The sequence below is a fragment of the Melanerpes formicivorus genome, unplaced genomic scaffold, assembly GCF_026170545.1.
Source record: "Melanerpes formicivorus ecotype bairdi unplaced genomic scaffold, bMelFor1.0.p_v2 SCAF_20, whole genome shotgun sequence".
NCBI lineage: Eukaryota > Metazoa > Chordata > Aves > Piciformes > Picidae > Melanerpes > Melanerpes formicivorus.
In genome coordinates, this window is record NW_027142372.1 from 549,926 (window position 1) to 817,238 (window position 267,313).

Consider the following 267,313-nt stretch of genomic DNA (forward strand, 5'->3'; position numbering starts at 1 on the left):
AGCTGGCAGGCTATGCTGATGTTTTTCATATAGGAACAGTTTTGGCTTTGTTCTTCAAACAGCTGCCTACTTGAGAATATCATCTGATGCCAGACCTGACCCTAGACTTAACTGTTAATTGCTGAGCTGGCGTCAAACCAGTAGGAGCACAAGTTTTCTGTTTTGACAGACACATTTTTGTTCTCCTCATGTTTATCCCTCCAATTTAAGTATTTGTAATAGGATGTGACTTTAGAGTTAGATCTATTACTGCTATGCTTACCCAAATGTTTTAAACAATAAGCCAAGAAGACAGTTTATATCCAATTACAAACCAAAGGCAAATGTCTTACTTTCCCTTTAAAAAAGAGGCTGAATAGAATTCTTTAAATATGTCATTTAATAATTAACTCTATCCACAATACTGTTTTTGCCACCTTGCTCAGCTGAAATCAATGCATGAGGTTGAGGTGATTTGTGTTGATACTTTGGCTAAACCTTGCTGTAAGCGTGCTTGAGTTGACGCAGCCAGAACAGAGACTTCCTCGTAACTCTCCCTTATGTAATACAGGCATTTAAATGGGGGGGTGTTGTTGACAGTTGCAGCTGTTGGGAGTCTTTAAGTGTGGTATTTTTGAAGGGGTGCTACAAATGTATTCAAATTAAACTGCTGTTGATGTGAAAAGTTTTGACACAAAGCTGGAATATAGCGGCCTGAGACTAGCATCATTTTGTCTCACCAAAAATACCTACTCTTATAAGGCCCATAAGGTGTTGGCTATGTCAAGAAAGGCATTCATGTAACTGGTCACTGATGTGAAATATCCAACTGCTTAACACTTATAGAATTCTGCTAGCACCCAAGATAGTTCCTTAGCTGAGATTTCTGTTATTCTTGCCCCTGTGTTCTGCAGTTCTCTGGACAGCACAAAACAGTATAGCATAAATGGCACTGAGCAAGAGTAAAGACAGAAAAATCAAATTGTTCTTTATTATCTATGGGAAGAAACAAGGATTGAACATGGAAAGTGTCTAGAGTCCCAGGAAGGAAATATAAAGCATGGCTAACTTAAGAAAACAGCAAAGGGAAAAGAAAGAAGTCGCATTGAGACTGACCATACAAAGTGATTAGTAAAACTCTCTCTTGCAGTTACTCAGGAAAGACAAACACTAGAATTAATAGATGTTAAAAATGGTAAGCCATGTTCAAATTCTATGAAGCTATCCAGATTTATTAAAAGAACAGTAAGTCCAGTCAGCAGATGCTTATTTTCCTGACTTTATTGTAATGGATCTTTTTTCATGATGCTGGCTGCAGCTATCTTTTGCTGACTTGTAAAAGAATTACTGTCCCTTGCCCTTTCTCCTATCTATACAACCCCTTTATCTTAGCTGGGATACTTCCTGCAATGCAAGAACATCTGCATTAGCATTTGTTTGAGGTTAATTTGTGGAAAATTAATCTGAGGTACAGGAATGAGGTGTCCAAGGGATAAGTCCTTCTAGGAGAGAGCAAAGCAAACAAAGCTATAAATACAACTCAAGAGGTTCACGTCCCTGGCTCTGCACACTCACGTGCACGAACAAGGCTGTGGACTTGCAGCAGGCAGGAAGCAATGCAGACTGTCAGCAAGAGCACACTAGGACTACCAGCTCCTCACTATAAGGCAGCTTTAGGTCAGGACGCTTTAGGTCAGGACTCTTTAGGTCAGGACTCTCTCCAGGTACCTGAGCTGTTGTTTAGAAAAGCAAGGCCCAGCTGGCACCGAGCCTGCAAGGTCCTCTAACAGTAATAAGGGCTGTGTGTGTTTGCCGAGGACTGCTGCTGGCAGACACATCCTCCAAAGGAGCTGGAAACAGAGACTCCTCCAGTGATGCACCCAAGGGGGCTGACCAGGGAGGAGTTGAGCTGTGCTCACCTCCCAGAGTAGAACCTGTGTGCTCTGCCTGATTTGCAAGACAAGAGCCCTGGCCCGAAGGTTAATAGCTGCCTTGCTTGTGTCCGAGTCTCCTACACTTAGCAACGAGGAGCAGCTGGACTCAAGAGCTTAAAAAAGGAAATTAAAAATCATTCAAATGCTTAACACTTCAAAGGGTTTCTCCAGGCTGAGTGTCCTTCAAGACTACTACACTCTTAGGTATGTCATGGCAGCTTAGTAGTCAGGGTGGCAAACTGCAGCAGAGCTCCTCAGCCTCCTCGGTTAACCAAATCGATCACAACTCCTTCTAGCAAAACTGCCGCAGACTTTGTCCTCAGCAAAGACCATTCAAGAATTCTGCTCAGCAACTGATTTGGAAGTAAACCAAACACTATCAGGAATGGTAACCAGACAGTCTGTGTCCTCAGTCCAGGCTGAGTGCTGTGGGAAGAGGTCGGGGTGGTCACTCAGTTCCTGGCTGCCACAGAGCCTTCCTCCCATCTCCCGTGCAGCTGCTGTTTAAAAGCCAGGTGCCTAAAGGACAGCAATGGAAGACAAGTCAGGATTTAGGGCTAGACTCCCAACAGGAGGGCAAACACACATTAAATTAACAGATTCAACAGTCTCAAGCTGCACCAGGGGAAGTTTAGGCTCGAGGTGAGGAAAAAGTTCTTCACCGAGAGAGTCGTTCGTCATTGGAATGGGCTGCCCAGGGAGGTGGTGGAGTCACCATCCCTGGAGGTGTTCAAGAGGGGAATGGACGTGGCACTCAGTGCCATGGTCTAGTCATGAGGTCTGTGGTGACAGGTTGGACATGATGATCTTTGAGGTCTCTTCCAACCTTAGTGATACTGTGATACTGTGAACTCAATAGTTGTCATCAGTGCCTGGTAAAAACAGTTCCATAGACCAGCAGAAGATGACAAGTGCATATTCATAAAACACCAATCTGCTAGTGTAATGTACACCGAAGAATTTGACACCAGGTATCTGGTCTAAAATGTGCAAAAACTAAAGCACTAAGCAACACACACTAAACCTCAAGGGTTCCAATTTTATTTCTTCAAGTCTGAATTCTGCAGAACCTTGTAAACCCTTTCATGCTTGCATAGGTTTAGTCGCTTGAGCTATTTATATGAAGAATTCTAAGGAAAGTTAAGTGCATATAGAAACACTTGTGGGACTGGTATATTAGAGAAGGACCCAAACATCACTGGGCATAGAGAATTTATGGTTCTTTATTGCTCTTTATTGATGATACAGCTATTAACTATGTTCTTCTCCAGTAATATGTCATTTCCAAGGCTACTGGAGTTTTTTATGCATGAAGAAATCTTGTCCTACTCTATATTCCCTTTCATTATTTTCCTGCCCCCTTTGCAAAATATGATACTGGAGCTCAAAAGGCCTTGGCACAGTTTTGATTTTGTTCTTTATCAAAGGAAATAATCCCTTGCTTGCTTTGCCTGGTACTAAATTTCCTTTACTGAGTGCATGGTTGACTTGACTTGACATACAAACTCTGTATGGCAGCGGAGTTAAACAAATCCCCCTCAATTTAGATGCTAAGTCCACCATAAATTAAACTACAATTAAACGACAAGGCCTGAAAATACCACATTTAATGAGTAATTTGTGTTGCATTGAAGTTAGTGTAGCTGCAAGAACGCATTAATTTGTACAGTCAAGTTCAGTGTGTGTTGCAGAAAGGATGCTAGTAGTGGCAGCATTTAGCTTAATCCCAACTTTACAGAAATGGCAGAACAGAAGCTCAGATGTACTATTTCCAGTTCTCATGCTGACATCATAGAAATTTGTCACCAGCATTTTGTTTTCTTCTGTGTTTACTTTTTTTGCCAAGAATACATCCCAAGTAAGAATTATAGAGATCTACAGCTTCAAACTGCCATCTTTGCTGAGTTTTAAGCTCTTCCACTAGAGTCAGAAATGCGTCAGTTCATGAAACAGTTGATTCCTTCGACCAGGCTGAATTAAATGGCAGTGATTCAGAACAGAAGCTTCTTCAGCCCTCCAAATGTGACAACATTCCAAAGTATTTCAACATCTGCTTCTAACTATTGGTCTTGAACTTTCCACATAGCAACAGTGCTATCTATACAAGCAGAAGGCACAGTGCCAAATTTCACCTTTACAGAACCTGGCTACTCTTCAGAAAGTTCTGTACAGTCAGTCCTTTCTTTAAATTGCAAGGAAAAATGCTACTAGAATGACTACTGACATTATATTTGTTTTCCTTTTGACGAAAAAGGGCTCAAAGCCTTCTTTTCATCTCATTAGGGCGCAGCATAGGGCAAAAGAAACCAAAACAAACTGAGAAGTGACTGACACACCTGGAAAAAAAAATATGCAAATGTTATGAGATTTCTGACCTTCAAATAGCTGCAAAATATGTGCCTAAAGAAACTGTCTTTATACCACTTACATGTGAGAGTCCTGTCACAAAAGAACAGGAAACTAGAAGGAAAACAGTGAAGTGAATGCCTGCCATGTTCACTTGTGTGTGCGCAAGGTGCTGAAATAACTATTGTTTTTCATTCCATACTGGCAATGTTTTAGCTGGAAAACAGTATTCCGTTCCAAGCAGGTACTGAGGAGAGCCCAGAAGGGAAAGGAAGGTTGTGAAGGAGTGAGGAAACCTGACATGCAAGGACAAGTTGATAAAACTGTTGTTTGTTTGGTCTAGCAAACAGAAGGTGAAGGCAAGATACAAGCGTCTGGAGCAGAGGCAGTGAACGTGCAGTGAACCTGATACTAAGCAGTTGTCTGTCCTTAGAGCTTTATGATTCTGAAGTGGCTTGCAATCACAGATGCTCAAAAAGATTTAAAGGACATTATGAAGAGAGTCTTCCCCTTTTCCACATCTAGAGCAATTAGCAATATTCACGGAACTTATTTCCTTTTACATGAACAAGAGCTCTTCAGTTGACAAACAACGTTTTGCTAAGCCTTTTTCCTCAGCCTGTTCAATATGTATACAAAACAAAAATGTCTGAAGTGATTTAAGGGAGAAATTAATGTTTTGGGTTAGCTTTTGATTGTTTGGGGTGTTGTTTTTTTTGCTGGGAGTTACGTAATATGAATATTTATAACTGTCCTTTAACTCAACGACTATTTATTTCACTAAAATCTGCCTGGGAAGTCATGTGCCCTGTTAGCAAGCCAGCTATCAGAAAGACAGAAATGAGAAAACCTGAATTAAAGAGCCTTGGAGGTCTTTTCGACCCTCTACAGTGCCTCTGTGAATTCTAAAAAGAAAGGAAGGTGCTCCTGTGTTTTTGCTTCTCTGCAGATCAAGATTGGTCATCTTCTCTTTTCCATCTTTATTACAGGGCAATCTCTATCAAGAAAGATTTCTGTCAATACCTTAACTATTTCCTGTGAAAGCCTCTAAACTGTGATCTTTTCAATATATTAAAATGATATATATAGTATAAGCTATTACTAACTAGTTAGTATTTTTTTATGACTTTGAACCTTCTCTTGTGCACTTGTTCTACTTTTATAATGGGATTTTCTTTGCATTAACGTATTTTTCCCCCTCTTTTGGCATGAAACCACAAGAACATAAAAAAACATAACATAGAATGCTAAAATGCAAACAAAACCATAGGGAAAAGAGTGCTACTTGTGCTGAACTGGCATGACCTTCCACAGAAACTGGATTGTTCTTCTGATAGACTGCACGTCTCAGACAAGTTTTACTAAACCCTGTATGACACAAAAAGATTTACAGCCAAAGAAATATTTCAACTCAGGGAAGCTTTCTGCAAAACAAGCCAATACTCCTGCCTCCTCCCTTTTGCTCTGACTCCTGCAGAGCTGGTTCAAGGGAGTCTGGTATCTCTGGCTAAAACCTGTTCTCTCCATTAAAATCAACTAAGTGCTGGTATTCAATGCTACAGTTTTATTTGGTTTACAGAAATCTCTCCTTTAGGTATAGAACACGCTGGAGGGAAGGGAGGCCATCCAAAGGGACCTTGACAGGCTGGAGAGGTGGGCACAAGCCAACCTCATGAAGTTCAATAAGCGCAAGTGCAGGGTCCTGCATCTGGGTCGAGGCAATCCCAGGCACAAATACAGGCTGGGCAGTGACTGGCTGGAGGACAGCCCTGAGGAGAGAGACTTGGGGATGCTGGTGGACAAAAAGCTCAACATGAGCTCTCAGTGTGCACTTGCAGCCCGCAAAGCCAATCAGATCCTGGGCTGCATCAGGAGAAGTGTGGCCAGCAGGTCGAGGGAGGTGATCCTCCCCCTCTACTCAGCCCTGGTGAGACCCCACCTGGAGTACTGTATCCAGTTCTGGAGCCCATATTACAAGAGGGATGTGGAGGTGCTGGAAGGTGTCCAGAGAAGGGCCAGGAGGATGATCAGAGGGCTGGAGCACCTCTCCTATGAGGACAGACTGAAGGAGTTGGGGCTGTTCAGTCTGCAGAAGAGAAGGCTCCGAGGTGACCTCATTGTGGCCTTCCAGTATCTGAAGGGGGCCTACAGGAAGGCTGGGGAAGGACTTCTCAGGATCTCAGGTAGTGATAGGACTAGGGGGAATGGAATGAAGCTGGAGGTGGGGAGATTCAGGCTAGATGTGAGGAGGAGGTTCTTCCCCATGAGAGTGGTGAAACCCTGGAATGTGTTGTCCAGGGAGGTGGTCGAGGCCCCGTCCCTGGGGGTGTTTAAGCCCAGGCTGGATGAGGCTGTGGCCAGCCTGATCTAGTGTGGGGTGTCCCTGCCCATGGCAGGGGGGTTGGAACTAGATGATCCTTGTGGTCCCTTCCAACCCTGAATGAATGAAACTGTGAAACTAGTGAAATATTCGAGACTTGGATGCTGGTTTATATGACCATGTCTTTCAAACCTAATATTTGCAGTCATTGATTTAATTGTCCACAAGATAAGTAAGAGGGTTTAGCTTCTCAGCTGTTGCATTTTATTTTAATGTGTTAGTAGGAATGTTTGTTGCTATTCTGTCACTAGTGTATCAATATAACAACTTAGCTCTCAGGAGCAGAAAATCATTTAGTATGAAAAGATCTGTAAGATAATTAAGCCCAACCATAACCTTTAACTGGTCTGAGACAAGTTGTTTTACAATCTGATGGCAAATCTCAGTTTCTTCACCCAAATTAGCCCCTAGCAGGGAAAGCTGTCATTCTGGTTCAGGGTTCCTTTTGTTCATCTTTCATAGCAACAGAAGGTGTACACGCTGTGGCCAGGCCTCTCCTGGTTATAATAGTGCCAATTAATTGCACTAATTATTGTGCATAGTGGCAACTACAGAGGTAAAGGTTCACTATGGATTTGTTATTTTAAGGCATGCTTGGGGATGTAAAGAGTATTTTTCTTGTCTGTTTTTACAGCTATTTAATCACAGATTTTTTTTTCTTGGTCAAAGGAAGACTTTTTAAAGAATAAAACAAAACACAATTATCAGGATATCACAGCTCTAATTTCACTGTATAGTATATACTGGATTTGCCTCCAAGAGCATGCAATGCAGCTGTCTTCTGCTTGCCTCATTACCACCTAATGTAAATCTGTTGTAATGACAAAACATTACAGCCAACTATAATATATGTTATTCTAGCCTAGAATAACCCAAATGAACAATTTCTCCTGTCATACAACATTTTAGCAGTAAAACTTATCCTTTGCAGTAAAAACAAATACAGAACTTGTTCCTGTAATGTGACACTGAGCAACCTCCATGATCAACCAATTTAAGCGTGCAGTGAGGACACTTATGGGACCCCAACAATCAAGCTTGTTGCATGAGATGACACTGAGGACCTGTCTCAACAGTTTATCTGGCCATCCCCTAGAGTTTCAAAACAGGCTGAGGTCTTCCATGTTTTCCTGGACTAGTGACACCAAGGTAAAAATATCCCCCTGACCTCCCTAAGCAGTAATATGAGACCCATAACCACGAGGTTAAGTTTCCTTTATCATGCCACCCGAGCTCTAACAAAGAAGCCCAAGTGCTTGCTCTCACTTTACTTACAGGTTCAAGGGAAAGGTAAAGACAATAGTGTCACCAATGCTGCATAAAGTGATCATGCCATGTTAAATCAACATTACTGGTAATCAAAATGCTCTTAGTTTGTGGGATTTAAATGAAGAAACATAGTAATGAAAAAGACAGCAGCAAATTTTAACAGAAGTAACAACTTTCCTCTGGAACTAAAATATACCTGCATGTATCTGCAGCTCAGCTTTGAGTGTTTCAGAGTTTGACTTATGGCACTTCACAGTATATGACTGGGAAGCTGAAAAGGCTTTTCACAGTTGTAAGGATCTTGCATAACTTGGGGAACTCTTTTAATTACTCCACTACAATTTGCTATGTAGGACATTGTATGCACCAAGTAATCAAGAGCCAAATACGGAACAAGGAGCAAAGTGCAAAACACACACAGATGGACTGCTGAGAAATCCGTTCTGAAAGGTTAGCAAAGCCAACCATCATTTTAATTTTAGGGCTGAATACCTGCTAATATTAGCAAAGAATGGATTAGAAATTGGAACAACAGTGCTGGCAGACAAAAGACTAAATTCACTAATAGGGCTATCCTATTTACTGCAAAGGCAAATGGGCTGTCAAAAAAATCCTCTTGTGTTTCAATAAAATGCAATTTCCCCAATCTTCAAAACTCTCTTAATGTTAAAACATTTCACATCTCAATTTGAAACAGTGAGACCTTCTGAAAAATCTTACTCTGCAAAAGCTCCAAGGGGGTGTCTGAGCTCCTATTTGTGAAACAACACAGTTTATTTTGTAAGGAATTTCTATGCTACATAAACCTAAGAATTCGAGTTTAATTGTCACTATTTCCACGTGTTTCAAGGACTACACATAAATCTGTTTACCTTATAGGCAAAATGTAGTAATTAAGGTCAGCATGCACAGGCAGATTTCATTTTCAAACATTGGGTGGGCTTCTATTCAGAAAGGTCTGTTGGGTTTAACTTCACTTTTAAAGACAGCCTAAATATGGAGCAAACACAACTACAGAATCCTGCAGAAGTCTGAATGTTTGGGGAATAAAGGTCGTCCTTATCTGTTCACCCACCTATCATCCCCACCACTGTAAAGCATTTCACTGTTGTAAGTTCTCTAAATTAAATGGAAGGAGTTATCTTATAAAAGGTGCAGATTGATTTGTATGGTACAAACATTTCAGAGTAATTCAGTAATTAGGAGAAAAGTTAACAAGAGTGCACTAAAAGCAAAGATACATCAGTGGGGCCGGCACTGATGGGTTGTGCTGTAGCATGTTGAATTCAAAGTAGCTCTGCTAAGGAACATCTGGTTGAATTTACATTGCAAAGTTTGGACTCAGCATGGTAACACAAACAACATGATGACAGCCTCTAGTAACTTCAGCCTCCAGTAACTAGCTGCTTGCAAATAGGGCATCAGTGTAACTATTGCTGAGTATCATCAGAATCTTGTAATCTGCCATACTTCTGCTTTTCATCAGGTACCACCATTGAAGAATGTGTATCCAAAAAAAACCCCAAACAAAACAAAACAAACACCCAGAGTAACACAGCAAAATCTGTAAGAGAAAGGAACTTTGCTGTTTTGAAGATAATATGAACAATCATATTAGAAGGCTGAGAGTTGCATAATATAAAAACCAAACCAAACAAAACCCAGAAACAAAACCAAAACCCCCCAACAAACGTCTTCAAACTGTCTAGTCCAAAAGAAATTAATCTAAATACTATTAAATGGGGATAAAAGCACTACCACTAAGGACTTAATAATCTGTGTATTCCCACTTAATAATGTGGGACCTGAAACAAGAAGAAAAGAAATATTTATTCCTAAGAAGCTATTTTTCACAGCTAGAAGTCCTCTTTAGCTTGTTTTTACGCATAATCACTTTTATTAGCCTTCACAACAGACACTGACAAGGAGCATTATCTTTAAAACCCCCTGCTGCTTTCTGAACCTTGGTGGAACAACTATTCGAACTCCTGTGTTGTTTTCCAAGAAAAGGAAGCCAGTGATTCATCCACTCATTAATAAATAGCCAGATGTGTATGAAGCTAATTCAACATGGATAAGAAAATTTGAATCATCAAAGAGTGGGGTGTCAGAGTTGAATGATTTAGTTCCTTAAAAATTAAGTCAAATAATCTTCACAATTAGATATAACTACAAAGGATTATTTTTCCCAAAGAAACCTCCACAACTGACTGGGAAAAGCACATCCCACTCAGAGAAGATTAAAGTAGCAAAACCAACCAACCAACCAACCAAACAAACAAAAACAAGAGTAAAATTAAAATAGAAAGTGTGGGGCATTAATCAAAATAATGCTAAAAAAACCCTACTGGAGTCCTTTGAAATTTATCTGAAGATCTGGAATTTTGGGCTGTTATTTTCTTTGCTCTCCTGGCAAAGTTCTATTGATAACATTTGAAAACTTGTCCACTCTGTAGAAGATCTCAATTCCCACTAATGCTTTGCAGCATGGACATTGCTGAACAAGAAGAGCTTGAAATCATACGAAGCAAAGATCTGCACAAGCAAATAATAAGTTTTGATGAGAGTAGATAAGACAGTGAAAAGTTACCTGAAAGGCAACAGAACCAGACAGGAAAAATAAACTTAAAAGATGGGATGTTAAAGTTTATTTTGCAATCTGTTTTTAAAAACTGCAATATAGAGAAGCCAAGGTTTCCACTAAAGAAGGCCTAGTGTTCTTTTTCTGGGTATTTAAATGAGTATAGTTGGAGCCATCCCACAGTTTCTGGTCTTTAAGGGGAGATTTTCCACTACCTCCTCTTCCTTCTCTCCTTGATCCTAGCTTACTCCACATTTGTACTTCTGTGATTATGATACTAAAAAACTAACATCCACAAAAGTATTGTTTCCTGCCAGTTCAGTGAGCAGAATTGCCTCACAGAGGGGATCAAGAAGTGTCAGAGCCAGCCAGATGCTGACAGCCAGTGGAGTAGAAGGTGACATACAGCTAGGAGTGGGAGAAGATAAATTTAGAAGCCTAAATTTAGACTCTTTTTTATTATTATTATTGTTATTGTCTAACATTTTGGTGTTTGCAGTCACTCCTGTGTGTGTGATGGGAAAAGGAAGATAAAAAGAAGGAGCAAAAAGATGAGTTGATTTATTTTTCTTAAAAGAAACTGAGGCATTTCCACTAATTTTTTTAACTGTTCCTGTTGCTCTCCTAAAGATTACATGGCTGTTGTTCATACATTGTGCTGTTCATAAAGGACAAAGGTATATATAAAAATTATCATTTGATGGGATCTGGCTAAAGCCACAGATTTACTGACCCACATTATTTTGTGATCCCTATTAATAGCTCCTGTGTCATACATTTCAAAAGAAGCATGAAAGCGGTGCCAAGACATTTCAAAAGGAACCAACATAAACCCTCCAACTCGTGGCAGGCAGCAACATCTCCACAACGGTTAAGTTCCACGTAGCAGCTGAGCACTACTTACACACACAACACACCTTCAATGCTGACCTTTAAGGAGCTCAGTACATATTCATTCTTCCATGAACTAAGTGCATGAGCAGCACATTCTTAGGGAACTTATCCAGTAAGCATATGCTTAAACTCAACCTGCACACAGAATTAATTTGCTAATAAGCACAAAGCTGATGACTGAGCTTCAGATTCACTTTGATTTAACAGTAGCTTTTTCTTTGGCTCTGTCATGTTCTGAAACCATTTAATGAATACCCTGTGGATTTGATTTCCTTTAGTCTGATGCAAGTTCAGTTTTGGTTTGTTTAGGAGCATTTAATCTGTTTTGTCTTCAATTTTTATTTTTTTTTAGCTTAATTACATTTTCTAAGATGTATTTAAGTGGAAACATTAGACAGACCAAAAGGAAAAAAAAGTAGATAAGGCAAAACTCACTCACCAAAACTCAGTTTGACTTTGTTCTCAGTAGCCAAAAGAAGTGTGATCTTAACCTGATGAAATCAGTAGCAGATAAAATCCTAGTGGAAACAAAGGGGGGTTTGGTTGGGCTTTTGCTTGTTTGTTCAGTTGTTGTTGTTGTCTTCTGGGGGGTTTTAGGTTTTCTCTCATAGTGCTTAGTGAATGCACACTTCTGTATAAACATAACTTAAATGTGGCCATGTATGGAGTATCAGGAATGAGGCATACAGTTTATAGATGTAATCCTTGGCAAGAAGAGAAAAAAGAGTCCAGATTTACATTTGGCTTCCACAGTTAAATTGAGTAAGTAGCTCATAAAGTTATGAACTTTGCCAAAATGGACAAAAGCATTTCTTTGGGTGATTATTCTGAAGTTTGCTTCTGGTCACTTGTAAACAATTTAGAAGCACTGTATAGCCTTATGATGAGGTCCTACTTTAATAGATCTCTTGTACCAGCCTCCACAGTATTACAAGTTTGTAGAACTCAGAGGATGAACTTCTATTTTGAAATCCCCAAACGGACATCTTTTCTGATAAAACTTGTTGAAGGTTCTAAATTAAAATGTCATCCTCTATACTTCCAGCATACGCCTAGTACTTTGTTTCCTGTGTCTTTTTAGCTCTCCCCTCTTTCTTGTTCCCAAAGGCGATTTTATAATTAGCTCACATTTTATGAGTCCTCTTATTTTTTTTTTTTCAGGAATGAATGTAATCTGGTAGATTCAATTTCTGAGAGAATTTGAAAGGCAGTCTAGCACCAACTGACATCAGCTGCATCTTCTGCATTCACACTCAATCAATGTTTTGATTAACATGCTAGATCACTGCTGCAAGTATCCATCTACCTGAGAGATTAAGTACAGAAAACAGGGCACTATAAATAGTTGAAACAATGACTTACCATCTAATAACTGTTTTCTGATTCATGTTATCTTTATAATGGCAATCGATTAGCTTCGTATCATAGAAATGTGAGTTATATCGAGATTGCCTTCCACTTTTTTTTTTTATCTTCTATCAGCACCGTGTAAGTGGCTTAAAAACAAAGTCCCGTATCAGGCTGTTAAGATCGAGAAGGCAGACTGGTTGTGTTTGCTTTGACAGTGCTGCAACATTGTCAGTCCTTTCAGGAGGTAAAAGATTTAGTGTCCTTACATGTACTTGCACAAGACCCGAACCCGACAAAAGCCAAACAAAGAGTTGAAGCAGAGTTAATTAAAGAGTTGAGATGATCAGACTCCTTCAGAGTATGACCTGCAAATGACAGTTTGTTTTGCTGTGGTGCCCTATAGTTTGGAAATTAGGTCCAATGTAGTCACCTCCCATATGCCCACATAAAAAAGCCAACTTCTAACAAAAAAGTACTTTCTTGATTCACTGCAATTCAAACACAATGTAAGGAATATCTGGAGATATGGAGAAAGGCAGCAGCTGCTTTGTATGCTGATTGTTTCTGTGACAATGAAGGAAAAAAAAAAACACCTCCTTGGTAAAAAAAAAAAAAAAGTGAACTCTGAGAGGAAGTAGTATGGAAATTAAGACATGTAAGCCTCGTTAGAACTGGACTCCACCATTGCAATTATTGGCACGTTTACGGGTATTAATACTGCATAGTTTGCCTTTCCCTCTTCTTTTACAGCTTTAGTACTTTTATATGTCCTAAGGTTTTTACCCCTGTATATCCACCTCTGACTCATCCTTTAGAGACTGTAGAGCTGGAGGAGGAGTAATTAGATTGTTTCAAGCAAAACAAAGATTATCATGTCTCTTGAACCTTGCTGTCTTTCCAGACATTGACCTTCTCATTGCCTAGTAGGGAACAGCAAAAAAGGCAGTTCAAGAACGTTGAGATGAGGCTGTATCCTGGAGTTCATTGGCTTAGACATGCTAAAAATATTAATCTGGTAGAGGAAGGCAAACAAGAAAGCCTTCCTTGCACTACCTCGGATAAGTGCTGGATGGCAAATCACTTAGTCACGTCCATTTTCAGATACTGTAGGGCAGTCTTTATCACAAATTTGAGAGACCCACTAGATACATTGGGAGTGACATTTGTGGTATGGTTGTGCCCCTTTCAAAGGCAGACACACGCTTGGGCGAATTGTTTTAGGGATTCCCTTTTAATTTCCATATCCATTATGGATGGCACTTGCCACCTAGTATTCATACCCCAAAATAATATCGGATATAAGCGCTTCGATTCTCTTAGGACCCTCATTTATGTGTAGACCCACTTGCGTGTGACTTTTTGCTATGCTGCTCCCCAGGGTTTCAGAGGAGCTCCGTGTCCTCGAGGCACCCACGTCGCTGAGGGATCTCTTGGTGAGGGCAGGGCCTACCTCCACCTGCGGCAGCCCCGGGGCAGACGCGGGCCCCCGGGCTGGGTAAAGGCGCCGTTTTCCAAACGGTCAGCGCTAAGCCTCTTCTCCATCTTGTGCAGTAGGAAAACTACAAGGAGGGTTCCCGGCAAAGCAAGAGGCGTGGGAGGCGTGATCGCCCATTCAGCGGCGGGGGCGAGAACTCGCCGCCCTCCTCACGCCCAGGGCGCGGCGAGTCTGAAGTAAACCCGTCGCTTGTCGGGCTGGAGGTTGGGCCCTACGGCGTTTCCCTCAGGCAGCGGCTGTTTCCTGCCAGGGAGGGGAGGCGACGGCGGCTGCTGTGGGCCTGGGGCTGCGGGGCGGAGCGGCCGCCATCACGTGTCGTGTAGCAAGGAGCGAGCATCCCCGGGACACGCAACGGCATTGCCAGCGAGAGCGGAGGTAACGTGGGCGGCCGTGCCGCTACGGCCGGCGGGCAGCTTCCTCTGGGGCCGGCACCGCGGCGAACGGCGGGATCTCCTCCCACCTTGGTGAGGGGACGGGATTAAGAGGGGGGAAGGATGCCGGGGAGGGAAACAGCTCTTCTCGGTTCAGGCGAAGGTTTCCGGCTCCTCTCCGCGCCGTTGCCTTGCTTGCAGCATCCGGTAGCTGCTGGCCTTGGCGAACCGGGCCGGCCGCAGGTGTGCGGGGTGGCAGTGCGACAAATAATCGTGTGCTTATGTGTTTTGAAATGGGTGCTTCAGCGGCAGCACCTGCAGATGCCTCAACCCCGACAGCCCCGGGAGGGCAGCGGCTGCCCCACTCATCGGCGCTGAGGCGTCCGCCTCCCACGGCAGCCTTTGCCTTCCCCGGGCTGTGGGAAGAGGCGTGAAATATGTTCACATCTAGACTTGAGGGCGGGTTTTTTGTTTTGATTTTTGGGTTGTTGTTTTTTTTTTTAGCCGTGTGTTTTATTTAGTTTGGCAGCAGGCAGGTAGGAGGGTTGGTGCTCAGGTTGCTTTATAACAGGATGTTTTTTTGGTGGCGGGTGCATGGAACTCTGGCTATGGGAGGGAACTGAAGTGGGGTTAGTGATACCCTCAGGCGAGCATGGTTTTGCTTACTGGCATTTGTTACTGATTTTGATTGTTCATGTGTTTTTGAAGTGAAATGCTATCTGTTTAGGCGTGACGGTGAGTTATGGCTGAAGAGTACACATGGGTATAGATTTATAGGTAAGCATGTGCCTTCTGGCATTACTTTTCCCTTCTTTAAGAGGTTTACACTTTTGTGCCTCAGCATTAAAAGTAAGATAAATTTGTTGAACAGTTATTGACCATTCTGTGTTTACATGGGAGTTACTGTACTAATCTCACCAGATGTTGCTCTCATTGCAGCTTCCTCATGTACTCCTAACCTTTCTTCTGCCTAAATCAAGACTGTCTGCCGCAAAGTCCCTGGTTGTGATCTTGCTTCTATTTTCTCCCTTGGAAATATAAAAATAAATGAGCAGTGTGAAGGATATAGTGGCATGTTGTTTTCCACTTGTAGCTAGCGCAGTTCCCTACCTTTAAAGTGACTTTGTTTCAAATCTGGGGTAATTTTCCTGAGGTGGATCTGTCTAGGGGTGGTACTTCAGGAGATTTTGAGAAGTTTCTGAGACCCCGTAACTGAGTATCTGTAAGCTGATGATAGGTGTTTCCCTCATTTCATATTTATAGTCTCTTTCAGGATTTGTCCAAACCTGTGGACAGTGTGTATTTGGTGAATATCTCTCGTGCATCAGTGTCACTGGTATTTATAGTCAGAACTTAACTGCTATCACCCATCCTCTTATCAAGTGAAACACTGGCACAGTAACTGCTCTTTCATACCTTTTTAGATTATAAACACACATTGTCCTTTTTTAAATTGGATGTAGCAATTCATTCTGTTTCATCAAAGGTTTATGCTGGGTTTTTATAGTTCTAAAGATCGTATGTTTGCATATATGAGCACAAAAGTCTTGGTTGAACGGATTAGATCTTTACATTGGGAATTGCTTTTGTTGTAAGGGTTTCCTGTCTCCTAACTGTATGTATGTCAGGGAAGTGATTCTTCTCTCCCCAGAAACAAGAAAAACACATACTAGACACACTCTAACCTTTTCCCACTGAAATATTCATACTGATGTGCCTAAATATATACATTGTAAGCCCCCAAAATACATAGGCTTTACAACCTTTGTTCTGCTGGGGCATAACTCCTTGAAGACTTTCATGCTGTTTACTTCTGTGGGGGAGTCTTGACTCTTACTGAACGGCCTATCATTGTGTTCAAAACCAGGAGTTTTACAGCTGGGATATGTGAATAGTCAAAATATGTATACAAAGCTGTGTTACAAGAGCTATTTTATGCAGTCAAGACATATGTGGAAGGTAGAGGCAAGAACACTAGGAATTTTTGCTAGTGAGCAGGTATTGTAAGATTTTTAGCAGTTTGGTATTTCTTCTAGGTCATTAAACCTGCTTGCAGTTCATCCTAGGTTGAACAAATGAGAGGTCAGCTGCTGTCCTGCTCAGTAGGAGAGAGGGGAAGTCTTGGCAGGTGGGTGTTAGTGCTTTAACTGCACAATAACCTTGGTTGGCTTCTTTGGTACATGGCCAAACTGTGAGAGGCCTTATCAGGCCTTAGTTTTTTGTGAGACAATGAAGTGATCCTAGTTACAGGTCATTCTGTCCTGATTTCATATCACGGCAGTGTCATGTCAGTTAAAGAAAAAAAATAAAAAAAACTTGGGCATATCAGCAGAAAGATTCCCCACAGCTGCAGTGATCAGCAAAAAAAAAGTTTAAGACTTGTATTGCACAAGGGTGAGGGATGAGGAAATCCTTATTAGCTTATGTGAAGGCGTAAGCCTGCCCTAGCCATAGCAGTCCTGTGGCAAGGCTTTGGCATAATTAGAGATTGCTGTAACAGTGTTTTTAGCTGCACTATTGCAGGATTGGTTTGTGTTAGAAAACAAACATTATTCATCTCTGGTTCTTCTCTTCCAAGCCTGTCTTCTGTTTCTGCATAAGCAATGGCCTTGTGACAGAACCATAGATTTTAATATATGTAGTGTTTTCACTGCATTTTCTCTATTATCTGCTCTACCTCTTCCTTTGCAGCTTTTTTCAGCTGGTCAAAGCTGCTGAATTTAGTTCCAGTTAAGATTAAGTGAAGTGCTTGTAGGAAAAAAACTTGTTTGTTATAGAGGCGGTGTGGTAAGACACCCTACTCGGGCAAGTAAGCAGTTCACACCCTGAAGGCTTCAGGGAGATAAACCAAAGAAGGTTAGAGAGAAGAATGAAATGCCAGATCTTGAGTGAGCCATTTGCTGCGCACACCTTCATGCAAATGTAGTTGTTAGCAGATACCTGAAGTTGGGAATAACAAAGGCAGACTCGGAGAGGAGGAAAGAATGTTGGGGGACGGAACAAGCCAGGCTGAGAGAGTTTGGTTGTTCTTTCCTAGGCAGAGTACGGCAGGAACAGTCAAGGTCATCCGTAACAAAGTTGCATAGAACTGCAGTTAGGTGCTGCTTGTGGAAGTGGAGGCGCTTAAATAGTGGCAGGGTCTGTAGTTCCTGGTCATTAAATGTACCTGTGAGCTTCAGATCGTGAGGTAAATTGAGGTGACTCTTAGGGGAAAACTGCAGATCTGACTTAATTTGAATGGCTGAGTTGTTTTGAATCAAATCTTCATAATGTCTATATATTCAAAGTCATTCTTCTGAGCAAGTTGTATATTCAAAGGTATCACAGGAAGAAATGAGAATGATTATGATATGTGGAGTAATAAATAATAAGCAAAACTTCATATTTTTATACGTTACTAGGTGCACAAATGCATACTGACCCTTCAAAATCCCCATATTGAGAGCTTTGCGTAGAATTGTAGAATGTTTTAGGTTGGCAGGGACCCTCGAAGACCCTCACAGCAGAGGGCTTGCAGCCTTCTCATCATTACTGTGCCTCCTTCTCCAATAGGTTTATGACTCTCCTATGCTGAGAACTCTGGAGCTGGCCCGAGCACTGTGGGTGGGGGTTCAGCAGAGATGAGTAAAGGGGCAGAATTCCCTCCCTCCACCTGCTGCTCATTCTGCTGGGGATGCAGCCAGGGACACGATATGGTCTGGGCTGTGAGTGCATGTTGCCTGCTGATGTCCAGCTTTTCATCCAGCTGCACCCCCCAGTCTTAGTTTACAAGTTTGTTGTTGGAATAATACAAAAGGAAAAAAACCTTTTGTAAAATTAGTGTTACCACAAAAAAGTGCAAAAACTTCCCTCCCCCCCAACTAGATCACCTGCTCTGTTCTAATTGACCCAGAGTTTTTAATTGTTCTGTTCTGTAGGAAGTGGTTGAAGTACACACCAAGGGTTTTATGAGGAGCAGGGCAAGTGAATGGCAGTGCATTCTAGTAATTATGTGGGGCCTGTTCTTTATACAGCTGATAACCTTCTAATCAAAGGTACACTTGCCATTTAAGGTGGCTTCAATACTAGACAGTTTATTGAATAGATTGTTTCTTACTTGAACTTCTATAAAATGAGCTTTACTCAGACATGCTGCTATTTATCAATGTATCCTTGTGCTAATAAACCTTATGAGCAGTAACTTGCTGTTGGAAATCGTAGGTGAATATCCTGGAGACTTGGGAAGAAGATGGCTCTTTTCTAAATGTCAGTTCTGAAGGAGAGGAAAAAAGTTTATTTCGTGTCTCTGGGTCTTTTCATGTACAGTGTGTACTCTTAGATAACTCCAAGAAATGGGGCAATTAAACTGGGAATAGTTTGACTGTTAAGTCAAACAGTTGAATTGAGGAGTAAATATCTCTTCATATTGCCCTTAGCAAGAGCCCACACTGCATTAATAATGCATGCAACCCTTTTACTAGATCACTCATAACTTACATGAGCAAGCAGAATAATTTAATAAGTCTTTTTAGTACTGCAATAAATCTATGTTCATGCTTCGAACTTCCAGCTTGGCCTTAGGGTGTTCACTTTTTGTTTATCACCTCACTTTGCTTCTATCAGTTCTTTCTTCCTTCTCAGCACTGGAATCCTTTAGTTATGTGTTTCCTTCAGTTTTGGTGGCTTGTTTTCTTAAAGGTAGAAGTTCCTTTCCCAGCTTGTTATATTGGAATTTGTCATGTGCTCTGTTTTTTCTGTTCTTTTTACTGTGCATGGGTTTACCTCTGTGCAAGAAAACACAGGAAGCAACCAGAGGGAATTTCTCAATTTGTAAATCATTGGGTTGAAAGGTGAAAAGAATATTTGGCAAGAAAGTCCTGGGATAAAAAAAAAAATAATGATTTCAGCTTTCTTTATTTTGTTTTAGATTGTGTTTTGGAGTCGTGGAGCATTCACAGTCTTTCTACAATGGAAGAAAGGACAAATTGTGTGAAGTCACATAGTTCACTGGCTGAATACAGCCCCGTCAATAAGCCAGACAGGACAGATCCAAGCTGTGAAACACAGGAAAACCACAATGCAATGCAACTGAAGAAAGAAATATCTTTGATAAATGGGATAAGCCTTATAGTAGGCAACATGATTGGTTCAGGTATCTTTGTCTCTCCCAAAGGAGTCCTCATCTATAGCAAATCTTATGGATTGTCTTTAGTAGTTTGGGCAATTGGAGGGATTTTTTCAGTCTTTGGAGCCCTCTGCTATGCTGAACTTGGAACCACTATTACAAAGTCAGGAGCCAGCTATGCATATATCTTGGAGTCTTTTGGGAGCTTCATTGCTTTTATTCGTTTGTGGACATCACTCCTAATTGTTGAGCCAACTAGTCAGGCCATCATTGCCATCACCTTTGCTAACTACATAGTTCAGCCTTTCTTCCCTTCTTGTGATCCTCCATACTTGGCTTGCCGTCTGATAGCAGCTGCTTGTGAATGTAAGTATTTCTTGAAATTCACTATGGTAATTTTACATCCAGGGTTAAGTTTTATTAAAACAAATCCTATAAACTCCCGGAGTTGTTGCATACTGAATCTGCAATGGTCTGAGTTAGAATGGGGAAAAGAATTTCCAGCACATGAATAACTTGCAGTGAATTACCTTTATTCCTTCAGAAGCAGGCTAAAATGTGGGAAAAAGGTTTTATTTTCCCCCTCAGAGAGGTATATTAAATCCAACTTAAAGATAGTTTTTGTGTGGTTTTAAGAGTTATTGGCAAAACAGCTCTTATGCCACAAATCTAATGTAACTTATTTTATGATAACTTCTCAGTGCAAGCATACTTAAGTAATTACTCTGGGAGGATTTCAAGAGACTGCTCAAGATTATTCTCATGATGAACTGTAACAGCAGTAGAAAAGTACCTGTCATAAAGCTCTGTATCAAGAGAATGAAACAGTGTGATTGTACTCTGTCTTGCTTCATTTTAGGCATTTCCTTATTAAAAATAGTTATATAAATATATTGCATTTCCAGTAAAGAGTAAAAAATACACTTCAAGAAATCTGTATGGCAACCCTTTGTCCTGCAGCGATCAGGAGATCAAGAGCTATGGAGCTGACATCCCTATTACTGTAAAACTTGACATACAGAGAACTTGTGGTTTTTTACTGCCAGGGCTGTGCCACGGGGAGATGTTCTGCTCCTTGCTGCTTCCTTTTAGAGGCAACAGGGAGTCTGCTGAAATAGCTCAACTGTTCCTTCTTACAGCTGTCTGTGTAGGACTAGAATATGGGAAACACAAAGACGGGCAAGTAGCTTGTACAACAGAAATTTGACCTCTAACTGCTTGTGAACGCTTCAGCTTCATGTTCTGCTTTGGTAAATTGATTTGGTGCTGTTGGGAAAGCTCCAATGTGCTGGTCCAGGTAGCAGGAAGAATAATCACAAACTTCTTCCAAAAGATCTGTAAGTGTACTTGGTTCTATTCCTGCAATCTTCCTCCTTCTCTTCCAAATGTGTGTCCACATTTTGTTGTGACAACTTGAGGAAAGAAACAAAGGATCTGTAGTGTCATGTCCACATTCCTCGAACAGCAACCATCCCAAGGTATCCTGGCAGAGATTCAGGGAGAATCGCTCTTCCATTTAAGGTATCTCACATCTGAGGGCAGTTAGCCCTTCTGAAAGGCAGTTTAGCAAAAAGCAAGAAATTGAGACAAAATTTTTCAATTTAAATGATTCTGTAGCAGATGTAGAAAGACAAGATGACAATCCTCTACACTTGCTGCTAAGAGGGGATTTAGCACCTTTTTCTTTAGTGGAGACATGTGACAGCAAACTCACTGATGGTACAATTTCGACAGCTCTTTTTATGATTTAAGTGCTTCTGCTCTGCTCTGGATGTTGGTGACTTTGCTACAGCTTTGTTTAGCTATTTCTGCTACAGCCTGCACTCCTCCCTGGCCTGGCAGGTCTGATACTGTGTCAAACCCTTAGCTCTGGGTATAGTTAGTGCTATATTTATGAAATGGCTGGTAGCTGGTTAGGTACAGGTTGTACATGAGAATAGCTGGGATTGTTGTGGGGTATGTTTTTGTTCTTGTTAAAATTGTAGTAGTAACAATTCAAATTGTAGCAGTAACAATACTAGATCTAATGTGAGATCAATCTTAGTCTTACACAGCATCACTTTATCAATCATTTTGGCAGTGGGTAGCAGCTGGTGCCACTGATCTAAACTTGACTGTACTCAGGAACTTTAAGTAGCTACATGATAATTAAAGTTCAAAGGAAACAGAACATGAGAGAGTAATTTTAGTAAAACAAAGACTCTCGATGATCTTTCTTTTTGTTTTTCTTTTGAAATGTAGGAGACAGAGTTTGAAGCAGAGACCAGGCCCTAACTCACTAAAAGAAGTTAGTTATAATTACTGCCAGTGAAGGTTGTTATTTAAAAAAAAGGCTGAAATAAACCCTGTGAGCAAATACACCTTGTAGATAATGCTGATCATTAATACTGAAGAGCAGAGAGGAGCAGTGTTGTTTTTTCCTGACGGCTCCCTGGGAGCTGCAGCAGTCCTGACTTTTGAAATTTGATACAACTGTTTTTTCCCATCCTCTTGCCAAGCTCAGTGGAATCCCGTTCAGCTATTCCACTTGCCCAAGCTGTGTAGTATGCCAGTGCCCTACTGTTGGGAGTATTACCTTTCTTTTATTGCCTTTTAAAAATTACTATTTTTCAGTTTGGTGCTAAGTTCATTTTTATCTTAATAATATCTTCTTATTATTGGAAAGGGAAAATGTTTATCACATATTTTAATTTTGTTCTGCTGCTACTTTACTCCTTAAGCAATCAAGTTTGGTTTTTACTTATGTGCATATTTAAACTGCATAGTGCAATAAAGTTGTTTGGAGGTAAAAAGTAGAATAGAATATAACCACTTCTTTATTAGCTACAGAAAAAAGATGTGTGTGTGGGGGAAATATTAAAACTTTGGGTTGGAATCAATAATGTAATGATAATCTGGATAAGAAAAATAGGCACTGAATTAGTATTTTATTCAATAAAGAATACTGGAGATTGTGAATCCTCTTCAATGTTCAGCATTTGAGTCCAGGCAGAGGTTTTCTGGCTCTCCACTTGAGGAAAAAGTAATAAATGCAGAAGCAAAATGTTGACAGCCACGAGAACAGTGTGGGGAAACTGATCATATGAGGAAGTTTAGTTTGCCACTGTTACCAAATATTTGAGAAATCTGAAAGTCTCATTTCTAGTTCCATCAGCATCTTGTGAAATAGGTCTGAAGCTAGTTTATTTTTAGGTAAAGCGAGAAATACACTCAGAATACTCATTACTGCCAGTTCTTAAAAATCCCAATTAACATTGCATTAGCTCCAAAGTGTATGCTATTTGACCAGATTCATTCTAACCTCACTTAGTAGTAGAGTTCAGTACAACTGGGAGAGGGTCTTGAGTCACTTCTGATCACAGTATAACTAAGGTTGGAAATGACCTTGAGGATCATCAAGTCCAGCCTATCAACACAGACCCCATGACTAGAGCATAGCACCAAGTGCCACATCCAATCCCCTCTTGAACGCCTCCAGGGATGGTGACTCCACCACCTCCCTGGGCAGCCCGTTCCAATGACTGACTCTCTCGGTGAAGAACTTTCTCCTCACCTCCAGCCTAAACTTCCCCTGGCGCAGCTTGAGACTGTGTCCCCTTGTTCTGGTGCTGGTTGCCTGGGAGAAGAGACCTTCCCAGCTACAACCACCTTTCAGGTAGTTGTAGAGGGCAATGAGGTCACCCCTGAGCCTCCTCTTCTCCAGGCTAAACAATCCCAGCTCCCTCAGCCTCTCCTCACAGGGCTTGTGTTCAAGGCAATAGCATATTCAGTATTGCACATACTCCATGGATGTTGAACTCGGCTGAGCAAGGAATGCTATGAAAACTTTTCAAATCCTCTTTTTATATCTTTGCTAAAGGAATTTCTGGGTAATCTTTTGTGGATCAGAATGCTGATACATTGAAATAAATTATTTCATGTGGTAGTTTCTTCATCTTCAGGAGTAGTAACAGAATTCAGCTGATGAGGGATAACAGGAAAATGGGTGTGTAATCAGAGAAGGGGAAGGTTTTTTCCTTCCATCTCTTTAAACAGTGTGTTTAGAGCATCTGTTTCCTACTGTTTTGTTTAAACCAGTGTGTTTTCACTACCAATGTAGTTTGCTTAGTTAAACCTAAGTATTAGTATATCAGGTAAGTGCATATTTAGGTTATAGTTGAAAATATTTGAAAAAGGAATTAAAGTAAATATTGTCCAAATACTCTTTGCATTTTCCTTTTATCCTTAGGTCTTCTAACATTTATAAACTGTGCCTATGTTAAATGGGGAACCCGAGTGCAGGATATATTCACGTATGCTAAAGTCATTGCTCTTATTGTCATCATCACAACTGGAATTGTTAAATTATTCCAGGGTAAGTTATAAACTTAAAGCAAAGGTTTGTATTTATCAGTTCAACCAAGTTACTGGCGCAAGACTATAAAATATGTTGTATGTGCTAGCAAATAATGTAGCAACTTTGAAGACACTAATAATGCCAGTGCTGGGCATTATCATAGTACTGTATCATGTGAATCTGTCCTATCTCAGTTGACTTTGAACTGGGTAAAAGAAAGTAAGTGACTGTTCAGCAATATTCCGGAATTTACAGCCTGCAATATGGAATCATAAAGGAAATGAAACCAGCAAAATACAGAGCTAGCAAAACAGAGTGGGAACAGAGAAAGCTGTAAGTTTCTGTGGGGAACATATTACTTCAGAGTGAGATCATCTGAGTACTTTTATTTTTTCATTTTTACAAAATGAATTTTGTGTAACTTAAAAATAAATGAGTGTGTGTGTGTGTGCCTTCCAGTTAAGAGGAATTCTGAACTTAGTTTCCTCCTTAGCCCTTCCTTTGGAGAGAATGTGTTGGTTTAAAAACTTCCCCCTGCATTTGAAGCTGCCCTAAAGGTCTTTCCTTGGTGTCCTTTGCTCTAGCCGGTTATTGTTGAAAGTCCATGAGCAAGGTAATTACTGCTAATGGAACATCCTTAGCACGTCTGACCATCCCTTGTTTTGTAGATACTGAGCTGCTTCACTACTAACTTACTTGTCATTATTTCCTTTGTTCCTAACTCAGCAGTTACTCTGCCGTGTCTGTGCCAAGGGAATAGGAGTGCCTGATCAGGATAAAAAGGAAGAAAGAGAAATAAGATATTTTGGAGGCCTCTAATATTTGCCTGGCCAGTTTTGATGAAGCCTGAACACTTCAGAATATATAGTACAGGGCACTATATATCAGAGTTACAGAGTAACTTGCCTTTCTGTACTTGTTTTCATCTGTCTGCATATGTAAAATAATCTGAATATACAAAACTGCCATTGATGAGCTTTGTCTTGACTTGCTTAAAGTCGAAAGAGGGCACAAGTTCTCACAAATACTGATGGAAAAACCCACATGCTTTTTGTCTTAGCTTGGGAAAAGTCTGTCTCAGAATAAAAATATCTTCTCATGATCATTCTCAGTTTTCTATTTTTAATAGCTAAAATTTAGGTTGTTGGGGGGTTTGGTCATAGTTACCTAAAATCAGCTGCAAAGTTTGTTTTCCACGTGGATTATATGATTGACAATGTAAAAGGATGGAGTAGATTATAACATATTTATAAAATAAAAACTACCCTTAGCCAGAGTACTGTCATTGCCAGTTGTTTGTAGCTATGTTTGAACTTAATGCCCCTGTACTGTTGTGCTTTTGTGGACAAAGGTGTTTATCATCCATAGGACATATTTTTTAGCAGTTTCAATGCCATGCTTGTTCTCAGGGCTGAAGCAGAGAACAGCACTGGAAAAAGAGGTTAATGTGCACCATTGAAGGAGTTAGGGTTTCTGAAGGGTTTGTATTTTCATTGCATCTCTTCCACACACAGGTTATTCATCACACTTCGAGAACTCTTTTGAGGGATCTTCTTTTGATATAGGAGACATTTCCCTCGCACTGTATTCTGCCTTGTTCTCTTACTCTGGTTGGGATACCCTCAACTACGTAACGGAAGAGATCAAAAACCCAGAAAGGTAAATGATGAGAAATTCCAGACTTCTATAAAATTACTCCAAGAATTACCTATTTTTCATATCCATTTGATTCATAATGCCCTCATGCTTGTCCAGTCAAAAGTTGCAATCCACAAATCCACATTTGAAATAGTGTCTTGGCTTTAATCTTGTATGATTGAGGTCTCTGCCAACCTTGGTGATACTGTGATGATGCAAAGTCCTTAAAGTGCCATCTCAGCTTCTTGTTGTGTTATAGACCCCTTCTAAATTAATTTCTATGTGGTTTTCTAATTCTGTTTCTCCTCAGCACTGAGATTCTCAGGTCTTTCACTCTGAGTGTGCAACCCGGAAGCAGAACCGGAACTCACAGTTACTAATTTAATGATTTATATTGATGGTAGTGGTGTGTTCGGTTTTTTGCTTTCCCAGCAGACCCAGCTGGAGTTCTGGGCCCCAAGCAATTTTTGAGGAAGCTTCCAAAGTACCTTTCACTTTTCTGCTTTGTTGGATTTTTGTTGGTTTATTTCTTACTGAAAACTATGTTCGTGGCAAATGCTCGTCCACATCAGCATGCTGTGTTTGGTTTCAAAGTGGGCAAATGCAAGTGTAACAGTTCTGCTTTCCCTTTTGAGATATTGGAATATCCATGCAAGCTTTGGGGGGGAAGAATGAGGCTGAGAAAAGCCAAAACCTAAAAATAAGTGTGCTTCTGCCTCTGCTTTGCAGACTTCCTTCTTAAGGTGCTGCAGACTGAGGGCTGTGAATTTCTCAGATTTAAATCTTACCTGTTTATATAGAGAGGTTTGAGATGTTTTCATGTTACTCTAGACTTTAATACTACTTTCTAGATATGTTTGCTAGTAAATGTACCACATCCTGGGATTCTCAGCACTGCAGCAATTTTGGATCTGCCTTCTGTACCTCCTTCTGCAGTTACACAGAACAGTTAGGGTTTTTTTTTCACTGCAGTAATGAGTGGAGGTGAGATCAGAGGTTTGGCTTAGTGGGTGTACCTGCATCAGCTCCAGAAGTAGATGTTAGAAGAAAAAAGCATTTACCAGGGAAGAGTGTAGTGACCTTCAGCCCCTTCAGGTTCTGGTTGTTCTAATTAACATGGCTAGTAGGAAATAATTTAAAGCATGTAAATCAGAAGGCTGTTGTTACAGATCTGAAACCCTGAAGTTAGGCTGCTTGAATAGTAGTCTCACAGAATCTCTTTTTTACACATCATTCAAGGTTTAAGTTATTGCAAAAAAAGGTCTGTGGGGTGGGTTGGTTGGTTGATTTGGTTGGTTTTTTTGTTAGAATTTTTTTGTTTTAAAAGAATCCAAGCTCTTCCAGAGATACCTATTCTGAAACCTTTATTCTGTCTTCATACCTTTTATCTCTAAGGTAAAGGATACAAATAAATAAATGTATTATGTTATTAATGGATTTTTTTTTCCCTGTGTTGTGGGTTTGCTTTGTTTTTTTCTGTTACAGGAACTTGCCACTGGCTATTGCAGTGTCTATGCCAATTGTGACTGTTATCTATATTCTGACCAATGTAGCTTACTATACAGTGCTGGATGTCGAGGCCATTCTTTCTAGTGATGCTGTGGCAGTGGTAAGTTGACTGTATGGTATTTTGCTATACCATTCACATCTCATTTTGAGGCACAAAACTGGAAAAACTCCTGCTTTCTTCCAGTACTTCACTCAGTATGAGAGGATGGAATAATTCATCACAAATAATTTAATCCTAAATAGAAGAATAATTAGTGTTATTATACATGTAATTTCATTATTACCAGATTTATTAAAACAAGCACAGATGCATCTTGTTGATGTCTTTTGCAAAGAGACTAATTAGACCTGTGCACTTTGAACAGAGTGTAAATTAAACTCATTAGTACGCAATTGTCTTCCCCGTTCCTTCATCCTGCAGCATTTAGAGAGCTGGAGCAGGACACAGACCAGTGTTCCACTGAGCCACATTCTCTTGAGCCAATAACTAGTGCCATGCATCTCTGTAAATGGATGTGTTGCAGCTCAGCTCTGAAAAAGTTTATCTTTGTATCTACTTTTTAATAACTTAAATCACTGTCTTCCCAGCCTCTTATTCATTTCAACAACTTCCAATATTTTGAAATGCATTATTTTCGTGCATGGTTAGAAGTTTGAATCCAATTAAAATATATAAGCTTCTTAAAGAAAAAAGCTGGTCAAAACATGTCTTATACTTAAAGCCAATCATTGTGCAAAAGTGAAGGGTTGGTTTGCTGGGTTGTTTTTTTTTTCCCCTGTAGCTAGTGAATTAATTGGATAGTTCTGGTTACTATATCCTTTAGATTTGGGACTTGGAAAATTTAATCCTCTTTCTGGTTATTTAAATTGGAGGAAAAGAAATAGCTTTCCTCCTTTTTTAGATTCCCAGTTGGCTTCTAAAATGTAAGTACTTAGACAATGGACAGAGAGTTTTAAATATATCCAAGTGAAGGGAGTATTCACTCTGTTCCCACAGAGGATTACTATGATTAAAAACTGGCTTAGCCTATCAGCAAATTCTCACGTCAGGTATTTAGGCAGATGGTTCCACAAAAGCATTTATTTGACTTCCTTTCAAATTTGAGAAATACTTACATTCAATTTAAACTTTTAAAATAATTTATGGTAAATGTGGGCTGTAACTTGCTATTTCAAATGTAATTATGCAGATGTTTATGTCAAAAGGTACTGAAAGTAAATAAACCTCTGTTCTTTGCCTTTTTAGCTGAAATATGGAAATACAAAATATATTGGGAAAAACTTGGTAAAATATTTCAGAACAAGGACATCAAATGTTTGATTTTCAGTATGCACATGCTAAGGAGTAATAAAATCTCCAGTAATGTATATTTTTGTTGTAGGATCAAGTGTCTCATATAAAGTACCTTCCTTCAGTGACTGTTTCCAGTTAATGAATCCAGACAAAACTAAGATTCAATACACAATCCACTGTGCATCCTGACTTACGTAAAGCAGCACACTACTGTGTTTGGTTTTTTTTTTCCTAGCTATTTCATTGGTGTTATTCCTTGACAGCAATGAAATTCTCCAATCTAGCCTATCCCCTAACAATATTCTGTGCCTGCTGTACATCAGCACAGAGATTTGTACAGCTGTTTAGTGAATGAGATCCGTGTTCCTGATCCACTCTGGGAGACTGGGGAGTGATTCAGTGTGGGCCTGTCTCATCTGTGGTGCTGTACACAGCAAGTGGTAGCACTGCAGCAGCAATAAATAGTGAGATAAAACTGCACTGACAGATGCCCAATGCCTGAACCTTACTATACATGTGAAACCCAAGCCTGAGTGTTTATGATTTCAAATACACTTAACTGTTCTTTGACATTGTTCTTGAATGAAAGTGAGTATGTATGTATTTCTCTCTGTGTGTATATATTTATACATATACCCATTCTGTGTAATTTTACATGAAATTGTAGTCCTCAGAGCTGGACAGGTCTTTCTCTCTAGCATAGAGTAGATGCACACATGGAGGAGACAAAAAGAAAACTCAATCTAATTGCATGCAGAGATACTGCATAACCAGGATAAGAACGAAAAGATCTTTATGATTTCCAAAGTTATTAGAGGCTTTACTTGTGCTAGTTTTAGTGGAACTTGACTTCCAAAGTCGTCATTAGAGTTGAGAGCTCTGCTTTTTCACCATGTCTCAGGATTGCCAGACACTTGCACTTAAAATCTTAAGTAATTATCTCAGTGAAAATGTCTTTCAGTAGAAGTCTCAGCAGCTGGCAAACAGTGGTCTTCTGATTGCCCCTCCTTGTGTCTCTCTTAGAATGGTAAGGTGAAAGTGCAGCTGAAGTTTAATGTTTAACACATGAGCCATTAAAGATTCCTTTTTATTGCTGATATGAATTTATCAAGTGTGGGCCTCTGGAAAGCTGGCAGTCAAGTGGAATAGTTCGCACTGAAGACCTGACATCACACTGCATGCTTCAGGGGTATTTTACTTCACTTCTGATGAGGTCCCATGCACTGAATGCTTCTGTGTGGTGGGGCTGTAGTAAGGGAGTGCAGTAGTTGCACTCGTGAAGATCATCTTCCAATTTAGTTTGTTCTAAAAGGGAAGTGCCCTTTGTCCCCAGTGCTAAGCAATGTGAACCAAAACCTAATGGCAATAATTTGGAAGAGTTGCTTCAAAAGTGCATTTGCAGTCCTAACTAGAACACTTAGGATGCACCCATAGTTCTCTAGTGAATAGAGGGGAGAAAATAAAAGAGCTGATTACTTTAATGATCTGTATTTGAAAGGCATCCTGTAATACAGAAATGTAAATGTTTCATGAGGACATTTCTCTGGGTGGTGTAAGAAAATTTTATCCTCAGCGGAATCTCTATGAGACTTAGGCCATTGTGGTCAGTGGATGAATGGAGAAAGGAAGTGACAATTAAGCCATTCAAAAAAAAGATGAAAATGAGCCACTTTGATCTGCCTACATACTCTGCATGTGATACATGATACAGATTGCTGCAGTTTTTTGCTGCCCTCGGTGTAGTCATAGGCTGAAAACTTACAATGATTATTTTTATACAGAAACATGGTATGAAAGCTGTTGCGTTTGGGCTTTTGTGTAGTAAAGCAGCAGTTAACTTTATAATCTTTCCTTGTTACTATTTTGGGAAGAAATAGATTAGCCTTCTCCTATTCACTTCAGTTAAGAGGCTTTCAGCTGGGAAGGGCAAGCTATTTCCAGTTTCCAAGTGATGAAAGTTTTACTTGAAAGAAATACAGTTGCACATCACACTGCATGGTGTTCATCTTGTTGGCTAGAAGATGAAAAAAGTCTTATCAAGGCATGATATGGGACAAAAGGATAAATGATGCTTTAGGATTAGCTTCATTGTGGTATACTTCTAGTGTCAGGCCTAAGAAAGTAATTTTTTTTTAAAGCTTTTTGTTGTTGTTGAATTAAGTAGCTTAGAAGTTCAACAAATGTTCTTCAGGCAGTTGTTGATCCTGTGGAAACTTCTTCCTTTCTCAAAATTTTGTGTCAGAGTTTCACAGCTGACTTTTGTCAGAAATAGTACCTCATTTTCCCCTGTCACTGAACAAGTGGAGGGTTTTGCCTCTGTGAGGTGTTGTAATTTTTGTTCGTGAAGAGGGCAGCTGGCTCTACAAGCACTGTTTGGCCTGCTTCATCTTCTGACAGGAAAGAACATGCAGATTGCCCGTGCATAGCTTGTTACTTGCTTCCTGTGTTTGGGCATTTCTTTTTTGACTGAGTTAGTATGATAGGTGATACTTGGCAGCTTACTTCTTTTGCTTGGAAAAGGTAACATTGATTCCTTATTGAAGCAAACAGTTGGTTGTCCTGCATAGCTGTCATCTTTCTTAGAGCTCTACAGCTTTGTTGGTAGACTCAGAATAAAGGTGACTACTTCAGTGGCCTCTTCGAATACCATCTTGCCCGTCCAGTGGTGATCAATCCAATTTACCTTGATGTAGTCCTATTCTAGAGCAAACTTGCTTTGCTTTGGCATGCCTCTCCCCCTGTGAACCAGGAATGAGGGAGGCTGTGTTTTAGCTCCTTTTTTCTTTTGTTGTGTAGTTTAGCAAATGTCGAGTCTCTTTCTTTTAACTGAATTCAGCCAGAAATTCTTAAGGTGCTCCTAGACCTTTTGAGTATCACTGCTCTTCTTTCATTTGGTCAGTCACCTGCTTCATTTCTGAAGAGGAAGATCTGCTTGTCTTTGGCTGCCAGTGTCGTGCCATAAAATCATGGCATGGAATGGTGAGGATTGAAAGGCATCTCCAGAGGTCATTGAGTCCACCCTCCATGCCAAAGCAGGATCACCTTCTTTGCTTGAACTAGCACTTCCTAGTAAAGTTCCTTTGGATGAAATGCACATTCTGTACCGTGCAATGGAAGAACCCTTCATTAAGGACGGGCAATTGCTTTCAGAAGAAAGCTGTTCAGTAAGTCATTTGCCTTCTTTCTTGGAGCTAGCCCTGAGGCCAATCTGAAAAGCTGAGCCAGAACTTTAAGAAATGCTACATAATATTTTCAATGTGGGAAAGGTTAGAGACATTGGAATAATACTGAAACTTTACAGATAGCTCTTAAAAATGCTACAAGCAGGATAAACACCCAAGACGACTCTAATCAAGTATCTTCAGCACCTCCATGAAGATACTAGACAAAACTATTTTCCTGTTAGAGCTGACGTCTGTAATCTTGATGTGGGCCATGCAGAAGAGACGTGTTACGTGCAGTGCAGATGCAATATATTAATGCAGTAGAGTAGTGCTGGTTTATCTTAACATAAGTTTGTACTGACTGGCTTAAAAAGGAAAAGAGAATTTCATGCTGGACCTTGCAGAGTGCTGCCACCTTCTTCTCCAAGAAAAGGCATTGCCAATAATACAAAGAGAGAATTATGTCTGAGCAGAATCAATCAACAGAATGGTGGTTGAAGCAAAAATTAGAGAAAACCTGAATATTTACACAGCTTGCTTTAGCACTGTTACAAATTTCTGGCTGCTTCCAGTTGATGTCCAGTCTCCTTCCTTCCTTCCTTTAATGTAAGTGATGTTAAATCTGATTTGGTCCAATTGCATTCAGTATCTTGACAAATATGATTTATGGCAATGGAAGAAGACTTCAGCTGCTTGTTGGATTTTTTTTTTTTGTATGCGTGGCTTCCTGATTGCCATAAATCAGAGTTTCTTTGTTTCCTTTAGGAAGTAGCTCTTTAAAGACCTGAGAAGCTAAAAATTAAGAAAACAGACTGCTAGATCTTCCTGCAATGTGGGAATGCATTTATTCTCTGCCTCAAGAGAAAAGTCAAAGCAGAACTAATTGCACTTCCAAGATACTAGTCAGTCATATATGTTAATCTCAGTACTGTTGTATATGACTCTTGGGCTACGTGTTGCAGAACTGAGCCTGGAAAAGTGCACATGTGCAATAGAATCTTGAAATGAGCTACTTTAAGAGGCTCTGGAGATGTCTTTTAAGTCTTCCTAGCAGAAATGCCTCATAATCTTTGAATACAGTTTGGTCTACGTTTCTTTTTCACCTTAGATAATGTTCTCTTTGCATATATCCATCTGATCACTACTGTTTGGTGCTTTGCCAGCCTAGCATGTGCTCACAACTCCTTACAGTCTCAGTGCAGTCTGACTTTTTGTGAGTGTCTGTAAGTGCACTTTTAATGTGCAGCCAAGTGTGATGGAACAGTTCTCACCTTGCAATTAATAACATAAATTTTGCTCTTTCTAATCATCTGTGTTCCTGAATTACTCGGTGTGAGGCAGTATCCTGTGTATTTTGTTGTGGCAGCTCTTTATGAGGGGCAGTTCCTGCTGCTTTTAGTTCAGCCTGTTTGTATAGAATTGCTGTTTTGGCCTTTAAAAGGACCAAAGAAAGTATTCTTGCAAACCATTCACAAGTTATCAGCTGATGATCATGGGATCAGACTAACCCAAGATAAAAATAAAGTGTAGTTTAATCAGGCATTCACATCTTGAAACAAAGCTGTAATTCAGTTTTTGGCCATTCTTCTGGGAGTAACAAAATAAGGGCAGTTCAGCATGGCTAGAAGCTTCTTCCTTCCTTATTATTCCCTGTTGGTGGTTTGGGTGGAAAAAAAAAATCACAACAAAAGGGAACAATTCCAGGTGCATGTCTTTCTTTAGTGTGCGTGTATGTATGTACATTTTAGATGTCCAATGGATGGGAGGGCATAAAAGGACTTAATCTGTAACTACAAGTGCTGTATCAGCCACTGAATTCTCTTACTATTTCCTAGCTGTTAGAAGCAGTTATAGTTCAAGTCTGGACTACAGGACTTGTCAGACTGTAGCAGAGATGACAATTTAATCTCTTAATCCTTCTTGCTCTTTAGACTTTCTCAGAAGAAACCTGAGAAGAAATCCATCCCCATAGTGGTGGCTTTCTCCTGTTATGGTGGACTAAATGCTTCTGCTATAGCTGCCTCCAGGTAGGCTCCTCTGTCATCCTCCGCATACCCTTGCGAATGCTCCATTCTTCCCCTGTTGCCAGCTCATTTGTTTTCATAAATGCACTTCACTGCTCCCAGAAGTGGTGGTAGTTAAAGCGGAGTTGCTCAGGTCTAGCTCAATGGAGGATCCATGGTTGTAAAATGGCAGTTTTAGCAGAAAGCAGCCACTAACTCTTCCCTCCTTTTTTGTGTTTGTTTGTTTTTTTTCTCTCTTGATGCACGTAGTTTGTGCTTGATAACTTGACTGCTTTTTGTACTTTTCTCTGCCCTTCTGTCTTCTGTGAAATAACCCTCTGCCATGCACATCGTTGAATGCTATTTGTGGCCACTTTTACTGACACTTCATTAGTGCTTTCTGCAGGAAGCACTCTAGAGATCTTTGGGCTTGTTATTGTTTAGAAGAGAGTAGAGCTCAGCTTTGGCAAAGACTTTTTTTGGCAGCTGTTAAAATGAGTGTTGAAGGATTAGTAAGTATGCTCTGAGACACAAGAGTATTTTTATTGTCTGGGTAGCAATACATGAACTTGGCTGATTTTTGTTAGAAATGAGGGTGAAATCTTGTCACAAAACACTTGTGTAAAGGTGGACGGGTCTTTGCTTGTCATGGTAAGCTAGTTAACGTCACTAGAAAGTTTAGCCAAACTTCAGATACCTTTCAACTTTGTTTTGCTGAAAGGTGATTCTGCAGGCAGAACTATTTGGCAAACCAAGCTGAACTTCTTAGGTCATTCTGAACTAAAATACTCCTTTGCATTACCTCACTTAGGGAAAAGTTAAGCTCTTGAAGCTAATGCTCCACCCTTTGCTCTCACAGGAATCCCAGCTACAATATTAGAACAGTGTTTGGTAAAGGTTGTTGCTAGATTATTCACTCTTTTGAAGACTCTGACTCTTACAGGTCAATTATTTAGGCATGGAGCTGGATCAGCAGTTGTTACGCATTATATAGCTTGTATCCAGAAAGCACTGGAGTCTATAAGGTCTTGATCTGTGTATAATTTGTGGCAGTGATACCATATCTTTGCCTTAACCCTGTGGTTTCTACTGCTCATATCAGTGCTGTTTTGCAGGATGTATGAAACAACATTAGCATACCTTAGAAAGATTGGATGTACATTATAGGATAGAAATGGCCTCTGAGGCTAGTCCCACATCTGACAGTCCACACTGGCCCATTACTAAATGTTCCAAAGGGAAATGGAAAATGCTTGCAAAGAGCAACTGCCAGCTTGCCCTTTGAGGGGAAAAAGTTTCTTCAAATGACCTATTAGCTAATTTGCATCTAGCAGCATAAGAGCACATTCATACATTTTCTTCTTCTTCTCTAACTTTAGCTGTTAATGTTATTTATCTGAATGCTTGTCTATTAGGCAACCATACTAAACATCTTAATTCTCTAACATCTTTTTTGAGTTCTGTATCTTAGCTTTGTATTATAAATAAATAAATCCTTTACCAGTTTAAAGTGATTTCATTTGCTGTTTGGTTTTGGAAATCAGCAACCCAGGTCTAAATCATCCTTTAAAATATTAAAACATTTGCCTATTACAATTTTCATCTTGTCCTCATTCTTCTTGTGAAGAAGTCTTAATTCATTCACTGCATCATTATGGGTTATGCTCTGCTTTAGGAGACCAGGTTTCACAGCTGCATCTAGATCCAAAAAGGATCTGAGAAGCACAGTGCTTTCTAGCAATTATTTGTTCTTGACCAACAGAAATCTTTTTATATGATAAATGTAAATCACTAGTTGCTTGTTCAGTTTCAATTGACTGAAAATGGGTAATGCATGGCATACAGAGCACATTTCTTATGGCATGGTCTTTTGCTAAATTGATGTTCTGATTTCAGCATGAAACAGGATTCATAGATGAATTAGTTCCTCTATACTTTTCTTGTGCTGGCTTGTATAATTTCTGTGGGAATCTATAGATGTGCCTTTTTCCATCCCTGCCTTGAAGCTGCATTTTGAGGGAAGCTGCATTTTGAGGTCAGGAAGAGAGGTGCTTTATTAAGACTCAGGGTAGTTAACACACTTACCTATTGGCAAGACTCCCAGTGAAGTGATTATATGCTTTTGCTTTGTCCCTTAGCAGCAGGAAATCCTACTGCCAAGGCTCAACTAGATTACACAAAAGGATGGAACAGATTTTACTTTTTAGTGTAGATGATGGTATACAGCTAAGTAGAGTTGGATGCTGAACTTAAAAGTGCTTTGTTCAGCATGTTTGTAACGCAAGTTAGTCAATGCAGACAAAGAACAGGCAGCTTCAGCTGGCCAGGTTTTGTTTTATGTCAGTAGATTTTTCTCTAATTTGTGGTTTGAGGATCGACATTGTATGCAGGAGTTTGCCTCCTGAAAATCAATCACTCATTTCACACACACACAAAAAATCCATATTTTTACTTTCTGTATGCCTTTTTGACCTACAAAAATCCTTCAGAAAATAGATCCCAATGCACTGCTCCTGGTGATCTTGTTCTTGGCATAATTCAGTCAAAATTTGGCCATTGTTAATTTTAGATGACTTCATATGCTACAAACAAAGGCTAGTTCTCAACATTAATCCACTCTGACTGTACTCCATAGCTCATAAATATTATGACAAGGACCAGTCAAAGGGGAGGTCAAGGCTGTGGTGTTTCATAATACACAAACATGAAAAACTGAAGGAAGAGTTTTGTAATTGAGAAGACAGACCTGCAGAAACCTGAACTAGTATATATGCTTATTATGCCTAAGTAGCTTAAAATTGGTAAAGCAGCAGAACCAAGAAAGTGATTTAACACGAGGTTCATAAAAATACTCATATTACTGCTACCTGCTGAGGTGTTTCTAATGTTCTAACACAAAATCTTTGGGGTTTGTTTGAATACCACTTATACATAACGATGTAGCTTTCTGTTTCTATAAATAGTGGTTTCATGCTGTCTGATCTAGACATGGTCCTTTTGTTACAATGCCTTCTATAGAAGAAATCATAGAAGTGATCGAACAGTTGGCAGAATTGGGATATGAAGGCCCAGAAAATCCATGGATGAATTTCTGCCTAACTCCAAATATGCTGATGTTCAGGCATGTAGAGTGCTCAAACTGAGATGAGATTTAGAGTAGCTGTCAGCCTTCATGTTTTAAATTTCAATTTCCTCATTTTTCAGACATTTTGTTTGATATTCTAAGTCTCTCTCCCTTTTGTTCTCTATCCAGGAGGCTGAACAGAATTGACCAGGACAGTATCTTACAAATTTTCATGATAGGTCCCAGATCACTGACTATTGATGTTTCTGAGCTGCTGGCTGTGACGCTTTGATGCTTCTGGTTTTTTGGAGCTCAATCAATTTCTAGAGCTCAGTCATGGAAAGTCACCACAATTAGCCTGCAGTATTGTCTTGCAAAATTAACTAATGACTGCTAACAAGATACTTGCTCTGTCCTTTGCCGCCTTGTGAGGGTAGAGCCCTCCTGGTGGAGCTAAAGCAAAAGATCATGTTGCTTAGGATACTGAAGAAGGGAAATAGACACTGTTCTAGGAGCCTTTTATATGTAGGTGTGATGGTGGTTATGTTTACCATTTGCCATGTGACACTTCCCTTCTGGGATCTGCAATGGTATTTTTGTGCTTGATTCTCTGTGGTTACTGTGTTACACTTGAGTTCTGTAGTTCAGTTAAATAATAAAATGTATGAAGATGGGTGAGAAGATTCTGAAAACATTTTGTTTTCCTTTGTGAGCAGAAAATACGAATTCAGGTGCTTGACTAAAGAAGTTTGTGCTTGTTTAGACTCCATAAGTAAACTTAAAAAGCTGTGTGCTTCTTTGAGCTGCATTATGGATTGCCCTTATTCTGTTGATATTTTTCTATACAGACTTGTGATGAAAGCTTTGATGTCACTGTTTCACATATACTTTACTGCAGATATTTTCATGTTTCCTTTTTCTTTTCCCTTTCATCAGACCTTTGCTGACCAGGTGTTTGGTATCTTCAGCTGGACAATTCCCATTGCTGTAGCCTTTTCTTGTTTTGGTGGACTTAATGCTTCCATTCTAGCATCATCAAGGTAGTGCTTATCTATTTGATGGATGTTCAGAAGTATTTTGTGCATTACTGCTATGCTTGTCTATTGTGAGGGTGGCAAAAATATTTTTGTAATGGAACTTATAATGAATAAGCACAGTAAAATAAAGCTCTCTGTGTGTGCATACAACCCAAACACTGCCTTACTTCCCCAAAGCTTTCCTAGCTGTGTGCTGGGCGCAGTTCAAGATCAAATGTGTGTTGTCTGTGAGTCCTGAGGCCTTTTGCTTATTTGAGTTATCTTCCATTTTACTTAATACACCAGCAACTTTTTGTTTTCAAATGTATTTACTTAAAACTTAGTGACTTGTCAAAGTCACTGTATTTTAAGTTTTTTTCCAAGTGAAAAGGTTTACAGGTTGCTACCACTATTAGTAAAAGCAGCACAAAGCTTAGGCTACAGATAGATGCTTCCCTCTGAGCACTGATTAGCAAGGCAACTAGTGAAAGTTTTCAATAGATTTATTCAGGTGTTTTGAGACCCTTGTTGTCCATTGAATGTATGTACAGTGCCTCTGCACTGAGAAAAGTCTGAATGTGATCTGGTGAAGTAGTCTCTATAGAACTATTTAAAGATAGTAACAGAATTCTGTATGTCTTTTGAGCATGTGGCTGAGTGCCTTTTTAGAGACCTGACAATCTCTTCTGGTTGGGACCAAATACTTCTGCTATAAGCTAGAATGTTTTCAGTGGTATAATTACTTGCTTTTAGTAGTATTTTCTTTGCTTTTTCTATGATACATTCTTTCTCACCTGTGGCCTTTTTGTTTTTTTACCCCAGGCTGTTTTTTGTAGGATCTCGGGAAGGTCACCTTCCTGATCTACTTTCTATGATCCACATAGGGAGGTTCACACCTGTGCCAGCACTGCTCTTCAATGTAAGTTAGTGCTTTTCAGTTCTTCAGATGTAACTGTGAGTTATAAAGGAAAACTTTGACAAATCACAAGAGAGAACTTCAGATTCACTGTCATGAAAGTGATTTCTGGGAGTGATTGATTTTGGTTGGTTGGTTTTTGTTTAGATTTTGGGGTGGTTTTTTTAGGCATAAAATCATGCCATACACCAAGAAGTATCAGATGGTACTCTAAGGCAAAAAGCAGCATAAACAATAAGCTTCAAACGTCTCTTGTTCTTTTCTGACAGTGTTTTATGACCCTTATTTACCTGGCTGTTGAAGACGTCTTCAAGCTTATTAATTACTTCAGTTTCAGTTACTGGTTTTTTGTTGGTCTGTCTATTGCTGGGCAATTATATCTGCGGTGGAAGGAACCAGACCGACCCAGGCCTCTTAAGGTGATGTATACTTGGTACAGAGTTGTTTTAAATCCTTTTCTTCCATGTAATGTGAAAGTACTGTCTAAAATCTGGACCATATATGTCCAGCTACAAACTAGAGAAGGGCAGATTTAGATTGGTTATCAGGAAGAAGCTCTTTACTATGAGGGTTGTGGAATACTGGAACAGGTTGCCCAGGGAGGTGGATGAGGCCCCATCCTTGAAGGTATTCAAGGTAAGGCTTGATGAGGCCCTGGGCAGCCTGGTCTAGTTGAGGATGTCAGACTAGATGACCTTTGGAGGTCCCTTCCAGCCTGGACCATTCTATGTCTAAAGGTCAAACATTGATGAGGACTTAAAAGCTGCTTCCATTTTACATTTTATCATGAAAGCCAGGTTGTCTGCCAGATAAAAAATAAGCGATAGTTGTAGTATACCTTAGTTCAATGCATATCCCTTCTCTCAACTGGAGAATGTCCCAGTTGGCTAACAGAGTAGTTAGCCTTTTTCCTTGGTTTAGGAATCTCTAATTAGGAATGCTTAAGTTAATTAATTCTGTCAATGTGGAGCACATTTACCTCTGATGGTGTTTCCATTCAATAACTGAACCTCTTTTCACCTCTCAGACTAAGTTGATACTCTACAGGAATAAGTCATGCTTGCTTCCTGAGGCTTTTTTTGGATTTGTCTTAAAAAGACTTCATGCTGCCATACACTTCCTTTCAACACAGCAGTTGCCATACTTGATTACTTTTTCTGTTTGTAGTAGCAGTTCTGTCAAAAATGAATTCTGTAACTTGCTTATGGTTCCAAGTAGGCAGATGGGCAAGAGGAAAAGCAGATAATTTCATAAAGTGGGATTGAGAGGGAAGTCTGTAACTCTTCACTAAAATGTTTGTAACTGTAGAAAACAGATATTTCACTAACAGTCTTTTCTGTTTTTCTATCTCCAGCTGAGTGTGGCTTTCCCAATAATATTCTGTCTATGTACAGTATTTCTGGTGGTAGTGCCACTCTATAGTGACACTATAAATTCATTGATTGGAATTGCCATTGCTTTATCTGGAATTCCAGTCTTTTTCTTGGGAGTATATTTACCTGCATCAAGGAGACCTCAGTTTATCAACAAGCTTGTAGGTAAGTTTCTCTGTAGGTGGAGATGTGGTTAGGAAAGAGGGAAATTAAAAAGTGCATCTGGCTTTGTTGATGAAAAGGGGTTTTGTGGTCAGCTGACACCAGCCAGCACCTAAGTAGCCACATAGCTTTTTGCTCACCAGCACCCCTTCAGCAGGATGAGAGAGAAAATAGGAAGAACAAAGGTGAGAAGATAAAGGTCAACATAAAAGACAGTGGAGTAATTGAAGACAAGGAGGGGGGAAATCCAAAGGGATTGCACAAGGGGAAAACCAGAAAGCTTTGATACTGTGCCAACACTGTTCAGCAATAGCCAGAGCATCAGTGTGTTACCAGCTGTGTTTGAGCCACAGATCCAAAACACAGCACCATGTGGGCTGCTACAAGGAACACTAACTGTACTCCAGCCAGACCCAGTGCACTGATTTTGTACGTGTTTTTGCACCCAGGTTATATTTGCTGCATGTTTAAAAGACCATCCACTTTCTACATTGCTCTTTATACATTGCTCTTTAATCAAGCACATGAAAAGTCTTTTTCTTAAGCAAGGTTGAGAGATGACTGTAAAAGGGGCTGGACATTCTTGGTAATGCAAGCTAACTGCCTTGCTTTACAGAAGTGGGTGTTTGAAGATAGATTTCTTTTCAGTCACAGGCTGGTATTTTGCCAATTGCTGCAGTTAGAGCAGACATTTTCCTTCAGCAGTGCACTGCTGTTATTGTTACTATGTGACAAGGTCATGATGGAGGATGTGGGGAGGTTTATAACATAATCTTAGAATACAACAGGATGTGGTGCTGAAGCAGCTAGTGAAGCTGTAAATGTGTGGTAATCTTGTCCCTTTCCTGGGTGCTGTTTGTTTTGGTACTTTATTGTCCCAGTTTTATGCTCTTGATTTTTAGAGAGAAAAGATTTTTCACTTCAGGTGCACAGCAGGGTGCCTAAGAACAGCAGCCTAGCACAGCAGCAGAAGAGTTTTAAACATTTTCTGTTTTAAAAAATTGAGTGGAAGACACTTCTCCTATTAACTTCTATTGTTTGTTTCCCTTAAAAGAAGTGAGGCAGCATTCTTGACAACAAACTTTCATTAGTCTGATGCATGTTGTGGTGGCTGTTCTTCTGACTTCTCTCCAATTTCCTGTGCAGGTGTAGTCACACGGAACATGCAGCTGCTCTGTTACTGTGTTTTAACAGAGATGGACCCAGCTGAAGAAAAGAAGTTAGAAATCAAATCCAACTAAAATTTTTAAGGCATTACAAGAAACAGGAGGGAAGATAAAACAATTCTGACAACAAAAGGGAAGAGATGGAACTGGTAAAAAGAGGGGAAATCTTTTCCAGTGGTCTTGAAGAAACACTGAAGATGTACTTACTTGCAGCTGAACTCCAACCTAGATTGTAACAGGTCACCCTCCTCAACTATGGCAAATTTTCAGGGCGTTTTCATTGGGTGATGATTACCTACTCATTTCAGGCACACAAGCTACACATCAGTACTGTTCCTTCATCAGAATTGGTATGAAAATGGTAAGAGCTAATGGATCAAATTAGGTTTCTGCAGAGCCAGGTGGTGAGGTAATGCATTTTTAAGTCAGACTGAACCCCACTCCAGCTTGAGAGACCAGAAGACATTTCCATCTTAAAATCTGATGGATGTTTGCATGAAATGATTTGCTGTGCTATCTCAGTTCTTATCTCAGAAGACCCCTGGTCACAACAAACTGCCTAAATTTGTCATTGTTAGCAGAAAAATGAATAAAGTTGTGCTACATTATTTAAAGACTGAACCAACCTTTCTTCCTTAAAGATGAGCACTTTATTCTGTATGCTCTGCTGTTTTTTTCTCACAGTGATACAAGAAGAGGGAATGGCCTCAAGCTGAAGCAGGGTAGATTTAGACTGGACCTAAGGAAAAAAAATTTCACAGAAAGAGTGGTCAGACATTGGAATGGACTGCCCAGGGAGGTGGTTCAGTCACCAAGCCTGAATGGATTTAAAGATCATTTGGATGTGGTGCTTGGGGATATGATTTAGGGGTGAACTTTGTAGAGCTGATGATCTTGAGGGTCTTTTCCAACCTGAAGGTTTCTGTGATTCTGTGAAATGTATCTGCCTGGGGCAAGGATTTAACAGCATCTTGGCACTGAAGATTTGATTAACATTTGATGATTCATTCCCATTAGAAGCTAGCCAAATACTAACAAGCTGATAGGCTTCATGAAACTTCCAAAATCAAAATGTTCACTTTGAAGCCTTTAAGCATTTGATTTTGGGGGTGTTTCAGTAAAGCACGCATTAGCAGCTTTATCTCAGCAATCAGAAAGTTTTTGTTCTAAAGTTCAGTGCTCTTCACTAGAAAATGGCTGAAAACTCACAGAACAAACACCACCACCCCCCTTTTTTTTTTAATAGAAGTTCTGTGGCAGCCAGCCACTCTTGTCTTGAAGGCTGAGTAGCAAGGAGAGAAAATAGGAATAAAACAGAAATTAAAAGTGAGGAGTAGTAGTATTTGTCACTCCAAAGCCATAAGCCTAACATCAGGATACTGATACTGTATGTTGTTGCAGCAGAAGGTAACGTGAAACCAGTCTCCGTGGCTTGCAGAGTGGTATCTACTTCAAAAACATACCTGAACTTTTTATCTTGGTGCAGACTGTTTACCTTAGTTCACCTGAGTTTGTCCACGTGGGCAGCGTTTTCATGCATTGTAATGGAACTAAATCTTGTATTCACCAGGTTCTGGCTGAAGCAATGGGCACTTCAAATGCTGCAGATTTTCCTCAGCCAATGTAACACAGCACTTGAATATTAGTGACAATATTTGGATACTTTCACTGACTCCCTGCCCAAGCTTATCTTAAAAAGCTACAGATTGTGGCAAGTAGTAGCAGATGGCAAAGACTAACATAAGACGGACTTTTGGGCTATCTTGAATGAAATAGCAGGGGGATTTATAGTTGAAGTTGAGCTGAGGAACTTTGTGCACAGTTGGCATATAAACATGTATTTAATGAAAATTAGCATTTAGCTATTATAATGCAGCTATTTAATCTTGCATGATTAGAATTAATTCAGTATGCAAGTTGAGAAGCTTCCAGTGGCAACGCATTGCTTTAACATCATAGGGTTGTGAAATAGGTTAACAGCCATATAAACCTTTCTGTGAAAGCAAGAGGGGGGAAAAAAACCCTGCGTGTTTTGCCTCCCCTACTTTGACCTAACAGCCAGAACTAAGTGAGCTAAAGTCAATCCTGCAACCTACAGCTCATGAGTTGACATTGAGATGACATGGCATTAGCTTTTTTTGTTTTCAAATAGACTCAAGTAGGAGAGTGCTGGAATACTGTCCAAAGAGGAAAGAGTAAATTGTTTTAAAGGTGTATGAATGACATTCAGATTGCTGATACGGCCTCAGCTGTACCAACTCTTTAAGTGAGTGAAGAAAACGTAGTCAAAAAGTTATTTATTTACAGTTTAAATGCACACATACTGTTCTACTCCCAATGGGAAAATTCCTGGATGGAGATCCAGCAATAAAATGCACAGGTCAAGGCATTTCATACAATCAAAACACTTGGAAAGAGAGTAACCTCAATGTCAGAAACAAATACAGTACCAAGCATTAGGCCTTTTTCCACTTGCCTTCATAGCAAATGTTGTGAAACCTGACACACTTAGTCATGATCAGAAGGGATGCTGCCAAAACCATCACTGTGTAATGTAGAGGTGCCATCAATACAGGGACAAATGCTTGGGTGTGCAGCTTTAAAAAACCCAAGTTTCCTTTACAATAATCTCTGCATCACCGAATAGGCAAAGAAACCTCTTTTAAAGGATAGAGTAGCTTTTGTTTGGAACAAAAATTTGTGTTAAGTGGCTGTGTTATTGCTTATCTGTTTAATATCTCCTGGACAAAGTTGGTGGTTTGGGTAGTGAAAGGTTTGACATTTGTAGTAAAAGGTTTCAACATTTACTGGAATCCAAATCTAGTATCTAATACTCAAACCTAGTCTGTAAGCATTAGGGTGAACCATGCTAGCCACCAACAGTTTCACAGTGCCAGACGGGCAACAGTTTAACTCAAAGCTCATCCACGTAAAGGTTGGTCCCAATGAACACAACCTTTACTGCAAAGTGGTTTTCCAGGGATTTTTTTGTGGACTTGTCTATTTTGTGGTTTGGTTGTTTGGGGATTTTTTCAATTCAATATTCTTGTAAATAGCCACCAGCAGCTGTCTGGATTGTCAGTTCTACTGCAGCAGCAGGATTTCATCTTCAGTATGAATTTCATCTTCAAAAGTAGGCTGTTAGTCAGAATCCAAATCTTGGATCTCATCATAACCAAATTCCCGCAGAACCTCCTCCCGGTATTTGTTCCATGTTCTTCTCTTGTAATACTGGTCCTCATCACTGAGGCTCTCTTCAGAGTCTAAAAGAAAGAGCATCAACATTGTTAGATTATCCCTTCTTTTTAAAGAATTATGTTAATCAGATTTTAAGCTTCTTGAGTAGCTAAGAGACAAAGTCTGAACAATTATACGACGTAAAGTCTGAATTGCGCTTGGAGTGCACTGGGATAGGAAGTTACAAGCAGAGACAATGCAACACAAGCTTGTGGAACCAAATTATCTCTCTCTCAAAACAAGTCATTTGGAGTTGCAGTGGGTTGAAATGGGGCTCTTAATTCTAACTTTATAAACAACACTAACAAACGCTTGTAGTCCAAAGAAAGATGATCCTTCTTTAAGCAGATTTAACCCATTCTAAGAGCAGAACACTTCCCTGGAGGTGCTATTAGTTGCTTTTTCAGAGATGGCATGTAAAATTATTAGATTTACACAGGCACAGCATGAAAGCAAACAGCATTTATGACAGGCACACCTTTTTCTCCATCCCAGTCTTCCTCGGGTAAGAATTCGTCTTCATCAGGGTAATCATTGCGCCAGTTGTTTTCATCATTTTCATCATCTTCATCCTCATATATTTCCCCTGGAACTTGGTCATCATGTACCTGCAGGTCAACACAAAAAGACAGCATTTGTTATGAACACCGTCAACACTGAGGGGTCTTCATCCACCTATACAGTAACATGGGATCATAAAAAGCCCAGAGATACTTACCTGAAGAAAAGTCTGTGTTGCAAATTTATTCACTGTAATTTAGTAATCTGCTTTAGGTGGAAAAAATGAGCTAAGCCACATAGCTACATTTTCCACTTCAGCATATACATGCTAAGATCAGTGTTTAAATTCATCCTACTCACTTCAGCAGCAGATCAAAGAAAAGTAGTTCTAAGTTCCCAACATGCAAGTCTATTGATCACAGTATCTACACAATGTAAGACTGAAGCTTACATTTAGCTTTTTAACTCTACAGTCACTGAAGAACAGTTCTATTAGAAGAAAATACCTCAAAGTCAAGTCCTCAAACACCAAAAAAGTTGTGTCCCCTGGCTTTTTTCACTACTGCCTTCTAATCATAAATGAATTGTGAATTACGCTGGTTTACATTTGTGCACCAAAATTTCTTTGGCAATTTGAAACCCAAATTCTTCTGAGTACTTGAGTGCTATCCCTCCAGTTTTTGTCATTGTGTCCTATTTTGCTTCAATCAACAGCAACCTGCAGGAACACAGGATGGCAGTTACAGGAAGCCTAACACAAGTCACTGAGCATACATGCAGTATCTCAAAGGATCTTTCTGGCATGGCAACTTTTAAGCCTGTTTATTTATGGCCTTTATATTTAAGAAGGATCTGTTTTCCCCACACCCTTACCAGTTCATATTCTTCTCTATATGGCTGTACAGAAAGGATGTTTTGGATCCAGCCAGGGGCTGCTGTTTCCATATAGTAGATGTCATAAACATATTCATCCTCTTTCTTATGGTCTCCTTTTCTACTGTCTTCAGAAACATGTAAACGCTCACGGATCATCTCTACTGCATTGCAGAGAATCACATCTGGATCAGTCTTCTGCTGAGAAAAAAAAGCAGCAGCATAACTCCACTGAAGCCATGCACACAGACTTATAGCCAACAGTTTACTTGCTAGACAGCAGCCAACAGGTAGTCAGGGTCACCATTCTGAAATCTTAGATAAAAGCACTTCCCCACTGGAATGCTGATATTTGGAATATTAGCAACCTAGGACAGTAAGGCAACCAAGAATTTTCCTGTTACTGCAGTACCGTGCAGCCATGCCTTCTTTCAGATAACAGGAAAAAACTCCTGGGATCAGCCCATTAGAAACTACTGAAAGGGATACGATTAATCCCACTGAACTGTTATCTCATGACACACTGGTTGAAAAGACAAGTTCTGAGACAGGCTGTGCTTTGTAGAACATTGCACTTGCAGTGCTGCAGGAAAGCAGCACTTACAGCACAGTGGATAACCTGCAAGTAGACTGCAGTGTACAAAATGTATAGCAGAAACAATGAACATGTGACAGATTAATAGGAAGAGGCTGACAGGTCCTAGAGATAACACCTTTTAAGTGTCTTGATTTCTTCTCTTCACACAAGAAATTTCAAGCTTTCTCCTTCCTAAGAAATTATTTGCAATGTATTTGTTTTAGTGGCCTGTGCTTCAAGATCTACACAGGCAGATTTTGGCTGCCAATTTTTCTCTGCTAGAGCTTGTCAGAATATCCTGTCTGTTCCACAGTGGTGCCTCCTGAACTACTTCAGTGATTCCAAGGAACAGCTACAGACCAGCCTTTCATTCACTTCAACACACTTCCAGAATAAAAAAGAAAACTTACTTCTTGCTTTCAGCACTTAGTGCTAGCTCTAAAGAGTAAGAGTAAAAATTCTGCTGCTACCTACCTTTGATTCATTTCTGGTTTTCTAAATCAGCAGAGTGACAGGTAACAGTGAAGTAACATCTCAAATTGTCTCTTTGTACTATTTAATACAAAGTGAGGGTTCACACTAAAGTTTGATAACCTATAATAAATGCTGAAGGTGACAGCTGGTTGAGCCCTTCCTCACCTGGGTATTTTCTGTAACATTAAGCATTTAAGTTTTCCTCAGAGCTGTGATGGGCTGCATTAGTAAAGCATTCACATGTACTTACATACAGTGAAGGAAGTACTAAAGAAAGCCTGCATAGCCCTCTCACCTTCCTTTCCCTATGGTTATGAGTCTAATAGAAAGCATTCTTAATGCTCTGTAGCTCTACACAGAAAGCAGAGCTTCTCCATACTTAGAACCATGCTAGATATTGAGCAGATGCTCCCCCAACTGAAAAGATACTTAACTCACAATACCAAGGAAAACAGAACGTAGACGCTCAAGCCGTCTGTCAAACATCTAGAGTTCTGCCATAAACAAAACCTACAATAAACCTTAAATTGGACTTGTGAGAAAGGGAGGATCAAAACTATCCTTTTCTTTAATGCATCTTGCTTACAAGTGACATTTCTAAGTATCTGGGTAAAAGAGAAGACTGAATTAGATTTATTTTTTTTTTAGGTAGGGAAATTAGTGAAAAATCTCAGGAGATCCACCTAATAGATGAACACAAGAATTTATACATCACAACAGGGTACAGAAAACCAGGGAGGTACAAGCCTTTCCTGTAGCAGCCATTTCCACATGGCTGTCTGTCTCAACAGCATTAGTGCACTTAAGGATCCTCGTGAAAGTGACTCCCTGTACATTCCAACCTGCAAGTACCGAGTTAAAGCTCCTGTTAAATAGTGGAATACTTACAATGGAAAAAACTCCACAGCAGTCAGTCTGCCCACACGTACCAGTCAACAGTGATATCAAAGTACTTCAAGTACACTGCTTTGCTGACCTGTGGGTTTGCAGCAGCTACACTGGAGTCTCCCTCCACCTCCTCTTCTTGCTCAATATCAAACAACTGGAATTTCCCACAGCAGTCCGAACTCTTATCAGCAGTACCGCTCTCCTTTTGTGAGGCATCCTCCTTTGCTTCCGAGTCTGATCTGTCACCACCACTCGATGCCTGGCCAGCTGGGACAGCTGCAACTGTTTCAGCACAGTTAGGTCGATGGCTGGCTACCACGCGGTAACGGCTTTCCTTCCTTTTCTGTTCCGTGGAAGAGCGGAGCTCCTGAAGGATTCGCTGAGTGCTTCCTAAAGAGGGCTGCAGACTTTGCACAGCTTTGTCTCGAGTGATGGCTTTTTGCACGTATTTCTGAACTGGTTCATTCTGAGGAGAGGAACAAAACAAGGACTATAATGACACTGTCAACATGAAGTCGTTCTCTTTCCCAGAAGTGATTAATAATGACTATTACTCATGCTTCCTATTTGAGGACTGCAGTACATCTGTTCCTAACAGCATTCAAGTAACTTCTACTACTTCTTTTAAGCCACACAACTGTCATACTATTTTCCTAATCAAGAAGGAAAAATGTAAAATATATTTTTTAATTGTAAGATTATTTCAGACTTTTTTGTTTGGAGTTGATGATCTTAAGAAATCTTTTCTAACCTCAATGACTGTATGACTTTTAAACAATACACACTGTGGTACAGAATAACCCTCTAAACAAAACCACATGCCTTTGGAATCATGGAATTGTTTTGGTTAGAAAAGACCTTTAAGATCATCCAGTCCAACCATTAACTCAGCACTGCCAAGTCACCTCAGCACCACATCTACATGGCTTTGAAAGCCTGCCAGGGATGGAGACTTTGCCACTTCCCTGGACAGCATGGTCCAGGGCTTGCCAACCCCAATGTCCCACCTAGACCTCCTCTGGCACAACTTGAGGCTACTTCTTGTTCTATCAGATGACTGCAATAGTCCTAATTATAAAGCTCAATACCCTTTACAACCTCCTACAAAGACTAGTCCTAAGACCAGCTCCTCCTTCTGGGCTCCTCAGTTTAAGAAGGACATTGAAACACTTGAGTGTGTCCAGAGAAGGGCAACAAGGCTGGTGAGAGGCCTTGAACACAAGCCCTATGAGGAGAGGCTGAGGGAGCTGGGATTGTTTAGCCTGGAGAAGAGGAGGCTCAGGGGTGACCTCATTGCCCTCTACAACTACCTGAAGGGTGGTTGTAGCCAGGAGGGGGTTGGCCTCTTCTCCCAGGCAACCAGCACCAGAACAAGGGGACACAGTCTCAAGCTGCGCCAGGGGAGGTTCAGACTCGAGGTGAGGAGGAAGTTCTTCACCGAGCGAGTCATTCGGCATTGGAACCGGTTGCCCAGGGAGGTGGTTGAGTCATCGACCCTGGAGGCGTTCAAGGGGAGATTGGACGTGGCACTTGGTGCCATGGTCTAGTCATGGGGTCTGTGTTGATAGGTTGGACTCGATGATCCTCGAGGTCCTTTCCAACCTAAGTGATACTGTGATACTGTGATACTGTGATACCAGCTTTATCCAATATAAAAGGCTGTACACTCCACATCTTTCCTAAACTGAGAGGCCCAGAACAGGACACAGCACTTGTTAGGTCACAGCTTGAGTACTGTGTCATGTTCTGGGCCCATCAGTTTAGGAAAGACGTTGACTTGCTGGAAGGTGTCCAGAGAAGGGCAACAAAGCTGGGGAGGGGTTTGGAGCACAGCCCTGTGAGGAGGCTGAGGGAGCTGGGGTTGTTTAGCCTGGAGAAGAGGAGGCTCAGGGGAGACCTTATTGCTGTCTCCAACTCCCTGAAGGGAGGTTGTAGCCGGGGGGGGCTGGTCTCTTCTCCCAGGCACCCAGCACCAGAACAAGAGTCTCAGGCTGTGCCAGGGCAGGTTTAAGCTGGATGTCAGAAAGTTGTTCTTCATAGAAAGAGTTATTGGCCAGTGGAATGTGCTGCCCAGGAGGTGGTAGAGTCCCCATCCCTGGAGATGTTTAGGAAGAGACTGGATGGGGTGCTTGGTGCCATGGTTTAGTTGACGGGTTAGTGTTGGATGACAGGTTGGACTCAATGACCTCAAAGGTCTCTTCCAACCTGGTTAATTCTATTCTATTCTAAGTTATTAGCCTTGTAGGATTACACTTCAGTACTCAAAACAGCTGAAATTCAGGTTTCACTCACTGACTATTCTGTAATCTATACTTGAGGAACAATCTGTAAGCATAGAAAAGTTAGTGTTGAACAAAGCATTTCATGGTGTCACTGCGCTAAGTCCCGAACGCCCAGCCTGTGTCGCACACAGGTTTGCTCTGCGCGGCCGGCCGGCCAGACGCGGGAAGCCAAAGCCATGGGACGAAGGTCTATTAGGCCAGGACGGCACGGCCCGGCAGTGATAGGAGTGGCAGGGCCGCGGTACCTTTGAGGAGACGGTCGCCACCAGCTTGAAGATGTTCCTCTCCACGGGCTGGGCGTCGTCGCCCTCCTCGGTGCGCAGCCGCTTGCAGGCGAGCAGCAGCGCCTCGGCCGGCTCGGTCCCGCCGCGCTTCCGTTTGATGCGCAGCACTGCGGCCCGCTCCATGGCCTCCGGCCCACACGGCGGAAGGGGCGGCCGCGGCCGGCGGCTCGTCCCCCGGAACCCCGCCCAGCCGGAGCCCGGTCCTCTGGAACCCCGTTCCGCCGGAACCCGTTTCCCCGGAACCCGCTCTCCCGTATCCCGCTCTGTCGCCGCGCCGCGCGGCGGGCAGGGGCGGCTGGCGTTCGGTGTGGCGGTCTGAGGGGTAGGTGGCTGCCACGTACGGGGGTGAGGAGGTGCCTCCGCGTAGCCCTGAGGGGGAAATGAGGCCGCGGCTTCGCGATTTTGAACAGGGGAGGGCGAGGAGCGTTCTCGTCTCCCGGCACAGCTCCTTGCTGAGGTCCCGGCCGAGGCTGCTGTGCTGTTGGCTGGGCCTGTCCTGAGGAGCTGCTGCCAGACACGAGGAGCTTGGAGCAGCGGCTGCTTTGCTCTGGCCTAGGCCTCTCATCGGCCCTGGGTCCTGCCTGTCCCTTCGGCGCTGCCGCTACCCAGAGTTTGCAGGTTCCGCCTCAGAGTGTAGAGACTCTCTAGAGAAGGTGGTTGGCCTCCCCCGCCCCATGTGCATCACCTTGGGGACGGGAGGTTTTCCTTGAGGATGTACTGGTGTTTTGTGTATATATATATATATATATGTAAAATTTATTTTTCTTTTCCTGGGCAGAGTTCCTGATAGAGCTGGGTGATAGGTTTGAGCTTAAAACCTACATACAGAAAAAGTGCAAGGCTTCTGGCCGAGGCAGGTGTAATAGGATCATAGAAGACCCGGTCAGAAAGGACCTCAAGGATCATCTGATCCAACCTTTCCTGGCAAAAGCACAGCCAGTCTTAAAAGTGTCCAGTGTCTGGAAAATGCATCCCTTACCCTGGGGAGATAATTCCAGTTCTCATTGTGAAAGTTTTCCATGTGTTCAGTTGGAGTCTCCCCAGAATTAACTTGCACTCATCATCCTCATCTTTTCCATGTGACCCCTTGTAAAAAGGGAGTCTTCATAGCTGAAGTGATGGCTTGTTTTCACTGGAAATGTTGCTATTTTTTCCCTGCAGCCAGTATTCTGAGTACTACACTGATGCCAAAGCAGCAAAGCTACACACAACACGTGAACAACACAACTTCAGATTGATCATGAAGACTTTTTGTGGAAGAGCTAATCCAACCACTGGTGCAATTGAGTGGTTGGAAGAGGATGAGAACTATGACTACCATCAGGAAATCGCAAGGTACGCTGATAGAAATATCTTGGGGGGTTTCTCTTTGAAGTTTCCAGGACACAAGATGAACAGACCGTAGGACAGGGTAGATGTTACAGTGTAGAACTGTAAATGCAGGATTTTGTGCAGTACTGTTCTCCAGTAGTTCCCTTCTAAGTTTTTAAGATGTTTTCTGAGGCGCTGATCTTAATGCTGACAGTCACCGAGTTGTGGCAAAATGCACTGTCTAAACTTCTTGTGAATCCCTAAGGAAATAAATAATTGCCAGTTGTGTGATCCCTTAGTAACTTTTTAAGAGCTTAATGTAACAGCCAGAGACGTTGGAAAGATTAGATTTTGAGTTATTTTAAGCAGTGTGACCCATAAAGAAATATGGACCAAAGAAGTTTAGGCAACGAAGTTGGTGAGGGGTTTAGAACACAAGCCCTATGAGGAAAGACTGAGGGAGCTGGGATTGCTCAGCCTGGAGAAGAGGAGACTCAGGGGTGACCTTATCACTCTCTACAACTACCTGAAGGGAGGTTGTAGACAGGCGGATGATGGTCTCTTCTCCCAGGCACCCAGTACCAGAACAAGAGGACACAGTCTCAGGCTGCGCCAGGGGAGGTTCAGGTTGGATGTTAGGAAGAAGTTCTATACAGAAAGAGTGATTGTCCATTGGAATGGGCTGCCCAAGGAGGTGGTGGAGTTGCCATCATTGGAGGTGTTCAGGAGGAGACTTGATGGGGTACTTGGTGCCATGGGTTAGCTGTTTGGGTGGGTTGGATTGGTTGATGGGTTGGACGCAATGATCTTGAAGGTCTCTTCCAACCTGGTTTGGTTTATTCTAAAGTTTAAGTCTTGGTAAGAAATGATAGACCATTATTAGTTCTCTCCTTCATTGCTGTGCATTGCTGTGTATGAATCTCTGTTTGTCCCAGATATTTCAGAGCTGTTAGTCCATAGGGTCAGCATTGGGTCCATTGCTGAAGAGAAGGATATGTGCCCACAGTTAATTAGTTCATAAATATGCTGATGACCAGATCCCTGAAATCACGTTATGTGAGAAACAGATCCTCAAGGAGCATGCAGTAATCTGTGCACTTTTGGACCATGGGGACCAGCTGCCTTAGTAAGAGGGAACAAAGGAGGCTACATAAAATCTAGCATTGTTGTGCTTTGCAGTAGGTAGTATTTTAACTGGATCTTTTTTTATCGTAGGTCACGCTATGCAGATATGCTTCATGATAAGGACAGAGTAAGTATAGAAACAAACAAACTTCAACAGTGAGAAAAAAAACATTTTCTTTCTCTTGAATAGCTGTCACTGCATGATTATACAGGTTTCCCTGAAAGGTGATTGAATTTGTGCTCTTTATAACAGACCTGCTCTTAGATCAAGAGATGACTTCCTATTCTATGGTTTCCTGCAGAACATGATATTTACATTCAGTAGCTGATTTTGTGTTCTGTGTCTGACATGTTTAATAGAGGTAGCTAATTAAATCAGATTTCAGAGGCTGTAAATGTGAATCTGGGCTTCTTAGTTTTTATAGAAATGCAAGTAAAGTCTAGGCTTGTGGTGTCTAGTCTAGTAAAATCTAGTCTTTTAGCTCTTATTGAGAAGAAAATTGAGATACTATAACTATAGGCATGATAAAGTCTGGAGTGAATGATTTAAGTATTTTTTTCTGCTCTAGTTGACCATTTAATCAATAACCTTTTAAAAGACTGTTATGGTGCTTACTCTGTGAGTTTTAAATTCATATTGAGTTGAAACATGGCAGTAGAATCAAGTATTTAATAAGCCATGCAGAGACAGCAGATTGTGTCCAAGTAATTAAAACAGCTCTACTGCTGTTACATATCCGAAGTGTTAACTAGAATTGCTGGGAAAGGGATCCACCACACCTTCCAAGTTTTTGCAGTCCAAAGATAGTGTATTCTTTGGAAAGGCTTGGTAAATCATTTGGAATGCCTTACAACAGACTGTTATGGAGTAAATATAAGCATGTATTTATACCATGGTTGTCAGCATTTGTTTTTTCCACTGTTGAGTATAAATGTTTTCCATGTTTGTGCTATCATAGGCACTCTATGACTGTTTGAGTGGTGCTGCATGGGAAGAGTAATAAGAAAAACACTTGCTTCTGCTGCAGCATGGATTTAGGAAGGGCAGGTCCTGCCTCACCAACCTGATCTCCTATGATCAGATGACCTGCCTGGTGGATGCGGGGAAGGCTGTGGATTTAGTCTACCTGGACTTCAACAAGGCCTTTGACACTGTCCCCCACAGGAAACTCCTGGCCAAGCTGTCAGCCCCTGGTTTGGACAGCAACACTTTGTGCTGGATTAAGAACTGGGTGGATGGCTGAGCCCAGAGAGTGGTGGTGAATGGTGCCACATCCAGCTGGCAGCCAGGCACTAGTGGTGTCCCCCAGGGATCAGTGCTGGGCCCCAGCCTGTTCAGTATTTTATTGATGACCTGGATGAGGGGATTGGAGATGACACCACGCTGGGGGCAGGAGTTGATTGGTTAGCGGGTAGAAGGCCTCTCCAGAGGCCTTGACAAGCTGGACAGATGGGCAGAGTCCAACAGCATGAGATTGAACACATCCAAGTGCCAGGTTCTACACATTGGCCACAGCAACCCCATGCAGTGCTACAGGCTGGGGTCAGAGTGGCTGGAGAGTGGCCAGGCAGAAAGGGGCCTGGGGGTACTGGTTGATAGTAGGCTGAACATGAGCCTGCAGTGTGCCCAGGTGGCCAAGAAGGCCAATGGCATCCTGGCCTGCATCAGGAACAGTGTGGCCAGCAGGAGCAGGGAGGTCATTCTGCCCCTGTACTCAGCACTGGTTAGGTCACAGCTTGAGTCCTATGTCCAGTTCTGGGCCCCTCAGTTTAGGAAAGATGTTGACTTGCTGGAATGTGTCCAGAGAAGGGCAACAAAGCTGGGGAGGGGTTTGGAGCACAGCCCTATGAGGAGAAACTGAGGGAGCTGGGGTTGCTTAGCCTGGAGAAGAAGAGGCTCAGAGGAGACCTTCTTGCTGTATACAACTACCTGAAGGGAGGTTGTAGCCAGGTGGGGTTGGTCTCTTCTCCCAGGCAACCAGCACCATAACAAGAGGACACAGTCTCAAGCTGTGGCAGGGGAGGTTTAGGCTGGATGTTAGGAAGAAGTTCTTCCCAGAAAGAGAGATTAGCCATTGGGATGTGCTGCCCAGGAGGTGGTGGAGTCACCATCACTGGAGGTGTTTAGGAAGAGACTGGATGGGGTGCTTGGTGCCATGGTTTAGTTGATTAGATGGTGTTGGGTGATAGGTTGGACTTGATGATCTCAAAGGATCTTTTCCAAGCTGGTTAATTCTATTCTATTCTACTCAAATGGCTTTGATATGTCTAGAGCATAAAGAATGTCCGGAGGCTTTTGCCTAATTATTTACCTACTTTACCTACTCATATTCTGAGAATGCAAGGTTTCTCCACAAATGTTACAAGTATAATTAGATAATGTGTTGCTGATCTCTTCTTTTCTTGTTTGGTTTTTTTTCCCCCCTCTCCACAGAACACAAAATATTACCAAGGTATTCGTGCTGCGGTGAGCAGAGTGAAAGAAAGAGGTGAGAAAGCCATTGTTCTAGACATAGGGACTGGCACAGGGCTCCTCTCCATGATGGCAGCTTCAGCAGGTGCAGATTTCTGCTATGCTATTGAGGTGAGCATTTGTCACAGCTTGCATATAATTCTGCTTTCATATTCCTAACTTCTCTTCTGAGCTTTAGGGCAGTTGTTCTGCCTAAATGTTCAGTGCTGGTTTGTGTTGTGCTTTCTGAAGAGCAAATTGGATGGTTTTATGTGAGTCAAAAAGATTTAGATCTAACAAGAATATGGTTGAAAAGACATAATATATTTTTTAATTCTTGGGATGCCTTCAGTAAATGTACAGATTAGCAGCACTGAGTCAAGTTTTACAGTGTTCTCTGTTCTCTCCTTATCATACCTCAAGTGTAATACGGAAGACCTATTTTTGAGAAGTGTGAGTCTTCTCAGGCTATATTTCTGATCTTCATAAATTTCAGCTCTTGGAGATGGGTTCTCAGACCCATTTAATCATAACAAGGACCTCATCTTGAGACTGTTTTACAGAACCAGGGCATGAAGGATGCTGGCAGCAGAATTCCCAGGCACTGTCATGGAGCTAGGATTTCATTGTGTACTGCAGCCAGCATAAGGAGCAGGGGCTTGAAGCATGTCAGGCTGGGGATCCAGTAGAAGTGGCCATCAGAGGAGGAGTTGGAATAAAATCACAGAGAGAATCACAGAATGATTTGGCTTAGGAGGGACCTTTCAGGGTCCTCTAGTCCAAGCTTCCTCCTGCAGGCCCCAGGGACATCTTCAGCTAGAGCAGGTTGCTCAACAGCACCAATTCCATGAATGCCAAATGAATCTCATCTTTGCTAGCCAGGATGTCCCATTGCTGACATCCAGGGGGCTGTTGAGGTTGGCAGAGGTTTTGCCTTCAGGCACTGGGTTTCTAAGTCTCTCTAGTTGTGATCTGGGCACTTTCTTCCTTTTTATGTGGTCTCAGACCAAACTCTTACTTTGGATGAAGCAGGACTGTAACTACTGACAGATTACTGGGCAGCTAATGACCACCCTTCTCCTCACCCCTGCCTTAACTGCCACCCTTAGGTCTGTTCAAAATGCTGTCTTCAAGTGAGTTAAGTGAGTTGATGAGATGGTTTGGGGTGATAGGTTGGACTTGATGATCTCAAAGGTCTCTTCCAACCTGCTTAATTCTATTCTATTCTATTTTAAATGTATGTTCCCATCTCTTTGTGACTAGTTGGAGCATTTTCAGTTTTACTAGCAGTTAAGAAACACCCTCATGGTCATAAGCAGTCATAACTTGTATTAAGGATAACAGGTACATTTTGGCCAGGTAACTATTTTATTGGCACATTTGAAGAAACAAAAAGAAGATTCACTTGTCTGTGAGTCATAGTTGAAAGCATGTGCTGTGATTTTTGTCCAAGTGAAAAATCTACCTTTTGTAGTCTAAGATTTTACCCTGAGATAATTTTTCAGGGACCGTCATCTTTCATAGAGGCTGTGAAGCAACAAGCTCCAGAATGAATTTGTTCACAGCCAGTGGTAGGGAAGACAAAGTATCAGAACTGGTGTAGTAGGAGGGGTCTTTTGTCTTCTGCTTAGTAGTTTACTGGCCACTGCCAGAGGAGGATCGGTGGCTTGTGAGATGAAAAATAAAAGCTTAACAGGAAAATTCTGAGAGTTACTGACACAGATGTTTTAACAGCAATACATTACTTCAATTCTGCAACTTGGGTTTAGGATTCCAGAAATGTCTTAAGTAGTTAGGTTTTGTGGCTGAGTAAAGTATTGAAAACTTTTGAGTTTAAAAACTGGTTATGGTCTTCATTCTGCTCTTCTCAGGCTATGTACTTTCCTCTATTCTTTGTTCTGAAGGGAATAAAAATTCTCTTCACAGATGTGCTGTATTTTTAGGATTCTTAAGTGAGCATTTCAGTGCTGGCTGATTTGGGTTCCTTTATTTTATGTATTTATTTATTTTATAGCTTGAGCACTTCTAAGGCTCTTGGCCCCTCTCTTGATGCATCTTTATTTTTAAAAATCAGAAATTTGTATTCTTGTCTTTCAAAAGTGAACTTAAGAGTAGCTTTTGGAGAGTACTGATGGTTTGTAACAGTGACATTGGAGCTCTGTGGACTTTGGAAGCGAGGCTTGCTGTCTTGGTTTTGGGTAATGAACTTCAAACAGAGAAGACAGAAAAGATGTTCAAATTGTTGCAGTACTAAAATACTCTGCATTTTGTGTTGGTGCCCTTTCATTTGTGAAAGCTGATGTTAGCTTGCCAGTTTGTTAACACTCCTGCTGTTTACAGGTTTTCAAGCCCATGGCTAATGCTGCTGTGAAGATAGTGGAGAAAAATGGTTTTGGTGACAGGATCAAGGTAATCAACAAACATTCCACTGAAGTCACAGTTGGCCCAGGTGAGAAAAATAGGTTAGGGTTAGGAAGTTTGGCAAGTATCTCAAAACTATGAAGGAATATTCCTTTTTTTCTTACTCTCCAGATATTTTTAATTAAAACAAGTAAATCTTTTACACTCTAGAAAGTAACTCGGGAAGTTTACTTCAAAAGAAAATGCTGCAATAATATTTCAACAGTTGTTTGTGTTTCATAGTTAACATCTAAGGGAAAATGATCTGTACTCTTGAACAGGTTCTCTAGCAGGAGTGAATGTTTGAATGACTTGTGTTTTCAGTGTAGTATCTTCATGAAAGATGACATGAAGTCTTAATTTTACATATTGAATTGTGTCTTTTAGATGGAGATATGCAGTGTCGAGCAAACATCCTGGTAACAGAATTGTTTGATACAGAGCTGATAGGAGAAGGAGCTTTACCATCCTATGAGCATGCACACAAATACCTTGTGCAGGTGAGAGCAGAGAAATTGATAGTGTGTCAGATTTATTCCTGAAGAAACTCTTTTGTCTTTCTGGAGCAGGATAGAGATGATACTTGATTTAGGCTTCTCTCACCTTTGTAAACACACCTTCATCAGTGCTAACATCTTACTCAGTGAAAAAATAATTTACTAAATTCTTTCCTGGAATAAAGCTGTTGGAGTGCATACTGTACATCACAGGCTCTGAAAGTACACTTGGTTGCTTTATCTTTTAACAACTAACTTGCTGGTTAACAAATGTCTTTCAGGAAGGCATCCAGGTGTGGTTTTAGCTTTGCTTGGTAGTTTATTTTGATGGCAAATAGGTATCAAGATGTTTCAAGGAGTTAATTTAGTTTTTTCTCCCAAATTTTAAGGTGCTTCACCTCCCAAGGATATTTTCCCCAAGGATCTCTTGCTACTCCACATATTTTTCTGCCTATGGAAATACTTTGAACACTGCAATGTAATTAATATCCAGTGGATTTTTGACATGTAATCTATGATTAGGGCTTTCTCCTTTACCCTTTCAGTTTTTGTTTCTCAGTTAAACTGTGGAACTGTGGGTGGCAAACCTTTCCTTAGGTTTCTATGTTTCATTTTACCAGTTTTATATGCAAAGACAATAGCTCTCCAGAAGTTTTTACTGCTTTTCATATGTAACTAAACTGTAAGTAGTCTTTCTTGTAAAAGCATCGTTCTTGGACTTCACAGTTAGCTTTTCGTTCACAGTGCCTGTTTAGAGCAGCTTGTGTGTTTTCTGCTCTTTAAACATGGATACAGACTTGTTATTGCATAAGCATTTGAGCCATTATTTTTGTTGTTTACTCACTGTAATCACAAACTTTGGTTTAGTGTTGATAGCTTAGTAGTAATCTGCCTTGAGATGGTCAAGACAGATTTCATGTCAGAATGAGAATGGAAGTGCATGTTTAACTGAGGCTAGTAAAATGATACTGTGCAGGGTTAATAAAGTAATCTGGCCATGCTAAAGCACACAGAGCAGGACAGATACTTGTATCATAATTCACAGATAAGAGAGAAAGTGGAAATACTCTGATAATATACAACTCTCAGAAGTTGTTTGTGTTTAAGATTTCAAAGCTCCCAGTCCAACTTTTCTTTAAATTGGTTCACATTTCATTTGATTTAACTCTTATACATGTTAATAAGTCGTATTTGTTGAATGTTTAACCTTTGTCTTGACAGGAAGGATGTGAGGCAGTGCCTCACAGGGCAACAGTGTATGTCCAGTTAGTAGAATCCAAAAGGATGTGGTCCTGGAACAAGCTGTTTCCTGTTCATGTTGACGCAGAGGATGGTGAAAAAATTATTGTTTCCCCTCCAGAAATGGAGAACTGTCCAGGGGTTCCTTCTGTTTGTGATATCCAGCTGAACCAGATGCCCTCAAGTGACTTCACTATCCTTAGTGATGTGGTGACAATGTTCAGGTAAGGTAGGCATTGTGTTGTTCAAAACAATATTTTCCTGTTCTGCCTCTCATATAAGTTGTGTATTCAGTTTTGGAAGCTAGTGAGACGTTCTGAAGAATGCTGAGCTATGTCTTTTTAAATCTTTAATGCTTCTCTGCAGCGTGGATTTCAGTAAGCCAGTCAGGAGTGCTTCTACCTGCTACAGAGTGCATCTGGAGCCTGTAAAATCTGGCAAGGCACAAATTGTCCTTTCCTGGTGGGATATTGACATGGACCGCGCCGGGAAGATAAATTGCACAATGGCTCCATACTGGGTAAAATCCACTTCTGCTTTACAGGTAAAATACTGAGCCTTCAGGTACTGTCATCAGAAGACTACCAATAATTACTTTGAGTAAAAGCCATACTGGGTGTTTTAAGCAACTGTGCCTTCAACTCTGCAGGAGTTTTACTAATGTTTTATGTAATGGAAGACGCTAATAGGCATCTTCCAATAAAAACAATCAAATGTATAAACATACAAATGCCAATTTTAGTACACACCCATTTTAGATTTTGTTTCATCTCAAATTTAAATGTAAGCTGTACTGTAAAGCTTAAAAGTTGAAACTGTCTTGCAGTTCTGTATTTCATTATTTTATTTTATTTTAAACATTTCCACATATTTTTCTTTAACTAGTCCCTCCCCCTGCTCAAAATAGTCTGTGGTCTGCTTCCATGTAGTTCTTCTAATAAACTCCCAAAGAGTTAAAGCTTATGGTAATATATTAATTCATAGTCCCATGATGAAGGCTGGGATGGGAAAATGCTGGGTTGGTGTTGGGTATTTCTAGGAACAGGAGACCACTATTTAACCAGATTCATGTGGTTTTATATGACTGTATTTACTAGTAAGATCAGCTTAGTTGAAAGTAAGCTGCAAAATGATTGCACTTGATGGTGTTTGAGAATAAAATTTGAAACCATCACACTTGAGGGTGTTCAGTCAGCTTAGAATGACCCATCAGCAGTGCAGAAAATGGCTTTTTTGAAGCACAAAATAGTTGTGCTGTCATATCAGAGTGACACTAAGAGACTCTGTTTTTATGCATGAGGCTCCAACCACTGGTCATTGTCAGCAGTTCGGTGTAAGTGAGCTATGGAAATAAAACTGCATTAAGAAAGTGTATTTTGGATTTGCTTTCTATTAAATTAAAGTACAGGCTTAGCTAGTCAGCAGGCCAGTGGTCTCAGACTTACTCTGTAGTAAGGAATCTCTAGAAAGTATGTTTATTCAGTATCTGGTATTAGTCCTTAATTGGCCCTGCTAATGTCAACAAGATTCTTTCAACTAGGTGTACATCAGTGTTTCAGGGTTGTGCCCATTCTGACTAATTGGTTTCCTGCGGCTCATTTCCTTTCCATTTACTGTTAGTGAGTTAATTCCTGAAGTTCTGTTTATCAACCTCTTTTCAGTGGAGAGATCACTGGATGCAGTGTGTGTATTTTCTTCCCAACGAGGAGCCCATTCTCCAGGGTGAGAAGGTGTGCCTGACTGCCTGTCGTGATGAGTACTCTCTGTGGTACAAGCTGCAGAAAGCCAGGTAACAATACCTCTGCAGGAAAAAGGTGGCATTTTATTCCAATCTCAAGTGTTTGCTGCTCTTAGAGCAAGATAAGAACCTAAAGACTGAAAAATTACTGAAAAACTTTCCATGGGCAGCGCACAGGGGCAAAAAACCATGTGATGCATAAAAGTGCAGTTGAGTTTTGGACTTCAGGCTCCTGCCTTATACCTGGTGACATTCTATGACAGAGAAACAAACACTTGTGGTAGGCTTCTGGAAATCCTAAAATACAGCTCACCTGAGCTGACACATAGGTAAAGGGGTGACATATTTGCCATTCTCTCTCTTTCCAGCATTTGTTTTGTTAGTCAGCACTGTCTTTTTGAGATTGGTGTCTTTGGCTCAAATTAAAGATGAGCTTAATCATGTTGGTTGTGATGACAATATCAGCCAAATCTTTTAAAAATCAATACCAGCTGTAGGAGTTCTTGCTGATTTTTCTGTGCCTTATTGACTTAGGAATCTGAATAAGTAATGTCTTTCCTGAATGACCAAAGCCAAAACTACCTCACTATCAGAGTGGGAAAGTTGGAGGGATTGTTGTTTGTTTATTTCTTGGGTTTGGAAACAAAAAAAGGTGAAAATTTGCCCTTTTCATGTGGAAATTTAAAGTTGGAACAAGGTCCCTGCAGAACTAGTAAATTTGAATGGCTAGCAGTGGAATCCACGTGCATTAATGTGTGTACCAGCTGAAACGTGTAAATGTACCTGTCTGCAAAACCAGTGCTACTAGTGCTGTAGTTAACTGACTTTTTTTGCAGAGAAGAAGAGGAGAACAGAGCTGATGTTCGTGTTGACAGTCCTGTTTGTAGGTGTCAGGCTCACCTCCTGTGGAACAGACCACGCTTTGGGGAGCTAAACGATCAGAAGCGAACGCACCAGTACATCAAGGCTTTGACGAAAGTGAGTGTGGGCTGCCTGTAGGTTTTGTGGATTCTGTGGTAGATGGGTGTATTGGTTGATTTGCAGTAATTATATATGGAATTTGTTTCTCCTCTGCTAAAGGACTTTGCTCACAAAGTGTATTTTATGTCCATCAGCAGATGGAGGTTAGATTTTGTCATAGAATCATAGAATGGTCCGGGTTGGAAGGGACCTCTGAAGGTCATCTAGGTCAATTCCCTCTGCAGTAAGCAGGGGTATCCTCAACTAGATGAGGTTGCCCAGAGCCTTGTCAAGCCTAGCTTTGAATATCTCCAGGGATGGAGCCCAAACCACCTCCCTTTGCAACCTGTTCCAGTGCTCAGTAAAGAACCTGTTCCTCCCCTCCAGTCTAAATCTGCTCTTCTCTAGTTTGAAGCCATCGTCCCCCATCCTGTCACTACAGTCCATTGCAAACAGTGTCTCTCCATCCCTCTTCTGGGCCCCCTTCAGCTCCAGGAAGGCTGCTATGAGATCTCCCCAGAGCCTCCTTTTCTCCAGGCTGATGAACCCCAGCTCCCTCAGCCTGTCATGAAAACTTCAGTATTACTCACTTTAAATTGTAAGCAGCCATTTCTGCATATAGTGACATGTATCAGCTCTGTGTCTTTACTGAATAAAGACACCCAATACATTTTTTACTACAAACTTTTCCTGACCTAAAACAAGGGCACTACATAAAAAACTCTTACACTGTCCTGTTCTGCCTGAAGTAGTTACATTAATCACTCTGTCTTCCAGTCATTTGATATGGAAGTGTATGAAAGGGGGGAGGGTAGGGGTGGGGAAATGCCACCAAAACTGTTTAGAATTTGAAAACCTTTTCATCTGGAAAAGAAGTAACAATGAAAATTTGATTTCTGTAGGTTCTGAAAAAGGATAGTGTTTGCCTCTGTATCAGTGATGGCAGTCTGCTGCCCATGCTGGCTCACCATCTTGGAGCAAAGCAGGTACGGTACTACTTGGTCTTGTGATCCTTGCTTTTTAGCTTAGTATTTTTAGTTTTCTCATATAGTTCAGCATTTCCAGCCCACTATTTAATCATTTCCAGTGCCTTTTCAGTGACAGATGTGGAAATAGAGATTAAATTCATTGGATGAAGTGGTGTTCCTCATTCCCCACTGATCCCCATTCACAGTCACATATATTAGTGCTTTTAGAAATACATAATTAGATTTATTACCAAGTCTCAAATGAGAAGTCTGTATAACAGCAAGGTAGGAGGCAGTAAGAGTACTGAGTCTGTGTGTAAATGCGAGCTGAGAGCTGCCAGGCTGTCTCGTGTGTATACCATACTTGATGCATTCTCTCCTGGGGCTCTTCAAACTAAAATCCATTACAGTTGGACTGAGTATCTGTGAATATGTAATGCAGTATCATCCTGAGGAAGGTGCTGGAGCCCTTTATTTTGCTTTTAGTAGTGGCCAGTCACAGACATCCAGGAGAGAGGAAATGAGCAGGGCAAACACAGATTTCCCTAATATTTTCCTAGCTCTGTAGCACCATACTGCCCAATTATTCACCAGTTTTGACTCAAACCTAAAGTTTTTCTTAATTCAGAAGGTGTGCAGCACTGCACATCTGAGCTCTTTCCAGCTGATCCAGTCAGGTCATGTTAAACAACACTTACAGAGGAAAGCACTTATGGAGGTTGCATTTGTTCAGGAGTAAATGGTAATATGCTATGTGCATCTTCAAATGCAAAATAAGTATTTGCATTCTGTTGATTATTTTTGTCCCTTGTATGGCTGTGAAAACAGCATTATTTAGCCTGTAGTCATAGGGGGTGTTTTTACAAAAGGGACATGACAGTGGGCTATGGAATAGATGTGTGGTTCTTAGGAACTCTGTTCACTGGGACATGAAAATAGTTCCTTCATGGTTCATTTACACATTCTTATAATTGCAAATTATAAAGCTAGTTTACTTACTGTTGTGTATTTCCTTTAGGTGTTTACAGTAGAAAACTCTGCAGTGTCCTGTTCTGTCATGCAAAAAGTGAGTATTCATTTTTCTGTAAAAGCAGTAAAGGAGTTCATGGCATTTCTAAGGCCAGAGCTGGGGTCTTGAGTTGCCTTTGCATCAGTTGCGTGGAGGTTAGATCGGTTTAACTAATGTATGTGATCACACAGTGTGACAAGACTGTAGGAGGTGGGATATGTTGGGGAGTATTTGTACAGAGCTCTATGCAGATACCTGGAGGAATACTGTTGGATATATGTCTAGCTTCAGCAGCAAGCTGATTAGGCCACTGGGGAAGTTGAGCTGACAAGAAGAAATTGCCAGTGCTTGATCTCTGCTTGCAAATGTCTGTTGGCTTGTCTGCTTGAGCTGCCACTCTGCTGCCCTCATTGCATTGGTGATAAAAGCCAAACAGCTTGTTTCTGAAGATTAGTGCAATGAAAGGTGGTTGTAGCCAGGAAGGGGTTGGTCTCTTCTCTCTAGCAACCAGCACCAGAACAAGGGGACACAGTCGCAAGCTGTGCCAGGGGAAGTTTAGGCTCAAGGTGAGGAGAAAGTTCTTCCCAGAGAGAGTCATGCATCATTGGAATGTGCTGTCCAGGGAGGTGGTGGAGTCACCATCCCTGGAGGTGTTCAAGAGGGGATTGGATGTGGCACTTGGTGCCATGGTCTAGTCATGAGGTCTGTGGTGACAGGTTGGACTCGATGATCTTTGAGGTCTCTTCCAACCTTAGTGATACTGTGATACTGTGAGAACATCCTGTAGCTTGCACCAGTCTTACCTGGAAAGTGGCATCTAGCAGCACTGTCTTCAGCTGAGACAAGCTGCAGATGCTTCTTTAGGGTAGAGCCCAGAAAGCTTTGCCAGCAGAGACTGTTCAGGTGAGGCAACTGATGTCCCTAAGTGGTGACTAGAAGCAGCTTCCTGAAGTCATTGTTGAGTTACATCTCTTTTAGTTGGCATTCTGTTCAGAAGAGGTCTGTCCCAGCCTGTGGCTTAGGAGTGAAAACATGAATGGCAGGCAAATTAGGATGGAAAGCTGGTCTCAAACAGAAGCAGAATATGCAGTGTATTTATAGCTGAAGTGATCTTTATCTTTCTTGACTGTCCTGTACAAATGAATAAGGGTGAGGTGAGTTTTGTGTTATCTGCCTTTCTCTAAACTTAAGGCATATGTAGAGCATGTGCTTTAGTTCACTCTGTGTGACAGGTTAGCTCTAAGTGTGTGCACCCTTCAAGAACAGACTTGTGCCATCCTGATGAGTTACTGTAGGCAGTTTTGGAAAGAGTTCTTTTGGCTATTGCTTTGGGGGTTTTTTGTTCTGTGTTTTAGGATGGGTTTGAGTCTCAACTGTAGCTTTGAATAAAGACACTGTGTTATTTGGGGTTTTGTTTTTTAGTTTTTTAAAGCAAATAATCTTGAAGATAAAATTAAAATAATAGAAGCACGCCCTGAGTCACTGACATCTTCTCATTTGGAAGGTCAAAAGGTATGTTGTGGCTGTCTAATACTGATCTTCAGTGAGGTGATGGGGAGCAGAAAGTGAAAATGAATCTTGCTATCTCCCTGTGCTTCCATGCCCAAAGTGAATCCCATTATATCCCGTTCGTGGAAAGCGTAATGAGTAGATAGTTCAGAGCTTGTCTTAGCAAAACTAAACAAGGCTTAGACTAAAGACTGTGGGAGGCTTTTCACCTTGCTTTTAAAGGGATATGACTTAGCCTTCCTGCATAATCTACACCAGTTGTAAGGGCAGTTAAACTGGTTTAACTGTGTACATTGCATTAGGCTGCAGCTCTTCTTTCTCCAGCCACTCAGAAGATTGCATTTGGAAGTATTAACATCTTAAAATTAAAAATGTCAAAATTCTATGACTCTTTCTACAAAGCCTTTCAACTTAAAACTGCAGTAGTTTCCCTCAAATGTTGTTGCAGGACAATTCAAGTTAAAATTTGCTGACTAAAATCACAAAAAGCTATTGTGCAGTGTATGGAGTAATTCAATCCTTCCAGAGCAGGACAAGCTTCTATCTAGCTGATCACTTGCTCTATTGTATTGTCAGCTACTGAAGGTATAAACAGCCTGTGCTTGAGTTGTTGTTCTTTATTATAATGCCTTTTTTATCTCCTCCTTTCTTTGCCAAGATTTCTGTCCTTGTGGGAGAGCCATTTTTTACCACAAGTTTGTTGCCGTGGCATAACCTGTATTTCTGGTACGCTAGGACAGCTGTGACCAGCCACCTCACCAGTGATGCCACTGTCCTGCCTCAGGCTGCATCTTTGCACATGATGATTGTGGAGTTTCAGGTGAGATTGCTTAAAACTATCCACTGGATGTTTAAACAGATCCACTTAAAAGAGAGCACTCTTCCAGGTTCTTCTAAATGATGACTTAAGATTGTTCAGCAAGGTAGTAGCAGAAAGTAGAGTAACGTTCGTGTCACCTGAAACCCAGTTTTTAAGACTTTTATTTACAGTTACTCAGATAATTCTGTGTGGTTATTTTGGTAGAACATTTAACTTGGTTTTGTTTCATTGAGTTGTTCCAAAAGCTGTTACTTCAACTGTACATTTACCTCTTTCTTCAGTGGAGAATTTAGACTCAAAGACTGGAATCTGTGGGGTTTTGAATAACTCCTGCACTTACCGGTTACATAGAAGGAGCAGTTGTAAAGCATTCTGCAGAACTGGTTCTGTGGACTGTTCTGCCTTGTCATAATAGGAATATGCCTTTACAGTTCAGCAATTGGCAAAAGCTGGATCCAGGAGGAAGAATTTGATGAAATTACTTCTGTTATAAACTTGTTTAGTCCATAATTGTATTTAGAGAGCAGGATGCAACCTATCTGGTTTGATAATTCTGTCAGGTATACCATTCATAGTATCATTCAGGGTTGGAAGGGACCACAAGGATCATCTAGTTCCAACCCCCCTGCCATGGGCAGGGACACCCCACACTAGATCAGCCTGGCCACAGCCTCATCCAGCCTGGGCTTAAACACCTCTAGGGACGGGGCCTCGACCACCTCCCTGGACAACCCATTCCAGGGTTTCACCACTCTCATGGGGAAGAACCTCCTCCTCACGTCTAGCCTGAATCTCCCTACCTCCAGCTTCATTCCATTCCCCCTTGTCCTATCACTACCTGAGATCCTGAGAAGTCCCTCCCCAGCCTTCCTGTAGGCCCCCTTCAGATACTGGAAGGCCACAATTAGGTCACCTGGGAGCCTTCTCTTCTGCAGACTGAACAGCCCCAACTCCTTCAGTCTGTCCTCACAGGAGAGGTGCTCCAGCCCTCTGATCATCCTCCTGGCCCTTCTCTGGACACCTTCCAGCACCTCCAGATCCCTCTTGTAATAGGGGCTCCAGAACTGGACACAGTACTCCAGGTGGGGTCTCCCCAGGGCTGAGTAGAGGGGGAGGATCACCTCCCTCGACCTGCTAGCCACACTTCTCCTGATGCAGCCCAGGATCTGATTGGCTTTGCAGGCTGCAAGTGCACAGTGAGAGCTCATGTTGAGCTTCTTGTCCACCAGCACCCCCAAGTCTCTCTCCTCAGGGCTGCTTTCCAGCCAGTCACTGCCCAGCCTGTATTTGTGCCTGGGATTGCCTCGACCCAGATGCAGAGTCTTGATAGTCACTCTGGTCCATGCTGTATTCAGGCATGAATTACAACAGCATTTTAAAAAATTTCTAGCAGTCCTACTGCCATTTTCTAAACCAGGAACATTTGAAGTTGCTAAGTGCAACAATGAACAGGTAATAAAACATATATATCCACAGCTAGTGAATGTTCTTAGTCTAGTGAGAGACCAGGAATGCAGTCCAAGAAAGGTGAAAAGCTGAACTGAGTAACTGTCCACAGGATTGCTAAAGTCAGTGAGAGAGCAGTGATTGTACTGATCTTTGGCATGCTAAAGGGAGGTATGGTCCAGTAGGTCAAGATATTTGATGCAACTGGGATCACTTAACTTGTGCTGGGTAATGAAAATTGTTGGGGTTTCAGGGATTTAGTCTTAGCAAATCTGTACCTACTTTAAAGTAGAGATGGAGGAGTTGGCTGAAGGGTTAACTTGCAAAATACTTTCCCAGAATGACAGTGTCTTCTGATCCTTGCAGTAGTTCTGATGGTTTAGAAAAGTATAGCTGCCCAAGAGTCTTTATTTGGCTTATTAGCAAATGTCTGATCTACAGCTAAAATTACGTGAGGCTCAGAGGAGACCTTATTGCTGTCCACAACTACCTGAAGGGAGGTTGTAGCCAGGTGGGGTTGGTCTCTTCCCCCAGGCAACCAGCACCAGAACAAGAGGGCACAGTCTCAAGCTGTGCCAGGAGACTGGATGTTAGGAAGAAGTTCTTCACAGAAAGAGTGATTTACCATTGGAATGGGCTGCCCAGGGAGGTGGTGGAGTCACCATCACTGGAAGTGTTTAGGAGGAGACTGGATGGGGTGCTTGGTGCCATGGTTTAATTCATTAGATAGTGTCAGATAATAGGTTGGACTCGGTGATCTCAAAGATCTTTTCCAACCTGGTTCGGTTCGGTTCGGTTCGGTTCGGTTCTGTTCTATTCTATTCTATTCTATTCTATTCTATTCTATTCTATTCTATTCTATTCTATTCTATTCTATTCTATTCTATTCTATTCTATTCTATTCTATTCTATTCTATTCTATTCTATTCTATTCTATTCTATTTTCCTTGAATTAAGCCAAACAAAATCCTGTTTTCTTTTGTAGGACTTATGGAGAATCCGGAGTCCATGTGGCACCTGTGAAGGTTTTGATGTCCGGACTATGGATGACATGATTAGTGTAAGGAGACTGAAAATAGTCTCAATACAAGTCTCAGCAAAATGGAACAAAACAAAACTCACTTTGGCTTAAAAAAATTTTTTGGTGACATTTGAAAAACTTACATGTTAGGCAGAACCCTATTGTTTCAGTTTTTCCTGTGTATGCTGGCTATTTAGTGGTTGCAGAACGCTAACTTCTGTGACATGAGTTTTGGGGTTGTGTGTTTCTTCTCACTTCTCAGTCTCTGCAGTACTTTGCACTTCTGCCAAACGATTTCTGTTCATTCAAAAAGACAAATAGTGTCCTCGTTTTTATGAGAATTTTATTGCGAGCTTGAAATCAAATCACCTGCAGGTTCTTCAGAGATGAATCCTACTGCCCCTGCAAGAGAAAAAGGCTTTCTAACTTCTGAGAAACAGATTATGAAGGGGGAGATTTATTTGCACCCATTTCCAGAGCTGTATTGTCGATACCCATATTTGAGTTAGCCGTTTAGATTGCTTCTAGAGTTCTTGTGGAGCAGTCCAGGCAGTTCTAGAGTAGAATTCATCTCAAGGGAGGAAAGAATTTAAATGTATTGTGTTTTGAAAGTGCCTGTTTCTGTTTCACTACTGAGAACCATGGTCATAGCCATTAGATCATGTTATACAGTATCACAGTATAACTTAGGTTGGAAAGGACCTCGAGGATCATCGAGTCCAACCTATCAACACAGACCCCATGACTAGACCATGGCACCAAGTGCCACATCCAATCCCCTCTTGAACGCCTCCAGGGACGATGACTCAACCACCTCCCTGGGCAACCCGTTGCAATGACGAATGACTCGCTCGGTGAAGAATTTCCTCCTCACCTCGAGTCTAAACCTCCCCTGGCGCAGCTTGAGACTGTGTCCCCTTGTTCTGGTGCTGGTTGCCTGGGAGAAGAGGCCAACCCCTTCCTGGCTACAACCACCTTTCAGGTAGTTGTAGAGGGCAATGAGGTCTCCCCTGAGCCTCCTCTTCTCCAGGCTAAACAATCCCAGCTCCCTCAGCCTCTCCTCACAGAGCTGTGCTCCAGCCCCCTCCCCAGCCTTGTTGCCCTCCTCTGGACACGTTCAAGTGTTTCGATGTCCTTCTTAAACTGAGGGGCCCAGAACTGGACACAGTACTCAAGGTGCGGCCTAACCAAAGCAGAGTACAGGGGCACAATGACTTCCCTGCTCCTGCTGGCCACACTATTCCTAATGCAGGCCAAGATGCCATTGGCCCTCTTGACCACCTGGGCACACTGCTGGCTCATAATTCAGGTGGCTGTCGATCAGCACCCCCAGGTCCCTGTCTGTTTGGGAGCTCTCCAGCCACTCCGACCCCAGCCTGTAGCTCTGCATGGGATTGCCGTAGCTGAAGTGCAGCACTCGGCACTTGGACTTGTTGAATGCCTTGTGCCCAAAAAGTGCAGTCCTGTCCTCTGATAGCTTTGTTTCTTAATTCTGAGTTTGGGACACATAATGGGCTTGAAAACAAGGACTGTTTGCCTTCAGATTGTTTTCACAGAGTTTTATTACTTTTTTTCTTCAGAATTCTTTGAATTTTAGGGAATCCAAGGAAGCAGAACCTCACCCTCTGTGGGAATATCCTTGCAAATCGCTCTCTGACCCCCAGGAAGTTCTGACATTTGACTTCAGCAAGACCGTACCACAGGACTGCCTGAGCGCAGAGGGTTCTGTAAACCTTCTACGGTGAGTTTTCTCGTTGCAATAAATACTCTTTGTCATCATCCATTTTTTTTAACCTCATATTCAAGCTCTTTGTGTGTTACAATTAAGTTGTCAATTTCTAATACTGTCACCCAAAGTTGAGGAAGCTACTCTGATATGAATTTTCTGTGGCTATTCACAACAGGCTAAAACAGTGAGGGTAAGGATCAGATAATATGCCTGTGTTTCAAAAACAACATTTTCCCAGATGTTACCATGATTTAAACCTTAAATAATTTATAGTTTAAGGAAATAAGCCATCATCTGGATGATTCTCTTTGTTCTCTGTTGCTGAGTCCTTCCAGAAAAAACTTCTTACTGTCTTTAATAGCTTTAAAGTGTACACTGTTCTCCTTTTTAGCTGTAGTTCTGACAGTGTTGATATGCCACAGGTCTTCTGAGATACTTTTTGCTATAACTGCAGATTGTACTTAATTATACTTGAAATGCTGTTAATTAAAAAACAAGGGGAAGTTATTTTTAACTATCTGGAGCTTCTGTGACTCAAGCACCTCTGCAGGTTAGTTGTATGTTTCTCTTGTGAAACATAATCCAAGCTTTCATGAAATGCAGAATCATCTCTGTCGGGTCTCCCTGCCTTTGCACCAGTTGGTCTATTCACAGACAACAAAGTAGCATGACCTCTGATCCTTGTGGAGGATCAGCATGAGCCTGCCTTTGCACCAGGGGAAAGTGATACGGTATGTGGGGTAAATATTCCCTGAAAATTCATCAACAAGAGAAGCTGGAGTCTTTGAAGGAAGTATTCTCCAAATCTGCCCTACAATGTGCCAGTTAAATGACTGGTTCTGAGCACATTTAGTTACGACATATTCTTCTCTCCTGTCTTTTTTAGAAGTTATACATGCAAATACTTCAAAAGTTGCTACCCATTTACCAAATCATTCATCTGTTCAACTTTTGTTTTATTAATGGAAACAAGTTATTCATGCTTTTATAGCTCTCACCTAAACTACTTAAGGAATGGGTGCAGTGTATAAACTGTCAGTATTGTATAAAGTGACAAGTTTGAATCCTCCACCTCTCTCTCCCCAGGAAAGGCACAAGCCATGGAGCAGTTCTGTGGATGGAGTATCACCTTACTGCTGGCATCTCTGTTAATACAGGACTGATGCAGATTTCAAATGAAAAGGTATTTCTTCAAGCTCATTTATTATGTCAAAGTCTGTAAGATTACAGTGCTGAAAAATGGGTTTCTGTTGGCCTTCCTTGGTTTAGGTAGTGCTCCTTGTGACACTGTTGGAATACTACATAGACAGAACTAGTAGAACTATCTCTTCATAGTTTTGGGGGGGAAACAGGGAGAGTGAATTGGATCTAAATGCTCCCATAGTTTGGATCAACATTCAGACTTAAATATGATACCAGCTCAAAGTAGAATTTATTCATCCAAATCCCTTTTCTCAGTTTAACAAAAGCAAAAAAAAATTGGGGGGAAGTAGTAAATGTTTTTGATATTCTGTCTAAATGTTCTTTCACCAAACCCATTTTTTCCTCTGTGGCTTCTCTGTGCAGTGTAGTATTTAAAGTTCTGTATTCCTGTAGTGAAATGGATGGCAGTGGAAGTGGTAACTGCCTGATCATTGTGCACTGAACTGAGAACTTACTGCTTTTAACTGCCTAGTGGTGATACTGTGGAGTTTTGACTGCTTTTACTTTTAACTCTCTCCTGTAGGGAAACTGTGAATGGAATCCCCACTGCAAGCAAGCTGTCTATTTCTTCAGTTCTGTTATTGAATCAGAAACTCTGACAGACCTTCCTAGTGTTGTCTCTTATGCTATCAGTTTTGACACAAAGACAGGAGAGATTGCCATGGATTTTAAGCTATTGTAACATACTTTCCTTTTGCTCATGTTCCTAAATTATAATAAACTTACATAGTCGTTGGGGGCTTTTTTGTATGGCAGATGGGGCTTTTTATTTTGCTCAGAGAGCAAACTGATTGTTCTAAAATAGACTTCAAACTCTTCTGGTTTTGTTTTCAAAATACATAGCTGTGGAAGTAGAGAGGAACCTTTTCTTAAGGACAGGTATTCCTGACAGGGTTTATATACATAGATACACATACTTGTTACCATCTGTTTCAGTTAGAAACTCTGGTGTTTTGAATAATGCTGTAGAGCTACAAAACAGTTGATGTTCTGCTGGAGTCTGAGGTACTGCTTTTCTGACCAAAGTCTGGTCATTAGAAGATGTACATATTCAAGTTAATTGGAAGTGACAGACTGGTGGTGGTCTGACCAAAAACAAAAGAAAAAGAGCCATAGTCTAAAACATTTGCAGATCTTTAGGAGGTACACAATATGCATTAAATGGTCAAAGATGTGGCCATCAGAGGTCTAAATATCTGCCAGTTTAGCTAAGCTGTGTGTTGTTCTGCAATAGCACATGCCCACAGCCAAGGCTTTCTTAGTTGCATTCCAGATTGCGTTGGTAGAAATTGCTGTCTGTGTGCATGTGTGCAATTAATTCTGCTTTAGAGGAACAATCAATTGGTGTATCCATTTTGTATGTGTGACCTATTAAGGGAAATAGAAAATCAATGTGCTGCCTGTCCTAAATGATGTCAGTCAGCTGCAGGGATAACTGCTTACCAAAGCTACTCCTGTTTCCTCTGAGCAGCAACTTCAGCAAAGTGAAGGAAACACCATAAAGAAGCCATGAGGCTGCAGGAGCCTACGCTGCTTTGCTTTCCTGGTCACCATGACACATAATTCTGGTGAGTAGGAAGTTTCCTTCCTATTTATAGACCTGGGAACCACCTGAAATACTCCTAAAATTTTCAGAACTATTCTCCTGACAAAGGTCTTTACAGTTAACAGATGTGAGGAAGCAATGAAACACATGACTCATTAGAAGAGAAAACCTGCAGCTCCTATGGAGATCTGTGGATTTCACTTTTCAGAACTGTACTTTTAAGATCCTGAGCTTCAGACTCTTATTTTTTGACAAACTTGGAGTATATAGGAATATATCAGTTACTGTTCATTAAAACAATTATTGCTGATTTTGATACACTGTGCCTAGCTCACAGAAAGTATGGAGGTACAAATCTGTTTGTTTGCAACACGAGCTGTACAGTTGTGGAGGGAACAGTAATATGGCCAAGCCTTTTAAATGATAAAGAGAGACAGCTGTGCAAGTCTGAACAGGTAAGACTTATATTGTATGGCTTCTTCTCTCCTGGAGGAGATAACCTGAGGTACTGCCTCCTGACACAAGCTGCTGTTCTTGTTCTGCAGTAGGAAGAGCTTCTGAAGGTGCTCTGCATTTAACTGTACAAACTATTCTGGGTCTAACAGAAACATACAGAATTTCAAGAGGAACACAGAACTAAACCAATATATTAGAATTTATATGTTTGAAAAATAAAAGATAGAACAATATCACAACTAAAACTATAGTATTTTAATATCTAGTGTTAAGTTTCTCAAAGATAACTTTGTAGGTACCTGAATCACAGGACCACAGGATGTCAGGGGTTGGAAGGGACCCAAAGAGGTCATCAAGTCCAACCCCCCTGCCAGAGCAGCACCATACAATCTAGCTCAGGTCACAGAGGAACACATCCACATGGGCCTTGAAAGTGTGCAGAGAAGGAAACCCCACAACCTCTCTGGGAAGCCTGTTCCAGTGGTCTGTGACCCTTACAGTAAAGAAGTTCCCGATTGTGTTGAGGTGGAACCTCCTGTGCTGCAGCTTACATCCATTGCTCCTTGTCCTAGGAGTGTGTCTTGTGAGAATGAAAAACCAGATATATTTGCTAAAATGCCAAGGGGAAGAATCCACATCGATGAGAATTTGTATTGTGCTCCCAGTGTTAGATGCAGTGAAGATATGTGGGCACTGCACTACATACTAGGCACCGTGACTGAGAGGTGGTGTCCTTTTTAAACCCTTTTGGTATTGTGAGACTTGGGACTACTGAGGTGCTCAGAGGTGGGTGTAGTGAAAGTGAAGGGCATGGGCTAGATGGAGTAGCTCACATACCTGCAGAACTGGGCTTCCAGAGCTGAACTGTGGCCATTAAAATGAATTATATCTCTGCATGTGAGGAGAAGTACATTCCATTTCAATACACCTGCAGCAGTAATTGTATCACTGCTGTCCAAAAAACCTTAAAAGGCTGGAAAGCTGGAATGCAGAGCATGATATAGCATTTGTGAGTTACTTATCTGATAGATATGCTCAAGAAACCTCGTGCATATGAGTGTGATCAGCATTAGTAATGCTTGCTGGTTATGTTTATGCATTTAGACAGGCACTGAAACTGTTTTGAGGATTTGGTTAGAACATGCTGGAAGCTGTTATGCTGAAGCAAATTCTGACCACATAAATCACACCACTCATTAAATTTTGGTACATAAAAAACATAGCTGTGTTGATACAAATCTGGGTGACTTGGGGAGAGATTTTTCTCAATGTGTCATTAAGAGTATTTAGTGTATGTATCAGCCTTGGCTTCTGTGAATTCTTGAGGTTGAACTTAAAAATCTAGTGTGACCAGAGAAGGGCAACGAGGCTGGGGAGAGGCCTCGAGCACAGCCCTGTGAGGAGAGGCTGAGGGAGCTGGGATTGTTTAACCTGGAGAAGAGGAGGCTCAGGGGAGACCTTATCACTGTCTACAAGTACCTGAAGGGAGGTTGTAGCCAGGTGGGGGTTGGTCTCTTCTTCTAGGCACCCAGCACCAGAACAAGAGGACACAGTCTCAACCTGTGCCAGGGGAAGTTTAGGCTGGAGCTAAGGAGAAAGTTCTTCACTGAGAGAGTTGTTTGCCATTGGAATGGGCTGCCCAGGGAGGTGGAGTCCCCATCCCTGGAGGTGTTCAAGAGGGGATTGGATGTGACACTTGGTGCCATAGTTTAGTCATGAGGTCTGTGGTGACAGGTTGGACTTGATGATCTTTGAGGTCGCTTCCAACCTTGGTGATTCTGTGATCATAGAATCATAGAATTGTCAGGGCTGGAAGGTACCTCAAGGATCATCTAGTTCCAGCCTCCCTGCTATGGTCAGGGACACCTCACGCTAGATCAGATTGCTCAGAGCCACATGCAGCTTGGCCTTAAAACCTTCCAGGGTTCTATGATCTGTAAATTGTGTGGAAAACAGCTGCTTACAGGGGGGTACTGGGATTCCTTACAGATGTATGCAAAAACAAACCAAAAAAAGTGCTTCTGTCGCTGTCCTTTTCCACAGGCCATTTTACTGCAAACACACACAGGGGGGAGGAAAGCCACTTGATCAGAAAAACACATCTACCCAGTAGCACCATTCAGACTCCCATTTGTTTCCCAGACCTGACAGAAGCATTGCAAGGAAGAGCTTCTGGCTACTGGCATCTTAATAAGCAGAGCAAGAATCCTATTTTCTCATGGAGGAAACTTACTCTGTCTGGCCACCACGGGCAATTTTTTTCCTAAATGACAACAGCTTTGATCCTGACTAGGCCTGCAGGCATAGATGGATGTTTTAATAGAAACAGGATCCCCTGCCACCACTGAACTAATAGTATTACAGTTCATCTGCTGCCTGAGAGCCAGGGCAAAACTGGCACATTTCTTAAAGTGGCACACGAGATGCTTGCACTAAAGGCACAGGTTTTATTCAGGAATTTGAAGCACACACTTTTGCCATTCACATCTAACTCCCGTTCAAAAATAGTAACTCCTGTCGCTGTGAATTGTAATGAAGTTTGACTCGGTGGTTACCACAGATCCACAAGAGGGTGCTGAGGAGCCGCTGTGTCGTTTCTAGCGCATTTCTACGCTTGGCAATGCAGCTGTCTCCTCGTGTGTGCAAATGAAATGCTTGTGATGTTATGAGATGCACTGGACATACAGAAATGGGAAACTAGCACAAAAAGTGACAACTGCTGGTGAGACTAATAGGACTTATACCTACCATAAACAGCAGGCCAGCAGCAGTGTGTTGAGTACACAGAATGAATGCTTTTAAGACAGTGAGATTGTCATGCATCTGTAAGGGTGTTTTCTATGTCATGGGCAGCTGCAAGATTTGTTCCTTTATTTGGTACCTTTTGTCTGAAGGCAGGGCAATTCAAAGACGGAGATCCTCGAGCTTGCTTTTCTCCTTCATTAGTCCCTTTGAAACTGCTCTGTGTAGGCTTCCTGCATTTAACAAGATAGAGGATGCAGTTCAGAAGTAATTCATTTAGTCACTTATTTTTTTGTATTCTATTTGTAGTTACAGCTGGTTGTTAGGAGGGGAAGAGACTATCACAGCTTCCTAGTGCTAGATTTTTCCAGTGACTATTGTGAGATGAATACAATGGGTGCTTCTGTTGTCATTCCACCTTATTGACTCCAGTGGCACTGTGAGATGTTAATTTGGTTTGGTACTTAATCATTTTAAAACTTCCCATTTCCAAGCAATTTAATGCAGATTAACGATTAGGATGCTTCTCAGAGAGAGGTATCTGGTGTTATCCTCAGTTTTCAGATGAGAACAAACTGAGTGTGTGGCTGTTCAAGTGTTTTGTCTGCCCCAGGCTCACTATAAGATTAGGGCCTCAGAGCTAAAAATGACTTGCTCAAGGCCACACAGAATAAACTAATCCCCTGACTCCCTTGCTCTGCTTTAATCATTCATTTCCTTAGCACAGTGTGATTTGAGATGCAGCCTTATGAGGTTTGACTGAGATACTGCAGATAAAGGCTGAGGGGCAGTAAATCATTGGGTACCTCAGTAATTAAACCCACAGGGTTTTAAACATATATAAAAATGTATATATTTAGATAAAAATTATATTTTTAGTATATAGACTCTATATTTACAAGGCTGTAGGGCTTTGTTTCTGTTTTGAAAGACTGTCACAAAGATGACCCACTTCTGCTTTTTTTTTTCCACCAGCAGGATTCTGTCTGGGATTTGAGTCTTAAAGATGCCTCTTTTGTGGACAGGGGCAGTAATGAAAGAATGAGAGCTGATTATCTTCCTGCGTGCAAAGGGAAAGCCCCACAATTGCAGGTCTGGTGGCGCTTTTTGCAGTGATGCAGGCACAGCCCCAGGGTTTCTTAGCCTTCCAGTTACACACAAGACAGACAACCCATTCTACCTCGGGGCTTTGCTGGAGCATACCTGTGTAACATGCTGCAGCAGCAGCCTGTCTGCTGTGGGGTCCTCTCTTGCTCCCGAAATTTCCCTCAGCCTCTGCTCTTTCTTGCCTTGCACAACACTCTCCAGGTGAAGTGTTGCACTCCTGCTTTCAAAGAAAGAGTGGGTGCTGCAGTGGACTGAGTGGACTCCTGTGTCTCAAGGCTGATGAATCCTGCTGTGGCAGTGCTCCATAAAGTGATTGCTTGGAGTATCTAAGAAGCTAATTACAACCCTGAGAATGAGCAAATAAATCAAGCTGTGGCAGTGAATGGGGTGGGAGGGAGAGAGCCTGCACGGCAGCACTTGAAACTGTCCTCTTTCATCTCAACTGCAGCATTTCTAGGAATGGTTGAAGTGACTGTACTGCAGGTCTGCATGCAGAATCTGATGCGTGCTCCATGGGTAACCACATGCCGTTTATAATGAGGGGCTGATGACTGCACCCCTGCTCTGGCCGGAAAGGGCTGTTAGTGCGTCCAGAATTCCTCAGTACTACACCGACTGCCCTGAGCTTGCCAGTGCAGGCCGTGAGGGCGAGGCAGGCAGATGGCGGCGAGGCCAGGCTGCCCTGCCTCCAGGACTGTCCTATCCTGGCGTTACCGGCGCGCTTCTCTCGGGAGCAGCGCCGGCCCTGATTGGCCAGGCGCCCTCCTCAGCCCGGCTGGGCGCCACTTTTGCCTCTGGCCGCCGCAGGGCAGGGTGCAGGCATCGTCCCACCTACCCCATTCCCTGTGCGGCGGAGGAGGCGGTGGCCAAGAGCAGTGCATCGAGTCTGCGCCGAGGGAAGGCCGCTGTAAGCCGGGCCGGGGAAGGCGGTGCAGGGCTGGGCTGGCTGGGGCCCTGCGGCGCAATCTGTCGAGCGGTTTCCGCTCAGGGTTGCCGTCGTGGGCGCGCCGGGCGGGCCCTGGGCTGTCTCGCCGCGGTGACCCTTCCTGTTGGGCTGTGACCGGCCTCGCTGCCTTGGCGGCTCGGCACCTTACAGCGAGCCGCCTTGTTGGCCACGTAAAATAAGTTGTGTTGGCACCTGCTTGCCGTCCAGTGGTTTGCAGGAGGCAGCAGACTTGCCTGGCGTAGAGGCTGCCTTGTTTCAGGAGTAACAGTGTCTCTGTGACTTTCAGGCCGAGGAAGCCAAGCACACACGTTGTAATGGACTGGTCTGGAAGCACTAGTCATACCGTATAATTGTGCTTACTATTTTGCCATGTATGTATTCTGGCACTGGAATCAACATTCCAAGCAGTAAGCAAGCTGAGGACCAAGACAGTGGCTTTAGGATTTAACGTTCATGCTGCTGGTGTGTTGAAACAGCAGGAGTGTTTAGGGTCTCTTGCCTCCAGCTGATACTGTTTGGGTGTTCTCCATAACACATCTGTGTGAGCAGAGCCACTGCCCTGTGGCCTTGTAACAGATACCTTGTTGAGGAAGAAAATGCTTTGAACACATGTGGCCTCTTTCTTTAGAAGTATAAAAATAAAGACAGTGGTTGGTTGATTGGTTTGGGGTTTTATTAGTTTAGTGTAACTAAAGTTTGTTTCCTTTTAGGTCTAATGTAGCTGTAAGCTTCATTTGTCCTTCTAGCTAGGCCTTTACAAATAATAGGATAAACCAGACATTTCCTGAGCCATGCTGACTGACAGAAAGGCAGGCAGTATGTAAAGGGGTTTGTGGGTTCTGCCCCATTCAAAGATAGTTTTCCATGTTACCTCATAACTTTTGTTTCCTTAGGGAGGGGGCAGTGAGGGGTAAAAGGAAACTACAGAGCCCAGTTTTGGGTTAGTTAGTGTTAATTTTGTTGTAGTGTGTACATGCAAGGGTGAAGACTCTGAGGGAAATGTTTGTATGTCAAAGTCTGATCATGCCTTCTTCATTTTTAAAAGAATTTTTTTCACTCCTTTTAAAAACAACTGATTTCTTACCTCTTGTGTTAAGTGGCTCAGGCTAGCTTCAGCTACCTGCAACCCCAGCTCTCTCTGTTACTGTCTCTGGTAAAGTGTTCTCACCTGATTGATTAAAATGGTCTTTGGACTCCAAATCTAGTAGTGATGGTTCCTTAAACCACCCTTGCTGGTATTGTTCCTCATGAACCCTTGGCCTTGTTGAAGACCCATGGCTATTTCTTTCATTTCTACTTTCATTTCTACTCAGCCCTGGTGAGACCCCACCTGGAGTACTGTGTCCAGTTCTGGAGCCCCTATTACAAGAGGGGATGTGGAGGCGCTGGAACGTGTCCAGAGAAGGGCCAGGAGGATGATCAGAGGGCTGGAGCACCTCTCCTGTGAGGACAGACTGAAGGAGTTGGGGCTGTTCAGTCTGGAGCAGAGAAGGCTCCGAGGTGACCTAATTGTGGCCTTCCAGTATCTGAAGGGGGCCTACAGGAAGGCTGGGGAAGGACTTCTCAGGATCTCAGGTAGTGATAGGACTAGGGGGAATGGAATGAAGCTGGAGGTGGGGAGATTCAGGCTAGATGTAAGGAGGAGGTTCTTCCCCATGAGAGTGGTGAAACCCTGGAATGGGTTGTCCAGGGAGGTGGTTGAGGCCCCATCCCTGGAGGTGTTTAAACCCAGGCTGGATGAGGCTCTGGCCAGCCTGATGTAGTGTGGGGTGTCCCTGCCCATGGCAGGGGGGTTGGAACTAGATGATCCTTGTGGTCCCTTCCAACCCTGAATGATACTATGATGCTATGATTTCTCCAATCTCCCTTGTGCCCTGTGGGCCAAGCATTCTGTCATGAGTGCAAAGGGGAGGTTTCAGAAGCTAACAGAAAAGGAAGCCAAGGAGTCTCCTAGAATTAGGCAGAGACTCACACTTCTGTTCAGTAAAAGGTATTTCTACCTACAGAAGTGGTGACATGATCTTGGTGAACACAGCATGGTAACACCTTGTGGTCTTGTGTTGGTAAATTGCAGTATGATGGCCTAGTATGTGTGTGTTTTACTTGAAACTTAGGGAAGTTGCATCTCCTTCATGATCTAAATAATTATTTCTTAGATTGCAGTGGTTTAGGTTTCCACATACTGCCCTGATTAGTGCTCAACAGAAACCAGCAGTTCTCTCTGTGTTGCATAGCAGAATAAATGAACCATAAGGCCAAGACACATACCCTGAAAAATACATGGAAAAAAAAGCCTCCAAAAAGGTAAGCAGGCAAAGAAGAATCTACTAAACACCATGTTTTCATTTGTCAGTACATAGCAGGCTTTATGTCTGTTGTAACAAACTGCTGCGCTCCACAGGTTTCAGGGGTGTATGCTGACAAAACATTTTATTTCAGTGGGTTTTGTGCCTGTCAGGGACAAGAAGCTCTTCCAAGGCCAGGCTCTTGCTGTCAATGTAACGTGTGCAATGCCTGCACTGCCAGGCTGGGGATTTTGTTTATAGAGGATGTGAATGAAGGGCAGGGTAGAGGTACAAGTAGTGTTTCCCTTCCAAAAGAGGGACCAGTACCGCAGATCATTTAAGCAGCTCTTGTGAACTGGATAGTGTCAGGGTTGCATATGGAGAGTTGAACTCCTCTAATCACCCATTGTAGACGTGCTGATGAACAGATGCAGTTGGCAGCATGTTCCTTGTTGCACAGTGGCAGTCACCATGCACCACCAGTTTTGCACTAGGGCTGTGTCATGGCCCTTTTAGGTGCCTTTCAGGCCATTCTCCTTTGAAGCCTGCCTTGACATCAGCATGTGTTCCCACTTAGGATGCTGCCATTTTTGTAGTTGTCACACCAGTTGTGTCCATGTTTAAAATGTGGAGACAAATATGAATTAGTTTTTAAAAAGACAAAACTGAAGGTCACTGTCCAGAAGCAGGAGAAATGCTGTATTTTTCTGTCCCCAAACCAAAAGCAGGACCTTCTGGGTTGCTGTGTATAGTTCTGCCCTGTAGTAGGGCCCATGTGTATAACCCCTCTTTAAAAATACATCAAACTGTGTTTGAGGAGCACTGGGGTTTGAGAGAGGAATGTTTCTTTGTTTATTTTGCATTCCAATGTGGTAATTTGAAAGCTGGTTTTGAAACTCTCTACTCTTGTGGTCAGAAACCTCCTTCTAATTGTCAGCCCCTGGGAACCTCGGTCTGGACAAGGACCTCTTGTATCGGGTAGGGAGCTGCTGCCTAGCATTTAACCAGACTCAGCCTTTCTTTCCATCAGTGTATAATAAACGCTGCCTTTATGGCTTCTAATTTGCTCTGACTTCGGAACCCACAGCTGCAGAATGGTAGGGCTGAGGTTTTTGCAGTGAGGTGTAAGGACACTCAAGGTCACCTGTGGGCAAGAAGCACCTCACCAGGTTGAGCACCATTATGTCAGAAACACCACAGAGTTCCAAGAACACCAGTCTAATAATTAATGAAGTAGCTACTGTATGAAGTCCTTATGTGTTTATTGTGGGATACAAGACATGTTTTGTTAAATGTCTGAATTTGCTGTGGCTCTAAATAGCTTTCTTGGCCAGTGTGGAAAAGAAATTATATGTAACCAGGGAGTAACAAAATAGAGGGTTTCAATACCAGTTTCATAACAGTCTTATTTTGGGGCTGAGATAAGGGAGCAGGCTGTGCACTGAGAATTAGTTTGTCTTGTGTGATACACCTTTCATTAACAATATATTTAGCAGAGTGCTTGGCACCATGCTAGGCCTAGGATGGTTTGGTGTTTTTTTCCAGTTGATGTCGATCAGACCTTGCAGCTGCCTTTTGCTCTTTGATATCCTGAAGGTCCCTACTGAGCAGGGAGAAACACTCAACAATGGCTTTGCTGAAGCTGGTGACAGTGTGGCAGTTGACTTCAGGAGATTTAATGGTGGGGAAAGATCCAGCTGGAGTTTGCTGGGTATTCAAAATTCTGGATTTGCATTTGAAAAGTATGTGAGAATCTGTTGCAGCCAAACACAAAGAAGGTAACAATTGTACCTGATTCTGAAAAGCTAGTGAGGTTGTTACCCAAACTGTTAGCAGGGTCAGAGTCTTCAAGCTGATAGCATTCTGATTTAATTCACAAACCTCTTTAATGAGAACAAAGGTGCCTAACTACATTTCATGTAGAAATGCTTTATCATCTCCTCATCATGTTAACCCCATTTACAGCAGATCCATTCAGAATATACTGCCACTGGATAATTTCAGCTTCTGAGCTCTTGCATTGCTGCTTCAAATACCAAAATGTTTGGAGGCTGCCCATGCAGGTTCTGGAGCAGGTGATGCTGTGGCAGCACTGGAAACCCCATTGCTTTGTTTTACTGCATCATCCAGAATCTTAACATCAGAAAAATTGTTGTGGAATAGAGCAGTTCTGACCATACCTGCATCTTAACTTCTGTGGGTCATTTTACTCCAGCATTTGTGAAAACATACTTCCCAGGTTAAATGTGTAGATGTGTCCTCCAGCTTTACAAATGTGCTGCTGTCCTCTCCACAAGCAGCTCTATTTCTCTGCTCTAACACTGCAGTGTCTTAGCCATCATCCTTTGTGTCCTTAAGGCAGAAGGATTTATGTCAGTTTCTAGCTAATACAGTGTTTACCGTGTGTGTCTGTGAGGCAAATTCCATTTCAGCAGGGTGGGATGTGGTCAGAAGTCTCAATATTCAGTATATTGATGACAGCACTGCAGTCAGGATCACATTATTAAGGTCTCTACTGATCTCATCAGACACATCTGACACATCTTGTTGCGGGGTTTGGGAAGAGTCAAACGGTCGCAAATAGGAATGGGACTTCTAAAGCTTCTTGTTGCTTTGAATGTGTGATGCCATGACTTGAGGAGCTTTAGCAGAGCTTTGCAAAAGGCCTGTAGTAGCAGATATAGTATAACAATGAAAACTGCTGGAGCTATAGCAATATGTAGTGTTGATACAGATAAAGGATATTCTGACATCCTGGCTTACCATCTGTACCCTGGTACTTGAAGTGGTTTGGAGTTGTTCTGCTGGGTTTGGCTTTGGAGACATCAAAGGTTTGCTCAAAGAAGGGAGAGGGCTTGGCCATAGTGGGAACTGTGCATTGGCTTAGGGATGTTTCCAGAGGACCAGAGTCAGCAGGTGCTGTTTTCCAGGAAGCGGGCAATTTACAGACAGGAAAGCCAGCTGAAAGCCAGTATGTTAACAGGAACATGGGGAAAAGGTCCCTTTATTTTCTGTGATTATATTCAGTTAGTATTTAAAGTATACAGGAAGGCTGCTACACTTTTCTACTACAGGTAATCTCTTTTGATTTGCTGACTGTTTAGATGGTTCTTGGTGCTTAGGAAGCGTTTTCCTTGGCAATGTGGTGCTGCATGCCGTATAAAAGATGGGGCAGTGATGTGGTCTTATGCCCTGAAGAGCCTGTGAGTCAGGCAGGAGGAGGGTGAGGGGATGTGACAAATGGCGAAGGCAGAGCTGGGGAATCCTCTGTTGTAAGTGGCAGTGGTATCAGCATGTGCAGGGCTGAGCACCAGTTGCGCAGCTCAGATGATCTGCAGTAGAGCAAAACACTTGTCAGGCTTATGAAGGGGTTTTGAGGGGGTCAGGGAAGAGGGAAAGTGAATGAATATGCAGCCCAGATAAAACATTGGTGGGAATTCCATGATCTCTCTGGGTACACAGACCCAATAGGTAGCTATCCTTAGTTTTATTGAATTTTTAGTTATGTAAAAGATGAGAAAGAGGATTGTCGTTTTCTTGACAGTCTTTCTAGCCAGCCCTGCTCACTGATTTCACAGATGCCTGCTTGAAGCCTTCCCTGAATGATAGGGACAATATGGAGGAAAATGTGCTTACAGAGCCGGGAATGGTGGATGGGAAATTTGGAGCAGCCACAAACAGCAGTAGAAGGTAAGAGCATATCTTTTGAAAGGCCATGGAAATGGAGATGAGCAATTTGCTGCAACCAGGAGAATGGAACATCAAAGTATTAAATAGTCAAGAGGGCTAGAAGAATAAGAGTTTGAACAGCATTCTGAGAAGGAATTTAAGTGGGATGTGGAGATTGTGTTTTCTTAGGTTCTTTGCCAAGAGGATCTGTACAGTAGCCAAAGAAGCAGATGGTGTTGCAGTTACAGTGCTGACCGACAGGCAGCTGTGGTCATGGGTTCGTAACAAAGTGCACTACTACTGCTGAAGCAGAGGGAGCAGGAGGGAGTTACAGTTTTCTGTACTTGTTCTTAGTTCAACATCTGGAAGATGCAAACTATCCGAGAAATGGTTGTGTTATACCTCATGGTTCTACAGCACCTCATAGACAGGAACTCGTGAAATGCTTGGGTAATAATGTAAGCTGCAACAATGGAAACAGGCCAGGTATAGGAGGGGAGGCATGTTCTGGAAATCCACCACTGGAGAATAAAGTCTGTTACAGTGCAGTGCTGTGGCAGCATTGGAATGCAGACACAAAAACCACCTGTGTGGCAATGGAGAGAGCTGCAGAGATCCATCTCTGACATCCTGGCTCACAAGATGGAGTAGTTCCTGAGCTAATCACAAGAAACTCTCATTCCTTCCTTCATGACTTCCACTGGTCTCCTTCTTTCTATGGAGATAGTGAACTCTTTTGAGGTGGAATTCCCTAACAGTTTTTGTAAAGGTCTTTGAGGACTGCTCAGAAAACTAAAAATTGCCAAGTGGTTCAGTCTAACTCCCTGGATTTCCTAGGGACCTATGTCCCTAGGGTTGTTTTGTTTAATTACCTCTGGGCAGTATAAAGACACAGAGCTGCTCTCCAGTAGTTCAGGGATTAGATAACTGTTGAGATGTGAAGATGTGCAGCTGCACAGTAAAAGGTGGTTCTTGTAGTCTTAAACACTAGCAGAGTGCAGTATGGATAGCCTTGTAGTTGAAGCATGGCCTTAGTGCAAGGTGTTGGGGTTGGGTTTGCAGCCCCCACTGTGAATGCTTGTCTGAAGGTGCAGAGCTTCTGAATGGAGCTGGCTGTATCTGTGCAGGGGCTGTTTGAGCCATAGAGGTCAAGGAGGAGGACAAATTAAAAGTACTTGCTTCTGCAGCTTCAGTAGAACAGGTTTAGCATGCAATGAGACCATACCTGACCTAACCACCAGACTGCATCTTAGAGTCACATTTTGCTGAGGGTGTCAGACTCTACATCACAAAACCCAAAAAAAGTGCACTGCACAGAATCATTTGAGCCTTGAAATTTTATTACCTTGTTTGCATCAACCAGTTATTCCTTTCAGGACCAATAAGAGACAAAAAACCCTCCCTGTTGTTCAAAATGCCTTGTTTTTATCAGGTCTGAGATTGTGGTGGTGTTGCAGGCAAAGAAACCAAGGAAAATATTTATTTTTTTAATTTTTTAATACATTTATAACAAAATGTTGGAAGGTGTGTGCTTACCATATAAAAACATTAGGTTTCAGAAGGATACAATACCGAAAAATCATTGAAATAAAAAAGGTTATTCTTATTATAGGATTTCTAAACCTCAGCAATAATACAAGTCTGTAAAAGCATCAAGATTCTATTTAAAACAAGATGGCATGGAAAGGTGAGACCCTCAGTAACAATGTGACCCTTATTGTAATGGTTGATAAAACTGGGAGTGTTTCAAAGTGCTTGAATTGTATTTCTGTTCTCATCCTGTAGAGCAGGAGGAGGTAAAAATGCTTCCTTTCTGAGCTGCTGATATGTGCTGACACTGATGTGCTGCTGTGTGATCCTGGGGTAACACAGGGACCAAATGGGACAGTCATATCAGTTTTATCTGGACCACCAAACAAAGGCCATTTTTAAATGCTATTCTTTATTGGATTTGTAAGTTCCTTAAGTCTTACTGCCTTACCCAACAAGCAGGAGTGAGGGTCTAGCCAGACTAGCTGAGACAAAACCTGGTCATAAAACCAGCACAAGGCAAGTAAAGTGGTGACACCAAGCAGCTTTCTCAGGGTTTCTCTACAGCAGGCTTCTGTTGTGGTGCAGTTTGGTTGCTTTAGACAGCTTCTGTTAAGCATCCAGTTTGTAATGGAATACAACTGTCTGGCCACCACTTGAATTGGTTAAATGATTGTTACACTAGGCACTGCTACTCCTCTGGCTGAGCTGTGGTGCAAAGCAGGTGGATTACATGTCCCTCAGACCCTCAAATGGCATGCTGATTAACTGGATCTGAATGTGCTAAATAGGCTGCATTCTGTAGGTTGTCTTTTGAAGTTACCTAGAGATACGAACTTTATAAGAACTTCTGGAAGTTCCTAGTTTTTGGCTCTCCTCGTTTGTGTCTTTTGTTCATGTGTTCTAGGAGTGTTGTAAAATGCAGATTGATGAGAAACAGATGATGTCGCCTAGCTTTTATAAAAACAGATGGCATTTCATCTGCAGTATCCCTGTGGGGTGGCAGTCACTAAAGCAAGAACAGCAATTCAGCAATTACCACCCACTTCCTGAGGATACCTGGAATCCCTGTACCAGGTGGGATAAGCACAGTGGTGTAGGCTTAACTCCAATTTCTTATAAATAATACCTTACTGATAAATTGGGTCATGCTGCCCTTAAGCACAGTGGGTCTGACATCTGAAAGAACTATCCAGGGCTGGATTTTCTGGGCATGTTCTCCCCACTCTACTCTGTCATGCAAATGCCATCTTCAGAATCCCTGTATAAGGTACATGCTGACTACTGCAAGCATCCCGTGGCAGCAGAAGGCACAGGATCAATGCAAAAAACCAAGGAGCATCTGTGCAGTGGTGCCACAGTGCTGCACCTCCCGGCATGACTCTTGCAGTTATACCTCTAAGACAGTAAATTACTTAAGAGCTACCTAGACTTATTAAATATGTGTAGTGTTTAGAGAGACGATTTGACAACTCTAGCACTGAGAAACTAAGAACACCAAACTCTAAAACAGTTTACTTCCAATTTGAAAGCATATTTTTCAGCATCTCTCAGAAAGTTGACAGAAGTGCCTGGTTTTTGAGCCAGTACAAAGCCACAGAACTCTCATAAAGTAATTGAGACCATGTTAGTTTTACTGTAGATAATGCAGCGTTGTTTGGCAGTAGTTTTATTATTCTGTCCCACACAGTGTCAGATTCAGCTCCTGCAACTGATACTTGGTGAGGTCAATACTAAATTGTAATTTACACTGTTAGGAAAGCTATTAAAAAATACTGTACCTTGTGTTTTATCTTGTTGCTGAGAAACAGCTGCTGGACAGCACACAAATTGCTACTGATACTGTCTGTTTGTTTAAAAAGGTTAATAAAATACAAGCAAGGTAGAAAAGAGGATTAAAAGCATTGTTTCACATACAAGTTTTTCTGAATTGGGCAGAGAGATAAGAAACCAGAAAAGCACATTGCACATAAGTATAAAGAGAAACATACAAAGTGGGAAAAGGGTGATGCACTGGGATAATACAGTGAAGTCTCTGATGCTGTAAACTTGAATTCCTAATTTTATCAAAAAGGGGAATGAAGTCTGGTTCTGTTTTTGAGTCCCCATGGGTGACACCTGCAGACTACCCCATGGTTTGGCACAGTACACTTGTAGGCAGTCTCTGCTGAAGGGACACCAAGGACTGGAAAACGAGGAGTAAATCATGTCAGAGCTGGGTGCAGTGGGAGAGTGAGAGCAGTGGCCTGTGACCTGCTTGGAATTAGCCAGTACAGTCCAGTACTCTTGTCACTGGTAAGTCTCTCTGCTTGGAAATTAGGCTGATCTAAGTAAAGTTCCCTTCTTTGCTCTAGCTAACAAAGCCAGTACCAGAGGCTGTACAGACTGGGATTTTTACTTTAAATCTATTCTGATTTAGCTCAAGCTGATTCCCAGCAGGTGTAAACTAAAACAATACAAGAGCATCTTCAGGAGTTTGAGGCCAGCTTAACTAAAACAGTTTACTTAATGGAATAAGTACAAGTATTACATTAACTCTTCTAACACAGGGAATTGGTCATGTAAGAGGAAATAACACTAAAATTGAGGAAGCAGGCAGAAGAAACTAAGTCCCAGTTAAAATGCAAGGGATCTCACTGTTCTCCCAGCAACACAGACCCTTCTGAATCTAAATCCCTAAATCTGGCAAGTCTTGTCATGGACCCAATTCTCAGCTTTCATTGTTTTTAAGGTTACAGAGGCTGGGCAGGTCAGGTCACAGGGCTAAGGTGGCAGAGAGGAGCCCGCGTTTCAAGAGCTGCAGTGGAAAGAACACATGAATTAGATGGCAAGACCCCTATTAAAGCCTGTGAGTGTGTAACAAACAGAATCATGTCTGGCAGACACAAACCCCCTGCTCCTAGGAAGTAGATTCCTAAGGCTGAGAGTCTCAGTTCCACTCTCTACTCTCTAGCTAGCCGTGCTACATTTTCCCTTCAGTGTACAGATTCCTTTAGAAAGCTGAGGTTATCCTGCCTTATCAATCACATACTTCTACATTTTCCCCCCTAAATGTCACTTACAGTTATTTTAACTCTATATCTAGCATGCATTTTACAAGCTATTTCCCAGTTACTCTTTCTAGCTAAGGCAGAATGTTGGCTTGGGTGTTACCAATGGTACTACAGGAACCTATTCACTACTGTAACATACCTACTGTCCTGTACCATAGTTCAGGACTGCCCCACCTATGGGAACAAAAGAAAAGGCATTAGACGGGAACCTTACTTCTTGAGGGAGTAAGTTGATCTTAGAAAGCTAAAGGCCCAATTCTGGAGTCATCATTTAGACAAAACACTTCATAATTTCAGTGGGAACACAGCTGGTGTGGAACTGTGTTGTTAAAGTCTTAAATTCAAATCTTTTAAGTGTCCATAAATGGGACAGGAAAGATGATACTGGTCTGTAAATCAGTGAGTTTTTGTTTGTTTAGAGGCTTATCTGTAATGACAGAAGGGTTTGCCAGTCCCAGAAGGCCTTGCTTTGGCTGGTATCTAGGTTTTGAACTCGATTCCATTCTGATACTCCTCATGGTATCTTACTGACTAGTTTATCTCAGAGTGGCATGCAGTGCGGGCGCATGCTACTGATGCAAGCACGCTACTACAACTTTTAACAGGCTAAAAAAAGGAAAAAGCTTTAGCTTCTTAGTTATACAAAGAAATTATGCAAAAAACCATTGAGCATCACTAACTCACAGACTAATTACAAACTAAATTGTGCTATATATTAGTATAAAAACATGTTTTAGTAAGAATGGCACTGGTTCAGAAGGAATTAGGACTTCCATCTTGGTTCCGTTCAGTCCACAGTGAAAGCATTGTCGTACAGGCCTGCCCTGTTGCCTGAGCAACTTCTGACCATGGCTTCTGGGCACAACATTTTCTCTTTCTTCCCTTTTTATAGCTACCATGGTTGGTACATTCTGGGAGTAGCCCAGGTCAGGTCTGGTCATCTTTCCTAACATGGCACTAGAACAGTTTGTTCTTATCCTCTGACATTTTCTTAATATTGTTGACGTTTCCCTCTTCTGATCTCTCAAAGCTGGTCAGTTTTAAGGGTCGTCTTCTCCTGTAGACACCATGAGGCGCATTGCTACTGGTAGGTGGTCTGTCAAGCCTGCTAACTGGGTAATAAAGCTGAACTCCTCCACTTCCTGCAGAAGGAAAACAAAAGTAACAAACGAGTTGGAAAACTACTCTGTTATGTCATGTAAGTTTCTGGTTTCTTTCAAAATCCTTTGCTGTGTTAACATGGAACCAGTCTAGCATGATGGAGCTAATGGTAGCCTCGTGGTATGGTGTGTTTGGTGAGGTGAACCATCTGCATCATACTAGTTGAACTAGTCTGAGTGAAATCTCTTGCACCTTTTCTTTCCACTTACAGGAACATCTATGTTGTTCCCCATAGCCTTATCAGTAATGCAGCTGTAGGTAACCCATGGGTGTAAGAAGACCCTCACCTGGCAGGAGGGCCTTGCTGTACCATATGAGGTATGGTATGCATCTGAGAAGGAATCCTGGCTTCATTGGAGGAGCATTGTGGGAACTTAAAGTGATGGGGATCCCTGCACCTGAATGCAGCCATTGTTCTGGCAGTTTTGTAGGACCAAGTGAACCATTCTGTAGAAAACACTGCCTGCTTCCTGCCTTCTGAGAGAGGGGTGGTGCAGCCCTAATGCTCATTTGATACAGTGGAGTCACCCCCTCCTACAGGCCAGGGAGTTGCTTTGCCCAGTACTCTGGCAACTGCTTGCAGGAAGTGCAGGTGTTTTAGGTCTCTTTATGCTGCCAGCATAAGCCTCAAAGATCTCACCTGGATTAAAAACTATTCAAAGACTGGCTTTGTTGCTGTTTGTGCAAAATGTGAGATGGGTTTACTGTACAGTCATGCCATGGGCATTTATATATCTGAAACAGGAAGCTTTAACAGAACCTAGCTGCTGGGTCCACAGAGTGCAGACAAGTTGGTATCATGCTGCATGCTTCTGCAGCTGTGCTCTGGGGTTTGAGCAGTAAGTGTGCAATCTAGTTTCTGCTTTTCATCACAGCTCTCTGTAAGGCACAGTCCTACAGCAGGAAGCAGAGTGTAACACTGTAAATTCTTATTTGGAGTAGTCCTGTCAAATTCTCCCTGCATGTCACACACTTGTAACTTAGGTATGTTTTAACAGGCATAATAAAAGAACATCCAGACACTTGGAAAGATTATGAAGTATTTGGGCTGCTGGCATGTGAGCCCAGGTGAGGGCTGCCTACAGGTACACTATAGCTCTCTGTCAGGAGCAGTGCAGATGTTACTGTACATGGGAAGAAAAGGCACAATAGATTTAATTCAGAGTCTTTCAACTGGATAGTATAGAGGGCGTGTCAGCCAAAACACAGCCTGGCTGAAGCATTAAGGAATGGAAATGAGGTGTGTTGTTTGTTTTTGAAGAGCAGCATATTTACCAGAGGTGCTACCAGAACCCCTAACTTCATCTTAAGTCTATCTAGTAAGGTTACAAATTGGTACTTGCATCCTGAGTAGAAAATGGCAGAGCAGCAAGTTCTCCTTGGAGTATGAATTTGAACCTATGTGGAACAGGGTGCAGTGCCATCCAGCCAAGTTTTTTGTGTGAGTTATGTCTCTGTCGATTCTCAAACTCACCACTTTCCATTCCAGGTAGAGACCTTCTTCTGTGTAGAGCATATAGTCAATTCTCCTCCCATTTCCTTTCAGCGATGCCTTCCTCCCCTTCTGACTGGAACTGTGGTTCTTGCTGGTGGGATAGACTAAATATGCTTTCCTTCCTTCTTCACTTTCCAGCACCCTGTTTCATTAAAACACAAGACAAATGCTTTGAATGTTTGGGTGTTCTGTCTGTGCATTATGGAGGACTCTGTTCACAGCCCCAGTAAAGCAGATCTTTTTCCAAATGTGGTTTCCAGTATGAAGCTGTACTAACTGCTCACAGGGCTCTTAAAGCCTCACAATGAGTTTGGCATTCTGGGTGCTTGGGTTGGTGGACCTACCCTTGTAGCCAGGAGAACAAACCTGAGAGGAGGACCATGCCTGCCTGCTGAGGCCAGGCACAGAAGCAGTCAAACCAAAGAATCAGTTTTCTAGAGACTAGTTCTATGTTCAGGTAAATGAGCTGCAACTCTCCCATTAGCACTTTTAGTTTGGGTGCTTAAACCATAACAGGTTTTATACAGAAGAGTGTTGGGGCCCTGAGCAACTTGATCTAACTTTGGAGTTAGCCCTGCTTTGAATGTGCCTTTGGGCCATGGAACCCACAAAGGTCCCTGCCGATTGTTTTTACAGTTATTCTGTGTTGCAGTGCTGTTGGGTTGGGTTTGAAAGGAAATCTCTTGTACCTTCATGTGTTTTATCTAGAAGCTCCACAAAAGGAGAGCTAAATGCCACAGACCCAACTGTGCATGCACAGGCTGGAGCTGCAGATGTGTGGGGCATGACACAAAGTATGGCGTATGGTTGCAGCTGCTTGTATGATAACTGTGAATGCAGAGAGGCAAAGATTAGGCTCTGGGTTTGCTCTCTGGCTCCAAACATAAAAAACCTGCTTTCAAAGACACCTCCTTGACAATAATTTTCCTTTACTTACCTGCCAGAACCTGAGCTCAAGGTTCTGTGGTTTCCCTTGTAAGAGTCGATTACACCATTAAGCTACATTATCAGCTGTAACAAGAGAAACACTGAGCCATGAACATGGTTCCTAGCAGGTACAAAGCCTTTAATTTTACCTTGGAAGAAAATGAGATTACTTTTGATCACCCAGTTTTAAGACTTGACTTTGGATGGGCTTTACGGGGGAGAGTTTAGGAATGTTTTAGTGTGTGTGGGTACAGAATGAAGGAAAAACAAACACCAGAGTCTTGTGATGTGTTTAATGTGTGAGATTCAGATGGTTTCTTTGCTAAATTTTGTCTCTTTGAGGGCACTGAGTGGTGGCAGAAGGAATATAGCACTTGCTACAGCTGATGAGGTCGTGGTAGGGTTATGATCCATAAACTTGTGAAAATTGGTATACGCAAGAAGTACTTTGTGTGCCTTCAAAAGGTAACAACGAAAAAAATCTTGTCATGTAGTTACTTAAACTTTTCTTAAACCCCTTTGGACGTGGAAAGGTATTGAAGGTTCTTAAATGTTATTGTAACCAGTTTATGAACTATGTGTTGTTCAGTTTTAGACTGTCATCTCCTGTTAAATGAGATCACTGTTGACAGCCCATTTGCAATCTGATTCTGCAGAGAGCTACTGTAAATGATTCACTTCCTGAAATGCTTTTGCTGGATTCAAGCAAGCAAGCTCTTTGATGGGACTGACCTCTTTCAAAAACTGTAGTTATATTTGGCAAAGCCAATTAAGTAACAAAAGTAGAAGAAACTGCTGATTAGTGCTGCAGTACTACTGGAAAAAAAAATCTTATTTACATTAATTCATAAGATGAATTTGCTTTAGCTTCCATTGTGTCCTTTTAAAAGTCGGTGAATGCTGTGTATTTACTTAAGATCCACAACTGCTCAGGGAAGAGAAATGTTATTTTCTGATACATACTTGTGGACACATCTGCTTCTGCCTAGAAGTCAGCCTACTGCACAGGCAATGGCTTGCAGCAAGGCTCTGCAGCAAGGAGGCACAAGTACTGCATATGGGGCCATGCTGCACTACCAGCTAATGCTAACAGTGTAAGTCAAAATAACCAGCTATGGCTCAGTGGAAAAATTCAGGTGGAGTTGTACAAGAATAATTGTCTCACTTGATAGGAAAGAAAGAGGATAAAAAGCAATTGGAACTTGACTGAAATATTTTCAGTCCTGAGTAAATCCCAAATTAAGTGAGAACACTGTGGCTGCTGGTTGGTTTGTAGTGCTGACTGCGGCTGCAGTGGCCAGAATAGCATAGCTAAGGGAGCCATTATGCAAAACTTACTCACTCATCACAAAGCCCAAGGGACCATCTCTCATTCAGGTGCGAGGTACTAGAGTTAAGGAAGTTTTTGTACTGGTGTTGCAGCCTGTTGCTGAATACTGTCCACCAGTGTAGACTGGAAGTATTTACACAGATCTTGTTTTAGCAGTGCTGTAATGTGTTGTCCTGTGCCAGACTGTTCAGGGTTTAGAGATGGAACTGGGATTGTTCCAGTGCTTTGCTAGAAGGTGACAATCATCTTTGTGAGATTATTTGTGTGGATTTCAGGAACAGAAGCTTGTGTGGCTTCCAGCACTGTGGCAGGGCCCAGATTGTTACATCTAGCTTATTAGTTGTTCTATAATTATAAATGACTGGCTCATTATTTGCACCAAGCGTGTTCCTCTATTCTGTTTTACGTATGCTGTACTTAAATATCTCTTTCATATTAAGAACGAGTTGTTCTGCTGCTTTTATGGCCTAATTAGTTCAGTAATGCGAACTGCTTAGTTATATTTATAAACTACAGAAGAGTGCTGATGAAGAAATAATTCTCTGAATAGCTTACGCTGCCAATTTAAATGTCTGCAGGGCTTGAGCAAGGTTTCATTATTGGAAATGTAGAGAATGGATCAGTTTGAGGCTGTACCCTGTTCTGCTGCATATATGGGTGAATCGTGTTAGCTACTAGCAGTGCTCAGCAGCTGCCTAACATTTAAATGTCTTGAAAGCCCAGATGCCCTTAATGCCTGTAGCTATGACTGAACTTAGCAGTTTTTACACTTATCAGTCCCTTGCAGAGAGGGTAGTGGTATTTTCTCTACTATAGAAGCACGTGTGTAATACACATGTATGGATTCCTGCTTCCCTCCAGACTTGCATCAAAAGCTAGTGGAAATTCTGGTCTAATAGAGGGGGGTTTGCCAGTTGAGGAGAACTAGAAAGTACTACAGAAAACTGAAAGCCACATTTAGTAAGAAGAAGGACATTGAGACTCTAAGAAGGACATTAAGACTCTTGAACGTGTCCAGAGATGGCTCTGGCCAGCCTGATCTAGTGTGGGGTGTCCCTGCCCATGGCAGGGGGGTTGGAACTGGATGATCCTTGTGGTCCCTTCCAACCCTGAATGATACTATGATACTATGATTAGTAGGCAAAACGTCTTACCTATATTGTTACCAGTCAGGAATGTTTTCCAGTTATACTTCTGTGCTGGACAGAGGTAGCAGAAGTAATACTCTTAAATTTCTATTAAACATTTGATGGCTTTTTAGCTATCAGTCATTGTCAGTGGGACATAATTGCTACATACAAGTAACTCTTTGGGGAATAAAATCAAATACCCCAAAAGTAATTTGGTGACAGGATATCTCAAACAACCACTTGAAAACACAGAACATTTTGGTTTTGTTTTTTTTTTAGAGCTCCTAGTCTGCTCTTAGAACCATAACATAGACTATTACACCCCCATACAGATTTGCATTTGCAAACTTGATTGTAGGGCCAAATTACCTTATTTTGCTTTCCAGGAGTCCCTTCCACATGTACCAAATTCAATGTTTTCAACATGTGAATGGAAACGCCTGGGAATTTTGCAGGCTTTGTAATGTGTAAAGTGTGACTTGGTATATTCAAAATAAGGATTTTGTTCAGAACTGATGCAAAGAATGCTTGAAGGGGTAGCCTCACCTAAAGCATTCCATGAAGAATGTCCATCTATATCATGCAGTGTACTGTATTTAGTAAAATTGCAAACATAAACTGTCCATATATAAGGCACTACTTCCATTGTGTGTGTTACGTGAAGCACCTGCACAACCTCATTCATTGATGTAACTTTACCTCTGCAGTATGAACAGCTAGAACATCTTTTCTGGTCAGTCATGACAAGAACCTATTTAATGCATTAAACTAGCCTGCAAGGTAGAGAAGGTACAGAACTATCAGAATTATTACGTGCTGCTCTAAACCGTACAAAACTTAATTTCTCTCCAATGGCCCATCATTTAACAAGCAGTACAGGTATTCAAGAAATTTATCCTAAGACTTCTGCAAATTAAGATTTTTGTATTTCTGTTGCAGTTTGAGCTGGGTGCCCCCCTGCAATGTTTACTTCCTGTGTCCAGAAGTCCAGCCCAGAGGGGTGGACACAGGAAATTATGTAGTATTTCATACCACAATCCTTTGCACCACTATAAGATGCAGTGCGGAGTCTAGCACTATCTCTTTTCTTCCTCCTCCGTCAGCTGGTAACTGGGGAGATGTCTCCTGGCTTTGGGCCTGGCTAGGCCCAAGGCCACGGGGGGATGGGCAGTCTCAGATCTGGCCAGCTGAGACTAGCCTAGCAGTGGGAGGGGGAAGAAGGAGCCCTGGGGGTCTCGGGTGTACCCTCAGGTAGGGATGGGATCTCTCTGGGTCTGTTTGGGGATTTTTCTTTGTCACTCTGCTTTTGCTTTTCTGTAAAAGTTCACTGCTTTCTATTTAAACTTTCCATCACTTTTGCAATCCGTTTGTCTGAGTGTTTATTGTTGCCAGGGGTGGGGAAGGGGGCTGCCTCAACCCAGCACAATTTCTCATAAGCCCCCTAGCTGAAACCAAAGACACCTGTTTCTCAACACCAAACTCTTCTTAAAAGTAATGCTGCACTAATAGATAACTAAGCTGTATTCCTAGTCATGTCTAATGTACCATTTAATTCCTCTCTCTTTGTGAGCTTGCTTTATGAGGTGTATCAAATGCTGCAAGTTTTCTAGAACAGTCAAGGAGTTGTTGGGTTGGGGGTGATGTTTTAAACTTCATGGATTTATTTGAGGAAAAGTATCACAGTATAACTAAGGTTGGAAGAGACCTCGAGGATCATCGAGCCCAACCTATAAGTAGGTGTCCTGTTGTTTCCCGCTGGCCTTTGCAGCACTGTGACCACAGAACTGGCTGCCTGCAGGAAGAGTTTCAGTCTAGCTGTCAGTGTACCCTTTCCATAGTGCTTGGAATTTCTTGTACTGGGGGCCTGTCCAGGTAGGACCAACTTCAGAGACATAAAAACACTGACTGCAGTTGCTCTCATCTTTACACCCACTGAAGCCAGTTCTATTAGAGAAGCAGCTGGTTTTCCTACTCTCCAAGTACCCCTGAGTAAAAAATTATGTTTACAGTCCATAATCAGCTTTAAATTTTTGAGATGTTAAATAGCAAGCAGTGAATTGGCTTTTTAAGGAATTGTCTAAACCACGTGGGAAGATCATCAGGAATCAGGAACTGCATACTTCTGTAGGTTATCCGGAGAGCACACCTCTTCATCATATAATCCTTCAGGATCCAACAGGGTACCTGTGAACAGAAAGGGAAATATGACTGTCCCAGCATACCTGTGACCTGTCTGGGGAAGAGGAGACCATTCTGACCAAAAGTGCCTTGTGTTCACTTCTCTCCTCTCCAGTCCTCCCTACTGGTGACACCCTTTGAAGCACTGCCTTCTCCCTTCCAACTTTTCAGCCCATGTGAATCTTATTTTTATACTTTTTTGCTACAAGAGTGAAATGCCACATTCTTAGACAGTCACACTTTCATACCTTTAGGATTTGTCTCAGTTACAATTGCGTCCCTAAAGAAAGTCTTAATTCGTGATCTAAAACTTTACTGAGTTCACCTCAGTTTCACCAGGTGTGAATTTGTCAGAGTTCCAGGAAATCTTTTATGAAATGAATCCTACATGCTGACAGTTTTTAATTGCTTTGTTACATTACTTATAGAACACCAAATTCTGATCAAACACTGCAGGCTTTCACTGTGTGCAAAAAGTACAGAAACAGGAATCTGGCTTACCCTCTGCCTCGCAAAGTAATCTGGAGATTACTTTCCACCCAGGTGTGGGAAGGCATTCACCTAGCTTGATGTGGAAGTTTAGAATCTGGACTGAAGTTTGGTATCTCTGGTTCTTAATTATAATTCACCAAGACACTGTTCTGTTTATAAAATACATGCTACAGAAATAACCCTTGTAAATATTTGGTCTCCACCAAATTCTTCCTGCCAGGTAACTGCACCACATGCTGTGAGCAACAGACAGCTAAATGCTGTACAGAGACGGCTAGAGAAGGTCTTACCGATTGCCCATGGTTTATCCTCCCCAGGACCAATTCGACATGGGTCTTTGTAGTGTGTAAACAGAGAGTGCTGTTGCTCCAGCTTGTCCTCTGCAGGGAAAGAACAAGTGCAAGAAAAGGCACGTCAGCTGCATGTTGTGAACAGCTGTGTGTTCTGCCACAATGGAAAAGGCAAGTCCTCCTTCCCACTTGTTTACTTCTATAGGGCTGATCTGACCCAGATCAGGAGTAGATGATCTCATTATGTAGCACAGCAATACCTTGTTTTGATCAGAAACCCCAGCAAACTCCTGCTAATAACAGTGCTTCCCTGGAAAGTCTTCTTGTGAAAGACATTTTTGTAGTTTCTAGCTGTAAAGTGAGGTGAAACTTGTCCAACTTTTGACATTGCATCGCTTACCAGGTATACAAAACTATTGTTGTATCACCCCATGGAGAGTTGGACTGACTTCAATGATGGTATAAATGGCTGTTTGTGGGTGTAGAAACACTTCTCCCTAACCTGAAGACAAAAGCTTGTGCTTTACTTGATACTGACTGCATTTTTTAGAAGCTGTAAGAGAAAGCACAGGCAGTTGATAACTTGCTTGGGATATTATCTGCAGCATTAAAGCCATTCTAAACATAATCAGCATGACCTGTCAACTTTAATTATTTTCTTCCTAATTGTTACTACGCTCCTTGCATTTAAAGCATACGCTGCATCAAAATTCTAGCATGATGTAGTAAGATAATCTACAAAAATATATACATCAGAATGTCAGACACTGAACAAACAAGCAAATTCTAGCTCTGTGCCTGCTGTGTAACAGAGCTGTTAACATGCTGCTTTCCCCTATCTGGAAACCAGCACAACCAGAACTTGAAACTACCAGCTGCTACAATTCCGGCTTTGTTAAATGGCAAAAAAATTGGCACCAGCTCCCAAGAACTTTCTTTTTTGCAGCACTTACACCTTCTGCAAGGTTAAAACTTCTCAGCAACGCTTGAAGGTTCTCTCTGGGGACCAAGAGAGTATTTGCCTGTGCTTGGAGCTGCTGCTGTAACATGTCTGTCACTGTGTCACCAAGACAACAGAATGTGAGTACACAAGAAAAGGAGCTCCTTTGAAATCAGAAACACAGCTTTGACCCCTGAGCTGTGTATCTCAGAATGCAGCTCACGTGTTGCCAGAGTCACATGAGATCTCCTTGTGTAAAGCACTGACCCTGTTCAGAAGGGCGCAGAGCACAGCCGTGGTGTGCAGCAGCACTGTGTTCATTGCCGCCGGCACTTGCACCGTGTTGGTATTAACAGTTATTAACACAGCTGACTGTCCTTCAGCCTCTGCCTCCACAGCAGCTGATCCATCTCATTACGCCTTTCTAGTTTCCCTCTACATCCCTTCTACAGCTAGCTCTTGAGAACACCCTTGTGTTTCAGGGAGGTGGATAAAGTAACTTGCCAGGGCCCCCCAGAGCTGTGGCAGAGGGTCAGAGGACTGACCCTCCCTAAGATTTGCTAGGTGTGCACTGCAGAGGGTTGCTTTCTGTCTGAACAGCCAAATGATTTGTTCAATCTTTATGGAAAAGTAGATGGTGAGATTTGTGCACTTGCTCATTTCTCTAGGTCTTCCCTTGTTATATGAGATGTCTACAACATTTTCCTCAAAACCAAGATAGATTAAAATTTTGACATGATTAATTTGCTATTATGGCACTGACAGCAACAAGGCACAGGTGATGAGACAGACATAATCCATCTGAAATGAAGGGTTTTTATCATATGCTAAAAGGTTTTAAAACTAATGGCCTTTTACACAAGTCAGTCCAAAGCAACCTAACTCACTTCTAGTAATGTTCCCACTAAGTTTAAGTTTGCCATATGAGTGTTGTCATCTTCTGTCTATAAAGCTGGAGGGGAAAACTGAGTTGCAGAAAACTTGTCACAAGCATAAGGTCGCTCCTAGACTGGGAGATCTTTGAAAACAGTACTGTCAATACATCTAAGAATAGAAGCTTGATATTCACTGAGTCATTAATTACTTGCCCTATCAGTCTGTGGAGTAGGAAAGAATACAGAAAATCATACACAGAATTAGAGGAAGCTGATTATTGCTGAAAAAAAAAATCTCAAGATGTTCAGTTCCCTGAAATGCTAACAAATGTCCCTAAAACAATGAGTAATGTAAAAATGAAGGGAGAAAACTTTAAAGCATTGCTTAGTGCGTAAGGAAAAAAACAGTCTAAAAATAAATGACATAGCCAGCTTCATTCAGTGTCCAAGCTGAGTAAATTTGCAAGGGGAAGGGGATGTAAATAAGTGGCAGAGTTAGCAAAAATTAAAATGCATTTTTATAACCTACTTTTCAGTCTTTAGTAGCAGTTACAGTGTTTACCACTAATATTTGCAGAAGCAAATGGTTATTTTCACTTCTGCTTTAAGAAGACAGGTCACAACAGCATTCATTATACTCTGCTGCTTGTGCAGGATCTTGGTTAGGGAGCCACAACATGTTGGGTAGAGAATACTGACCATACACTCAGCCTCAGAGCTTTACTCCTGTCTCTCTCCTCCTGCTGCACAGCACCACTTACTTTTGATTTGGATCTGACTGGGCAGCCTCCCCTTTGGTATGCAGCAGGCTGTTTATTGCCCTTTGCCTCCAGGCCGCTCCATCCAAGAGCACTGCAAGTGAAATAGTCATATCGCAGCAGATGTGTCCATTTGCATCCCCAGCCTCTGTCTCCTTTCTTTGGGACTGCTGCAGTTGCCACCTCAGCCTGCCTGTGTAGCAGCTTAGCCAGCAGAAGGCATGTTACTGACCAGAGTTCTTCCCTAAAAAAAACTCCCTATGCCTGCTACTGTTACATTTGATCCTAATGCATGTTTAACTACACTATTCCCTAGCCATTACCACTTGCTGTCTCACTTCCACAGTGCATAATGGATTTCTCTACCAGTCAGAACACTTGCCATCAACTTCTCCAACTGTTCTGAAGTTATTTGAATTATATAGTCATGACTGGTTGAGTTCTAATTACATTTTTTTATGCATATGAGCTAGAACTGAACAGAAGGGCTGTTTTGGGTTGACAGTCTTTTCTACCCCATTAATGTTCACAAATTCACCTGTAACTCCCCAAACTCTGGTTGGAATTGATGAATCCCACTTGGAATGCTGTAGCTTGAGCTCACCTGTTCCCTGTCATGTCCCTGATATCACAAATGAACTCTCTCAGATGAAGCCCTCCCACTGTTACCTGCCCTGTCTCTACCTCTCTACTTCAGGGCTTCATTCTGGCCCAATCACACAAAAGGCTCTTCAGTCATTCCCCAGCTCCAAACCAGCAGTCAACTGTCATCATATAAGGGCAGAAGGGAGCGCTGCTGGATGCCTGAGCCGGGGCCAGGCAGGGAGACAGAATCTTCACAGTGTTCTGTACCCAGACAGTATGGGTTTGGAAAAGGTTACTATCTCTGGGAACCCACTGGTTTTGTGGAGTTCTTTTTGTAGTGCCTTCCACATCCAAATATAGAGATGAAAAACCCATAAAATGTATTAAACTCAACACTCAAAGTACACAGGTCAGTTAATTTCTTTCAGGACTGACTCAGCAACGTTTAGTTTTCTCTGCAGCATTAATCTTCTCTGTCTGTGTATAAGCACTACCAAATGATTTTTAGCTGCACAGGTTTACTACTTCTTCACCTACAAAAATCTCATAACATACATATCTTTAGTTACTAAAGTTCAAGGATAGTTAAATGCAACCTAATTCAAGTAAAGATACACCACTGGATCTGTCCTCATTATTGCTACCCTAAGTCACAAATTATTGCTCTTGGTGCCTTAAAAAAATACCATGCTTAGTAATTCAGCAGAGCTTCTAAATGTGAGCTTCTCTCCTTGGCTCATTTCAGCTAGTACCTATTTTAGAAGCATCTGTAGCAATGAAGTCTTTCCTTCCAAAAGCCAGTCACCAGAGTACGCTGCTGCTACCTGCAGGAATCAAGAACTTTCCCATTCCTTTTTGGAAGAGGTAGGCATGAAGAAAAGAAAACACTCGTCTTACCAGAGGAGCAGTTATCGAAGTTGAGATCTCCACAGATTACATCAAAAGCCACCAGCTCCTCTGGATTGGCTGTACTGGAGGAGGAGGTAGATTTTCTGAATTCAGACAGCCAATCTTGAAGCATATCCAGTTGCTCACATCGAACAGTAGTATCTCCTGTAGCAGATAAACCAACCAACGGATAAGTAAACCAAGAAATAAGACCTCTTCTTAGCATGTTACTCAGCCACATATTACTTGCCAAGCTATTGTTAGACATGTTGAGGAAAAAGGGGACAGGATAAAACAGGGTGTAGCCAAAAGCATCCTCAATACACAGTGCTTAGCCTGTTGTGACAGTCATTAGGAACCATACTTTATGATGATCTAAGTATCCCCTTTTGGAATCAGCCGTAAGACAAGGAATCTGTGGTGCCAGCCAGCCACAATGATGATAGCTCTAGGCACAGAAGGAGAATGATCTGATGCACTATGTTTATAATCTGTAGTGCAGAATTAAAATCTGTACTTCAGACAAAACTGGGCAGCATGTTCTAGGGTAAGCCACCTGATCTTGCTTTGCTTTCTAATGTCAAAAAATGAAAACAATTAATTTTCAAGTGTTATTAGTAAATACACATCAGTGATAAATTAAACTTATACTGTAGTAGTCCACTGAGCAAGGGTTCTGTTTGCATTCAAATAAGAATGCCTGAAGGGGAAGCATGTTATCCCCCTGCTTTTGCAGGTTTAGGGGGCAGTATTTCAGAGGTAAAGAGCCAGAGCCTTTTGACCAGCTGCAAAGAACTTCTAGTGGGCTACATGTGCTGCACTTTGGCCACAACAATCCCATGCAGAGCTACAGGCTGGGGTTGGAGTGGCTGGAGAGCTCCCAAACAGAAAGGGACCTGGGGGTACTGATTGACCGCCACCTAAACATGAGCCAGCAGTGTGCCCAGGTGGGCATCCTGGCCTGCATTAAAAATGGTGTGGCCAGCAGGAGCAGGGAAGTCATTGTGCCCCTGTACTCTGCACTGGTTAGGCCACACCTTGAGTCCTGTGTCCAGTTCTGGGCCCCACAGTTTAAGAAGGACATCGAGACACTTGAACATGTCCAGAGAAGGGCAACAAGGCTGGGGGGAGGCCTTGAGCACAAGCCCTATGAGGAGAGGCTGAGGGAGCTGGGGTTGTTTAGCCTGGAGAGGAAGAGGCTCAGGGGAGACCTCATTGCTCTCTACAACTACCTGAAGGGAGGTTGTAGCCAGGAAGGGGCTAGCAACCAGCACCAGAACAAGAGGACACAGTCTCAAGCTGCACCAGGGGAAGTTTAGGCTGGAGATGAGGAGAAAGTTCTTCCCAGAGAGAGTTGTTCGCCATTGGAATGTGCTGCCCAGAGAGGTGGTGGAGTCACCATCCCTGGAGGTGTTCAAGAGAGGATTGGACGTGGCACTTGGTGCCATGGTCTAGTCATGAGGTCTGTGGTGACAGGTTGGACTTGATGATCTTTGAGGTCTCTTCCAATCTTGGTGATACTGTGATATTGTGATGTGCTGAGCAGGTGCCCTCATTTTACAGGAGTAACAGGAAAGAGTTGACAGTGATCGATAGCCAAACATTTTTTGTTTGTGAAACCATTTGACACACAAACCAGCTCTGTAATTATAGCAGCTAACCACACTTCATTTCAGGCACATTAGGCAAGATGACGTCTAGGAAAAAATTCATTACTGTCTCTCTTAAAGTGAGTACAGCACACACTTGATGTGGGGAAGGAGCAGAAAGATATTCTAGAAACAATTGTTTACCATATTGTCTTCCCTTTGCTTTTGTTTTTGCTGTACCTATAGTTAACAGTTACAGTTGATTCAGACTTGGTATGTCAAGTCAGAACAGTGTGACTTGTCTTCAGAATAAAAGATTTGTTTTCAAATGTCACACCTGGAAGGAAGAGTAGCAAAGCCAAAATTACTTACTGTGACTACAGTTTTGTTTTAGCCTCATCTACTACTTCATGCTAGCTATTAAAAGATGTACAACATGATTAGAAACATCATCTAGGTATGTACATAAGCTGCTCTCAGTGGCCACCGTGGAGATGGCCAATATTTAAGTCACAGCTTGCTAATCACTCAATTGCAGCTGTCCCCAGTGTGTTTCATAAACTTGTGAAACGTGACCTGGGCAGCACACTGTAACTGTCAGCACACAGACAAACCTCCAGACTTCACTTTCCTACCACCATTGACTTGTGAAGGGCTGGACTTTCAAGAGCACCTTGAGAAGCGGGGGAGGTAAACCAATAATTGAATAGAAACTGAATCAGAAGTGTTCAACCATGCATTATTTCATATAATACTACATAATTCAAATAATTATTGACAAGAACATGGCCAGGGAAATAGAACTTTGTATGGGTTCTGCTACTGGCTCATCTTTACAGATTGGTAATTCCAACAGTAAATAATCTGATTATTTGTTTTTTTCTTCCACTCATGTGCTACTGCCAACAAATCTTTACCAGTTGGGCTGTAACATATGAACAGATTCAAGTGTTTCCTGGATCTGCTCCCTACCCTATAGTTTTAGTTACTTGTTGCTGAAGTTCAGAGAGTACCCTAAGCACAGTGTGACAGAAAGGCAGACCAACCTCTCCTTGGAAACCCCCTTGCTACAACAGCAGAGGAAAGCCCTTACAGTGAAGACAGAGCTAGACAAAAGCACAAGAAGTAGGTCACATGGAATAAATTCAGCCTGGAGCAGGTGACACCAACCACAAAAGGTATGCGTGACTAACAGACACTGCTTAACTAAGGATATGGATGGAATTAGAGTCACAGGAAGCAGGAGCTTGAAAGAGACTTCTGGGGATCATCTAGCCCAACCTCTCTGCTCAAGCAGGGCCACATACAGCTGGTTGCTCAGGCCCATGTCCAGTCAGGCTTTGCGTATCTTCATGGCTAGAAACACCATAACCTCTGGGTAACCTGTCCAATGTTTAGTCACCTTGCAATAAGAACCAGTTTCCTTTGTATAAATGGCACCTGGCTAAGATCCTTCCTGAGTTGTCTTCTCCTCGAGCTGAACAATCCCAGCTTTCTCATTCCTATGAAGCTTATTCAAATTCAGCTTAGGCCACTATTTTCTTCTGGCCTGCCTTTGTTTCCTTGTAACAAAACTGAACTGTCAAAGTCTTGCATTTTCTGTGATTTATTCTTCTAGCATGGCTTCACTAGGATGAGTGATAAAACAGTGTAGCCATTACCACTCAGGCAGTAACCTGTCACAGTGTGCACCAAGACCATAGCAAACCCACTTCACTGAAAGACACAAAGGTACAAGTCTTCAAACCAGAAAACTTTCAGGAAAAACAAAAGACAGGCAGAAACATTTCAGGATGGTATTGTGAAAGGTGTCTGGTAACATGGTAGTTACTACTAAAAGAGCATTAACTACGTAGTGACACAAGACAACCTCAGTGAGATGGCCAAGCCTTTGCAGCTGCACTGTACACCACGTAGCATCAGGATGTTTCCCTTTCCCAGAGAAACAGCAGCCTTGGAACTTCAGAAGCAGATTACTTTGATTTCTTTTAAGGCAAAGTGTAGCTTGTGATAGTCTGGCATCTCTGATTATCCCCACTAGAGGTCATAGAAGTAATTGCACTCAGTACACAAGTGGAACTTGAGCAATGAAGTGAGCTACATTTCCATGACAAAGAATCCTCTGACGCCACTTGAACGTAACTGTGTTCTGAGATTAATAAACTAATGGTATCCAGCTTGCTGCAGCTACACAGCAGGTACTGCTTGCATCTATATGAAAAAGTTACTCAGTCTTGCCAGCTCCCAGTAATCAATAGCTTTGGAGATGAAGATAACTGAACTAATCAGACATCTAAGTAGAAGAGAAGCCAAAGCTGAACCTAGAACAATCAGTGGAGCAGACATCTCAGAAACTGCTGCTGGAATGAAATAGCATCAGTAAATACTAACAGAAGAGAGCTGGGTAGTAACTCCACACACTAACATTCAAATTCTCCTTCTTCCAGCCTTCAGCTTTAATTAAACAGAGAGAATCACTGATCTGATTGACTGCTGCCAGTGATTAACCAGAGAACACAGGTTTGTACTAATTGCTCTACACTCTTTTCCTCAGTAACTGGCCTGGAAGAAATGCAAATAATGGTGTTGTGACTGGTTCCTGCAGCCAGCATTTCGGAATTCTTTAGGAGTTCTTCAGCTTCAGATTTTGTGGAAGGATGAAAGGGTAGTGTGGGAAACCCCAGCCAGCATAAACACTTCACCTTTGTTGATTATAGGATAATCATACTTACTTTCCAGTCACATTGGAAATGCCCAAGCAAAACCCTGGCTTTGGTTAGGTACTAAACACAGAGAAAGATGTTTGGAAGTCTGGAAGACTTTAGAAGGAGCACTGTAGTGGTTGAAAAAAAGCAGCTAACAGGTATAATCGGATAAGATTAAAAGATCCAGTGGAGGTTTTTAAAACTAAAAGTTCTCAGCAGTTATAAGCACTGTGGGATATATTGGTAGGGAACCTGGGGAAGATGTGGGGGAAAAAAAAAGGTTTAAGTGTAGGTTTAAGTGTAGGCTGTGAAGCCTGGTCAAAAGGACACATTGTTTCCAAGTCACAACCAAAGGCTTCATCTTAGTCCTGGGTAGGCTATGTCACACCTGACTATGCCACAGATTGGATGAGCCCCTGCACTCGCAACAGTCCAGGATAGGCTGGGGAAACAAAACAGCAAAAAAACCCACCACCTTTTCTTCAGCTGGGTTAGGTCCCCAGTTAAGTGCAACACTGCCTGGCACAGCTGTGTGAGCACAGCTGAGAGGAGAGGGCAAGGGCAGGCCACCCTGGTGTGGATACACCAGCTTTGTCTGTAGAAAGGTGGAATCACTTCCTAAGGATGCTTAGTGATGAAGCCACCCCCAGTTGCGTGGTCAGAATTACAGACACTGAGGAATCTCTCAGTCCTGAGCTGAGTTCTGCTTAAGCTGTGTGTAAGCTTGTGGGACCTGAGGCTGGTGCTAGAGAAGTACAAGTAGCTGGTACCTGCTCTACTAATGACTAGATTCACACTAAACACAAAGCAGGGATGTGAGTGAAGTTATGAGACAGCATCCAGCAGGCTACATCGTTTGGACCTGGCCTGGAATAGCTTGAGGCTTTATTTTGATGGCTTGGTGGTGTCAGAAAGGTATGACTCAAAGGAACTTGGAAGGTGGGTGGATTCTAGGTAGCAAAACCTGTGCAGAACATGAATCACTGATTAATTGAAAGACATAAAAGAACCATGTAAACTTAACAGCCCCTTGGAAAATAATTACATTCAAGTCTCATTAAAGGATCCCTTCATTTGTCACTGAAATGAAGCTATTTCCACAGTGGAAATGAGGAGGTGCTTCACAGTACCGCTCAGTAATAGGAAAGGAACTGAGAGGATAAGCTGCATCTAATTGTAAAGTTTTATTGAAAAAGGTGAACGTCAGGTCTGAAAAACAACAACCAAAACCACCCCAGTAATTGCTCAGAACAGAGTTGAGCCTGCACATCTCTTGAAACAAGCATTAGCAGTTCAGTCCTGACCAGAAGCAGCTGGATCCCTTCATGTTATACTCATCTAAGTATCAGAACTGTCAAGTGTAAGTTTATGTATCCTAGAGGAGAAGCCAAATTGCACTCAGCCGTGTACAGCCGGATGATTTAAATGGCCAAGCTTTTAAACAGGGCTTGTTTTTATGGATACCACAGCTTCACATCCCTGAACTGGGTTTGAGATAATTTTGTTAATGTGTGAAACGTTATGAATCAGATGATACAGATCAGAAAGCACAGATCTGCCAAACTTGGGAACTTCAGTTTTCCATTTCATTACATAAACTAATGTGATATATCAAAGGACAGTTAGACTCTTAAATAATTGCTCTATTTTAATGTAGTTTGAATGAGATAAACCTAGAAGTATGAAGCAGGAATATAAGTAGGAAAATGAAAGGTAGCTTTTTACCCTTGAAGAAGCTTTAGTCTGACTTTGAAAATAGAACATTACTTCCCCATTCTTCCTCCCTGCCCTCTAGTTCTCTTTAATATTTTAGGGATTTCATAATGTGGTTACCAAAGACTAACTGAGAATACATGTCTAGGTAATAAAAAGGAACAGGACTAAAAATGGATGTTTATAACCTAAACTAGAACAGCATCAAATCTCAGCTCCACAACAGAAATCTCACAGTACATTACCATAATTCCAGAGTTAAAAATAGAAAGCCAAAGAAGGATGTTACATTGTTAAAATGTAGCTGAAAAATTCATGAATCTTCTTTAGAACTATCAAGTCTCTCTAATGTACTTCAGGGACTGGCAGTTTTGTTCCCAAGTCTGTCTCTCTGCAGCTGAAGCACTGACAAAGTGGAATGAATGCGAGCTGCCTGACTGGGTTAACCCAGACATACTGTGGCGCATCGGTCCAAAGTTCTACCATCTATAATACATCACTGTCTTCCTCACAGTGCAGCACACAGCCTGTCTTCCAGGGCTGTCTTGGTTCTCCCACTCTCAGGAGACAAGAATCACAGCTACACCGAGTAAAACTAAGGATTATCCACCTCCCCTCTGGCTAAATTAAATTCTAATCTTACACTAAGTAAAGCTTGGTAGATTTGTCTTGTGTTTTACTGCTACACCTACTTTAAGTGTAGAGCTGGTAGTTTTGATGCAGAAGATGGGACAGATACATGGAGAATTTTCCATAAACATCTCCAAGAATTTCAGGATTTTGTCAGTTTTCAGGCAAAGAGCCGAAACAGAAGTGTCCCAGTTTTGAAACTTTGCTTCAGGACACTAACGATGGAGTAAAAGTAGCTCAAGTTACTAAATTTTCTTCCCCTTGCTTTCTGGACTTGGGTTGTAAAATGGAGGTAAGGCCACCCATCTACCTCGGCCTTGTTCTGATACTAAAAGGAGAGCTTGGTGTTGGGATTGAGGTACTATCATTAAAAAAGGGCATTAAAGCTCCCGAGATGGTTGAGGAGGAACAGGCTCCACCGCAACCTGACAGAGCTTCATGAAATTCCAGTCTGGTTATAAGAAGCATGGGAGTCCACATGTCTCACAGACACAAATCTGCTATTAAAAAACTTCTTACTCTTTTTTGAGAGAATTCAGTGATAATTCCCCAAAAGCCTTCCACATCCTGCTGAGAGTTTCTGCATTTTGTTTAATGACCTTAGAAAATACTGTTTCATGAAATGAAGGGCACATAGCAGGCTGTGTCCTGATGTAGTAAATGTGATAACAGAGCAGCTTTTGAAGATGACCAAGAAAGTTTTTCAGTGAGTGAATTAACTTCTTAGCTAGTGATGGATTAAATTTGCAGGTCAAAACCAAGAGAATTTGGGCTTATTCCAGCTGCTGGTTTGTATCTTCTGATCCTCTAGTTATGTACAAAGATTTTAGCTTACATGCTCACAGTGTAGGTTGATAAAGGCTAGGTAATGATGATAGTAAAAATTTGCTTAAATAGCAGTACTTGGTTAAGAGGGAGCAAAGAAAAAAGTCTTAAGGGATATTTTTGTGTGTGCTGTAATACTCTTGAGATTGAAAACATGAAGGTTTGGGGACAGACATGTCTACCTTTCTTCCTTTGCTTCCTTCTCAGGAGTCCTGGAGGAGCAGTGTGTGCTGCTGTTGCACAAAGAGTACCACAGGCCTAGGAACAATGAAAAAATGAGACACAGAAACAAGGACAGTACCTGCAATAGCTTGCAAGTGAGTGCAGGAAATGTATCCCACAATTCTTTGGTCCTGAGGTGTACTTCCCACTTGCACCTGGAAGGAAGGAGGAAACAAAAAGGCAATTAATGGCAGAGTTCACACAACTCCATTTCTAACCCTGCTGTGCAGCCTTTGTACATAGCACTGGCCTTTTTCACACATGCACACCAGCTTACTGGGATCACACTTGCTGCTAGCACACTGACTCCTTCCTCATCGTCAGTACTTGCACAGCACATATCCCCCACTGGTTCTGTTTCTGTCACAGTTGTGTTGCCTGTTCACATGCAAGAGCCAAGCCTATTACTGAAGTGCCATGTAATGCTAATGTTATCAGCAGTCTTATTTTGCTATCTGCATACTACTACAATGCTGAAGGAGCAATGCCAAGGGAGTCTGGGGAGCATGATGAAACATGAAATAAATAGTGGCTTTGACCATGTTTTCTCCAGTCATAGCAAATTTTGGATTTTGTTGGATTTGTTTGCATTCTCCTTCAGAGGTGTTGGGAACTTTTGTTATGTCTCAGCAAAGCGCGTAGATTCTCTAGCTTGCCTCAGCACCACCCATGTCTGTCAACCATCTGAAAACACAGTGTACACCTCTGCTCTTACCCAGAGGGGACAGGCTCCCAGGGAAGCTGGCACGTAGTATCATTCCTTGTCTGTATCATATGTTACAGGGCTTTCAAAAATACATTTGCTGGTGGACACAAGCAAATTACTATCAAGTCCTGTATTAGGCTTTCAGCTCTGTTGAAGGTTTTGGCAGTTTGGGACTAAGACAGCTGCAAGTCAAAATTCCCAGTGATTTGAAAATCAAGATCTAGATTGAGGCAGCAAACTAATCTGAGCATATGGTTTTCCTGTTGACAGTTAATGTGCCAATACTTCATGGACCACTAAGAAAATGCCCATAGAGGAAAGCCAGAAAACAAAACCACAGGTGAGCATCACAAGATTTCATCTGACACCTTAAAATAACAAACAGAGCTCTATTTCATACAGATGCAATTTCATCAGCTTGGGTGGTTTTCTTGTTTCTCACCTAGCCAAGAAGTGTCTGATGCATTTTATACCTGGCAAGTCAGTTTTGCAGCAAGTGAATTTAGAAGTCATTTGTACTCAACAATGCCTTGTTAACTTTCATTTTCTGTTCCAGCTAGATGAGTATGTAATAAACAACATGTATTACTCTGTTCTCAGTCTGCCCAGTCCCCTTTTAAACAGTTTCCAAATGGATATTGATGGTGTCCTTATTACTGTTCCCATCAGTTAACGTGCTTCAGGGAGGGTGAAGACAGTGGCAGACGAGGAAGATGCACAGTCACTGGTGGATCAGCCCCCAAGCCAGCAGATTCTCCTCAGCTCACTAGACTGTAGCAGAGCCTCAGAGGAGATCATCTGCCAGATGGATGTTAGGAGCTTCGCTACACAGGTCTCTTTCTTCCTTCCCAGGCTGCCATGGCCCGACTGTATCATATCACAGGCGAATTAAAAGGAGTGGTCTCTCCAATATTTTGTGCAATATGTGCTATTCCAATAGAAAGATGGGAAACCATTAGGTTGTATCCTTTACCACCTGGGCAGGCAGGTGTATGAATTGTATTTTCCAAACTCAGTAACCAAAACTTGGATTTTCTGTCTTCTGTAAACCACATATTGTAGTCTCTACTAGTTTACAAATTTGCAGTGTCTCCTGCTACAGAGAAAGTGTTTCACGCATCATTCAATGCCATCTACTGCATCCACATGGAACAGAGAAGACCGCACAGAAAGTTTTCTGCCTTACAGCAAAGCTATGCTGCTTATAATCTTCTTATTGACTAAAGCAGATGGAATAATTTTCAGTGTCTCTATCCAAAATGTATAAAAGATTTAAGTCTAAAAACTGAACATCTACACATAAATTATAGTCACTTGAGAAAAAGAAGTCGGCTCAAATTTGCTTTAAAATTTCCTGTGCAAGCTTAATGGAGTGCCTGACAAGGCCTTGTACTGAGCAACCAATGTATGCATGGGATCACACTCATCTCCATTAATCATAAATAAATATGTACCCTGCGCTGTCCCTGTGTACACAGATCTGTACTGAAACCACCTTACGAGCTTTCATTCTCAAAGAACGACCAAGAAGTGGCCTAGAAGAAAGACTGGCTGCTGCTATGCACAGGTGGGTGAGCACAACAAATGTCCTCGTGGTTGCCATCACAGGGGGACAGCACCCCAGGGCTCTGCACAGCAGCTGCTTTACACACAGCCAGAGAGGAAAAGGGGCTTTCATTAACAGTCTGCTAATTAAAAACAACAAACAAAACAAACCCAACCACCAACCCAAACAACAACATACCACAACAGAAAGGCTCTATAGCAAGAGCTGAAGGCATTAATATAATGAGAATTTTCTTGGGAAGTGCCAGCATGGAAGTACATCCAAAGCAACCTGGCTCCCAGATGTCACATTTTCTCCGACAGTTCCGACTTCTGGGGAGTTGGGTTTTGACAAGCGGCGGTACTGAATACAAACTTGCCAAGCAGAGTCATTCTGAGTATAATCAATACAGACAAGTGTTTGTGACAACCACCAAAACATTTCCTTGCACCCTCCTAATCAATTCCCAGTTACAGCAGAAGCACTAGTATATTAAATACAGTCTGAATTGACAGAGTAAGGGAAATCTGATTATTCAGCCTAATTTTGCTATTTCACAGGTGGAGAAGAACTATGGGATATGGAGACAGAAAAACTACTTGACCTTGACTTTACAAGCTCTATAATTCTGCACAAAACCTTGCCTTTGTGTGGCCAAGTACTGCAACAACTTTTAGACTGCTCTGTTTGCTTCTCAGGCCGAGTCACCACACTCTGCCTGGCAGTTCTGCAGGAAAACAAGGAGTAGCGATCCTTTCACACCCTGCAACATGGCTCTTGAGAGAAAGGTTCCACTTCCACCAAACCAAGTCAGCACTTCAAAAATAAAACTTCTATTTTTCTGCTTAATACAGAATTAGCTTCTAAATTCACATTTACAAAGAAAATATAGGTAAGCAAATAAGCCAGAGTGGCTTCTTCACCAGAAACCTGAGTGCAGCTCGCTGCATCAGTAGTACATTCATTAAATTACCCTTCTATATGGAACTACTTTCTTTCTTTCTTCTTTCTTTCTTCTTTCTACTTTCTTTCTTCTATATGGAACTACTTTCTTCTATATGGAACTACTTTCTTTCTTTTTTCTGCTTTTTGAAAAAAATCACTGCATAGTCTTAGTTGTGCCATGGACCAATCTCCTGTGTCTAGGGAAATTTATAGGAGCCTAATCCCTACATATATTTGTAGTTCCCAGTGTTTTAAAATAAAATCTTAGAGGAGAAAGTTGCCTATGACACCCTGTTAAACTCTGAAGTTACCTAGGGAACATACTTGTGGTTTAATAAAGTCTCCTAGTTATGTAATTTTGACAGAAACAAAGTATTTTTCACTATTATGCTGTAATGTACAAAATATAATGCAATTATTATACATTTGCAAAGTTGAAGTAATCAAACTTGTCAAACATTTGGAAATTAGGACTGGATTCTGATCCTGACCATTGAGCATTACATTTTGTTAGGTATTGGGGTTTGTAAAAACCTCATTTCAGATGAGGAAAAGGCTTTTTTCCATAAAGGGGAAAGCCTGCTACAGTTGTGTTTGGAACTCAGAATGCCAGTTTCTATTGCTACATATTTATACTTGTCTCTTGCCTGTAAATTAAATAAGTGCCAATCTGACAGCTCTGAATTTTTATTTTCAGCATGCTGGCTGTGTCAGTACATAACAGCACTTGACATCAAGTACTTTTTATTAAAAGATTTCATTTCTGTGCCACAGCACATTAGTACAATCTGCTGGAGATGCCATGCTGATTCTGTGCTGTGCGATGCAGACCTCTGGATTCCTGTAACTGTGTATCGAAAGCTTGTCCTATGTGGCCTAAGGAGTAGTGTGTGCTCCAGTTAGACTGGTATCAGGTAATAAACAGCACTCATCATTTATTGGAAAATGAAATCAAGGCAACAAGTCTACCTCAAAAAGAGTCTTGTTGGCAGGAATAGAAATGTAATGAGTAGCAATAGATGAAATATTTGAGCTAGAGTGAAGGAAATCACTTTAATTCAGTCAATTACTTGCTGTCGTGGCAGTTTTCAGAGCTAACTGGAAAACTGCACATCTCATATTTACCATACTCCAGTAAAATAAGTATACAAAGCTGCAAACATGACAGGTACCTTGGTTTTTAACAGTTTATATTTACACACATCTGTCTCAGAAGTGCAAAATGCTTCTCATACAGTTGGATGTCAAGAAAAGCTTCAACAGATACTGAAACAAAAAGGAAATGCTACCTAAATACCAGCTTATAAAAACAGCCTCAAGCTTGTCATTGCTGTGTTAATAAACTGTCAAGTTCTTGGAAGGAAATGGTCCTTAATGCTTCAAAATTTGCCATACATGAGAAACCACACACAAAGAATCAAACTAGGCTCTCAAACACCAATAATGCATAGACAAAACAAGAAGGTTTGTCATGAGGGGAATTTAACCTTCAGTCACATTTTCTAGAAGCCTCACACTGCCAGGAAGCAGCCATTGCAAAAGAATCCTATGTAGAGCAGACAGTTTCTAAAATGTGTACCCTGCAATAGGAAGGCTTTATACATTCAAGTTCAAGCATATGCCATTGCCTCTTCCTTCATGGGAAGCAAATCCAGATGTGCAACTCAGAAGTGAGATAAAAGTTTGGCATACTCCTGGAACAAGCTCCACAGAGTTTTATCAGCCTACAGTCTACACAGGGCAAATCATCTCAAAGCTGGGAAAGGTCAATCATAAGGATCCTTCAGGAAGCCAGGATGCTACATAGAATACCTCTAGCTTCAGCCATTATAGTTTTATCACATCTTAGACTGTAAATGAGCAAAGCTGCTCATTTGATCAGTTTAGCTGAAAATGAAGGTGCCAATTATTGGAATAAATGTGAACCGTAGCACTGAGTTCTGCACTAGCCTTTGGAAGTCTCCAAAGTCTGTAGCTCTGCAGCACACATCTACATTCATGACAAGAACCAAGCTAATGATGTTCATGTTAGGGGGGGGAAAAAGCTAACAAGGGAGAAAAGCACACCTGCATGCTCTGTGGAAAAAAACACTTCTCCTTAAAAACAAAAGCATGAATAATGCATTCATAAAGAACATCATCTAAGCAGGAGCCTTGAGTTACTATTTGCCTTAGAAATAAACCACCCATAGAGAGAATAAGAGCAGGGCACTGAAACAGACTTGACAGTAGATTACTCCCACAGAAATTCCTGAATTCCTGCAGGTAAAGCAACTGTATAGGCACGAGTAGTGATACCTCCCCAGGCACTGGTGGTTCAGACCTCCTGGGTTTGATGCTCTGAGGCATGCTGGTAACAGCAGCATCTTTTCAGCTACACTCCTGATTTCAGTAACTGTTGGAATACCACTAGAGACATCCTATATAATGGTAATGAGGAAACAATAGAGGGAGGAAGAGAAAAGAGAGAAAATGTGAAGATTTCTGTTTTCTTTTCAGTGCAACTTTTCTGTGACCTCCCAAATTGTATCGAACATTAGTGGACCTTTTTCGTTTTGGTTGGTTGGTTGGTTTTCAATTCAGCAGTTTTCTGAGAGAAATGAAAGAGTTAGCCCCAAGAAACTGATGGGCAGAGCCAGTCAAACTGCATGCCCAAGTCCTCATTCATCTTACTGTCCAGAGAAGATGCCACATTCACAAATGAAACATTCCTGCCCCACAGATATGACTTGGATTAGTGGTAACCTCAAAGAATGATGTATTTTATTCCTGTGCTTTGTGTTCCCTGTAGTAGGGTTTTGGTTAACTTGGACATAATGTAAAAAGATCTATCTTATTTTTAGTACTTTGACAGCTCTGCCTTCAGGGATGTGTAGCAGCTTCTAAAGAAGACACATTAGTTAAATTACTAATTTATTATTATAAATATGTTATTTAACCATATTAGATAAAGAAGTTTAAAATGTTTTTGAGGTCAACTCAAAGTTCTGTTAGGTGCTTGGCAGTTCTTTCCAGCCACATTTTTTCAGAATCCTACTTTTCCTCACCTGCCACATAACAACAATCATGCTTCCATGAACTCACAGAATTAGTTATTTGGCAAACCTTCCTTAAGCTTAAATGTGAGGGGAAGTGGCTGTAAGTCCATCCACGAGTGAAGAGGAATAAAGCCCACAACTCACATTCTCTCAACCCAGTATTTCATTCTGCACAACAGATTTAATTTGTCCCCATTAGTGAAAGAGAAAAAGACTGTGATTAGTAACATTAATTACATGAAAGGGAAAGAACATGGTACAGTGCCATGGTCAGGTCTTTTTTATTTCTTTCGCAAAAAAAGGTCTCAGGCAGTTTTTTTGGCCTTGACCCAATTCCTGCATTAACATTTTAGAGCAGAAACTGAACATATGGAAAATGTTTAGGTTACCCTCCTGAGTTAAATGGCACAGCTCTGGAGTTATCTAAACAAGTCCATGTACAGTAATAGACATTTCTTTTATACATCTGTAGATAACTGTATGTATGGGAAACTGTAGATATGGGAAAACTGATCAAAGACAAGAAATAAACCCAACCACTGAAATCTGTAGGTGATCTTTTACTGGGGTCATGAAACATCTATTCCCCTGTACTGTGCCATCCATAGGTGAAAACGTCTCCCCTCACTATGTTGTGTAACTGCATAGCAGAAGCTGCCCCTCACCCTCAGTCACAACACACACAAGTTGACCTGGGACAATAAAAACAGCTTAAATTACCCAAGCAAAATATATCTGCATCAGGAATATCACAAAGGAGAATGACAGAGGTTAATTCAGGGAACTCTCATTTTACCATGCAAAGCAGGCATCACCAGAGTGCCAAATAGTAAAAATTGTGCTTCAAAGCAGTTCTGCAACCAGAGCTACTTCTCCTTCTGCCATCTGTTACCACCATATCAGCTCTTTTGAAAACACGTTTAGCTCTGCACATAAAGCTAAGGTTGCTAGGTTTCCTTTAAGCGATGAATAATAACATGTTCTCTGCACAATTACTGTACTTCCTGAGAACAGCATTAATTTTCAGAGAATTTGAAAAGTAAATCTGTTAATAATCTTAGGAATTACTAAACACAAGTTCTTTCAGAAATTTAGCAAAAAAAAACCACAAGACATGTTTTTTTCCTTTTGATTCCCTTTAATTTTGTTAGAATACTATTAGCTGTTCAAACTACCCCATTGGACTGCAGTTTTCCTGTTGCTCTATGTTCACATACTGTGTTTTAAGCAAGAATTATTATTTTTTGCTGAAGTTCTCTCTCTTGGCAGATGCCAAAACCCAGAATAATGTCTTGCTAATAATGGTAGGAAGAACAGCTTTATATGCACCGTGATTCCATATCTCTCAATCTCAACCACACCAAAACCTCTCCTCACTTAATAGCCATTTTGAGAATGGCTCATTCACTTCCTTCATTCACCTCTCTACCTTAGGTAAGCATTCACCTGTCCTGTGTGGTTTAGATTGATGTTACAGTTATAGCTATCACAATTTCAGAGTAAGAGAGAGACATTTGTCAGCAGAAGTGAGAGTTTTATTCGATTGATACATCTGGAAAAACATGGACAAACTCTCCAAATCAGTAATTCATCAGGTCAAATTAAGGATGTTGTTTGGTTTATTACATTGCTGTCCACAACTTAGCATCCCTGAATGGCAGTGCAACTAAGGCTACACACTAATCCCTCCATCAAAAGATGAATGTTGACATTTTGAAAGTTCTAGGAAATTACAACCAGGTGAAGCATTGCACAGTTTCTTCTCAGCACTCACCGATACCTTTTCAACATGATTTGACTGCAAAATCATCATCCAGTTTCTGAAATGGTCACATTTTCAAACTCCCTTAAAATTCCTTAAACCCACTGTGATTTAAAATCCACACAAGAGCTACAGAGTAACCAAGAGCACTGCAATCTGCATCATGTTATATACTGTAGTCTGCATCATGCTATATACAGATATATGATCCTCCAGCTTTTTTGTTAGAATCACTGACACATGGTAGCATGGGTGCCAGTCCCACTTCCCTCCTCTCTCTGTAGCAGAGCAGCTTTAAGAGACAACTGGAGTTATAAAACCTACAAAGCAGACTCAAGGGCTCTTTTCTTCGGCATTTTAAATTAATGTGAAATGCAGCACTAGAACAGAGAGTCACGGCAGAGTCTCCCAAGGGCCCAGACTGTCAAAGTATGAAAATGGATTGGCTGATTTATGTATTTGCTAACTTCTCCTCGGAGTCTTTAGCAGTGACTAGGAACAGTGGTTTAACACTTCAGACACGAAACTGTCACTTAGATGCAAATGACATTGTCCCCCTTCTTATATGCTATGTTTTCTGTGACTTACTCCCTTTTAGGTCCCAGTGAGACCCTCGGATTGGAGTCTGAAACACTGATAGGGTTTGAAGAGATCAAAGTGCTGAATGTCTATTAGCCCTCCAGTTATGCAGAAAATGGGCTTTATACAATAGCTAGTCACAACTATGTCATCGTCATGACTTCATGGAGGCTGACCTGGAAAGCATTAGCCTATACAGATGGAAAAACCAGTCTGTGATCTCAGTCAGGAAAAAGCCAGCAGCAGCAACGTTTGTGGCAGACATCCTTAGAAAGGGATCAGACCAAGGCTAGCAAAATTCCTGTGCCCAAGTCTACAGACAGCTGTTAGGTAGCATGCCATCAGTAGTATTAAACAATGTTAAAAGCATCTGTAATTTACCTCCAACCTTTCTCCTTGGTTATGACACCCAAGGTGTTAAGCCACAATCAAACCACTTCACTTTCCTGTGCTTTAGTTTCTCCTTCTATTAAGCAATACTCATCTTTCTTTATTATGCATCCTGAGATAGATGAATGAAAAGCAGTACATAGAGCTGATTGTTATTATAGCCACTAATAATAACCTTTGAGCTGTCTCTCAGGTAAAATAAATCTGTATGACTAAGCAAATCTTTTAAATCCTTCCAAATCTCCATCTGAACTTTACAATCTAGATAGTGAAAGGAGGACAAGGAAGAGGGGTGCAATGGAAAATCAGTTCCTCTTCACTGGAAACAGAATGTACTTGAAAAGGAAAAACCTTGTCAAATGCTTGGTACAATAGGAATCTGTTCTGTAATGCAACTCCTTCAAAACAGTTTTGAACAACTTTGAACAAAAAGGCAACTTTCATTGATTACTTAGTACTGAGCCCTATAATTTATCTCCTTAACAGTTATATTTGTACTAGAGAGACAAATGTTACTCAGTAAATGAGAGACAGTTTCTTTCTCTGAACATTCTTCTCAATTTGGATGTTGAGTATTTTCTGAGACCCAAAAAGATTTGAATTCAAGTTTCATCCTCCCAGTAAGTGGAAACATGAAGTGATTTTATCCATATTTTCAAACTGTGCAAGTCTTCTCCCCTGACTCACTTTTAACAGTTGGGTTTTTTTTCTAGACAACAGAGACCATTTTTCCCTTCACTGATAGATAGGAGCTATGCAAAAGAACAGTCTTTGTAAGTATACTTCAAACAAAACCCAGTCTAAGTCTTTTCCACTTCAGGAATGGGAACACCAAGTGTTCCACAGGAGTCAGGAACTCAGCAGTTTGCACAGGATAGAGACTTAGCTCCATGCCAGTACTAATGGAAATCAATTAGAACACTCTTGCTCTACAAGGCTCTCTACCTACCTCTCTTTGAAACCACACTAAGATAACTACTGCAGGACTGGACTGCATTGTATACATACCAAATACTGAAAGAGCAGGCAAAAGAAGTGATGTAAGCTGTCTGCTTTGGATGGTAGAGCACTGGCTAGAATGACACCTTCCAGCCACAGTTATGATGCACTTTCCTGGTTTGCAACTACCTCAGTCTAAGACCTCAGGACTGCTGAAGGCAATGGATTGATTCTCAGAGACTTCAAAACCAAATCAGGCTTCTACTCCCTGCAGCTTTTGCCTGCAGACTCCATGTACACTCAGCTGCTGACCAAGAACATCAAAACCAACAACCTTCTAACCTACTTGGTTTCAAAGGTAAAATTAACTGGATCATTATTTTTTTAATCAATAGGGGTTTTTGTCAAAGAAAGAAATTACCAATGATCACTTAATGTAGAATTAAGACAGAAAGTAATTTCATATAGGACAGCCTTAACTCAGAATGAAAAATATTTTAAGTATAAAGTGCAGTGTATCAGAAAGACACAGACATGAGGAAAAATGGTCATTTAGCCGGGCCAGAATGCTGTCATATTTAAAAGAATGTAGTCATCTCTGGATCTTCGTAATAACTGGTCTCTATTCCCTGCTCAACTGTAACATAATTATGGATTCACATTGTTAAATAAAGTTCATCATCCCAGCGGAATTTTGAAAAGAGGATTAATTTTCTGCAAAAGAAATGGAGACACTGCAGCCTGCCCAGCAGGTAGCAAATCAGTGAGTCAGCACAGGACAGTCAAAAGCAGATTGGTTTTAATCTCTTCATCCCTAATAAATGCATACGTTGAAGGGCTGTCTTCCTGACCCTTGTAGTATTTGTAGTGCACAAGGTGTCTGTTCAGTTTTTGCACACAGCACTTCATGGTTAAAAAAATAAACTTTAGCTACATGCAGTACTCATATGTGCTTATAAAAAGAGATTAGACACAGTTTTGGAAACCTGTATTCAGATGTATATGAAATACTGAACCATTATCAGACATTTCATTAGGGCCTTTTTTCATTCAAGCCACAATACCAAAGGTTTTTGCTTTGTTTACAAATTACAAACAGGGGGTAAAGAAACCACAAACCCCCGATTCTTATTAACAATCCATAGTCTTAATGGCTATGAGTGGCTCATGAGAACTCATGAACACTAGAAAGTACATCTAATATATACTCAAATTATTTGCTAGCATTAGGAAAAATGTTAGTTAGTGAAATTCATTCCAAACTGTAATAAACCCCCTGAATCTGAAATCCTATATTCTAGAAGATTTTCAGATTGTCTGCATTTGGGTCTAGAGATTTGGCTTCTTGATCAATTGGAAATTAGAAGACTCCAATATGCAGTTTTTGAGGAGCAGGGACAGATTCTCACAAGTTATGCAGGAACAGCCACTAGTCTTGGAGAAGCAACTCACTACATGCAGTCTTCTATTCCTACTTTCCATGATATGCAGATGCCTGCATCAAGAACAGTGTGGCCTGCAGGAGCAGGGAGGTCATTCTGCCCCTCTACACTGCACTGGTTAGGCCACACCTCAAGTACTGTGTCCAGTTCTGGGCCCCTCAGTTTAGGAAGAATGTTGACTTGCTAGAATGAGTCTAGAGAAGGGCAACAAAGGTGGTGAGGGGTTTGGAACACAGCCCTGTGAGGAGAGGCTGAGGGAGCTGGGGTTGCTTAGCCTGGAGAAGAGGAGACTCAGGGGTGATCTTATTACTCTCTACAACTACCTGAAGGGAAGTTGCAGACAGATGGATGTTGGTCTCTTCTCCCAGGCAGCCAGTACCAGAACAAGAGGACACAGTCTCAGGCTGCACTAGGGGAGGTTTAGGTTGGATGTTAGTTCTATACAGAGTTCTATACAGAGAGAGTGATTGCCCATTGGAATGGGCTGCCCAAGGAGGTGGTGGAGTTGCTGTCATTGGAGGTTTTCAGGAGGAGACTTGATGGGGTGCTTGGTGCCATGGGTTAGTTGTTTAGGTGGGTTGGATTGGTTGATGGGTTGGACGCAATGATCTTGAAGGTCTCTTCCAACCTAGTTTATTCTATGTAATTCTATGTATAACTTGAGGCCTCCGTTCTCACTACCATTAACGTAAGTAAACTTTGTAAATAAAGCAAAAAAACTCTGTGTTCCCCAGCGTCCCCAGCGTTCCCCACCACACAGGCATTTTTTATTTTTTGTGTTTGTGTACTCATCTTTTATCTCTCTCTAACAAATCTTCTGCAACCAAGAGAGAGGGACAGCCATGCATTTCATTGCAATTCCTTCTGGATTATTCTAGCGGCAATCGGATGTTTGATTGTCTTTTGATTCCCACAAACACTCAGCGTGAACAAGCTGGTTTCCAACAGTAATGCCCATTGTACTGTACTCATGTTATGAAATTTGGAATTTGTGTATTTTATTGAAGAGGCTACGTAAAAAAGAAACAAAAATTACATGAAAACTAGTTCAAATTTTGACACTTAAAATTGCACTCACGTTCCACCTCCAAACGCCCACTGTCTCATCTACATCCATCACTTTTAACACAGTATCTAGGCCACAGATCCTATATATAGGTTATATCAGATAACCTAGATCTGAATATTGTCTCTTTGAACTCTAGAGAAACGACAGAGAAAATGACATCACTTTATAACTTGTCACATATGGAGTAAACATTTACAGCTTCAGAAAGGCTCTTACCTTGAGAAACAAGGCTCCCTTGGAAGCCAAGGAGTCCGTTCCTCTTCCATTGGGGTAACAGTGATAGGCGGCATCCATAACCGGATAGCGGCTGGCAAAAAGTAGACCACTGTTCACAAACTTGAAGCTACAGCAGCCATGGCAACTGTAGACCCCAACATCATAGACAATGTATTCAAAATAGTGATGAAGCTGCTCTTTCAATTTCTCTGCAGCTCTTTTGTCAAACACTTCCTGCAAACACAGGAAGTCCAAGTTGGCAGGGAAAAAAGCAGAGATCTCATGATCAAAGGTCTCATCTGTGTGTTTCTTTTTCCGCACTGAAGTCTTCTTCATGATTGAAGCTTTGTAGAGGAGCTTGTTGTTGACAGTGCTTTGGTCCACCGTACCGTCTCCAACACGAACCTTAACTAAGGACTCTCGTGAGGCAGAGTAGCTGTCTAAACTCCCAGAGTCTCCTTCCTTCTGTTTGTGGTTTGGTGTTTTGGAAAGCTCTGCATCACCTTCCAGTGAGGGCTCTGCTGGGCCACTGGCATGAGCCTGGCCATTGACGGTATCTGTTTCTGTGTCTGACACATGGCCATTATCCTCTCCATTTATGCGGACAATGCAAGAGTTTTCTTCTCCCTCATTTGGCTCTCCAGCTCCACTTTTCTCTTCTCTACAATCCTCACTGTTGTTTGAGCCAGCATTGTCTCCTTTATACTCCATTGATGTTGTCCTTTTGATGCCGGCATTAACAGTCCGATTAGTGTTATCTCCACCCTGGGGGGAGACCAAGCTGCTAAAACTCGCTGCACTGATGGATGTGTTGGTAGGAGAATCTATATATATTTTGATCTGTGGTCTGCTTGCCCCATTTCGGATCCTCCGGCCAATCTCTTTAGCTCTAGCCTGTGTATTGAAAACATTATTAAATCTTGCCAGAGAATCTGGCAGCAGGCAAACGTTGGCACTGCCAAAGCAGAAGCTCTTCCCGTTCCCTGCAGCCTTCCATTCAGTGAGCAGTGTGGCTCCATTGGCATGGTGCTTGTCTTCTAGTCTGGAGTAGATGTATGGCCTTCTGGTTGACTGCAGTGGGGACCATAACACAAAGCCAATGAGAGCAAAAGGAAGAGAGGCTACCAATAGTGCCAAATAGATGGGAGTGGTGATAATGATGCAGAGTGCATGGAAATAGCATGGATCATCTGCTCTTTGACGTTTTTCATAGGTGGTTGGAACAAAAGAGGCCACAAGCTTATCTGCTAACCAGTAACATGGGAAAATCAGGCCCCAGGAAAAAGAATGCAGAACTGACAGAAAGCTGTTGGGAAATGGGGAAGTGTATAAAACCATTGCAACTTAATTATGACAACACTTCAGGGCCTACTACATGATGTCACTGTGTCAAACATCCATAAGAACACTGGGAGAGGGCTGCGGAAAAAGGTCCAGTCAGAAGTTTGTTTTGTTTGTTTTTCCAGTGAGATTTAATAACAAAACTTTAAGAGCACCATTTCACTGTGTTGGAGTAAAAATGAAACAAGGCCACTGTTTTCGTCTGGCTTTTTGGCATCTATATCTTTCAAAGGATGTCATTGTTCACTGGAGGCTGCCATAACAGAACACTTTGGAGGCAGAAAGGAAACCTGTAAAACAAAAGACACAAAAGATGTAACAGTTTATAAAGGTTGAAAGTGGATTTCCTCATACCAGTTTTGTCTTACACTCTAAATTATTTTCATTTTTTTTGTTTAATTTAGCATTGTTGATAGTCTGCTAAAGACTATGGATCAAGGACAACTCCAACAACAAGGGACTGCTATTTCTGCAAATTAAACCAGCACACTGACCATTTAATGCACATATCACAAAACATTTCTACTACAAATTTTAGGCCTTAAACTGAGAAATATAGTTTGGAATTTATTTTATAATCCACTCACACTAATATTTCTACTGCTTTATATTAGCTGTTTCAGAACCTTGCAAATGGTGGTTAATTTCTAGGCTGCTCTAAAAGACATCTAGTGTTTTATCACTGAAGTTGAACATGCTTAAAGTGCCAAAGCCCTTAAAAAAACACCCTAAACCAGTGATGTGATGGCAGTATAATGGCAAAGGCACCTTGTATTTAAAAAGCATGAAACATTTCTTTGCTATAAAATATTCTTTGCCTTGCTTCAAAACAAAAAGAGCTGATTTAATGAATTAAAATACTCTTCATGTGGCCAGCAAGTCAATATACTTTGCTTTAAGTATCTAATAGTAACTTTTTTATTTCAAGATGTAGTTCAATTTCATTCAGCTACAGCCCAAAAAACCTCATGTTTACATACAGATAATTTATGTTTTGCTCAAATCTTCATCATCATGAACATTATTTGGTTTACATTTCCAATTTAAAGGAAAAAATTGAATAAAGCAAATAAGGAAAAAGCAGGTTTGTGGCTTTCCTCTGAGGTTATTTAGGTTGTTAACCTCTGATGTTACCCAATGAGAGAAGCAAGCTAAATGACTGATGAAGACAGATTGCCATTTAGAATGCTTCAAATTTCAAACCCAGAATATAAACAGTATTAAGCAACACTAGATAAAAACCATTTACTAAGTAAGCAAAAGAGAGGATGTACATTGGACTGTGCTACCAAACCCATCTTTAATTTTTGACGTCTTTCTGAGATGAAAATTACATAAGAATACTTATTGGCACAAGTTCAATTAAAATGTAGGGCTCCCAGGGAGCCAGAATTAAGGAAACAGTTGTTTGATGTGTATTTTAAGCATGCTGCAGGGGACACAGGGGACCCAGACACAGAAGACTTTAGTATTTCTACTTCATAGCAAATAAAACAATGATATGGGACACAGGAGAGAGAAAAATAGTTCTACAAAGAAATGTCCCTTAGAATCAGAATAAAAAAGCATTTCTTAAATTTTCTTTCAGTTTTCAGATTTCTGCTTCTTCCAACCAAGTCTTTGCAACTTCTTTATGTTCCTACTGTCAGCATTTTTTCAGTTGTGGTACACATGCAGTAGCAGACTGCTGACAGAGTATACCGTGCAGGTCAGAAGTTGCAAGTAAGGCATTCAAATACATGGCTTTACTAGCTCTGTTTTACTACACAGATTTTGTTTATTGATTCTTCCCTCAGACTAGATTCCCAATCTGCAGGTCTAAGAGTAGTCACAGCACATCAGATTTGCAGCCGTATATTTTTAGCAGGCATCACAGCAAAGAAGAATTTTACTGAAGGAACAGAGGAAGATTTTTTAGCTACTTCTTCCCTGAAAGTGAAAGGCAATCCTGGGGCAGGAAAGCAAGCATTAGTCTGAAAAAATCTAGTAAGATATTAACAGGGGCTCCTAACAAAAACTAACAATTTAGGAATCAAATCTTAAAACAGAGAAAAATGAGGTTAGGTGGGGATACATTTATAAAGACTTTCAAAAGCAAAACCAAGTGGTTAGTACCCAAATACTCCAGAGAAGGAAAAATCAGTAAGCACATATATTAAAAAATGATGGCAGTACCACAACAGGAAACTGCTTTTAACCACCGTGTCCTGGGCATGCAGGGGAAACGGGATCTTAGAGATCTTACAAAGAATCTTCAAGACAAAAAATGATGCTTAATGAACATGCAAGTACTGCTATTAGGATAAGAAAACCAAAATCTGACTTCAAAAAAAGGAGTGGGATAGAAGAAGGAGGAGCTGGTTTACTGCAGCAACACACACCTAGCCTGCAAAGTACAAGAATAACAGCCTGCAAATGCTCACAGCCAGCTGCACGTTCTGCCAAAACCAGGCAGTCAGCTGTGCTTAATGGGCTACAGGGTCCTGTGTGTTTTTTGCCCTGGTGGTACTATTCAGATGGCAATTGGAAAGGTTGGATCATGAGAGGTTATTTTTTGTGCATTTAATTATTAGCTTAGCATAACTTTCACAAACTTATGCAACGTGTTGGAGTTTAAATAAATGAGTGACTAGTCAAGTGCCAAGTAACAAATGCTTGGCATTTACTCATTGCCAAAGGCATTTTGGGATGTTGATAATAGGGGAAAGCCTAGCAGATTTGTTTTCCTGAATGATTTTTCGGACCCTTTAGCAAGAATGCTCAAAAGAGACTCTGGCATCTACATATCAGCTAGAAAAACAAAACAAAACAAAAAACCCCACAACTTGTACAATTATATAATTACCTTTAGACAAGAAAAAACTGTAAAGAAGTTCTTCTTTTCTATTTGATGCTTTAAATGCTTTATAAAAGCCCTGTCTATTTGCATAATCACTCAGCAGACCAGAAAGGTTCTTGTTTACAACAGTGCCAAGGGTGAAGAGAACGCTGTTGTTCAGGGCATGCAAAGAGAGGATGAACTGCAAACCTTACATTCCAACATCCAGGCTTTCTGGTGAAGGCTGCAGTTCTCTTGCAGACAGTAAGGTCACTTTGACTTTTGCTATTTTAAAACAACACATGAGAAAATTGTAGAACCACAATGGAGCAATAATAGTAATTTGTCTAATTAGGTCTTCTACAGACAAGCACTTTCTTAAGTATTTGATGACAGGGACTTAAAACTACTAGGAGAATGTGACAGCAAGTGACAATTTTGTTAAATAGAGGAGTCTAGGCCTGCTCAATGGTGTGATGAAGTAATAAAATCAATCCAACATAATTCGTGGTGGTTCTGTTATGGACTGCAGCATCAATAATCTACAAGATAAACAGCTGTCCAGCAAACCATAAAATGCTCAACTAAAATGGCTTCTCTAAAGCAATTATCCAGATTGTGAGGGCATACTAAATCAACAGAATTCATGTTTACTGTAGATCCAACATACTATCAAATGTATTAGTAAAAAAAGGGAAGAAAAATTAATGCAATCAGAAATCCTTTCACAAAGTAAGATTACACTGCAAGTGTCACAAAGCAAATTGGTTCAAACTGAGGTCTGTTTCAACAAGATTTAGTAAGAGTGTAATTCCTGGTAAACACTAATGACTGATACAGGAAACAAAAACTCTGGTACCACTGCAAGTTTTAAAAGATGATCACTGGAGAAAAGGGGAGGAGGTAATCATGAGCTAGATGCCCTTCAGATTTTTGCATACTGCAGACACTGGCATATCAAGGCCCTAATGAAAAATAGTCTTCTTGTAAGTAAAAGATTATTCTAATGTATTACTCTTATAGCCAAAGCTCTTACAGACTCACTGGCACACGCACAAACAGGAACCAAGTTTCCTACTCTTGTCTCTTAGCTACAAAACCATATGCGTTCCAGTGCCCTAAAGCCACCCGAAAGGAGAGAATTAGGAGAGTCATGACAGACACATTTTATCTCTGCAAGATCTTAAAGGGTGAGAGAAGGCACCATGTGAGTCAACTGCAACTTGGAAAATATGACGTCAGTAACATCTCTCCTAATGCAGTGGTTTAGATGGAGCCTAAAGCTAAAGTGCCTAATTCCTCGTGATGAAGGGTATTACTTGGTAATCCAATGCTTTATTCATAGGGGTTTGAGAGATTAAGGGAGAATTGAAGATATTGCAATGAAACAGATATTTTTATATGCTACAAGGATGTAAATCACACTATTGTTTAGTAGTTTGTATTATTTTCTAAGTGTTTGATGGCTAAAAAAGGAAATACTTTTTTTTTTAATGGTGCCAGTATAGAACATCTCAGCTTTAGTGATAACAAGAGAGGTGGAAAGGTTTCAGAGATTTTTATGATTATAATTATGCCCAGAAGTACGCTTGAGAAATCATAGATCAAAAGAGATGTTCCTAGCTCTAATGCAGCTTGCAAACTAAATAAAGGACAATACAAGTCAAAAAATGATAGAAGAAAAACAACTACAGCTGCAATAATAAGGTTATGTGGGCAGTCTAGAGATGGGCTGGAAAGTTTTAACTCCATTTTTCTTAGAAAGCTAAAAGACACTTTCAAATTCAGGCAAGAAGAATTCAATTTGCTATTAACATCTCAGCCATATTTTTAAATCCATGTAAATCACTGCAAGAACAGTTACTTGAAAACAGAAAAAAACCTGCTCAAGTGACTAACTGATTTGAAAGGTTCTTCTGTGGGTAACTTCACACAATCATATGATTGTTCTTGAATTCTGACAATTTCTTGGTCTTCAGGGAATGTTGTAGTATTCCATATCTAAAATTGGATTCCAGAAAAGCAGCTTATTTAGACAGTCTTTCTCTCAGCTTCATTTTGTTAGTGTCATTGTAATCTGAAGCTCAGAAATACAGCTTACAACAATGCTACTACTACACTAAGCAAAACAGCAAAAATTACTGTTTGAAACTGAGAACAAGCAAAATTAAGACCTGAGAGATATGAGAGAATCCCACTAAGACTCTGATCCTTGACTATTAGATAAACCACAAATTAATCTCTGGTTCCCCCATGGTTTTACCTGGTTGTGCTCCCACAAACACTTCATAAATTCTCCCTTGCTTTACTGAGTCTCTTTCCCCTGATAATTATTATACATGCTTTTGATTACAGTCTAGTTCAACAACTAACTACCCTTCTGGAAAAAGAACCTTCTCCAAAAGGCAAAGTACCAGGAAGTGTTCTCCATACTTGATTACATGACTGTAATTACAGAGAAGCAGCTAGCTCAAAGTGTTAGTGGCTCTAAGGGAGATGCTTTCTTGTGTTCCCTTGTGATCACTTCACAGTCTGATGCTTAAACTGAAATCCTGTCATCTTTTATAGGTCTCATTCCACACAGCAGTTAAAGATGTAAGGTAAGCAAATTTAAGCAGCACTTACTGGCTCAACTCTCAAATCAGTGACAATTTACAGCTTATCAGAATCCCAGTAAAAACAGTAAAACTGTGGCTCCACTATGATGTAAGAGTTGAATTAAGTATGCTAGTGATACTGATGAATAAAGCAGTACCCATACAAACTAAGTATGTCTCAGAAGGAGAAAGTGGTTTTGCAGACTTGCCATTATAATGTTCATTTACCAGTTTCTCCCTAAACTTTCTTTCTCTTTCGTCTCTTGTCCATAGGCTGCCATCAGGCAAGAAGCCATTCTAAACACAACATGCAGCTGAACTGAACTAACCTGTAAAAAATAAAATCTTAAGAAGTGTGAATTGACAAATCTCATAGAATCCCAGTGATTTCTGCAGTTAAGTACGTGCCTGCAGAAGAAGAAAAAAACACCTAAACACCACCACAAAGTTCACAGAGCCACTCAAGCATCTTATGTTTAGTAAGAAGCAGAGTTATGATGAAGCAAACTCTATTCAAAATGAAGAAGCATCAAACACTCAGGATAAATTCTCAAAAGGAGTCTTTGGAACTTCAGTGATGCCTCTCACTGAATTTCTGTGAAAACTGTACATTTAAGCTAATAACAGCACTGTTATGAACCACAGCCTTGGCAGTTTAAGGGATCTGAAACAGGGTTATGAAGTGCATCGACCCCTCAGAGCACATCACCTTTTCTGTAATGGAGCCCACTGTACTGGAATGGGATCAGTAGATGACAAAGGTAGTTCTTGTCACTTACATGACAGTCTGCCCACAAGGGTGGGAGGTAGCGATGCTGCTCATTTGACAAAAGATTGGCTGTAGCTGGTCTCCTGTTTAGTAACCCTTAGCAGGAAAAACAAGCTTTATGCTGTCATAGTGTCTTGTATTACCTCCACCCCACAAATGAGAGTTTCTCCATGACAGAACTGAAAAATCTGCTTATGATCAGACAGCAAAACTTGCTCTGTGCTTTACATTTAAGTGTGGCATGGCAACAGCTTTTCATTTCTAAAAGCAAATTATCTCAATTTGGTAGTCCCAGATCACATTCCTAGGCCAATCCATACCCACACACCTTCTGCTACCTAAATGATATTGAATTTTTTTTAAGCTTAATATTAAAATATAAATTGAGTTATGTTAATATATGGAAACATACACTAAAAAAATACCTGAACACTTATAACCAACTGAAAAACATGACAGTTTTCTTCCAAAGTGGATGGAAAACTGAAACTGAATCCATTACTACAGAAAACAACCATGTTTTACAGTTTTGCAAGCAACCTTGATTACAAGTGACACAAGAGATGCTACTTACTTAAAATTTACTTTTGGAGGCATAAATGAAGGAGAGATACATTTTATGTCTCTCAATCCTAGATAAGTTTTCTTTTCTTTACACATACAAACTCCAAACCCAACAATGACCAGACAGTTGGTGTGAACAGACCGAGCTACACACTAGTTGTATCAATAGCTTCTAGCACGTCAGACCTAAACCCAGAAAAACGTCCCCAGTCCAACTCCCAATTTTAAAACAAACCTTCAGAACTCTGCATATTCTATTATTTGAACATGACTGCACCAATACCGGCCTGTAAACATAAGCTGACCAGTCACATGCATCCTATGTGGGAACTTTTTGCTAGGGCATTGAGTCTTAGTTCACTGCAGGGTGAAAAGACTCACCTGAAAATCTGAACCACAGAAACTTTTACCAATCATTATTATTTCAGTGGAAATAGAAGCAGGTCTTGTTGTATTTTAGAGGGGCAAATACTACTAATGTCTCTCAAACTATTGTGGTTATGCAAACAGAGTAACACAACAAGTAATACCAGCCATAATCAGAAAGAACATGAGATTAAAACATATATTTAAGTGCATCATTTGAGTAACTTCTGCAGGAATTCATTAAAAAAAATAAATAATTAAAATCCTAATTAGCAAACCTGCTTCTCCTGATACAGGAGACAATCCAAACTATCAATTCATATTTATGGCCTTGTAAGAAATAGAATCAACAGCATGCCCTCTAATGTCTGGAAATAACAGCAAATACTTCACACAGCTTTAGGTGTTCAGAAAAGCTTTCCATGAAGGAAGATTTAGACACACAAAAAAAAAAGAAGTCATCTAAGCACTTGGTGATCTCACTCAGTACCTGGAAAGCTAAACATTCTCTATTTTGAGACCTTATTTGGTGTACTTGAGTCGTGAGACAACTGCAGCATACAAATACATGGATCTGTGACACTAAGCTCTGTTTATACAATAGAAATGGAATGGCCTCTATTTACAAAATCACCTTCTAGTGTGCTTTAGCCTTGTATTTTACAGGAGCCAGTGTAATTCAGTAATAACTAAATAAATCTGATTTTTGTAGATGATTTGTTTAACAAATCATAGTGAAATGGAACAATATTAGTTTTGGATGTCCAAGGCAGAATTGGAAATAAAATTTTTCCTACTCATCTTTTACCAGTTAAAACATTCTGCAGCCTGAACACAGCCAGGTCTAGTCCATAAATTGTCAGGGGCAGAGGCTCCCTGTAAAATGAAAAGCTGTACTTTCTCAAGCACCACTTTAAGCCTTCGGGCTTCTGGTTAGTCCAACATGGCTCATCGGACAGAATTATAAAGTAATCAATTTTCCCCACAGTGAGTATTTTTATACTGCTGAAGTTGTTCTTAACAGATGGCAAAGGAAAGTTATCCTAGCCTACAGTAAATCTGACACAAATCCTGCCAATAAGTATCTGTTCTTCTACAACAGAAGCACACCTACAATTCTCAGAATACTTTGTAAAGGAAATCGAAACGTGGCACAATGTAGTGAAAACACAGCTACCCTTATAAAAGAAATTAAGGCACATTTATTCAAGTTCTACATATGGAAAACTGGAAAAGCAGAGCAGTTGTAACTTTTCATGGAAACCCTGGACACCTTGCTGCTACAGCATAGGAAGCAACGCGTAGTCACAAAGACCAAGGGCCTCCCATATTTTCTGCTGGCAGAACAGATCTTGCCTCATCTCTGAATGCTTCCAACCTTTCAGGTTTCATGTTTCAGAGACTACTACTCCACAATACATCATTGAAGTTTTATGCATGAGCTGGGGGTAGGATTTGGTAGAACAAAGTGAATGCAAAATTAGAGGGGAGGCTATGGAGAGGGGATATGTGGTTGGAAAGCTGTGACTCAGAGAGGGACCTAGGGTTATTAGTTGACAGTCAACCAAATATGAGTCAGCGGTGTGCTCAGGTGGCCAAGAAAGCCAGTGGCATCCTGGCTTGTATTTAGACACTGGCCAGCAAGAACAGGGAGGTGATCATCCCCCTGTACTCCACACTTGTGAGGCCACACCACAAGTACTGTGTTCAGTTCTGGGCCCCTCACTACAATAGGGACATAAAGATGCTGGAGGGTGTCCAACAAAGCTCATGAAAGACCTGGGGCACACAACCTACAAGAAGCATCTGTGGGAGCCAGGGTTATTCAGTCTGGAGAAGATGAGGCTGAGGGGAGATCTCATTGCCTTCTACAACTACCTGAAAGGATGTTGGAGCAAGGAGAGGGCCAAGCCTCTTCTCCTTGGTGTCAAGCAATAGGACTAGACAAAATGGTTTCAAGCTGTGCCAAAGGAGGTTCAGGCTGGATGATAGGAAAAACTTTTCCAGAGAGAGTACTCAAATATTTGAATGCTCTGCCTAGGGCAGTCCTCAAGTCACTGTCCCTGGAGATGTTTAAGCAGCACTTAGAGACATGGTTTAGTGTTGACCCTTCAGTACTGGGTTGAGAGTTGGACTGGATGACCTTCCAACTGGATGTTTTCTGTGAATCTCATTTCTGAGCTAAAAATATTTTATATCTTTGTGAAAAGACAAGAATAAAGGAAAATCTCACTTCTGTAGCATAAACAAAATGATGCTCAATCCATAACATCCTGAAATATAAAAAAGTTGTGGTTGTTACTTAAAGTGGTCCAAGTTCAGAAAAGAAATAAGAGAAGCTATGCAGTATGTGATGCCTACCCACAAGAAGGGCCGGATGGATGAACATGCAAACTACAGGCCTGTCAGCCTGACCTCAGTGCCAGGCAAGATTATGGAGCAGATCATCATGGGGGCAATCACAGTGCACCTGCACGATGGCCAAGGGATCGGGCCTAGCCAGCATGGATTCAGGAAAGGCAGGTCCTGCCTGACCAACCTGATCGCCTTCTATGATCAGGTGACCCACCTGGTGGATGTGGGGAAGGCTGTGGATGTGGTCTACCTGGACTTCATCAAGGCCTTTGACACCATCCCCCACAGCAAACTCCTGGCCAAGCTGTCAGCCCCTGGCTTGGACAGCAGCACTCTGCACTGGGTTAGGAACTGGCTGGATGGCCAAACCCAGAGAGTGGTGGTGAATGATGCCACATCCAGCTGAAGGCCAGTCACTAGTGGTGTCCCCCAGGGATCAGTGCTGGGCCAAACCCTATTCAATATCTTTACTGATGATCTGGATAAGGGGATTGAGTCTACCATTAGTAAGTTTGCAGACAACACCATCTTGGGAGCAGGTATTGATCTGTTAGAGGGTAGAAGGGCTCTCGGAGGGACCTTGACAAGCTGGACAGATAGTCAGAGTCCAACAGGATGGCATTTAACAATTCCAAGTGCAGGGTGCTGCACTTCGGTCACAACAACCCCATGCAGTACTACAGGCTGGGGACAAAGTGGCTGGAGAGCAGCCAGGCAGAAAGGGACCTGGAGATACTGGTTGACAGCCGACTCAATGGGAGCCAGCAGTGTGCCCAGGAGGCCAAGAAGGCAAATGCCATCCTGGCCTACACCAGAAACAGGGTGGCCAGCAAGAACAGGGAGGTCATTCTGCCCCTGTACTTAGCACTAGTTAGGCCACCTCTTGAGTCCTGCATCTAGTTCTGGGCCCCTCAATTTAAGAAGGACATTGAGACTCTTGAACATGTCCAGAGAAGGGCAATGAGGCTGGTGAGAGGTCTTGAGCACAAGCCCTGTGAGGAGAGGCTGAGGGAGCTGCGGTTGTTTAGCCTGGAGAAGAGGAAGCTCAGGGGAGACCTCCTTGCTGTGTACAACTCCCTGAAGGGAGGTTGTAGCCAGGTGGGGGTTGGTCTCTTTTCCCAGGCAACCAGCACCAGAACAAGAGGACACAGTCCCAAGCTGCACCAGGGGAGGTTTAAGCTCGAGGTCAGGAGAAAGTTCTTCATAGAAAGAGTGATTGGCCACTGGAATGTGCTGCCCAGGGAGGTGGTGGAGTCACCATCCCTGGATGTGTTCAAGAGGGGATTAGACGTGGCACTTGAAGCCATGGCTTAGTTAGTCATGAGTTGTTGGGTGGTAAATTGGACTTGATGATCTCTGTGGTCTTTTCCAACCTTATTGATTCTACAATTCTATGATTCTATAAATGCTGAACATTCTAACACTTCTACCACTACATCAGAGAAAGCCAATTAAAGAACCTAACATGAATTAAAAGTAAAAATGAACAAGTGAAAATGAGCAATTACTTTCTTTGGCTATGCATATCTGTATGCAAAGTTTACATTACTATTCTGTTGATTTTCTTTATAAATACAGGAGTTTTAAATGTCTGTGTTTGTTATGAAATGCACTTATAAAGATCAGGACGATGTACAGACACTTCATTTCACACTCCTGACCCCTTGTTTTGAATTACTCTTGCAACTACAATGAAATCAGCAGGTTTTCTACACCCAGAATGAGCAGAAGGAGCAGATTAGTTTATTTCCATATTTAAAAGGAATCCCTGCAGTGTTCTTGTGTGATCACCAACAGATGATGCACACTAGATGCCTTTCTCTAAGCCATCAGCTAAAAAAAAAAATCTTTAAATATTTAATATGCTTTTAAAATTTTCTACTGAGTCAAACTATTACCAGTTTTTAAATTGTGACTGAAAGTAAAACATTTAATTGAAGCAGATGTGACTTAATAAATAACCAGAAGCTGTGTGCATGAGTGCATGGCATTTCCAGATTACATTTTTCATGCATGGTATTTTTCTATATACATGATATTTTACTATATACTAGAATAATATCAATCCAAATGACGAAACTGTAGAGAACCAGAGGCACTGACTCCAAAATAGAACTGGGCCTATCTCCAGCATAAACAACCTCACATCTAGGGATGCAAAAGTGTCTTCACTGATGCTTTTACTCAGTCAGGTAAGCTATACTGTTGCAACTGCTCAGCAAGAATACAAGACACTACCAAAAAAATGCTGCTATTTCCAGGGGGATGGGGAAGGAACCCCAAACCTGAAAAGTACTTTTTTGTTTTGGTGCCTTTGTTTAACCAGACCTCTGATGCAATGCCTAAAGCTAGAGAGACTTTTGCTGCATCTTCCAAACCAACATAGTCTTGTCCTGCTATTAAATAAACTCACTTTGCACTGTGATTCACTTCAGAATTCCACTTCAAATTTAAGAGTAATTTTGAAGAAGTATATTCCTAAAAGATCCAGTTGGTTTTACTAGAAAAACATGCCCTTATATGTTGAATTCTATCATCTTAGAAGTGAATATCTTCAGCAGCAAAACAAAATTAATATTCCAGTGTAAATATGAATGATCTCCCACATGCAACGGGACAGTTGTCAAAGAAAAAGGCATAAGTCATGGAATGCTATGATTCTGGAATTTCAGTCTCCTTGATTTTGGGTTATCTGATCCCTAATGCATACACAAAGTTGTCACATGTTAATAACTGAGAGCCTGTGTTCTGAATCCTACAGCTTCAGTAATGGAGCAGCAACTAATTTTTATTTTAAAAAGTGAGCTTTACTAGCTGTTAGTTGCATTTCTGCCTCTGCTCACTGCCCTCTGCCCATGCAACACTTGGCAGAATACACATTTACTTGAGTATTGCAGGCAGAGATGTTATTTGTTTGTTTGCCATAGCTTGTACTTCTCTATTGCCTTTAACAGGACTAACTCCCAGAGGTAAATCTGCATCAGGGGAACAAATGCATATGTAGAAAGTATCAGAGAACTGATAGACAGAATAACATTAGTCAAACAATTCTGATTATTATGCACCCCCAAATTTTGTAAGATTTGAAAGGATGCAGAAGGAACATACTGTTAACATCTTACATAATTCATCCTGATTACTTAAATAGTTTCTTAAAACAGCATCCCCTGGATGCCTGCTTCTCAAGTGTTTAATGAGGTATATGTAAAGAGATTAATAATTATAATGGTGGTGTAATGAACTTCACTATCAACAGGAGTCAAAGTAAGGTAGGTTTTTATCCCAGATAATTATTGCTGTGTGCAGTAAATGCACCAGCAAAACTGAAGAAATAAAACCTTTGGATTATCTCCAGTGAGGGGAATTCACAAAAGAGAACATTATTTTTTATTCTTACTTTGTTACCTGACTCTGACAGGTGTCTGATCGAGAGATCAGATATTGACACAGAGCTATATAGTACAGCACACAAATTAGAACTTCAAATTCCATTGTATCTTGGCTACAGGGAACAAGAAACTATTTGTGTCTATGCAATTAAATATCAAACTTTCCACGCCAATAGGACAATACACTGTAAGATGATCAAGAGAAATTACTGCCCTAGCTATGAGTAGCAGACTGCCATCAGGGAGATTCCTGGGGAGAAGCATAATCAACAAACTACACAGCTCCTCTAAAATGAGTGACCTTTTCTTAGAGAAAAGACGACGTTTATTTTCAAACCACTCACTTACTCTTGAGCTGTACAGCAAAAATAACCACAAAGTTCCTAAGCACTGCTGATGCCATTTTGTAGTAAGTGTTGTCAGGCTGGTTCAGGCATGGGCTCAGATCACTGAACTCATACAGGCCCCTGAAAGCAGGTCCCACCAGCTGGTTACCCTAGTCATTCTGGTTAATGGGATTATTGATCTGTTTTGATGGGAAATACTCCTGGGCAGAAGCCATACAGCCAGTATGTGCAAGATCAAACCATTTCATCCTTCCAAAGACAAAAAAAACCCCAACCCTCTTGTACTAAAACAAAAAAGTTCATGTTCTGGTTTTAGGTTCCATTTTTCCTCATGAATATTCTTCTCTGTTGTATCCCAGACTGTCTTGTGCATTTAAAGAAGTGATTTTGTTGATGAGACCAAAATTTCCTTCTGAAGTTATTATCCTGAAACTAATTGAGAATTATGATTGACTCTGCTAAGGCAAAGAAGTCCAACTGGTAAGCAGTGAAGACAGTAAGACTCTGTTGTTCACAGAGCTGGTACCACAACTTGATTTCCAGCATTATGAGAAATTTAGTGAAGAAGTCACATTCAGATCAGTTGGAGAACTCCAGTTTAATCCCTTAAAGGTATTGCTGGTAAATAACAAACCTGTCAAGGTTCCTTCCCATGCTGTTTGGCATATTATGTCACCATTATACTAGGTTTCAAAATACTTAGTTAACAATTACATCAGTGAAATTACAAGGAACTGGCAGAAGAAAGGAAGGTATGAATACCAGCAAAGTGAATTCATTTAAGTACCAAAACCACTCCCGCAGTATGAAAGCTGTTCTTTGAAGCCACCTGCTATTTAAATTCCGTTTTACTCATTATTCTTGCTCTATGTACCAGGATTTTCTGAGCTGCAACATTATCTGAAAACAAACAAAACAGAACAACAACAAATAAAAGCCCTAATTCTGTTTGTGAATATTTCTGGAAAGCCAAATAGCTGCCTTATTTTACTACATTCATCTCTCTATTCAGTTGTAAGATCATGAACAAACATGTTTAGAGGAAACAACTGCTTTTGTAATAATCAACATTGATGTCTACAGGCAAATGTGGATTGGCTGTTCCCGCTCTTAGGCTTCTTGTAAGCTATTTACATTCACCGGATACATTACAGCTACTTGCTATAGTTATATAAGAGGTATTTATGTTACATTTATATAACAGGTATGTACTGCAAACTGACATATTTGTGTTAGTTAGGACCCACGTTTCAAAGTGCTTTGGGGAGTTCACCTGCAAGGGCTTATACCCACAAATCTACACAACTAATCTGCAACAAGTAATTCAGCCAGGTCTAAACCTTTTTCAGAGTGTGGGTGTGGCTTCTCAGGCAGGCCATTATAAACCTTAATGCTCCAGCCAGCTACAATCACAATACTCACATCAACTACTTGAGGCCACAGCCACATGAAAGTAGTACTTCGAATCACACACTAAGCACAGACACTTCTGTAATGTCAAAGGACTTTATTACTACTGAGAGGAAAATCCTCACTTTTCATTTTATTACCACACACAAAAGATGATGTCACCTGCAAATTAAGTCAATAGGACAACAGCTGAATGCCAGCTTCTGTCACCAAGACGCAAGGGACTTGGATATAGTTGTCAGATGCTACAAACTCCTCCAAGGGAGATTTCCTATTATTGACCTTTTCTTCCTTAATTTGACTGCATTTCAAAAGACGGCATGTTAAAACAGTATTGGAAACGCTAAGAGTATCATGCAGAGAAGCCAGACAATTGACTTTAGAGAGCTTTCACGTATCACCTGCAAGTGCATGCCAAGTTGCAATGTAACAAGAAGAGAGCTTTGGTTAGTTCACCTCTAATTGCATCTTTGTACGCTTTTACAAATAACACAATGCTTCATGTTAAAATGTCATCAGCAGAAGAATCAAAATAAAATGTTATTGCCATTAAGTATATTTTTATGATATGTAAAAATCATATTCCCATATAAGCTAATTGCAGCATGTTTCCTAGGCAAAATATCACTGTCATCAGCAGACACACCAATTCTCTAAACCAAAACACATTTGTATTCTGGATACCCTCAGCTTGAACTCTCCAGTTACGTACAAAAGAGCTGGTCTCTGTCTGAAGCAACACACTTGAGACTTCCCAGGAAGCACAACATACAGTAGCAGTCATCAGCTGTAACTCTAGCAACCACAGTGAGGGTAAGGACATTTGAGGAGGATTATTTGATATTGTGCCTCATATAAGGATGCTGAAAGCTGATGAGCTTTAACTACTGCAATTTCAGTTTCACATGGTGAGGCTAGGATGGATTTCAAGTTTTAATTCAATTAAAATAAAACAAAAACCACCAACTTACATATAAGTGGATAATCTAGGCAATGTTACCATCAAATGCTCAAAACAATCACAATGCAAGATGTGTGACTTGACTTTCTGGTTTGCTTTATGATACAAACCTGTCAGGCCTAGTTTTTAGTATATACCAGCTATTGGACATATTTGCCCCCATTTCTTTTTCCTATAGCTGTGACCACGTCTTTATTTCCCTTAGAAAAATCTTCTGCATCCCTTCTATTTCTTCTTGTCTGAGGGAGTATAACTGTATTACTACTACTATTACCTTATGGAAATTCCCCAAACAGGAACAAGTAAAGTATACTTATACTAAAAAGATCATCACCAACAAAGGACTTTGCCATTCACACAGCGAGAAAACCAAATGGTACAACATCAATTGTTTCCTCTGCCTAACAGTTTTTATTTCACAGTTTTCTTTTAAATGCACACAGATATATAAGTGCTGCTAATAACTCTTGTTCCTACTCATTCACAGTTACACAACATACAAGGTATCACTTTACTTTTAGATTGAAAACCCTGCCTTCAAAACAGGCTGAATTAAAGAGAAATATTACAGGAATGAGCCAGAGATGCATTTCCTGTGACTAGTTTTCCTCTTCAAGAGACAGTAGCAATGATGGAATTAAAATCTAGTTAAAGTGTCAGGCAGAGTTAAAGGGTAACCTCCACAACAGCCTAACACTGCAATTCTAAATAACTTTTATTACTTTTATTGCATCAGGAGAATCAATTTGATGATCAGAGTAATGACCAGGTTATGACAGCCAGTATACAGGACAAAACACTGATTCACAAATTTCTGGACATGCTTCAGTGTTTACGACATCTTAACATCATCCACAGTCCCAGTTCAAATGCTGCCCTGCCTTTGTCTCATTGCCACTGCACAATTTAAGCTCAATTCCCCAGACCAAGCTGACTTTCTTGGCTTGAGTTCTGTGCTGTGTACCTCACTGATCTTGAGCCCAGTGAGCTACTGAACCTGCAGCTGGTCAGTGTATTAGAAGACAAGCTGCCATCTGAAAACAGAGAATTCTATTCTTTGTCAACAATCAGCTGTGTAATGCTAGTCCAGCAAATTTCCCTACTGAGATCAATTAATTTCTCACCCTGTGTCTCACCCCTTCACACCATAAGCTTTTATCAGTGCAATAACTGTCAGTCTTGGTGCCTATGATGGACAAATTATTATTCAAAATTTCCCATCCAATATAAAAGCATTGTATTTCATAGTAACCACATTAAAAACTGATGCATTTTCATCCCCCATAATTAACATGTGTTGTATTATCACTTAAGCACATACAGTTGTGGTTTCAGAACAACACTTGTCACTTTTCAGCTGCAGATCAATGCAAACGCAGATGGCAATTCAGCATTTGGGACCAGACCATCATCATGACCAGCATAACATCTCAGCCAAGGAGCAACGCTTAGAGGCACTCATCTAAAGGTTAATGAAATGGCTCAATGTGCACTTCAGCAGTGATTATTTCCAAAAAACTGGTTAAAGGCAAATGGGCCTTACTTGAATTTTAATTCCAATTATAATTTTAATCTGAACAGTTAATACAGGTGTTACCTGACCATTATCAATATAGACCTGCTTCTGATGCTGGTGTAACCTGCTTAGATTTGTTCAAATTAATTGTGTGTGGTGCTACTGATAGATTCCCTGGGAGAGGACAAAGTGTTCATATATGATGATTAATTATCTTGTCTTATTGATTCTAACTTCATAATTCAGTACAAATTCAGAATCTGTGAAAGAGATGCTCTGTTTGGTTCACAGAGAAAGATCATAGCAGCTGTAACTAATATTAAAGTTTTACATCTCAAACACCCATTTGGAAGCATTCATCATAACAATATATTGTTCACTGTAAATACCCAGACTGGAGTCCTCCAAAAAGTTGCCATTACCAATGGATCCACGAGTGTCAGTTCCAAAGATCTAAGGAGCAACAGAAGGAACAGGTTGATTCAGGCAGCCTACCTGCTGCTACACAAAATCTGAAATTTCTTCAGCTAAGCTTCACCTTTGCAGTCCAAAATCTTCGAGACCTTCTTTGAAATGCATCCCCAGAAAGATCAGACCCTTCAGGTAGAACTGCATCACTTCTTGAGTCATATTGCCCCAGGTAACAGAGCCCTCATTCAGCAGTTCCTCAGCAGCGGCACCACCCAGCATCTCAGCTACAAGCAGAACTGAAACCATGCTGTAAATGCAGAGACTCAAAATAAATACTAACTGCACAGGGCAATAAAGCAAACAGAAGAATTATACCCCCCAAAAAAAGTCTTCAAAATTTTTCCTGTATCCCACAGAGAGGAATCATACAATCACAGAACGGTAGAGATTGGAAGAGACCTCTGGAAATCATTTAGTCCACATAAATGTTAGGGCCTAACTTAAACTAGCCTCATCTTCTAAGGAAAAGGGTTCTGTCTGCTGGAGGGCACCTCTCAGTAATTTCTGGGCATATTCTTTTTAACCAAAGAAGGTTTGTTCAATTTAAGTCTGCTGAAACTCCTCACATGTTATCTGGTATCACACCCTGAGACACTGGAGATAAAATTCAAAGCACTGTTAGCACCCAGCACGGTCTACTAAATGCTGTCAAAGGGATTATTTAAAGCTATTCCTTGTCTCCTGCAGACATTAGATGTGAGTGTAGCAAGAGATAACCCTTTGAATGCAAATAGCAAAGCAACGTGAAACAAGAAACAATAAAGAGGTGAGAAATATTATATTCACTAAAAATATGCAAGAAGCTCCCAAGGAAGAAACATCACTGCTTGCTTAACCAGCACAGCTGCTGCCTATCTTTCACAAGAACAATGTTGCTACAGTATCACTTGGAATTCTGTATTAAATGCTATTTAGCAATTTTAAAGTGTTTGCTGGTGTGTCTAATTTGTCAAATTTGTTGTTTTCTATGCTTGCACTGAAAATGCAAAGTAGATTCTTTGCTCCAACAGTACAGTTTTTTTAAAACAGATGTAGAAAGTAACAGGCAAAAAACCCAATGAGAATTGAGCTCACAGAGTGTATCAGATACAAAACACTATCTGCTCCTGTTTCTGTGGTGGTATCTTTGCTAGGGTTAAGAAAGAATTTGCCTGAAGGGAAATGTTCTGCATGAAGAAGGAAAAGAGAGCTCTACAATCACTGGAGAAATAGGCAGGGATTGGGGAGGGGGAAAATTTCTTTATTTATTCTGCTTTCTATTTTAATTGCCACCTATTTTAACGCTCTAGAACTTATTATCTAGTGTTCTGTACTTCCTGTATTGTGTGCTGACTTTATGGGAATATGAAGTATTCTCAATTATTGTAATTAAAATTTCTGTGTGTATCTACAAATTTATTTAATAACTTTCTATCTTACTGCTTTAACTGTGTGTTACTATAATTTTAAAGGCTTTTTAGAAGTCTTAAGATATTTAATTCACAATAATTACAGAAATTAAGTATGGGCACTATATAAATTAAACATGACACTTGGAAACAAATCTCTCACTCTCTGCTAGGCAAAATTCCCAATCAAATTAACGAACTAGAGCTGGAAGAGATTGATGTATTTACCAACTCTTAATAATAAATAATACATATATTTTAATCATTCTAATGCATATACTTTTTTTTTTTTTTCCTCAAGATCAATGAACCACTTCTGTAGGCATCACTGAAAATCATCCGAGAGTAACATTTAAAAGCCTTTCAAGATACAAAGTGAGCCAGCCAGAAATGTAATTACTTAAAATCCATAGGCATGTGCAGTTTAAGGATATAGTTTATTAACAACCTACCCTGACTTTTAGATTTTGTATTACTCCAGCACAATCTACTCCTAACACCTCAGCAGATCAGGCACTCCCAATGGGAACAGACAGTTGCAGTCAAGAGCAGAGCATATTTTTAGTCTTTCCTGGTGTATTTTACTCTTGTAGGCCAGCTTTTATCCTTGCAGCTCAAACCTGAGCAAGTGGGAGCTATACAGAGCCAAGGACTGAATCTGTCTGCCATCCTGTGCTATGTGCTCCACTGAAACAGATCACAACACTTATGCAACATTCACAGTACTGAAGCCAAAAGACAGGAAGACATGTCAAAAAAAAAATAAATTAGGAGCATAGGAAAAGTTGTCTTCACAAGGAAACTGACTCTGTACCATGCTCACCATGCTCATGACTTTCCTAGCTAAGACTTCATCTATAGGAACTGACGAGTGTAGGTGTGCATGAACTTTCATGTATGCATTTGCATATATTACCACTGACTAGTAGAACTGATAAGCTGGTTTATAATAACTCATGTAAGAACTGGCAGAAAGAACTGGTGGATTTACTCTGGTGTATATGTGCATATTTAATATTGCCAGTCCATCTTTTGCCATAGTATTAAATTACATCTTTCAGTCAGACAAGAGGGAAGTATTTTTACTTTATGATACAAAACTCTTCCTAAAAAAAAAAACCAATAGAATTATCTGAGATAAAATGAAAAGAGTAGGAATCTCTCTCTACTGTGTACAGAGATCCCAAAGGAGAAAGTGCTGGGGAAGAAGAAATTCCCTCAGTTGTAAATCTCATCTGGAGATTAATTCAATACAGTATGTGCCTCCCAAATACAGAAAAAGATTTGTCTCTAAAGAGACAGTAAGAAACAAGAATCTCACTCTTTTTAGTTCCTTAATGAGCTCAAAAAGTGACTGGCCCCTTTTATGGCTCCAGAAACCTCCTTCTTTTAAAATCATCTTAAATACTACTGTAATGGGTGCTAATCTGCATAAAGTTATAGGAATACATGCACTTTCCTTCTCTGAACAAATGATGGTTTTCCAAATGAACTTGAAATCAACCCACTAAAAATTGCTTACAATGAACAGCTGGATTACTAGACTATCATTTCATAATTGTTACCTCATATTCACCTTGACAGTAATGTGTACTACAAAATTAAATGTTCCTTGCAGCTGAGAATGATTGAGTTGTGCCTTAGCTAGCTAGTCTTCAATAGTCTTGATGTCCCTTCCAAACTGCTAAGAGGTTTATGCACAGTCTGCATGCCAAATAGTGGATCATTTTTGCTTTCAAAAATTCATTTGGCAATAAGTATATGCAAAATTATCATGTCTTCTGAATCCTGTTCCGAGTTAATTGTAAGTACTTTCCATTTTTTTCCTCGCAATTTGTATGCCATTCATATGTTTTGCTTCCTGGCCATGATAAAACCTGAAACAGTAGTTCACTACTTAATTAAAAATATATTTTACTTTGTCTTAAGGTTTTGGGAAGTACTTTATCTTCATTATCTTTGGCGAGGGAAGATACATGAAAAAATATACTTTGTAATCCTTTCTGTAGCAGCCCTGTTTCTCATTCTGTTGCCTATTATCATGAGGGTTTTGTATTTGATAACCCAGATGGTCCCTTCTAGTCTTACATTCCTTAAAAAGGACACCAAGTACTCTAAACTGATGCCACATGGTGTACAAAAAAAAACCCATAAAATTCTTTAAAATGTCGTGCAGTTATCGAACAACTTTTTAGCCCCATTAAAGCAATTTCACTAACCAAAAAATAACATTTTCTACTGCAGTTTGTGTTAGTAAATTCCAAAATCAGAAAATTAAGCTAGCTCTACTATTAAACAAAGACATAAATGCAGCAGAACTGTCCCCTATATGTGCAGCAAAAGTAATATGATTATATACACAAATCTGACAATAAAAAAGTAGTATTTCTTTGACACTATGATGTTCAAAACAGTCACCAAGATGTATTTCTGTGTGGAGACAAGTACTTGCTAAACACAGAGCAACCCTCCATCACTACTGTTATGATCTACATCTCGTCCTCAAAGGTTTTACAGCTTTTTATAACAACAGCTGTCTTTTAATAACAGCATAGTGAGGTCCTGACTTCACAGAACCCTTACATGGCATGCAATAAAAGTGAACAACATAACTGATTGTATCAAGAAACCAAGTTAGAAGCCCAAGAATGACCTTTCTTCCTGTGCACACTCTATTTGTTCATGGATGTTATGCTGGTAATGGGTAGCTCAGGGCTGATAAGAACTTTCAGATAAAAAACTCTGACTACACAAAAACACCACCAACAAATGATGCCAACAAAACATAACTTCAGAAAGCAGCCAGGCCACCCTGGTTCAGAAGGGTGCAAGCAAGTAAGGAAATATACGATGAAAAACACCAATTCCAGTTTGCATGGAGATGAACATTGGAAAATTTAATACACACTTATGGAACAGTCAACAACTAAAGCGCTGCTCTGTGCTAGGCATCTCTTTCCGGGTACACTGTTCATAATTCATCCTTTTCAGGGATTCAGATCAGGTATCCAAACATTCATACTTGATCCATTACTAAGGATGCACTTGAGAAAGCATGATAATTTTTGTAAGCAAGCAGCTACGAGATTACAAATATTTGTACTGAAATTGTGAAACCAATACAAAGTCCTGTTAAAGGCTCTCCAATCAAAGCCTTTCTAAATCACCTTTGTTGTCACACAAGGGATCTTTAAAATGCAGAAAGTGCAGTTTGGTGCTCAAATGCCATCAAAATGGCTTTGATAGAAAGTCAACAGGGAAGTCATTCAATGCTACAGCTCCAACATTTTCCAACACTACAAAAGAGTGTTTTGTTTCTACTCTACAAGAAAGCAACATAGACTTATAGGGTTTTCTTGGAATGAAGAATGAAATGTACCCCTTCTTACACACAAAGCATCGCGGGTGGGATTTTCTTGCTTCCTTAGAAGTCAGTAAATCAAATACGACTCCAACTTTACCTCATAGTATCATAGTAGTATCAATCAGGGTTGGAAGGGACCACAAGAATCATCTAGTTCCAACCCCCTGCCATGGGCAGGGACACCCCACACTACATCAGGCTGGCCAGAGCCTCATCCAGCCTGGTCTTAAACACCTCCAGGGATGGGGCCTCAACCACCTCCCTGGACAACCCATTCCAGGGCTTCACCACTCCCATGGTGAAGAACAACTTCCTCACGTCCAGCCTGAATCTCCCCACCTCCAGCTTCATTCCATTCCCCCTAGTCCTATCACTACCTGATATCCTGAGAAGTCCCTCCCCAGGGAGATTAAAAGCCAAATAATCCAAGATGTGACAAAAAAAATGTGTGCCTAAAACACGTGTTTAGGAACATACATCCAATCTGATGGTCTTGAATTCACTGGCTATGCCCAAAGCAGTAAAGAGCATGACCGTGAAGAATCAACCCAGCAGTTCTGTAGGATCACATTGGTTTGATTTTTTCAAATTAGTATTATCTAGTTACCTCACATTTTTTAAGGGAAAGCTGTCACAAGAACACTATGAAAAATACATCTAAGATGTTCCTACCTCCTCTTAAGACATTTCACTACCTTCAAGAGACTTTCAGTAACTACTTTGCAAGCATACATTTTAAGGTAAATGCTTCTAACTAGAGGGACACAATGATACACAAGCTTTAAGGATCTTAACTCAACTATGGATCTTTGTACTAAAGAAATGTATACATGTAGACATCAAAGTTCATGCTGCCTGGAGATTCTATTGTTGGGGAAACTCATTTTTGTATAAAAGGGAAATTAAAATTTTGTACAAACTGGGCTGGTAGAGAGGAATTTATCTTCAAGGTTTAACATCACTCTGGATTAAGAAAAAAGTTCACTTGCAATAGATATGGACTTTATCCCAAGATCCTTTTCTAATGTCAGTCTGACAATCGATCCACATCGGTATTACAGCTGCCTTCAATAGCAGCTTTCAGTTAAATAAAAGTGCAACAAAGTGCAGCAAGATGAAGTTTGCAAAGAACAATGATAAAAAACAAACACAAGCTTGGGTAAAATTGTTATTTTTAAAGTGTGTGAAAAGCAAGAGGTAATGTGCTTGACACTACTTTTTTGTGACATAACTCTGCTTTACAATGGCAGTTCTTGCAGCATATCTGACTTATGAAGAATATGAATACAAGATCATTATCACACTGCTACCACATCTTTCCTTAAAAAAAAAAAAAAAAAGAGAGAGAGAGAAAATGAAAAAAGATCATGTTTCACCCTGCATTATTCTGGGTTCTGAGACAAACTGTGATATCTTCCACCCAATTACAGGAATACAATGTATTGCAATTTATTTAATATCTTAATTTCTTCCATGTGTTCTCAGAAGACTATCTAATCTCAGGTGCGTTAAGGCTGTATTATTCTATCCCCTAAAGCATTGCATAGGGAGTAAGGGGAAGAAAGAAAATAATTTTTCATGTATATAAGGATGTCCTGAACAGGTAAAGAAATTGATAAATCTTCTTATAAATACCTGAAAGATATTTCACTCCTTAGCTTTTAGATACCAGGACTGCGGAGGAACCTTCTGAACTAGAGACCTAGGTTTGCTAAGCAGTTCATACTGAAAACTGCCTTTAGACTTCAGAATTCAAAATAATAATGTGAGCAAAAAACTAGCTGGGATTAACTGTTTAAAGATAACCATCTCAGAAGGTTGCAGAAAACTGTGAAACCCTGTTGGTCTCCACTGGCATATTAATCCATTGCAGACAAGCACTGGTACTCTTTCAAACGAACTGGGTGGAGCTCAGTTAAAGACTTATCAAGAGCACTCACCTAATGCAAGTATTCTCAACTAAACAGTTTGTGGATGAGGTAACTACATGAAACAGTTCTGGAAGTAGGTGGTAGGACACAGAATGAAGTCCTACTCTTTGTCCTTAAGACAGTGTGCTGTTCATTCCTTAAGCCTTGAACACTCTCTGAAGAATCACAAGGAGAAAATTACAAAAGCCAAAACACCATGAAGAAGTTCTCAATGATGGTCAGGGCTTTAGTACCAGTAAGCTGTTGATGTACAATAGCTGCTTTTTTCAAGCAACCTTAGTTTCCACCATTACCTTTTCAACAATCTCTTCTCAGCCTCTCTTGTCCAATTCTCTAGCATCAGCCCATCACAGTCAATTAACTAACAATTTGTTCTCTTCCTCCACTTTCCCTACCAACACCAACATGGTCCATTAGCTTTTTGTCCTTGACAGGCTCAAACCTCTCCAGTATAAAGCACCGAGTGTTGGAAACATTCGACTAAACACCTCCCAAACACAGCATGAGACAATAAAACTACTCAAATAAATATACATTGAGAATGCAAAATCCTCATTTTTGAAAAGTGTAAAGACTTCAAGAAAGCAGCCGCCCTCAAACACACAGGGAGATGAAAGGGCCCTGTCTCCTTGTCACTAAACAACAGGATAACAGGAACAAAGGTACAAAACCAGGCTTCTACAAAATACACCCAAACAACAACTTCGATCTGTTCGCATTTAGAGGGATTCTTATTAAAGGCTGCTACCAAGTTTTTGCTGTCCTTCGCCCAACCACGCTTAGCCTAATGAGCTAGGATAAAGGTCACAGGAGCAGCAAGTAGACAGTTTACCTTAAAAGAACTTCAAAATAATGACTTCAACTGCAAAGGGTCTTTCCTAATGCATTTATGAACTAAATAGCAGTTGAATTATTAGGGTATGTATTACTGAAGCCAAAGTTTTGCTCCATCAGACAAACAGATAAGCACCAGGTGCAACTCTAGACTTGAACTTGGATCTAACTCTCTTTATTCCAAACCATTCAGGTTCTTAGTTACAACAAAATTCAGTCTTCACTATCACATTCCTCCTTCTTTTTAGTATTTTATGCTAAGTCAGTCCTATAAACAGAATTAGGTAAGTGGTTATACTGAAAGAAAACCAGGCTTTTACAAGCACCTTTAAAAATACAAATGCTAAAATGGTCTAAACCACAAAGATACAACATTTAATAAATGGTATTTAAGTAGTGTTTTTTGTTGGCTGAAAGACATTTCTTAACCCATGTCATGTTGTTGTTAAAAATGCACGTACACGTTATTTCATTTCCATTGTTACAATCACTTAAGCACTCAGATTAGCAGTCTGTGAAGGTCTAAATACAATTAGTTCTTGTGCTTTATACAATTTATTCAGTTACATCTAAACAGAGTAGGAAACTGGGAAATTCTGAGAAAACAACTAGTGTTCCAGTGAAATGTGGAAAACACATAAGAAATTAAACAATAATATTGGGAGATTTGCTCAGTATCATGGCTGAGATTTTCAAGAAACAAAGGAGAGCTATGGAAACAAACCAACCAATGACAAAATCTAAAAGATACCTAGGGGAGATTCTACATCTGCAGAAACTAAAATCTCAATTTGAATTCTTGAATGTAAAGGTTGACAACAAGTGCCTTTGTATGACACGTTGCTTACATACGTCGTTCAAGAATAGCCAGAGACTGTCTAGAAACCTCTAATAATAATGCCCATCAGAATCAATTGATGTGACAACAGTCATCACAGAATGGGGAAGCAATGCTGGTAAAACATATCACATAAAATGGAGATGAAAAATTTGCTAGGTGCAGGAGATATGTTGCAGGGAGACTGAAAGGAAAAGCACTCAGTGTCCTATTGAAGCCCTTGTACTATTCACCTAGCTTTACAAACAAATATTGCAGAAAGGAAATTTCCGTTCACGTATAGATTACCAATTCTCTGGTTCAGTAGAAAACAATCAATTCTTCCATCTCTATTTTAGTGAATTACAGATATCATCAAACTGCTACAGTTTTCACCTACTGATAGTGAGTATGAAAGGCTTTGGGTAAAAACTCAGCATGTTTCCAAGATCAATTGATCAAGTGCTTTCAGAATCCAGCAGCAAAAAGCAGGAATCTTGACAAAAGCACTTCAATCAGAGTGCTAATAGAAGACACCTTGCCATCACAGAACAGACAAAAGAGGTGAAATGCTGTTATTATCTGTTAATACTCATCCCTGAATACCTATATGCCCATTTCTGCATGCTAACACTTGCACAGCATAGGCTTCAAGGAAAATAAAACTACAAGAGTAAAAGCATAAGTAAAACCCCATAACATAAATACATAAATAAATTTGGTGACTTCAAAAATAATAGGCAATGAAACAAAACCCTGGGATAGAGTTTAACTCAAGTGTGTTTTCTTTCAAATGTCACCAGCATAGACTTCCACTTTTTACACACTCATGTTGAAGTGTTTTAGAGTAGAGAACCTGTAAACAAACCAGAGCACGTCTAACAACATTTCTTACATATCTGTTAAGTCTTCTTACAAGGATACTATGTGGTTGCACTTGAACTGTTCATCTCTTTGCACTGACAACCCTGTACTCTGCATCCTATTATCTCATCAGTTCTCCCATCCAATTTTAGAATTGCTTTTACTGCCACCATTTTTTTCATTATGTATCTATTTCATTCCCTTTCTGCATTGCAAGCACTCATATGTAATTTAGCTATTGCTCTGTATTTTGATGGGCTGTTATATAATGTTCCAGTTTATTAAGTTTATTACATAAGCATACTGTGAACAACAAACTCCTTGAAATGACTTGTATGTTGGGAGCAACTCTACACACTGTTGTACATAATTTTTTTTCCAAGATAAGCAACATCAATATTATTTTAGTTCTTGAACACTGAGACTACATTCTTCATGACTAAACCTGTTCAACAGCATTAATACATGACAATTACATAGAATTTCTCAGTATTCTGACAGCTAACATAACCAAAATGAAATTTTAAGTACTGGCATTGAAACAACACCTCTCAAACAGACAGAAGAAATAACTAGTTTGAAGAATTTGGTGCTTCATTAAGTACAGCTATCTCATTAGTAGCACCAACATTAGATGTTCAGACAGTTTGGAGCTTTTTTGTTAGTTTGTTTGCCAGTAGCTAGCCAAATCTGCTGGCAGGACTTAACCAAAGAGCTTTCCAAATAGCCAAAGCAAGGGATCAAGCACCACTAAGACCTTCCAGGCAGTGTCACAGGCACACTCAGAAATACTTTCCCCCGGTATCAGAAACTACAAGCATATTATAGAAAGCTTAATTATTTTCTCAGCCATGTAATTCAACTCCAACTTTTTTGCTTGGGCAGTAATTAAGTGAGGTGAATTTTATTCTTGGATTTTAGAATTGCACTGGGGATACTCAACAGACTTTACTACCATCTTGGGAAGTCCTAATCACACAACTCTGCTACCCTGGCTCTAAATATGAGAGCAACCCATTGTCAGTTTAACATGACTGGGAGCATTTTTACTATAATCCCTACTGCCAGCACTATATTAGGATCTACTGTTTCCAGCTCCTTTTTAGCCCATTCTTTGACTGTGATTTTCTTCCTCAATCTTCCGCTACAAATCAAGGCTTATTTAGTAACATCCAATCTCCATTTTAAGTACATCTTTCAGGATTTAAGCCTGAAAGCAGCTCAGCACATAAAGATTAGCACATGAGCACATGCTAGGATCAAGCTGCAAACTCCAAGGTTCCAGCCTTTATTTGACAAATGAGTCCACTACAGGAAAAATCAAGTGACAATCTTCTGAAAACATTCCTGAACAAAATGGGAGTGGATAAAGGGTAACACATGCTAAAGAAAAGGCATCTGTTTATTAACTAGATGTTGTCATATGCTTTCTATTTTTACAATGCAGTTAAAGTTAATATTTATGAGGCACACTTTCAATCAGGTGGTTAATTTCCGCCTTCAGACAATCTGATGCACTGTAATTCAGAGGCATGTCTTCACTCACACAGCAGAACACCAAGCTCATTTCCTGTGTTGTGAGAAGAAGGTAGATGTAGTGCCCAGAGTTACCACTTCAATCATGATTCCAGGTGTTCTGCCTGACAATGCATGATGTAAAGATTCAAGTACCCTCTGTGAGCTGATTTCCTGTGATTCACAATTAAAAGCTTTTCATTAACCACTAGTTAGTGCTAAAAATTTCAGATTAACTCCAGGTACACACAACTCATCTTGCTATCATGTCCTGCTGTTGCCCTGGCTTCCTCCCCAAAATGCAAAAGCTGCATTATTCTTTACAGTGTGTACATTTATACATATTGGCTTACAAAGTTACTACATTTGAGACCTGATGAGTTCATTAGCTAATATCATGAAATGAGGGTTTTTTGAAAACCAGTTTTCCTCCAAGGTGGGTCACAAACATACAAGCAAAATTCATTTTAATACAGTAGTAGCAGGCATGCAAGAAGAATGTCATGTGGTCAGTTCACAGGGAAAAAGAAGTCCATTTGGCCTTATGCAAGTCAGTTGTTAAAACCAACAGAAATCCAAAGCTGAGGATACAAGATTAGAGCCAAAGGCTTCATTGTTTCTCAGAAAAATTCTGCAAGGTTGATGTGCTAATGGAAGTTTCATCAAGTGAAAAGTTCGTTACATTTATACAGTTGATCAATACACAATCCCTACAGGCTACACCTAAATAATCTAATCAGTTCAGTAGAATTCTATAAAAGATATGAAAAAGGTAAGTTTTAGTAACTTATACTCCAAATCTTTGCCATCTGATTTATTCATATGTTTTACAGAAAAGGGTTTGAGCTATGAATTACAACGTCTATGCTTTAACAGTCAAATTCTGGGCACACATAAGCAGTCAGCCCCAACTGCTCAGACAATTCATATATCATATAGAGTCATAGGAAAACAGCTGCCTATGTAAATGTCCAAGACAGACTGTATCTATCAGACATATATCCAAGACAGGCAGTTATATGCATCATGTAAAACATATTGTACAAAATTAGAGTCCATCATCCATGTATTGTTCCCCTTACCAGGTGTCTATATAACAACTGTTATGCAACAGCTCCTTAATTTGATTTTCTGCACTCAGTCCCCTTTCTCAGTTTACTCACATTTACATGATGTTTGCAGATGTCAAGAACAACTTCAATGATTCTGTTGCAATATAAAGACTTAAACAGATGAAGCTCTGGCTGCCATTTCAGAAAACCACTCCCACAAGAAACCACTGACTGACAGGAAAGACTCATGTGTTAGCATCTTAGTTATCTTTAAGCTCCAGTTCTTAAGTCTCCAGCACACATAGCAGCACTCAACAGTTCTAGACAACAATCCACGTGTTTTAGCTTGATAAGCTTCTATCCACTAGAGAAGCAGCTTTTAAATTTTCATTGCAATATATATTAATCCCTTTTGTAATTTCACATCACTAACAGTAATAGACTTAGTTACCTTCTTGGCTGAAATCTCATGTTTTAGCTGCATTTTCAATATTTAATACTAAATACTGTCAAAGTGCACTTCTTGCTGTACTGAACATTCAGTGTAACTGTGGTCTGGAAGCAAGAAAACCTCATTGGGACATTATATAAGCATAGCCACCATTAATTTCACTCTGTTGCTTTATGCTTTTAGCAAAAAGTCAGTGTGCAAAAGCATTGTAATTTAGATCATTTTAATTAGCTGTAATTGATTTTAGGACTGTTTTCTTTAATATGACCTAAGGGGGGGAAATCTAAATTTTGGAGCTGCATGAGCATGATAATGCTTTCAGTCTAAATCTTCGAGACTGGAATTTCTAGTGCACAAAGTAATCTCTCAGGAACTTGGAAAAGTGTTGGTAAAATATCCCACAGAATTCCCACTTACACAACCAATCCATGCTCCACCCAACAAGTGCACCATGGTATAAACATCTGTCTGTACTTTGCATGTGATTGTGAGGGGAAGATTAAGAAACAAATAAAACTACTGAAATGTGTAACTCACAACAAGTATTTGCACTCAGACAGGATAACACCATAAAATTGTAGAACCCCATTCTAATCAAGGTCAGATTTATGACCTGCTTAAAAACTTACTGAGAGTTACATTCCCTATCTCTTGTCATCTCCCCCAATTCAGAAAGCAGGAACAACAGGGATGAAGAGAGGACAACAGAGAACAGTGCGCTCTTGAATTCAAGCAAGGAGTACTTGAGTAGTGAGGAGTAAGCTACATCTCCAAAGGAGGATGCAGCATTAGGCAAACACATAGAGAATACTAAGAAAAAGCATGTTTGTCTTCAATATTTGACAAATATCTAAATATCAGCTGTAAACAAATGTGGGGGAAAAATCATACAAAAGCCCAGAAACACACTTAAAGTTTAAGTTTTGCCCTGTGACAGTGTCTCATGTTAATTTTGCTAGTGAAACATCTTTTGAAACATTTTGCTTATCCTTCGTATTGCCACTTCAAATAATCTGTGAATGTCCACAGTAAATGAGGGCAGGATACAACACCAACAACTTCACAGAGTCTAGATGCCAGGCAGAAGTCAAGTGAGAAGCCACTTTTTCTTTATCATAGCACATCTATTTTATAATCCATTTTTCACACATCTTACTACATTGTTCTGCAATGCCAAGTTCTCTCACACTCCACCAAACTGTAGCATGTACACAGAGGGAGAAGAGAACAACAGAAAGACCAGATCAATGCATAAGATTAAACGTACAAATGGTAAAATATAATGTACTGGAAAGCTTCAAATGGTGCACAGCTAATTGGAAAGGTACCTCCCTACCTATCATGCAGAGCTTAATTTCACAGCATCCATCTCAGTGTGGCTACGCCCCAGGGAACAGTGTTGGCATGGTAACTGCAGGCTCTATGACTTTTTTTTTTCCCTGTTAGCAGTCATATGAATTTTTTGTTCACTTCAGGATCAAGTAAATTTAGACTGATAGCACTGCTTATTTGGGGCAAAAAGGAGAAGAGGGCATATTTCTGAAAACACAACCAATCCTGCATGAGAGAGAAGCAGCAGCACAGCTTGGATTTCAAAACAAAGCAACTACAACAATCCAAAAACTCCCACAACAACAAAAACAACCCTACAACACAAACACCACAACCAACCAATAAGAAAACAAAACAAAACCAACCAAAAAAAGTGCCCAAACAAATAACAACAACAAAAAAAAAAAAAAGCATGAGGAAAAGCTCTACATGGCTGTACTCCTAAAAACAGTGTCAAGAAAGTGAATGAAAAACCTTGTCAATCTGACCAGAGTCACATTAAGGACAGAAAGGGCTACATTTCGTTTTCACTCTGGTGCCTTCATTATCACAGAATCACAGATGTTAGTAAAAAAAAAAAAAAAAAAAAAAAAAGCAGAAGAGTGGTCAGAATTAGAAAAAGTATTTAAAAGATAGTTCAGTTAATATTAAAAATATATTTTGCAAATGAGGATGTTTTTCAAATAGGTTTGACCCTGAGATACCTTAGTAGCCAGTATATCTGGAGGTGAAATTTTATGTACAGGAACAATGTCAAGTTTAACATTTTTAAAGCAAAGAGTGTCTGATATCATGCTTCCATTATTGTTGCCATAGAAGAATAACTTGCAGACTACTAAAACACTACAGATTAGAAGCCTGTCAGAAAAAAGGTCTGGAAATCACAATGCATATAGTTAAATCTTATCTGTAACAGCATCTTAAGGATCTCCTCAGTGACTGAGTGAATTATTTCCTGTTGGTATGGAGATGGTGAGTGGCTAGAATACATCCTCATGACAAGTACTGAGCAAATTAAGTCATTTATCAATCTAAAGGTCTATGTGACTCTCTTTGTTATACAGGGAAGGGTTTATTCTGTAGTTAGAGAAAGTGCTGATTAAAATTACTTGAGGCATTATAAGTACTTACATGTGATGCCCTTTTGCACCAACATGTAGTGATATCTCCATCATTTCTTGCAGGAACAAATAGGGAACATAATTCTGGTACCTTCTGGAAACTTCTGTGACTGTGAATTAGACATGCTGTCCACTGTTATCTCAGCTATGTTTTATTCTTCCAAAGTGTATCTCATTTACCAGAAGACTATGTAAGAAAGAGAGCAGTAACAGATTTTCTTTCTTTTTTAAAAGTCAAATCTATTTCAAAAGCATGTCATTCATTTCTTTCATATTGCAGTCTAGGCAACCATTAGTCAAATTGCACCATCATTCTTTCCCACTTCCTCATTGCTTTTACAAAATAAGAAATATAATTAACAGAACTGTCTTGGTGGCCACATATAAAATTTCTCCTGTGTCTCAGTTCTTCCACTTCATCTCCCCTGTTCTCTAAAACATTAGATCTCTAAACCCACTGTCCTTCTTTAGCTACCTACCAATAAAATTGACCTTTCTCAAGAGCATTCAAAGTGCTTTGGCCACCATCAATTGGGACAACTGAATGCAAAAATAATTCCATGTCCACATTCCCACAACCTAACAATTGCTATCTGACAAAGTGAAGCCATAGTGCCTGGTCATTCACAGCACTGTTTACAGAAATAGCATTTATAATGACTGCAGTGCGCAGAGCAGAGATGGTCCCTGGGTTTTATGCTACACTGTTACTCTTGGCTTAGGGGTCAGTTTCATGTAACTCAAAGAACGTGCAACAATTGCAAACCAGTGCTAGAACAATCTCCTGCCTGTTCGGAATACTTGAAAACAAACAAAAAATTTGCCCCTCCCAAAGAAAATCCTTCCATCACAAACAAGAAGCTCAAGAAGAAAGGCGTATTGCCTGCGTTTCATACAAATGTTTATGAGATGAAGAACTGAAGTGGCCTGATGCATTTATTACCAGGGTGAAAATGTGTTCTGATTAATACCTACAATCCCCACCATTCTAGAGAGCCCATTTCTTGCTAGCAAAGGTTATTGGCAGCACACTGATTAAGGAGGAATGACCAGAAGCCAATCAGATGACCAAATAAGTATTTAAGAGCTTTTCTTCTTGATTGAACAATAGGGATCTTCACCTCCACTTCAGCTCAGTTCAGTTCCATATGCCTTACTCTACAAAGCTCTGTCATTTCTTTAGTGCGAAAGACCAGGCTTGTTCAGTGCAGGCCATTCAGCATTTCTGACCTGCTGACACCGAGTTCTGCACAGCAGCTTTCAAACAGATTTGCTTTCTAAACTTTATTTGGACATTAGAGTGATAAAAAAACCAACAACCTACCCACCAAAACCAAAACCAACCAAAACCACCCAAGCCCAAAGAAATAAAAAACAACATACACAACACCTCCACAAATAAAATCACACACCAAAAAAAAAGCAAACAAAAAAACCCATCAAACACAAAAAAACCCCATCAAAGCAGAATTATTTTCCCATAAAGTTTAAGCACTACCACTCAATTCCATACTGTTCCCAGTGACCTGAAAAGCCCTTCTTCAAATATCGTTACAGAAATTAATATGATCATCTACTTATTTTTGTAATTTAGATTTTTAAATGAGTCTTTACCAGATGTGACCACTTCAGTCTTTGTGACAGAGAGGACACCTTCGGTGCACAAAATAGGACTGCTTAAAAAAAAAAACCAAGTGGTGGAATAGTTGTTCATTTCCAAGTAGGAAATTTAGAACTTGAAGCAATACTCCCTTCTTCCTATTATGAATCTCTTTAATAAAGGTTAGAATGGTGTTCACTCACTTCCAAAGCTACTGTAGTTCCACATGTAGAATACTGCAATAAAATTAAAGAAAACAAAACACAAAAAAAATCAGTGTATTTCTCAGTTAATAAAAAGGATAGTGGCAAATGAACATGAATCATAAAGAAGACAATTTCTTCAAATTCATTTTGGAACCATCTGTGAAGCATTTGAATTCTCAAAGGCCAAGTGAGTAAAGTATCCATATTTCAGTACAAGATTATCTATAAACCTCTAGAAGCTATTAACCAGATAGCTGAAACACTGCTCAGATAAAATCATCAGTTTATTTTCCATGTTACAACTCTGACTAAAGGCTAAGACTATGTCTTGTTATCTAGGCAGGCTGGGATAACTCAGGTAATGAAGCTTGCATTACATAACCACATCTCTTTAAAATTTAGAACAATGATTCTTTTTCTGCATAGCAGCAGGATCTGTTACCTGCTCAGCTTTTTGTTTTGTGGTGGATTGGGTGTTTTTCCTAAATCACTAGGAAATCTAGACTTACTTGTCACATGGGAGTTACACATCTTTATCTTATTAGTGAACTGAGCAGTGTGTTTTCGTCTTTGTCACACAAAACCATGTCTGTATACAACTAAGGGGAAAAAAAAAAAACACAACCAACCTGCACTTACTTAATTGTTAAGACAATACACCAGGTATGGTTTTAGAACTGAATGTTAGAACAGGTAACATTTAAGAAGAGCTCAAATTAGGTAAAACTGAAAGGAAAACACTGAATAAATGGCCTAGCTAACTCTAGAAGTTTCTTATCTGAATTACTGTTAGACCAGATTGATCGTCACACTGATATCTGACTGGCTGTAATGATACAATACCACAAGGTATTTGTAAATATTTCTGGGGTTTATAGATACATGCTTGGCTTCTCTGTCTAAACTACTGTGAGCAAAGTCATAGAACCCCTTAAAACATGTTATTTCATAGCATGGCCTACTCATATGCTATATCAAAATAAGATTTGGCAAAGGCAGTACAGGAAATAAGGGAAATAAGATTAAACTAATTCAAACACTGAATAAAGAATGGAATGACTGTCTTAATTCAGGCAATTTGAATTATTAATGAACTGTTTGCATCTGTAGAGATTTACTCTATTAGAAAGATTTCCTCTACCATCTGGATCAGGAAATTGTAATCTCAACTTCTGAAAGGTCAGATACAACAAGCTGGAAAGAGCTGCTCTTTTCCAGAACTTATATCTTTGACTCAGACAAAATTACCAGGAAGTCCACCCTCATAAGTGGATAACAATGTGCCACACTAAAAATTGGGATACTGAGACAGCAAACTAAATACACAGGTCCTGAATTATTTTCAAATACTGTAAGGAGATGGCATTTCTACCACTGAAATACCAGACCATCACAACAACAGGTTTCTGACGTCAGTTTTGTATCCAAATTTTCTATGTCTGTCACCATTCATTGCTAAACAGTCAGAGCAAGAAAAGAAGTTCCATTTTCTCCTGCACCTGGTGCCCTCACCTTTCTTCCACAAAGGATATTTGTTGTGAAAGCCAATAGGCCATATCAGTTTTAGCCTTCTCATTAACCACCTGGAATATATAGAGAATGCTTTTCACTCATGAATAGATGTTGACTTTATTTGTTCATTCTTCACACTGGAAAACTCAAAGCATCTTAGATGTAAAATCACTCAGAATATGTCAATCCCCCACATGTACATGTTAGGGGACCTCTAGGCTTACAATAATAAACTATTTTTTTTTCCTCTATACCTAGCAAATTTTACTTGGAAGAACACCACTATTTGTCAATGTCTAAATTAGACTGAGACTTCCCCAAGAGAAATTTGTAATTATTGCCAACATGGCTAGAAGAAACCACCAGTCCTTCATAACAGACATTTTATCCCCATTAATCTTGCTTAATTATATAACTTATTAAGGCTTTTATGTATATATTTGACCTTTCTGCATGTCATTCTTTTGGTAATCTGTGAGTCTTCTTTACAGACAATTACTTCGACTTCAAATACTGCCCACCTTCCTTCGACTGGTGCCCTTCTCTTAAACTGAAACCAACATTCAAATCTTACTTCTTTTGGGAATTGCAATGAGACAAGCAATTCCCTTCTACAAAGCCAAAAAACACTATTGAGACACAACCTTGATGCTGAGATTTGCACTCATGACCAGAGAAGCTGTCTCTCGACCATAGTGTATCAGATGCTATTAGGAAAAAACAAAACAAAAAAAAAGCTAACTGTCATACAGAGTGTTCTGTACATAAGGATAACCAGTGAGATTCAGAATCTGACATATGAAAGTTAATAAATATCCCCAGAATACATCTCACTCATTGTTCAAACATTCTCTGTCTTGTAATGATACAGCCCTCAGAAGTAAAGCATATAATCAGAAAATGCTATCACTGGCAGCATATGATTCAGGCATACAGGTTTGCAAATATATATCAGATATAGAATGAGAGAGTTCTACTACAATTAATAGTGGGGGTGGGGGAGGAGGGTGGAACAAAAACAACAAAAAAAAACCCCAAACTTTTAACAATGCTTTAAAATCAGATGACTAATGGTACACAGATAATTTCCCCACCCGTACTGTAAAAAACTATTATAGCTATAGGATCCTGCACACTCAAGCACTGCAGCTTCCAAAACTATGTAAAGTGAAATTTTGCAAGTAAGACAATCCAAAGATAAAGGAACAGATGGCATTAGCAGTCTAGCATCAGTGGGTCTTACAGTAACCACTTCCCTAATGGAGTTCCCCAACACCTCGTCCAATCCCACTGCATCTTCTAAGCTTCTATTAAATGGCATGGCAATTTTCATTATGCTCTTGGCAAAACTTCTCCATCAAATCAACTACAGTATTCCCAACAGTAATCAAAACTTATGTTTCCAAGCCTGGATTTACTAGCATATGTGTCATACATAATAGATGCCTTAAATTTTCCTGATGAGTATAAGTCACAAACGCCAAATTAATTACATTATATTTATTTTATACTTCCAGCTGCATCACTTGCTCAACCCTGTCATTTGTTTCTGTCACAGCTGAGACACTTCACATTTCAGCATCTTTCAGTTATAATATTCTTAAAACAAACCAACCCACAAAACAATAATTAAAAAAAAAAGCAAACACACAAACCAAACCCAAACAGAAACCCAACCAAAAATGTTTTTTACCACCAATATGCTTGCCTTACTACCATTCATATGAGACATGTTTACTATTCTTTTACAAGTTTCAGCAACGTCTGTTGGAGGGGAAAGCTGTAAAAGAAATAGCAGATTTCTGCTGTGAATGGTCATTTTCAGAGTTGCAGGTATTTTCCTTTGCTAAGCCAAGCACGAGAAAGGTACATGGCAAAGCAGTCTATCAAAGCAGTTTTCAGTAATCAGGTAATCAAAGGTTTTACTTTATACTAATGCATCATTCTTGACATTTAAGCTGTATGGTTTTGTTCTGCCACTGAGTACCTAGATGGAATTAATGAGTAGGTCATGCACAGTCCATAATGATCAAGGTTTTACAATTAATATTTCTGAAGCAAAATGAGCTCTAATTACTTTAGAAACTTCTTGTGAAAGAAGTGTCACAAGCAAAATGGAACGTTCAACTGCATTCCAAGTTCAACAGCTATCACAAACACTTGTCAAAAACCCTTTACATAGTTCCACACCATCCTCTACAGAAGCCTTGATAGGCTTACACAGTCACCATTTGAATTGTGTAAATGAACATATGGCACAAAAGTGATAAGACAACACAATAACTGCTTTTCATTGTGCCTCTGACCTACTTTGCTCTGAAGCAGCCAGCCAGAAAGACAGACATACTCTTCTCCTTATTAGTTTTCGAAGGCACTGATTCAACATTTTGAGTAAGCAGAAAAGTTAACTGTGTAGATGCATCTTAATTCTGCAAGTATAAGTAAAATAAAAGCCCTCCCAGTGCCTACCTTTAGGAAGGATCCACAGCTACTTGTATGTGCAAACATTCCAGAACACATTCCATTATAAAATTCTTGAGAAGATTTGAAAGGCAAAACAAAACCAAATGACATTCCAATCCTAAAAGTTCAGTGAGTCCTCAGAAAACTATACTATTGGTCCCCCAAAACAATAATTTCTGACTCTAAGGAGTACTACAGCATAGAAAATCTAATGCTCTACCAAACTACTTGTAACACAAAACATTAACATCTAATATCAGACACCAAGAACTTTGTGGTTTTCCCCAATAAACAAATTGCTTTCTCATTTTAAAGACCTATTTGGAAACCATCATACAGCAACCTTTTTTCCTCCGTGGGATTCAGCAACAGATTAGCAGCATTTAAACACCTGAGATTTGTACCCTGTGGTTCAGCAAAGGAAAAAGCCATGCTAGTTGCTAATATTTCATTCAAATCTGACTTTAAAGTAAATAAGACGCTTGGGACTACTGACTGTGATTTAAGTACTGTTCTATATGGGACAAGTTCAACCTTTGCAATAATAGGACAAATTTTTGATGATAGGTTCCAGAACCATTCTAAGGCTTTTTGCAGGGGAACAGTTGGACGTACAAAAGTCATGCTGCTAATCACTGCAGCCATTTGTGAACTTGGTTCACATACAAGTGAATCCATTTTCCTGCTGACTTCTTTAGCAATTACATTTGGCTCTATACAGGCAAGACCTGCAAGTACAATTTTACAGTCTGCCTGCGAGTATGGCTGAGATGATTGGTTTAACTTGAGCCCACAATGTCTGTGAATTCTTGTGAGACTGAAAAAAACAAACCTATATACACAAATGTTCTGGTTTCCCAAAACAAAAAAAGAAAATCCTTAAAAGTTGTGAGCTTGTTATGAAGATTTCTAGAAAATTCCAATAGAAAAAGAAAACAACTTAGTAGTAATGTCCCCAAGTAATATAAAATAAATAAGCAAGCCAAGTTTATCTATAAAAATATCTAGAAATGGTTTTCATCTTTCTCTGTATGTTCAGGAAAAGGGCTTTCAGTTTCTCTTGTCACTAAAGCAAGCAGTAGGAGCTCTAAAAGCTTTATGTAAGTCCTTGAGTTTCCAAGTTTTATTTCAGAAGGGATCAGACATGTCCAGAGACTGATCTGCATTATGCAACCTTTTCTCTCTGGGCAAACAACCTCCAGGCAATATCTAAGCACCCTACTCAGTACACTGTGTGCCTCTAGTCCAGTCTTTTCTTTTCCTACAGTTGCTGGGCCTCTGCACCAAGGTTAAGATGAGGTTTTGGCTTCAAATTTTGCTATTTGGATGGTTCTGATGGTTCCTAGACAAACTGGGAAGTTTTTAGAACACACTCTATCTTTTGTACATCCTTTATAAAAATCAAAAGGAATTATTTTAGCCCAATGGCAGCTGCAAATTATGGTGGAGGGCTCAGAGAGGGGGAGTGGGGAAAAAAGAGAAAAGACAAAATATTTTTAAGTAGTATCTAATGAAGAATGAAGCAAAACCTAAGAGAAATTAAATGCAAAAGTAATTAGAAGTTTGTAAGAAGGCATCATCATTTCCTAAAGAATGAAAACACACATCCTTCCTCCAACACTCCCAATGCCCCCTGACCACCCTAGGATTTAAAAGACCGTCTGCACTAAAACAAATTAAAAAATAAATAAATAAAAGGGCACAAAAAAAGTGATGGAATAAAGTTGAGAGAATTTTCCATGTAAGTGACAGAAGAGCTAAACCATGCAGTGGGAAAGAGCAGATCTATCTCCCCACCACCACTTCAAGTCAGGCAATTACTTAGATGAAACGGCTTGGTTATGTCCCTTGACTAATGTTTAGATTCTGCTTCTGTCTGTGGCTCTTGCTCACAGCCCTCTCTGGGATTTTGACATATCATTTCCCCCTCTCTATCCCCTTACTTTGCCACATGTTCTTGCCAACCTAATCTGACAAGATGACTTTTTTCCAGCAGATGCTGCCTTCCTGCATTTTTGTGCAGCACACCAGTCAAAATTACTAGTGTCCAAAAGATCTAACTGCTAGTAAAGTGTTCAGAAGCAAGATTTTGGCATGGTCCAGTACTGCAGTAGACACTGATCTCACCTATACTGTCATCAGAAAATATATGTGGGTTTAGATTTTAAAAGAAGTCTAAACCAGGCAAGATTAATGTCGTCTTTGAAGTCACGTGAAAAGCTGAATATAAAATTATTTTCTCAGGTCAGTAAACAGTCTAAAATATTGAAAGACTTCCCCAAAAGTAGAAGATTTTCAACTGAGTGTCTATCCCATCCATCTTAATTTTTGTTCAAAGTCATTACCTTAATTTGAAATAATTTGTTTTGATTTTAGGACTTTTCTTCTCTAGGAAGAAAACTGAGGAAAAAGTGGATTTTAAATGACAACCTTAAATATTTCATTTTGAAAGTATAAAAATGTAAACTTACATTAATTTTGGTTTAAAACTGTTTTTCCTTGAGGTGGGAGATTAATAGAAAATGATCTGAATTGGCAAATGACTTTGCTGTCAATCCATAGTTTGACATACGTAGGCTATGTAGAGAAGTCATTAGGAAGGTCTGTTTCCATTGTCTAAAATATTCTTCAGGAGAAACTGATGATGCTTCAGAAGCTGCATAATCAGCTTTTTAATTTACACAGAGGTTTCAGTCTTTTGGAGGGGGAGAAAACACCAAGCCACACCAACATTATTTACCTGGAATACAGAAGGGATATAAAAACCGTAACACTGTTTAACCTGTGGCACATAGCTCAACTTGGTAAAAGGGGAAGGTGACTGGAAAAAATATTCCAGGTGGATTTTTAAATGCACAACTAATTTGGTGTGGAAGAATCACACATGGCAAATAACCCAGAGTTCAATCACCTTTTAGCCCATTCTCAGGATCCTCAGGCCTAATGCCTGGCTTCTGGGTAGAATTAGGACACCAGCCAAAGTCCCACCCCTCCTCAAGCTATGAGAATTAGATGATAATTTGCATCATTGCCAAATACAAAAGTACAGTGTGGCAGATTGCAGACATTTTGGGGTTTGTGAGGTATTGAAGGAAGAATATCATGTCCTCTTTCAAATCAGAGTCCTGAGTAGGAAGAGTATCAGCAGAAACTACAGACTTCACATTACCATGTTAGCTTAACCTAACTTCTGTTAGGGTACAGCTCAGTGCTGGACCTGAAAAGGCAGTCTCCTCTCCTTCCTCCTGCATTCCTGCTAGTTACTTTGTGCTGTTGTTAATGGCAAGTTGGATCACTTCAAAGCGAAGGCAAGACTGCATAGACAGCAGCAGTATGCCATTAGATTAGCTAAAGTGTATCACAAAACCACCCTCAGGGACAACCAACCAGTGTTCCAGGCAAGCACGGTCTACTGGTAGCTGGCTCACCCTTAAAGTCATTCAGTCTGCACTTTCCCACCCCCTCTCTATTAATTTGACTTCAACACCTGGGGCCAAGATGAGGACCTGGATTTAGAGAGAAATGGTTACTGCTAACTGACATGACCAAGCAATAATAAATTTAATTTATTCAATTATGTAAGCACCACAGTCTTCTGACTATTTGGTGATACTACAGCTGCCAACCACTTGGACTAGCAGTAAACAGTTATCACATCATCATTTTAATGGATGTGTCAAACTACTACCATAAAACAACAACTGTGACATACTAATGAGCCACATTATTGCTGGCTGTTCTTGGAATTTGATTATTCACAATCACCTTCATTTAGGTTGAGCATCACTATTGTTCAGCACCAACTCTATTCAGAAGACACAGTACCTGCTTGAATTAAGTAACCTTCTTACTTTACATAGGTCACCTAAGAATTATTTGGTTAAAAAAAAGCTTAGCTCATTTTCAGATTAATGAAGGAATTGTCCCCCAAACAGACTTCATTACAGATTAGAATGTCAAAGTCCCCTCCATATTCATAAAATCATGGGAAATTCAGATTGGATGGGACTTCAGGAGGTCTGTGGTCCAACATTATTTAGCCTGGAGAAGAGGAGGCTCAGGGGAGACTTTATTGCTGTCCACAACTACCTGAAAGGAAGTTGTAGCCAGGTGGGGGTTGGTCTCTTCTCCTAGGCACCCAGCAACAGAACAAGAGGACACAGTCTCAAGCTGAGTCAGGGGAAGTTTAAGTTCAAGGTGAGGAGAAAGTTCTTCACAGAAAGAGTAATTGGCCAGTGGAATGTGCTGCCCAGGGAGGTGGTGGAGTCACCATCCCTGGAGGTGTTCAAAAAAAGGATTGGACATGGCACTTGGAGTCATGGTTTAGTTTTTATGAGGTGTTAGGTAATAGGTGATATGTTGGACTTTATGATCTCTGAGGTCTTTTCCAACCTGATTGATTCTATGATCTGGGTGGGTCAGCTATAAGGTCAGACCAGGTTATTCAGGGTTTCATCAAAACCAGATCCACAGAGGATTAATGGCCAGAGAATCACAGTACCTTGGAGGCAGTACTATTCAATATATTCATCAACAATCTGGATGAGGGAACAGAGTGCATTGTCTGCAAGTTTGCTGATGACCCAAAACTGGAAAGAGTGGCTGAAACACCTGAAGGCTGTGATGCCATTCAGAGAGAGCTGGACAGGCTGCAGAGAAATTTAACAGGAAGAAATTTAGTGATATAGAAGGACACATGTTGTATCCAGGAAAGAACAACCCATGCACCAGTATAGGTTGGGGGCTGACCTGTTGGAAAGCAGCTCTGAGGAAAGGGACCTGGGAGTTCTGGTGGACAACAGGACGACCATGAGTCACCAATGTGCCCTTGCGGCCAAGAAGGCCAATGGCACCCTGGGGTGTATTAGGTGGTGTGTTTCTAGTGTGTTGACAGAGGTTCTCCTCCTGCTCTACTCTTCCCTGGTGAGGCCACATCTGGAACACTGCGTCGAGTTCTAGGCCCCTCAGTTCAAGAAGGGCCTCAGGGACCTGCTTGAAAGAGTACAGTACAGTATCACAAAGATGATTAAGGGAGTGGAACCTCTCCCTCATAAGGAAAGGCTGAGGGAGTTTGATCTCTTTTGCTTGGAGGAGACTGAGGGGTGACTTCATTCATGTTTATAAATACATGAAGGACAAGTGTCAGGAGGACAGAGCCAGGCACTTCTCAGTGATGTGCAATAATAGGACAAGGGGCAATGGGTGCAAGCTGGAGCAGAGTAGGTTCCACATGAACATAAGGAAAAACCTTTTCACTGTGAAGGTCTCAGAGCACTGAAACAGGTTGTCGAGAAAGGTTGTGGTGCCTCCTTCACTGGAGACAATCAAAACCCACCTGGACATGTTCCTGTGTGACCTGCCCTAGGTGATTCTGCTATGGCAGGGGAGTTGGAATAGATTATCTTTCAAGGTCCCTTCCAACCTCTAACATCCTGCAAATCTCAAGTTCTTTCATTAATGACAACAAGAATAAATATAAGTGTATTTAGCCCACATATATAAACACTCCTTGAACTAGCACAGTAGAACCAAACTTCAGTAACAGGATCATAAGTGGAGAGGAAGCTGAGCTGGATCTACCTGACACAGGTTTACTCTGTAAACACTCTGTAAGCTGATAAGTTTCAGCAGAGTTTACAATGAAATTACTACAATATTCCTGGTTGCCAAACTAGGAAACGAGCACTGAGCTTGGGTGTTCTCTTCTCTTCCCTTAAACTGTTAGCTAGGGCCATCAAGAAAAGGGCTTACCCATTTTTTTCAAATTTATGAATAAAACAAAAGTGCAGTTACTTCAGGAAAATATAACAGTTAACTCTGCCTGTTTCCCAAGCCTGGTTCTTGGTGCACTGTTACATGAAAAGATCATGAAATAGAGCAAAAAAACCCCATTCCTAAACAAGATATAAGGTTAGTGCTTCATGTTTCAGGCTTCCATTCAGTCCTCTTTTATCTGCATAAGTAGGAATATTGTTTCTTAACCCAAAACTAGATTAATATAACTCAAAATTACTATGGAATTAATATATTAATTACTAAGGAATAAGCAAACATTATTTTCAAAGCTAATACAAGAATCATAACAGTCTAATATTTGAAACACTTTTAGAACAGTCTATTTATGAAACATACAAATATTGGGTTTTTTCCTCCCTACAGGTCAAAAGACATTAGATTTCCTAAAATAGATGCAGAAGTAAGTTTTGATATGTATAGTACACTAATAATAATTATGCTGATAGAGAATCAGTAGCACTTAGGGGATTTTGCTAGTAGGGAATAAATTCAAGGGCTAAAGTTGCAGAAGAGGGAGAGGGGATAGATCTTTAAATTTCTTGCTGCAGTTCATAAGATTACAATTTAAGCAATTCAGAGCAAGAATGAGCAAACTTTAAACTCAAATATTTCTATCTGTTCAAGTTTAGCCTCTTGTTAAAGCTCTATTAAGAGCCTTTCAAAGGCAAACAATGGGCTTTTCAGACTTACGACAGCAAATCTCTGATAAAAAGAGCCAATTCAAAGTTGAACAAATAAAGATTATCAAGCTTTTTTTATATATAAATGAAAGCACAAAATATTTTTTCTCCTTAAAAATGTAGACATTCATACATAGCTACCAGTCAATAAATATCAATAGTTTTAAGGGGAAACATTTATTAGTTTTCTATTTTAAACTGGTTTGTATGTGTCTGAAAGAATCCAACTGTACATTACATTGTTATTTTAACTAAGTGCCTTTGTGTGGAATTTTTTTTCAGACAACTGGCAATTTTGCAAAGTGATTACATTACACACAGAAAAGAGTTATAAAAGCAGGTACATAATGAAAGCACCTTCACTACACAGGCAAAGTCCTTCCTGTTTGTACTAAATCTGAACAAAAACTTTAACACAGCAAAGTAAGATAAGCCCCCAACCCTGAATCATGGGCTCAGAAACCACAGCTAAGGAATTGCTTCAGTGCAGCTGCTACTTCAGACTCCTGGCTGGAAAACTACCAAGATTCTGAACCTTCCCTGCAGCATTTTAAAATCAGGGGCAAAAAAGCAGCAAAGAACTAGAACATCAGCTGCCTGATAGAGACTGAGCACACTCCTCTCCAATTTCAATTGCTGTTTAATTTTTAGACTAAATATCTACACACATCCTTTCACTATAAGCTAAAGAGTTACTACGAGAAGTTATTAGCTATGACTATTTTCCTGTCGAAGGGGATGGAAGACAAATTCCATCAGTTTTAATGGACACAAGAATAATAACTGCTGCTATTGTTGGTACATCTCTTCAGTGCTCAATTTTTGCCTGCTCCATAGGAGAAACCATGGAAGAAAATTATACCATTTCTGCTCAAGTTTACCACTGTCCTGGCTTCTAACCAATTACCAGGCAAATAAAAGTTAAATATTTGAGGCCTATAAGCAACTTTCCCCCATTGTTATATATTTGCTAGCTGTATCTACAACTTGCATTTAGCTGTATCTACAAGAACAGAATGTGGTCCAGGAAGGGTTCAGAGAACTTGATTTAAAACCAACCAATGACTACTCCCTAGAACATATACTTTCATAAACATGCTAAAATGGGAGGGTGGAATAAAATACAACAAATATTTGAGTATTAGTTCTATTTGTTAGTGAAGAAAAGCCTTTGTGATTAGATTGCAAAACAGCACATATGGGTTTTTCTCTCAAAGTAGTAAGACTCATGGCTCGTTTAGTTTTTTTATATTATTTTATTTTTACTTTTCTGTAAACACTAAGATCACTTTAGATTAAAGGTGCGAAACACTAGAATCAAGAATGTCGCAGGTATATAGCACACACAAAAATGCTGGTATAGCATGTGTTGTATGATCCCTTATACAAACAAAGCAAGAAAGGGAAGACATTTCAGTCTGAGAAACCCAATCTCTGACGCTTCCCAGGTCCTTCAGCAGGATATATGCCAGACAATATTAAGCTTTGTATACTTTAAAAGAAATTGTTCCACCCCAGCAGAGACCTTCTAGACTGTGTATTATACACACGAGGTTAAGTAGCAGAAGATGTACTACATTTTCCATTGACAAAACCTTAAGCACCTTCTTTACCTGCAGCTTCAAATGTATTTTTCTAGATCAAATTAATTTTGGATTGTAGATCCTTTTTTCCTCCTCTTACACACAATAATACTAAAGTCTCTTCCCTTCACATTCAAAAAATGTCCTAAATTTCCACACTTTCTCTCTTTGAATTTTAATACATATAAAAAAATCATGCATGGAAATGAATCTGCATGTCTATAATACAAATCATTAAATTAGATAGTTGTGAAAAATATATATTTAATTGCATTCTCCCAGGTCTAAGTCCACCAGCTGAAACTGGCATGTAACTAGAAAGGAAGAAACTGAAGGCAGGCTGGAATTACAGACTCCATCCTCTCCCATAAGCATTTAGTGCTGCAGCTCACAGAAGGGTTGACACTGACTTGCAAACACCATATCTCTATAAGGGAGGTTCTCCTATTCTTAACATTACAGTTTGTTATTATAATTTTGTGGATCTTTTTGGAGGCCATGCCCCTCACACAGTAAAGGAATGAAAGCATATTGGTTAAGAAATTGACCAAATATACAATTTAGTAGGATGGGAAAATGGGCACCCTATATCACAGAATGGTAGGGGTTACAAGGTCATTTAGTCCAAACCCCTTTCTAGAGTAGGATCACCTAGTGTCAATCACACAGGAACATGCCCAAGTGGGCTTTGAATGCCTCCAGAAATAGAGGTACCACTGTCTGAGCAGGGTAGTCCAGACAAGTTATACACGAGGCTACATACTATTATTAGTACTATGCATTATTCCATAACATTATATGTATATGCACTCCTTACATTGCTCAGACTCCAATTATATAAGTTAATTCAGAGACTGTACAGAAATCAAGCCTACAACTTCAGTTATTACTATGCTAAACATAAAGGATTTTAAATGCTTTAGAACTTGTATTAAACAGTCAAATCCACTCAACTCACTCCAGAAACAGAGGAGCATAGATCTTCTAGAAGGTAGCAGTAATCATGCAAAATGTTTGTATTTTATTTGTAGAAATGGGAGGTAAAAAAGGAACTCTCTAGGTAACTAACACTTCACAGTTTCTATGGCTGCAATTAGTATCTCAAGGGAACTACAAAATTTGCTCAATCCAAAACAAGCCTATAAAGTCTTAAAACCTCACACATTTTTTTTTCTTCCCCCCCTGTCACTACTTCATCCTCCTGAAAGGTCAACATGAAGCAAACCAGAGTCTAAATTAACAGACATGATAAACTTAAAGATAGCAGCCCAGACAATGAAAGAGGCATTTTTTTGCTAAGTGACTCACTGAACTATAGTTTAAAAAGGGGACTTTTGATTTCACAATAGGCTTTGGAAGAGAAGGAGTTATCTTCTGCCATGTAGCTTACTAGTGTTGATGAAAGCTGACAAGACAGGATAAATTTTTTTCAAGCTCATGCACTTCAAACTCATTAAATGCAATCTCATTAAACTCAATTATTTGTTTACTACCACCTTATTTCTAAACAATTCAAATTTTCTATCTGAAAGCTTTAACTTGGGCCTTTAAAAGTATTTAAAGAAAAATGCTTGCACTTCTGAGTGACTTGCTGATGCTGAGAGAGTTTTTAAACTCCAAACTTGATTAGTCATATTGTAATAGCTGAACTACAGCAGACTGAAAAGTGGACACTACCAGACCCACACAAGACATAACTAGATTTCAGTAAAATCAGAAATACCATCTAAATCAAACTGAAGGCTTTAGAAGTCTCATGTACCACAGGCCAGTAACAGGAATTAAATGGTGTTACAGACTTTTAAACCATACAGAACAAAGGAAAACCCTTCTCTACAGATTGTTTGTCTACTAGTAGCTCTTAACATGCCAGTCAAATACAGACAGTCCCACAAAGACACAAAAAGCATCATAAAACCAAATACAAACTTAAGGAACCAATGCAGTAAAGCACTACTTTACATAGAATCATGCCAGAAATCAAACGGAGCCTGAGTTACTAATCTGAGCATAGAAACCTTCTTTTAGTGATGTAAGGGACTGAACACGTTTTTTTCCTGTTTTCTACTCCCCAGTTAATTCTACTAGAAACATAAATGACAACATGAGGTTACTTCCAAAACATTATTTGTGCATCATATTAGTTGACACTGCTCCAGATCAAATACCCTCAAGGTACCTTGAGGATGAAAAGAGACAACACAACACATTATGGGCAGTGTGAGCAATCTCTGTACTAACAAAAATGGCTCAAACCTCAAAAAGTATGGAAGTACCTTAGAAAAAAATAACTTATTAGAGACCAAAAGTCTTTCCCACAGAAGAGAGCTTCACAAGGAAGAAAAATACAGAAGATGTCTGTATGTGTCCAGCAGTGCCTGAAAAAAACCTATTCTATTAAAGAAAATTTATTTTCCATTATGCTGCCTGGCATTGTGCCTAATTACCGTGGAAAAAAGAAAAATGGATGAAAAGTGATCGTGCACAGCTTTAACTCTACAAGCTCTTTCTAACTTGAAAATTGTATTTACTCTCAACAAATGTTAATTTCTATGCTAAAAAAAATCTAAGATTGCTGAGAGGTTAAAAAGATATATTTTAAGTAACATTTTAATGTATTATAGCAAGACAGTAATTATATTTTCTTAATAAGAAAACAGTAAATACTAAGTTATATTTTTATGGACCTATTCCTCTAAGCATCTCCAGTCATTTTCTTAATAATGAATGGTAAGACTGTACCCAAATAAAACACCAAGTGGAAGTCGCTCCTTATCCAGCTCCCACAGTGTTTGGTTCTGACTCCAGAAAAACAATAAATGAGCCAGAAAAACACTAGTGAGCCTATTCAAAAGAGAATCTGCTGGTTTGAGCACTGAGTTAGGTCTATAATTTAACATTAAACCTATTTAACAGATGGTTCAAACTGGGCTCCTAGGTGTTTTACACATCATAATAAAGCAGTGAATGGAAGAAAATGATGCTGTAAATCCTGCACATACATCCACAGGATGTGACACACCTTTGCAGTTCTCAGTCAACAGCAGGTAGGTGACCAAATAAGCAGCTGTCTCTGAATTGAGACATTAAGTGACATCACTCTAGGAACTTCGACATAGTTTTAAAATGCCGCATATATTTCTGTGAGGACTTCTGATATAAAATTGAGATATAATTAATAAATTGACAGCTTTACTTAAAGGAATTCCCCTTGAGGGTTGTTGAAAGATATCAAGTTGTACTTGCCTATTCCATTGCTGGAGAAGAATGATGCACAACAGCAGTTCTGAAATTACCCTTGTTCTGTATCCTGTCAGCATTCTATTAATTCTGTCAATGAGAAACAGACTCTATGCTTGGTTTTTTCCTGACAACAGTTTAATGGGGGAAGGCAACAAGCTTGCAGACAGCTCAAGAATGTTTAATTTCTACAAAACTGGGATGGACAGGACTCACTCTGAGTGCAAAGTAGATGGACAAAATATCTATCAATTTCAGTAAGTTTAGGACTGTTCACTTTCCTATTAGACTGCACAATGACAATACTTTATGTTAATTTCATGCTTGCCCGTGAAAAACACCAGGGCAGATCACTGGAGGCAGAGGGATGGAGTGCCAGTGAGGTCTCTCCACTTGTTGCCCTGAGGCAAGACAAGGATGAAGCACTGGGGCAGCCCAAAGGAATCAAGGGGGATTCACCTAAGAGGGCAGCACAGCCAGCCCAGCTGACGTGTCTCTATGCAAATGCATGCAGCTTGGGCAACAAACAGGATGAATTAAGGGCCACTGCACTGCTAGGATGATATGACATAGTGGCTATTACTGAAACTTGGTGGGATGATTCCCATGACTGGAACATGGGGATAGGTTAGTACAAACTCTTTATAAAAGGACAGGCAGGGGAGGAGGAGTTGCTCCCTATATCAGTGACCAGCTGGAATCAGTGGAACTTCACCTGGGCAAGGATGATAAGCTGGTTGAGACGATATGGGTGAAGATTAAGGGTAAGACAGGGGAAGGTGATGTTACTGTAGAGGTCTCCTACAGGCCACCTGACCAGCAGAACTAAGCAGATGAGGCACTCCACAGGCAAATAGAAGTGGCTTCACTTTCACAGGCCCTGGTCCTCGTGGGGGATTTCAACCACCCTGATATCTGCTGGAGGGACAACACAACTAGGTACCAGCGTTCCAGGATGCTCCTGGAATGCATAAATGACAACTTTCTCCTCCAAATGGTAGAGGAACCAACAAGAAAAGGTGCTAGGCTGGATCTTGTTCTCACCAATAGGGAAAGGCCAGTCACCAATGTGAGGCTCAAGGATAACCTTGGCTGCAGTGATCATGAAGCAATAGAATTTAAGATCCTCAGGGCAACTAGGAGGACATATCCCAAGCTTGCAACCCTGAATTTCAGGCATGCAGACTTTGATCACTTCAGGGAACTGCTGGCCAAAGTATCACGGGACAAAGCCCTAGAGGGAAGAGGGGCCCAGGACAGCTGGTCAGTATTCAAGTAAGAAAGCAGGAAAGAATGCTAAGAGACCTGCCTGGATGAGCAAGGAGCTCCTGCACATGCTGGCACACAAAAAGAAACTCTACAAGGAGTGAAAGAAAGGAGCGCAGGAATGGGGGACATGCTCTCTTGCCCGAGCAGCAAGAGACCTGGTTAGAAAAGCGAAAGCTCAGTTAGAATTAAATCTAGCCAGGGAGATCAAGTGGAACAGTAAACATTTCTATAGGTATATAAATGATAAAAAGAAGACTAGGGAAGGTGTGGGCCCCCTCAGAACGGAAACAGGTGAGCTGGTGACAAGTGATATGGAGAAGGCTGAGGTTCTCAATGACTTCTTTACCTTAGCCTTCACTGGCAAGGGCTCCAGCCACACTCCCAGAATAATGGAAGATAATGGCAGGGACTGGAAGAAGGAATTGCCCATTGTGAATGAAGATCAGGTTTGTGACCATCCAAAGAACCTGAAAGTGTTCAAGTCCATGGGACCCGAAGGGATACACCCATGGGTGCTGAGGAAACTGGCAGATGAGGCTGCAAGGCCGCTCTCAGTCATATTCCAAAAGTCAGGGCAGTCCAGGGAAGTCCCCACTGACTGAAAAAGGGGAAACATAACTCACATTTTCAGGAAGGGAAAGAGAGATGACCCAGGGAACTATAGGCCAGTCAGTCTCACCTCTGTGCCTGGTAAGATCATGGAGCCTCCTGGAGGTGCTGCTGAGGCAGAAGAATAATGAAGAGGTGATTGGGCACAACTAGCATGGCTTCGCCAAGGGCAAGTCCTCCCTGACAAACCGGGTGGCCTTCTATGACAAAGTCACAACATTAATAGATGAAGGCTGAGCAGCTGACATCATTTACCTGGACCTGAGCAAAGCCTTTGACACTGTCCCCCATGACATCCTGGTCTCCAGGCTGGTGCAGTATGGGTTTGATGGATGGACCATTCAGTGGATAAAGAACTGGCAGCTGTACCCAAAGGGGTCAATGAGTCCATGTCCAAGTGGAGGCCAATGACAAGTGGAGTCCCTCAGGAATCAGTACTGCGACATGTCTTGTTTAACATCTTTGTTGGCAACATGGGACAGTGGCATTGAGTGCACCCTCAGCAAGTTTGCTGACAACACCAAGCTGCGTGGTGCAGCAGACATGCTGGAGGGAAGGGAGGTCATCCAGAGGGACCTGGACAGGCTGCAGAGCTGGGCCCATGACAACCTCATGAGGTTCAGCAAGACCAAATGCAAGGTCCTGCACCTGGGTTGGGACAATCGCAGGCACCAATATAGGCTGGGCAGCAACTGGCTTGAGAGCAGCCCTGAAGGACTTGGGGGTGCTGGTGGATGAGGAGCTCAACATGAGCCACCAGTGTGCACTTACAGCCCAGAAAGCAAATCACATCCTGGGCTGCATCAAGAGGAGCACAGCCAGCAAGTTGAGTACTCTGCTCTGGTGAGATCCCACCTGGAGTATTACATCCAGTTTTGGAGATCCTATAAAAGGAAGGACCTGGAGGTGCTGGAGCATGTCCAGAGGAGGGCCACAAGGATGATTAGAGGACTGGAGCACCTTTCCTATGAGGACAGACTGAAGGAGTTGAGGCTATTCAGTCTGGAGAAGAGAAGGCTCTGAGGAGACCTTATTGTGGCCTTCCAGTATCTTAAAGGGGCCTACAAGAAAGCTGGGGAGGGACTTTTAGGGTGTCAGGGAGTGATAGAGCTAAGGGGAATGGGAAAAAAAAATACAAATGGGTAGATTCAGATTGGATGTTAGGAAGAAGTTCTTCACCATGAGGGAAGTGAGGCACTGGAACAGGTGGTGAAGGCCCCATCCCTGGAGGTTTTTAAGGCCAGGATGGACGTGCCTCTGGGCAACCTGATCTAGTGTGAGGTGTCCCTGCCCATGGCAGGGGGGCTGGAACTAGATGATCCTTGAGGTCCCTTCCAACCCTATGATTCTACTTATACCGACCTAGATATGGAGTACTTTTAGCTTGTACAGCATTCTAAGGCTTTACTTTATTTTCTGTTTCTTCTTCTGTCTCAACCCTTTAAAAGACTTCCTCTAGTAACAAAAAACTTAATATTTGCCTTCAACCTCATAGCAACATGCCCAATTTCCAAGTGCCATTCATAATGACTCCATACCTAGGTGGATTCTCCTTACTCCCAGGTTTGAGGAGCATAGCATTTCCCTTGTTACTTACTAGCTATAATAGGTTTATGTGGATTAGCTGCCTTAGTGTTGTGTCCCTGATAAGCTGTGATTCTGGGTAGCTAATCATCTTCTGCCTCCTTTCCACCACACTTCTTCAATACAAGTTGCTCTTGTCCTTTTTTCAACTGCCTCAATCCCTGACCTTACAGACCTATTGTCTTATAACATTTCAGGAGACAACTGTATAATGTGTAGCAGGCTGTAAGTTGTTTCACTGCGTCCTAAAAAATTGATGATACTTTTACAAGCATAATCAGATACAGAATCCTATCCTGTAGCTTTAAGAAACCACTACTATGTTGTAAAGGGTACACAGCTAAATCAGTGGCTCTGTCCCTGAGTCACATTAAGAACTGCTGTTGGATTTGAAGCAGACAACAGATTCTGTTCATTATGGATAGACTTTCTTACCTTACTCTCTCCCCATTTTGAGGCCACACCTGCCTTTACTGTAATCAATTTGAGAGAATGAACAGATTACAAGAAAACTTTCCCACCATTCTTAACTGCAAATTACTGATGAAAACAGTATTGACTTGTGGAGTAATCACCCTCTATACCAAACTCTGGTTGTGAATCTGTACTATCCTTCAAAAATAATCTTGGAAAGGCAAGTGCAGGACAGAGAGCAGTCCTGGTGCTGTTCTTTCTATCTTGCAAATTATTTCTCAGGAGTAGAATACAAGAACCAAACAAACATCTATTTAAAGGCATTAGCCCACCATCAGGAACCATAGTGAAAGAACCATATCATAAGCTACATACATCTCACTGCAGAGATAAAATTGTTCCGTATGGTAGTTGGTAGGGTTAAGTATAATTTAGGAGATAATGAGCACCCTCTGTCCTTGCTGAATATAGTTTTGTACAAAATAGCAATGGAAAAGATTTTCCTCATTAACAAACTGTGATGGGAGGAGAATGAAACCTAAGACAGATAGTTTTTCTAAGATGATAATCTTCTTCATTTTAAGGTCATTTGAGTTCCATATTAATTATAGAAAGATGGAGGCTTTACAATCCCCCTGTTTCTTCTGTCTTTATATGTGTAATTTTAAAGCTACCTTGCTGTATTAAAACATTAATCTCTATACTTCTTATTATGGGATCACAGACACACAGTGATGTATGACCATGTGTCAGAGCACATTTCTACACTGCATTATCACCGAGTCATCATTTGGAATGTGAAAGCACAAGTCCAGGAGCTTAGCTAGACTACACCACTTTGTTTGTTTTAAACCAACTTCCTAAAGTAGCTTCTGAGTCATATCATATATGGAGATACCTGACATGTTATTTAGGCATAATCAAACCTTATTGATTAATTCTGCATACGTACCAATAAACACAACTGTAACTACCTTCTGAAACATGCCTTCCTGCAGTGTTAAAGGCAGAATTCATTTTAGCCATTAACAGTAGTACAGGATATGAGCATGAATGTTATGCAGATTTAAAAAAAGATTGGAGAGATACTACTTCATTGCAGTGAATATATATGAATAGGTCTTTTGAAAGAAGAAAAACCTCCTAAATTTAATCCGTTATGTATCTGATTGCATATGCATAATCCATATAAGTATACATAAATCAGTCTCTCATACACACTGTTTATATAGAACATGCATATCTCCCATGCCTCTGAAAAGATAAAACAAACTTCAAAACCATAGCATATTACTTGTTAATTCTCCCCAAAAGTGGAAGTTTAAAGTGGGAAATCCCATTCTTTGGGCCAAAAGAGTAAAAATCAGCATCACAGTAGAATCAATGGGATGGCACTGCTTTGCCAATTTCTGTTCTTCTCTGTCACCCAAACTATATATTTACACCCTTCATGGAATACTTTCCCTTCATCCTATCCAACACAAAATGTTGAGCTTCACTTACCCTTCAGTGTGTTCTCTTTTGTAGGAGCACAGTTATTTAAGTTATCATTTTTTAAAATTAAAATTCTAAATAAGAATTTAACATTTTCAGTGCTTATTGAAACTGAGTTATGTATGAAGTCATTTTACTTTCACAGTAATTATCAATCAGAAAATACAGAGCAGTAAGTATGTATTTTTTGAGGAAGATCTTGACATAATGTAAATAGAAAAATAAAAGTATGATATTCACATCTTCACACTTCACTCTCACTGGACACTGTTCAGATAATAAGCTTAACTACCTATGGAAGAGTGACTGTAATAAAAAAAGGGTGGCTATGGCCATTTACCCTCTGCAAAAGCACATGTGTTTTGTCAGGAGGCAATAGACATCTCAGAGAACTAAACAGTGCTGTTGGATTAAGGCTAAAGACATCCATACTAAGACATTTACTGTAGCTATATAAGCAGGACACAGCAATGGCAATGGTATTTCTTACCAAAATTCCACTAAATGTCAATATTCATAACCTAACAGGTATCAGTCTTTACGGATTAAAAAACCCCACTGATTTCTTTAGTATTTCATACTTCTTATCAAAAAGAAACAGACAAGAGCAACCTGCCGTAACTTAAAGAAAACTTAATTTTTAAGTAATGTTACAAGCTCACTCGCACTCTAGACGTGCCCATTCTTCACACATTCTTTTTGTTCTCCTTTAATTATTGTCTTTAGCACAAGCATTAGGATCAACAAAACAACACAAACATCCACCAGCCATCACAAAGAAGTGGTAAATACAGACAGTCAGTAAGCAAATGCTCCACTTCAAAAATGAAATAGTTATGGATTTAATAGAACAAGCATGACTGGTGCCACAGCTCTATGTGACTGCCACTATCACAGGAGGTGACAGGCATTTACCTGCAATATATGTTAGTAATTGCAGTCCATTACGACAGATTAATTTTTGGGCAACACTTATTCAATGTGTTTCTTATTCAATGTTCTGCATTTAAGCATACTCAGGGCAGACACATAGAGCATAAACATGATCTAAAGTGATACAACACACAGCCAAATGTGTTGTGCTCTTCATTCCCACCAAGCTCTGATCTCTGTGAAGCAGCTATTTTCACTCCGATTTACATAGCTGAAAGAGACTTCACATGGAAATGCTTATGTCTTTCCACTGACAATAAAGGCTGTGCAGATGATTAGCTCAGATGCTGTGTTTATACTGTAGCCATACAAAGCCAGACAAGTTGAATACCTCTCACTGAAGTGTAACCTGTATGTTTTCCTTGGCCTTTGAAACTACTTTGAACTACTCTGTTTTGAACTTTCTGCCAGAACACCTGTTTCTTTGTCCTTGTTCTCCTCAAGAAACTAGCAGAAAAGGTCACTTATACTAATAAATCCATGACAGTTTTAAAATTTTATCTGCAATTAAAACTGTAGAAAACCACTATCACAGACAGACAAATACCTAACTTGGAACAGCTTTATATTCACAGAAAGTACTGGTAGTGAAGAGTATTCAAAGTTAACAGTTTTTATATAAGTGGACAGAACAAGGCCTCATGTAACTAAAACATTTAAAACTAAAGTGTGTATGCTTTCTGTCATCTATAAATTGGTAGATTTTCCACAGATAATTCTTCAGCTTTTCTAAAGGCAGGAGAGAACAAGATTTCAAAAGGTCATACAGAGAAAACATGTAGTAACGTCAGGGAAAGAATCCAGATATCCCACTTCTTAAATCTTACATGGAGTCCATAAAACCTCCTTTCCTCCCCCTCGGAACCATAATTTAAGACAACAGCCCAAACTACGTTAATTTCACACACACACACAACTTAAGTAAAATTAAAATTTCACCATTTCTTAAACCAAGGACTGAAAGTAAGAGGAGAGATTCCTACAGAAATGAAAGAGTGGGGTGGGAAACAACAAAACAAAGTATTGTTTTTCAGAGGCAAAATGAGATATTTTTTTTAATAAGTTGGATTTCTAGCAAAGAAAAACGAGGAATTGTCAAGTATACAGTAAAACAGAATGAATTTCTGAAACCAGCAAAATCTTTCAAACAGGATTTACTATGGAAAAGAAAGCATGCTATACAGAATGCTATCTCAAATAGGGATTAGAACTAGGAAGCTCATATGTAAATTATACTTTTCCACAGATAAAGACTTAACAGTAACTAGAAATCTGCCAGTTCCATGAGATGGCACCTTTAATGTGACAGAAGTTACAGTATATCTTAGGAAAAAATACTCTTCTGGTGATTTGACACTTGGCAATGCTTGAATTTCTCATTCTAAAACAGTAGACTGAAGACACTAGAACCAATAAAGACAGTTATACTGTATTCCTCTTTTTCAATATGCAGTGGTAAAGAATGAAAGATACAACCATGATTGTCGATGAACAAATTGACTGAGGAACGTGAAATATTCATAAAGTTTGAGACCAAACCATAACTAAACTCAAGAAGACAAAGAAAAACAAGCCACAAAAACCCCAAACCAAACCACCACCAAACACCAATGTACAAATTAAACCTAAGTTTTATGTCCTCATGCATTTCTTTCCTTCTCTCTAGAGCATTTGCTATTCCCTCTCAATTTTTTAGATAACATGAAAGAGATTGATCATAGAAAGGGTAGCTTCCAATTATAGTGGAGAGCCACAGACAAAGAACACCTAAAACTTAGAGGTCACAACTATAGCCTAGCAACAAACACTTTTACAAGTATTTATGACCATTCATCTTTTGTAAATTCTTCTGGTTGTGAAAGAAGATGGAATGCAATGCCAGCTTATACACAGGGTTTCATTAGTTAGCTATTTGAAAGCAAAAAGTAGATTTAGGTTAGATGCTAATTTGTTATTTCCTTTATTTAAAATTTCATATAGAGAAGTCATCAAAATAGTCTGGGAGAGAAACCCAGACAAGAAAAACTCTATTTTGGAATCCAGGTTGCACATGGCAAAGCAGATGATATCTGCCCACTGAAGTAATTCCTAAAACCATAGAATGGTTTGGGTTGGAAGGAACCTTAGAGATCATCTACTTCCAATCCACCTGCCATGTCCAGGGACACCTCCTACTAGATCAGGTTGCGCGAGGCCCCACCCAACCTGGCTTTGAACACTTCCAAGGTTGGAGCCTCCACAACTTTCCAGTGCCTCACCACCCTTATGGGGAAGAATTTCATCCTGTTGTCTAATCTCAATTGAGCTTCTTGCAGTTTGAAGCCATTACCCCTCATCCTATTGCACCATGCTGGTGTGAAAAGTTGCTCTCTAGCTCTTCTGTAGCCCCTTCAAATACTGGAATGCTAATCCAGCATCTATCTGGGCCCTTCTGTTCTCCAGGCTACCTTCAACTCTCTCAGCCTGTCTTCATAGGAGAGGTGTTCCAGCCCTCTGATCATCTTTTCTCCATGTCCTTTCTGTGTTGAGGGCTCCATAGCTGGACAGTCTCACCAGAGCCGAGGGAATATCCCCTCCCCTAACCTGTTGCCCACACTTCTTTTGATACAGCCCAGAATATGGTTGGCTTATTCAGAACTAACTGCTGATCTTAACTATCAGATGCAATTTTTCCATTTACAGAATTGTACTAAACCTTGAAATCAGAATCTTCTTACTTTTAAAGCAATTCTATTATCCCAAAGGATTCTGCATTGGTTTTCTTCCTAATAATCAGGTAGCACTTGCTGCCAAACAGTAGCAAAATAAGCACTAAGCCATGTTAGAGTCAGCTCTACCTTCATACAAAAAAACATTTGCAGTCACCACTGGAGTCCAACAATCCCCAGGAAAAAGAACAGCTGAGTACAATGCCTAGAAAAAAGCAGACACCACTACAGCACTTTCTGATAGTGAACTAAAAATATACTACAGAAAGCAATGAATGCCTTTTTATTTGAGTTCCTCAATCCCTCACTGTTGTAACAGGTACCATGGACTCCTAAGTGACTTAAATTTTAGAAGTTTATTTCCAATGAAAAACTGGAAACAGGGGAAAAAAACCCACTACTATGCACAATGCAACCAAGTCACTGTTATGGCCAAGAAGAAATAGAACTACTTGTTGTCAATATTCCAAAACCACAGATAACAAGCTATAGACACAAAAGTGCAGGTTATCTCCTGTTTTACTCAAAGCATTACAGCAGCTTTTCTTAACAGTAAAATTTGAAAACCAAAACCCACTAAATGTTTTGTTGGCTCCAAAACTGTGTGTGCAAAACTCAGCTTGAAAATACACTTCTGAAATTTCCAAGAAACATGAAAGCTTTGTTTCAATCCCAGGTTACACTGTAATCTCAGCACAGCTTCATTTTTATGATGGTAAACTTTGTGGGTAGAGTTTGGAGATGGTTATGGCAGGAAGATGGATGATCAAGACAGTAATCAACTTCCCACGCAATATGGTCTAACATTCTTTTTAATTTAATTATGATCTTACAGACTTCAGATTAAAACCCCCTAACATACCCTTTTCTTCTAAGGTTCCAATTAATTATATGAATCTTAATTATCTTAAAGTAAAAAATAGCTAGGGAGTCTGCTCCCCATGGCTGAAGAGATATGCTGGCAATTTGTGCTGTATAGGCCCAAATGTTAACGACATGATACAGAGAGAAAGAGTAGGATAAATATTTTTTAATTAAGCCACTTATTTAGGACTATAAAGTGCAACATTATTTTAAAAATTTCAATCAGGTCAATAGTACTGGTAGAAATACGTATTTCTTACAAATTTTAGTCTACATATGTGTAGATACTCCTATCAAGAGCAGTAGGAATTGTTCTCTGCTGATCATGGGTTTTTATACGTCACCCATCAGCAACTTAAACTTTGGAAGTTATGAATAAAATACAGTCTTAAAGACCTAGTAGAATTTTTTGATGCCAAAGGATTATTTAACATTTTATAATGTAATACAAATTAAAATAAACAACACCTTTCATATCTTGAATTACTAAAAGCTACAGGGATTCACTTAGTATTTTTCAAAGTAATAGAGTGTAAGAGTGATGCTCATAGCTGCATTAGAAACATTTATATGCAAAGCACTGGTTTTTCCAATCATGAATTTCTTCGGAGATTCATTATTGCCCTACAGTATTTCTGTCTGAAAAGAGACTCTAGGGAGATGACACTTTCCTTGGTTAACTTTTTTGTAGCTGACAGAATGCATAAAAGCCAAACCACTTCTTTTCTAGCTTTCAGCCTCAACCAGTCCAATGCAGAAATTTTCTGCTTCTTCAAATCTTGAATTCTGGATTATGAAGTTTTCAGAATAATTGCTGCTTTAGAGTACAGAACAATTTTCTCATACAGCCCATTCTAGCTTGCATAAATTATACTGGTGTCAAAATTCCACTAATAAAAAAATCCCACCTCGTTCTCTGCATTGTAGTCATGTCAGTCTGATTAAAAATGATTGCATATTGTTAGCATTAATGCACATTTCTTTATGAAGAAATGATCCCGAAGACACCTTACACTCACCTTCATATCAGAAAATAATGCATACTTGGAAACATTTTTTTCTCCTCTCTCAATATTAAAGGCTTTTGCCTGGATTCCTGGGCCCTGCTGCGTTAAACGCTTGTACAAAAAAGACCAATCTCTACACTGAGGAGCTTACAGAAACTTTCATTTTATTTTTAGACAAAAGCACACAGTGACTGGAAAGTACAAGTAACAAGATGATTTTGAACATCACGATAAGCACTGCTTAATCACTGCAAAGGCTTTATAGGAATCACAGTAAATGAGGGTTTCAAAAGGACTGACTTGAAAGGGAGTGACCTCAAGGGATACTTAGAGGCAGCTTCTTCTAAACACAATGGAAAGCAAAACAAAAGCAGCTTGTTAGCAACCTTGATAAGTAAACAACCAAGACACTTGGACTGCTCATTTGCAGTTCAGAATAAAAGCTAACAGCAAGTGAGGCAATAGATAAGGTAAGGCAGACCACAACTAAGCAGCCTTGCTTGGAAGAGACTAGTGTCCTTAAGAGGTGCATAGGAAAACCACGCAGGGTGGCTAACTCAAGAATCAAGCAAATGACCTTAGCAGCAGAGCTCTGCATTGATGCTCACCACAGAAAAATGGATTCAGGATTTAGAGAGGAAGAGGGTTTTTTCACAGTGAGGGAGAAGTCTGTGTAAAGTTTTTGGGAGGGTTCAGTTTCTGATTTGGCTCCAGTTCAGTGCAAGATAGTGTGACACACAATTAACAGAAAAAGCATTTAATATCACCCAATAGCTCAATGGGTAAAAAAAACCAAAGCATGTACTTCATTAACAGTGGCACTTCAAACTACACTTACACTTTTGCTTTACCCCTGACTCCTCAGTTCTTACAAAAGCCCCGTGAATGGAGAAGCTACCTAGAAAGTTTTATAAACCTAGAAGCTCTACAAAGCTCAAGACAAACTAACTACCAGAAAGACACTTATTTCAAGGAACAAGAAAAGCCAGAGTTGAATAGGCAGTGTAATCTATCCCAAGTGTGCAAAGAATACAGACACCTGAGGTGGCATTGGTTCAAGCTAATGCATCCATATGGTGTGGCTCAGCCCTGTGTGGATGCAATGGGACACAGTGAGTTTTGTAAAGCCAGCAGTTGGGGGTAAGTGAATGACTTCTGCCTCCTTGCAAGCTCTACTACCTTCCCAACAGTCTACCACACCCACAAGTAGATCAGCAATTCTGTACTGCACTCCATTGGTCCATGCCACACACTGACAACCAAACATGCTCAACAGTAACTGCAGCCATCTGTTTCCCTTTTCCAGGCCTTCACTGAAAACATTTCTGACATCAGCACTGTCTTCATAGCACCTAGAACATTTAAGTAATTTCCCCCCCCCCCCCGCAGTTTTAAAGCAAATCAGAGCAGAAAACCAGGCAGATTTAAATGCAAGGTGGCATGCAACCCCCCCCATGGCAGGTGGGTTGGAACTAGATGATCCTTGTGGTCCCTTCCAACCCTGACTGATACTATGATTTAACAAGCTACTCCAAATTGGAAGGAACTATGTGCAAATCCATTTTCATATGTTCACAAAATTTTAACTCAGGCAGTGTAAACCTGTGCAGCCACCAGAAAAGATTGTTCTGCACTTTTTCCCTGGTGCTATATGCATTTTCACCAAGACCTTTGCACCAATATGAACACCTCAAGCAGCCCTGCACAGTCAATTCAACCAAGAAACTGATGCAGTTAAAAACTGTGTGTAGCAACACTGATTTGTACCGTCTTAAGACTGAGCATGGATCTGCATCTTCAAAGTGCTTTAGTATAACCCAGCATGTCACATGAGAGCTGACAACTTTAAAATCTTCATGCCACTATTTGTAGATAAATTGGTGAAAAGAGCAAAAAGAATATCTAAGTGAAACTTGTCATTACTTGCTGTTCTGCCAGCTGGCAGTCTTCCTATTTATATTCCACTGGATCCCTTCTGTTAGAAGTACCTCAAGTTTGATGCTCCTCCTCTGGAAAGAATGTGCAGGTTTTGCCTCTGCTTCTGCCATTTTTCTTAGATTTCACTTGTTGCCACACCAAAAAAAAAGTTATTTGCTTGCTACTCATGTTTTTTTTCCATTTTCTTTGGCCTCTAGTCCTCTGTGGATCTGTTTTTTATTCAGTATGGAAATACTCATACTTTTGAATCAGTATTAAATCATTTGATAACACACATGTAAATGTATATAGGCACTGTCCTGCATTGAGAGTCACTATCCCTCTCCTTCCTCTAATCTTTTTTGTTTACTGTGGTACATTCAAAACAGTCTCAGTGAAGTGATCCTACAGGAGGAAAGAGTTTCTCCGAAAATGTGTTTTATAGATTCAGTCAGTCTTACAAAACTCTACTCACACAAAGGAGATTTTGGAAAGGCACAGTTTTCCTAACCCATACAAGTAATAGATTTAATACCAATTCTAGTAAATATTTGTGTTTTCCAGGGCACCCATTTGACACTAAACATTTGATTTTCGAAGGTGAGAGCACATTAAACACTAAAACATGCTTCCTTGTTGAGATTTTTTTTTTTTGCAGCGTAGCTTAGATCTTATTCTCACAAATTAAATAAAATCATAGCAAACTGCTTGACCTTGTTTCAGTACAAGTACAATGCAGCACAAAGAGCTATAGACATTGTGGATGCCTGTATCCAAGACAAGTTCCAGTCTGTTGCCTGGATGAACAGCACAGTAATATTTAGCGCTGACACCTCTTTGAGACTCTTTCACAGCAACCACTTATGGAAAAAGGCCTTTTGATAAGTATCACCGTAATAGATATATAATTTTTCCTTTTGCCTTATTTCTCATTCTTGCCACACTGCTCTGGGTGTGTACCCTTCATTACTAGGCCACTTCTTACCTTCGTGCCTGTAATTTGAGAGTAATAATGTCATAATAGGCTCACAAAGTCAGTGAGGTGCAAGCTGAATCAAATTCACTAGATTATCCTTACTGAATTAAATCTTCATTTGCAGAAGGACATTCAAGGGATACAGATATAAAACAGAGCTAAGTTACCCCCCCCCCCAAAAAAAAAAAAGTGGGGGAGTGACAAAGGAAGCAGTCTCATGCGTGCATCAAAGTACAAGGTTTTGTGACTGCTGTAAGATTTCTCAAGCCTCCTGTGATTTAATATATTTTTATATATATTTTGAAGTATATTCAGCTTTCCAATGGAAGAGGAAAGATTAATAAAACATATTGCTTCCCAACCTTATGTATTTACCACTGTGACAACTGTGTACCTAGCACAAGAGAGAGAAAGAAAGCACAGAGACCTAGCGATGTGTCTGGGAACACATCTTTCATTGATCTACCACAGAGGTGGTAGAAGCCTCCTCCCTAAAAATTTTTAAGGCCAGGCTGAATGGGGCTCTGAGCAACCTGATCTAGTACTACTACTACCTACGTGTTGCTGCCCATGGCAGGGGGGGGCTGGAACTAGATGATCCTTGAGGTCACTTCCAATCCTGACAATTCTATGATTCTATGATCTACAGAGCACATACAGGATATGTGCTGCATTTTCAGTGTTCAAAAACCTCAAACAAACCATGAGATGGAACACTACCAACTGCTACATGAAATTGGTATCAATACCTTTAGAAACTTTATTTCACTCCAACTTCAGAGCACATATTACATGTGTCTATTAGCTTGCACATATGCAACACTAGGAAAACTGGCACTTCAATACTCTTACGTCCACAACAGCAATGAACAAGAAATTTTCTCACATCTCACAGTCAATTTTTTTTTATATTAAACTTGCTTGAATGTCACATCAACAAAACAGAATAATGTCATATTACCACAGCTAACTAGCAAGTAAAATACAGTCTCCATTCGACTATGTGGCCTCTGAAGCAAAATTAAAGGATCTAAAGCTGCACAAATTGATGATGGCGTTTATGGAAAGGTCTCTTCAAGGTTTTTCAACCTGTACAATTGCCATCTAATCACAAATGTATTTATATTACATTTTTTTAATGCTTAGACTTCATTCTAGCTAACTCTGGCAGGTCAGAAACAGCATGATGTCTTAAGTCTCCAGCTGAATCTTCTGAAAGGTCTATGAAGCAGTCCTTTTAACAATTATTTTCCTTTATCACCTTTATTTGAATGCTTCTGGATGTTACTGCTCTGAGAATAATTGACTTAAAATTAGCCCTTTGGAGTTCAAGGTTCACTCAGCTATTCTATAAGCACAACACTAGCATGTAGACAGGTATCCCATCCTTCCTATGCAAACAGATTATAAAACTGTAATATCTGGATTATTTCAAATCCATATTTAAACTGTGCAAGCACAGCACAGGAGTTCATGCAAAAGTACAGCTCAGTCTTGATTTGGTTTATTGGTTTTCCCCCCCGCCCAAGAAGGCCACAGAATATTATTGGGTTTTTTTTCTTCAGTTGTAACAATTAGTAATTCATTTTCCCAGGGTTTACGCTGGCACCGAGTGATAGAGATTGTGCTTAAAGGAAGTTCTGTCCAAAGGCACACTAAATTGTTGTAAAATAGCCATGCTAGTATTTCCTGCATTGAAAATAGAGCATTTACTTTTCCAGAATAACTAAATTTTCTACCAAATAAAGTTAATCAATCTTTGCAAGCAGAACTAAAAAATTTTACAAGGACTGTCGCACTGCATTCCCACTTGGCATAACAGGCACATCATGCACAGCTTCTACATGCTAATAAAGCATTGCAGAGTTTGAAGGATGGCAAACTAAGTAAGAAAAGAAGTATGCCTTAGGTCAAGGCTTGCCTTAGCAGACATTACTTCCAAATCCATCTATAAAACTTGGCAAATCCATAACTATAATTTCTGTCCTGAATAAAAGTGAAACATTAAGTCCTTACACAGAATTCATGTAACTACAGTAAATATTTCTTACTAATGCAGACTGATCTCCAACCATATAAAATTTACTTGACTATGTGATATCTAATTATAGTGATTTTAAAGGGACAAAAGACAAGGCCAAAACACTACACAGATTTGTTATCCAAACAAAACTGTGTAAATGCCTAGGTTATAGTGATACTAGTGATAGGTTATAGTGATTCCTTTCCTTTCCTTTATTTTTTTTCCCTGTGAGAAATACTGAAAGCCTTGTAAAAGCTACTAGCTTCCTATTTAGCAGGAACATATCAGTGCACAAGGAATTGTCTGGATGGTTGAATACAAAGGGTGGTGGTCAATGGCTCAATATCTATGTGCTGCCCAGGGAGGTGGTGGTGTCCCCATCCCTGGAGGTGTTCAAGAGGGGATTGGATGTGGCACTTGGTGCCATGGTTTAGTAGTCATGAGATCTGTGGTGACAGGTTGGACTTGATGATCTTTGAGGGCTTTTCCAACCTTATTGATTCTATGACTCTATTCTAAGTTAAACATACTGCACTGGTCTACTGAGGAGGAGCACTGATGAGGGGCTTTATGGTATAAAGCTCTTCACTTCGAATAAACAATGCCTGCCTTGCTAGAAACTATGTCCTTGAAGAGACAGATTAATGATGCTTAGCCTGTGCTGAAAACTCCCAAAGTAAAACTAAAGGCTGTAAAAATAAAGGCTGTCTTCACACCAAGGACATGAAGCCTAAAGATATAAGAATTTGTCAACAGAAGAAACATTTATCAGTTACACATGAAGATGTAAAACCACTGCCATTTATGTTCCTAATTCACAGACTGCATCACAATGGAAGGGATCTTCAATTGTCATCTTGTCCAAACCCAATGAGTGAACTTCAGCCATTAACATATCATTATAATACAAAACCACACATGCTCTCGAGTTGAGAAGCCCATTACCTACAAGGCCACTGTCAATACTGTAGACACTGTTGCCATAGTTGAAGGCAAAGAAGCTGTAAAATAATAGGGTAGCTTGGTGATAAATTATAGTATAAGAGGAATTTTGGAAGGTGTGCTAGATTTGTGACTGCCTAACATCCAGACTTGCACAGCTTTGTTAGAAAGCCATTATCTTGGCTCTGTATGTATATTGGCTGTTGCACACTGAGCAAAAAAAAAAGTCCTTTTTTTGACAACAGACAGACAATTAAATTCATGTAAATTGAAGCAATTATTCAAAAGCAGAAATAAGCATGTTCTACAATGCCTGAATCTGCAATAAGTTGCATAACCAGACAGAAAGACGACATGATTTGGTTTTACTCCCCTGTTAATAGTTCTGCCAGTAGAAAATATGGAAAACTGAAGTTTTTTCCAACATGTTCTTTTTGTCCTGCAACTATTTAAATACAGGACGCAATATTGCTGAATTAGCTCAGTAGGATTTGCACCATTGATTACTATGAAAGGGAATCAAAGTATTTATATTAGCCCCTAGGCCAGAAGGTAGCACAACTGTAGAAGCAGTGGTAGTGTCTCAGAACTCACAATATTATAAATGGTTTTTTAAGAAAACTTTCATGGAAGAATTACACTCTTGTACTTACCCAAAGGCATGACATTTTGTGCTCCTAGAACTTGCAGCCTCCTTTTCACAAAAGCTTAATACTTTAAATAAACACACATAGCATAATAGAGGTATCAAAACAATAGTTACCTTCACTGTTAAGTTTGCACTCAACCTAGAAAATCATTTGCTGGCATGTACCAGGAAGTTCAGTCCTGCCTTGCTCTGTGCTGGGTGGCAGCTCCAGGTCACTGAACTGAGTTGGAGCTGCTGTATAGGGTTGGGGTTTGGGGTTTTTTGCACGTTATTATTTGTCTTCACAGAATTCTAGGAATGTCATGCTTAGCTATAAGGGACCAGATTTTCAACAGATCAGTTCAGTATGGCACACAATCAAAATGGACAAATCTTCACAAGAGCTCAGCACAGTCAGTGCTAACCACTTTTGAAAATCTGTCCCAAATTATAGATGCCAAGTACTTGAAAACCTGTCCCCAAACTCCTAAAAGAATATATACTTTCGTATGTTCAAATCCAACATTGTAGCTACTAAAGATTTTGGACTCGTGACACTATGTATTTCTACCAGGGGAGGAGCAGAGCAAGAAGCAACTCAGAACAGACTGAATAAACCTGGTTTAAATGACAATGCTTACTACTTCTATTCTACTGCTACACTTACTGAGAGTATCCATGAGCCACTTTTGGGGTTAGGCCTTTTATGTATTAGTCTTTCTGTGTCAGAATTGAGCACATCTTCCTTTTACCAGATCCTCACTGATGTCAGCCTAAGGTGTTGCCAATGACAGCAGATGAGACCCCGATCAATGAACTGGCTTGAAAGAAAATGCAGAAATTCCTCACAGCTTTCTTTTTCTGTAATCATATCAGGTTGAATCTATGTAAATGAACTGAATTTATGTGACATGGAAAAAAAAGACAATTGAATATTCATCTAAGTAATAATGCATAAAGTTCTGAAAGAGAACACAGCCATTTAAGTTGACTAGGAGAGTTTCACTTAGGTTTAACACATGCTTTATCATGTGATTTAGGAATCACTTCCTAAAAGAAGCTACTGAGCAAAATGAGATTTAATTATACATTTTAAAGATTTCAAAACTTTCTTCCTTAATATGAAATACAGAATACCAAGGCCAAAATTCTGCCTTCAGTACAATTCTTTATCCCAAATACATGAATCAACGTTGTCTTGTTATTGGATTTTCTTCAAGGATACTGGAATTTAGCAGTACAGTAGTTGCTTACACTTTTCTGTTCAAATGTTAAACTGAAATGACAGCTTTGGCTAATTCATACACTTTTTACACTAGAAAATCAGTTTCCATTAGGTCCCTGAACTGCCATATAAAAAATGCAGAATCATCAGACTTTTTTCTTGCACACTGCGGTCAGATCTAGAAGTCTCAATGTATCTTTTAAGGAACTCTTACCTTTAAAAGATATGCATGATATCTAATGTAGAAGGGGTTGGCTTTTTATTACCACCTGCCCTGATAATTTAAACATGTTATTTTCTTAACACTTTTATCCCAGTTACAAACATTCTAAAGAGACAATGTTAATTCTAGCTTATCTAAACATAGATGGTTCTTATGAGACAACAAAAGTACCAAGGACTTAATGTAAAAACCTTCTAAATACCCTAGTGTATCATTAAATTATTCATTAGCAAGTAACTTCAAGTAAGTGTAATTTAATGTTGCCTTCCTGCCCCTTGAGCAAACACAGCACAGAATAGTTAATCAATTTGATCCCAAGTTCCTAAAATCTACCATCACAATAAAATCTGCTGCAAAGATTAAGGGAAGAACTCCATCCCAGCCTACCCTCAAAAGTACTTATCCAACTTGCAGGTTCACCCACTTAAGGCAGGGAAGATGGCAGATAGATTTTGAAGCCTTCATTCAGTAAATTCAGCAGAAATAAATAGCCCTGTAAGACTTCTTTATCATCTGTTGCTCCTGTTGACTAACTCAGCGCTTTGTGAGGGGGTTGGCCACTCATGAGCTGCCTGCAAAGGGGCACATCTGTCCCAATTCACACCTCAGGCCCCCTACTTTCAGCAAATTGAAACAGTAACCAAGTTGCTTTAATCTCAGCATGGTACAGTCTGGATATGCACATTAATAAAAACCCTCAAACCTCAGTTTTTCACAGTCTCCCTATAAAAGAATTGGTTATTTAGGAAGAAAAAAAAATAACAAAAATAGAGCCATTGAAACAGCTCTGCTCCATGCTGCCTAGCACGGTTAATTTCCTAAAACTGACACTGGAGAAATGGAACTAAGATCTTTACCAAAGGAAATCCACCCCTGAAGAGCAGGGTGACGCAGGAACCGGGCAATGGCAGGCCACGCCTTCCCCTCATGGGTCCTCCTCACACCTGCGCACCTCAGCTGCTCCCTCAGCGCCGCGACTCCTGCCCTCCTCCAGGCTTTTTCCCTCTAGCCACTTTTTTTTTTTTTTTTTTTTTTTCTTCTTCTGCAAGGGAAAAACTAAACAACGGAAGTTCATTTTGGTTACTGGCTGCAAACTTATCCCCGGCGAGATGGCACGTTCACGAACGCACCGGGTCCTCGCCCTCTCTGAGGGAGGTGTAATGGCGACCGCTCCCTCCAAGAGGCGCGGTAGCAGAGAACCCTCTTTCCCGCCGCCCTCGCTTTGATTGGTTGCTCGGCAACAGAGAGGGGGACACGGCGGGAAAACACCAACCAGAGGCGAGGGCAAGGCTGTGCGTCAGTGGTGAGGCTGGGCGTGAGGCGGTGTTTTGTGACGTGTGGTCGTTTGGTGAAAGGAGGCTTCTGTTATCGCTGAGAGCCTGCAGCTCCGCTTTGCTGAAGAGTGAGCCATCAGCTGGTGTTCTCCGGATGAAGTACCATCTGTAGGTTATTCTTCTCAGTGTTATGCTTCTTTAGAGATATCTAACGTTAGCCTCAGAAGTAAAGTATCATTGCCTTCCGAGGAGTGGCCTTGCTTTACCTTACCTGCATCTGTGCTGTAACTATGCAGCAAGGTTTTTAACACCACAGTCCACTTCTAAACCAGGAAAAGGGTGCCTTAACTGATGTCACATCTGATAATGATTAATAGCCTTGCCATCTTTATTGCTGCTAATCTATCTGGCTGGGTTGCTGACTATTAGCTTACTTCTACCGGTTTCTAAACTGGGAAGTGACTCAGATATGGAATCATAGGATTGTAAATCTGACAGGTTGACCGCTGTGAGTGAGTGCTGCATGAGGGAGATAGTCATTCTCTCTGAGATGCAGAAAAGCTGCTCGTGTTACCTGCTTGGCCACCTGGCATTTTTGTTGTTTGCTTAGTCCCTCCTGGCACCTTGTGGCAGCAATAACTTTCCTGCCCTCCCACTAATAGTTTGCGTTGTTGCAACCTTCTAGCAGAACTGAAGTGTAAGAAAATGGTAGGAAAGGGAAATCTGAGATGGCCTGAAGAAGAGGAGAAATACTATGAAAGTGTATTTTAATTGCCAATATACCTGTAGGTAGGTAGATAGTGGGGTGTGGGAATTTGAGCTGTCAGCTGCCTGTGTGCCTGTTTGCCCTCAGTGGAAGAGGCTTCCAGCTGCTCGACTAGATCTCTATAATTTTCAGAGAGAATGCTTTTGTCTAAGACTTGTGCTACCTACATCTTTTACAGTAACTTGATTAGAAGTAGATTTAGGTAATCCTACTGGGGATGACTCTTAAACTTCTTTTTTTCTTTCTGTGAACTGTAAGCATATTAATTAATTCTTGTCAGCTGCACTGACTCTTTTTTTTTTTTTGTCATTCTGATGATTTTTTTTTTATATACTTATTATTATATTAGTGATTTGCTTAAGTCTATTTTATGTACCCAAAAGTCTGGAATGGATACTTCATAATTATGTTGCTTTTTGCATTAACGTGTGATCTATAATGTTTTGGAGCCATCCCATACTGTTTATTTAATTAGGTTGCCTGGCCTGTGTATTAAAAATCTTTCTGCATCTTGGAAAGTAATCTGATTTTCCAAATACCAGAAAGATAATCTGATTCTCTAAGAAATTTGACAGGATTAAAAAAACTCTGCTTATCCATGCCACAGCCATTTTTCTTCTGCAGTAGTGGTGAAAGTCTCAGCATAGCTTAAAGGATGTTGGAAGAGCTGTCTTCAGCAGTGAGCTTTTTTCTGGAACTGTACAGCATGTACTGAAGCATGTATACGTGTAGTAATGCAATCCATAATACATAAATGCCATGACAGGATTCAGAAGTATTCAGTTCTCTTGTTCTCAATGACTGGCAGCAGTAATGGGCTGGAAAAATTGTAAGAAATAGTCAGTAGTCAACATAGAAATTTATTTAGGTGCCCATTTTGATATTATGCAGCTCAGGTTTTTTTCAGAACTATTGCTTCTTATGATGGTATCGAGCACTCACAAATTTGACATCACTTTTTATGAGACCTGAGGACACTTCTCTATGAAGGCAAAACTGCTGAATTCTCGAACATGTTCTCACTTTATCCTCTACCTCCTGTGCATTTAAGTCACTCTTATTTCCAAGAGTATGTTATGGTCACATTTACCAGAGTTTTTTTATGTAAATGTGAAAAGTGGTGGATTGTACTAAAAATATTTGAAAGCATGCAGAAACTTGATTGCAAATAATAAGTGGGTCTCAAGATACGGGTTTTGAAGCTGACTCTTACATAATGCCTGGGATCTTACTGGTAGTAAATCTGGAGCTGTGAGAAATGCAAACTTTGAGGAAACTATTTTCTTCTTAGTAGACAGACTCTGAATCTGGGGTCAGGGTTTCGCAGGTCTTAGCCTCTGATGCTGTTTTTCATACTAATACTAGGAGCAAGCTTTGTACAAATGAATTCGAAGTGATTGATATATCTTTTCAGCGTTTATATGTATTGAGCATTTTCTGTACTCACTTGTGAAATCACACATCTCTGAACTATTTGCTGCTGGGTTTTTGGGTAATGCTCATTCCACTGTCTCTTTACTTCTCCAGTTATGCTAAACTGTCAGGCTTGAGGCCTTATAAGTTGCCTGCAGTTCAGCACATCATCCACATTTTTATAGAAATTGTTGAAATCGCTTGATCCTTTTTCGCTTATGTGCTTGGCAGAAGTTCCTTCATGGGTATAGCTGTTGTTTTTCCTCTCTACTGAATGTTCTAGCTCTTGCAGTGTCAGTTCCTTCACCAGCCATCTGTCTTGCTGGCTTACTATCTTAACAGCTCTTCTTCTCAGACAAATGCAAGTCTTAGCAAGTACACCATCAGCTGTTAATTTTTTATTCACAAGCTTTTAATGCAAAGGATTGTTTTGTTGCTGCACACAATATCCTGTATTTCAATCTCCTCACTTCAGTTCTTGGCATTTCCAGTTGCTTTCTTCAGTTGTCCTCCTTTTTCTAGGTTCTTTCGCGAATTACTACTTCTTTCTTTATCTGAAATATTCCATGTTCTTCAATTTGACAGCCTAGTTTGGCCCTAAATTCTAACCAGGATTTGCAGGTCTGAATGCAAGGAAAATCTGTTCCAGTTCTGTTTGTTGTTTCCTGGTAAATCTGTTTTTTAAAAATCTCTGAAAGAGGCATCTAAATACTTGTAGATATTGCATAAGTCAGGTAATAGCTCCTGAGAAACCTGAGATTGGTATCTTTTGTCATGAAGTTAGAGGACAACTTCTTTGTAGCAGTATCAGTATTGTAGATAGGATAGATTGTCTCGTAGCTCAGGTGCTGGCTTATTGCTAAGCAATCTAGCAATCTTTTTGATGAAAAGTTCTATTTGCTTGTAAGCTGGTCAAGCCTGGATGTAAAATTGCTTTATGAAGCCTCAAGTGTACAGTGTCCCTTATTATAGTAGCAATTTGTTTTATTTTTGCACACTATACCTGCTTTATAATCTGCCAATAGCTAAAGTTCATTTAGATAGTCTCTAGAGCATTATGAACAGCTGTTTGATGTTAGTCCATTTTTCAGGGGCAGAAATGAATCACACAGGTAATAATTTCAATAAAGATAGAGGCACACCAGATTTTTTTTAGTACATGTTGATAAGCCTTTCTCAGACCCTCTGCTGCTATCCTGGACAAATTCAAATACCGTTTATTGCTAGTGCCAGTTAGTCAGCCAGGCATCTGTAGCTGGCAGCTGTCCTTATGAGGAAGGCCCCAGGAGAGTAAAACTCCTGGGACAATGATTTGCATGTTAGATGTAAGTTTGTCATCTTCTAAGGATCTTTCATATATGTTGTTTCTTAACAATGAAGAAAACTGAGTGTACTTACAGTGATAAAAATCCATCTTACTAATTATTAGTTGTCTCCACACTGTAATTCTGACCTCCAGGATAAATCTACCTCCAGGTAAGGGACTGTCTATGCAAGGAAGGTTTGTCTCCAAACTAAACAGGTCTTTTCCCGCTGTGGTGCTGTTATGCTGGTAAAAGTCTATTCATGCTAGACTGGTCTGTTCTGGGCTAGGAAGTTAAAGCAGTATTGCAATATTGGTAAAGAATTTGTGCTAGTATAATAATTCCAGTGGTACAGTAAAGCTTTTAGTCTCTACTACAAGTCATACAGTGCCTTTCAGGCATTGCTAAGGCGTTTGTTTGGGTTTGGGTTTTTTGTGGTTGGCTGTTTTTGGTTTGTGGTTGGTTGGTTTGTTTGTACAGAAAGTGAAAACAGTCAACTAAGAAAGAAGTCTTAGGCAAGTCAACTTCCTTCCCCTAGGTTGTGATTTCCAAAAGGAAGGTGGCATAGTGCTAGCATTTGAGGCTGCAGAATTTGTTGTCTCCAAAACTTTATTAAGAGAGATCTCGTGTGGTCAGGACAACCCTTACAATTGTGACCATGAGAGGCAGATTAATTGGAAAATGTCCACAACCCTGCAATTGTGAACTGGTAACTAATAAACTTTTCCTCTCTTTAAGTGAAGATGCAGCAGTCAAACCTGGGAGAGCTTCAGACAGAAGCTGGTGAGCCACAATTTATCTCACTCGTTTTTACTGGGATGTACTGTGTAGCCTGGGTTCAAACTAAGGAGTATCCTCATTAAGGAATGTCATCATTGTTAGATGAACTATGTTAAATTACTATGCTGGAAATAACAGTAAACCTGCTACAGAAGAATAAAACTATTCACTAGAATGTGATTGGATGGGTATTTTAAGAGCAGACCAAATCCACTTACGTGCTAGGCTAGAAGGAGCTAGCTGCTACTATTAACATAGCATCCTATTAACTAAAAGGAATCTCCCAATTAATTCCCTATTGGAAAAAAAATCATTAGGCCTCACAAATTTTAAAAATGTTATGCTTTGAATCTCAGTTATCAAAGAAAATTCCTGCTTACAAGCTACTTAAAATTTGAGCCAATATAATTAAGGAAGTGTAAGTGAAGAAAACCTTACCTTTTGCAATAGGTTAACAATATTTTTCCATCATAGAAAATAGGCTTTAGCTTCTTAGTTTTTTACATTGTATTCTAATTAAACTTATATTTTATTAACTATCTCAGTAAGTCATGCTTCCACTTGCCTAGACATGCTCATCTGCAACATCCTAAATTAAGATAAATGTCACTGTGTAGAATTTATTAATGTTCATACTTTCTAAACTAAGGTAGTCTGTTCCATTTAGTTATAATGGGTTCAATAAGAAGTTAGTTTAAGTAAATTCCTATACTCTGTAAAAGCGAGTGGTATGATATAACTCCTGTTGTGGCACAGACATAAGCAATGAATGAAGAAATCTGGAGCTGGGCCCTGCAGCACTGTCAGAAGTAGCTCTTCAGGGGCAGATTATGAAATTAAGAGCTGTAATCTCTGTTTGACATAGAGTTAATATGCAGCCTTTCCAGAGCTGAAGCTGTTTACTGGTTCTTCCATCTGTCAGGATTTTCCTAGCTTCTTTGGGAAAGAAATACATACATCTGAAACTGGTTGCACAGAGAAAAGCTTTCTTTGTGGATATGTTATGGAACCCTTTCTAAGAACTGCAGGTAGCTGCTGGCAGACCACCAGGCAAAGGAGTGAGTGGGTGGAATGGAAACAGTTATTTATAGTAACTAAAGAAATTAAAAATCTTTTTCCCTTCTTCAGTGTGATGCTTGAAGCTTGTGTGAGAGAAAATAGTGGGGAAAATAACAGACAAAAGCATTAAGAGCTGAGGAGAATGTTTGACCTGAATGGAGGCATATGTGGGGAATTCTTTGTTTATTTCTTTTAGGACTAGGCTTACCTTTTTCTTTCTGAGAAAGTTTAGTGTGCAAAATCTGTATGAACTAAACTATGGACCTTACCATTGTGAAGTGATGAATTCAAGCATTTTATCAGCTGGCAGAGATGAACTCATCATACTTGTAAATTACTTGTGCCAACTGTCTTGGAAAGACAAAACTGAACATATGAGGCAATACTTGCTTCATGTTGACCTAGTGATCTGATAAGGTAGTGTTCTGCATCTAAGGATTGACTCTGGTGTGCCATAGCCTTTTCTTGCCAGACCAAAATGCAGACTGATGTAATTAGGTGTGCATATCAACAGCCTGTGTGCTGTGTGTCAAAGAGAAACCTTTACTGAAAGTTCATGTTCAATATTTATTTGTGCAAATACCTCTTCACCTTTGATAAATTTACTGGTTTGCTTTGGAAAACATAAAAAGATGAGTATTAGGCCAAAGATGAAGGTTCTGAGAGGTGATCAGAAGGCTGGCTTTTATAAAGTTGTAATTATCTATTTCTGTTGCTCATATTACTTGAAAAAGGAAGCTGAAATGACAAATTCAGGGCCTGTTCACAGTGAATAAAAACAATTTTATTCCCAAAATATGCCCATCCATTTACAGCACTATACAATTGGAATTAGGTCTGTCAGTCTGTGGTAGCCAGCTTCTTGTGCTTTATTTCCATTGTCATTGTTCTTTCAAAGGAATGCTTATCATACAGCTGATACCCTGGCAGCAACTAATCTACATAATTGCACCTTATCAGGACAGGCTTTTTTCAGTAATTTTTCTACCTTTGGTGTGGGAGTAAGAAAAGTTTCCTCAGGACTAGAAACAATGAAGTGCTGTTTTTAGACTACGCAGTCATCTTTACTTTTGCATTGTCTTGCCTTTTTTGAAGGGTACTTGAGGCTTAAAGTTAGAGCTCTACAGAGCATTGTTTTGTCATGAAAAAAGGTGATGGTACGTGCATCCTCTACAACTTGCAAGAATCCTCATCTCCAGTGTGTGTCAGTAAAATATGCATACTTATGCTCAGGAATTAATTATGGGCACTAATTCTCAGGGTCTTTTCCTGTCTTTCTCTCCCAAAGAGGCACTAAAGGATTCCAACATGTGTTTTGTCCTTCACTGCTCTCACTCAAAGGGACAAGAGAACACAAACTTCACTCTGTCCTCTGAATAGATTTACTAATGTATCCAAGCCCACACAGATATAACAAGTTTCTTATCTTTCTTCATTGGTCGTTGCCAGTTCTTTAGCTTAGGATAAGAAACTCCTGCCTACATTGTGCTTCTAGACTCTCCCTGTCTTTTTCCCTTCAGCTGGTAGAGTCATTGCTGGATTTCAGCTTTGAGCTGGATGAACATTTCTGTAGACAAAGTTTGAAACTGATCTTTCATCAGCATGGCAGTACTGATTTCACAGAAGGAGTCAGGAACTGATTAGTTTTCTGCCAGTCTGTGATATTTGAAGTATTTCAAGGCACACTCAGTAGTTTAATGGATCTTCACTTGTCATTTCCCTCTGAGACAGAATTTTTCATTGGTTTTGGTATCGGTGACATTTCGATAGTTCTGCTTAGCAATACAGGAAGGGTGGAGTAGTCTGAATAGAAAGCTTCAGCCTCTCAACTGATAGCTGCTAATTTTTTTAAAAAATAATATTTTCCCAGGCAAGATTAAACTCTTGTTGGGTGATCATGAATCTTTCTGCTGGCCTTTTTGTAGTTACCCTAAAGGAGTCCATGGATTTTTTTTTTGCCCCTTTTTTTTAACAGGGATTTGTCAATGTTTAAGTAAGTGGAATAAAGTGACTACTTAACTCCTTTTAGCAGAGAGGATATTAAAGCAAGACATCCTGCTTAAAAGTGATCAGTTTCTGCTGCACTCGAAGCACGGTATAGATGGGGAAAAAAGCAACAATGACCAAAAAAAACCCAACCAACCAAATCAAAAAACCAACAAAAGTCCCAGACCAGTGTTGAAGACAACCTGTTAATCAAATGTTAACTTGTTTAGAAATAATCAAGAGGGATAGATGGAATCCTGCAATTCTCTCACTTCAACTTGAGTTAGTTTTTAAAATCTATTAAAAGATTGTGTACTTTTGGGTGTCAGATATGGCTTGCCACTTTTTAGAAGTTATTTTTGCTGCTGTTAATACTGAAATAGATTGTTCTTGAGTTACAGCAGTTGACAGAAATCTTAAGTACCACAGGGAAAATACTTGCCTTGCATTTATTATTTCAGCTATCAAATTTGAGGAGCTGTATGTGATTAAACCTTGAAGTTATGTAACAGTAATAGAATCCTGTTCAAGTTGCTGCTTTTTAGTAAGCCAGAGAGTGGAGGGTGGCGTGATTGTACTTTGGTGTGGTGTGATAAATGCTTTCTTTAAGATAGCATTCAGCTGCTCAGAACAGTGCCTGGCACACGCTCTTTGCAGTTTGCACTGGACTCATAGTGTATGTTGTGGTATTTTCCCGTGAGACAGTGATACAAGTGTAAACATGGATGTACCTCATATTTAAGTTGGAACTTCTCTGCTTACGTTATGTAATTGGAACCCATTCTCTGATAGCACATTTCTGGAGTAAATGTCTTCTTGATTATCTGAAAAATATGCATTTTGAATGATCTCAAAACTAAACAGTTGTCAAATCTTGTTCTAACTCTGTACTTGATCTGTGTCATAGGTCACATGCTAGTTTCCAAAGTGCAATTTTCAATAGATGCTGTGGAAATGTTAACAAAGAGCACCTTTAGGAATCATTTCCCATATTTTCAGGATGCCAGTTTAATGTCACCCACTCTGTACTTGTGATGCAGAAATTTTAATGCACCTCCAAAGTAAAGATACAAAACCATGTCACCAGAGCTGCTCTTCACCTGCAAATGCAAGCAATAGTCCCTATCTGCAAGCATAAAGCTAAGTGGACAGCAGAGGATGAACTTCTGTTCAGCCTGGAGAAGAGAAGGCTCTGGGAGACCTTATAGCTGCATTTCAATACCTGAAGGGGACCTACAGGAAGGCTGCAGAAGGAGTTGCAGTGATAGGATGAGAAGCAATGGTTTGAAACTGGAGCAGGGTAGATTTAGGTTGAACATAAGGAGGAAGCTCTACACAATGAGAGTGGTAAAATACTGGAACAGGTTGCCCAGGGATGTGGTTGAGGTCCCATCCCTGGAGACATTCAAGATCAGACTTGATGTGGCCCTGTGCAGCCTGATCTATTTGGAGGTTTCCCTGCTGATTGTAGGGGGAGTTTGACAAGATGACCTTTGAAGGTCCATTCTAAACTGATGCAATCTCTGAATATCAGTTGTGAATACCTGTATCTGTGAATACAGAGGATTCTTCTTTTATAATATCTGAGATGTCATGGGTCCAAATCTAAATGAAGCTAATGGAAATTCTGTCTGCTTCAGAAATTTTACAGAATTTAGTCTTGTATGTTTTACGTGAAATACCTAAAATGGCTGTATTTGCAAGCTTTGTCAAGTTGTATCTTTCAGGACAAGTAGCAAGAAGTTTAAGAAAAAGACCAAAAAAGACCTGGAAACAACAGCAACAGAGAAAAAAACCACAACATAAAAAACAACCCCAACAAACTGTAACTTTCTGAGAGCAGCTTCAGACAAGCATCAGAATAAGAAACCTGAAGAATGACAGTATAAACTTTGTGCAGTTCATACAGATAGGTGCTAGTCCAGGCACATCATCTATGCTATCTGTAGAATAGCAGATGAGTGAGGAGCACAAACTACAAAGTAGCCTTTGACCTGAAGCCTAGTATGCCAGCAGCCGGAGGGAATAATCATCACACAGACAGAACAGCAGGCATGCTGCCCAGGCTTCCACTGCCGTTGAGGAGACTGAGGTCAGCTCACACACAGAGGCTTGCTTGCTGTCTTTTAAATATACTTGCTAAACCTCAGACTTGTATCACAAGATTCAAGGCTGAGATTTCTCAGTCTCTCTCACCTTCACTGAGGTTTTCTGTAATCATGAAGTCACTTGCTCCTGCTTTGACTTGAGATGATGTTTACTGGTCTCCTCATTCCAGTAAGGCAACATTCTGCCTGCTTTTAGAGTAAAAGCTGAATGACCCTGACAGTGTAGCCACCAAAGAGCAGTGTTTGCATGATCCAAGTCAGGAATCACCAAAATCTGGTGACTTGCCGGTAAATACAGCTTTATGTGCAGGGCTTACCTGCTTATCCCATCTTCTTCCTTTACTTACCCCATCCCAAGCACTAGAAACAAAGTTGAGTAGTACTTAGTTAAGAGGTAAAATCTTGTGTTAATTGTAATTCCATGTAGATACTGTCCCCAAACTACATGTTTTTCCCAAACTAGTTCTTCAAGGCAAAATAAAACCAAAGTGAATTTCTGCATCAATCTTTGTCAGTGTAGTTTGGTTAGTCAAATTATGGACTGTTCCTTTTTACAGCAGTGGCACCATTCAATGATAGTCTGTTTTACAGTGAGTTTAACTTGCAATATGAAAAAGTATCTGATTGTAGCAATCGTGCTTGGAGAGTGGCTACAATTTTTCTTCTATGTTGCAGAAAGCTTACTGTAAATGCTTAAGTATTTGCAAGTGAGTAGGTATACCTTCAGACTTACCAAGAATATTACTATCTACTTGAAGCAAGTCTCTTTTTAGGTTAGCAGGCCCTCTCTTGTAAGAAGAAGCAGTTCAGCAACTGCTTATTGCGTTGTGTATTTAAATACGTTCTTTGAAGGGTAGAGTTGGGAGTATTGTACTAACAATTTAAAGACATTTATGGGGATAAGTAAAATCCAGTTTGCTAGAATTCAAGCAGAAAATTGGCACTGTACAATGCCTAACATTATTACAAGATTTTTTTGATAATTCAGGGTACTTTTGTTCTCTTTCATAAAGGTATGTCTTGTCACTCGCCCTCATACAGCTAAGTCTAAAAAAAGCACTGGTCTCTGCTTCTCAATTGCATGTTAATTTTTAACCATAGCAGTTTTGTATGGATTGTGCTTCTACGGATTTTAAAATCTTTAAAAGAAGAAACCCTTGCTGCATTGCTCTATAGAGCAATCATAGCAGTGGATCTAATATTACAAATATTTCCAGGTTGGTTTTTTGTTCATGTCTTTCTGAAAAATAGACTTTTACTTAAGTGTAATGGAAACATTTCTATGACTTCAGCAGTCTACTATAGAAGTTAAAATAAACATATCCTCAAAGAGATTGCAACTTGAGATTTACTGCACTGTGCCGGATGCATGGTAACTAGACAGGGAAAGTTGCTGTGGATCCTGCATCAGGAAAATAATGTTTATTGCCTAAGCTGACATGTGATTAGCATAAATGTTCTATTTGCAAGAGCCTTCAGCATAAACAATGTTGGGGTAACAGAAGCCTCCTTTTTAAAGTATTTTGGGCAGACCAAATCATTGGCTCTGTTAAGAGTATGCTGCACTAGCTTCATTGGCACAAGGCAGCTTTGTCTTTGTCCTAAAACACCAGGTGAAAATAGGAATGTGGCAGCAAGCACTGAGTCTTGGTTTATGAATTATAGCAGGGTAGGGGTGTGGTCAGAGCACGCTGCTTTGCTCTCCTGATATTTTAGTGGCTTCTCAAGGGCTGTTGCAGGCAGCAGCAACTGAAAACATACAACTGAAATGTCTACAGTGCACTTCAAGTATCAAGCCTCTTTCATTCCCACTCAAAAATGAGAACCTATTTTAAGGTTTAACAGTGTCCTTTTAAATTAGAAGCAAACTGCCACAGTGAGGTATTCATACTGGGTTCAGCAGTGTATGCTGTGGTTACTAAACAGAGCTAGATCCGTTAAGATCAAAATGGTTGATTTGTCACTCTATAGTAATTGTTCCCCGTGGAAAAAATTCAATAGCATAGCTTAAATCACACATAGCTGATCACGTGCTCTGAGGCTTCTGTGGTGCTGAGACTAAAAGGCAGAGGCAGGGAGGAGCTGTGGCAGGCAATCTTTTAATGCTCCTGGGGGGTGAGGCTTGTCTTCCATACAGTCACTTGCACAAATGGATTTTTAATTTTACAATAATAGGCTATTATGATTGTTAACTGAGTTTCTACAAGGCTACTTTTAAGGGCCTGATGTTATGCACCTGCTTGTCAAGGTGCCCATTGGAAGGAGACTTTTTGGATATGCAATGACTGTGAGGTGGTACCAAATCTCTTCCACTTTCACAGTTCCTGTGATTTACTGTAATAAACTGAAGCCTCTGTGAGATGAACTGAATGCGTGCTATCCTGGAAATTAGTTACGTACACAAACCTTAAAACCATTAGTATTAAAAAATGAACTCTAGGCAATGAAACAGACATGAGAAGGACTAAGTTTCTGTTGAGACTGGAGACTCTTTAATAACAGAGGAGCTGATGCAAGTCCCATCAAGTTACTTTTAACACCTGCTTTACTGATCCCAGCAGCTGCTTTTCTGCCTCTTTCTCATTTATTACATGATATAGTAACATGGAAAGCAGGGGATGCCTTATGCACAAAGAAATTCTTCCTTGGTACAGGGTGTAAGTGTTAAAAGTAGGCTAATCAGACTGCATTTGGTTCTCTAAGGGAAGCAATTTTGTAGTCTTAGTTCTTCAGTTTCTTGTCACAATCAGCATAGAAAACTGCAAGTTCCTGGTGTGGCTGCATCCAGGTCTGCTGGGTTAAACTTTTCTTCCTCTCTACACCCAAGAAAAGTGCTGAGTTTCTGTTTTGCTAGCCGCTTCCTTCCTATGCACTCTGAGAAATTATGAGGCAACCTGTATTACTGACAATAATAATTTTTTAAAAAGCCCAGCTGCAGCCTACTCCTCTCTAGGTAGAACATACAGTTTTTTGACAGCTAAGGAATACTCACCAGTCCTTTGACAACAGAAGCTACTACATATACTAGCAGTTAAGAATACTTGCTGCTTGATTATGCATGTTTAATATGCTTACTCGGTTCCCTATTCATCACCCAGCACTAAAAGGAAGCCTGAAGCATCAGGAATAGCAGCACAGTGGTTGGCTGAAAATGACTGGCTTCATGCAGGATGGAACTTGTCATTTGGCCTTAAATATAGTAGATTTTTTTCCTCCCTTTTCTGACACCTATTCCTGGAAACAATGTGTGTGCTAGTCTGTCTCTAACCTTCTGCTGCTTGTCCTAGGTCTGTGGTGGGGCTGGTAATCCATACAGAAATAAATAATAAATTAATTCTTTACAAAATCTGTACAATCACTACAGTTAAGGAGGGTACTCCAGGAAACCATTTTGCAGACTTGACTGTAGCACTGCCTTACCTGTATGACAAACACTGCCTTTATCTTTCCCACACCTCAACCACGAGAATAAGAACATGATTCCAAGAGCAAATTAATATATTTAGGTGGGCTTTTCCTCCACATGTAACTAAACACAGATATTTGCAGTTAATCAGCCACCATCACTTCTCTTCCCCTCCCTACCCCTGGAAATTACAATAATGAAACTACTTTAAAAGCATATGCACTGCACCGCTTTGTTCCCCGCGGTCCGCCTCGCGGTGCTCGCTCCCCGCCACACAACTCGCGTGTTCGTGAGCCTCCGGCTCTCCTGTGGAGCCGGGGCCTCCAGGCAGCTCGGGGCTGGGGGGCGTTGGGGATGCAATGCGGCTGGGCGCGGAGAGAGCTTTTACCTGCCGCGTTCCCTCGCGGAGCCAGGGGTGCCTGGAGCTGCTGCATCCACGCCGAGGCGCGGCGGGCGGGCGGGGGCTCACAGTGCCTGGCGAAGGTGGCTGGGCGCCGGAGCCATCGCCGCGCCGGGGAGGGAGCGCCGCCAAAGGGAGCGCCGCCGGAGCCTCCGTAAGCCGGGGGGAGACTCAGCACCTGGGCGCTGAACAGCTCCACGGAGCGCCACAGGCGGGGCCGGCGCCTCGCTCCCCGCCCCTGGGCGCGGGAGGGCCGCGCCGCCGCCCGCCTCCCGCCTTCCGGCTCGCTGCGCGGCGCTGCGGCCGCCCCACCCCGCTCCAACTGCAGGCGAGGACCCGGCCCGCAGGCGGGGGCTGAGTCGAAAAGGCGGGAGAGACCACACTTCCCAGCCGCCCCTGTGGCGGAGGCAGCCGGGGCTTGTAGTCCTGATGTTGGCGGAGAGTACTGGCGTTGGGGCTCAGTTGGGCGGTGCCTCCCGCCGGGCGCCGTAAGGGGGGCTGGCTCTCGGCCCCCCTGCAGTTGGAGCCTTGCGCCTCTCCGTGGTGTGTTCTTGGGGAAAGAGATGCAGGGATCCGTCGGCTCAGCGTGATTTTCCGCTCCCTGCGAGCCGCGCAGGTCCTCCTAGCAGGCGGTTCGGGTGCCGAGGCTGCCCCTCCCTGGTGTGGTGTTGGTTGGTCCTGGGCTTGTAGTGGAGACTTCAAAACGTTTGACTGTTCTTTCTTGTTTGCTGTCTTCCCTATCTCTCCACCCCTTGTTTTAATCGGAAGTCTACTACAGTGCTTCCGTAGTGTTGGGGGCGGTAGAAAAAAGTGATATTAATAGTTCTAAGGATCTCAGAAAGTACTGAAAGCTGTGCCCCTTCCTTCTCACCAAGATTCAGTAGCTAGGAGTTATGTGTAAACAGCTGGACAATGAGGACTCTGCCATGCTAATGAAAAGTAAAGCACTACAAAATATACTGTAGCCCAGTTACAGCTGGCCTTCAGAGAGGCATATCTAATGCCAGTGTTTATACAGGGCTCTTTAGATGGTTATGAAGCAGGGGGAGTTTTTAGATAACTTCCAAATTGACTGATACAGTATTTAATTTTTCATTTAAAGAAAAAGTAATTTTTCAATGTAGTTTTAATTAGAAGATCCCTAGGTGATCCTGCTTTTGACAGTGTGGTTGGACTCAGTGATCTCTGGAGGTCTCTTCCAACCTCTAACATTCTGTGATTTACACTTTTATTAATGACCACAATGGGAGAATCTTTCAAGAGTTGTTGCTAACAAGTTAATGGAGAAGTCTGAGTACTAGCCCGTTTCTTACCCTGAATGTCAGGGTGTTGAAAGGTGCTGAAGGCTTACATATAGAATGCTGTATGTTAGGGTTGCATTGTTGCTTTGAATTCCTGATATCCAGCCACAGCCCTCACCCAGGAGAATGTTTTTAGCAACTGTGCTGCATGCAACCTGGCAAACATTATGATGGAAAGCTAAGACTACCAAGTTAGACTAAGCAGCATGTTTTATTTACACAATGTTACCAAAACCTTCCTTTAGGTTATCTTCATCCCTGTGTGGTTTACTCTAAGTTAGTGATGCAGAAGAAGTTAGGTTTACTGCTTCTCTTTTTGCAGTGGGTAAATATTAAATGATTCCTCATCCCCTTTCAGATACTTTTTTGGGTAGTTCTTAAATGTAACAGATTTCCTTGATGGCAACTGGATAATTCAGCTACACCCTGCTGTGCAAGTTCACTTCTACAGCTCTCCAAAAAGGTGAGAATTTGACACTGAGTCTGATATTACATGTTGATTAGTGATTCTTGGATCTAAAGTAGTGAGGTTTGTGTTGCAATGGATGCCAGCTCTGGTTCTACGTTATATGCCACCAGCATACTAACTTGATCACAGTGGGGTGAAGTGTGTGGAATACCTACAGCTGTTTGATAATTGTTCTAATCTTTGCTACATGATTACTACTAAATTACTTCTTGAAGTACCTTCCCTGGTGTTTCCAGAAGACTCATTTAGATCAAAATTATGTAATCTCAGTTTCCTGCCTGAATTTTTCAGCATTATACATTTGTAGCAAAATATAGTAGCTAACTTTCAAATAACTTTTGTTTTACTGAAGCAAATTGTAGGTGTGGAAAGTATTTGTGGAACTATTTGTGAAATGCTTCACTTCAATCATAGTCTCAAGAACCATTATGCAGTGAGTTCTTGATACAGTCAAGGACAAGTCATGGAAAGCAACCTCTTCCTTTTGTCATTTCCTTCACAGTCAAGTTGTGATAGAATGTGCTTACTCAAAGCTGAGGCTTTGGTGCACTCTTTGAGCTCCTTTTTTCTATATCTGAGACTAGGAAACTCCCAAATTACAAGATCACAAATAAGCAAACGTTTTGGTGCTTATGCTGAGGAAAGACACAACTCCCTACTCATTGTTCTTTGTTTCCCCACCCCATTAATCTTAGTGAAGCCAAATTTGTTAGCTAAAAGGATCCTGCTAAAGCAATAACCATTTTCTCCTTTTCAAGGCAGAAAAACTGAAACACATCAAAAATACTTTCAAAATAGTTCTGAATATATTAATTCAACAGTAACACAGTTCATATTGTCTTGCAATTAAAGGGTTTAGCAACTAAACCAATTTTATACAGGTAGCCTTGTTAATCCAAACTTCCAATCTAGCAGCTTTCTCTTCTCTTTTCTACCCAGTTCTGAACTATAACATCTTGGGCAACAAACCAGAAAAACAAACATCATTTTGTTTCAAAATTCACAAAGACATTCCTGAGAATTACCTTTGAAACTGGAGCTAGGACTGCCTAGGTTAAGTTTGTTCAAGACAGAAGTAAAAGTGGAATAACACCAAATCAAGCAGGAAAAGTTCTTTAAGATCTTACGTGGGCAGTCGTCAGCCATTCAGCTGAATAACTGGATTCATGGATCCTGGTTTCTGCTAAACAGCAGCTGTAGTGTGCTGTTGTCAGCAGCAACCAGTCTGCTTACCCTGCAGACAGTGACTCCCATTTTCCCACATGCATGAAACAGATCCAGGGCAATCCAGACAGAAAATTAAAATTCTTCCTAGTTTTAGTGAAATCCTGTGTTGATCTCAGCAGCAAGAAAAGATCACTAATGCTATTTTCTACAGATACCTCATGTGTTGCTTGTTTTTAGTTTGTTATACATACAAATTCTTATTGATGGGCTTAGCAAACATTTAATTAGATATGCTGAAGGATCACTGATCATTCTGTCTAAGGATTGCCCAATTATGCTTCCAAAGGTTTTCTCTTATTAAGTGAAAGAAAAGCAGATGTCATGATTCATCCTCACTATCTCCATTTTCTAATCATCAGTAAATTATAACCATACAAGACCAACATTTTCTTTGCCATGTAAGGAAATAAACTGACAAAATGAAGGAAAACAGTTAGGTAAAATAGAATAGAATAGAATAAACCAGGTTGGAAGAGACCTTCAAGATCATCGCGTCCAACCTATCACCCAACACCACCCAATCAACTAACCCATGTAACCAAGCACCCTGTCAAGTCTCCTCCTGAACACCTCCAGTGACGGCGACTCCACCACCTCCCCAGGCAGCCCATTCCAATGGACAATCACTCTCTCCGTGTAAAACTTCCTCCTGACCTCCAGCCTGAACTTCCCCTGGCGCAGCCTGAGACTGTGTCCTCTTGTTCTGGTGCTGGCTGCCTGGGAGAAGAGACCAACCTCTGCCTGTTTACAACCCCCCTTCAGGTAGTTGTAGAGAGCAATAAGGTCACCCCTGAATCTCCTCCTCTCCAGGCTAAGCAGCCCCAGCTCCCTCAGTCTCTCCTCATAGGGATTGTGTTCCAAGCCCCTCACTAACTTCGTTGCCCTTAAAAAAAACTTAAAGAAACTAAAGCCGAGAATGAAAGCAGAGAAAGCAAGGTGTAATGAAGACTAAGCTGATGAGACAAGCGTTGCAATTATTGCCTGCAAGTTCTGGTCTGTCACTGTTACGAAAAGCTATTTTTTGGTTGTATGATTTAATTGTATACTTTCATTTATTAGCATCCACAGTGGGGCATTGTTTTCTTCAGTCTGACTTTATGCCGTGCTTTCTGACACACTCGGTATGGACCCTACATGAAGAGTGGAAAAACTTGAGACAGGAATGTTGCTTATAAAAGAGAAAAGCCTATGCCTTGACATCTGCCCTTTTTATAAAGAAAAGAGATCTGATTATGCTAACTGTCCTGCTGTTACAAAGGAAGGTTAAGGGGTCTCATAATGACTTCACTGAAACTGTTAGGAGGTAAAAGCTGATCAAGAAAATAAAGATGGGTTGGTTTCCCACTAATAGTGGTGTACTGATAGAGAAAAATGTTTTACTGGCAAAGCCCCCAAAGGCAAGTTTGCTTAATCTTCTGCTGCATGTTTAGTTTAACTTCTTAAATGCAGGGGCATTTTAAGTCTCAGTTTCTGAAAGGCAGGCAAAAATGGCATGGCCTATAATTAATAAAAGTTATGTGCTGATTAAGCAGCAAATCCTTTAAAATGAAAATATTAAATTCAGTTTCCTAAATGCAGAGTCAAAATACACCCTCAAACCTGGCTTTAAATATTACTCGGATTTGCATTACAAGAGAGTAGCAGTTGCTTATAAATTCAGCTTACCATCAAAAACTGCAGGCCTGTGGTGTACAAAGCCACTACTGCAACCTTATAAAATTGGTTTTAAATCACTTATTGGACAATAGAACCAGGAGGCAAATTGCAAGATATTAAGACATGAAGACATCTACTACTTGACAGTTAGTATTCTCATTTGGTATTTATGGTAGATGAAGTTAGCTTGGGGCTGCCCATGATTTATAGAGGGTAAATTTTTATTGATATGGATGGGAATTACCTTTCTTTAGCAAGAAAAAAAAAAAAAAAAGGCAGTACTTATAATCTAGGAACGTTTCTTTACCATGGCAGGTTACTTATATTGCAGTGTAAGGAAAATAATCCCCACACCTCTCAGTGTTACTATGGGGGGGCAGCCCAACAGAGCTTTCTTCATGCCTCTGCCATTTTAATCAGTTTTAACTCTTTAGCTCCATTTTTTATTAAAAAGCTTCTTTTGTTGTTGGTGAAATATTTAATTGCTATGGATTGCAGGCAAATCAGCTGTATAGAGCAGATTGTACTTAGGATATGCTGAGAGTTAAAAATATCATAATTAAAGCAACTGAGTTTATATCCAAGGCAGCAAAACCTGTCTTGCTGGCTAATAGCAATCATCAAATATGTAGTGCTAAAAATTATACTAAGTTTTAAATCACAAGAGGCTTATAAGGTGACCACGGTGAGTGATTTATCCAGTATCTGTATGATAACTTCAGGGAACAAGATGTTTAGGGCTCCCTAGATACACTGATTTTTGTCTTAGTATTGGAAAGTGTTATGAAATTGGAAATATTTCTTTTTAAAATTTTTTCCCTCTTAACCTTTGTTTCTCTTACTTGTTCATTATAAATTTAAGGAATCTCATTTTAAAGCCCAGCTTACAAATGTCTTGAATCTTTCTAGCTTAGTAGAGAAAACACATAGGAAAACACGTAAGCTTACATTAAGAGCACACAATCCAGAGTTTTGGTAGAGTGTACAAAAGAGAGTAAAGCAGGAGTCAAATGTTTACTTTCGTCCTCAGATCTTTTTGTTGCTCAGAAAATTAACAATTATGGTTGGATATTTCAATTTTTAAGCATTGTACTTATCCAGATAAGTAGGCTTCAGATTTCACAAAGAATGGATATCCTTTTTAGAGTCCTATTGGCCAGGATAATTGTAGTGTCCAAGTGAGCAACAGAAGATGAAGACAGCTATTAGCCTTGTCCTAGTAATCAGAAACAGCAGGGCATCTCATGCTCTTGTCCTGTGAATAGTTTTAATGAAGTGTAATAGAGATTACAAACCTGGTTTCACTGGATAAATAAAAATGGCTCAATTTTTTTATCTTCCTTTTCAGAGCTGTACGCTCGTCTGTATTCCTTCTCATTCACTGGCATACTTGGGAATGCAGATTCCCTCATTATTTGCTTTATAAAGCATGTAAAGGTCCCCAGGAAGGGCGTCATTCCCCTTTATTTAAAAAGAACAAAATCAAAGCCCATAAAAATCAACAAAGAAAACAAACCAGGAACAGCAGATGCCCAAGGCATGAAACACTCTTTACAGCTCAGTTACTAAATTTAAAGATTTTTCTGATTAGCAATCACTCAAAAGTATAATGGACTGCTTTATGTTGTGGTTTTGTGGTTGTTGGCTTTTTTTTTTTTTTTTAATGCTAATCCCTTCTTCATTTTTGGACTTGCTATTTAATCAGGATTGAAATTAGTATTAAGTGCTAGGTGTATTTTCCTAACTTGATTTTTGGCAGTTCTCTCTCCTTGTAAGTATTGCCGAGTTTTTTGGATTTCAGTTGTTTTGAAGACAGGAGGCTACCTTCTTCTTGAGGTTGAAGCTTTCTTGATTATTCTATTGATCTGTTTCACTTCTAGTGCTCATTGCCCTCTACAACTACCTGAAAGGTGGTTGTAGCCAGGAAGGGGTTGGCCTCTTCTCCCAGGCAACCAGCACCAGAACAAGGGGACACAGTCTCAAGCTGCGCCAGGGGAGGTTTAGACTCGAGGTGAGGAGAAAGTTCTTCAGCGAGCGAGTCATTCATCATTGGAATGGGCTGCCCAGGGAGGTGGTGGAGTCACCGTCCCTGAAGGTGTTCAAGAGGAGATTGGACGTGGCACTTGGTGCCATGGTCTAGTCATAAGGTCTGTGTTGATAGGTTGGACTCGATGATCCTCGAGGTCTCTTCCAACCTTAGTTATACTGTGATAGTGTTTGAGTTTCCCTTGTGGAAGGAAGGGCTGTGTACAGCTTCTGTTGAAAGCTTGAGAAAATAACATGAAAGCAATAATTTGCCAGGAAATCTAAGACTTTGTCCTGACATTTGGCTTTAAAGCTCTGCAAATCACGCTTAATATTTATTTTTCTGCATAGCTCAGTGGTGGGGGAACTTAAATGAGCCTACAGATCTATCACTCAGTCCTTAGGATGTATACTTTAATAATGTGAACATTTAACTGACTGTAAAGGAAGTGTAAAACTCAGTTATAAAACAAAGATGTGACTTACTTATTTTTCCTTTGAATGAAGTATATTAACAGGTCAGCAGTTTTAATATAAGGTAGAACCCCTGTAACTTTTTAAACCTGCCAAGAAATTGTTCTGGATTCTTTGAAACTGATGGATGAGTTCAGATTGTTACCTTGAATATTTCAGAAAATTTATTTTTACCAACATTAAAATAGGTATCAAGGAACACATTTCACTGCCAGCCATCAGTAAAAAGCTCCTTGTTTTGGAATACATTACCAGCTTCTGTCTGTGAGAAGTTTAAAATACTTTTCTGGGTAATCATGTAAATGATGGGTTGTCACAGAAATAGTGAGCGTTCATTCTGAGATTATTTTCTTCAGTGGTTCAGCAAATCTCCATTAAAATCCTTCATGAAAGTTTAGTCACTTTCAAGAAGTTAGTGATAAGGCATAATTTAATAAAATGTTTGTGATTTATTTCTTTTTTTAAATCTGCCTACATGTTTTACTTAAGATGACATTCCAAAGGTAAGATGTTTAAAATGTCTCAAAGTACAATATAATTGACACCCTGTATCTAGATGGGGAGCTCTTCCTTTATACTCAGGGAGTGACCAGTTTAATGAAGGGTTTTCAATACTGCTGATAGCTGAGAATAATATGAAAGATGTTTGGACTCCAGAAGATGTCTTTTACTTGGGGAAATGAAAAATACTAAGATTTAGCTTGTGACTTGTCACTGAAACTATTCCAAATGAGTGGTCCTTCCCTGTAAATGAAATTTGTAACTTCTACCCAGGCAGCCAGGCAGAGAGGGACCTGGGGGTACTGGTCGATGGTAGGCTGAACATGAGCCTGCAGTGTGCCCAGGCAGCCAAGAGGGCCAATGGCATCCTGGCCTGCATTAAGAACAGTGTGGCCAGCAGGAGCAGGGAGGTCATTCTGCCCCTCTACACTGCACTGGTTAGGCCACACCTCGAGTACTATGTCCAGTTCTGGGCCCCTCAGTTTAGGAAGGAGGTTGACTTGCTGGAACGAGTCCAGAGAAGGGCAGCAAAGTTGGTGAGGGGTTTGGAACACAAGCCCTATGAGGAAAGACTGAGGGAGCTGGGGTTGCTTAGCCTGGAGAAGAGGAGACTCAGGGGTGACCTTATCACTCTCTACAACTACCTGAAGGGAGGTTGTAGACAGGCAGATGATGGTCTCTTCTCCCAGGCAGTCAGTACTAGAACAAGAGGACATAGTCTCAGGCTGCGCCAAGGGAGGTTCAGGTTGGATGTTAGGAAGAAGTTCTATACAGAAAGAGTGATTGCCCATTGGAATGGGCTGCCCAGGGAAGTGGTGGAGTCGCCGTCATTGGAGGTGTTCAGGAGGAGACTTGATGGGGTACTTGGTGCCATGGGTTAGCTGTTTGGGTGGGTTGGATTGGTTGATGGGTTGGACGCAATGATCTTGAAGGTCTCTTCCAACCTGGTTTGGTTTATTCTAAATAAAGGTTTACCCCACTTTGCATCTTCCCAAAGTCTCTGTAGCACTTTACTTTTGGGTTTTTTTGGATCTGTGTAGCACGTACTTTTGCGCTGCAGTACAAAACAGAAGAAAAGGAGAGCAGACAGGGAAGACACAGAGTTCTGCAGCTGATAACACAGTGCTGGCCATGCTGATTAGACATAAGCTCTGATTTGGAACACAGAGGAGGAAAAAAAACATTATTTAAACAATTTAGCAAAAATTGCACCATGAGTACACAAATACTTCAAGGGAGAAAAATGGCTCCTGAATGAAACGTTATTAATGATTGTGTAACAAGAGATTTGTCTGTTGGAGAACAAGCATAATCGGAGCACGCTATGCAAATACTGTGTCAACATGAGATCCAAAGAGAATTTTCTAAGATTTTACAGGCAACTTCTAAAAGTACCAAAGAGAAGTTTTAGTCTGTCACTAGCTATTAGAAGGGCAAATGCCTAACACTGTTGAACTGAACTAATCCGTAGAATAACAGGGAGTTAGCACTGAAATTTTGTTTTTCTATGAGATAACAGTGCTCTAACACTAACAGAGGCTGTGAATTGAGTCTGAATACTTATTTTCACCTCTGAAAACTGCTTCTGTTTTCACTTTTTTCACCTTTGCAAACTGCTTTTATTTGAATGCACAAACCAGGAAGTAGAGCTAAGTTTCCAGTTGTAATTTCAGAATTGTGGATACTTTCATTCTCAGGGGTGCCTGATGCACCCTTATTACGGTGGGCCATTGTGATCATTCTCTAAAAATATTCTCTTATTAGTGAGCCAGGCTCTCTTGATTCTACAAGAGTAGCTCTCTGGGCCTGGCTCCAAGAACATAAACTGGAGAATACTGTTGGGACTCTATAGTTCATATTTCAGAGATCCAGTTAAATTGTTTAACGTAGATGAATGTTTATTGTGTTGTCAAAGAATAGCACCAGTTAAAATGTACAGTGTCTTGTATATTTGAATCTTCTTGTTCTGGTTCTTGCTGTTCCTAGGAGGAATGTGTGTATCTTTTATCAGATGTGATTTTTTTAATTGGAATTCCTCTTTCTAATGTCCTGCAAACAAAATGACTGAACTTTCTTCGGGGCTCAGAACACGTTTAATAGCGCTAAAAGCTGATGAGCTGAACTTGTCCTCTGCGTTGTGACAAACACTTCACAGAAATCATGAATTCCAAAGTGTTTTGTTGCTTTTTCTCCAAGATCAAATTTTCTTAATAAGGTCTAGCCAGTTGAGCAAATCTTTAGAAGACTTGAACATCATCGTTCACAAGGAGAAGGCAGTACGATGAATGAGGGATACTGGGAAATATTTATATTGCTTTCTCCTATAAAAACAAAACCCCGAAACAAAACTACTTTTGGCAATGTTTCCTATATATCTCACACTAGGCTCCTAGGAGGATTATTGATTGTGTATGGTAGCAGCTTCCAGTTTCCACATTAGCCCTGGGAGGAAATTAGATGATCCACAAGTAAATACTGTAAGCATAAAAACTGTGCTGAAGCCTTTCATTATTCATATGAATTGGATGTTTTGGTTTTTAGAAGACAGCTTCGTTGATGTCATGGGTTATTTTACTGTTTTGTTTAATGTTTTATTTATATTGGAGTATAAAGCCCCTTATTGTGTTGCTTTTTAATACAAGAACATTAAAATATCATTCTTCTTTTTGTGAGCTATTTGGGAAATGAAAACCAAGCATCTGCTACTTTCATAACCCTTCAAGAATATTACGTCTGTGCGTGATTTAATTAGTTAAGCCTTATTAGGCAATAAAATAATTTTACTTAGCATATTTGAAAAGCCAGGCCATTATTTTAGATACAGAGGCATAGATCAGGCTACATGTGGACATCTAAGTTGGGAGATTTCAGAATCCTTTGTGATTCAAATTAGCATAATATTGAATAATTGCCATAAACAGTTTGCCTTATTAGGTTCTAGTAACAAATTAACTTTGATTCTCCTGTTAATTTTGAATAATGTTATTTCAAGAAAATCTGATCTGAGCATAGACCATTAACAAGTAGAGGGAGAGGAGAAAGGGTTAAGCTATTTAAAACAAGATTCATTAAGTATTAGTCCATACTGAAGCCTTATGCTGTCTTTCCAGTGGAAAAAATTTTGCTGTGATAAGAAGTTAGAATAAAGTTTTAAACAAGTCTGTTTCATGAACCTTGTTATCTGCTAAAACAGAAATTTCTGAGAAAATTACATTAGAGGGATGAGAAGTAATTAACATATTGCCTAATGAAGAAAATAAAAAAATCAGATGAAAGTTTAAAAGTGAGCAGCCACTGTATTTCCTTCTGATTTTCTTGATGGGGCATGGGGAAAGAATTGAAGATATTTGTGGCTTGCTTTCTTTGTTTTGGGTGACCTTGTTAGTTGGCTTTCTTGGTTGATTTGTTCGTTTATTGAAGATTTAAAACAAAATCTAAGTGACTATGAGCTGTCCTACACCACCCAAATACTGTGTAGTATGTTGCCAGTACAAGTTTAGTTCTAAAAACTTACTTATTCAAGTCTTTAATTACTCTAAAGGCTTAATTCAACAAGATAATCAGGTGGACTTTAGTAAAGATGTCAGTGATTTGCTGAGTCAGAATTTGAGAGGTTAATTTTTTTCTGAAATAACATAGTATTCTCTTCCAGTGCAACAGAGAGAGATTTGTTTTTCAAATGAACTGTCAGGTTCCTTCTTTTATCCCCTGCAGACACCTGAGTGCTTTTGGTTATTTTGTTAGCTGTGGCAGAGACAAAACTATCTCAAACTGTACAATAAGCACAAGATCAGCTCAGTTGTGGAATGTTGTTGAGGTTAAATGCTAACTGAAGACTGAAAACTTGTTCCAGGCCAGATTTCTGTGCTAAATACTTCTTGTCTTCAATGTTAATATATGAGTATGAGGATGATTTGGAATGCCATAATTTGTTTTTCAGAGTTTTTTTCCTGTGGGACATCCTCCTTGAATTTCCAAGTTTAGTATTTTAGCAGTTTTACACCCTGTGACATAAAAAATGGATTGCATCAACAAAACAATGTAATTAGTTTCTTATGACTTTGTTATTTTCTGAAATATCTTCAGTTAACCAAAAAATAAAATGGATTTGAACAGCAGGCAAATTGTTATTAAAAGGATTATGAACTTTTATCTATACTGAACATTTGCCCCAAGCCATTTAGTTGTGAAATCAAGAATGAACAGAAATGTGTTTTCCTTTAAAGCCATTTAGATAACTCCTCATGTCTTCTCCTCAGCTCTGTTTCCTTTTTTAAAATTCTATCTTCACTGAATTCTAAAGCAAGAATTGGGCTGGGGGGACTGGGCAGTGGGGGCAGGTTGTTATTCCAAGGAACATTTTCCCTGATTCATCACTACTGGCTTTCATAAAGGCATATGCTCTGGAAAAGTAGCAAGCCAGCAATTCAAGGGAATAGGACAGAAGTGCCAGAAATGGCAAGCCATTTAATCACCGTTGCTATCAGAATGTTTCTTGCTAAAGCTGAGCTTTCCAGTGCTCTAATTGTATATTTAAAATCTGGAAGTTTTTATGAATCAATTCTTCAGTTTTAGAAAAAGTGTTTACTTACCCTGTGCTTTCAACAGGCAGATCAGCTTGTCAACCCTTTTATAATTACTGTAGTAAGAAGTATGCCCTTTGGTAATTACTTTAGTAAGCAATTTGCCTAATTCAGCCAAATAGGAAGATGTGATATTTATCTGTATACACTTGAGGGAAGTGTTCTAACAGGTGTTTTAAGTTTACCCTCTGTGTTACTCTTGCAACAACACTTCAAATAAGTTGCTGTTCAATTGATTGACTGTTTCCTAGGTCTAATGGTAGTCATGTAGCTGTAGAGCTTTCTGGAATGAAGACCTCTGATTTTAATGCAGTATTAAGTAGCTTCTCAATGACCAGCTCTGTGCATCCTACTTTCCAAGATAAACTGTGCACCTTTCTTGATCATCGGTGTCAAGGTTTTATCACCTATTTCGGCCCATGAGCAATACATCTTTCATTTTCAAATGCTTAGAATGCCCAAGTAATCAAGGGAATTCTGCAGATTATGAAGAAATGAAATATGCTCTTTTGATCATCCTTACATGTATTTGAACACAGTTTGAAATTAGTTTAAGGGGTTTTAATAAAGATTTTTGTCAAGGTATGTATGATTTCCTCATTAATCTTATTTATCATCTGACAGCTTTCCTTTTATTAATGCTGTGAGTTTTGCATCGTAAATACACTTATTTCCCATATCTTGCGAGTTCATATTTTCCAGGTCACATCCTCAGGGCTTAAGAAAGCATAGGTTCAGAGCAAAGAAAGGCAGCACAAGAACTTTCCATTCTACAAGCATACCTTCATACAAATACCAGACGCTCGCAGACTGCTCTAGGAGATTACATTTATGCACAGTGTTTACCCACCCAGGAAGAAAAGAGTTTGTGTGTGTGTGTCCCCAGCCTCACCTAAACAAAAGGTTACACAGTGGTAAATAACTGAAACAGTGTGTTTCTGTTGTCTCTGCATCCCAGTAAAGTTCATCAATAAAAGACACAATGTTGTCTAATGTTTTAGGAGTTTACAGGTGGGTTTTAGAACAGAAATTTTCCATCTGTTGCTACAAAACTCCTGCAAGCAGGTGCTATCCAGCCTCGTAACAGAGATGAATGGGGTTTTTTCCCCTCTGACTCTATTGTAACATAGCTGTGTTTTAAGAATGAGTAGCAAGTACAGATACTTGATATTCTGTATGTTTTCACAGGCAAAAAATTTAAAACTCGTGTATGTTCTCATACGCCCTCCATTTACTGGAAAGGAACCCTACATAATTGTCAAGTCCTTTTGTATGTGTTTATTAACAGAGAGAATGTGAAGTGGACACAACTTCTGCAGATGAGAAACTTTTTGCCATATACCCTTCTCTTCATATCTTCTTGTTGTGTGTGTCTTGACAGCAGTGCATTTTGCATAGCTTCTGTGTGCAAAAGCCATGGTGGGGCACAGCATGGTTCTTGTTATTTTTTGAAAATTACTGTCTATGAGTTGAAAAAAATGAAGGATCTATTAACAGCACATGGACAAATATAATCTCTTTCTTGAGCTTTGCTGGTTTGCATTTGAGCTCTGGTCTGTAAATGATTTGCTTTCGGGGTGCAGTTTCTAGTATTTGTGGTTCGTGGGTATTTATCTATTAATGTATTAAATCCTATTGAGAAGTACTGAGGCAAACATGCTGTCAGGCTGGTCAGTAGCTTGGATGTCAGGAGGTAAGTTCGAATTAACTAAACCAAGGATTTGCATCTGAATTTTCAGTGAATACCATGCCTGTAAACCAGCTATTTCTGGGACAAGAGTTTCCTCTCCTTATTCTTCCATGAACACCTTCAAAGTCTTGATTTTATCGTGACCTGCAATGGATTTGTTTTCCATGTCAGAATACTAAAGAACAGGAAAAGCATTACTCTGTCAGCTTTACTTTAAACAGTAACTCCGCTTTCTCCGTTAACTAATGCAGAGTGTTCCGACTTTCAGGAGATTTTTGTAAGATTGTTTTAGACTTGTGTATGCTTCATTAAATAGGTTAACTTGGTATTTGGAATATGTTGGTTGTCTGACTCATTTCAGAAATTCTGGCTGGCAGGTTAAGTTCCTATTAAAAGGCATAGCATTGAAACTAACCTTCCAGTAAATTAATGAAATGGCCAAATGCCATAAGCACTGTTGAAGTTTTAATCAAATAAAAATGTAATCTCTGTGCAAAATGTTCCCATCTCCTTTTACTAGGACAAGCTATGCTTGGTTATGTTTCCTTTTTTCTCATACTCGTTTGTGTGACCTGCAGCAAGGATCTTCCTGGCTGCCACAAGAGTTCTTGAAAAATACCCTATTTCAGAGGTCTAAGTGGTTGCTTTATTATGCAGAACTAATATCTTCTACAAATAATGAAGATGTTCCCCTTTGTCACATTATCCTTTATCCTCCTTTTGCTTGTGTAGGAACTGGGAAAAACCTACAAGAATCATGGGAAAAGAGGACTGAAGTCTTCAGAGCACAGTGGCTCACAGAAAGTAGCACTTAAAGTAGTTCTGAATTAAAGAGCTCATTATTTCTCCAGAATCATAGACCCGTAAAATGATCTGGGTTGGAAGGGACCTCCAAAGGTCATCTAGTCCAAGCCCCTCAGCAGTAAGCAGGGACATCCTCAACTAGATCAGGTTGTGCAGGGCACTGTTGAGCCTCACCTTGAATATCTCCAGGGATGGGGCCTTAGCTACCTCCCTGGAATTTGAGCACCTAGTGTCAAATTCACCAAGACAATAATGTAGATACTTTTCTCCTATGTTGGGTCTGAGAACTTTTTGCTTTTGTGTTACTGTGGTTATAGCTTAAAGAGGCTCAAAACTTATGCAGAAAATCAGACTTTGTTGTACAGCTGCACTGTCTGGTTAAGAGAGGCCTTTTCTAATTCATGTACTTCCTATGAGCAGTCTTCTCTGGAGCCTTCCTCAGTTCTTTTCAGCCATGGCCTTTCTGTTGACAGACTGGATTCTGCAGAGCCTGTACATCTGCCATGGTGTTCTCTTCTGCCACAAATACTATATACCCTTTTTACTTCTGTCTTTAGTATGCTGCCAGTCTGTCCTCTGATCTGTAAAATATTGCTCCCTGTATATAAGAGCAGAGTTGGTAAATAGTAGAGAAGTAGACTTGAGCCCTCTGCAATCACAGAACACATCTGTGTTCTGTGTCTTTGATAAGAGATCTCAAAGATCATCCAGTCCAACTGTTGACTCTACAGTAAACCATATTCCTAAGCACCAAGTCTACATGCTGCTTAAACAACTCTAGGGCAGACCATCCCAATGTTTGAGATCCCTCTCTGTGAAGAAATATCTCCTAACATCCAGCCTGAACCTCCCCTGGTGCATCTTGAAACCATTTCCTCTAGTCCTGTTGTTTGACACTAAGGAGAAGAGGATGGTTCCCTCCTTGCTCCAACCCCCCTTCAGGTAGTTGTAGAGAGCAATGAGGTCTCCTCTCAGCTTCCTTTTCTCCAGACTCAACAATCCTGGCTCTCTCAGATGCTCCTCACAGACCTTGTGCTTCAGGCCCTTCATAAGCCTTGTTGCCCTTGTCTGCACACACTCCAGCACCTTGATGACATTTTCGTAGCGAAGGGCCCAGACCTGAATGCAGTACTCAAGATGTGGCCTCACTAGTGGTGCCTACAGGGCGATGTTCACCTCCTGATTCCTGCTGGTCACTGTGCTTCTAATGCAAGCCAGATGCCATTGGCTTTTTTGGGGGGGGTTCAAGGGTTTAACTGCAGAACTAAATGTTGCCTTTTTATACACTCAGTATGCTTATACTACAGTTGTATGTTGTACTACAGAATGCATTGTACAACTTTCACTTATGTAGCAAATGAAGACTTGGAGCATAACACAATACCACCCTGGCTTTTTCATAAAGTGGATTCAAAATTCCTACTCTTTGCATCAGTGTTTGATACTGCCCAGTGTTGGAGGCACACTGGGCTAAACATAAGCATAGGCAAGCTATTATAACAGGTCCTATCTTTCTAGCTTCTTGCTCAGTGTAGTAAAAATATTGTAAGAAATACTTGCTTTGAAGTCTTTACTGAAGTTGCTAATCCTCTGTATATAGCATATCAAGTTGAACAGTATTTTAAGTCCTAAGAAATTTCAAAGAAAAGTTGCTAAAACAGTAGACACTCTGACTAGGTCAGGAGAGTGTAAAGAAAGAGAGCAAGTCCAGTGGTCTTTGGAAAGCTGCTATGCATAATCCTCTTTCTCTTTTCAGTTCTGAATTCTGTATCAAATGTGTCAGACCTAAGTGTTATGTTTTCTTACGGGACTGAAATCACATCAGTTCTGATCTCTCAGATTATAATATGGAAATGAGAAAGCACCAAAACCTACAGAAATGATATTTTTTTTTCTATTCTAACCAAGTAGAGATAAAAAATTAAATGTGTGAGAATGCAAAATTGTGGCAGTTCTTAATGTGTGGAAGATATGTATATTCCATATACTAGCTGACACCAGGATGAAATACAGCAGCAAAGCTACAGACAATGAAATCTTCATTGGCAAAGGGCAAGAAAGCTTTGTTTGACAACAGTCTGAAAATAAGGCAGAAAATGAATTCTTACTTTAACCATTCACATAATTCTTTTTAATCTTTATATGCTGCCTTTTTGGAAAGGATTCTAAACAATCCAGAACTGAGTTTTGGCTTTTGCTTGCTTTTTGTTTGCCAGAGTAATTTCCAGAAGAGGTTTTGTAATGACTCAGTGTTATGTGATTTCTTGGCCTGTAAGTATGTGCAGACAAGCAGCTGTACTAGCTAAAATTGTGATTAAATGAACTGCAGCAACAGTGTTCTTGAGGATAAAGGTAAAGGATTTGTGTAGACTGTTCTAAGCTTTCACTAGCCAGAGACAGTTTAGTTAGGTTTCATAGTAACACTTTGCCCAATCCATCTGCTTAGCAAATCAGCAACACACATTTTCATATGCACTAAACATGACATATTAAAAAGATTTCATGATCAAACAGAGAATCTGTGGGATTCATTAGTGAATTTTAAAGCCATGGAGAGCACTACACAGAAATGGGTCTTGGTTTTACTGAAGTACATGTGGACAGTAAAATACAGATGGAATCCTAGGAAGCTGAAAGCAAAGCCTAGCCATCTGTGATTAGAAGTTTCCAACCTGCTGCTGATCTGACACTCGTGCATGGGCAGTTCTGTGATTGTGCTTTTCAGAAAACTGGTCCTTGTTAGACACAGATTTAGTTTTCCACTCCCACTTCTGTAAACTTTTCATGCCTCTGCTGGTGGACAGGAAGAGGCTGAAAAAAACATGCCTTACAAAAGAGAAATAGCAGGAACGTAGAAGCCCATATTTAGCCCATTTTGAGGGTGTGTTTCCACATCACTTTAAGGATTATGCGTTTGTGTTCTGTTCCACTTGGCATAAGTAGGTGCTTTCCTTGGGTAGAAGTGCTAGGTTTCTTCAGACTCACTTGGATAATGCCAGCTGTTGAGCTGCAATTAGCATGGTGTTCTCCTTCAGCTAACACAACTTAAAGTAACTGAGGTAGATGAGACAATTTGGCAATGTACTGCATTGGATTATGTAGATAAAATGTTATTTAAATCAAATCATAGAATGTCAGGGGTTCAAGGGATTTCTGGAAATCATCTAGTTCAATCCCCACTGACAACACAGGATCACCTAGAGCAGGCTACGCAGGAATGCGTTCAGGCAAGTTTTGAAAGTCTTCAGAGAAGGAGACTCCACAGCCTCTCTGGGCAGCTTATTCCAGTGCTCCATTACCTTCACAGTAAAGCAGTTTTTCCTCCTGTTGGCATGGATAACCTTAGTAGAGCTACACTTCTTGCTGAGCTGGTTTCTTCATCTGGAATTGTTTTATTAATTAGCATCTTCAAAAGAATTTCTTTCAGCAAGTTTATTATGTTCTTGTTTGCTGTGGTAATATCACAGGGCCCACTGCTACAGAAAGTGTGCTCTGTCAGAGGATTTCCGATAGCTGTTCTGCTAACAGCTGAGATATCCCAACATCTTTCTTTGTGTGGTATGTGGTCCAGTAATGATTGGAGTAGAAGGGCCAAAGTTCTGCTTAGGTTATGGCATTGAGCTTTTAAAATAATTTCCACAATGAAATTCAATGGAGTTTGAGTAACAACTGCAGTGGCTTTGATATACTTAAGGCACCAAAATCAAACTTGAAACAAACTGACCTGTGATTAACTACTGCTGAGGAGAACATTTCTAAGGTACTTTTTAAAATTTTACTTTAGTATTCAAAAGCAGTGTGATGGTTTAACTCACTCACATTAACAGCTATCTTTCTTAAAGGCACAGCCTGAAACTGTCACAAGCAGTTTTACTGCTCTACTTGCCATCATTATCATTGTCTTGGCAAGTATGTTTTGTAAATGTTGGAAATTAAAGGCTAGTGACCATCACGTACTAGTTTTAGGCAGTTGTACCTTTTGGGTTTTGGCATCTGTACAGCCAGCAAAACAGTGGTTTAAATCCTTAATTTCTTGCTATTGGTGCAGCTTTATTTTTCTAATTCTGAATTTACTGCCTATCTGTGCAGTAACAGCTAACACCTCTCATAGTAATCCATTAGCATTACTGTTTTCTTTAAAGTAGAAGTGTTTACTCTTTGGGTATGGTGAGTAACACAAACCCTATGAAGAGAGACTGAGGGAGCTGGGGTTGCTTAGCCTGGAGAAAAGGAGACTCAGGAGCGACCTTATTACTCTCTACAACTACCTGAAGGGAAGTTGTAGACAGGCGGATGTTGGTCTCTTCTCCCAGGCAGCCAGTACCAGAACAAGAGGACACAGTCTCAGGCTGCTCCAGGGGAGGTTTAGGTTGGATGTTAGGAAAAAGTTCTATACAGAGAGAGTGATTGCCCATTGGAATGATCTTGAATCATTGGAATGATCTTGAATTGGATGATCTTGAAGGTCTCTTCTGACCTGGTTTATTCTATTCTAATTTCAGAGATGAATGTCCAAAACATCTTTGCTAACTAGTGTATTCTGATCTTCTAATTTAAGCAATAAAGAGTGAAACTGAGACCAGGGAGAAGTCTAGCATTAGTTTAAGGAGAAGCAAACCTTGCAATTCAAGCCTTCTGCTATAGTTAGGCCTGTCATTCAGATCAATTATGAGATCTTTAATTTGGACTCTGCAGTTAGTTTTATATAATTATGTTTTCTTTGAACTGAACTGATATGGGTCACTAGCAAGCACTAGAAAACAAATCTGAAATCTGAGATGCTGTAGTTACAAAGAAAACACTGAGGGCTGCAGTCATGACAGTGTAATTTCTGTCTCCCTTGATCTCCTGGGAAATCATAACAAATGAACTTTGGGCTTCTGAAGCAGGAGGAAAGAAGTATCATCATCCTTCAGAAAGCAATGTGAAATGAGGAAACTGCACTCTGTTTTACACCATTAAGCTTTCAGCTAATACTTGGTCACCTTCTGCTGTAACTGTTTCTAAAACACATAAACCCAGAAGACTATCAATATCAAAATGAGCAGAAGAGAGCTTATCAATATGGCTCTTGCTCTTAATGTTGCAGAACCATCATATTTCTCAGGTTTATGTGCTGTGTGTTCTGTCTTTCCAGCAGTATTCATGTATCAGTGAGCTTCCAACTGGTGTCTGTCTTAGAAGTAAAAAGGTGCTTATTTATTGGTCACTCCAGTTATCTTTCTAAAACCACAACTAATACTGTACTATTAACTATCAGATCAGTTCCTTTGATGTGGTAATTTCAGATTTGGTCCCAGGTGAATTGTTTCTTTTTTTTGGGTTGAAACTCTCAGAAAGTTGTGTGAAGATACAAATGTGGAGGCATTTAAAGTCCTGTGATTTCATCTTTTAACAAGCAAAAGATCAAAATTCAAATCTTCCCCTGCTGAGACTGCTTCACCAGTCTGAGGTAATGAAGGTTGTCTAGAATACAGGATAAGTGTCTTTGTGGAAAGGCATTTATTTATCTATTTTTATAACTGCAAAATGCCTACCTTGTGTCCATCTTTCAGAAGCAATGCACCAGAAGTTTGCAAAAATCACTCTGAATACAGAAGAAACTGGAGTAAAGGTTGCCAATTGCTCACAGCTTTTTACAAATGCCTTGGCTTTATACTGTTGTCAACCATATGGGATTAGTTCAGTAAGCTGGTAAGTGTTGAGCTAAATTATTTGAGGTGCAGATTGCTATGCAGTGGGAAGTCCTTTCATTGATCAGAATGGGAAATGATATGGTTTTCCAGTATGAAAGGACAGCTTGTAATAAGGAAAGCATTTTCTAATGCTCATTGTTTTAAGGACAACATTTTTAGACAACTGAAACCTTTCTAACTTCAATTCCTTTTTCACTACCTGAAAACATGGTCCTGATAAACAAGGAACATCTTATGTTCCTTTTTTGGGGTGCTCTTTTAGTGGTTGGCAGTATATATATATAAACTATTTTTGATATTACTGATCTCTAGGGTGAGCTATTCCCTACCACAAATTGACCCAAGTTCCATTACAGGTCCTTTAGCGGAAATCATTCAATTTAAAGTACAGCAAGTCTCTCTTCAGTTAAAAATCCCACTTTGCCAAAATGCTACAGGTTCTAGGGACACACAATTTACAGATAAAATAAGTTATGTTTTTCTTATTAAAAAAAAAAAAAACACAACATACTTTTTCCTCTTCAGAAGAGTTTCTCAAAATTCAAGATGTTTCATAGTTTCATAGTTTCATTCAGGGTTGGAAGGGACCACAAGGATCATCTAGTTCCAACCCCCCTGCCATGGGCAGGGACACCCCACACTAGATCAGGCTGCCCAGAGCCTCATCCAGCCTGCTCTTAAACACCCCCAGGGATGGGGCCTCGACCACCTCCCTGGACAACCCATTCCAGGGTCTCACCACTCTCATGGTGAAGAACCTCCTCCTCACATCTAGCCTGAATCTCCCCACCTCTAGCTTCATTCCATTCCCCCTAGTCCTATGTTCAACTGCTTAAAAAAATGGTGAGGGATTTTAGAGGTTTAAGCATTTGCTTTGAAATACAGCAGAATAATGGAGACATTTTCTAGCTAATAATGGTCACAAGAAGGTTATTTCTCCTCAGCAATTTCATGCATTATCAACTCTTTAATTGGTCTGAAATTTCTGGCTATCCTTTTAATGTCTTTTAAATTTCATTGGACTCTGGAAGGCTGGTCAAGTACCAAAAGGAATGGAATGAGTAGCATATGTTATATTCATGGATTTAAGGACATACTTTCTTTAAGATAGATGTGTTGAGCAATGAAATAAAATTACAAAAAGATCTTCTCAGACAGTTCAGTCACCTAAATTGGAGCAGGTTGTAAATTCTAATTAGCTAAGGAGGAATGAACTTAGAGCTACATTTGGCTCACTCCTAACAGCCTGCTTCTAACCTAGGATGTCATTTTTATTTCTTCATCTTACTCTTCATCTTACTCTTTACCTGATCCTCATTTTCTGTGTCTGGGTATTTGAGATAGTACAAGGTGTTATTTGGGATAATTTTTTTTCTGCAGCCTTTCCCTCCCCAGCACCCCCAGCTTGTGAAGGCCTAAATTTTTATGGTACATGTTAAATCGTACCATAAATTCTTTGTTATACTTCCATGAAGTATGGGGGTTTGAAACCACACTGAGTAATGTGTGTCAGCTGAGTAACAATGCTTGTGTGGTACAAGAGCCATACCTGGTTTAAAAGCTCCCAAAATAGTTTCATTGAAAATACTATGTGTATTTGCAGGGTTTAGGTAGTTTAAAAGGATTAAGTTAGTTTGAGTCATGGAGTCATAGAGGTATTTTGATTGGAAAATACTGAGTCCAACCATCAACCTAACACAGTTTGGTCATTATGGTTGTATATTTATGTTCACTAGTAATCCTTCTGGAAAGACTGAGTTTTAAAATCAGTGCTGCTGTAGGAACCTTGTATGAGTAACAGTGCCTTCCAGTGTGTCAGTTACCCGTGTTTGGAATGTTAAGAACATAAGGTTCTTAGAAGTCTCTCTGTCAGTAACTGATTTCTGTTGTACATTTAACAGATTGCCTGTGTAGGAAAAAAATAATATAGTGCCTTACAAAAAACCTATTTATTTTTTTTAATCATTCTGCATCCTATCCTAAAGAGTATGCCATGAAGGGCTGTGAATCTAGCTTCAGTACTTAATTGATTAATTCTAGCTGAAAACTGAGGCAGATGCTCAGAATTAATTTATGCTGGAATCTCACTGCTTCCCAAGTAAAATTATTCAGAAGTGGAGGTTTCATTACTTTGCTGTTTTTCTCACAGACTGCTGCTGATTAACCAGAGCTTTAAGATTTTCATTCTATGTCTGATGAAGCTATTTTTGCTTCTTCAAAGAAAAACCTGCTGAGATGGCGTGGCAAAGGCACTGATGATATAAATGGCACACTGTGTCAGCTCTTACCTCAATCAGCTTTAAATAAACATTTGTTTCAAATGGTGTAACAATTAATGTAAACACTAAGTATCAAATTCACCTCTGGAATAAGCCATTGCCTGTCTGCTGACTACAGCTGGGTTATCAACCAGTGTTGATTATGAACACAATTATTTCTCTCATAACTGGTAAAGTTTTTAAATGAACCTCACTTCAGGCAGACATGGGTAGAAGTTGGTGTAATGATAGGAGGAGGGATAAAATAACAGTATTTGGAAAATTAATCAAGAGCTCGGAGTTGGGCAGGGGCCATTGGAAACACAATTTTACTGTGCTGAGACCTGTTTCTTAGGGAGAGTGATGAAATGAGGAAAATTCTTCCAACGTGCTGGTTTAGTTGATACAAAGCATCAGAAGAAGACATTTTGAAAGATGAATTCTGAAAAGGCAGCTCCATGTAAGGGGTGAAGGATTATACTCTATATTCTATATAATGTACCAACAGTTTCCACAACTTTGAAGGACTTTTTCACGAGAATGTATAATGCTTGGTCAAACCCAGGCTAGTGTGACCCTCTGCAATGAAACGGGCTTCGTACACTTACTATGCTCTTCTCGACTCCTTAGATCTTCAAAATGTAGCAGTTTCTCATCTATATAGAAAATTATTTAGAGGCTGGCTTTGGTTTCCTCTTTCAGCTATGAAAAATTTCCAAATTTCAAACAGGGAATTTAAATACCCAGAAATAGAACTGAGTTAAAAATATTTTAAACACTATGGTGCTAGTGACTTCAGTAATAGATACTTCAGTACTACTTAATGATTCCTACTTTACAAAAATGAACATTGCACTTTAATAGGGAGTTTCAATCCGCATGGACTTTTTCATCTGAAGAGGTTGAAATGGAATGTTTTTTGCTTCTGTGAAACAGGCAATGCTGGAATTGCACGTTATTTTTGGAGCAAAGCCCTTAAATTCAGTCCCTGCTAAGTGGTAGTGTTTGTTCTGTAAAAAAACTGTACCGAGAGCTGTGTCCACTAAGAACTTTTCCAGTCTCCCAGTTGATCTGTGTTTCAGATGTCTGCGTTACCATTTTGGGAAAAGAGCTATTTCTGTTAAAACAAAACAACCACAAAATAAGTTTCTTTTGAAAAAAAACCCCAAAGAATGCTTGGGGTTTGGTTGTTTGGTTTTGGTGGGTGGGTTTTTTTCTTTTGGGAGGGGGGTGGTGTTGTTTGTTTTGTTATATTTTTTTAATTCAGTACTTTTACTATCCCACTGGCTGTCTGCTGAAGCACCTTGTTATTACTGCTGTGTTGGAAGTCAAAGTGCTGGTTCTTTTTTCTGTAACAGATGACTGATTTATGCAGACCACATCAGACAACTGTGTGCAAAGGATGAAGGGTTGATTTTATATTTTTTTCCCCCTTTGTCTCTGCCCATGGGTTTTAATATATGTAATTAAGATTTTTTTTAAAGACAAGGTTTAGGCTTATAAATGAAAGGAAGCTTCCAGATTAGCTCAGTAAATTTGGATTCTGGACCAGTGAAAGAAGTATTTTCACAGGAAAGGCTTGTTGCTTCTGTTGAAAATAGCACAAATATTGTGAGCCATTGTTTGGAACCCCTTCAGTTACCTCAGTCCATCTACCCCATGCACTCTACCCCAGACAGAAATGTTTGGCTCTATGAATCTTGGAATAAATAGGATAAATTTGGGTTAATCTTTTAAAACATATGATTTAATGTTGGTTTTTCTCCCTGTCTTCTGCTAAATTGTTCAGTGTGTTGTCAAACAATTTTCACAACACATCACTTACTCACTACAGCTGAAGAATTTAATCTCACTTTAACTCATGACATATGACTAAGCAGCTACTTCACCAGTAAGACTAAATTGTTTGCTTGATCTGTAATTCCAGATTAAAGGCAAATGCACTTCTGGAATAACTTCTTTGTTATGGAGAAATGTAAATTTCTCCATAACAAAGAAGGGTATCCTGAAGCATCAATGGAAAGCCTAATAAATGTATTTTAAATTGTAGCAGGAAGACTAACTTGTGGACTGTAGTAGCAGAGTGAAAAGCTAATTGACAGATCAGCTTGTCATACTGTTTATAATAAGTAGTATTTTTAACCCTTCATCAAAATAGGACTGTCATTTTGAAAAGCTAGCCAAGGGAAGTGAATTTTTTTCATGTTTAGTCCAAATATCAGAGTGTTTTAAAATGTTTTAAATGGGAAATTGTTACATATGCTCTATTTCCCAAGATGTGGCTATAGGAGGAGATTGCAGAGCTTGAATCTCTTTTTATATAGAGGACCTCTAAAAATAAGGCCCTTTAAATTCCAGGATGATACAGTCATAGAATTGGAGTAAGAATACATTTATAAATTGTTAATATTAAATTAGGTACATGAGAACTGCTGTCTTCATTGTTCTACTTTGTATGATGAACATGTACATGAGCTTTCTCCATACTGTATTATCTGTGGTATGTGATATACCGTCATTGTCACACTTCTTTCTTACTCTGTCATTTTTCCTTCTTTAATTCAGTTTTATCTCTAGTCATAAAAGGTAATCTATATTTAATATGGCTGTATCCAGCCAGGGGATTAAAAAATCTAAAAATATTTTTACGCTAGCATGTGCCTTCAGGCTTGTATTTCATTGCATTCACTGTCAGAAAAGGGAAGGATGTGGTCAGGAGGAAATTGGCTAGTCTTTTGATCAGACAGAATATTACCTGTATCATTTTAAGAGCTGATGGTGAGAGGTTTCTGCCCAGATCAAATTTGCTTTGCTGAACAAGGCAGCCTACATTAAAATGTTGTTAATAAATAATATCCTGTCTCTCAAACCCCTCTCTGATAGCTATACATATATCCTAAGGGAAAGTGGCTTGGAACTATTCCATGTTAGTGTCTAAAAAGTTCTATTAAGTGTGCTTTGAGATCTAGAAATTTACTTATAGAATAGAGGCGAAGGAAGAATGGGTAGACTATTTATCTCCCATTGAATTCTGTGTCAAGCAATCAATGATTACTAAGTATTTGTTCTCAGCACTGGTGAGGCTGTGCCTGGTATACTATGCCCACTTCTGTGCAGCCTGCTACAAGAGAGAGATTAAGCTACTGGAGAGAGTCCAACAAACAGTCATGAAGATAGTTAAGGGACTGGAGCATCTGCTGCAAGGAAATGCGAAGAGAGCAGGGACTGTTTAGCCTAGAAGAGAAAAGGCTATAGGGGGACCTCACCAATGTTCTTAACTCTCTGAAGGGAGAGTTTAAAGGTGGAATCAGGCTCTCTCCTGTGGTGCCCAGTGACATGGCAAGGGGCAGTGATTGCAAGCTGAAAACTCAGGAGGTTCTGCCTGAGCATAAGGAAACATGGTTTTTTTACTGTACAGGTGAATGAGCACCAAAACAGATTGGCCAGAAGTGGAGTCTCCATCCATAGTAGTGCTCCAAAACTGTCTGGATGCAAACCTGGGCAACAAGCTATAGGTGACCCTGCCTGAGCAGAAGAGTTGGACAAAATGACAAAGAGGTTCCTTCCAGCCTCAGCCATTCGCTAATTTTCTGAGCTAAAGGTTTCTCTCTGCTCTCTCCATTAGGATTGTTGCAGGTGATGTTGCATGCTCAGTTAAGCTGATACACTGCCAACTTCTGTACATCAGGCAATCTCATTTTGTTATCTACTAAGACTTCTGCATGTTGTGTGTAGTAGTGGCAGCGTGTCTCACTGAGCTTTATGGTTCACAGGGGGCAAAAATTTGGGCTAGGAACTGTATGGAAGTGCCTGATGTGGGAACGCTCTGATCCTGATTAAGTTCTTTGTGAATACTTACAGTGAAAGCTTTATTGTGAAAAAGAAAATAAAGCACTTCAGGCACTTGAGGCTGAAATTCTGCACTTCCTGCAACAAATGTGTACTCAGTGTTTAACAGATTCTGATTTTTCTGCCTTCAGTTTTACTTTATATACCACACAGGCGATTTGTCAGTGGCGTTCTGAAAATATCGGCTGTAACTGAGGTAGCTGTGAACAAATGGAAAGTCATACTTGACCTTGTGAACTTGAGTTTAGAGATCTAAAGTATCAATTACATTTATGGTGTGGAAAAATGTTCTTTTCCGTTTTGAAGTGTAGACTGATTGTATAAACAGTTATAATTGCCATCTTAATCACTTTTTGCCATCTTAGTGGAAAAAGATCCGAATACGCTGCCTTTATCTTCATACTTGAATGTCTGTGGGACTCCTTGTTATATTTTGCTATATTTTACTATGTACAATAGATTGGTTAACAGTTGGTCCTTCATACCCTTCCTAAAAATCCTTAGATAGATTTGCAAATGTGATGTTTTTATTGAAGCCATGGGCCCATGAAAATCAATCACACCACTTTGTAGTGCAATTTTCTGGGTTGGTTTCCAGTTATTAGTAGATTAAATTCACGTATCTACTGAAGTCACAGACAGTTGCTCCTGGTTGCTCTTGCATGCTTAGTGATATAACATAAGTATGGTGGTAACCAAAGCTCAGCTATTGTTAACATTGGTAGGAGGATGAGTGAAGAAAGATAACAGCTTGAAAGGTATTGGAGTTACAAGGGCAGGAGCAGTGCTGTTGTAGCAGATCCTAAGTAAAAGGCTAGCAGTGTTTCCAGATAAATTTGGTACCTGTGAGGCTGATTCTGTTTGTTATTGTGTTCCCTATTGTGTCAAATACAGTGAAACAGAATGAAATCACTGAAGACATCAATTAAAATTAACAGCTGCCTACAAAAGACACCATAAGAAAGCAAGCTGATTTTTTTCACATATGCAAAATCTGCCTGAATTTCACAGTGAGCGGGATCGTTCCTGGTATTGTTCTGTGAAGGCTTACTCTGGAGTCCCAAGAAGGTTCAAGAAAGAATTCAAGTAGTCACCTATGTGTATAGTTGTTTGTCTTGATAATAATATTTTTTTTTTCTCTTTCCCAGTCAGAGCCTTAAATCACTACTCTGTGCTGATACAAGCATGAAAGATAGGAGAGATAAGGAACTGGCTTGATGGCTGCACCCAAAGAGTGGCTGTCAAGTCAATGGGTCCATGTCCCAGTGGAGGCCAGTGACAAGCAGAGTCCCCCAGGGATCAGTCCTGGGACCTGTCTTGTTCAACATCTTTGTGGGTGCCATGGACAGTGGCATTGAGTGCACCCTCAGCAAGTTTGCTGATGACACCAAGCTGTGTGGTGCAGCAGACACGCTGGAGGGAAGGGAGGCCATCCAGAGGGACCTTGACAGGCTGGAGAGGTGGGCACAAGCCAACCTCATGAGTTTCAATAAGAGCAAGTGCAGGCTCCTGCACCTGGGTCAAGGCAATCCCAGGCACAAATCCAGGCTGGGCAGTGACTGGCTGGAAAGCAGCCCTGAGGAGAGAGACTTGGGAGTGCTGGTGGACAAGAAACTCAACATGAGCTCTCAATGTGCACTTGCAGCCCGCAAAGCCAATCAGATCCTGGGCTGCATCAGGAGAAGTGTGGCTAGCAGGGCAAGGGAGGTGATTCTCCCCCTCTACTCAGCTCTGGTGAGACCCCACCTGGAGAACTGTGTCCAGTTCTGGAGCCTCTATTACAAGAGGGATATGGATGTGCTGGAAGGTGTCCAGAGAAGGGCCACGAGGATGATCAGAGGGCTGGAGCACCTCTCCTGTGAGGACAGACTGAAGGAGTTGGGGCTGTTCAGTCTGCAGAAGAGAAGGCTCCGAGGTGACCTAATTCAGTATCTGAAGGGGGCCTACAGGAAGGCTGGGGAGGGACTTCTCAGGATCTCAGGTAGTGATAGGACTAGGGGGAATGGAATGAAGCTGGAGGTGGGGAGATTCAGGCTGGATGTGAAGAGGAGGTTCTTCACCATGAGTGTGGTGAAACCCTGGAATGGGTTGTCCAGGGAGGTGGTTGGGGCCCTGTCCCTGGAGGTGTTTAAGCCCAGGCTGGATGAGGCTCTGGCCAGCCTGATCTGGTGTGGGGTGTCCCTGCCCATGGCAAGGGGGTTGGAACTAGATGATCCTTGTGGTCCCTTCCAACCCTGACTGATACTATGATACTAGTTTAAGAGAGTTCCTTCCCACCTTTGAGGCATGTTCCACGTAGTGGGATGGATCCAACAACGTATGTCAGAGTAATCTCTCTGAAGTTCACATTTGATTAACTCTGTCAAAGACAAAGATTCACTCACCTACTTTCCCTGAAATTAATGTGAATGAGCCCCATGTAAGTAGTTGAAAAATTACCTATGTACACATTTTGCAGTGAATTTTTTCCATGTAATTTGTCTTTGAGTTCATTCCCTCTTGTATGATTATGTAGTTCATCGACACCCTCACTATAATTGCTTAAATTTTTCATCTCGAAATGTCGCAGTGGTTTTTACATGCATCAGTTTTGCTTCATTGTGGAGGAAGGGCCCTTTTCCTGCTGTTCTTAGATAGATAGCTGTAAACTCTATGTATGTGCCTCGTTACCAGTGTAGCCAGGGCCCTAGGGAAACAAAAGGTACTGATCTCAGGTACTGATCTCGCTGCTTGATATTTGGAATGTGGAACAAATGCCACTTCTGATGGGTTATTGCTGTCTAAATTCTGAATGTGCTGCTGTGCTTTGTATCACTGTGTGTTGTCTGTTCTTATCCAGTTTTCCTGTGTCTTTTTGCCACAGTGCATACTGATTAACTTCACTTTAGAAAATACTATATTGCCATACTCTGTGAGTACATGGAAGACGATGAAATATTTAATATCTATCCATAACAAAGTATTGCAGGCATCAAGCTGACTGCTGACATAGGCCTAAATTACTTTCTTCCTATTGTGATCTATTTATTTTAGCTATACTTCCTCAAAGCAGACATTTATGAAAAAAAACAAACCAGCCAACAGGACTTCACAGATGAAACTTTTGTTCTGTTCCAAGTCACAGCTCAATGCTTGGCCTGAGCAAATTAGGCAGGTTGTGGGCAAATGTGCCAGGCCCCAACCAACAGGACTCACAGTCACAGTGATTTCCAGCTTCACACAGCAAGTCACATTTGCAGAGAACACTGTTGGTTTTCTTTCCACTGGATTTGTTTCAAATGGATGAGAGTTAGAACCTTGTTTATCTCTGACATAGTTTCATATGTACTTGCTGGGAAGCAAGTTACTGCCAAATATAGCTTATGGGGCTGCAGCAGGATCTTTCCAGTCTGGCTGTCTGCCAAAACAAAAGATTCAGAAAATATATAGGTCTGAGATTTACTAGGAAGTTGTATGTGTTTATGCACTGCAGAGCAGACATGCAGTAAGTTTAGTGCTTCCCCAAAAGACTGTGCTTACTGTGCTGCTCTGTTAGTGTTAAAGTTCTAATTGTGAAGAATGTATTTCTGAAAAAACTGTGTATGCTCATTGCAGTAAAACAAATACATTTTGGAATCTATAGGCATAACAAATGTGGAATTTTTGGATGTATGGTGACCTGTTTGGTGCTACTCTGTGTAGGTGATGTGACCTAAATATGAAATAAGCAGGCTATGTATATACATAAATATGAATAAGAGTGAGGGATCCCAGAGGATCTGGGAAGACCTCAGTAGTCAGAGGCATGACTCAAAAATGTTGAAGGTCTTTTCTAGCCTAAAAAATTCTATAGTTCTATGAGTCTGTGCAGGCATATGCTACGTAAAACCTTATGTGTTCTATCCTTAGAATCTGAGGAGAAATGATAATGAAAGAACTGCACATGAGTTATATGACTTGGTGACCATGGCTTTATTCTGTGTCCACCAGCTGCTGAATTCATTGTTTTTATCCACAAATTATACCACCATCAACATTTTGTCTGTTATAATTTGCTGTGTTCACAGATGGGACCTCTAAACAGACATTTCCAAGGATAATTCTAATCATCATTCTGTTACCATAGTACTTTGCATAAATGTCTATTTTTGGAGATATACTCTAATTCATTACAGCATTTCTGTCATTTCCAAATTGGGCAAATTGACAAGAAAAGCCGATTGCTTTTCATATAGTATTATTGGTTTCTGAGACATTTTTGGAGCCAAATTGCACAGACATATGTCAGAGAGAAAGACAAGCCTGTGTACAATTTATGTACTTCATGGTGTTGAGCAGGGAAGGCTAAGTACAGAAAATGGTACTTTATAGTTAACCTGTAAACCTGTTGATTTGTAGCACCTTAATTTAAGAAAAACAGCTCTCTGCTTGGCTAATCCATATTAAGCACTGCAGTTATCCTTAGAAAGAATAAGCTCATTAATAGTTAAACTGTGCATTAGCTGCATCTCTTACAAGGAGATAAAATTGCCCATAACTTCCATTAATTATAACCAAATTAACATGAACTGAGGATAACTGATTTGGAATAAATCTTTCATGGTTCAAGCCACATCTTAGTAAAAGTGATAACAGTACTTTTTATGTAAGTAGCAGTTATGATAGTTGTTCCTTATTAACTGTACTCTAAGTAAGAGCACTCTGTTCATGTTGTGCAGCTCAGCTAATTGTAGAACACATCTGAAGAAAAAGTGAATTAGCAGAATGCCAGTGCCTGTGTTAACTCATGATTTCCTGCTCTTCAAGTAATCCTTGAAAGAGCTAGTTTAGGGAATTAACAGGAAGTTATGAAAAACAACATTCTTTCGTACTGCCAGAGAGCACAGATTACAGCAGATTCTGTTCTGCTGTTGTTTCATGTGATGCTTAGACCTTGCTTGGGTGAAACTTAAGTGACCTGGACAAGACTTAGTATTCAAATGTCCTGTTAGAAAAGTTAAACTTTCTCAGGTTGGATTTGTTCTGGCAAATACTTACTGGATCAATCTAAAATTGTGCTAGTATGTCAAACCAAACTGTCAGAGAATCGTAGGGTGTTTAGGTTTGGGGGTCATCGTGTCCAGCCCTCTGTTCAGGCAGGGTCACCTAGATCATCTGCAGAAAATTTCCGTTGATCTTCACAAATGGAGATTCAACTTCTTCCAGTGCTTGGTCACCTTCTCAGTGAAGGGGGTGGGGGAGGAGGGGGGAAGGAAGGTAAAAAAATTCCTCTTCTACTGTTCAACCACCTTTGTGCTGAAAAAAAAAAAAAAAAAAGAGAAGTTTTGATCTGCCTGAAGCTTTTCATGTTCCAAGCCAAGTCTGTTACCCTTTTGCCTCCAAGAAGAGTCTGGCTCCATTTTCTCTGTACCTTGTCATTGGATAATTGAAGTCTCCTCTGAGCCTTCTCAAAGGTGGACAAATCCTGTACTCTGACCTTCTCTTTGTATGTCAAGTGCTTCAGCCCCTTGATCATCCCAGTGGTCCCCACTGAGCTTTCTACAATCTTTCACGTCTCTCAATACCGAGTTGCCAAAAATAGGGCACAGTGCTGTCGCAATAGTCACAGAAGCGGCAAGCAAAGGGGGAAGTAATCACTTTCCTGGCTATGCTTTTGCTTAATATGCAACTGTCGTAGTTCACTTGCCCCACTTACTGAGGTCTTCACTGTAAAGCTGCTTTCGGTCCAGTCATTCCACAATCTGAATTGTTGCATTTGCATTTGCTGAACTTCATGAGGTGCTTGAAAGCTCATTTCTTCAGCAAGAGGGAGATGAAGCCACTGGAGAGAGTTCAGCATGAGGGACTGGAGCATCTCTTCTGTGAGGAAAGGCAGAGAGAGATGGGACTGCTTCACCTAGAAGAGAGGAGGCTCTGCGGGGACCTCATCAATGTGCATAAATCTCTGAAGGGAGGATGTAAAGAAGGTAGAACCAAGCTCATATCAGTGATATGGTGGAGGGCAGTGAGTGTAAACTGAAACTTTTTTTCACTGTAGGTGACTGAGCACCAGAAAAACTTGGCCAGATAACTCAAAAGACATCTGAACATGGTGTGCTCTACATGAATCTGCTTGAGCAGGAGTTGGACATGATGACCTCCTGAAGTCCTTTCCAACATCAACTGTTTTGTGGTTCTGTGAAATAAATATCCAGAGGAACTAAAAGTGTGGTACACTCCCTAAATTGAAACAGAGCTCAGGTTTGATATAATCCATCAGTCAGTGATCTGACAGGACAATCCAAAGGAACACTCTGTGCTGTGCCTTATTTATTTGTTGTTTGGGGTTTTTTTGGTTTTGGGTTTTTCATATGAAAGCATTATTTCTGCAGGGAATTCTGTTTCATCCACAGAAGGAAGCCCTGTGAACAGCTCTTCTTTCTGCATGAATGTTCCCCTGTGAATTGCTGATGGTTAGGAAAGCTCACTGTGACAGACCAGGAGACAGCAGCTTTGTGCTTAGATGACAATAGTCTGTGTCTGTGCTAACTGCAGCTGGCACCATTAACTACCTATCCACAGACTGAAATAAAAACAATTATCACGGCATGCATTAGAATGATGAAAGCCACTCTGTTTCTATAGCAACTGGAGTGGCAATATATATTATGACTTTAAGAAACTAGAAAGTGACCATTCTTTTATTATTTTTGCAGTTTTACAAGGAGCAGCAATTCACAGAGAAAATAATGTTTAAGCTGATGCACATAATTGAGAAAAATAAAGGTAAGATTTGCTTTACCAGTAAAAAGAAGATGCACACCATCCATTCAAGTTGGAATGTTGATTTTGACTTTTTAAGTGTTCTGTCACATAGAGACATACCCAATTTAGTTCTGCTTGAAGTAGATTCTTCGTTTTCTGTTTATTACAAATAATGTAAATGGAACATTTACCCCCAAAAAATCAAGAGTAATAGAGAAAATAAAGCAAGAGCTTTAGTAAGTAAAATTTTTATGTTGTTTTGCTGTCTGGACTGACTTGAAGTATCTTATAAAAAAGCCCCACTTGTACATTCTAAGCTTTTGTCTTCATAAGAACATTGAGGTATCAAAACTATGTAAGAAATTACTTTGTGGATATGTTTGTTATATTGCACTGTTTTTAAGCCTATGCAAGCTAGCATTAATCTAGTTAGTTTATTAGTAGCAGGAAGCTGTGGCAAAATGCTGAACAATCCTAGCTAGGATCCACAGTTATGTATCTTTATTGATACTTACCAAGCAGAATATTGTAGAATAAACCTGTCTAGGGTGCACAGTTTCTGAGTTCTTTAGACTGATTTCAGTGTTCTGTTTTAATATTGCTTTGTTTCAAAATCACCTCCATTTACAAAGGACAGAGGATGTCATTTAGTAACAGGCATAATTCTTGAAGCATTGAATAATTTACAACCTTTCCCCTCCCTACATACTTGTCTCACCCAAAACCTCTTTCCTCATTACATGCTAAATATACTCAGTGGCTTCTGTGAGCCACTCCAGGGCTAGGATCATCTTTGCTATGAGAAAAGGATTATGGCATAACTCTTCAAGTTACCTAAAGCTTCAGGAGCATGACAGTAATAATCCATGCCTGGTGGTCTTTCCTTGCATGTAGCAAAGATGATCAGATAGAGAAACAAGAATTTAATTCTATCTCTGTGTGAAAATACCCTGTTTAGTCACTTGGTATTCTCTCTCTAGAGGTAGTAACTAATTATTATCTTGACTTTATAGGCTTTTTTAAATCAAGTTTAATTCTTATCATTGATCACAATTCCATGGGTGTCTGTAGCCATGTGTTTTAGAGAAGTTTTTAACCTCCAGCTCATTTTTAAAATTCATTTCTCTGCAGTAAAGTATAAAATCTGACATTGTACTGTATCTTAACATCCTTTTCTAAGCTCAGGCTTAAGGTACCAATTTAACTGTATTTTTTTAATCTGTATGGATGTTTAATTTTTTTATATTATGCATCCCAAACTTAGAAATAGGGCTTTTCTCTACCTGCAGTTGGAGTGATAAACACAGACACTTTTCTTTTAAAACTGCAAATAATTTCATTTTAGATGATAAGCAAATGTTTTGTTCAAAGCCTGAAATATTTAAGTAATGTTATCTCCATTTCTAAGAGGATTCAACTGAGCTTATCAGAAAGGTTAAGAGTAAAAATGCTGAATATTCCTAGCAGCTGAATTAACACATTAAATATATAGCAGCTATATCAAAATAAACCTTGTCGTTTATAAGACAGATCACATATCACATGTGAATTAGGAGATTATGTGAGTGTCACCAGAGCAAGAAAGGAAACTACATAAATAGAACAGTAAGAATGAAAACTGCTCTTGTTTATGTGAAAAGATCAGTATTTAAATCTACCTAACACAGTTCCTCTGCTGAAGCACAAATGGAGTAATGAACTCTGAGGCACAGAATGGCATTTCACTTTCTGACTTGGTGAGATTGACTGTGGCCTGAAACTGGAGAAATCTGGTCAGTCCAGCTGTACATTCTTCATTCTGATTTTGATGATTCTTATGTATGAGTGTTCTGTACTCCTGTGACACTTCATCTCTAGATAGCACTCAGCAATTGCCTACCCTTCCGGTAGCTCTTCTTGAGTTCACTGCTTATTTCTATACACTCTTCATTACTGTAAAGCAATAAATCTTTCTCCAGTATTTTATTGATGCATGGCTGTGTGTGGGAACACTCTGATGGTTAACCGTTGTTATGATCCTTCAGCTTTTTATGGTAGGAAAATACCTGGCTTAAAAGGAAATGTGTACTCAGGAGCATTCTCAGGTTAACTGTTTCATCTCATCCATTCGTCCAAGGCTCTTGCAACAGTAAGCTACACTTTGCTTTGCTAAATTCTAAATTTAATTGGAATTTGGAAGGTTTCTATAGTACTTGGGTGCCAATTTGAACTTTAACTCATCATTCACAAAATTCTCCTTTTGGACCCACATGTCTGTTTTCAGGCAGTCAACTCTAGAAGTTAAACACCAGAGTAACTGGGGAATACTGTGTGTTTTGAGTAGGAGAGTAAAGAGACTTATAAGTGAAATAACTATGTAACTATGAAAACATTATCCTCTTGTTGGAAGTCCAGGAACATCATAAGCAACCTGTATTCTGCCCCCATTCCACGCAAATTCTCTTGCTAATCTTCCAAGGCAAAATTAATAGCTGAATATGTCTGATTTTAGTTAGCACTTTAGCTAGCCCATACCAGATTGACTTCATATTTTAGTGATACCATCTTTTTGTTCATTCAATCTTTAGACTGTAAGATTTTTTTTCTTAATCCCTGCATCATCACAGCTACAATACTGTCATTAATACATATACCAGGGTGGGTTTTTTTTTCCCAAACTGATGGATATTTGCTGACCCTTCAAAAACAAACATCAGTGAAAACATTAATCTACACTTCTCTTCAGGAAAGTACCTCAAGAACTCTTTTAGTTTTGGAAAATCAGAGAGAGGATTGGGGAACAGGATCCTTTCCAAACTAGGTGTCCATTTGGAAATTAAAATGAAAAAAAAGGGGGGAAAAAAAAAAAAAAAGAGGTGTAAATTAATCACAGCTCATTTCATTCTGCTAGATATTGTCATCTAGGACTAACATAGTATTTGCGGTTCTTGTTTGCCGCTTTGTTTGCCTGAAGAATTCTGTCCAAGATCCTGAATGTTAACACATGCTTTGAACTCCTCCTGTTGCTATCCCGGTTTAACCTCTGCTGCTACAAAGATTTGTACATAGTGCAGCCTTTTGGTGTGGAACTGAGAGAGCCTATAATGACAGCCCTCAGTGATGAGCAAGCACAGAGAAGGTTCAGTACATGAAATGCAAGGTTGTGGTTCCAGTTTCCAAAAGTACAGGAGAGAAAGGCTCTATGAAAGGCAGCTGCACCAGCTTCTAGAAAATTAGAGGAGCTGAAATTTGCAGCCTCCTTTGAGTCCCAGTAGCTACTGGATAGTGTGGTTTCCAATGTAACTGGAAGCTTCCATTCTGTGGTTTTAAATGTATGAATTTCAAATTACATCTGGGGTGGCTTTGATTTGGCAGGACTATATTAAATGGAATCTATTTCTGGATCTTCGTGATATACCTTTGTTTACCTGTACTCTTGCACTCTGTTCCTCATAAAAAATATTCTTAAATTATACAACCAATAAAAGAGGAAAATATTTTAAAATTCAAGTAATGAGAATGCCAAAGGCTCATCTAATTAATAATCTGGTTCTTACCATTGCTCCACCGTTTCTTCATGTGACCGTTTGAGGCTGTGCCTTTAAGAAAGGGACTCTTTTTTTGCCCATTCAGAATCTGATTTGTCAGTTGGAGAGTCAGAAAGTCATCAGCAAAACTCTTTCACCTTTCAACACTTCAACATCCTTGAAAATATTTATTTGGTATAAAAGCAAAATGTGTGTGTGCATATGAATGCAAGTCATGTCTTTGTGGCATATGGTATTCAGTTAAGCCTGGTATGGTTGACATATATTGAAGTAAAGTGTCTTGCTAGTATTAGGTGTTTAAATTAATTCATCTGCATTTTGCCGTGGATAAGATGATACTGGGCATTTATGGTACTTAGAGAGATACCATTTTTCTTAAACAAGTGTTTCTGGCTTATTTAAACCTTTCAAGAAAATTACTGGCACATTCTTGCTGTGCAGAATGAAAGTGTCACATCTCTACTATTGGTAGTAAATTCGATTTGCAATAAACTGGAGTCAAGTCTGACTTACTGTGGTGATTTTCACCAGACTTTTAGTTTCGTAGGTGCTGGTCCATATGGTTACAACATCTCAAAGAATGCCAGACATTCCGATGTCTCCCTCTTCTGCTGTCATTGCTGTTCTGTACTGAGGCAGGTCACTGTTCTTTGTTTGATAAAGATACCAGTAGCCTGTTCATTGTAGTCTTAAATGCTTTACCTTTGAATTCTAGTTTGTTTATATCTCTATATTAAACATATGAACATCCATAGTGTCCAGCAGAGCACATTGCATAGTTGTTTTAATCCTTCATTCTCGATTGTGAAAAGCTAATGCAAGGTGCCTGAACAGAACTGCTGGTTTGTCATGCTGCAAAAAGTCTGCATAACAAAGCTTTCCAAAAATTGGAGCCACTTCTCTAATGTTGCCATAGCAATACCACTCTGCAAATTCTTATGTAAAAGTTTTTCACTTAATCTGAATAACTTAATTAGGGAAAGAGCACTTTAAAGTTCTAGATCTACATGTTCTGCTTTTCTAGACATGCTTAATAACAATGTACTTTAACTGGATTTTATTTTAGGCAAAGGAATAAGAACAAGTAATTCTTTAGTGGGTGTGTATAATGTTTTTTAAATATGTAGTCTGCAGTGAGTGCAGAAAATGGAGATCACCATTTGTAAAGTTCAATTGAAACACCCTAAAGGAAAGTTGCCAGTAATTTTGTAGCTGCATGAACTAGGCTCTTGAGTGACAGTAGTCTTATGCTCTTCACTTTATTCCCTCAGAAAAGTAAGATAAATTCAGATAAGGTGGAGGAGAGCTGTTCAAATTAAAACTGCGTTGTTCAGCACAGGATTAGTGAGAAGCTTGAACTAATACCATGAGTTGGAAGTGTGCTTTTATAGATAAAATCTTAGAGTACTCTGCATCCTTAGAGTGGGATATAGGAAAAGGCTTTGCAGGAGCTCATTTTGGGAAACTGCAGGTTGTACTTCAAGTTGGGTATACAGGCCCATATCTGACTCACTTTTATTCTCTGGTAAGTGCAATTGTTTTGGGGTTAATTTCTTTGCAGTATATGTAGTGCTTTATAACACTTTCCTTTAAAAGGTGATGAATTTATACTATTCATCACAGGATCATAGAATCTTGTCTGACATCTCCAACTAGAGGTTTAGGTATTTATCCAAATACCAATTGTTCACCTAATGGTCATGCATACAGCTGCTGAAAATGTATTCACCTAAGATCTGCTTTTTTGTTCCATAGCATTTTGAAATTAAGGTTTATTTAAGTTTATTGTGCTAAGAATGGATGTTGCATAAGGGTCAGTTTGGGGCATTTGGGGCTTATTCATTGAAAATATTCTATCTACTGCTATGAACAGTTTCTTAATTACATTGTCTTTATTTCCTTTTCAATCAGCTTTGCACTATGATCAGCATTACAGCTTTTGCTTTTCCCTGATTTATGCACTTGGAATGTTAAAAGGAAACACATCTTTTACAATGAAAGACAGAACTCAGTGTTGTCAGAATAAATCCACCAGATCTTTAGCTACCTAGTATTTATTCAGGATGCAAAGCTAATATGTGCACCTGATTGGCATGCCACAAATCTCAGCTTTTATGTTGGCAAATCTATAGGGCTTTTGTTGCTGCCAATACGGCAGTACTGCAGTTGCAGTAAGAGACTAGATGGGAGCTTGCTCAAAGTGATTCTAATGTTTTACAGCTGTTTTAAAGGAGAATGTTGCTCAAATAGCTGTTCTCCACGCTGCATCAAGGATTGTTATTTCACAACAACTTAGTTCCTATTTAGTCCCTGAAATGAAACAATGGTATTTTTAAAATGCATAAACTGCTTGCAACTTGCTGGTTGATCAGCATTTCAGGAAACTTAGCTACTCCTATCCTAAATGGAAACTGCTGATTCCTTTGAAAAATATCTCTCTATAATTGCATACTTTGCCCGCTAACAGAAGGATGAAAATCTGGGCTTGAAATGGTAAAGTACAAAGCACATGGTTTCAGTGATTTTCGAAAGAGTAGCTTTTAATTCTGGTTATTTGGTTTCATGCTCTTTGTTCTTGCCTATTTAAAGTTTGCACATATGGTTGTGTTACCGTATGATTCTACTGTGACTTTAGAATAGTTAGTGGTAGTTATCCTCAAAGCCTAGACTCCTATCCTTATAGTACAGGAGTATGTCATTAGTTCAGAGCTGTTATTATCTCTGAATCTTTTTGCATCCCTAGATTTTCTGCCTATAGCACAATCACTAACCAGAGTAACACAAGTAAAATGAAGTCTTCCTAAAATGATCGGGAATTGCCAGCTTATGTAGCCATATGGATCTGGATGCTAAGATTAGAGATTGATCCCCCTAATACATACTATTTGCATTTGATTTGTCCAATCCTAGTATATAACAGTACAATTAAAACCTCATTTGTATCTGAACTATGTTAAGAGCACCCTAACACTGACAACAACAAAGATGCCTATTTCAATTCATAATCTGTTAGCATCAGTTGCTGATGAAGAAGCAGACCAGTCTTCCCACTTCCATTTTATCCCTTAGGTTACAAGGAGAAAATGATATACACCAAACTATCCAAATAGGAGTAATTTTGCTGGAAATTGAACCCCATTGATGGGTAGTACAGGCTAGCATCTTTCTTTAAAACAGTGGAATTCAAGGGATCATGCTGGTTATAGCCACAGCAGTATGACAGGAGAGAGGTTATCTTTAGATGACACTATCTCAGCTACTATTTTGTCATTTCAGAGTCCAAACACATTTTACTTAGGGATTGGTTTATTTTAAAGTCAGATGAAATTTCTTTCTGCTGAAAGGATATCATACATTAGCATGTGTGTACTGAGAATGTAAAAAAACCCTGTATGCCTGGTGTGCCACAAAGTTGTTTGCAGTGCAAACCTGCCTATAATTTCAACATACAAATACAAGCCTGATTACTGTCTTTGAGGGGAAGCTATTTTTGACAGTCTGACCTCCTTGAGTTTTAACCATATTATCTTTGTGGAGCCCACATCTTTCTAAGATGCTGTTGCTACCAAAATAACTATGGTTAGTATGTTGGTTGCCCAACTGTACTTAGCAACATGGTGGTTTTTTCTCCTGTGTCACTGGGGAAAATCATGTTATACAGCTAGAGAGTCTAATTCTAGGCTGGGTATCTACCCAGACAGAAAACGAGTCATGCAAAGAAAATCAATAAAGCCAGAGCTGCTTATTCACAGTTATTTTTGCATAGCAAAGAAGCTACATGTTAAAGAACTCTTTTCAGTCTTGCTTTTAACATGTAAAATATTGAATTGGCATGCTGAACAGTGAGATTTCTGACCACATCAGTTTGAGATGAATCAGAGGAATAGACTTCTGAAGAAAAATGGCTGATAAGGCAGCAACAGAGTTAGTTCAGAGTTGAGATGAAATATGAAGATGGGAAGGCATTTGAAGGCAGCCATGGCAACCATATAATTTATCTCTCTTGCAATTACATTGTCATTTAAAACATTTTAGGTTTTGGTCTCAGTGTAAATGAAATGGGATTCTAAACATAATTTTTCTTTTGGAGAAAAAAAACCCTACATTTTGTCCTATGTCCTACCTATGTCCTACCTCATTTCCCTGCCTTTATATGAAGGCATTGTTTTCCACTGACTGAATCATTTTCCTACAAGATCTTGTTATGTCTCCTGTCTTGAGAGGGTCTCTTTTTTGTTGGGTTTTTTTTTTCATTGTTAGGGGCAGAGTTTGAAAGAAGTGCATGCCAATTCTTAAACAAAGATTATTTCATGTTTTATTACAGGATTCATATACCAGACATTAGTGTAGCTTAAAAACAGTCTGCCAGCTAGATTCCTTCTTAAATGTCTTCGAGCTGTTACCAGGCATATAAAATACAGGCCTAATTTAAAGAGGTCTGGGCAACCATGCCTCATTAACATAATACCTAGGTGAATCATAGATACTTATTTACAGATCTAAAAATACACATAGTGGTTGCCTTGTGAATAAAATACACTGGTTGCCTAGAAAGCTCCAAACCTTGAGCAGTAAAGTTTCCACCATGGAATCCAGTGTGATTAGAAAAGGATAAAAATTATCATAGTATCATTCAGGGTTGGAAGGGACCACAAGGATCATCTAGTTCCAACCCCCCTGCCATGGGCAGGGACACCCCACACTAGATCAGGCTGGCCACAGCCTCATCCAGCCTGCTCTTAAACACCCCCAGGGACGGGGCCTCAACCACCTCCCTGGACAGCCCATTCCAGGGTTTCACCACTCTCACGGGGAAGAACTTCCTCCTCACATCTAGCCTGAATCTCCCCACCTCCAGCTTCATTCCATTCCCCCTAGTCCTATCACTACCTGAGATCCTGAGAAGTCCTTCCCCAGCCCTCCTGTAGGCCCCCTTCAGATACTGGAAGGCCACAATTAGGTCACCTCAGAGCCTTCTCTGCTCCAGACTGAACAGCCCCAACTCCTTCAGTCTGTCCTCATAGGAGAGGTGCTCCAGCCCTCTGATCATCCTCGTGGCCCTTCTCTGGACACGCTCCAGCACCTCCACATCCCTCTTGTAATAGGGGCTCCAGAACTGGACACAGTACTCCAGGTGGGGTCTCACCAGGGCTGAGTAGAGGGGGAGGATCACCTCCCTCGACCTGCTGGCCACACTTCTCTTGATGCAGCCCAGGATCTGATTGGCTTTGCGGGCTGCAAGTGCACAGTGAGAGCTCATGTTGAGCTTTTTGTCCACCAGCACCCCCAAGTCTCTCTCCTCAGGGCTGCTTTCCAGCCAGTTACTGCCCAGCCTGTATTTGTGCCTGGGATTGCCTCGATCCAGATGCAGGACCCTGCACTTGCTCTTATTGAACTTCATGAGGTTGGCTTGGAGTGCACAGCTGTGACATGGGGAGTACAACTGAACAAATAAATTTTAGTTTTCTGTACTCAAATCATGGCTCTTTAACAGAGAATGAAGGTGAAGGAGAGACAAAAACAATAAATTAAGGAGTTTACATACTTGGTAACCTAGTGGGAATAATCACTGTTGTTTACTATGATCCAGGTCTGGTGCATTTCAGTGATATGTCTGATCATAACATTTGGTTATGCAGATAAATGTTTAAATATTTAAGTTGTGTCTTGCACTGCAGTTTTGGGAGTACAGTGTATAGTAGTATGAACTGTGTAAAGGACAAAAGGCAGTAAAACATCTCAGTATTTGAGGCAGATGTTGGGTGATTTCTGAGTTTTCAAAGGACATTGATCTCATGTGTGTGGGAACAGTGTTTAAGTTCACTATAGTTTAGTGGTACCTTTGTGTCTCTTGCTTGCCTTCATTGGTCGGTCCAGTGGTCTTGAGTGGAGAGCAAGACAAGCTCAAAACTCATTAAGGACTAATCATGCAAAAGTAAAACTCATTATATTAAGATATCCTTAAGCCAGAGTTCATAATTATCTTTATAGTAATTTTTTTTTGCCATAGTCATGAAATCTAACTGGACTGTGGAGAAGCCAGTCAATGAAGACTGTGTGATAGAGTGAAGGCTTATTTTTATTTTTGTATAAATTCTTCCTTTGATAACTGTCTCTCTCACATAAAAATATACAGAAATTCTCCAAGCAGTTGTATTTTGAAGGAAAAAAATAATCTTGCAGAATCATAAAACTAATACCAAGGCACATAAGGCATGATGTAAATAGCTCCAGTGTAATACAATCCCTCTGAAGTAAGGAACATCTTTAGAAATAATTGCATTTCTCTGAGAAGCAAGGAAAAACTTGTTACAGATTCATAAAATAGAAATAGTTTCTAATACGTTTTGCATTCAGTTAAGGGAAAAACTTAGTTTGTGTGGACAAAAATTAATGTGTTAAGGGTATATAGAAACTTTTACTTAGTTGATAATTATTTTTGTTTCCATGCCTGCTGTACGTTTGTGACTGTTTATATTATGTGGCTGGATTGAAGTGTCAGTTGAAAACACAGCTTGCTTAGCTTCTGAGTTTCATGGTTTAATTTGCCTGTAAGTGATCTGATACTACTTAGGGAAAAATAAGGCTTAGAGAGGTACAGCTCAGCTTTATAGTCTTAACTAATTTTTAATATAAGAATAATAATAATAATAAACCAGGTTGGAAGAGACCTTCAAGATCATCGCGTCCAACCCATCAACCAATCCAACCCGCCCAAACAACTAAACCATATCAAAAACCCCACTGCATTCCTATCAGTTCTGAGTTCCAAATTGGGTAATTGTAATTGATGCTATAAATGGTGGAGTTAAATGATTAATTTTTTTATCCAGGGATGCCTCAGTAATGAAACTAAACCAGAGTGATATTCTTTTGGAAAAGTAGTGAAAGAAAAGCATAACAATATTTATGACTCTCCTGTAGACATTGACCTGTATTTTATCAGCAGCTAATATAATAGAGGTTTAATATATAATAAAATATGATAGGATTAATTTAGTAGTAAATTAATGAGAAACATCTAACTGTCAACACTGCACAATGTTTATTCTTCAAGGACCTTTTTCAGAAGACAACCTAACATTTAATACTGTTGTATCAGCACTGTATCCTCCAGCCACCTGAATCTAAGCATACCATATAAGAGTTAGAGAAGGAGCTGATATGGAAGTGTTGCTCTATTAATTTAAGGAGCTTTTTAAATGACTGCTGTGGTCTAGCGCAAGCAGTATTTGCTCACACTTCATACGTATTTCGTGGTGCGCTATGCCATCTAGTGTTAAATTCCCCCAAAGGAGCAAAGCACTGCGTAATGCTTATGGTAGCTTCCTCAGCAGCACACCCAGAGTTAGTGGGCTTTCTGAGCTGTTAGGTGTTCAGGAATGTATTGTGTATGTGCAGTAGAGTGAAGAGACAATGCTCACTTCTCATTTTACTGAGCGTTTGCTTTAATATTTGCCACCTAGTGCTCTGTTCATCCTTGTATTCCATGGATACATATCTATTCAAAAACTGTCTTCCCAGCTACAGTCCTGCAGTTTGATGTTTATGCCCTAGGTAACGTTGATACCTGCAGTGTCCTTTGTAAGAGTACACTCTGTTATATTTACAAAGAAGTTAAACTACAAGGAGAAACTGTTTTCTGAAGGCTTCTAAATGACATCTAGCTGGATAAGGAAAACATTCAGTACCCCCAGAGATTTTGTAAGGAACATTCATTTTGTAATGTAGTGGAATATTCTTTTAGCAAGCTGAATATGACAACATTGACTTACTCTGCTTCTGTCATAGAAGCATGCACCCAAGTAGAATATTGCTTAAAAAGCATGTTTTTCTGGGGAGGGGGAAAAGGCTTCTGTGGTTAAGGGGGCTTTGGGGGGGAGGAAGGGATGTAAAAAATGTGAAAAACTAAGTCTAGCAGTGCCACAGTGAGCAGTTTTCTTTACTTTCCGTACTTAAATTACAAAAATATTATGCTCAAATATATTATCCCAGTGTTTGGAATTAAACATTCAAAACTCAGGAGTAAATTATACAGATGAGTTCTTTTCTCTGAACAATTCAGCAAAAACTGGGGCCATGGTTCTGTCCCCCAGCAAGAGGAAAATTAAAAGAATAGTTTCAAGTCTTATTTCATTACATCTTTTAAATGTGTTTATTTGCTTTGCTGAATTAGAATACAGAATTAACCAGGTTGGAAAAGACCTGGGAGACCATCAAATCCAACCTGTCACACAACACCATCTAATCAACTAAACCATGGCACCAAGTGCCTCACCCAGTCTCTTTTGAAACACTTCCAGTGATGATGACTCCACCATCTCCCTGGGCAGTCCATTCTAATGGCCAATCTCTCTTTCTGTGAAGAATTTCATCCTAACATCCCTCCTGAACCTCCCCTGGCACAGCTTGAGACTGTGTCCTCCCCCATTAATTTGCCTGGGAGAAGAGACCAATTTGAGCCATCAAGTGTCTGTTTTACTGGATGCTATGCTGTATATCCTCAAAGGGTTCAGTAAAGAGCCATAATGTATAGATTTTGTAACCAATCCACATCACAGATTTAACTAAAAAAAATGTAATTTGGTGAGCATCCATTTGAAATTATGTATGAATTTCAGTTCTAACAAGCAAGGATAATGGTTTGAAGAGATTGCATATTGCTGTATTCAGGAAAGATGGATTGAAGTGCACCACTGTAGTGATGTTCTGCAGTAGTCTTAGGATTCTGATTAAACCTGGAAAAGAACTTAATGTCCATCTTCAAGCCATTCTTTCTTTGAAAAGAAACAAATCTTCATTCTAAAAGGGCTGCACTGGTGTATAAGTAATGTTAAACTAGAAGTTTCGGGTTGAACGCTCATATGAGCTTCTGAAATAACACTGGTAAAAGGAAGGCATAAATTGAATGATATTTTCCAAAGCTGTTATTTTGAGAAAATTAAGTAAAACATTGGCATTTAAAAAGGAATGTCTTCTTGACTGGTACACTTGGTCTTCAAAACAACCACCAAAAAAAACCCCAAAATTAGCACTTCTTGAAGAGTCGGACTTTTACAAAGTTGGTTCTATTATGATGTGGTACTTTTTTCCCCCCTCCTCACATAATAACTCCCCTAAGGATATGGCATTCTTTTTGATCAAAACAAGAGGGGGGAAATGAAGAAACTCCCTATATCCATGCTTTTTGTGTTTCTGATATTAATCTTCTGTGTTGTGTCAGTTGTCTCAGCCTAATTTTTCAACAGTTCCAGTTTTTAACAATAAAGAAGCAGCTTGCTTTGTGGTCTGGCAGTCATCTAATCTGAGATGGGGACTATTTAAAGTACTTGTCGGGCAACTATAGCTTCCTCTTGCTTCTAGCTGAAGAAGGGAAATGGCTTTTATTGCTGGAAATCTGACTGTGATGGCAAACTTCACAGTCACTATATTTACAAGTTAGCAGCAGTAATGGAGTATAAATGCAAAAGATTATTATAATGCACTATTGTATTTGAAGTGTAATTTCAGTTGAACTAGAGTAGAAAACTGCAGATACTGTTTTTCTTAACCAATTGAATGAATTCAGTTCATACAGATTAAGAATTCTGTCTGTAAATGTAGAAGCCACTTACAACACTACTGTGGTTGCATGCTGCATTTTGTAAAAACTTGAATTATTTTCTGTATTTCTGCAAACTATATGCCCATTAGTAGACCTTTGTCCACAGCTGGATGTGAATCTGTGACATTCATTTTCACTGATCCAGTTGAGGCATTTCATAATTGCAGGCTAAAGGTAGCCCTGACAAACCTCCCTGAAAGTCATATACTTTACCCCCTTACATAAAAATGACCGTGACTCTTCCCTTTAAGAGGAAGGTGATGTGTCACTTGTAGACCATACCAGCCCAGAGAGGCACTGAGAACTGAGTGTCTGTAAGTCACTGAAAAGTGAATTTTACTATTGTATGAAAAGGTATTATTTGCTTCTTAGAGCAAAGCCAAAAAGTGAATCATCCAACTGACTATCAACCAACCTGGAGTTCTGCACATGCTCAGCAGATATTCATATAGACATTCCACTCACACTCTGAGTTTTTAGGTATTTATTAAGTATGCACATGAATTTAGAGTTTCCTGTCTAAAATTCTGATTTATTGAGATTTAAAAATGTTGCCTCACAGTATTAGTTTTTATGGGGAATTATAATTAGGGTAATAGTTAAGAGTGTGAAAGAGCAAATTGTTCTGTTCTGCCTGTAAATCATTAGAGAATCTGTCTGCAGAATCCTAATTTCACAGTATTTATCGGTAGTCATGGTGTAAGTATTGTGTGTTGCAGAAGGAGCTCAGCTTGACTGTTCAGACCCCAGATGGAACTTGAGCTGCTGGCAGTTTAAAAATTCTATATTTGACTTACAAATTCCTGCAAATGTTGATGCAGAGAAATAATCATGGAATGAAAAGAAATCAGAAAACTGGAAAAGTAGAACCAAGCTGAATATATTACCTTCCCCTTCAGATAACATTTCCTTGACGCTGCTTGATGTCTGACTAACAGTTGGAAATGTCAGAGTACAATATTTCTTCCATATCTAAGGACAGGATGCTATTCATGCCAGTTAGTAGTTTGTAGAGTTCTTCAGTGCATATTAAGTCTTATTAAGATTTGAAGATTTTTACTTCTGTCAAGACCTACAGAATTCTTTAATAACATTTTCATGGACATGTGAAAAGGAGTAGACAAAACAGGTTTCCGGAACCCTGCTGCACTGCCTTTGCCTACTTCTTAACCTGGCTGCCTGTGACCTTCTAGTTTCAAAGGTTTTGAAACAGTATGTTAGGATATAAAGGTTACATAGCAGGTTACATCATAGCTGTTTGCAGAAAACATTGTATCTCCTACCGTACACAGTAGGAACAAGTCCTGGAAACTGGATGTGTTGAGAGGTTTTGAAAGAGCAAATGGAAATGTACCTTACTTTGATTTGTTCTTTTACTGTATAAACCAAAAAGCAGTGATGGTGTCTATTTAGAAAAATAATACAGAGTGTTGAATATAGCTTTGTAACATGATTTGGGAATGCTAAAGCCATGCCTGCAGTCTTCAGTACAGGTATGTTTAAGGGCTTGGGTTAATACCCAGGTCACATCTTTGTGTTGGTTTTCACCTGACATGCAGATTAAAGTGACAGAACTAGCTTCCAAGTCATGTACATGTATCCCAAACCAAACTGAGGTTAGGTTATCATCATTGCATATTTTAGTTTTACTTCATTTGTAGATTGCCTCAAATTATTTGCATATAATTGTATATGCCATCTGCTCTTATTTACCAAGTAGTGAAGTAATTTAGTTTCACAGGCAGTCATCTCCCCTCTGCCAGCCATGCAGAAACTGAACCACGGAGAGTAGAATAAACTCTTATGGGTGCATTTTGCTGGAGGATTCCCAGAGGCCACTTTCCATATGAGAAGTGACTCTATCCATTAAGTTGCCTTTTGAGGAAATGGGAGGGAGAGGTAAATATTCACTTTTGTTGAATGAAAAAAATACCACTGCAAGCATTGTTCCTATGGCTCTGTATGAATGTTGGTTCTGTTGGAGGAAATGTGTCTAGCACTGTGTGTTCTGTCAGTGAGAGAGAAGGCAGACAGCAAAATACACAGAAGAGGATTCAAAAGTCCTGAAAAAAAAGTGTACAGAGAGGGAAAGAAAGAGAAGGAGGTTTCCAGTGGAGAGGAAGGATGAACGAGAAATGAGCAGCATGAATACATTTCGGGGAAAACAAAGCAAAAGGAGAGACCTGAAAACAGCATAGGAAATTGCAAATAAAATTTAAAGAATATAAACATGAAGGAAAGGAGTTCTTACACACCTGGAAACAAATTCTTGTGCTTTACAGAATCCTTATAAAAATCAACAGTGTAATGCAGAATTACCAATGGACCCTCAGTATTGCTCACAGAATCAATAAGGTTGGAAAAGACCTCAAAGATCACCAAGTCCAACCTGTCACCCAGCACCTCATGACTACTAAACCATGGCTTCAAGTGCCACGTCCAATCCCTTTTTGAACACCCCCACGGATGGTGACTCCCTGGGCAGCACATTCCAATGGCCAGCAACTCTTTCTGTGAAGAATTTTCTCCTCACCTCAAGCCTAAATTTCCCCTGGTGCAGCCTGAGACTGTGTCCGCTTGTTTTAGATGTACTTTTGGCCAAATACTGTGACATGCCTCAGACAGACACTATGATGTCACCTTTGCTCATCTGGATTTAGAGAATGTCTAATTCCCTGCAAAATCAATGGCAGTGAGGTTAGCCCAGCTGATAACTGCTGCAGTTACTCTGCCACATATAACACTTTGTTTGCCTTATGCTTTGGTATGTTTGCTGTCTACCCTAACATGTTCAAAAACCATCCAAAAATGTGCTGCCTGTCATGTGTGAGCAATGAATTTTGTTGAGAACCTGTTCCCATAGTAACACTGCTAAAGCATTGTAGCCTGGGTATGTAAGTATAGCAAATTAAATCTACATTTGTATGTGCACAAATGGTGGGTTTCCCTGAATAAGCACACACATATGCTGGGTGGGTATTCAGAGCCCAGGACACTGGTTGGAGCTTTTCTTATGCAGAAATAGATGTGTACTGTAGGTCAGTGAAGAATTATGTTTAAATAATACCACAGACCTGGAAGACCTAAACTTATACATTAATTTCATAATAGGATGTATATTTTGAAAGGTTTGAAAACGTACTTCTGATGAGAATAAATATTGTGTGTATGGCAACCCTGAGATTCTGTCTGTTTGAAAGATTTACACTTAATTTGCTTATATATATATATGTTACATCTTGAGTTACAAATGTGATAAGCCAGTTTCAGCTTCGTACAGTTCTACATCCCAGATTGCTTTAATGGAGAGTGCACTGTTCTGTGATCACGCCTTGTAAACAGCTTAATTGTGCTTTTTTTCTAATTAATCTAATCAGGGTTCTCTCTCTGGTAGGTATAGAAACCATTGTTCTTCACCTAACTGAGAGAGTTCAGTTGGATATTTGAAAAGTTAATTAGTGGCTGGGCGGTAGAGCTAGAATTCTAATGAAAGGTTTTGCTGTTACTGACAAAGCAAAATGTGCTTAACAATTCCTGCTCCAAATACTAGAGTGCAAAAGCAGCAAATGAGCAAGTAATAAAGTAAAATACACAGTAAGCTTAGGGAACAAAAGAAAAAATTTGTATTCGTTCTCTTCCTGCACATATTAGTGGGAAATGTAATGGTAGTATGCAGTAGTAGCAATAGTGGTCTGCAGCCATCTCATACAGTGCAGCTGTAGTTCCACATCGTTTTCCAGCTCTCTCAAAAAGCTCATGAGTGCTTTCATGGAAGTATTAGCAGCTGCCCAGAACAGCTTCGCTCTAGGAAGTCTCAGTTTTACCATGCAAAAGAGACAGGTGTTTATTAGGATCTGCAGCAAAAAGAATGCTTTGTTATCCTGCAGGTGAATATAGTAATTGTTAATGTGCCTTCTAGGTCATCTTACAGCACAGCTTTGGATGCCTTAAATGTTCCTTACCTTATACAGTACTTTGAAATATACTGTGTGTTGCATTTGTAGAAGAGTAGGATACAATTACAGACTCACAGTAGGTATGAGATTATTAAGGCTTAAGGCTTTCTGCATCCACTCAGTGCTGAGTGTTCTGACTGACAACAGTCACGCTAATACATATTTAGCAGATTAAGCAGCTCCCTGACTTGTACTCTTACTCTTTTCCTCATCATCAGTATTGTTTAAGGATCTGCACTGTCATTAAAAAAAAAAAAAATGAACAGAAAATAGCAAACAATTGTCTGTTGCTTCAAGCCTTAGACGCTGCACTAACGCTCTTGGCATGCACAAGGCAATAGTGATGGATTGGTTTTATCTATCTGCTGAAGAGGAGATAATTTCTGTGTCCTTTTGTAGCAGTTAGGCATGGGCTGGGTATCAGGCTTTTCCTTTCTTCCTAACTGAACATTACAACAGCAGTTTCAAACTGTCTCCAAACACTACATTCTAAAGCCAATAAAAATGGCTGCTGTTGTAATATCACTCTGCAATTAAGTGCAGAAGGTAAGGAGATAATAACTTTTTCATTCATGTCCTTTTCCTAGAAAGAATTATCACTTGATCGAGGAGAATTACATGGGGGTGATGGGTTTTATTAATTAGATATAGATATAAATTCCGTTTGGTTTTTAGCCATTGACAACGAGAAAACATGAGTTGGAACATACCAGAAATATGGAAAAAAAAGGCAGAGGAGTTGACTGATATGTTGGAAACTCTTTTCTAAGTAATTTATCAACATTTCTAAAAGATATGTAACTGTCAATTATGGTATGAGACTCCCTCTCTAACAGCTTCTTTCCAAAGCGATGGAATATAATGAACTTACTTTTAGATTCATACATCCAACAGATTTTTAGTTGCTGAAGTTGGGTCACAAATGGAAATATTTGAGCAACTGCTGATTTAAATGTTAGCCCAGATTTATAAAACAGTTAATTTAGACTAAAATGCATGGTTACTGTGAATTGTGCTTCTGCCTAGTGCCTTGTTTAAAAGAAAAGAATATATGGCTGGCTGATTTTATTGTAGTGTGATACAGAAAAAAGTAGATGTGGGATTTACTCTGATGTTACTGGAATCTTTTTTTGTCCTGAGCAACTATAACTTAGGAGAGTCTGTAAACTGCCTGATAGGAGAAAATGTGGACAAGTTTTTATAGTCAGAAGCACATCATGAGCCTTCTTGTAATAATTAAAATACATATAAAGCAATTTGTGCTACTTAGTGTAAAGTCAAAAGGACCTACCAGATACTGGGAGTTACTAAGCTGCTGTTTGCCATTGTCTGTGCAGTATGTCTTAGAGTGTAAATGACTCCTAACAAACATGTACTAGTGGCTCAGAAAAAAATTGCTGCAGGAGGTGGGGTATTTTTAACTTACCAAAGGAGTCTTTGTGGTTACCCATCAGCAGATTTCTAGAGACATTAACATTTCAAGAAGCATGCTTTCTTGAGTGTAGCAACACCTGATTGATCAAAAATATACTAAGGTTCTAAACCACAGCATATCACAGTGGAAACATCTGTGTGATGAATTCCCAGAGGCAAGTAAAGTGTGCAGTGTTAACTGACATATGGTTTTTTATTACTCTTTTTTTCTACAAATCAGGTACTGATGAAAATATAAATGGTAGCATATGTAATAATGTAGTAATAGCTGATCCAAAGCTGCAAAATAGTATTTTTCGTGCCAACTTTTAATGTAAGCTTGCACAAATAATTCAGCTCTGCACCTTTCCCTCCCTTAATCACACTGTATTTGATGACAATGCTACTTGAGCGTCTTATGATGGTAGATCAAAATTGAACATACTTTTTGTTTGATGAAATGAAGGTAGGAGTGGTCTCTGTAGACTCTAAAGGGAAGAGGATGGTATCCAGTGTTGCTGTACTATTATATAAATGCTAAATAGACACCTAAATCTTATTATTTCCACACACCATTTCCTACATGAAAACTTGGTAACCTGCATCATCCGTCTCCATGTCCAGCTGCATTTAGTATCTCAGAACTTTGGTTTAGTAAAAAGCAAGCTGCACAGATTCAGGTAGGTTATCTTGAAGTGTAAACCTCGTACTGTGTAACAGTTTTGTCTTTCTAAGAGAAATTACCTGATGATCTTACTGAATTCTAAAGCTGCATATTTAAGGGTTAGCAGATTATTTCTGCAGGGAGTTGCCTGCATCAGATCAGCCCTGATGTGACAAGCATGTGTTGCTATGGCGATGGGGATTGTTGAATGGCTAACACACTGCTTCAGCTATGTGACAAATGTAAAACCAAAGGTCTGTGATTTTAATTTTTAAAAATGTTTCTGCTGTAATTTTCCTTAAACATTCAACAGCAATAAACCATTTCTTTTTATTCCACTATTGTCATTGGTTGCAAGTTCACTTTGACAACCTTCAAACTTGCCTACAGTGTGTTCATAACTAAAACTACCGAAAAATACAGTGTTTTACAGGTTGTGGGTTTATTAATGCTGCCATGAAATACTCAAAGCTTATATACTATTTCATGAACAGTTTTAATAACATTTTTTGTATAACTGATGGTAAAAGGCAGCAAAGTTGGCTTTACAATAAGGAAGTTTGTACTGAAGTAATAAAAAGGCATGTCTGTAAGCTGTGCTATCTGCTTGTATTCAAGTCTATATGCAGTGAGCCGTCTCTTTCAAGTTAGCTTATTTGTTTCATCCTTTGCATGTCTTCATAAATAATTCTTAAAAACAAAATAACTTCAGTGTGTGGTAGAGAAAAAATTAACATTACCATCACATAAGTGAAGCATATACTTCAGGGCTTTTTCACCCTGCCAGTGTTGTTAGATATGTCTAGAAAGGCAGGAAGTTTTGGACACCAGTCCTACACAATATCTATCCACTGAAAGCTGTTGTAAATGCTCTTTGAGCTTTTGAGTATATTCTTTCTTAAACACTGTCCTTGCATATCTGTGTTAAGGAGAAAAATGGATGGCTTTTGGTATCTGAATATCACAGTTCCTTTTACCTCCACCATTCTACTGCAAATAAATTGGATTTCAGTGGACAACTTTGCTTTGTAGGCCTTTCTGCAAGATGTATTTGCTTGATTCTGTACAAAGAATCTTGACTCTTTGTACTCTCAGAAATATATGCTCCATTGTTTGCTCTGAAAAGGAGATTAAATACTTGGGTTTTTTCTCCCTCTTTCCCTGCTATTCATTTTTGATTTTGTGACAACTCATTTCCCAAATGCTACAGAATTTTTTCATTGTCCATGCATGAATCCCACCACACACCTGCTTCCCTCAGGGGATATATGTATAATAAGCACCCACAAGGAAAACATCTGTTTCTACAACTATTGCTCATGCCCCACTAAAAAGATGTTCCTCAAAAGGCCCAAAAGGGGCTAGGCAGATTTTTGGTTCTGACTAGAGCTGTATTTGTGTCAGCTTCACGTGGTCTCATAAATCTTTGGCAGGTTGGTTAAAGATCAATTTTCCAGATGTGTTTTCAGGGATTACTTTTTAAACCATCAAGAGCAAAAAGGCCATAATGATATTAGTTACCATGACTTTGCTGTCAGCACTGATGTAGGACAACTGAAGTTTATAAATAGTGATTTCTTACTCCAAGAGTATATTACTGGAAAAAGGGCTGTGCTTAAATGTGGCAAGTTCTACAGATTTTACCTTGCTGTTGTGTAAAGTGTATCATATACACTGGTTTTGTTTTCTAGGAACAGTTGGTATGATTTGGGTTTAATAGACATGATGACTAGAGACAGCATTACTCACTTCCCCCAAATTAATTATACCACACAATTACTATAGAAACTGTTGGATTTCTGAATTTCCTTTAGAGCATACCTTCAACAATTTTGCTGCAAAATGAATATATTCCTGTGTCTCAAAGGTCTTTGCCACAGTGCATGACTCAAACTGTTGGGGTGTCTGTCAGTGACAGTTGGAAATTCACTTCATACTAAAAAAATTATAATTTATTTTTTACATTTACATTTTATGCTTTCAGTGTGTATCAATCTGGGAGTTTCTGTGGCCTTGTAAATGGAAGAAAAGTTTCCCTCCTTCCTATGCAAAATTTTCATCAATATCACAGTATCACAGTATTGCCGAGGTTGGAAGAGACCTCAAGGATCATCAAGTCCAACCTGTCACCACAGACCCATGACTAGACCATGGCACCAAGTGCCACGTCCAATCTCCTCTTGAACACCTCCAGGGATGGTGACTCCAGCACCTCCCTGGGCAGCCCATTCCAATGACTAATGACTCTCTCAGTGAAGAACTTTCTCCTCACCTCGAGCCTAAACTTCCCCTGGTGCAGCTTGAGACTGTGTCCCCTTGTTCTGATGCTGGTTGCCTGGGAGAAGAGACCAACCCCTTCTTGGCTACAACCACCCTTCAGGTAGTTGTAGAGGGCAATGAGGTCACCCCTGAGCCTGCTCCTCTCCAGGCTAAACAATCCCAGCTCCCTCAGCCGCTCCTCATAGGGCTTGTGCTCAAGGCCTCTCACCAGCCTCATTGCCCTTCTCTGGACATGTTCAAGTGTCTCAATGTCCTTCTTAAACTATTTCTTAAAATACTTTTTTGGTCTCAGAGTTTTCCAGTGATCTTGCAAGATTTTAAAGAAGCAAGCAAGCAGACATTCCAAAAATTATTTGCTTAATACACAGTTAACTGCATGGTATGGGGAACTGACATCACTCAGATATCAAACTTCTTTCAGCAACCTATTTAATTAATGGAAAATTAAATTTCTTCACTTACCTAGTATTTGTGAAGTAATTCACTTACTTAGGAATACAAATTTTCTGAAGGTGAGCCTAGACTTTATCTAACTGAAGCCTGTTTTATCAAAGGTTTGGAATTTGGGACTGAGTTTAGAGAGATCCAGGTCTTCTCACTCATGTCATTCTCAGATGCTTTACTAGTAATTTTTATCTTTTGGAGCTTTGCTAGTGGGAGCAGGTTTGAAATTTTTTTTTTTCATAAAACCCCATCTTTTTAGTCTTAAAATGAAAGGAAGAATCTGACCTTCACTCAACCTTAGGCATACTTCTAGAGTCAGTTAGAACATTATTAGGAATTTATTGACTTTGCTTTCTTGTCTGCAGCAAAAGCAGTAAGCTTGTGTGTTTGATAAGTATGTTCACTGTAACAGAAAAAAATACAATATATAGCCTTCCTGATTTAGTTTCTAACTGCAGAGGATAATAGTAACACTTAAATATGGAAGATAATTTGTAAAGCAAAGTAGCATGCATCAATCTTTGTAAATACCTCTTGTCTGTATATCCAACCTGCCTTAATCAATGTCTTAGCTATGTCAGATCATCTTCTAGTTGACAGATGCATGAGGAAAAATTAGTCACTCTGAAAAGGAATACCTTCGTTTCCATGGAGCTACGCTAGTCTTTTTGGACACATTTGCAGGTTAGAACTGTACTGCAGGTAGAAAAGGAGCACTGAAATAAATGGGGAGCAGAAAAGCTCTGTAAAAAGATTTGAAGAAGAAATTAAACTGAAAAATATTTAACACTAAGCACTTTGAAAGTAAATACTTATACAAGGACCAAGTTATTGTCCAAATCACATGAGAGAGATCAATATTTCTTCTTAACCTCTCTGGATTTTAATTGTGAAGAGTCAAAGACATTGCATGTTATTAGCAATATAGAAATGAACTAGCTGGAATTCCTCAGTCACTCTTTTCTGTTTTGTGTTTGGTTGGTTCTACACTGTCCCCTATCATGACCTCATGTGCCTGGTTCTAACAATTCTGAATGAAAGAAATGAAAAATTTCATGTAGTCTCCTCTAGGGCTAAGTACCTCAGTGAGTGTTTTTTCCCAGTAAAGATGCCACCGTCCCCCAAAATCCTAACTTTTATGCTCAGCAGCAACACAATTGAAGGACAGCTTGATTTAAACAACAACAAAGCAACAACAAAACCCACTTCCCTCTAGCAGATGATTACATAGTGGAATATGAAAAGTAGCATTATTCTCTTTAGCTTTGCAGATTTCAGTACTTTGTGGTCAATGATCTCTGTTGGTTGTGTCTGACTGGACATTCAAATCAATTGACTGCTTCAGCCAGCATACATGCACCCAACTGTATTTGAACTAATTGACTCTCCCCAGTAAATCTAATTATGAACATAAACAATATCATCAAGGGTTCATTAAGAGGGTAATTGCTAGTTTTGGAAGCATTTATAATGAAATCCTGCCATTTTAGAACTGCAATTAGAAACCACAAGCTATTTTTAAAATCTCATCTAATAAGTCTCTGGAATAAATTTCATTTTTTCAGGCAGATTACGAGAAACAGAGAATCCAGTAACAAATTACAAGACCTGCTTTCTTCTATACTTGGCCTGTTATTTCAGTGCAAATCCAACTCAGAGAGCAGAGCTGACAGTAAAGCTGATGAAACCGTTATGCATAGTAAGCTCAGGTTTGAATTTCATGTAGAAAAAGAAAAGTGTAAACACAAATTTGGAATCAACTGTGACTGCCTAAAAATGCAAAGAATTCAAACACTTCTATTTTTGTTAGGAAAGCTTTTTAACTGATAAACAATTCACTTGCCACCTCCTGAGCAGGTCTAACACCTGAATGAACTAAGAAGAAAAGTTGCATTTCTTGCCTTGTCAACTGAAAGAATTGAAAACTTCTATTGCAGTATGTACTGTCTGTATGGTATCTAAATTACACTATAAATTCTTATGAATAGCAGTTAGCTAGAACAATTGGGCAAAAGTGGCTGAAATAGTGCTGCAATCTTTCATACATTAGGGAAGATGATCATTTGTTGCTGTTTTTCTAAGAGAAAGGTGTGATTTCTAAAGCTCTGCACTGTGCTCTTGCCCTTATGCATAGGAAAAACTCCCTGATAAAGTCCAACCACCCTTGCTGTAGTACTCATTTCAGCCCTCTTCATCACAACTAGAGATTTTTGAACTCCTGGTTTTAACAAAAAAAGCCATGTTCATTTTTCTATCTTTAATTCCATTTTCTACATTGGCTCATCTCATTTTTTCTTGGCTTTAAAACTTATAAGCCCCCCATGCTTGGTTATCTCTTCTGTTTTGTATGATCTGTATCATAGCAGTACTTGTTACTCTACTGTAAAATATAAATGTCTTTGTGAATCCTGGAGAGTAACTGAAAGCTGCAAGCTAGGTTTGGAACTTGCTTTAGGACATCTTTCAGTAAAGTTTTCCGTGTTAAGTTTAAAGAGAAAAGGAAGTGGGAGTAAAGACAGGTTTGCATCAAGAATATAGTTCTTCTATTCAGCCTTCAAATAACCCTGTGAAGTAAGAGTGCCTAGGAGGTAAAAACTGGAACAAATCATCAAATACATAAAGAGCAAGAAAAAATTTTTCAAGTGTTTCAATACCTTCCTCTGTTCTGAAGTTTGCCTACCCACTCCTACATACCACCTCCTGTGGTGCAGGACATTTTAATGACACGTGGGAGGTTAGCATACAAATTCCTGCTGACTGCATTTGTGCATAGCTTCCCACACACCTTTTGAAATACGGTCCCTTATTTAGAAAAGCTAATGAGTATTATAGCTATGTCCTAAACTACAAGTGCAGTGGGTTGAAAATTACCTGTTAGATCCATTTTGAACTACTTGGAATTTCGTAGTTTTAACTTCATTGCTGAGACAAGTTAGTGCACCAGCTCTGAGCATTCAGTAACATGGAGAAGGGTGGTGCTGTGCCGAAGACTGGAGAGCTAGATGCTGCATCCTGAAGCAAGCACTTTCAAAGGATGCTGTCCCATGAAGGTAAAGGTGCTCCAATACTGACTCAGTGCTTGCACTGATGACACACACAGAGCTCAGAAGAAAAGAGTAATTTCTCTGCCACTACTTCATAACAGTAATAAAGGTGTCATAAGTCAAAACCAAAGTAGAAATTAACAGTTTATCAGTAAAACTTAGTGACAAGTCTGATCAGCTTTCTATGACATGCATGCTTTAGGCTGCCTCAGTCAGCTTTGTGTCTCACAGGAAGCTGACATATTCTACTCTGCCTGGTGAAGGCAGCCAAAGCTTTCCAGTCTCTTTTGGTGTAAGATTCCTGGGTCATGACTTGGAGCTGTTAGAGTAAAACAGATGGACTGCAAAGTCAGGTCTGAACCCTACAGCTCTTATTATTTATTACAATTTGACTAATTTCAGCAGATAAATACAGCATTTCCTGTTTCCAACCTGCTGCTTCTAAGCAAAAAATGTTTTATTAGGGGCATGTTTGTACATTTCTGAGAAGTCAGCCCATACCTTCCATTAACGAGTGAAACCAGACATATCAATTTAATTTGTTAATTTACTAACTGGAGGGCAGGAAATAGAAACAAACAAGAAATGCTAACAAATTAAATTGTTTTGTCTATTGACCTGAAACATTCAGAAAAAAAAAATCCAACTGAACATACACTTAGCAGTTCTGAAAGGAATACATGTATAGTACCTTACTCTGTTCCATTAATGGAGTTTACTTCTTAAAGGCCTGATCCTAAATACTTATGCCCAAGAACAGCCCCATATAAATCAAGAATGACTTTTTCAAGTAGATCAACACTTTGATCCCAAGTTCTGGCTGCTCTGTTGTACAGGAATATGGGGGATTTAAAACCTTAAGAAGTCATATTGAGAAACTAAATACATTTGTGATCTACCTGACAAAGGCTGGAGAATCACAGCACTGGTATTTCTTCCCCTGCACCTGACCAGTTTGTGCTTTTGAAGACAACACACATGTTACTACTGTTTTGTCAGGCATGGGCATGCATATGGCAGATGTCATTGTTACATTGGAAAAACAGAATCATTTCCTGGACTAATGAAACCTGGGATTTTTCTTAGAAGCAGTTTGGCTAAAACTAGCTCTAACTTTTGCTGTGGATCAAGCCATTTCCTCACCTAAGCACTATAGGATAGGAATTGTACTTTAATTAAATCCTTATAAATTGATAATAAACAGGAGATAGAATGGGTCTGAATGATGTAATAAAGTGGTCTGTACTCTTAAAATGGAAGACCTGAAAAAAAAAAGGGCAAAACACACTGAAGCATATGTACCTTCGTGAATAGCAATGCCGTATTTAGGAGCCTGAAACAGAATCAGAGAATGTGTCAGGTTGAAAGGGACCCTCAGAGGTCATCTTGTCCAACACCCCGTGCTGTGAGCACAGACATCTCCAGGTTGCTCAGGGCCCCATCAAATTTGACCTTCAGAGCTGCAGCCTAGAGACTAGAGCTAGGCAAATTAGCCACCATAAGTACTACAGGTCTCTGAAGCGTGGAAATCACAGACAGTTCAGGACCTTCTATTAAAATTAGTTGTAGCTAGGTGGAGATAGCAAACATTGTCTCATTAAGCTTCTCTTTCTGCACATGTAAAGCCAAATCCAGATTCTTTGCTGCTTCTCACAAGAAATCTGCTTTTAAGATACATGACCTACACAAATATCTTGTGCAAATATTTGATAACTTCAGGATTCCCAGATAGCTGCAGTGCACTGTTCAGCAATCCAACATCTGTTTCTGCTGTACAGGGCTGTCTAGCTGCAAGCCCAGGGAGCTTTAAACTGACACTTGATAAGCAGATTGTGATGGAGGATAGTCAAACACCAACTGCAGTCTAGCCAGCTATTTGGTTTTTTTCCCCATCTTCCCCAGAGTCAGATTTTTCCCTCTGCTTTGAAGAAGTAGGTTTTAAAAGCAAAGACAAATACATAATAGCCCTACAAACATCATTATATCAGCTCAACATCCCACTTCCTCCTGCTGCCTTTCTGACATTTCAGTTCATTCTTCTCTGATTTCCTGACACCTTTAAGCTCTGATGTAAATCCTGAATTTGCATAGGCATTCCTGCTAAGAAGACATGGATTTCTTATACTTCATTTGCTATTATCGAAGCATTTGGTCTCTCTCCAAAAGGAAACTGTGCATAACGTTTGATTGTTACCAATTTGCTACTGCATAGAAGATTTTTATGCAGTGCATGGCTTTGGAAGGTTTATTTGAACCTCAAGTGATGAAATGGTTCTAACTAGTTAAGCAAGGAAAAAAAGCTTGGGTCAGTGAACAAGAACCAGGTGGAAATGGTTTGAATCAAAGGCAAAGAGGGGAATATTTGGAGTCACTGGTTTAGAAGCCAAAACTAGATGGAGAAATTTTGAATAAGATGGGGGCCTGTTTTATGATCTATATTATATTCCAGTGCTCTATATTTTAGTTGATGTTTTTCTTCATTGTATCATGATCTGTCTTACAAGTGCAAATAGACATAATAGAAACAAAAAATATGAAGTGACGTGCACTGCAATACTTACCAGTAGATGAAAA

At 40.0% G+C, this 267,313-nt stretch overlaps 4 protein-coding genes and 1 long non-coding RNA gene across 18 annotated transcripts; 3 read left to right on the forward strand and 2 right to left on the reverse strand.

Annotated features, from left to right (window-relative positions):
- Positions 1–14,427: 14,427 nt before the first annotated feature.
- SLC7A6 (solute carrier family 7 member 6) lies at positions 14,428–41,958 on the forward strand. 8 transcript variants are annotated; one of them, XM_068150461.1, is made up of 11 exons: positions 14,428–14,692; positions 15,308–15,376; positions 19,506–20,069; positions 23,932–24,057; positions 25,554–25,698; positions 27,163–27,286; positions 37,648–37,751; positions 38,550–38,646; positions 38,913–39,062; positions 39,998–40,181; positions 41,325–41,958. In XM_068150461.1, exons 3-11 carry the CDS (start codon positions 19,547–19,549, stop codon positions 41,417–41,419), a joined length of 1,548 nt encoding a protein of 515 aa, XP_068006562.1. In that variant the 5' UTR covers positions 14,428–14,692; positions 15,308–15,376; positions 19,506–19,546; the 3' UTR covers positions 41,420–41,958. The 8 variants fall into 8 exon arrangements, with proteins under 8 accessions (XP_068006562.1, XP_068006563.1, XP_068006566.1 ...); XM_068150462.1 differs by having other exon boundaries at positions 14,428–14,603; XM_068150468.1 differs by having other exon boundaries at positions 14,444–14,692; positions 15,327–15,376.
- A 1,667-nt stretch (positions 41,959–43,625) lies between these two features.
- Positions 43,626–50,621, reverse strand: SLC7A6OS (solute carrier family 7 member 6 opposite strand). Of its 2 annotated transcripts, none has more exons than XM_068150471.1 (5): positions 50,422–50,621; positions 47,983–48,360; positions 45,956–46,153; positions 45,060–45,189; positions 43,626–44,607 (listed from the first exon to the last, which is right to left on the reverse strand). In XM_068150471.1, the coding sequence occupies exons 1-5, from the start codon at positions 50,581–50,583 to the stop codon at positions 44,486–44,488; spliced, it is 990 nt and encodes a 329-aa protein (XP_068006572.1). In that variant the 5' UTR covers positions 50,584–50,621; the 3' UTR covers positions 43,626–44,485. The 2 variants fall into 2 exon arrangements, with proteins under 2 accessions (XP_068006572.1, XP_068006571.1); XM_068150470.1 differs by having other exon boundaries at positions 45,956–46,156.
- Positions 50,622–50,693: 72 nt separating this feature from the next.
- On the forward strand, positions 50,694–72,642 carry PRMT7 (protein arginine methyltransferase 7). Of its 2 annotated transcripts, XM_068150479.1 has the most exons (18): positions 50,694–50,782; positions 51,622–51,795; positions 52,987–53,023; positions 55,331–55,480; positions 57,689–57,797; positions 58,136–58,248; positions 59,467–59,708; positions 59,851–60,028; positions 61,146–61,273; positions 62,059–62,200; positions 63,085–63,168; positions 64,169–64,216; positions 65,582–65,671; positions 66,327–66,488; positions 68,920–68,994; positions 70,536–70,696; positions 71,771–71,867; positions 72,411–72,642. In XM_068150479.1, the coding sequence occupies exons 2-18, from the start codon at positions 51,701–51,703 to the stop codon at positions 72,567–72,569; spliced, it is 2,070 nt and encodes a 689-aa protein (XP_068006580.1). In that variant the 5' UTR covers positions 50,694–50,782; positions 51,622–51,700; the 3' UTR covers positions 72,570–72,642. The 2 variants fall into 2 exon arrangements, with proteins under 2 accessions (XP_068006580.1, XP_068006581.1); XM_068150480.1 differs by lacking the exons at positions 50,694–50,782; positions 51,622–51,795; positions 52,987–53,023; positions 55,331–55,480 and having other exon boundaries at positions 57,708–57,757.
- Positions 72,643–78,491: 5,849 nt separating this feature from the next.
- On the forward strand, positions 78,492–113,052 carry LOC137447195 (uncharacterized). Of its 2 annotated transcripts, none has more exons than XR_010988813.1 (5): positions 78,492–78,645; positions 106,307–106,379; positions 109,940–110,049; positions 110,931–111,000; positions 111,330–113,052. It is a non-coding gene; the product is annotated as an uncharacterized lncRNA (long non-coding RNA). The 2 variants fall into 2 exon arrangements; XR_010988814.1 differs by lacking the exon at positions 78,492–78,645 and adding an exon at positions 84,236–84,659.
- On the reverse strand, positions 85,961–206,700 carry SMPD3 (sphingomyelin phosphodiesterase 3). 4 transcript variants are annotated; one of them, XM_068150483.1, is made up of 9 exons: positions 192,913–197,047; positions 191,275–191,424; positions 122,587–124,217; positions 110,034–110,109; positions 102,280–102,435; positions 98,225–98,314; positions 97,385–97,448; positions 91,857–92,019; positions 85,961–90,363 (listed from the first exon to the last, which is right to left on the reverse strand). In XM_068150483.1, the coding sequence occupies exons 3-9, from the start codon at positions 123,922–123,924 to the stop codon at positions 90,262–90,264; spliced, it is 1,989 nt and encodes a 662-aa protein (XP_068006584.1). In that variant the 5' UTR covers positions 123,925–124,217; positions 191,275–191,424; positions 192,913–197,047; the 3' UTR covers positions 85,961–90,261. The 4 variants fall into 4 exon arrangements, with proteins under 4 accessions (XP_068006584.1, XP_068006583.1, XP_068006582.1 ...); XM_068150482.1 differs by lacking the exons at positions 191,275–191,424; positions 192,913–197,047 and adding an exon at positions 206,540–206,700; XM_068150481.1 differs by lacking the exon at positions 191,275–191,424.
- Between the last annotated feature and the right edge of the window lie 60,613 nt (positions 206,701–267,313).

Coding starts and splice junctions, on each gene's coding strand:
- SLC7A6 (XM_068150461.1), top strand. CDS start 19,547: ATGGAAGAAAGGACAAATTGTGTGAAGTCACATAGTTCACTGGCTGAA. Junction 25,699..27,162: donor GAGATCAAAAACCCAGAAAG/GTAAATGATGAG, acceptor TTTCTGTTACAG/GAACTTGCCACTGGCTATTG. Junction 39,063..39,997: donor ACCGACCCAGGCCTCTTAAG/GTGATGTATACT, acceptor TTCTATCTCCAG/CTGAGTGTGGCTTTCCCAAT.
- PRMT7 (XM_068150479.1), top strand. CDS start 51,701: ATGAAGACTTTTTGTGGAAGAGCTAATCCAACCACTGGTGCAATTGAG. Junction 66,489..68,919: donor TGATGATTGTGGAGTTTCAG/GTGAGATTGCTT, acceptor TTTCTTTTGTAG/GACTTATGGAGAATCCGGAG. Junction 71,868..72,410: donor TGCAGATTTCAAATGAAAAG/GTATTTCTTCAA, acceptor TCTCTCCTGTAG/GGAAACTGTGAATGGAATCC.
- SLC7A6OS (XM_068150470.1), bottom strand. CDS start 50,583: ATGGAGCGGGCCGCAGTGCTGCGCATCAAACGGAAGCGCGGCGGGACC. Junction 48,361..50,421: donor TGGCGACCGTCTCCTCAAAG/GTACCGCGGCCC, acceptor TCCTCTCCTCAG/AATGAACCAGTTCAGAAATA. Junction 45,190..45,955: donor ATAGAGAAGAATATGAACTG/GTAAGGGTGTGG, acceptor GTTGACCTGCAG/GTACATGATGACCAAGTTCC.
- SMPD3 (XM_068150482.1), bottom strand. CDS start 123,924: ATGGTTTTATACACTTCCCCATTTCCCAACAGCTTTCTGTCAGTTCTG. Junction 102,436..110,033: donor TCACTTGCAAGCTATTGCAG/GTACTGTCCTTG, acceptor TATCTGCTACAG/GAGATACTACTGTTCGATGT. Junction 97,449..98,224: donor GGATAAACCATGGGCAATCG/GTAAGACCTTCT, acceptor TTCTGTTCACAG/GTACCCTGTTGGATCCTGAA.